General features: G+C 41.4%; 2 protein-coding genes and 1 pseudogene across 2 annotated transcripts; 1 reads left to right on the forward strand and 2 right to left on the reverse strand.

Moving 5' to 3' along the window:
- Positions 1-2,530: 2,530 nt before the first annotated feature.
- Positions 2,531-114,104, reverse strand: LOC149460171 (synaptotagmin-15-like). Its single transcript, XM_089680042.1, has 8 exons — positions 113,912-114,104; positions 76,387-76,591; positions 65,592-65,734; positions 61,211-61,506; positions 52,189-52,359; positions 49,564-49,684; positions 11,356-11,538; positions 2,531-5,070 (listed from the first exon to the last, which is right to left on the reverse strand). Exons 1-8 carry the CDS (start codon positions 113,916-113,918, stop codon positions 4,934-4,936), a joined length of 1,263 nt encoding a protein of 420 aa, XP_089536168.1. The 5' UTR covers positions 113,919-114,104; the 3' UTR covers positions 2,531-4,933.
- Positions 106,874-106,961, reverse strand: LOC149460172 (U2 spliceosomal RNA; annotated as a pseudogene).
- Positions 114,105-234,681: 120,577 nt separating the features above from the next.
- Positions 234,682-237,077, forward strand: GPRIN2 (G protein regulated inducer of neurite outgrowth 2). Its single transcript, XM_089680070.1, has one exon. The coding sequence runs from the start codon at positions 234,699-234,701 to the stop codon at positions 236,514-236,516; it is 1,818 nt and encodes a 605-aa protein (XP_089536196.1). The 5' UTR covers positions 234,682-234,698; the 3' UTR covers positions 236,517-237,077.
- Positions 237,078-285,178: the final 48,101 nt, after the last annotated feature.

Genomic DNA, 285,178 nt, shown 5'->3' on the forward strand with positions numbered 1-285,178 from the left:
AATCTCAAGGACTGTTTATTGACTCTAAGTGTACAAATGTGGAAAATGTTTCCTGGACGTGCAGAGCATAGAGGGACCCAAATCAAACTCAGCGTCCCTTATGGGGGCAGTGCTACAAATACAAAAAAAAAAGATGGCTAGAACTGTACTGACACAAGCATAGAGATCAGGACATTTGGCGAAAAGTCAGAAGCCCTTGCATACTTGTTCAGGTCAAAGCATTAAAGCGAGAAGGCCAGCATGACACTCAGGCAACTATGCATTTTCTGATAGAGAACTGAGGAATGATAGCCTCCACATATTTGATGAGGGGGTTCATTTATGTTTAATGTAAAAGCCACATTTTACTGAATATTTAATTGCGCATAGAGGATACATTTTAAAATGTGCATTGCATACGGTTGGGGTGAGGCATTGTTGAGTGGCGGTACCACTGCACGCTGTTTAATTTTTCTGCAGCATGTGTATACCCTGCAGCATGTGTGAACGGATGCATGTCCTAGTTTAGGTGGGTTGTCAGGATGGGGGGGGGGCATAAAATCACACGTGAACCACCTGCTTTCATGACAATCATTTAGTTTAGTTTGTTTAGTGTAGTTAAAAGCCCCACCCTGAGTATGTTTCTGCTTCTCATGTGCCCTTGCATTTAAGAAAAAAAACAAAAAACAGTTACTTACTACTAAATTCAGTATTTGTGTTCTAAAGAAACTAATGTGATGTAATAATTCCCACCAGCACTGTGCTGCTTATTGGTTATATTAATAGTAAGTAGATGTATACCACCACCTGAAATTGGAGGAATCAACTTTTCACACACCATATACAATGGACCTTTACAATATCTAAAGTTCAAATTGTGTTTGGTCATGTAAAAGGAGACATGAGTGAATCTGTAAATCTGCCAATATTCAATTCACCAACGATTGGTAAATCCATGTAAAAATGAATTGTGTTTCATCATCTCTTCTGCAACACAATGAGCTACTGGTCATTTCCCTTCCCTCTCACCTTTCAGTGACATTCGGTTTTCCCTTTGTCTACTTTCCCCTGTCCACTGTTGGCTCCAGCTCAACTTCCATTTCCCCCCAGCCACAACCATCTTCCCATATGCCCCCCAACCATGCTCAGCTCAACTTTCAATGATTACAATAATCCACATAGAGCATTTAGGACAGCTTATATAGGTATAAATCCCCAGCACACTAGGATGTGTGAATCATAAAACATTTATTAACACACTGTGAATCCAGTCAATAAAAGGTTTCTATGGTAAATAATCCACAAATGTATTCATACATTTGTCTACAATATCTGCCATAAACTGATGATAATACCACACAACATTGTGCCCATGTACTTGATGGTGACAGACTAGTGGTGGATTGTGATCATGGGTCACAACAATAAATTACCTCCCTCAGGCGAGCATGGCAGGCACAGGCCGCTGAAAATATGTTGACAACAGACTCATGGAAGGATGGATGGCTGAATGGCCGACCAATTGGTTGGTAGGCTAGAAATGCCAGGAGAGGCAGACTGCTGGTGTATACCAGAACCTCAAAGCCAGGGCAGAAGCCACTGAATTTATTAGTTTCAATTATTACACCAGATTCAGTCTCCTTCTTCCCCTACTCCATGATCAGTTTTTTTTTACTCTGACTCCAGATAACCAGTTCTAGTAATGTGTCACACATGACCAAAAAATAGGTGTCCAGCTGAAAAATATTGCTTGATTGCATCACTCAGAAGCCAAAAATAATATCATGTAAATTTACCCATCGATGAGCAGGCACATAATTGTACATTTGTATTTCTGAGTATGCTCCTTTCCCACTGCTGAAACATACTAAACAATGGCCATACCAACTCTGCTCCCCCTGGGCTTACATTCTTAAGATGACAACTCCAGGAGACATATACACATATACAGTTAGGTTCAGTTGCAATTGTTCCACATCCCTGCCATATACAGACTTGCTAAGATTTCTTACAATATTGTATATTCCAGACATTGCTGCCATGCTACTGAAGGAGGTAACACATGTACAGTTTGGTACCATATTGCAGAAAGCACACATATGGTCAGTGTGTTCCCCTACCACCGTATTGCAAGAAATAACACAGAAAGGTCATTTGACTTTAAAGCTGAAGTTTAGTGAAATTTGTTTTGGCTATGCGGCACCAGGGACATAACTTGTTCTATCTTCTGCTGGTTGCTTTCCCAAAATGCAAAGCACTCTATGAATGGAGGACAGACAGATAACTGACATGATCAGTCTCCTCTAATCAGAGTGCTTTCCATTCTGGGAAAGAATAATATGAGTTTTGTGAATGGAAGAGAGAAAAGAGAAAGGGGTAGGGGAGCGGTGCCATTGCTTGTATCCACCAATCATAACCCCTGCAGCACTGGAAGATCACCACTGTGAAGGGTATTGAAAAGAGCATTTTAAAGAATGCATTTAATGTGTATAAAGTTTGTATTCACTTGGAGAATTGGTACAGCACATATTATTTTTAAAGAAAACATGAGTGAGCAGGCAAAACACATTTATTTTCTTAGGGGATTCATATTCAACTATAGGTCACAATCATAAAAGCAAAACATGGCAAAAAGTAAACAAATAAAATGCCCCCTGTTCAAAAGTCTGCATACCCTTAGTTCTTAATACTGTGTATTGTTCCCTTTAGCAATGGCAATGTACAGTCTTTTGTAATAGTTGTCTATACGGTCCTGAATTCTTGTAGGAGGTATAGCTGCCCATTTGTCTTGGAAAAATGCTTCTGGGACATGCAAAGTGTTTGGTCATCTTGCATGAACCACATGATTGAGATCTTCCCAGACTTCCAGAGACTGTGATGGCCACTCCAGGACCTTGACCTTTTTCTTCTGCAACCAATGGAGGGTCAACGTTGTGCTGGAAGGTCCAAGACCGTCCAGTGCCCAGCTGTCATGCAGAAGAATGAAAATTGTCTGCCATTATTTTCCAATAACATGCTGCATTCATCTTGCCATCAATTTTCACAAGATTTTGCATGCCTTTAGAGCTCATACACCCCCAAAACATCAGTCAGCCACTGTAGGCCTTGTTGACCCCTCTCCAAACATGGCGCTTAGCTTATGGTTGTGTCTATTTTGGTCTCGTCACTCCAGATTACAATGTTCCAGAAGCTGTGAGGTGTGTCAAGGTGTTGTCAGGCATATTGTAACCAGGTTATTTTGTGGCATTTGTGCAGTAAACGTTTTGTTTCTGGCAACACAACGAGGCAGTTCATTTTTGTTCAAATATCGTCGTATTGAGGTTCTTGAAACAGCCACACAGTCTTTTTTTTCCAGAGCAGCCTGTATTTCTCCTGAAGTTACCTGTGGGCTTTTCTTTATATCCCGAACAATTCTTCTGGCAATTGTGGCTGTGATCTTTATTGGTTTGGTATCAAGAGATCCCCAGATTTTTCAATTCTTAATAAATGATTGTACTGACTGGCATATTTAAGGCTTTGGATATCTTTTTGTATCTTTATAAAGTTCCACTACCTTGTTATGCAGGTCTTTTGACAGTTTTTTTGCTCCCCATGGCTCAGTATCTAACCTGCTCAGTGCATCCATATGAGAGCTAACAAACCTATTGACTATTTATACACAGGCACTAATTGCAATTTAAAAAGCCCCAGATGTGGGAAATTATCCTTTTATTTGCCGTTTTAACCTGTGTGTGTCATCTTGTGTGTCTGTGCCAAGGCCAAACATTCCAGGGTATGGAAACTTTTGATCATTGCCATTTGGGTGATTTCTGTTATCATTATGATTTAAAAGGAGCCAAACAGCTATGTGATAATAAATGGCTTCATACGATCACTATTCTTAAATAAAAGACAGTTTTTGGCATGATCAGTCATATTTTCAATATCAATGCCAACATTTCACCATTTCTGTCAGTGAATGCAAACGTTTGAGCACAACTGTCTTTAAGAAAACTGAGCTATGCAAGTGTGAAGACTCATAATTCTATGTTTTCTATTATTAAGTTGAACTTGAAGTGGAGTGTGGAAAGGAGTTAACTGTCTCACAGTAATAGCCAAAACACAGATTGAGTTAAACACTTTTTGTTTGCTGCCCATTCGTTTTAATGTCCTGAAGTGCCTGCATTTTATGCACCTTTTTTGAAATGTAGCAGCAGGAAAATCGCATGCTGATTTTGCACCATAGGATTTTCTGCACGTTCCCGTACACGTGCTGCATTTTTTGATGCGTGGGGATGCCATTATTGTTGAATGAAAGCCCTGCGTGTCTTTAAAGAGCAGCATGTTATGATTGCGGATCCGGGAATTGTACCTGTGCTATCACCTGCCTAAGTGTGAACCTAACCTTAAAGTGAATTATCTGAACCATCCTTTTCCTTGTCACTGCACTCCTAGTAGATTTTCCATAGCAATACATGGAAGCAGCATGCTTGGTGGTCTGGCAGGCGGATGACAATTCCATTTCCATGGACAGCAGTAAAAATTATGAGAGTGCCTGCATTCTTAAAACATTTTGGGTAAGGTTCTTCTTTAAATAAATACAAAACCTACAGGCATATGAATATTTAGTTATTTGTACCATTTATTAATAAACATGACCCAAACTAACATTTTGCTACTGTACATCAAACATTGTACTACTATGTGTTCTTTGCCAACTATTTTAGCAGAGATAATACTGTGAAATAGCCAAGCTATCATAGCATGGTCTATATATAAGTATGGTCTATATATAAGTATACTCCTTGGAAATCCCAGTCTCTCTTAAATCAGACCAACAAGACTGAAAGCCAGTGACAGCTCCATGAGATGGCAACATGCATCATTCAGAGCAACGCCAAGTCTAAATTGCAATTTCCAATTATTTTACGAACTTTGATAAGTGTCTTCCTGTGTCTAGAAAGGTAGTTAAACTTCAGGTACTGATGCTCAGAGCATGCCATCTTTTCACAAGTTCTTTGGGTTTATTAAGCATTTCATTCCAGTGCTCCAGCTCTCGACCTCTGGTGTACATGTATGGTCCAACGACAACACGGCCAAGCAACGCAGTCTCTAAATAAAACAGAATGCATATCAAATGATTGTCAGTTTGTCTTCAGTAATATACTGAATACACACTCATCAGCTACTTTATTAGGTACACCTGTTCAATTGCTTGCTAACACAAATTGCTAATCAGCTAATCACAGGGCACCAACTCAATGCATTTAGACATCTAGATGTGGTGAAGACAACTTGCTAAAATTCAAACCAATCATCAGAATGGGGAAGATAGGGGATTTAAGTGACTTCGAACATGGCATGGTTGTTGGTGCCAGACAGGCTGATCTGAGTATTTCAAAAACTGCTGAAAAAAAATGTGGAATAGACTCCCTCAAGAGTCGGTTCTGGCCAGCTCAGTGGATTGCTTCAAAAAAGGCCTGGATTCTTTCCTAGATACAGAATATAACTGGATACTAACATTTATAGGTAAAGTTGATCCAGGGAATATCCGATTGCCTCTCTGGGGATCATGAAGGATTTTTCCCCCTTGCAGGAGCAAATTGAACCATGCTTTTTTTTTTTTTTTTTTTTCCTCTGGATCAACTGTGGGTATAGGAAATATAACTTTTTTTTTTACTGGTTGAACTAGGTGGACTTTTGTGGTTTCCAGCCAGACTTACTATGCTGATCTACTGGGATTTTCACACACAACCATCTCTGGGGTTTACAGAAAATGGTCCGAAAAAGCCGTGTTGATGTCAGAGGTCAGAAAAGAATGGGCATTTGATTTCAGCTGCGACACATGGATGGCAGGGTCAGGATTTGGCGTAAATAACATGAAAGCATGGATCCATCCTGCCTTGTATCAACAGTTCAGGCTGGTGGTGGTGTAATGGTGTGGGGGATATTTTCTTGGCACTAGCAAGGTGTACCTAATAAAGTGGCTGGTGAGTATAAATAATCTCTTCATACCCCTACTTATTTACTGGAGCAATACTAAGATTAGTAATGGTATGTAGTAATCCATAGCAATTAAACACATTTTAGATAAGTGTAGACAGATTTCCAGCAATTTGGAACCTGCTTATCTAAAACAATATACCTTAACACAAGACCCTGAATGTTATGCAGCATTTCCATTCTCAAGGCCTCAGTGTAAATTCTATGCCCTCTCACCCCTTCCACAGCAAACAGAATGCACTGTGCCTAGCACAAAACATGTCAGAAAAAAACTTGTTTCTGTTGGCTATTTCAACAAAGGCAGAATATTATTTTGCATCTTAGAGAGCGGCATTTCTGATACAGTTGATTGCTTCAGTGGAGACAAGTTGAGAGAGCACCTGAGATGTGATCGTGGAGTATGGAGCCTGACCGTGCCTGCTGCAGCATGGGAAATATTTGACAATGAATCTAAAGTCTCTTCCTGTACACTTGATGTCAGCTCTTCTCCCTTGGAAATGTCACATGGGGTATGGGGTCAGTGTCAACAGTAAGCTCTGCAATTACTTAATAATACAGTGATGGACCTGTGTTTTCTAACATGAACACAGATTCTTGATGTTTACATTGCATCAACAACCCTGTTCTGGTGGCCCCTTCCACCCGAAGCCCATAGCAGCAACATGATCTGCTGTAGCTATTGATGGACCCTGGCGCACCAAGAACAGGCTTCATGGAGGCGAAGCACAAGCTTGCAACAAACTGGAATACACTGCTCCCTTGCCAATAGAAACTTCATAAATGATGGCTTCAATCATCATCAGCTATTTATACTAACTGATAGAACTGCCACCTGTATTTTAAGTGCACTAGTTGCTAGGCCTTTATTTATTAGTTTTAGGATAGGGGTAGGCAACCTTTAAGAGGTGGAGATCTATCTGAACAGCATGTGGGAGATCAAAGTTCACTGGGGTGTGCCTTTTTATTTATTTATAGAAAAAGAAATGCCCCCAGTAATAAATAAGGATCTATAATTCCTGCTGTAGCTATAAACCAAAGCAACACCCCTGACTGATGCCTCTACAACCAAATGGGGAAGTGGTTGGGAGGTGGTAAACCTGTGGCTGAGCCAAAGGGTTTTACTGCCCCCCAACCACATGTGTGATCAAGCCCTTATAGACCACTTTACAAAGTACGACCAATATGACCCCCTCTGTTCAGTGCAATTCACCCCCACCCATATTCCTCATGATAGAGATCTCTCGTATCATTCATTCCAGCCTACGCCCTCAGTACAGGCTCCCTGTCCAGCACAGACAATCAGCATTCCAACACAGACACCCCTTCCAGTAGAGACTACTCAAAACAGCCCCCCCCCTCCCAGTTCAGGATGCCTCAGTATAGAACCCCCCCAGTACCAACCTCTTAGTACACAGCTTCTCCCGTTCAGTACAGATGCCTCAGTACAGAAAATCCCCTCATCCTCCTCCCTCTGTACCAGCCTCTCCAGTATAGTTCCATTCAATGGTCCATGTTCTTACGGCAGCCAAGCAAACTATTGGTAAGGTATGGAAAACATCTACTCTTTCCACTGCTGAAACCAAGTCTTTAGTTACTTTTACATAGGAAAAGTGAAATAGGATTTCTGACCAAATACTTGGCAACATGGCTCCCCTGGTCCACATATGTTCTTAGTCAGGGGCAACTGACCATTTGGGAACTCGGGCACTGCCCAAGGGCCCAGGGTCACTAGGGGACCCCATGAGATGTCCCTGGTACCTTTTTTCATAGGCTTTTTTGGGTGTGGTTTGAGTGTGGGTGAGGACACAGGGGCCCCATGATACCCTGTTGCCCGGGGGCCCCATGAGTTGTCAGTCCACCCCTGTTCTTAGTCCTACTCTTGATGTGGACCAGGCCTGAATACATTGAAGCTTTAGTGGCTTCTCTTCATTTCTCTCTTTCCTTGTCTCTCTCATTTCCTTTGATGCTTCTTTCCCAACCTAGATCACCATTTATCAACCCCTTCCACTTTTTATGACAGGATGTGATGTGATTTTGCGCAGGGGAATCAATTGACCTGTTATCGCTAATTGTTGATTAATGTTTCAAATCATTTGTTGTACTGACATCAACAGATTTCGTAGTACCTTTCTATGTAGAATTGTTTTTAAACTTGTGTACACATTGTTTCTTTGTTAGCACATAAGAGTCAATACATGAATTTGATGCATTTACTGTAAACGGTTTATTGCACAGAAAATTGATCAAAAAACTATCAAACCATAAGCAATTCTGCTTCTTATAATTCGACTAAAATTTACACTGAAGGTAGATTTTTTTTTTCAGTGATATCAGTTGCCTCCCATATAGGCACATTGATAGCATAATACTTTCCATATGTTTTGCCTAGGAAGTGTTTTGTAGAACAAAACTCCTCCCAATGTCAAGTGACTATATCACATTAGCAAGTTCGGCAGCAATCTCTTTTAGATGGCATCTTTTGAAATAGGATCCAGACAAGCAAGATCGGTGACCCAGTGACTCATTTACATTACATTTACAACATAACTTCTACTGAACTATGTTTTCTGATGTATGACTTCCAGCTTAAGAATATTAACTTTTTTTATAGCAGTGTTTTGTTTTCTATCTTCAACGCCTTTATTTTATGCATTATTTGCATACATTTTAACCAACAGTACCTTCTGATGAAATGGAACCAGGCAAGTTAGAAACAACCTATAATTTTCCTATATCCAGCTTTTTGTACTTTTTAAATAAATCAGGTTTTTAACTAAATAAATGAAGCTTTGCCTTTTTTGGTTTCACTAATCAATGGACATAAATGAATACTTATACTCATACTTAATGAGTATTTTTTAATATACTGTAGAGCTCTCTAACGGAGTAATATCTGATTATTCTTTCTTACCTGCCTCCGTCATCCAACAGCTGGCAAAGCCTACAGATGGCCGTAGCTGGCATCTAATTGAGTTTTAAAACCTTAATTCTCTGTTATATTCAATATAATTGTTTCACTTGGGAGATACTTACAGTACAAATCTTCCTGGGCATAACAAAGGCTATAATAATATTAATAATTAGACGGCTTGATAGATACACATCCTCGTGCCCTTTTCATATGAATAAAACATCTGTGCAGTAATTACCCTCCGTCATCATAACAAAGACCTGCAGTGCTCATTGACGGTAAAATGGTTAATAAGGGAACTAAAGTCTTGTTTGCTAGTGATATGGGACAGGTGAAGGTTGGATAAACAGCTGGAGAGGGCCACCTAGTTCACACATTGCTGTTTGTTGTATTTTCCATCCAAGGTTTTTGAAGCAGAATAGTTTAACTCCCTGGTGGCAGAAGCAAAGTGTTTATATTACTGGATGGTCAAACAGAAGCAAATCTAGACTATCCTCAGCCCCACGCAGTACTGAAACCATATGTTCCAATTCAATATACAACAATTGTGTTTAAACTGCTGACATTTCATTATAATCAATGCTTAATATGAATAATAATGAGTAATCTTTTCATAAGTTATTAGAAAAATGGTACAAGCTCCTAAAGCAGAACTTTACCCTTTCTAATAACTTTCCTCCTCTCCACCTGCTCCCCCTCTGCTGCACAGCTATCCATGTTTTTTTTCCCCTAGTTTTTTGAAAAAAAAAAGTTTTTTCTGTCATTTGCCTAGGCTAATGACATCTGCGCCCACTGGTGCCTCAAAGGATATGTGACGTTAGTATCCATTCACTAAAGCAGAAGGGGGCGGGCCCAGCGGCGCATCATCAGGAGGAGTTCCTGTACTTCCCAAAGGCAGTGTGGAACTCAAGTGCCGGCTACAGAGAAGGGGATCAGAGCGGTACAATGCTGGATCCACTGGGTGGGTGAGTATCCTTCCTGAGCAGAACACCACTATAGGTAGACGGGGGGGAATTAGGTGGATAGGTAAAGTTCCGCTTTAACATCAAAATAATATAATGGTTTGCTCTCCCCAACAATTACAGCTTTAGACCCAAGCTTAAAGCTGAACTCCAGGTATTACACGTTTACATTAAAGGATAAGTTCACCTTTCGTAACATGTTACACCCATGTTCTGGGTATAACATGTAATATGTTATTGTAGGAATGGCCCCCCAATCCTCCATTGTGACAGCTAGTGGGGTATCTTCAGTTAAAAAATGCAGCTCTGCGGGGCTCCGCCCACCTGGGAGCACCATTCATTCACAGATTTCTGTGAATGAGAAACTACAAGTCCCGACAGCTTGTAGTTCTCAATGAACAACCACGGCACTGTTGAGTGCTATGATAATTCATTGATTCTTCCTGTCAGTGTTAGGCTTCATGTACACGAGCAGCTCCTAAACTTGAGTTTAGGAGCTTTTGGCATTTTTTTGCCAAAGCTCCTAAACTCAGCTCTATAAAAGCCTATGTGTTCATGTACACATAGGTTTTTAGCAGAGTTTAAGAGCTGCCGCGTTTAGGTGAGGTTAAACCTCCCTCTTCTGAACGCAAAAGAATTGCATTCAGGAAATTAAAATTTTAACTGCCAAAAACATGGCAACTGCAGTATCGCATTTTTGCCGCAATTTGCATTTCCCAGCAGTCAGTGTAGGGTCTTTTACATAAAACTGCCTGCCCGTATGAGCAGACAAATTACACTAAAAGTCTGCAGAAGACCTGCATGGCACTGGTGCAATGACAGGCTCCTAAAACAAAAAAAAGTAAATGCACATTTTTTTAAATGCAAAAAAATTTGCATTTATAAAAGGTGAACTTATCCTTTAATCCAGCTTGGGCCAAAGTGTGTATACATATCTTATGCCTGATGGACCGCTTGGGAAGCTGGAAACCACTGTAGTATTTGGCGCATCTTCCAGATCCTGTTTAGGTTCTGTGCAGTTGGCTGCTTCACTGACCATAGGGTTTCTCACTCGGCACCATCACCATTCACTGACATTTTTATTCAATGAATACAAGACATCCTGTCATTGGACACGTTAGACAGCAAAGGCATTGACGCCACCTGCACACAACCTCACATGACCCGGATTATTGCGGCTATCACTCTAGTAGCATCAGCTACTGCAATGATTGTCAGTATCCCATCAGGCATGAGATATGCATAGATATGAGAAAGTCCAACAAAAATATTGTGAATCCATGGTCTCCATGTGTCCCAGCTTGACTTGTTATAGAAACCACCACGTGACCTTACATCCAGTATACCTATAAGCTCACCAGAGTATATGTGACTCTCTGTAAATGAGAAGTCAGAAAGCGCTTGTGTAAGTAAGGTCTCACTGGTATAATCCAAGATCCTCCTTCGGAACTCGGCACATAGGTGCTCCATCAAATATATTGATACTTTATATGGATATACTGTATGTGTGTGGCTACTTACTATCGCCTTCAGCATTCTGCAAGATGGAAAAACTCAAGCTTGCTGTGTCCAATTCACTTTGTTCCAGCTTAAAGCTGAACGTTTCATTATACACAGGATTCGGAGTCCCAAGTACAACAGCTGTCTTCTTACTCTTAATAAACCTGTTGTGATTCATGAGTGACACTTTAACAAATGCTGAGCCTATAGACATGAGACAAGAATATAAATATAATCAGACTGACATACTTTAAACAATCTAGAAAAAAATGAAATATATACAGTAAATGTATGTATTATTTTATTAGAAGTGTGTTTAACCCATTCCAAGCCCAGTTGGCCATTGATGAGAGATCACATGACACAATCCACCCTCAACCCAGTCTTTCATTTCTGCCCTTTATTAAAGAATAAGTTCACCTTTTGAAAAAAAAAATATAATTTTTTTGCAGGTAAAAATATGTGCATTTATTAGATCTTAGGCTAGCTGTCTGCGCATACTTCATACGGGCAGACAGTTACTCTTGAGCAGAAAGACTCAATTAACTAATTAGAGCGCTCACCAGCACTGTCATAGTTCATTGAGAACTACAGGCCATCAGCTGCAAAGGATGATGGTACTTGTAGGCTATTGATTCACAGGAAACTGCAAATGGAAGACATAGTGGTGTGGGCGGACCTCTGCATGGCCACTTTTGCTTTTAAATTGTGACAGCGGGTGCAGGGGATCCCTTGCCCGCTGTCACAGGGGAGGGAGGATCAGGGGTATGGGGTGCAGATGCTGGAACAGGTGGAACTTATGACATGTTCCAAAGGTGAACTTATTCTTTAATTAGGTATTAGAGTGTGTCATTCAATATTATACCAAATGTTATATAGCCCAAATTGCAAGGAGCCACACAATCTATCTGATATGTCACATAACTCAAGTGATAAATACATCTTCTTCTGGACCATGCCTTTGAAACTATTGTGATTTATTAGCTATACTTTATAAAAGAGCAGTGGTGGTGTGTCATGATGACATCAGAAGGAGTTGCATGCATGGGTTTACCTCAGTGTATGGCCAAAGATCTAGGGTCATTGCAGACACATGGGCATACATCCCTAATTCCAGCATTTGAGCCATAACGTCTACAAAAGAAATTTGCTGGATGGTCTTCAGCTGTTATCCTGTGACCTGAACCTGACCCAGCTTGTCCCTGACCATTGCTGACTCGACCTGTCTTGGACCAGCTTCTGCTTTTTTCTTTCCCTCACTGATCCAGCTAGTTCCTGACCATGGCTGATTTCCTGCTGCGGTCTTGACCTGCCCACTGACCACAACCTGACTATTACTGTCAGGGCAGGGCTGTGGAACGGACAGGTAGGCCTAGTGGCAGGGTAATGCACTGGCTGAGGACAACCACCACCAACAGACCGAAGTCCCTCAGGGCGCGGAGTCTAAGTCCCAGGCTGCCCTTCACCAGGGCCCCTGATGGTGGGGATGGACTTGACGCAGCCAGGAACCAGGTCGCGGCCCCCGAGACACCCCGGCTGCGGTAATGGCCGCCGCCAATGGCGTGTAGCTGGTGAGAATGACAATAGCATAGTCAGACAAGCCGGGTCAACAACAACGGGACAAAACAGTACAGAACAGTAGACAGAGAATCACAGGTCACGGGCCGGGTTCAGCAACGGAAGGTCAGATCAAAGGGAAACACAGAGAATGGTCTTAGTCACAAGCCGAGTCAGAATACCAGAAGAGTCACGAGCGTATACACAGAGCTGTAGCAAGACAAAGACACAAGACACAAGTGCAAAGAGCATGTGCAGATCCCAGGCTTATATGTACTCAGCCACACCCCTTTGGGGGATGGACCTCAGAGACCTGAAGGCATAAAAGATTCCCATCATGCTCAGCAGAAATCCAAGATGGATGCCAGCACATGGAGTAACATAACCTCTGGGAAAAGGTAGGACCTTGACAATTACCCTGTTTACATGTTGTTTTTATGTTTGCCAACGCAAAGCTTATTTCAGTTTATGCTACCAGCCTGTTCTTATCAGCTGCTGTTCCAGATTACTCTTCTGAGGTCACTCCACCTGCTGCCCTGCTCCTTGTTGACATCCTCATCCTGCTCTTTACTGATGTCCTTACTGGTCTGCATGAGCTCTTAACACTAAAGTCTTCTGCCAGAAGTGAGCAGCTGTGTACTGGACTTTCTGCATCTTTGCCAATCGGTGCCTTCTCACCCCCTGTTCTCTACTCCAAAGATATTTGGATCAGAAGTGTGAGGGAAGCCCTCACATTTACTTCGGCCTCTAACCAGGTAAATGATATGGTACAAAACAGGCTACATGAGCCAATTAGAAAAAGTTTTATGCAGTCGTCCTAAAGTTAAAAACTGATTTGTGATGTCCTGACTTACTACATTCTAGCATTGTTTGCAGTTTGTAAAGAAATAGGCCATAAAAAACTGCCAATATCACTTGAATAAAATATCCGCTTACCTCCATTGTAGGCATGTCCTACCCTGCATAAATGCATGCAGGGTAGGACAGGGCTGCAAAATATCTCCATGTACATAGGGGTACATTTCATAAATATACCCCGTGTATGTTGAGATGTGTTGCAGCCCTGGCCTGCCCACATATGCCTGTAATAACCAAAAAATGCACATCAGTATAATATTATCCTTAATATGATCCTTAATAATGTCATTTTAATTAACCAACTTCTAGGCAGACAATACATGCCTAACTGTGTATCTTTATATAACAAAATTTAAAAAAGGATCTGTTAATATTTCCTTCCTCTGGTCAGTCTTCTGTGTTTTTTTTTCTTCTGTATAATCAGATCTTACTAAAACCAGACACCACAATAAATGATCAATGAAAACAGCAGAGAGAGTGAATCTTGGAAAACATGGAAATAAAAGTGGTTCACAGAAAGGAATATTGTGTGGCCAATAACTGTACAGGGAAAAGCCACCTTTTTTCCTTTGCCCTGACGATAACTCCAGCCTTACAGGTCACATTTTACTGTATAAAATCATAATATATGAATACATTATACACCTAACTTAAATGTTTATTATTTTATATACCTAATTTATTTTATAGTCTATCTACCACCTACTAAAGCTTTCATTTTAGGTAGAGGAGGGAAGGATTGGAGCTACTGCCAGGAGGATTTGTGCCCTCAATTTTCACCCTAAGGACTTCACATGAAATGAACGTTTTGCAATGAGAACACAGGCAAGGCTACTAGAGAACCATTTATAGTTCTGTACATGAAAGAGCATCATGCAAACAGTATAAATATAACATAAAACGTCCAGTCTAGTAAGTTTTCCATAGCATTACACAAGCTGAGCTTATTCCTGCTTTACACATACCCTACTATGACATGTGAAGTTAAAACTTGTCCACCTACAACAAATAATCAGTATTTTGGACACAAAAAGTTGTGTTTTTTTAACGGAAAATGTTATGTGATCTATTTTAGATACAAATCAGTCTAAGTGGAATTGTTTTTTAAGTATTTTACCATGTCTTCATTTGCAAGGAAAGTTGTCCATCTTTTCCACAATAAAAGAAATTGTCTGCCTTTTCTGGCATTTGGTGCTACAAGATAATCATTCAGTTTAAACGCTATTACACTCCTGCGCAGCTTGTTTTTATGTCAGATATAATTTGCTGTACTTCTCCAAATCAAATTGTAAGCATTTGTTGTTTTGATTAAATAACAGTTGTTCTTATGAATTAGAAGCAGCTGTAACTCATGTGTTGCGGATCTGGATCAATCTTGTCACTGCTTAGAGACATCATGTGCTGGATTGTCATAATAGAGGCCAAGCATTAATTTTCCTAAACTGGAGATTTCCAAGCAACCTATACATCTTCTGTGTGTGTTTGTGTCCCCTTGGTGTAATGTGGTAGAGCGCCCACCCAACAGCTTCTGAATTTATGAGAGCAAAGGAAGTCGATCGGCTCCACTCCAAACAATCCACTTTATTAAACCAGGATAAAACCAATACAGACTGGAAATACAGTGGGGAACTGGCAGGTAAACGTGTTTCACACTACAGACAGCACTTATTCATTGCCCATTCATACCCATATTCATACCAATACCCATTGGGGTAATGAATAAGCGCTTACCCATATGAATTACCTATTCAAACCCATATTCATACCCATTAGGGTAATGAATAAGCTCTGTCTTTAGTGTGAAACGCGTTTACTTGCCAGTTCCCTACTGTATTTCCACTGTCTGTATTGGTTTTATCTTGTAGCAATAAATGGATTGTTTGGAGTGCAGCCAATCGGACTTTCTTAGTTCTCATCTATGCAACACACAAGCTGGGCTAGCACCTACAAGAGGAGTTGTGCTTGGAGATTGGGAGTCTCTCTACCCTGAGCAGTGGTAAACAGCTTCTGAATTTACTTGTATTGGGAATTGTAAGGTCATATTTCACCAGGATGTGGATGGTAATGTCTAAGGACATTATTAGGTTTGGGGCAGATTTTCCTGGAATGTGCAAAGGGGGCACATCATTTGGACACTCTTCTTGGGACTGCCGCCACCCAGCCTATTTTATTTTCCTTATTACAGTTAAATGGCATTTCCTGTGCATTGCTAAAATGGGGACACTGGCCATTTTAAATATGTAAAAATATAGGATCCAAAATGATCCAATTGGAATTCCTGGAATTAGGGACAGTATTTAAGGACTGCAGTTGGGAGGTTTCCCTGTAGTGGCCAGTTATGCAGCAAAAAGAGCTCCCTCTCCCTTCCCATCGTGAGTACTTTATGTGGTTTGGGTCTCTCTGGAATCCTAGGGGAGGGACGTTTTTTATTCTTTGTTAAAAAAAGTATAAGCTGCTTGAGCTCTAACATCTGAGCAAAGCCTTGATTTTGATGTTATGGAAATGTAAGTTGTGACAAATTTGACTGTTAATTGAGTTATAAATCCAATAAAATGCCAAGTATGGTTGTATGTTTTTTGTTTGTTTGTATCTGGGGAACGGTATTGGTGGGTGGGTGTGGCCTGCAGTCCCAATGATATTCAGGACCCCAATCGAAAAGGGTGCATATTGAGTCCTGCACAGATTTTGAAAACAGGTTTACACTGGGTGAATGAATGAGGCTTTATTGACCAATCCTGAACTTATGATTATCACTTCTTAACAATGCAAAATGTCCTTTGAAACATTTGCCACTGTATCATAAAATATTATACATCTCTTATTCAGGGTTTGTTAATTAAATAAGGTTCTCACCATAAAATAAATAATAAAGCCTAAACAAACCTAGAAAATAAACTGTGGAGATTAGAATTAGCAAACAAACCACACACTTTTATTTATTCAAGCAAATCAAGGACATTACAGTACAACCTTCCACCATCCTGTCCAATAAAACAAAGAGGGCTCTGGGATGGACTCAATCAAGATATTACAAATTTATGTACCCACCTGACAGATGGCTAAACTGAGAGCCAGAGAACGCCTCAACATTTGCCACCTACACATTCAGGTGATTGCTATCGCAGACAAAAGATAATCTGCCCCTTACGCCCCATTTACTGGTGCATACTGTTTCAAAAAACACCCCTGCAAAGGGCTATCTTTATCCACACAGTAGGCACAGGTGTTCCATGCAGGCAAACATCTGCATGGATCTCCAAGCACGGCATTCTGTACCCATCCTTTCATGGATCAGAATGCAGTCTGTCAGCATTATGCTTCCAGTTATACCCTCCCCCTTTTGTCTGTTCTCAATAGATACCAAGAAAGTGTTTGATCACCTATACTAGGGGTTTATATGGGCCAAACAGCAACTTGCCATCTACTGGAAAAGATTATGGCCCTTAATAACTGTCTCACAGCCCAAATTTCGCATGAGTTGCATACTCTCAATTCCTTTCCAAATCAACAGTGGGACACACCAATGGTGACCCCCTCTAATATTTCTTGAAATATGAACATTTGGCGTAGGTAATTTGCCTTTAACTCTGACATTTGCAATGTGGTAACAGGAGACTATCATCACAAGATGGGGCTTTATGCTGCTGATATGCTTTTAATACATCTTTACCCTGGATATTGTTCCCATCCCTTTTGCGGGTGTATGCGTTATTTAATAAATTCTTTGGAGCTTAAATTAAACCTTTTATTGGCAAACTTGAGTTATTAAAGGGTATCACTTAAACTTTAAAGGTTGTGCATAAATCGAAGTTAACACAGTACAACACTCTACTACTACTTCATGCATTCCTCAAGTTCAAAGTCATTTCCCACATTTCAATTGCCTTGGATGTTTCATTCCCATCAGGAATTCAGCTATACCTAGCTAATGTGTTTCCACTTCAGTGGGTCACCAAGAAGGGCTTCTCCATTTATTTATCCTGTCCACCAGGAATGTAATGCCGACATTGAAAATCTACATGCTCTCTTACACTGGAGGAGAGGTGGGTAGAGCTGGCATACCTGACATTTCAACAAATCCTCTGCATATAAGACCACCTGCACTATCTGGATTATTTTTTTGGGATCCCCACATTTTAAAGCTATCGTTTTCTGGCTTCATTTTTTCCAGCTCACACACTGGGGAGTATGCCTCTTTCCCTTGACACTCATCATCCCTTTGTCCTCCTCAGTCATTTCTGGATTGCTAATCCATTTCCATTTATGTCTACTTTCTCTTTTGCTCTTCTTTCCATTCTTTTCTAGATAAAATTCTGACAAGGAATCAATACAACGTTTGCTGATTTATGTTATGTAACATGATAAATCCAGATGTGGTGTGGTGCTTGGTTTTTCGCTGTGCTTCATGTTCCAGACCTTACGTTAGTCTGTGTAATTATTTTCTGTATATCAATTAATTTTTATTCTTTAGAAAAAATTAGTAAGACAAAATGTAGCTTTGTAGCATTTAGCATTTCTTGTGATAATTTGTGTGTATTGCTGTAAATATACCAGTTCAGAAGCAAAATGGACCTAGAAATAATTTCTTATTAACCGTGGCCTTGAATTGATGTAGGTCTATTTAAGCCTGGTACACACGGTATGTTTGCCAGGAGGTCGCTGTTTTAACAGTGTGATTTTAGTACACAGAACGGGGAGCTGAGCTATCCAAACTCCTAGAGCACTTAGTCTATAATGAGTTCCCACCTCACCGATAACAACCTCCTCGATCCCCTACAGTCTGGCTTCCGCCCCCTACAATCCACCGAAACCGCCCTACTCAAACTCACCAACGACCTGCTAACTGCCAAAACCAGTGGCCACTATACAGTACTCCTACACCTCTCTGTGGCTTTTGACACGGTTGACCACCCCCTCCTCCTCAAAAAACTACACTCTCTTGGCCTCCGAGACTCCGCTCTCTCCTGGCTCTCCTCCTATCTATCGCAGCGCTCCTTCAGTGTTACCTATAACGCTGCCACCTCCTCCTCACTCCCTCTCTCTGTTGGAGTCCCTCAAGGTTCTGTGCTCGGACCCCTTCTCTTATCCATCTACACCTCCTCCTTTGGCCAATTGATAAATTCCCACGGCTTCAATTACCATCTCTATGCTGACGACACACAAATCTATCTCTCTACCCCTCACCTCACCCCTTCAGTCTTCGCCCGTATCACAAGCCTACTAAGCAACATATCGGATTAGATGTCACTCCACTAGCTCAAACTAAATCTTTCTAAAACTGAGCTGCTAGTATTCCCCTCTGACTTCTCCATCAAGACCAACAACACTATAATCAGTCCCACCCCTCAAGCCAGAGTACTAGGTGTCATCCTAGACTCCAATCTGTCCTTTCAGCCCCAGGTCCAATCGTCTACCTCACCGCAATTTATCCCCACTTCAGTCTATCATGAATGCTGCGGCCAGACTCATCCACCTTATTAAATGTTCCGTATCTGCCACCCCCCTCTGCCAATCCCTCCACTGGCTTCCAGTTGCCCAACGGATAAAATTCAAAATGCTAACACTGAGGTATAAAGCCGTTCATAATACTGCCCCAAACTTTATCACCCAAACCGTACTCTCCGCTCCTCACAAGACCTCCTACTCTCTAGTTCCCTTGTCTCCTCCTCCCATGCTCGTCTCCAGGGCTTCCCCCATCCTCTGGAACTCCCTACCCAATCCATCGGACTATCACCTACTCTGCTCACCTTTAGGCGCACTCTGAAAACCTATCTCTTCAGGGAAGCCTACCCCACCCTCAGCTAATACTGAACTCCTCTACTCTTCCAACCACTCCATCCCCCACAGCTATTTCCTCCTGTGCCACTATCCCCTCCCTCCTAGATTGTAAGCTCCAAGGAGCAGGGCCCTCGTACCCCTCTTGTATTGAACTGTATTGTATTGTTACTGTACTGTCTCGTGTACTGTCTCCCACCATAATGTAAAGCACTGATCAAACTGTCGGCGCTATATAAATCCTGTATAATAATAATAATTGTGTTCTGACAAGGGGAACACCCCACCCAAACACAACGTTCAATGATGGCAGCCATTGGCCGAGAGCACTGATCTGATGCTGATTGGCTGCTGGTTTTCCAGCAAGCTCCTTTGATAGAAGCCGATCTCTCAACTGGCTTCTGTCAAACAAGAACCCATACACACAGAATGTTAGCTGGCATCTACTGTACTGATTTTGGGCTGATTTTAGGTCCGTGTGTACAGGGCTTAACTCTTAGCAGTAAAGCATCCCAAAGGTTGCCCTGCATCATCATAGTAAAAGATGACCATTCTGGTAACAGGTTTTTACAATAGTAATGTGGTGCTTTTCTAGTACAGTAGCATGGGATCATTAATTCATTTTAATTTCTGTCAATGACACCAGTATTACATTTTCTTGTAAATGTTCTAAAACATACTCTTCAATTAGTTATTTCACACTCTTTAATATAGTATGGTAACAGATGTAACATAAGTAGCATGCAGTTAATATAAAATATAATGCTACTGCTGTTGCAGATCTGTCTCCTCTATTCCCAAAGACCAGCAGGTGTGCTGGTACAGGTAGTTCAATGGCATTAACTTGCTTGGTTCTGCTATTACCTGTTATTCCACAAGACTTGTATTGAAGATTGGTTACCACCTGTTGTAGATTTAATTAGCTACACGCCCAGCCAGACCATCTACCTTTCTATTTAAGCTTGGCTCATTGCCGCATGCCTTGCCTAAGGCTGGCCATATGCTATACAATTTTCTGTACAAGTGTCTTTAGATTTACCGTCAATGTTGTAGTGCAAGAGCCTGCCTATTTGGATACAATTGAAAGTGTTGTTCGGTTTGACCTCATATTATATGGTTTTTGGTAAATCTGAACCAAAAATCTCAAGAAAATTGTGTAGTGTATGGCCAGCCTAAGCAACAACTAGTATTGTTAGTGCCAGTCCCTCAGTGCTTTCGAGTGTACCTTGAATTACTGGCTACCTAGGAAGATTACTAGTGTACACCCAGTGTTTCCTTGTGCCCTTGGTTTACTGAGAAGATTTCAAATGAACCCGTTTACTCCTAGTGTTCTATGTTCTGAGATTCCTGGTGTTCTATAGCTGGATTCCCCTTGTTAGTGTCTGTTTGCAAGAATCTTGCAGAGCCTTCCAGTGTGATCTCAGAACCTCCAGTGTTCAGTGTCTTCAGCCATTTCCCTGTGACTGTGTTTTCCTACTTCCAACCTGTATCATTGCACCTGTTGTGTCCCTTGCTTGTGCATTCCAGTATCCTTGTGTACCTTTGGCTGGTTTTCAACCTTATCCCCCCCCCCCCGTGTTCTCCTGTGAATTCCCCTCTGCCTTTTGATAGCAGCCCCTATGTTTGTGATCTGTTTTGTTATCCCTGAGTGTATTTCTAGTCTATCCCTTGCTCGGGGGGGCCTGTGCACTTTACCTGTTCCTAGAGATTCCTGTTTGTCTCTTTGCATTGCTACTTCTTGTTGTTCTGTGCTTCTGTAAACATGTCCCCAGTGTTCATGTGTTTTTCATGCACACTTACCAGCTTGGGCTGTAATCCCTACAGTGCAATAATCACTAAGCCTCAGTGTGGCAAGTGATTTGTATCAGCCCTTAGTTTCTAAATTGTTGCCTGCTTGGGTGAGTCTGGGAATCCTTTTCAGCACAACCCATTTCTGCCTTCAGGAGCTCTGGAGAAGACCAGCAAGTTCCTTAGACTCTATGCCTTGGCCCTTTCAAGAGCCATTGCCTTTACTGCACAAGTGGACATGCTATATCCTCCCAAGACAGTACAAATAAGTGTCCTTCCTGTCCTTAACTCCATGTGTTGTACGTTTAGTGTTCCTCATATACTGTTACATCTGTTTTTCTGTAAGTGCAGCATCCCACTGCTGCTAAGATACCCCTGTCTCCCTATGAGCCTTGCACCCCAGTTCAGTAGGCATCTCTGAAGAGTATTCTGTGTCCTGCCTGCCTTTACAGGCCAGAGCAGCACTCCAGTGTTGTACTATACTCCTACTATTCCTGTGATTTTTGTTATCCGTGCTTTACAAGATCCTTGTCTGTGATTTCCTGTACCAGGTCAGCTGTAAACTGCATGGAGGCATTCTCTGATCACACCACCATCCAACGTGCAGGCTGCACAGAGGGCCCATGATCCCAACCATACATGAGTCCCTCTTCATAACAACTGTTTCATGAATTATACTTGTTCCATGCTGTTTCTCCAAATGTAGTGCATTCTAGTGCCATTGCACAAACTAGGTCAGCAATCCAAATGATGAAGACACAAGCCATTCAAATAAGCACTTGTACTAAGGATAAACCACCATAGGGCATAACTGTAAAATTTACATATTCTGTTTAGTTTTTACCTTCCTCCCATGGGTGTGTGAAAAAACATACCCATGTCTCATACTAGCTAAAAACCCAGCTATATCTTAACTGATTTTTGCCCATAAACACCTGAACAGTAATGTCTGCAATTACATATGAAAGCTTCATTATTTAGGAATTAAAAGTCAATGGTTCAGTCTAGGGCAGACTCTCAACCTTTTTAACAAGGAGGAACCATTGGAATAATTTTCCAGTTTCAGGGAACCCATGCTAATAATTACTATATCTACAGCTCATGCGTATATTATGCTGATGGTCATTGGAAAGAATGCTCCTCGCATTTCTGGCCACCACTAAGAATCTCCTACTTACTGATAGCTCAGAAGATCATTGTTGTCAGTGGTTGCTTATCTTAGAGACAGAAATTGATCATAGCTCAAAGAACCCCTAGTAACCTCTGGAGGAACCCTAGGGTTCCACATAACCCTGGTTAAGAGAGGCTATTCTCGGGAAAACCCAGAGTTACTAACGAGACCAACTGGAGGGCTAGTTGAAAATCTTTCACCAAAGCCCTCAATTAACTTTTTGACTAACAATTGACAAATTAATCACAGTTGTCAAAAATCTTGGAAAGACCTAAAGCTGCTCTTACTATTATGAAAGTAGTTTAAAGTGGAACTGTAATCAGAAAATTAAGTTCTGCTAGACGACTTTATGTTGGCCCATTTTGTATGTATAGCTATGTAAAACATTAAAAATAAGTCCCTGTACTGTTTAAAATCCAGTATTACACTGTCTAACCATGCTTTGCATTGGTTCAGTTGCTCTCTATGTTTAGGCACTGCTGAATTTGTAGAGGCTGATCTGCTGACAGCCTAAATATTTACTGCTGCTCGGGGGCCTCTGGGCTTTAGCAAAATGACAGCCTCCAGCAAGAAGAAACAGGAACAATGATTGATGCAATTTACAGCACACACTGATTTTGATAATTATTAATGTGGAATGTATGTTCCTTACTAAAGAACATTATTTTTTAATCAAGTTGTTATGGGTATAGTTCTGCTTTAAAAAGCTCACACTTATTAAAGTGAATCATAGAACTGTAGATTTACAATATGTGCATATACAACTCTCCAAATATAGCTAGAACTGGCTGAATTACAACACATACAGTATCTTTGTTTTGATGATTTTTTTCCACAGCTCATTAATTTTCAGTGATTGCCCCAGTCAATGTTTTTAACACCTAGCTATCACTATATGTCACTTAATCTCATTTTGTCTCTGTCTACACTAAGAAAGGCCATTAAAGGTGCAAATTTCTTTCCTGCAACCTTGATTCCCCCATCAACACAGACAGTGTTGACAGGGGAATCCCTCCCAGCTAACAGCCGCTAGTGATAGACGCATGTAAAATCTGGCAGGCTGGTTGTACCCAAGTAGTTCAATCAACTTGTGTACATTCAGCCTGTTCATACATGGTTCAAATCTTGGCTGGTCTCTGCTGAACCAGCTAAGATTTGAACAGTCTACGGCCAGCTTCTTTTCCAAATTCTTTTTTGGCACCAAGGGTTTTTTTTATACCAGAACAGGAAAATACTGTATAACAAAAAGTAAATGTTCTTTTGCAAACAAACTGTGCATGAATGCTGAAGAAGTCAGGGGATATGTGATATTGTGCACATAGCAGTGGAAATTAGCATGTTGGGCATATTAACCATCCCAAGACTAACCACTTTGTAGAGCTACAAAATAGCTGGCAAGCCAGATAAAGACTACTTAAGGAGATGAAGCATTTTTGCTGATAATATATAGGACTATAAAAGAAGGCCTGAAGTTAGATTGACCCTGGTTCTACAGTAAGCTGACTGAGGGCAGCCGTCTGCCAAAGATTTGCCTGGTATCACTAGAGGGTTTCACTTGGAAGATTAGAAGGAGGCAACCATTCTGTCCTTGGGCCTTGTGAGTACAGACATTGAGGAAATTGGGAACTCTGTGTGCTTGTTACCTCCCATGGTGCTTGATAGTCAGCGTGGGTCTGGAAAGGAAAGGGAACACTGGCTACTGTTCTGAAGAACTTGTCTAATTGTTGCTACTGCAGAGGACTTTGCTCAGCTACATTACCTTTGGGCTGTCGTAACTGGCTTGTAGCTTAGGAGCTCAGCCCTGTAACTACTACTACTGCAAAAAGGGGCTGTGCTCAGTCCTAAACTACTTGCTTCTACAAATTAAAGGGAAGTTTGATATCTGCTTTTTAGCCAGGACTTCCAATAGTGCTCAACGAAGAGATCAGCTAGATGTCCTCAGTATGAATAGTTCTAACTTTGGAGTAACCTACTGAATTTCCCATCCCCATGGGGACAAAAAAAAAACATCACCTTGACTGGTCATTGAAGACAACGAGTGAAAGTGTGTGTACCTGGCTGTGGAAAATACCTTGTGCCTGGCTGAAGTATGAAGAAGGGGGAAACCTAGGCAAAAATAAAAGTGGTGCTACCTATAATTAGCTGTGACTACACTCTACAAAGGCATTTTCTGTAGATAATTTATGTCCTCTATTAAGCAAGCAAAATGTATAATGCAGTAAGTGTTCCTTATTGCTATATAAATTCTCCTTTAACATAATTGAATTATCATGGAAAAGCATGATACCCATAACTAATTCAGTATCACTAGTCTAAATGTTTGTTGTAAAAGGATGCGTTAATTGCTCTTTATTGACCTTCAATGGCAGAGTAATCGGATGACATTTTCAAGGTATCCATCGTGCAGGGCCCGTAATACTGACTCAACGTGATTCTGCTGTTAGCATCAAGGGAATGACTCACAACAACCTTGATGAGATGGCAATCTAAATCATATTTATGTTCTATGTGTGCTTTGTATCACAGAAAAGAAAGATCTTTTATCAGTTGTCCATCTGTTAGATACAACTCACTAGAAACCTTATCCTAATACTGGTGAACAGACTACTCCTATGAAACTCTATATATTATCTATATTAAAATCTATGCCACACTCTGCTTGATTAGAACTTACTACATTAGGGTATACAAAGTCCTTTTGGTTAATTTTTACAATCATTTTATGAAAGAAAAACATGTACAGGTTTTCTTCTGCATGTGCATTTGTAAAAGTCAAGGTGCACTGTAGGGGAGAAATAAAAATTGTGAAACCGCAAAAGAGATTGACTGTATATAAATTCGGGTATATCAAGGATGTATTAATAAATGGCAATAAGATTAAACAGTTGCAAACAAATTCATGGACCAGAATATAAAATATCCATAGAGGAATCATACCTTCAGAGTGTTATACAGACCGGAGAAGTAATTAATTTTCTTTCTTTCAACTAGCTGGGTTAACAAAAATTATTCAACATCCTGCATCACACTTTTAAGGTGGATGGGGAAATCGCTCCCATGAAGCAATTGTATTCTGACGGTGGGGAGGCTGGTTGTACAGAAGTCATTTGAGAGACTAGCTGAATTTCTATCTATCCCTTGGTCAGGCAGGTTCGACAGAAGTCAGTCTCTGCTGAACTACCAGAAATTTCTATGGTTGCCAGACTTTTTAAATGTGTGGTGTACCGTTGGTTCTGATTCTTTTCAATCAGTATGATCAAGTAGATCTAATCTTTAACTAGCATTAGAAAATTGGGGATTTCCATATAGTAGCAAAATATATATATAGACAAAAGTATTGGGATGCCTGCCTTTACATGCACATGAACTTTAACCAATAGACGCCCGGCCAATAGCTGTTTGGCGGCCAGAAAAATACATTAGATTTCCGGGTGGACGCCATATGGCGTGCTCCTGGGCATGCACAGTTTGCGCGCTTGCAAAGCCGCGCAGCGGCGTGATCTGTCACCGGCCGTGTACACGGCCGATGACAGATCTGAGTACAGGCCCCTGTGGTCCGTACCATGTGACCTGCTGTGACCAATCACAGCAGGTCACATGACAGTTGTATACAATGGATGGCTTCATTCATGCCATCCATTGTATAATAGTGTCTAGCTGTGAATGGTCAAAGCGATCACATGCACATGTCATGTGATTAGCTGTGGCCAAATCACAGCTAAGTACAAAAAAAAAAAAAACCCTGAATGAATTGATGTCATTCAGGTAAATGCTTGCTTATAGCAAAGTAATTCTTTGCTATAAGCAAATTGTGTAAAAAAAAAAAATACTGATTACTTTGGTTATAGTGAAATATGAAAAAAAATCTTAAAAAAGGGAAAAAAATATAATAAAAATTTAAAATTAATAAAAAAATATATATATATTTTTTTTTTCATACTGTCAGTGTCCCTGATCAACGCCATGCCAGTTATATGATGACGCTGTACTGCACTGGTGACAGTATGTAAAAAAAAATAGTGAAAATAATTTTTTGAATTTTCTGAAAAATTATGACAAAAAAATACAACTTCAAAAAACTCGCCATGTCTCTTATGAAGTATGTTGGACTGTCTACTTTGCAAAAAGTGGTCATTTGGTGGATATCTGTACTGTTCTGACATTCTTGGACCTCAAGAAATTAGATTGGCCGTCAGTACTTTAGATTGATCCATTTTCAGATCTATACCATAGTTTGTGAACTCTATAACTTTCCTACAAACTAAAAAATACATCCTAATTTGGGTTATTTTCACCAAAGACATGTAGCAAAATACATCTCGGCCTAAATTTATGAAGAACAATTATTTATTTGCAAACTTTTATAACAGAAACAAAGAAAAACGTGGGTCTTTTTTCAAAATTTTCGGTCTTTTTTTATTAATTTTGAAAAAAATTAAAATCCCAGCGGTGATTAAATACCACCAAAAGAAAGCTTTAGTTGTGTGAAGAAAATGATAACATTTTAGCTTGGGTACAATGTTGTATGACCGCGCAATTGTCATTCAAAGTGTGAGAGCGCTGAAACCTGAAAAATGGCCTGGGCAGGAAGCGGTAAAAGTGCCCGGTATTGAAATGGTTAATGGCATCCCAGTCTTAGTCTGTAGGGTTCAATATTGAGGTGGCCAACCATTTGCAGCTATAATAGCTTCAACTCTTCTGGGAATGTCCACAAGGTTTAGGAGTGTGTCTATGGGAATATTTGACCATTCTTCCAGAAACGCATTTGTGAGGTCAGGCACTGATGTTGGACAAGAAGGCCTGGTTTGCAGTCTCCGTTCTAATTCATCCCAAAGGTGTTCTATCTGGTTGAGGTCAGGACTCAAAGTTGGTAGCATGAAATTGTCCAAAATGTCTTGGTATGCTGACGCCTTAAGTGTTCCCTTCACTAAAACTAAGGGGCCAAGCCCAACCCCTGAAAAACAGCCCCACACCACAATCCCCCCCTCCACCAAACTTTACAGTTAGCACTAGAGATGAGCGAATCGAAGTATCTGAAGTGGAATTCGAGTCGAATATCTGAAAAATTTCGATTCGTGCCGAATCCGAAAAATAGCCTAATTCGGACGCGCGAATCGAAATTTTTCAGAAAATGGCGGCTGACATGTGCGGCGACGGAGCGGGGATGTCTGGGAAGGCGCGCAGACAAGGCGCGCTGACCCATAATGCATGCCTCAACTACATGTGATCGCATCAGCCTATCAGCAGCCAGCCAGCCAGCACTGTGTAATGGTCGAGCTATAAATAGCGGCCATTTTGGAATTCTTCATTTGCCTGCAGTTATTGAACAGAGGCAGACCGCTCTGTACTAGGGACAGGGACAGAGTTAGGGCCACAGAAACGATAATTGGGGACAGAGAAAAGTTACTTAGGGACAGAGAACCATTACTCAGGGACACAGACTTGTTAATGAGGGCCACAGAATCGTTATTTAGGGACAAAGAAACGCTAGTTAGGGCCACAGAATTCATAATCAGGGACAGACAGAATTGTTACTCAGTGCCAGAGAATTGTTACTTAGGGCCACAGAAACGTTATTAGGGCCACAGAATTGTTACTCAGGGACAGACAGAATTGTTACTGAGTGCCAGAGAATTGTTACTCAGGGACAGACAGAATTGTTACTGAGTGCCAGAGAATTGTTACTTAGGGCCACAGAAACTTTAATTAGGGCCACAGAATTTTTACTCAGGGACAGACAGAATTGTTACTCAGTGCCAGAGAATTGTTACTCAGGGACAGACAGAATTGTTACTGAGTGCCAGAGAATTGTTACTCAGGGCCACAGAAACTTTACTTAGGGCCACAGAATTTTTACTCAGGGACAGACAGAATTGTTACTGAGTGCCAGAGAATTGTTACTCAGGGACAGACAGAATTGTTACTGAGTGCCAGAGAATTGTTACTTAGGGCCACAGAAACTTTACTTAGGGCCACAGAATTGTTACTCGCACAGACACAGAATTGTTACTCGCACAGACACAGAATTGTTACTGAAGGCCACAGAACTGTTACTTAGGGCCACAGAATTGTTACTCGCACAGACACAGAATTGTTACTCGCACAGACACAGAACTGTTACTGAGGGCCACAGAACTGTTACTTAGGGACAAAGAAACGCTAGTTAGGGCCACAGAATTCATACTCAGGGACAGACAGAATTGTTACGGAGTGCCAGAGAATTGTTACTCAGGGACAGACAGAATTGTTACTGAGTGCCAGAGAATTGTTACTTAGGGCCACAGAAACTTTAATTAGGGCCACAGAATTTTTACTCAGGGACAGACAGAATTGTTACTCAGTGCCAGAGAATTGTTACTCAGGGACAGACAGAATTGTTACTGAGTGCCAGAGAATTGTTACTCAGGGCCACAGAAACTTTACTTAGGGCCAGAGAATTTTTACTCAGGGACAGACAGAATTGTTACTGAGTGCCAGAGAATTGTTACTCAGGGACAGACAGAATTGTTACTGAGTGCCAGAGAATTGTTACTTAGGGCCACAGAAACTTTACTTAGGGCCACAGAATTGTTACTCGCACAGACACAGAATTGTTACTCGCACAGACACAGAATTGTTACTGAAGGCCACAGAACTGTTACTTAGGGCCACAGAATTGTTACTCGCACAGACACAGAATTGTTACTCGCACAGACACAGAACTGTTACTGAGGGCCACAGAACTGTTACTTAGGGACAAAGAAACGCTAGTTAGGGCCACAGAATTCATACTCAGGGACAGACAGAATTGTTACGGAGTGCCAGAGAATTGTTACTCAGGGACAGACAGAATTGTTACGGAGTGCCAGAGAATTGTTACTCAGGGACAGACAGAATTGTTACTGAGTGCCAGAGAATTGTTACTTAGGGCCACAGAAACTTTAATTAGGGCCACAGAATTTTTACTCAGGGACAGACAGAATTGTTACTGAGTGCCAGAGAATTGTTACTCAGGGACAGACAGAATTGTTACCGAGTGCCAGAGAATTGTTACTCAGGGACAGACAGAATTGTTAATGAGTGCCAGAGAATTGTTACTTAGGGCCACAGAAACTTTAATTAGGGCCACAGAATTTTTACTCAGGGACAGACAGAATTGTTACTGAGTGCCAGAGAATTGTTACTCAGGGACAGACAGAATTGTTACCGAGTGCCAGAGAATTGTTACTCAGGGACAGACAGAATTGTTACTGAGTGCCAGAGAATTGTTACTTAGGGCCACAGAAACTTTCATTAGGGCCACAGAATTTTTACTCAGGGACAGACAGAATTGTTACTGAGTGCCAGAGAATTGTTACTCAGGGACAGAGAGAATTGTTACTGAGTGCCAGAGAATTGTTACTTAGGGCCACAGAAACTTTAATTAGGCCCACAGAATTTTTACTCAGGGACAGACAGAATTGTTACTGAGTGCCAGAGAATTGTTACTCAGGGACAGACAGAATTGTTACCGAGTGCCAGAGAATTGTTACTCAGGGACAGACAGAATTGTTACTGAGTGCCAGAGAATTGTTACTTAGGGCCACAGAAACTTTAATTAGGGCCACAGAATTTTTACTCAGGGACAGACAGAATTGTTACGGAGTGCCAGAGAATTGTTACTCAGGGACAGACAGAATTGTTACGGAGTGCCAGAGAATTGTTACTCAGGGCCACAGAAACTTTACTTAGGGCCAGAGAATTTTTACTCAGGGACAGACAGAATTGTTACTGAGTGCCAGAGAATTGTTACTCAGGGACAGACAGAATTGTTACGGAGTGCCAGAGAATTGTTACTCAGGGACAGACAGAATTGTTACTGAGTGCCAGAGAATTGTTACTTAGGGCCACAGAAACTTTAATTAGGGCCACAGAATTTTTACTCAGGGACAGACAGAATTGTTACTGAGTGCCAGAGAATTGTTACTCAGGGACAGACAGAATTGTTACTGAGTGCCAGAGAATTGTTACTCAGGGACAGACAGAATTGTTACTGAGTGCCAGAGAATTGTTACTTAGGGCCACAGAAACTTTAATTAGGGCCACAGAATTTTTACTCAGGGACAGACAGAATTGTTACTGAGTGCCAGAGAATTGTTACTCAGGGACAGACAGAATTGTTACGGAGTGCCAGATAATTGTTACTCAGGGCCCCAGAAACTTTACTTAGGGCCACAGAATTTTTACTCAGGGACAGACAGAATTGTTACTGAGTGCCAGAGAATTGTTACTCAGGGACAGACAGAATTGTTACTGAGTGCCAGAGAATTGTTACTCAGGGACAGACAGAATTGTTACTGAGTGCCAGATAATTGTTACTCAGGGCCCCAGAAACTTTACTTAGGGCCACAGAATTTTTACTCAGGGACAGACAGAATTGTTACTGAGTGCCAGAGAATTGTTACTCAGGGACAGACAGAATTGTTACTGAGTGCCAGAGAATTGTTACTTAGGGCCACAGAAACTTGAATTAGGGCCACAAAATTTTTACTCAGGGACAGACAGAATTGTTACTGAGTGCCAGAGAATTGTTACTCAGGGACAGACAGAATTGTTACGGAGTGCCAGAGAATTGTTACTCAGGGACAGACAGAATTGTTACTGAGTGCCAGAGAATTGTTACTTAGGGCCACAGAAACTTTAATTAGGGCCACAGAATTTTTACTCAGGGACAGACAGAATTGTTACTGAGTGCCAGAGAATTGTTACTCAGGGACAGACAGAATTGTTACGGAGTGCCAGAGAATTGTTACTCAGGGACAGACAGAATTGTTACTGAGTGCCAGAGAATTGTTACTTAGGGCCACAGAAACTTTAATTAGGGCCACAGAATTTTTACTCAGGGACAGACAGAATTGTTACTGAGTGCCAGAGAATTGTTACTCAGGGACAGACAGAATTGTTACGGAGTGCCAGAGAATTGTTACTCAGGGCCACAGAAACTTTACTTAGGGCCAGAGAATTTTTACTCAGGGACCGACAGAATTGTTACTGAGTGCCAGAGAATTGTTACTCAGGGACAGACAGAATTGTTACGGAGTGCCAGAGAATTGTTACTTAGGGCCACAGAAACTTTAATTAGGGCCACAGAATTTTTACTCAGGGACAGACAGAATTGTTACTGAGTGCCAGAGAATTGTTACTCAGGGACAGACAGAATTGTTACGGAGTGCCAGAGAATTGTTACTCAGGGCCACAGAAACTTTACTTAGGGCCAGAGAATTTTTACTCAGGGACAGACAGAATTGTTACTGAGTGCCAGAGAATTGTTACTCAGGGACAGACAGAATTGTTACGGAGTGCCAGATAATTGTTACTCAGGGCCCCAGAAACTTTACTTAGGGCCACAGAATTTTTACTCAGGGACAGACAGAATTGTTACTGAGTGCCAGAGAATTGTTACTCAGGGACAGACAGAATTGTTACTGAGTGCCAGAGAATTGTTACTTAGGGCCACAGAAACTTTACTTAGGGCCACAGAATTGTTTCTCGCACAGACACAGAATTGTTACTCGCACAGACACAGAATTGTTACTGAGGGCCACAGAACTGTTACTTGGGGCCACAGAAACGTTAATCAGGGACACAGAATTGTTACTGAGGGCCACAGAACTGTTACTTAGGGCCACAGAATTGTTACTCGCACAGACACAGAATTGTTACTCAGGGACACAGAATTGTTACTCAGGGACACATAATCGTTTAATTAAAGAGTATGTCAGACAACATGCAGAGGAGTGGCAGAGGAGGCAATGTTTTAGGAGCGAGCAGACGTGGCAGCAGAGGAAGGGGTCGAGGCAGCACTATTCGCAGCCAGAGGCCAGTGCTCCCGGTGTCATCCAGCGGTCGTGTCTCCACCGACAACCCTGCCGTCGTCGATTGGTTGGCTCGGTCGTCTTCCTCTTCCCAGGTCACCTCTGACACCTACAGCCAACGGTCGGTGGGTACGTCAGACACAACCGTTAGTTGGCATGGCCCGGGACCAAGCCCACTGAAATCACGTGTCCTCTACCTGCCCCTGTCCTTTGGTGTTCCCTCACCAAGCGAAGTATCGCATGCTGTGGGCTCAGCCCCACTGTACAGTGAGGAAGAGCTAACAGAGGGCGGTCAGGAACGGGGGGAGACATCCGCCTTTTCAGCAGCCAGGCGAAGAAGTAGTGGCGAGGAGAGTGGCTCGGTAACCGGTCTAGAGACAGGTCTGTCTCCTGACCCAGACGCAGCCGAGGGGGCTAGTAGTGAGGCGGAGACCCTACTTGATGATGAGGAGGTTGATCGCACTTGGCAGCCTCGTCGTCATCAGGCAATTTCTTCCGCATCATCAGGAGAAGAGGGTGGCAGCTTGGCAGCGAGCAAAACAGTCGGTGGGTTGCCCAGGAGACAGCAGCAGGGTCGCAGCAGTGTCAGTGGAGCCAAACGGCCACGGAGTAGAGCACCAGCTCCACTGCAGCCTACCACCACGGCCAGTAGTGGTGCCGGTGTGCACGGAGGAAGCAGCAGTCAGCCAGTGAGGAGTATCGGGGGCAAAGTTTCCTACTCGGCGGTGTGGCAATTTTTCGTCAAGCCGCCCGAGGAAGTAAACGTAGCCGTATGTCGACTATGTGGCCAGAAAGTCAAGCGTGGCCAGGGGGCCCATGTTGGGACTATTTGGGCCATGTTGGGACAATGGGAGACCTCCCATTGCTGCTGTCTCCATCGCCACACTCTGCCATGTGCCACTTTCAGGTCTCCTCACACACTGCTGGTGTGTTGAATTTTTTGACATAGGGTGCTGGCAGATTACGGGCCTCCCATAGCTGCTGCCAGGCCCCTAATCTGCCATAGGCCCCTATATACCGCCTCCTCATGCTGCTGCCAAGTCCAGAGTCTGTCATGGGTCCCTGTACGGCCTCCCATTGCTGCTGTCTCCATCGCCACACTCTGCCATGTGCCACTTTCAGGTCTCCTCACACACTGCTGGTGTGTTGAATTTTTTGACATAGGGTGCTGGCAGATTACGGGCCTCCCATAGCTGCTGCCAGGCCCCTAATCTGCCATAGGCCCCTATATACCGCCTCCTCATGCTGCTGCCAAGTCCAGAGTCTGTCATGGGTCCCTGTACGGCCTCCCATTGCTGCTGTCTCCATCGCCACACTCTGCCATGTGCCACTTTCAGGTCTCCTCACACACTGCTGGTGTGTTGAATTTTTTGACATAGGGTGCTGGCAGATTACGGGCCTCCCATAGCTGCTGCCAGGCCCCTAATCTGCCATGGGCCCCTATATACCGCCTCCTCATGCTGCTGCCAGGTCCACAGTGTCTCATGCCATGTGCCACTTTCAGGTCTCCTCACACTGCTGGTGTGTTGAATTTTTTGACATAGGGTGCTGGCAGATTATGGGCCTCCTATAGCTGCTGCCAGGCCCCTAATCTGCCATAGGCCCCTATATACCGCCTCCTCATGCTGCTGCCAAGTCCAGAGTCTGTCATGGGTCCCTGTACGGCCTCCCATTGCTGCTGTCTCCATCGCCACACTCTGCCATGTGCCACTTTCAGGTCTCCTCACACTGCTGGTGTGTAGAATTTTTTGACATAGGGTGCTGGCAGATTAAGGGCCTCCCATAGCTGCTGCCAGGCCCCTAATCTGCCATAGGCCCCTATATACCGCCTCCTCATGCTGCTGCCAGGTCCAGAGTCTCTCATGGGTCCCTGTACGGCCTGCCATTGCTGCTGTCTCCATCGCCACACTCTGCCATGTGCCACTTTCAGGTCTCCTCACACTGCTGGTGTGTTGAATTTTTTGACATAGGGTGCTGGCAGATTAAGGGCCTCCCATAGCTGCTGCCAGGCCCCTAATCTGCCATAGGCCCCTATATACCGCCTCCTCATGCTGCTGCCAGGTCCAGAGTCTCTCATGGGTCCCTGTACGGCCTCCCATTGCTGCTGTCTCCATCGCCACACTCTGCCATGTGCCACTTTCAGGTCTCCTCACACACTGCTGGTGTGTAGAATTTTTTGACATAGGGTGCTGGCAGATTATGGGCCTCCCATAGCTGCTGCCAGGCCCCTAATCTGCCATAGGCCCCTATATACCGCTTCCTCATGCTGCTGCCAGGTCCAGAGTCTCTCATGGGTCCCTGTACGGCCTCCCATTGCTGCTGTCTCCATCGCCACACTCTGCCATGTGCCACTTTCAGGTCTCCTCACACACTGCTGGTGTGTAGAATTTTTTGACATAGGGTGCTGGCAGATTATGGGCCTCCCATTGCTGCTGCCAGGCCCCTAATCTGCCATAGGCCCCTATATACCGCTTCCTCGTGCTGCTGCCAGGTCCAGAGTCTCTCATGCCATGTGCCACTTTCAGGTCTCCTCACACTGCTGGTGTGTAGAATTTTTTTGACATAGGGTGCTGGCAGATTAAGGGCCTCCCATAGCTGCTGCCAGGCCCCTAATCTGCCATGGGCCCCTATATACCGCCTCCTCATGCTGCTGCCAGGTCCAGAGTCTGTCATGGGTCCCTGTACGGCCTCCCATTGCTGCTGTCTCCATCGCCACACTCTGCCATGTGCCACTTTCAGGTCTCCGCACACTGCTGGTGTGTTGAATTTTTTGACATAGGGTGCTGGCAGATTATGGGCCTCCTATAGCTGCTGCCAGGCCCCTAATCTGCCATAGGCCCCTATATACCGCTTCCTCATGCTGCTGCCAGGTCCAGAGTCTCTCATGCCATGTGCCACTTTCAGGTCTCCTCACACTGCTGGTGTGTAGAATTTTTTTGACATAGGGTGCTGGCAGATTATGGGCCTCCTATAGCTGCTGCCAGGCCCCTAATCTGCCATAGGCCCCTATATACCGCCTCCTCATGCTGCTGCCAGGTCCAGAGTCTGTCATGGGTCCCTGTACGGCCTCCCATTGCTGCTGTCTCCATCGCCACACTCTGCCATGTGCCACTTTCAGGTCTCCTCACACACTGCTGGTGTGTATAATTTTTTGACATAGGGTGCTGGCAGATTACGGGCCTCCCATAGCTGCTGCCAGGCCCCTAATCTGCCATGGGCCCCTATACCGACTCCTCATGCTGTGACGTTGCAACAAGGTGGAATTCAACCCTACATATGTTAGACCGCCTTTACGAACAGCAAAAGGCCATCACAGATTTCCTGATGTTAAAAGCGGATAAAGGTATTCCCTGTGTAACTTAGATGTCAGCCATTGGCAGCTCATGCGTGACACCTGCGCTTGCTCAGGCCCTTTGAGGAGGCCACGCTATTCGTGAGTCGGCAGGACTATGGGATGAACGACGTCATTCCTCTGTTGCACGTCCTGGAACAAATGCTGTTAACAATGGCTGGTCAGGGTGCGGTAGACGTGGCGCACAGATCTCAACGCCACATGACCCCTGTGGGGGCAGGACAGGAAGAAGAGGAGGAGGTAGAGGAGGACATTGGTGCTCAGGAATTATTGAGTGAAATGGGTGGTTTTTCCACTCAGCGGACAGGAGTGGAGGAGCAGGAGCATCTGGTAGAGGAGGAGGAGACAGAGGACCCAGACGCACCGTGGCAGTATGCTGTGGAGATGGAGGCAGGGAGTCCCTCGCATTCCTTGGCACAAATGGCCCATAGCATGCTCGGTTGCTTGCGTAGCGACAGCCGAATAATAACCATCAGACAGAGGGATGACTTTTGGCTGTCGACCTTGTTGGACCCTCGCTACCGTTCAAAAATGGTGGCCTTTTTCACACCTGCTGAGAGGGAGGCCAAAATAACGTACTATAAAAACCACCTATGTAGTCAGCTGGTCTCTGCCTGTCTGCGTCAACGTCCATCCTCAGACACTGTGGGCCCTGTGCGCTCGCGTTCCGCTGCCATGGCAGCAGGGGAGGGGTGGGGTGGTAGGAGCAGTGGCAGCTCCACCAGCAGCGGCTGCCTCAGTCTGCAGTCGATGATGAGTAGCTTTCTTCACCAGCGCAGTGAGGAAACTACTAACCAGCCGCAGCAGCAGCAGCAGCAGCAGCATCAGGTGGACCTGGAGCAGGACCTCAAACAACAGGCTTAGGCCTACTTGGACAGCACCCTGCCAACCGAGGTAGACAATCCCCTTGACTACTGGGCAACGAAACTTGACCTTTGGCCCCAACTAGCTGAATTTGCCCTTGAAAGGCTGTCATGCCCGGCCAGTAGCGTGGCATCGGAGCGCGTGTTTAGTGCGGCAGGAGGTATTGCAACTCCGCGGAGGACACGACTGTCCACCCAAAGTGTGGAGAGACTGACGTTTGTGAAAATGAATCAGGCGTGGATTAGTCTGGATTTCAAACCACCAGTTCCTGACACAACTGACTAAATCCGCCATGAATCATGCCCCAAACATGTGCCACTTTCAGGTCTCCTCACACTGCTGGTGTGTTCCATTTTTTGTCATAGGGTACTGGCAGATTACGGGCCTCCCATAGCTGCTGCCAGGCCCCTAATCTGCCATGGGCCCCTATACCGCCTCCTCATGCTGCTGCCAAGTCCAGAGTCTCTCATGGGTCCCTGTACGGCCTCCCATTGCTGCTGTCTCCATCGCCACACTCTGCCATGTGCCACTTTCAGGTCTCCTCACACTGCTGGTGTATTCCATTTTTTGTCATAGGGTGCTGGCAGATTACGGGCCTCCCATAGCTGCTGCCAGGCCCCTAATCTGCCATGGGCCCCTATACCGCCTCCTCATGCTGCTGCCAGGTCCAGAGTGTGTCATGGGTCCCTGTACGGCCTCCCATTGCTGCTGTCTCCATCGCCACACTCTGCCATGTGCCACTTTCAGGTCTCCTCACACTGCTGGTGGGTTCCATTTTTTGTCATAGGGTGCTGGCAGATTACGGGCCTCCCATAGCTGCTGCCAGGCCCCTAATCTGCCATGGGCCCCCGTACCGACTCCTCATGCTGCTGCCAGGCCCGTAATCTGTCATGGGCCCCTGTTGTCGCTTGTTGGCATATTCCGCTCGTTCAGATGCTCCTTCTCCTGCTACTCCTCTTCACGGATTCCGTCAGCAGTCTTTCTTGGAATCCGTTTCCAAGAGACAACAGTTTGCGAGCACGCACCAGACGGTGCAGAAACTGAACGTCCTCCTGTCCAAGTTGCTGCTGCCAGGCTTGTAATCTGTCATGCGCCCCTGTACCGCCTCCTCATGCTGCTGCCAGGTCCAGAGTGTGTCATGGGCCCCCGTACCGACTCCAAATGCTGCTGCCAGGCCCGTAATCTGTCATGGGCCCCTGTACCACCTCCCCATGCTGCTGCCAGGTCCAGATTGTGTCATGGGTCCCTGTACGGCCTCCCATTGCTGCTGCCAGGCCTGTAATCTGCCATGGGCCCCCCTACCGACTCCTCATGCTGCTGCCAGGCCCGTAATCTGCCATGGGCCCCTGTACCGCCTCCTCATGCTGCTGCCAGGTCCAGAGTGTGTCATGGGTCCCTGTACGGCCTCCCATTGCTGCTGTCTCTATCGCCACACTCTGCCATGTGCCACTTTCAGGTCTCCTCACACTGCTGGTGGTTTCCATTTTTGTCATAGGGTGCTGCATGGCCTCCCATTGCTGCTGCCTCCACCGCCACACTGTGGCTCCACACTCTGGTTTTGGCCCCGTGACTGGCCAAATGAGTGAAGTGTGCGGTGATTCTAAGATCGACGGCACTCATCTGCATGTCATACTGCCTGACAGTATTATTTCTCTTCCCCAGCAGACTCCAAGGGCATTTAAATTAAAGGTACAGTGTTCAGCACTAATATTAAGTCTCTCTGAAGCCTAGAAACACCCTTTTTTAAGTTAAATTCACAGCGAATATATTCGACTCGAATCGAATTTTTTCTACGAATTCGCCGAATCAGTCGAATCGAATTTTTGAATACTTCGCTCATCTCTAGTTAGCACAATGCAATCAGGCAAGTACCATTCTCCTGGCAACCGCCAAACCCAGACATGTCCATCGGATTTCCAGACAGAGAAGCATGATTCATCGCTCCAGAGAACATGTCTCCAGTGCTCTAGAGACCAGGGGTGGTGTGTTTACACCACTGCATCTGACACTGTGCATTGCACATGGTGGTGTAAGGCTTGGATGCAACTGCTCGGCCATGGAAACCCATTCCATGAAGCTCTCTACGCACTGCTGTGCTAATCTGAAGGCCACACGAAGTTTGGAGGTCTTTTAGCTATTGATTCTGCAGACAGTTGGTGATCTCTGTGTTCTTCAGCATGCGCTGACCCCGCTCTGTCATTTTACATGGCCTACCATTTCACGGCTGAATTGCTGTTGTTCCCAATTGCTTACATTTTGTTATAATACCACTAACAGTTGACCATGGAATATTTAGTAGCAAGGAAATTTCACAGATGGACTTATTGCACAGGTAGCAACCTATCACGGTACCACGCTTGAATTCACTGAGCTCTGGAGAGCGATCCATTCTTTCACAAATGTTTTAAGAAGCAGTCTGCATGCCTAGGTGCTTGATTTTATACACTTGTGGCCATGGAGGTGATTGGAACACCTGAATCCAATGATTTGGAGGGGTGTCCCAATAATTTGGGCAATATAGTGTATTTGGCAAACATAAATGAATTACAATGGTTTTTGACACCATGATTTATTACACGAAAATTACAGTTTACAGGGTCCAGGAAGATGGAAAACTGGGCATTGCCCCTGAGTGCCAGGAGAGATAACATGGGACTTAAGACAGAGATGTTAAATTGCACTCTTTTGATCTCAAGCTAAGATGGATTGGGAGTCCAGACATACAGGGCTCAATTCATAAGAGGTATTTTCCTTATTAAAATCTGAGATAAAATGGCTCATTAGTTGGTCTTGATGTTCAAGTTGAACATAAGTTCAACTCCAACATCGGGTGTTTGTGTGTTCGGTGAACACATAAACAATAAAGGCATTCGGTGGGCTGTTAGCCCACTGCGCCCCACAATGCACTGTGTTCTCACAATGTACTGTGATTGGCCAAAGCAATGCACCTGACCGCAGGTCAGATGCAATGCTTCACCCAATCACAGCTCAATGCACTGTGAGAGCCTTGATTGGCCAAGTCTCTGTGACTTTGGCCAATCATGGCTCACAGGCTAAGCCCATGCCCCACACTATATAAGGCTGCTTACACAGCAGCCTTCTGTGGTGTGTTGGTGGAGTTAAGTGAAGGTAGTTAGTGATGTGTTAGGAGGCAGTATAGTGTAGTCAGTATTGTGCGGTGTTGTCAATGAAGTGTTAGTGTTTTTTACAGCACCGCTGTTCTCATTTTCTTTTTTTTTTTTGCACCATCAGATTCTGTTGTTGCAACTTTAGTATCCCCCCTCCTGTGTCAGCAGTGGTTTCCCTTTTTTTTTTTTGATTTTTAATATTTTTAGCAGCACTAAAAATATTTAGGGCATAATTGCTGGTCCCCCTCCTACATTGTAGGTGTCCCTCTTTCTGCGTCACCAGTGGTTCCATTTTTTTAGCTTTCTGAATTTGTAATTTAATTTTCTTTCTTTTTGCTGCAGCAGCAGCAAAAATATGTTGGCCATAATTGCTGTTCCCCCTTCTATATCGCGGGTGTTCCTTTATCTGCATCACAAGTTTTTTTTTTTCTTTTTTTGGCTTTCATTTTTTTAAATTTATTTCATATTAATTTCCTTTTGTAGCAGCAGCAGTAAAAAAAATTGTCTGTACCCCCTTTATTAAAAAAAAACCACAATAATAAAATGGGTTATAGGGCACCAAGTGCAAAGTATTGCACCCAAGCACCAAATTCCCATCCCACACTCTAAAATAAAAACTTATAAAAATCCCTGAAAAAATCCCTATCATGCCCAAAAGACCAACAAGGAGAGGCAGATGTCTACTCAGGGGCAGCTAAAAGAGGACAAGCAGGCTCTGTGTCCATAGTGAAAAGTGGTGGTCGTACACATAGTGTATCCTCTGCAGCCAGGGCACACTTGTCCTTTTTTTCCCAGGTGCTGGCTCTGTTATTGAGCTACAACATGCAGAAGAGGTGGTGAAGTGGATAACTAAGCCATCATCCTCATCCCGTCACCCAGGTTCATACTAGTTCACCTTCCACCGCAGATGTCAAATCCACAGACTCCTTGTCCACAGCGACAGAGGACTCACCTGAATTATTTGAACATAGTGTCAGTTCCGTGCTGCTGGAGGATGTGCAGCAATTTGAATGCTCTGATGTTGGTTGAGAAAGGGAGTGACGTGACCCTAGAGGGAGGGGGTGCCAATGGTGGACAAGATGCCATGTTCTTCCAGTCACAGCATACTGACAAGTTGGCTCCAGTGACAAGGAGGGAGGGGATAATGAGGTCACTGACTGTGCTTGGGTACCTGAGAGAACAGAGGAGGCAGGGTGCCCTCCAGGGGCAGCCGCAAGGGCAGCTACCCTATTGCATCACATGACAGAGCTCCACAGGTGCAGGAATCCCTGCTGATTTACAAAAGTTCATTGGTGTGGGCATTTTTCAACACGTGCAGGAGACTGCAGCGTTGCTGTTTGTAGCCTCTGTCAGAAGCAGATCAATTGTCACCAAAACAACAGCCACTTGAGCACCACATGCTTGACAAGACTTATGATGACCTGCCATGCAGCCCGTGGGTAATTGCACCTGAAAGACCCACATCATAAAAAAGTGCAGACTTCTCCTTGCTTCTCATCTGGGACCTCTACCCCTACTATACCTCAAGTCTTCTCAACAGCCCCCACTGAGAGGGATGATAGTATAGCAATGAGTGCCACAAATTCTTGCACCCAATCTGCTAGCAGTACACCACCTGTGTAACATATGGCAGTCTTCAACGGATGGTTTTCAGTCCCCAGAAACTCAGCCAGGAGTAGTACGTGACTGGGAGGCCGTAGTTCCTGACAGTGTCATCTTCAGTGACCCAGAGGACTCTCATGCCTCATCAAACTTATGCTGCATGGGCTCCCTGATTCTGCAAAGTCTGCAAAAGGACTCGAGAATTCATGGCATCAAGGAGAGGGATCATTACTGGCTGGCAACCCGTTTTGATCCTCGTTACAAGAGTAAAGTTGCAGAGCTCATCCTGTCTTTGCAGAGGGAGCAGAGAATAAGGTTTCCTCTTAAGGACGCCTTGAAGAAAAATGTGTGTAACACTGTTCCATAAATTGGAAGGTTACCATTTCCTGGACAACGTGTTTCTGAGGCTTTGTTTGGTCAAAGGAAGAGCAGTGGATTAGGAGGCCAGCTGACCGATGCCGTTAACAATTTTTTTGTCCTCAGTGCCCAGGGCTTTCAGGTTTAAGCACCCATCTGCATCATATGATGCAGGATTATCTAGAGGCAGGAGCAGACTTGGAGAGTTTTCCAATTGAGGAGCCACTGGGTTACTGGGTCTTAAGGATGGATCACTGGCCAGAACTTGCTCAATAGGCAATTGAGCTACTGGTTTGTCCTGCATCAAGCATGCTTTCTGAATGGACATTGAGTGCTGTTGGAGGTTTTGTGATGGATAAAAGAGTGCGTCTGTCCACAGACTCCATTGACTGTCTGACATTCATCAAAATGAATCAGTCCTAGATCAACAGCAACTATCAAGCCCCTAATGCTGATGTAACTAGTTAGATTTATTAGGGATCTGAGATCCCTTGAAGACTACCTATGCTGTCTATCCTATTCCTTAATCCTGATTATGCTAGCTTACAACAATGTTTATGGTTTAGGGCACCACCAACACTCAAGGCCCAATTTTTCTGCACCTGTCTGACAGGTGCATGTAATTTCAATTTTATTTTACAATTTTTAACAGCAGGGCCCATTCCTGTGCCCAGCAAGAGTAACTGTGAGGGGTTACAGTGTTCAGGCACCACCAACACCCAAGGCTCAATTTTTCCACACCTGTGTGACAATTTCAGTTTTTTAGAGCAGTACCAATTCCTGCACACATCAAGAGTAACTGTAAGGGCTTACAGTGCAGAGGCACAGGTAACACTCAAGGCCCATTTTTTCAACACACTGTGTGACAGGTGCAAATATTTTGAATTTTAAGAGCAGGGTCCAGTCCTGCTCTCATCAAGAATAACTCTGAAGGGTTACGGTGTGAAGGCACCACCAACTGTTCGCCAGCCATACACCCCAAAATGCACTGCGCTCTCACAGTGCACAGTCCCCACCCCACAATATATAAGACAGAGGGGAGAATACTCTCCCTGAAAAAATACCTAAATAAATAATAATTTAAAAAAATATTCAAAAACAAAGAAATACATTAAAAAAACATTCCCTGTCCCCCCCCCCCCCCCATACATACCAGGCCATTTAGGTGTGGTAAGAAAGTTACGAGGGACCCCATAGTAATTTTTTTTTTCTTAAAGTGCGTGGGGTTCCCCCTAAAAGCCACACCAGGCCCTTTAGGAATGGTAGGACTTTTAAGAGGAATCCCACCTCCCAAAAATGTGGAGAAAAGTGCGTGGAGTTCCCCCTAAAAGTCATACCAGACCCTTTAGGCCTGGTAGGACTTTTAAGGGGAACCCTTCCCTGAAAGAATGGGGGTGGACTCCCCCCTAAATTCCTACCAGACCTTTGATCCGAGCACAGGAAAGGGAGGGGAGGGAAGTTTTTTTTTACTGTGGGGTCCATCCTAACCTTCCTACCAGACCTAAAGGATCTGGACTGGGGGTGTTCTTCTTTTTTTTTTATAAAAATGTAATTGATAAAAAAAAAATGTAAGTCCTGCTGCAGCAGGTTCTATACATTGTACAGATGTGCAACTTTGCAGGTAGTTTAAGGGGATCCCCCAGGCATAATATTCAAAGGAATTTTTTTTTTGTTTTACTTTAAGCAATGAAAAATGACTGCCCCTTTAAAAACGGTACTTTTTGAAGAAAATTTTTTGCCCACGGATTCATGTCCCTCAGGGCAGTACCCAAGTCCCCATACCCCTTTTATGGCTAATAACTTGCTTATAAACCTTTAAAATGGGCACTTTTGAATTTACAAGTTCGAATCCCATAGACTTGTATTGAGTTCAAAGTTTGCAGTCAAACTTTCGTTAGGTTTGAATGTTTGACCGTGAACTGGGGGTGTTCGACCCATCACTATAGCTCAAAGCGTTTATCATAAATTTTTTTGCAATTCACAAAAAGGAATAAAATAAAGCATGAGCTATTTCATCAAAATGTGAGGACCCAATGATTCTGTGTTTTTCCATATTTAGGTTTCTATGCATTACTGTTGAAAAACTGATCCAAAAAGGTAGAAACTACTCCAGACTGGCTATTTATATTTTTACATTCCTTAAATACCTCATGGCTGGACCACCACATATTTACCTCATGCATTTCTTTATTTCCTTTAGTGAATTGACTTTAACACCGTTTTATGAGGTATTTACCAAATGTGTTTTGCTTTTTGAGGTAAATACAGTTGTGACCAAAATTATTCAACCCCCAATGCTGTAAAGGGGTTTAGGGACTATAGTGTACATTTGGAATTGTATTCAGAATCAAATCCTACAAGGACGTTGTAACTACCCAAATGCAACTAAAATGACATCAATTGTTTATGTAATACAGTAGTAAATGGTTCTTATGTGGTTTCTTCATTGCCACAATTATTCAACCCCTTAAAGACTACCACTCTGAAGAACAGAGGTTCATACAGGTGCTTTCCATCAGGTATTGAAAACACCTGTGGATGTCACCGAGCAGCAATCAAGCATAATAAGCACCAATTAGGCAGCTTTAAAATGACTGTGATACTCAGCTCCTTCTAGACATTTACTGGTGTGGTTACAAACATGGTGAAGGCAAGAGAATGGTCCAGGAAGACAAGAGAAGAGGTGATTTCTCTTCACAGGAAGGGCAATGGCTATAAGAAGATTGCAAAGATGTTAAACATACCAAGAGACACCTTAGGAAGCATCATTCGCAAATTCAAGGCAAAGGGCACTGTTGAAACGCTACCTGGTCGTGGCAGAAAGAAGATGCTGACTTCGACTGCTGTGCGCTACCTGAAGCGTAGAGTGGAGAGAAGTCCCCGTGTGACTGCTGAGGAACTGAGAAAAGATTTGTCAGATGTGGGTACAGAAGTTTCAGCCCAGACAATAAGACGCACACTGCGTAATGAAGGCCTCCGTGCCAGAACTCCCAGGCGTACCCCCTTGCTGTCTCCAAAGAATAAGAAGAGTCGACTGCAGTATGCCAAAAGCCATGTGGACAAACCACAAAAGTTGTGGGATAGTGTTCTGTGGACTGATGAAACAAAATTAGAACTGTTTGGGCCCATGGATCAACGCTATGTTTGGAGGAGGAAGAACAAGGCCTATGATGAAAAGAACACCTTGCCTACTGTGAAGCATGGTGGAGGGTCAATCATGCTTTGGGGCTGTTTTGCTTCTGCAGGTACAGGGAAGCTTCAGCGTGTGCAAGGTACCATGAATTCTCTTCAGTACCAGGAGATATTGGATGGAAACGTGATGCAGTCCGTCACACACCTGAGGCTTGGGAGACGTTGGACCTTTCAACAGGACAATGATCCCAAGCATACCTCCAAGTCCACTAGAGCATGGTTGCAGAGGAAAGGCTGGAACATTTTGGAGTGGCCATCGCAGTCACCAGACTTAAATCCGATTGAGAACCTCTGGTGGGACTTAAAGAAAGCAGTTGCAGTGCGCAAGCCTAAGAATGTGACTGAACTGGAGGCCTTTGCCCATGAAGAATGGGCGAAGATACCCGTAGATCGCTGCAAGACACTTGTGTCAAGCTATGCTTCACGTTTAAAAGCTGTTATAACTGTAAAAGGATGCTGTACTAAGTACTAAGATTGAATGTCACTTGGGGGTTGAATAAAACTGATAATGCTGTGAGCACAGAAAAGACATTTGTGGTTATTTCATTATAACTGTTATGTTATATTTGTCTGACCTACAAGTGCCTCTTTAATGTAAATGTAAGCAAGATGACTGAATGATCAAAAGCAATGTCAAACTGGCCAAAACACTCAATTTCAGTGGGGGTTGAATAATTTTGGTCACAACTGTACCTCATAAGTGATAATGAATTGACATTTTCATTATCTCATCAGATAAGTGGAAAAAATGTGTCTCATGATTCAATTATTTCATGAGATATTCTTTAGTGAATTGAGCACACTATGTCCACGCCAACCCTACGGCTGCCATTTGATCCATGGAAAACCAAAAGGGGATAGAGGGAATGTAATGGTATGGTTAAACCAATATAATTTAGTCATAAAGAGCTTGGTCAAATGTCAGATTTCACTAGGGAACTGTGGTAGTTTATAACTCACCAAAAGGACACATTTGATTTTGTGACTTTTATTAAGGCACTAAGCTGCTGTGCAGAGAGGATGGAGGAGAAGTAGAAATCTTGTTTCTCTGAGGCCTCCATAGGTGTCATCAGTACTAAGACTGTGTTCTGAATCCTGTAGTAAGGTACTGCTGTACTGGGACTGGTTATCTTATATTCAGGTCCTGTTGTCACCTTGTTGGAACTTTGAGAATACATTGTGCTGCACTCATTGGCCCTGATGTGCATTTATTGTACTCTGGGTAGCAAACATCTGGTCCCTTTTACAATATGCACAATGTAAGTGCAAAATGAAACAATTAATTAACCTCCCTAGCGGTATTCCCGAGTGTAGCTCGGGGTAAAATGTCAGTGCCAAAAGCGGTAACCCCGAGCTACACTCGGGCTTACCATGCGGCGCTGCATAGGGAGTCCCTGCAGAGCTTACCTTGTCCTTCACTCCCGCGATGCGTCCCCTGCAGCGTCCCCGGCCATCTCCTCCGGCCGATGCCGGCATCCATGTTCCGGTCCCTGTGACGTCGGGACGTACGGGCGGCGGCGGCGGCGGGAAATTTGAAAATTTTAAAAAATTTAATTTTTTTCCAAACAAATTTTACATAGCAAAACATTGCTGTTTCAACCCATTTCACATACATGTTGTCCTTAGTGCTTTGTCCTGTGCCCTGCCTGCATTTTGTCTGTTCTTTCTGCCTGGAAACTGAGAAAGTCCATGGCGTCCAAAAAGTGTCCCTTTAGGTCAAAAGCGGTTTTAGACCAGCTAGAGAACAGCGATGAGTTATTCCTAAAAATTACAGCCTACAATAAAAAACTACATATTTCCATGCAAAATAATGGTACCACTTTCAGCACCAAAAATCTGAAATAATCAGACCGCTAGGGAGGTTAAAGTGTTCACCAATGCCAGAAGTCTGCAAAGCAAAACAAGAGAGTTTGAAGCTTTGGTGCCTGAAGAGAACTATGACTTCACTGGTATTGCTGAATCTTGGCTTCATTCTTCACATGACTGGGCCATTAATATTCCTGGCTATGCTCTCTTTCGGAGAGACAGGGCAAAACGAAAAGGTGGTGGTGTCTGTTTCTATGTGAGAAGGGATTTCAGAGCGAATGTGAAAGAGGATCTTGTTGATTGAGAGTGTGATGAGGCTGAAGTATTATGGGTGGAGCTGTATATGCGTATGGCTGGCCATAGATAATACAATTTTCTTGAGATTTTTGGTTTAGATTTACCAAAAACCATATAATATGAGGTCAAAACTAACAACACTTTCAATTGTATCCAATTTAGGCATGCTCTTGCACTACATAGTTGAAGGTAAATCTAAAGGAAATTGGACAGAAAATTGTATAATGTATGGCCAGCCTATGTGTACTTCAAAGGTAATCATTGGAGTTTGTTATAGGCCTCGCAGTGTTAATGAGGAGGTGGAGACTCAGCTCCTTGCACAGATCGAAAGGGCTGCAAGGGCTGGGACAGTGATAATAATGGGGGATTTTAACTACCCGGAAATTGACTGGAGTAATGGCACTGCAGGAACAGTAACAGGGAAGAAATGTAGAAATCTATTACAAGGCAATTTAATAGTACAGTTTATAGAAGCTACAACTAGAAACTGGTGCTCTGCTGGACCTATTAATCTCAAACATCGTAGAAAGTATTACCAATGTTCATATTAAGGAACAGTTGGGTAGCAGTGACCATAAAATGGTTACATTTAATATTCGCTGTAAACAAGCTCATACTGGAAAGCTAAAAACACTTAATTTTAAACACATTTTCCAAGACTGAGGGTTGTTCTCCAAGATTTAGACTGGGAGAGAAGGTTTTCATTAAAGAACACAGAACAGTAATGGGAATAATTCAGATTGACTATATAAACACACTGCAAAATATATTCACAAAAGTTTAAAAGGCTAAAATTAAAACCTATGTGACATCCAATGAACTGGTCCAATTTTGATCCATGTATGGCCAGCTTAAAGGATAAGTTCATTTTTGGGAACATGTAACATGTTCCACCCATTTTATAAGGTTAACATATAAAATGTTCTCACTCCTGCAGGCTCTCCCTGATTTCTCTCCCCTCCCCCCTCTCTGTGCCAGTGGCCTGGGGAGCACTGAAGTGGCTCCTTCAGTTAGCTCTTGGACTTCTTATCAGGTAGCCCAAAAGCCAACTAAAGTAGCACTCACAGCAGGCTGACAACACTTCTGTTAATTGTGAGGCAATGGTTTAATGTTGTCAGCCTGCACCAGAAAGTGCTGTTACTGGCAGGTTCTCCAGGTAATAAGATGTACAAAATGTTTTTTTTTTTTAATTTGCTTATGAAAACTGTATATGGTGAGGCATTGTCCAAAACATACTGTAAAAGAATTATGGTTTACATACACTTTAATTAGTTTCAAAATCTCAAGAACATACGTAAAGGAGAAGTAAGGTCAAAGCGCTTCTGTAAAGCAAGCAGACCACTTCAGGTGAGGACTGGATCACATAGCCCCTCCACACACACAACGGTGCTCGATCCAGGAACAGTGCCGAAAAACAAAGGTTGGCCACACTGAAAATCTTTCATTGGAATCTTCACAAACAGTATAATAAGAATATGACAGCTCCAAGACTGGAAGAGAAACAGTAAACACATTTCACATGAACATGTGCTTAGTCTTCTGGCCCTACTTCTGGAGACAGCAAGAATGCACTTCATTCTGAACATATTGAACCTACAGCGGACTAAAGCCCACTGTCAGCTGACATCACAGACCTGGTCCAAACTCTGGATAGATCCCAACTTTAATTTCAGGATCCCCTAACATCGAGCCACTGAGAGCCTAAGCCAGTCAATCCTACCCCCTCCGCAGCCCAGAGCACCAGTGGGTGCTGCAGCTGCAGAGTACCGGTGATTGACAGTAGCTGGCTCTCTGTTCAGTGAAGACCCGAGAACTGAGTGATCAGTGGCAGTTGATCACTCAGTTCTCGATGTAGAGGTGGTGGTGGACAGATGCAACATCAGATCCATTCTGCATTCACCTATATGAGTGTGTGTGTGTTTTTTTTTAAAAAAACCCTGCAACTGAGAATTTAATTTTACCTAAACACTTTTTATTGGTCATCTGATAACTTCTAGTCTTTTCAACTGTCACTAATGATGCTTGTATTATTGCCCATTATGGCCAGCTTAGACGAAAAGCTCATGCAATTCCTTCGATAAATCCTGGTTATTGGAGTTGAAATAACAGCATTTAAACAAAAGAGCGCATGCCTTCTTCTATAATAAAACCCATGACGAAACTTATGCTGATATATAAAACCACTATTTAAAGCACAGTCGTATGTAATGAAAAATGCAATTGCTTGAACGCTTTATTAACTATGCTTTCAATGCACGCAGGGCGTCTTTCCATCTGGTAATCCTTTAATTGGCAATTACTGAAGCACCTTGCTGTTAGTGGTTGCTAGTAGTGTATTTTGATCTGTCTGCAAATACAGCCTTTATTTTCAATAAATAAGTGACCCAAGCTGCAAAGATGTGTAGAAAAAAATTTAACAAACAAAACAAAGTATAAAACACAAGTTCAAATAGTTTGCGTAAATAGCAAATGTGTACCTATTCCTTGACTTGGTAATTTGAACAAAGCAGAATTGATATAGGGACATCTTCAGCTGCTTTTCAATATTTGTTCAGGTATTTCGTACACAAATCATACTGATATTTTGTGTCACAACTTTCTAATATTGATGAAACTCACATATTCCAAAAGGTAGACAGCTCTACTTACTGACAACACCACGATCTTCTTGGAATTGTATTCCCTTTGCTCGAAGTACCACTACCGTCAAACGTCCAAGGTAGTCATTGTAGCTTAGAGAGAACTGTATGTCTCCATATTCTGATGGTGGCTGTTAAGGTAAAAGGGTTATAACTGATTTACAACCAACACAGGAACGCAGTATACCTACTAAATGTAAGTTGTTTCCCTGGAGCATAGTCACGTAGGCTCCTTCAGATGCTAACTATAAATAAAATAGCCTGAAACAACTCTGATATGTGATTACTACCTATTATCTATCAGATACTGGTCATGGTAGCCAGAAAATGTAAATAAATGATAGTGAACTAAATTTTGAGTCAATTAGTCCATCCCATCAGATCTAGGACTTTTTCTTGAGTGTACCGAACTTGCCTATTTCTGGTGTGAACACCATGCAGCATCCAACTCAAGCTACATTTCTTTTTAGTTTTTATTAGAGTGGGGAACAGCAACATTTCTATCAGGTTTTCCTTTCTGTCTATAATCCCCATTGGGGAGATTTCCTTTTACTTCCTCTCCCTATTACTCTTGTGCAAGCAGAGACCTGCAAAGAGACTGAACCCCACAAAGGAGGAATTCCTTGACTACAGGACTGGGAGAGTCACGATAGTTGCACAAGTCTGGGGAGATGAGAAATCCGAGGAAAATAACGAGTCCAGGGGACTGAAGGGAGTCTGTAATTCTCAAGGTAGTGAGAGAGTTCAGGGTGTCAGGGGAACCCCTACAGAGAGGCCAGGATTGGGCATGTACATCTAGGGCTGTAACACTAGGCTGAGTGAGCCCGGAAAACCCAGTGAGCCAGGTCTGAGGGACTGGTGCCAGTAGCGGCAGTGCTGCTGACAAGGAAGACAGGTGGCTTCGCCTTTTTTCTTGTTGTTTTTGCTGTTTGAAATTGAAACTCTTGTGTAGGAAAGTTTTGTGAACTATGGGTTGTGATGTTCCTAAGCTTGTGCAGGTCAGCTAGGAGGATGAGTAAATTAAGTGGAAGGTACAGCCTTTTCACTCTAAGATTCTCTTAGGCTCAGTTCACACTATTGCGGGCTGTGCGGCCCATGTTTCCTAGGGCACAGCAGCCCATTCATTTGAATGGACTGCTGTACTCGTGCTTCTGCACAAAAAAGGTGCATGCACGTTTTGAAAATGCGGCCCAAGGGAAAGACCATCCTGCTTCCCTTCAGTTCCTGCACCCGCAATTGAGCTGCAGGCTGAGATGCGTTGGGGTACAACTCAGAATGAATGGCAACCCCGCGTTTCTTGTAAGAGCAGCGTTACATGGCTGCGGGTGGTTGTAAGTGCAGGAACAGATACGATTCCCGCACCCACAACCAGCCTGCATAGTGTGAACTGAGGGTTAAATCAGCACACATACTCAAACAGACTTCAGTTAAATGTTTAAATCTTAACTCTAGATTTCTGTCCAGGGGCGGACTGACAACTCATGGGGCCCCCGGGCAATAGGGGATCATGGGGCCCCTGTGTCCTTGCCCAAACTCAAAAAAGCCTATGAAAAAGGTACCAGGGGCATCTCATGGGGCCCCCTACTGACCCTGGGCCCTCAGGCAGTGCCCGAGTTTCCAAATGGTCAGTCCACCCCTCTTCTGTACAATCCTATCAAAAGCCCCCCAGTTGGCTTCTTTCAGAAACATGTTATATAACCTGTTCAACGATGTTAAACAAATGATATGCAGGTATTTACCTGATATACAAAGAGATTCAGAATTAAAGAAGATATTGTCTCCAGGAGATCGCTTTGTGGTTACAACAGCACCCATGATTGGCAATATACTAATTCCCAGTCTGTTTCAATCCAACAAAAAAAAATCACACATGGCTGGATACAGGGATCATGTTTGGTTGTGAGACTCATATTGCGCTCCCCATATTATCCAATCATTTGTGAATGATGGTCGCTCATTTAACAACAATTGGTGGAATGTGTGACCATTTCAGAGACTTTGTATAGACTACAGATGTGCCTGTATGTATCTTCCCAATATCAGGACCAATGAAATACCAGTGTAGCATGTCATTTTGTGGATGTCCCTAAGTTTAACACTGGATCTGATAAATTACAAAAAAAAAAAAAAATGACAACCCCATTAGGGGAGGAGATCTGTCCTCCTTACTGAGTAGAAGAACAGTATATTGGATATTTAATTGGGATCTAGAACTCTGAAAGGAATACAATTTGAATGGGACATAACCCAATATGACAAATGAAGTGTTTTAAATGAAATGTGCATATATGCCATTTTCTCTTCAGCTTTTTTCTCTTTTTTTGTTTCATCTTTCCTTTTTCTTACATTTTCCCCTCTTTTTCCCTTTTTTCTTTTTCTTCAGCTCTTTCCTTCCTTCGTCCTGCATTTCTTTCCTCCTTCCCTAGTTTTTCCTCCTCCTTCCCTCGCCTCCCCCCACCCGTTCTCATTGTCCTCTATCCCTTTCTGTTTTCCAGAATCCTAGGCTCCACAGATTGGGGACTACCATGGGCAGTGATACACTTCTGTACTCAAATGATGTATTATTTTTCTAGTTACAGTTATACAGCACAGTTTGTCAAGGAATTTGAAGTTCTAATTCTCTGTACCCTCTTACCTCTGAACTCTCTTGTTCGAGATCCCGCCAAATGACCAGCTTGCCATCATCTGTTAAATTCTCATTTTTCAGGGGGAAGAGAACCTGTCCTAAGAGATGGTGCTTCTTTATTTTATCCACATGGTAGACAGAAAATCTTAGTATCCTCTGATGTAATGTTTTACCGGAAACCTGCAGAAAATCAGATACATGGTCTATACAAGATCACAAGTGTGGAGTATTTCCAAAAGTATATCCGTATATCCAAAAGTTGAGAGTTAAGTTACAGGCCCCAAACTCTCTACCCTCTTCCAAATGCAATGGCTGTGAAAATAATGCAACCCCTCTTAAAACAAATTCTAAAATATTGTTGTAGAAATATTTCTAAATTTTGGATAGAGGGGAGAGGGATTAGAACGCCTGTCAGGTTTTTTTTTTTTTTGCTGTCTGTGTGTTAAGGAGATTCACCCTCTCTGCTTGTCCTGTTTACCATTATCGTTGAAACTGTAAGTAAAAAAAGAGAGAGGAAACCTTCCAATTGGGACACTAGTTCTGGTGACCTGGGGGATCCCAAGGAATTCCCCTAATTTGCAGGGATTTCCTCTCACTTCCTGTTTGGCTATGGGACAGGGGTGAATGAAAATCTCCACAATGGGACACAGATGATGAAAAATAATCTGACGGGTTTTATAATTTATGCCTTTTATAGTTTTTTAGGGTGTTATAGCTTATGCCTTCCTTGCTCTATCCAAAATGAAAACATAAAGTTTTGCCTATGGCTCTACTTTAATAAATAACCTTCTTTAACATTTGAAAATTGTTGGGGCACACTTTTTATTAATGCTTTATACAGATTTAACTTGGAAACAAAACCAGACTATTACATTCATTTGTACAAGGAACATTTATTGGAGTATTGCCACAATCAAGTAAAGTTACAACCTGAATGTCTGACAGCACAAATAAATATCTTGACAAACCTGTTGAACATGGCGATTTCCTCATTTTTAAGATATTTTTGGGGTTTTGAGTTTGTTGTCATTCTTTGAGATTAGGGAAAGTTTAAAGTAAAAATCTGTCATGAGGAAAATACAGACTATATCAGGCTTGTGACCTCCTTCTAAATATGTTTGTTGCCTGTCTGTTAGACTAATCCCCTGCCTCCAACACTTTCTGAATCCCTCACATGAAACATGAATGCAGATCAGGAAGATTGGAGTAAACTCAGAAGTTCCTTATCTCCATACTTGTTCCAGTGATTCAAATTTTTGTTGTTTTCTTTTTTTTTAATAACAGGTGAATTTTTATAGGTTTACAAAGTACAAAAGGTGTGGATTCAAGAACAGGAAGAGTACACACAAAGAGATACAGCACTTGGCTTTATGAATACAGAACAGAGTATGGAGTTAGCAGAGGATGTCCAATACAGTAGGCATGATAATTATATTCCAATAGTTGTATCATACACTACTAAAAAATAAAGTGATGCATTGTTCCACTTCTGCAAGAAGTGAGCTCACGTGCTAACAGGTGGCATGGGATCCTCCAGGGTGAGGTCTAGGGCCTGGTTCACAAATTTTAAATTCCTTGATATGTTTTATACCTAGGAGCATTTTTTGTTGCCTTCCCTGGACACATTCTATCTTTTTGTAAGTGGGGTCTCCAGAACTGGAAACAACGTTCTAAAAGGGGTCATTATATAGTGGAAATGGGACCTTCTTCCTCCTGCACTACCACATCATTCTGTACTGTGCCCGTCATAGCCCGATATCCCTCCAAAAAGTTCCTCCCAGCTGCCAGACACACTCTAGGCCTAGGAAAGAGCCCGGAGGCTAGAAAGGAGCAGACAAAAGTTGCAATTGGAGAGCTGCCAAAACTAAAAGAGTGTTCCTGTTGGTAAGTATCTATACAATGTGAATTTGTGATTCAAGTCAGCAAATTACCTTATCACTCCACGTTTTAACCTTGGTTCACACCTGTGAGGCTTTGAAGGCATGCTACTTTAGCCGACTTTTAGTACGATTTCATGTGCATGTAGAAAGAGAGGTAAAGGAGGCACCACTGAGTGCAGACTGTAATACACTTTACAGCACTGCTGTGGATACACTCACATTTGGGAAGATATATAAAAGCATCTCTGTAGTCTATAAGAATCATCCGGGACTGATGTGGATCAGCTGGGAGTGAAAGATGTCCAAATCCTGGGTCCAGAGATGGCTATGAGGTGGAACAGGACCGGATCACCGCTGTGAAGTACGGTGGAATGCAGTCGTATAGACTACAGATGTGCCTGTATGTATCTTCCCAAATGTGATTGTATCCACAGCAATGTTTTAATAAAGCATATTACAGTGTACACTCAGTGGCGCCTTCTCTACCTCTCTTTCTACATGTCACATTGGAGACCTGCTTCTGCTCTACCCTGAAAGCTAGCCTTGAAGTGTCTACTGTTCTGCAGCCCGCGAGGATTTTCTTCCGGACTCAGCAGTGGTGTTCTCCTTTGTTTTCCCCCTCCTTTTTCTCCCCCAACAGTGGGACTATGGACCTAACAAGGGACATTCATTTGCGGCAACTCATCTCCATGTACAATTTCATGTGCAGCTTGCTGACATTTGTGCCATTTCATTTAACAGATGTCAATGCAAGTTTCAATGAAGTTAGACAGAAATAGTGCAGGAACCATTTTCAAAGTCATCACAACTTAAGTTGCATTGATTTGAATGGTTCCATTACCGCAAATGGGATATGACTTTGAAATGTCAAGTTGCATGACAAGTCACACTCGTGTGAGCTGCTTACATTACACTATTTTTTTTTATAGTTACCCTCCCTGAAAGGGAAAGTCATGCTAATACTGAGATGTATTATCTGTCATGCTTGATACAATCCTAGACCGCTAATGACACATCATGGTAATCAATGAGCTGAATCATAACTTCAAAACTAGTCATAAACATGTTTCCGATCTCATTATCTTATCACTTAAAGTGGAACTTCAGTGCATCCAAGCACCACAAACCAAAATGCTATATAATTAAGTTTTAAGATTCAAACAAACTCCTCCATCTATCCATGTCTCCATGCTTTTTTGCTCAGAAATCATTTTGAAAAACACCTCCTGGCATTTCTGGCAGTGGCCATCTTGAGTATGTAGCAGTTACTTCCTGGAATCCATCTGTCCTTAGCTCAGGCATTGGCTGAGCTGAGAACCCTCCCTCCCCACCTCAAGACTCCTGGGATGTATGACATCATTTGCCTAGGCAAGGAAACCAGGAAGTAAATGAAGAAATGCAAAAAAAGGTTAAAACATGTAAATACAGTATAATATGCTATCCTATCTATTTACTAATGCTAGCAGCATAAGCATAAGAAATAGTCCATGATGATTGAGAGAGTGAAGTTCTACTTTAACAGATGTAGAAGTAATTTATGAGGCTACAAATCCACTCTCTGCCCTGATAATATTGAAAGCTCCATCCTGCTCCTGGGCCCATTCTCTTTTGTGTAGCTTTTCTTCTGAAGCTTTCTACATAGAGGAACTTTGCTTTTCAAAGCCCCAATGCAAAATCTGACCACCTGATTGACTGCATGCATGGTGGGACTAATCAAACACTTCAGTTTTGAACACTGAGAAATATGACTGGGATCAACATGGGGAGCAGAAGAGATGCAGGTGTGGGAACCTTTCATTCCTTTTTCCATAACTCCCTAAGTTGCTGGATCCCCAGGAAAATAGTTATTCAGCTTGCTTCATTAGCAACTGAGGGAGCTTGGCTGGAACCTAATAGTATGCAGTTTCTCCAAAAAACCCAACTACTGCAGGGAGTCCCTCCCAAGTTGATACCAGAGTACTTCACTTCCAGTGTGGTGGCACTTCGTTCTAAGGCTTGGATCCCTCCAGCAGTTCACCTGTGTTTTTAAAGCCACCCTGGACATTACTCTGAAGGATGCTGTCTATGGGATAACTGCCAGTAGCTGTGTTCTGTACTGTTATACTGAGGGTAGTGATTCTCAGCTCAACCCTTGGTTGCTATAGAATCCTATAGAAACTATGATATGCATCCACATTACCCTTGTTACCCCGTTTGAGCCACTGAAAGAATGCCACGAGGAGTCCATGCTTGAGCACCTTTAATAATCTTTTTTGAATTATTCTGCAGTGTATGTACAGTATGTTCTTTGGACAAACTAAAGATAAAAGTGCAAACAGCTTCAGGATGGCAATCTAGTTAGGAAAAAAATATAAGTGCCACATCCCATAAATTAAATTAATGGAAAAGGAGAATGCAAAAATCTGGAATTTATTAGGCACCAAAAGCAACTTGAAACAAAAATGATATACCATTTTTATATCAAGTTGCTATTTGCTCTTGTTTAGTAAACTGCACATAATTTATTTTTTATTTATTGCAGGTACTTATATAGGGCCATCAATTTGCACAGTGCTTTACATATATATTGTACATTCATATCAGTCCCTAACCCTCAAGGGGCGTACACTCTAAGGTCCCTAACTCACACTCATACATACACATACTAGGGCCAATTTAGACAGGAGCCAATTAACCTACCAGCATGTCTTTGGAGTTTGATTAACAGTCTGATTAAAATACCATGCTATGCAGGCCATAGACAGGTCGAACACCGGCCGATTTTTCAAACGATAAATGAAAAATCGATTGTTCGTTCGGCCGACGTTACCACCAACCAATAAAAAAATCGGCTGACTAAATCATAAAGTTAATCCCATAACTTCTGTCCCTTGCAGGTCACGGCTCATGCGCAGATTTTTTTATCATTAAAATGATTGGCCGAATTGGCCATCATTGCCAAAATCGGCCGCAAATTTTCCAACATGACCGATAATCTCAAAGTGCAAAAAACCCGAAAAACGACCAACCAATTAACCCCCTAACAGTGCAAAAATTGGCCGATTTTTTTTTCGTCAGAAAAATCTGCTGATTTTCGAACGGTCTATGGCCGGCATAAGTGTGTTTTTTAGATAACACAAGGCAAACATTTGCATTTTACTTTATGAGAACTTTATCTCCATTTTAGCACTACATTGTGATGCACATAGGATAAAAACTTGGTTCGCGTTGGTTGACATAAATTGTTAGAGCAACATTAAGGAAAGAACAAGTTGCACTGACAAATGCACAAATTAGCACAACATTTTCACAGGTCTGTGGCTGTTAAAATTCATATAAAATTGTGTTCACTGAAAGTGTTACTAAACCCAGGATCCTGCATTCACTATATTTGGTCTCCCACAGTACACAGAACATGGAAATGCAATTATTTTAGTAAATATAAACTGCTAAATACCTTTTCTCATCAGCAGTATATAGCAGTCTTGCGACTTCTATCAGTGTCCAGCTCAGCACTGGTTAAAGCTTGTAGGAGGAGTTTTCATTCTGCTCTGACTGTCCTATGAGGCTGCATAATCCCTCCCCTCTGTCTGGACAGGGCTGTTTCACCCTGTGCTGATCGCATGCACCCTCCTAAGAAAAGAAAAACTCTCTAGCAATACACACCAAACAGCATGTGGAGAGTGACTCCTAGATGGACTGGGGGCAGTAGAAGAAGGGAAGGATCAGACAAGACAGGATCAAACAGCCGGTTTACACAATGCAGGGGATTACACCCTTAGGTTCCACAGGGAGTATAGCAAGCATGCTTTACTGCATATACAGACTGATTTTACTGTTGTGGATTTAGTAACACTTTAAAAAGAAACTCCAGTCATTTGCAAAAAAAAAAAAATATTGAAGCTGTTGACTTTTAAGAAATAGACACTCATCTGCCCAGTGCTGTTTTCACACGGGCTGGTCCTTCACCAGTTTTTGTATTCCTGGAGCTGCCATCTTGGCTTTGGGAGCAACCTGTGACTTCTTGCTGTTTCACAGCTGGCTCCCCACTGTGCATGCACAAGATCACACTGTGCTGTCAGGTTGGTCCTGCAGCCTCTTGGGACATGTGATGGGTCACAGGAGATTGCTAAAGGGGAGGGAGTCAAGCCAACTATCCATAATTCTCGCCTGGGTGAGAATTTCGGAAGTGAGAGCAATTTCCTGTCAGAAAATGGTGCTGGCTCCACCTCCCCCCAAAAAAACTTTTTCAAATAGATGAGGGTAAGCAAATTAGAAGTACTCTCACTTTTAAGTGAAGTTCCCCTTTAAGTGAGCATTTGTTTTGAAGCTTGCGCTGTAAAAGCAAATTTCGGCCAGATTATTAGGCATTATTATTGAAACCTGGGGATTAATCTGAGAACTTTTTTTCAGTAATTTTTATTAAAAAAATATATACATGAACTTGAACTTTAAAGGCATCCCAGTCTTAGTCCATAGGGTTCAATATTGAGTTGGCCCACCCTTTGCAGCTATAGCAGCTTCAACTCTTCTGGGAAGGCTGTCCTCAAGGTTTAAGAGTGTGTCTATGGGAATGTTTGACCATTCTTCCAGAAGCGCATTTGTGAGGTCAGGCACTGATGTTGGATGAGAAGGCCTGGCTCGCAGTCTCTGCTCTAATTCATCCCAAAGGTGTTCTATCGGGTTGAGGTCAGGACTCTGTGCAGGCCAGTCAGGTTGGAACAGGAAGGGGCCATCCCCAAACTGTTCCCACAAACAGCGTCAAATTGTTCAAAATTTCTTGGTATGCTAACACCTTAAGGCTTCCCTTCACTGGAACTAAGGGGCCAAGCGCAACCCCTGAAAAACAACCGCAAACTTTAATTCCTTCTCCACTAAAACTTTACACTTGACACAATGCAGTCCGACAAGTACCGTTCTCCTGGCACCAGCCAAACCCAGACACGTCCATCGGACTGCCAGACAGAGAAGCGAAAGAGAATTCGTCACTCCAGAAAACACATCTCCACTGCTCTAGAGTCCAGTGGTGGCGTGCTTTACACTACGGCATCCAACACCTTGCATTGCACTTGGTGATGTAAGGCTTGGATGCAGCTGCTTGGAAACCCATTCCATGAAGCTCTCTACGCACTATTGTTGTGCTAATCTGAAGGCCACATGTAATTTGGAGTTCTTTAGCTATTGACTTTGGAGACAGTGGCAACTTCTGCGCACTGTGTGCTTCAGCATGTACTGACCCCGCTCTCTCGTTTTACGTGGCCTACCACTTCATGGTTGAGTTGCTGTTCCCAGTTGCTTCCACTTTGTTATAATACCACTAACAGTTGACTGTGGAATATTTAGTACAAAGGAAATTTCATGGGTTGACTTTCACGGTACCACGCTTGAATTCACTGAGCTCCTGAGAGCGAGCCATACTTTGACAAATGTTTGTAGAAGCAGTCTGCAAGCCTAGGTGCTTGATTTTATATACCTGTGGCCATGGAGGTGATTGGAACACCTGAATCCAATGATGTGGAGGGGGGTCCCAATACCTTTGGCAATATAGTGAACCCTGACTTCAATATGGGTAATTTGCTGCAGGGGGAGAGATGTAAGGGCTGCTTCATCTCTGTATGAAACTCTGTACAAGGAGGAAGCGCTGTGACATCACTCATTGTAAACAAAATGCGGAAGCCAGAAACCAAAAGAACAGTACTGGGACAAATAGCTGCTGTCCCTGGGAGGTTTTAAAATGGCACCTGGGGCTTAAGTGAAACCTGCAATGATAAAACTATACGAGTCACCATTTCTTACCCCTGCTTCTGAAAATGCTAGTTGCCTGGCTGATATGTTAAACCTTATAGCGTTAATGCTTACTGAGTCACTACAGTATGAGCATTTAGTTGAACTATAAGCTGGGTTCCAGAAATATACAAAACAATTTGAGTCCTAAAATGGGTTTCACAAAGAAAAGTTCAAGTTTGTCAGCTTTTTTGGTGAGGCTGCCATCGAAGTGCTAACTACAGTAGCCCATTTTAAACAAATCCTCATGTAATAATCTGACTACAGTGTACTCAATGCTGATTATGCAATGGGCACATTGTGGCCAGCCATTCAGGGCATGGAGCTTCACTTCTGCTATGTTAAAATTGTGAGTATACAGAATCTCTTTGTCTTAGTCATAGTTTATTACAGTTTTCATTCTGCAATTATACATGCTTTTTTATTTTACCTCTGCAAATTATTTCTGTTGAAAATAATAGTAACTGAATACCATATTAAAGCTAAACTGTAGGTTAAATGTTTTGTTTGATTCTTTTTACGTTTCAAGTACATAGAGGAAGAGTTAGAATTTCTGTCAGGCTTTCAATACTGTCTGTATTTCTACCGAAAAGATGCCCTTTTATGTTTACTCCCTGTAACAATAGAACAGGAAATGATGGAAACAGGCATCCCATGGACAAGACAGTGCAGACAACAATTCAGATCTCCCGGGGGTTCTACCCTTTTCCCTCTCTACCACAAAAAAAGTGTAGAATTTGGAGTGTTTAAAGCTGAATTTCAAGAATTCAGCAACTTTGCAAAAAGTGCAGGCACACTATGAGTTAAGTTCGATTAGGTACTTGTCACCTTTGGGACTTATCTCTATTACTTTTGTATTACCAGTACTCCTGGAGGATACAGGGGACACTTGAGGCTGTGAGAGAGGAGCATGCAGAGCAGTTAGGACCACCCCTCCCCTCCCCTCTGTTGCCTATTCACAGAAGCCTTTTTATTTTGTGAATGAGTTCAAATAATACAAAGACTTCTGTGAATGGGCAGAAGGAGAGGAAGGTTGTGCAAAGCAGGTCCAGCAACTCTGCCTTTAAAGGAACTAAGACACACAGTGAGCAAGGTTGAGAGCTCCAGAAGTTATCTTCCTGGAGCACAACAAACCTGTCAGATATAAATAATAAAGATAAATCCACAGGGGGCAGGCACCTTGTTAAACTTAACTCATGATATTCCTGCAGTTTTTTTTTTTTTTTTTTTACAAAGTAGCTGAATTCCTGGAATTCAGCTTTAAACATAACAATCTCTCTTATGTCTCCTTCACGACCTCTGTGAATTTTTTAGACCTGGTAAAATGGGAACCTTCCTCCTGATAATTGTACCAAACATGTCAGCACAAGTGCATTATGTGAACATACCTGAAAGACAAAGTTTTCATCAAACTGGGGATTCAAAGTTTTACGTTTTGTTTTTGACTGAAGAGAGCGCCTTTCATCAGGCAGGAGATGCATCTTCACAAAAGGGTTGCAGGAGTCTGGATTGAAGTGAAGGTTTCTTACTTTAATAAGAGAAACCACCAGTCTTTCTGTCTCATGTTCATACTCTACAGCAAACCAAATGCGCCCAATATTTCCTTCTGGGAAGTCCGTTTCTTCATTATCATCTGGATATTTGTACAAAGCTGGGTTGATGGAGCCCAAAACATATGCTCCCCCTAATAATTGTGAGAGTAGATTAGATTATTATATTTTCTAGCAGCCATAATATAAAAAAAAAAAGATTAGCTTAATTATCAAATAGCAGTGATAGACACAGAATATACCACTTTCACTAAAGGTTATTCTTTTATTATTTAAATTTGATTATAAAAACCCTCCATATGCTTCTTATTATTATTCTGTATAATAATACAAAGGGGTCCCAATTTAACAATTTACTGTTTTTAGTAACAGCTAGAACATTGCTGTAGTGGTGCTTACATTGAACATTTGACCATTTAGAGACAAAATGATCATGGAATGCCAATATATCTGCCAGGGTTCTTCAAATCCTGTTTAAAATCCCAAATTTAGCTTTAAATGGAACTCCAGTGAAGTCTGTGTGGGAGTGAATCTTGATGCTACATTCTGGCTAATTTCTCAGCTAATAGGCAAGCAATTGTCAAAAAAGCATGGCAAGCTGGGCATTGTTATGCCCTCATTTAACAAAGCAAAAATGTAGAAGATTATTCTTTTACCACAACTTGAAGGGAAACATGGAAAATCCTTTCAATTACATGCTTGAGAGTTACCTTTAATTTCTATGTGGTGCAATTTGTGGTGCAAAAAAGTGCAATTTTCACAAACAGCATTAGCAACACCATATTTTGACATCACATATTTGGATTTGTAATTGACAATTTAACCTTTACATTTAGCTTGGCCTATATACCATAGTAATATCCTAGTCCAATTCATTTCAACTTAATACAAAAATAAAAAAGTGGTATTAGGTAAATTGACCTATAGCTATAAGATGTGCTACTGTACAGTGACATACAATCTTTTACGGTGTGCTGTGATAAAATGCAACATGTCTGCATTTTATCACAGTTTGCTGCAGCACAGCTCTTGGCTGCTTAGCAGTGTGAATGAGATGTGAGATGGGGAAACAGCTCTCATTGTGAATTAAATGTTTTGAAATGTTTTACTGACATTCTGCGATTTAGCCACAAGATGTCACTGTTTTTCTAACACAGCCTCAGACTGCATAGATATTTCTATATTCAGGAAGGGGTGGGGTTTTACACATGGGAGCTCAGTGAACAGGAAGAGAGACTGCAGCCATGTTTTGATGATGGTGAAGGAAAAGAGCCATGTGAGCAGAGAATCCGTTGGCATCCAGGTGTGAGAACTGCAGCTAGTGAAGCTGATGGTGTTCAAGACGCTGATCCTGTTCAGAGAAAGGAAGATCGCTGCCAGGAAGGCTGATGAGATAGCATGCTTGTGGGAGAGACATCTGTTCTGAGTCACCAGCGGATGCAAGGCAGACCCAGGTCAGTAAGATCGTGCACACACCTTATTTCAGTGGTGGCGCCTCCAGAGACTGAGACAGGCTTATAGTTAGTTAGGGTCTCTGTTTGTGTCAGGCCACAAGTGTTGTTACTGATCATTGGAAGGACTCCACAACTTAAAGTGACATTTCACATTGGAGAGCTGATAAAATCCCACAAACTCAAGCCAGACTGGCGTTTTGCTCAGAAGGAATACTCAGGCACGTGCTACAGGACCAGTTATGGGATGGGGAATACTGTAGATTTGTGTAAGATTGTAAGCTGTTGTGCTGCACCGCAGGCTAGCCCATACCATACACCCATACACTGATTCTTGCTCTTTTAGGGTAATAACAGGTAAGGTGTGGCAGCTTAGTTGTGCCCGCCAGTAGGTAAATTACTACACTTTCTGCCTTCATCCATCAGAAGGCGCCGTGCTGTGCAGCACAAGGGTCTCAGCCTTTGGCTGGGTGTATGTAAATTTATTGTATGTTCCCAGCATTTGTGGTTGTGTTTATTTGCCACATTTAAGTAAAATTCTGTTGTGGAAAAACCTGGTGTTGGGGTTGCCTTCCTCGTTCGTGACTTCACTGTGTCCTGGGGAGCCCACCTCGGTACACGGCTTACAGAGACAAACTGAAAACAGTTGCTTTCTGTGTGTCCTTATTGTGACCGGTGTTTTACAATGCAGGAAAACACTGGTCTCTGCACATACTGTAAATTCATCCTTAATGCTAGCCCCTGCGAGAATGCACTCCATCTCATTGCAGGAACATATTATCTACGTATTTCAAGCACCTTGCTATCCCAAAATGGAGTAGTGAGACACAATGAAGTCACCTGTGCCTCTCGCAAGCATCAGTAGTCACGCCAAGGTGTTTTTTTCCTTCTTTTTTCTTCTTAGCAGTTCAACACTTATATTTGTAGGTGATTTGACTTTGTGGGTTGAGGGGCTTTTAACCATTATCCCCCTTCCTGACCAGTCCATTTTTTGCGATACAGTGCTACGTTACATTAACTGACAATTTGGTCATGTAACAGTGTGCATAAATTAAATCTGTTCTTTTTTTCCAACAAACAGAGCTTTCTATCGGTGGTATTTGTTCACCTGTGCATTTTTATATTTTGTGCTATAAACAAAAAAAGACTGACAATTTTGAAAAAAAAAACTATTTTTTACATTTTGCTATAAAGCCTAGCCAATAAAAAAATGTAAAATTATCAAATGTCTTCATATATTTAGGCCAAAATGTATTCTGCTACATGTCTGCTAAAAAAAATCCCAATACATGTAAATTAATTGCACAAAATACATAGAAAACTTGCGCCAAAGGAATAGACAATAATTTAAATAAATTCTGCTGTTCAGAAATTAACTAAACATCAAAATATACTCAAAAGTGTTACAGCGCAAATAATACAAATAATAAAAATGTGAAAAAAATATATATTAAAGTCCAACAAAAATGTATGAAGTTTGAGTTAAAGTTCTATTATTTAATTTTTTCACCAATTTTTGGGACATTGGACTTTAATTTGAGACTTTTGTTGAACTTTAATATATATATATTTTTCACATTTTTATTATTTGTATCACTTTATATGTAAATTAATTGGTTTATGTGAAAGTTATAGCATCTACAAATGGTGGTATACTGTATATAATGGATTTTTTTTAATACTAGTAATGGTGGCGATCAGCGACTTATAGCGGGACTGCGGCGGGCATTCTGACACTGGGTGGGAACTAACTGCCACTGACATCCCAATGACACTAATACAATGATCAGTGCTAATAAAAAGCACTGACACTGTACTAATGACACTGGGCAGGAAGGGGTTAACATCTAGGGCTATCAAAGGGTTAACTGTGAGCTGTTTTACATGATGTGCTGTGTGTGTTTTACTAGGGAGACATGTTGCGCCCCCCCTACCCGGTAATGCAAATCAAGTATATATACATGATTTTGCGCAGCCCTACCACCCTGTAGCAGAAGTTCTACAATAGGGCGGCGGGAAAGCGGTTAATAGAGCAGGCCTTCCTTTCATGGAGGGTCCACTTTAAAAAAAATAAGCCTGTGAAAAAAATAAATGCAAACCGCAACAATTAGGGCATATGCCTTGTAAAAAACACATGTAGCCTGTTATCACTGTGGTGTATGTGGACAGAGTCAGGTCATCAGAAACATTAAGATATAATGAAGGATGAAAAAAATAAAAGGTGCACAGTATTTTGCTACCTACATGACATTCTGTATGGGTTTATTTCTACTTTAACAAACCTGCCAGTGCCTGCCAGCCCTATACTATTACTTCCTTCCTAGGAGCTTTATCAGTGACACACATTTTGTTTTATCTTTCACAGCTATGACTGTTTAATAGTGAGGGGGCTGGCTTATTCGGAAGCCACTTCTTAACCAGCTGAGCTAAGTTAAATTACAGTTACTAGGGAAAATTCCAACATTATTTCAGTGGGTCTGTGAACCTCGAACACACACACATGGTTTGCAACAAACCCAAGGTAGTGGTGAACCTGAACCCCCATCAAGATGCAATATGAGACTGTATTGTATACCAGAAAAAGAAATCTAAAACACTGATAAAACTGTGTATTTGCAGAGATGGGAGAGAATTACACTTTCAGTCATTTATAGAATCAGGTGATTTCTATTCAAACTAGAAATGCTCCTTAATTGCTACACCTAATCACACATCAAAATGTTAGTACAAATACTGCCTTAACAGAGTTTTAATAGGAAATATTGTACCCATAGAGCAGAAGGATGATCGTGGAAGGAAATCTGGAGCAGTATATGGCTCGCTGTCTTCTTGGATACGTTCTCCATTCTGTATGCCAACCCAGTCCCGTCCATGAAACTTTGGTGGAACAATAAAGGGTACACTTTTTGTTCTAAAGTCAACAGAAAAAGATATCAAAATATGTCAACAACAAAAAAATGCTACACCATTTGCCAGTCAGATTCGTAAATAGGATTTATATTTGCTAATGTCAAAGACTGTATTTTGTTATGGTTTGGATATAAAACTTAGGCTATAAACTGTAGAATTACATTAACAATTCTTTCTTCAAAACACAGAAATAGCTTAAACACGTAAGTTCTTTTGAATATATCTACTTTGTTAAGGAACCATTGTTTGGCTATAGATCACAAAGTAATCTACAATTAATTAAAAGTGACCAAGCATGAGCCAGGTCAGCTTTCTGAACTGGGCTTCAGCATAGGTGTAATAAACAGCAAAAAAATCTGTGCCCTTTGCAAAATGAAAGCTGTGTTAGTACATACAGTGCCTATAAACAGTACTCCCCCTTTTGACATTTTTATAATCACAGTGGATTAATTTTTGTTACACTAATAAACCAAAACTACAATTTAATATCAAAGAGGAGTGCCATTCTATGCTTTACTGAGGGCCACCCACCACCAACTCTGGAGAGAACCCAACTCATTATGTAGCTGGCTGGAATAAACTTGGATTTATGGTGTGTACTGTATGTTTCAAAATACTAGAGTATCTGCTTTCCAGATTCATAATTAATGTGTTATTGTAGGCAACCTAAAAGTGTCCCAGTATTTGTTTCTGGACTGTGGGGTTATAGGGACACTAGGTTAGGGATATTCCTTGCTGTTGGCCAAACCCCCTATTTGCTATAAGCAGTTGAACTCCATTTTTTTATCTAGTGTCTAGTAGTAAGGAACTGCTAGGAATCTTAGTTTTCTTTTACCATTGATAGTCTTTATTTTCTTTGAGGCATTCAATAAACATTCAAGCTGGGTGATAAGCTGTATAATATACTGTAGATCCCTGGTGCCCAGCATGGGGCCCACCAGCCCTCTGCATGCAGCTTACTAGCTATTGGTGCCAGTTAGGCAGCGGAGTGCCAGATGCAGGAATGCTCTCTAAAAGAAAGACTGTACAGTGAGACAAGAGTTATCTCTGTCCACAGTACAGGTAAAGTTATGACGGGGGGGAGCACTATAGCGTGTGATCAGGTAAGTGATCACTGCCATGATGACCAAGCAGTGGGGCACAGAGGGGTTAACTTTCACTGCCACTGACCACCAAGTTATAACCAATGCACGTGGGAGCTTGATATGTGAATTTTTAGATTTTAGTTACATGTGTTTTCAGAAGCTAGGCTTCCCCCATTGATATGCAAACAGACCTGTTGGGCAGCTTTGTGAAGATCAGTACAGGAAATGAGGTGGCAGGAAGTGATGGGAGGAGAAAGTACTTTGAACAAGCCATGTGAGCAGGGACAAAGGTGCAACAGTTGTTCTAGAGGTTTCAGAGAAGAAAGAGTTGTGTTAGAGGACTCTAAGAAGCAAGGAGCCATGAGAAGACCCCATTACCAGAAAGAACTAAGTTAACTGTTGAAATTGCTTCCTTGGCTTATACCTCAAAGTATCCTTACAGTGACTTTCACACTGATCTGTAGCAAAAACGGTGCAAAAGCGCATGGTCATTTTTACGATGTTTGCAGTACGTTTTTTTACAGGATATGTGACTCAAAAACGATACTAAAAATGCAACACGAGTGTGTTTTTGGTGCATTTTTGCTGTATTATCCATTCATTTCAATGGGGAGGTCCATTTTTAGTGCATTTTTGTTTTGCACCAAACCCTCACCAAAAATGCAGCAAGCAAGATTTTTTAAAAATGCAGCGGACCATAGGATTACATGATCACATGTTTTTCTTCCGCTTTTTAAAAATGCAATAGGTCAGAGTGAAAGCAGCCTAAAAGACTAAAGCAAAACAGAGGGTTAACTTTCATCTCCAGTGAGCAATGCCGGGAAGCGGGGTGGGTAGTTTAAATTTACAACCAAATAGTTGTAAAATAGTTACAACCAAAGTGGGGGGGTTAATAGTACTGACACCCATGCTAGGGGCTTTTATTGTGGCCACTGACACCACTGCTAGGGTTTATTATTGTGTTCACTGACACCAATGTGGGAGGTTATTATTACATCTACTGGCACCAATGCTGGAGTTATTATTGAACTCACCGATACCAGTACTGAGGATTATTTTAATCCGACTTCCTCAGCGTGCATTGCGATATGCTACAAAAAATGTAGCAGGGCCATGTTAAGGGGAGGTTAAAGCCCATATATTTTGAATGCAACACAAGAAAATACGCTGGTATTGTGCAGGCCCCTGGGAATGTCAGGACCTGCACTTGTGTCCCTCTATAATTTTAAAGTTGACCACAACTGATATAGATCCTAGGAGTCCCCCCAACTTGGCCATTGAGCACATACAGTACAACCTTGGCTATGTGCATTGTCATCTATGATTTACCTCACAGGAGACACATATGACTGAACAACCGCTGGTTATTTTGCCACAAAATCCTCCAAGGCCAACAGTTCCCCACCCTGGTGGGAGGTGTCTGCCCTGAGAAAAGGTACCTACTCCATGTCAGAGGATGAGTGTAAAAGTCCCCTTCTCTTCTAAGTGAGTGAGTGGTATCCTAACTGTCTCCCTAGCTCCAGGTGCTGTGTTGTTATGGAGGGGATTGTTAGACCTACCTTGGGATGCCTCCTCCCTTTTCCTTTGTCCTACCACTTTAATATATAATGTGTCTCTGGCCAGGGCACTGGCTATGACCATTTCATCCATTCTGCTGCTGCAGATCCTGCAGTCATCTTTGTTTTGGGAATCGCACAGGCCAATAACATTACTCATTGGTGCTCTGCAGGACCACTGGGAAGGGGCTCCACTTGGCTTCCCTGACTAGCTCATGCTGTGCATTTGCTGCAGAGGTTGGAGACAGTGCCTTGTGTTCTGGCTTGCTCAGGGAAGGGAACCTTTCTTGCCCTGTGTGATTGCCTGAATCTTTTAGTGGTGCAATGAGTCCTGCCGAGAGTCAGTCCTTCAATCTGTGGCAGCTGTTTTGTACCTGTAGAGTCATGACTTTGTAGCTCAAATGTGGGGAGTAGGGGGGGCTGGGTGACTTTTCCTGCCAAGTTTCTGTGGACCATTCCACTGAATGTGGCACTGGCCCATCTGAGAAAGTGCTACAGCAATCTGGTACTTTTTTGTCCTGCCAATAAATTCATAGCAAGGAATATCCTTCCTTTAAAGACTAGGCCAATAGAAAGGTGGAAACCATGGCATGTTTTATGTATTCATCCTGTCTTCTCTGGAGGACAAATTGGAGATTACTATTTGCACTCTGGAGGAATTTGGCTAAGATTGCTAAATTGTGAACTTTGATGGCTTCAACTCTGCGCCTGAAGTACCTGGGCCTGATTCTGGAGATGGATCAGGCCAGGGTGTTTCTTCTGGTAGAAATACTGTGGAGATTCAGAGTTCATGTTTATCTACTGTTGTCTTTCTGGTGGGCGTACTCTGCAGGCTTGTATGTAAGTTCCAGGTAATATTGTCTCTACAGGTTCGTAGGCAATTCCATATGTGTAACACCATACCCTCATTCTGCAGTGGGAAATTCTGACGAAATTGCACAAATCATCTTCATCTCTGGACAAACAGGTTAGTGTCAGTTGTCAAGTCAAGTCCTCTCTGTTGTGGTGGCTTCCTTCTCCATTGTTGCTGACCAGCAAGTTCTTTCCGCCTCTTTATTGGATGGAGAGGGGTAATGGGTCAGCTGGCAGGACCTGTAGGAGGGATCTCAGTTGCCGATCAATGTCCTGGAACTATGGGCAATAATCTGTCTTTCACATTTGACTGATCTCCTTTGGGGTAATCCAGTGAGGGTCCAGTTGAACAACGCCACAGCAGTAGCATATGTCAATCGCCAGGGCAGAACAAAGGGTCCTGCTGGGTGGAGCTTCATGTTTCAACCCTCTCCATGGTTTACAATCCAGATGTGGAAAATAAATGGCAGAATACCTAAGTCAAAATTTGGACCAAGGTAAGCCAGGTTTTGGCCGTGATGTTCTACTTTCAATGACCTTTGGTTGTACACTCTTGGTTATTACCTTCATTTAAGGTGTTATGCATGTTACTCTGCCTTTCAAATTACCAGTGTCATTGTGGGGTCTAATCTTGGTGCTCTTCTGCAGAAACCCCCCTTTGAAAACACTCAGAAAATTCCCTTCCTGACTCTTTTCCAGAAAGTGGCCTTTTTGGCCAACATCATCTTTACGTGTAGGGTTTTGGAGTTGACATCCTTGTTTTGTAAGCTTCTTGGTCCTATGGTCAAGGATCAGGTACTGGGCTGTGTCCTTCAATAACACAGAGAAAGGGATTTTACAGTGAATACAACAATCCCAGTTTCCTCCTCAATATTTGTCCAGATTCGGTGCAAAATGGTAGTCAATGCAGTCTTATCAGTTGGTGCAAAGATCTCCAGCTTCTATGTAATGTTCTAATATAATGTTTCCACTATATATTTTGTTCTATTATATCTGCTTTACTTATACTATTATTTATTATCACTGTCCATTTGATTGGTTAAATAAGAGCAAACATTTTAGAGGAAATAGGGCACAGTACAATGTGAAACAAAAAATAAATAAAAATACCACCTATTGAAAGCCTTATAACCTGTAATTGCATGACCACTGCAATTCTAAACTATTCTAATAGCCTTGACAATATGTTCTTCTTCTACAGTCTAAATGAACCAAACAGAGGGCCTAATCAAATTAAAAAAAACAGACTAGTTGGCATAGAGTGTAGGCCATGTGGACCTAATCTGATTTTATTGTAATTTTGTGCTACCTTTAATTGAAGTAACAAGCATTTAATTTTTTTTCATTTTCTTTATTTTTAATTGTAAGGTTTTTATTTAGTTTTCAAATTATACATAGATAAACCATTACATATTTCACATTCCGACAATCATCACATTATCAACAGTTAAAAGTAGGTCAACAGTGAAATATTGGATAAATAAGTATTTATCTTTACAGTGCGGGAAACAGAGAATAAAGAATAAAACAAGGGGATGGAAAAAAGCAGTGGATAACTCATCTACTTTGGGTTGGGGGAGCTGAAAAGTGGTAAGGAATAGATTTGGGTGGGTGTCAAAGGTGTGAGAAGGACAAAGTTTTTGTTGTCTTTTAGCAGTCCATGGAGGTGTTGTATAGTGTGAAAGGACTGGGGGAGAAAAGAGACTCTGAGGGTTAGTGGAAGGGTGGGATGGGTGGGTGGGAGGAATTGGGTCCTGCACATGTGGTGCGCCATGACTGTCCCTGGTGTCAAGTCCTGAGTGTTCTTTCAGTTCACTAATGGCCCACAGATGCAGGGTTATTTAGCCTATTTTGCTGTAGCTTCTGAGCACCTCGGCAACAGTCGGATTTTACTTTATACAATCAAACGCCCTAAAGTACAGTCATGTGCAAGATTCCTTAGAGTCAATCGGCATTGCATTTCTATTTGTTTCCCTATTGCGGATTTTCCCTCACTTCCGTTTGATGAAACGGTTGTCAAGACAAAGTAAAAGTAAACACAAACATCAGAAAAAATTCAACAGAAGTTCTAATTCTTCCCCACTACAGGGCTATATAAAGGCTCGACGTACACTTTAAGGTAAACTCCATCATTATGACTAAGTACAGGGAGTTATTTAGAATAATAGACACGGACCTAAGTTCCTGAACAGTGTGTGACCCATAGTTACTCTTGTCGAGCACTGGAGGAAAGGCTTTCCATCACAAAACAAATTACATCTGTTTTTGCTCACCGTCTATCAGACCTGTATAGCATGAAGCCAGGGGAGTGCTCTGAAAGTCCTCCTCAGATTTGTGTTTCACCGGTCTGGCAAACAGCTGTTCGGGACAGAAGGCGTCAACTGCATAATTAAACTCCTCCTCGGCTCCATGCTACATAGGTCTCACAAGAAGCAGGAGTATACTGCAAGAGATTTTGTTTGCCAGGGACAGACCCCTCAAAACAGGGACTGTCCCTGGCAAATGGGGACAAATGGCAGCCTTAGTCTAAAGGTGTGGAGTGCTGCAGAGATCTTCCCTTCTGAAGATATTGACTGCGATGGTGTGCTACAAGGGCCTAGAGAGAGAAATGCTATTGCTGTCCTGCCTTGAACCTCAAGTTTGATTTACCACATGAATCTCGAATATCAAGGAGCCATTCTAAAGATTCAGATGGAATTCAAAAGGGTTGATATAGACACGCACCCTTTAAAATCCATTTTGCCACTACACCAAAATTGTTGGTGATTGTGACCAACTCACGTGCCTGTTGGTGCTGGGCATTGAGGTTGGAGTATCCATAATGAACAATCTTTCCTCAGTAACACATCCTCATGGCCTAGGAGTTTTGTAGTATTGGTGGCGAGAGATAAGTTCTCCATCAGGTCCGCGGACTATTAATTGTCAGTGGGCATATTGATATCTGCTGTTCACTCCAATAGCAGTTTTCAAATTTGCCCACTGTTTTTTGCTGTCAATCAAACATAAGCTGACCTCATATGGAACTAGTCTCTCCATTCCCCATCAGGCTCTGTGTGCTCAGTGATACAAATCATATCCCAGACACGAGTATTACCATATTTGAGTAATAACATCATCACTATCTCTGGCCTCCTTGTTTACATTTAACTCTTTGCAGTTCACAGGTTGGCAGGTGTGAAACTAATTTGGGATAACTGCACTTCCTTGGGAATTTTAATCTGCTAAGAAGATATTTTTATTGCTATGTACAACTGCATGCTACAAAAGTATAGGGAAAACAGTATGGGCTTTACTGGCCAGTCTTTCCCAAGATATAAAGTAATTTTATTAAAATGGAGCATTTATTTGATGGAGCAATAAAATGCTGAAACCTAAAACACTGAGTTCAGAGGCTTTAATATAGAAGAGCATAAACTTGGATTTGGAGTTTGGATTGTATGATTATTGAGCTTAAAGCAACATTTCAGTATGTTTAATAGTTTTGGGGTTTTTTATGATGTTTTAATATCTAATAACATTTTTTGACAGTGCCTGTAGGGCCTTGGGGCGGTGGGGCCCACATTGTAAGCATGCAGTTCGCTAGTCTGCCACTAGCCAACTCTGTCTCAAAATAGTGTGGTAATATGGAGTTAAGTAAGTGGGTGTTGTGCCCTCTTTATGGCAAAGCCTTCCTGTAGTGACATAATGGGTGGAGTAAGTGTCCATATACAGTGAGGAACAGAAGTATTTGAACACCCTGCGATTTTGCAAGTTCTCCCACTTAGAAATCATGGATTGTAGGTGCATTCCCACTCTGAGAGACAGAATTAAAAAAAAATTCAGGAAATCACATTGTATGATTTTTAAAGAATTTATTTGTCTTGCACTGCTGAACATAAGTATTTGAACACCTGAGAAAATCAGTGTTAACATTTGGTGCAGAAGCCTTTGTTTGCAATTACAGAGGTCAAACGTTTCCTGTAGTTCTTGACCAGGTTTGCACACACTGCAACAGGGAGTTTGGCCCACTACTCCGCACAGATCTCCTCTAGATCTGTCAGGTTTTGGGGCTGTTGCTGAGCAACACGGAGTTTCAGCTCCCTCCAAAGATGTTATATTGGATTTAGGTCTGGAGACTGGCTAGGCCACTCCAGAACTTTGATATGCTTCTTACGGAGCCACTCCTTGGTTATCCTGGCTGTGTGCTTCGGGTCGTTGTCACGTTGGAAGACCCAGCCACGACCCATCTTCAATGCTCTGACTGAGGGAAGGAGGTTGTTGCTCAAAATCTCACAATAAATGGCCCCATTCATCCTCTCCCTAATACAGTCCAGTCGTCCTGTCTCCTTCGCAGAAAAGCACCCCCAAAGCATGATGTTACCACCCCCATGCTTCACAGTAGGGATGGTGTTCTTGGAATGCAACTCATCCTTATTTTTCCTCCAAACATGACGAGTGAAGTTTATACCAAAAAGTTCTACTTTGGTCTCATCTGACCACATGGCTTTCTCCCATGCCTCCTCTGGACCATCCAGATGGTCATTGGCAAACTTCAGACGGGCCTGGACATGTGATGACTTGAGCAGGGGAACCTTCCGTGCAATGCATGATTTGAAACCATGACGGCGTAGTGTTCTACCGACAGTGACCTTTGAAACTGTGGTCCAAGCTCTCTTTATGTCATTGACCAGCTCCTCCCTTGTAGTTCTGGGCTGATTCCTCACCTTTCTTATCATCAGTGATACCCCACAAGGTGAGCTCTTGCATGGAGACCCAGTCCGAGGGAGACTGACAGTCGTCTTTAGCCTCTTCCATTTTCGAACAATTGCTCCAACAGTTGATCTATTTTCACCAAGCTGCTTGGCAATTGCCCCGTAGCCCTTTCCAATTGTGGAGGTCCACAATTTTGTCTCTGGTGTCTTTTGACAGCTCTTTGGTCTTCCCCATGATAGGAGTTGGTTTCTGACTGACTGTGGGGTTGACAGGTGTCTTTAAAGAGCTCAGACAGGTGCTACTAAGTTAGATTAATGAGTGGAGTAGAGGCGGACTTTTTAAAGGCACAGTAACAGGTCTTTGAGAGACAGAATTCTTGCTGTTTCTTAGGTGTTCAAATACTTATGTTCAGCAGTACAAGCCAAATAAATTCTTTAAAAATCATACAATATGATTTCCTGAATTTTTAAAAAAAATGATGTCTCTCAGAGTGGGAATGCACCTACAATGTGAATTTCAGACCCCTCCAGGATCTCTAAGTGGGAGAACTTGCAAAATCGCAGGGTGTTCAAATACTTCTGTTCCTCACTGTAAATGCTATGATGGGAGGAGCCTAGAGAGATAGGGCATAGATACAAAACAACCGCAGTCACGTGGATGTTGTCAGCTACGCTTAAACTCTTGGAGAGGTAGTCTAACACCTAGAAGAATCAGCTGTAGTTGCCCTGACTCTTATTATGATCTGAAGTGGACTGTGAGCAGGATGCAAGAGGCCTTTTAGGCCAAGCTAAACGTTCTCTGATGTGAGTACTAGTACATCTGGGAGTGAAAGTAACATCTAGAAGCGTGTCTGGCTTGGTAAAGCTATGGAGTGGGACATTGAGAGACTGATATACTACAGAAAAGCACCTTGTTAATCTTGGTTTGACAAAAGGGACAGGCTTTGGTTCTAGTATATAGGACGGTGGGTCCCAACACTGTGGTGCTTCCAAGGAGAAGTAAGGGGAAGATGGCTTAATAATTATGTCCTGGCATTCTGCTCCTGAGTGACTGCTACACAGTGTGCCGAAGAGCTCTGTCAGTATGTCCAAGTGATGTTACATGTCACTGTCATCTTTGAAGAGTATCAGTAAAGTGTGGAAAATATACTTTTTGTGTCAACGTTCTTTTTTTTCATGAATACAAAGGCCAATGGCCATCTCAATCTCAGTCCCATGAAAACGGAGACTGAGCTCTGCAGTCACTTTTGCAGCAGTTGTTTTCCTATTCCGGGTCACGATTCTGTGCAATTTCCTTTTGTCTCTTTCGATCAGTTGACCATGTCGACCGTGCTTATCAGTCAACATTTTCACAGAAACTGTGTATGTATATGCCGTCATAATCTTTGATACTGTACCTTGCAACACAGCAAATAAATTGCCAATTTCAGTCACAGAGGCACCACCTAAGCAGGCACTAACAATTTTCTCTCTGAGTGTCACGAACTCTCTAACGGTATCTCTATGGGTCCACAGTCTGGGATTCCCCAGGGCGCGGGGTCTAAGCCCCAGTCTGCTTGTTCACCAGAGCCCCTGATGGTGGGGATGGACTTGGAGCAGGCTGAGACCAGGTCACGCCCCCGGGTACCCCCAACCGCGGTAGAGAGGACCGCTAGTGGAACGTAGCTTGGTAAGAGCCTGATGTGAAGAGGCAGGGAAGACCTGAGTGGTAAACAGATAGATCCATGCAGGATGGATAGATGCGGACACACCGTGAAGCAAGTAGCGGAGTCAGACAGGCTGGGTTAGTAACTATAGAGGCAGAGCGGATCAGAGCAGCAGGCAAAGGATAGTCGGGTGACAAGCCAAGTTCAGCAACAGGGGGTCCAGAGGCAAGCCAGGGGTCAGGGCAGGAGACGGTCAGCAGTAATCAGGAGCAGGCTGGGTTTGGCAACGAAAGCACACACAGGATCAGAAACACAAGCAGAGGATTAAGACCATTCGGCAACTTGGACATTGTAATGGCCAGTTTAAATAGCCCGCTCTGCGGCGTCATTGGTGCCAGGCGCACACCCATGTGCGCGAGTGCGCATGCACGGCCGCCAGTGTTGCCGTGGGCGCCTATGTCCTAGCGCCCGCAAGCTTGTTGTAGCGGGATTCCACACATGCGCAGATTCGTGCGCCGCGACAATGCTCTCGTTCCCTGACACTGAGGCTCAGTAAGCTTTGACACAACTCCGTATTACTGGCAGCACACTTAGTGAATGACAAAGTGAGACTTCCCACCTGCTGGCTAGGTGTCTTCTCATACAGCAGAAGAAAAAGAATGTCCCATCACTTTCAACATGTTGTCACTTTCACACTTGCAAAGATAGATGGATAGATAGATAGATAGATAGATAGATAGATAGATACTGCAAACGATCCCTTTGTAATCAAATATCATGGCAATCCTTGCAAACTCAGTAGAATCACAGTGTTAAAACTTACCCTGGATCCTTGGCATAACCCAGTGAAGGTGACAGCCTCTGTTCCACACCAGTGATTTCTGTTTGTGTTGGACTTGATGCATTTAACAGTTCTTCATAGGAAGGGCCAATGCACTTCTTCTTTAATAGGACATAGACTCCAAGTCCAATCAGAAACAACAGAAGAACTCCTCCTATTACACCTCCAGCAACTGCTGCCACCTGTTCTAATTGGAAACAAAATAAGCAAGATAGTTTTCTTACACAGTTGCATGTAAATATGTGGTTGAATTAAATATACGAGACCTGTTTTATTTTTGGAATTATTTATATATCTGTGCAGCCAATTTTGTGATTCACAGCCAAATACCTGACCTCCAGAGCAGCAGAAGCACAGCTTGATTGGGTCAAACCTTACCATAGCCTTTTAATTTTACAAGGAAGGAGCTGCAGCCAACTGATGAAGTCATTCTGCACACTCTGCTCTCTCCTACTGTGAGCATGGTCCTTGTCAGCAAAGCCTGACCGGATCCTAGTTCTGACTCTCCCTCTCCCAGGCTGAGCGCTGCTGTTCAGAGGATTACAGGAGCCCAGTATTAGGACAGATTTCTCTACACTGTATTGTAAAATATATTTCTTAATTTTTTGATAAACATATTACTGCATTAATAAGTGTTTTATGTCCCTAAATTTCACATACATAACTAATATACAAAATAGGACACCCAGTGCACCATCATCCAGCACTCTGCTTCTTGTCTGATGATTATTTTGATGTGGACTACATCTAATTTGTGACATATGTTCAGTTACTGTACTTTATATACTATTTGTGTAGCCACCTCCTACATTTAGGTACAGGTACATTTAGTTCTGGCTCACTGTATCCAGTGGAGCTGCATTCTTGTTGATAGGTACATTTAGTTTTGTGTGGCTGTTTGGGATTGTTTAGGTTTGTTCTGTGTTTCTCAAGCTGCAGGTTTGATTACTCCTCCTGCAATCTTGAACTTATTAGATGGTTCTGGAACTGTCTCAGCCAATCCATGCGGACTGGAACAGAATTACCTTGTCCCTGCAGAGAAGATCACAACCTGGGGAGGGGGGGGGGCTGAGTGTCCCCTAGGCTCACCTGTCATAAGTATTCTGATCATCACCGTCCTAGCTAGACGAGCTGGGAAGGGGGGCAGGTTTTGCTGGAAGTTGCTGGAGCTGACAGAGGGGGCCTGTTGTCTGTAGATCTAGTCTGATATCACAGGGAGAAAGGGGCCAGTAGACCTATAGACTGTGTGCTGTTACTACCGCCCTGGTGTTAGAGAGTCAGCTGTGTGTAATGGGGACATAGTGTCCTGAAGAGCTTAGTCTATTTAAGTCCTAGTTAGAGGACTTTGCTTGGACTGTCTAGAGAGAAAGATTAATGTTCTCAAGTTTCTGCTACAACACTTAGTACTTGTCCAAAGTATTGTCTCATAGTTCTGCAGAAGAGAAAGTGTCCTCCTGTTGTACCTAGTTTTGGAGTATCCCACTCAATTTTATATCCCCATCCAAGTTGCCAAAAAACCCATCAAACAGAGAATACCCCTGGTCAGTTCATTGAGCCATAGAGTGACTGTGACCGTGTGCCTGGCTGTGGGGCAACAACTGGGAAAAGAACTCTCGGCATCCTTTCTGCGACATGGAAGGTGTCCTGATTGCTATTCATTTCCTACTTAATTTCTTTGTTATCTTGTTATTCCATTTCCTATATCATGTCCTGAATTTATGAATTTAATCATAAACCTCTTCTGACAGACGTTTTGGAAAATTAGCTTATGTATTACCTTCTAGTTTTAGATAGGATTTTTGTCTGTTAGGCTACTTTCACACTGAGGAGTTTTTGAAGCGTTTTTGCATTAAAAAAAGCTCCTGAAAAGCTCAAGAAAAATGCTTCCCTATGTATGTGAATGTATATCTATGTATGTTTTCACACTGAGGCATTGTGCTTGCGGTGCAGTGTAACTCCTGCTTGCAGAATCTTTTGGGCATATTTGGTGAGTTAAAAAAAAAAAAAATCCCAATAAATGCCTGAAATCAATGGAAAATGCCTCAAAAACGCCTCTGGGAAGCGTTTTTGTTGCAGTGTTTAAGTCACATGTCCTTTAAGAACACTCAGAAAGCTCGGCAAAAGTGTAGTAAAAATGCCTATGCTTTTGGCTGTGTTTTTGCGGCAGGTCAGTGTGAAAATAGCCAGTCAGAGGTTTACTAGAAGCCTGGGATGAGTCAGCCTGGAAGTGAGGCAGTGAGGTTATCTCAGGTCAGCCTGAGAAGCTCTACAGGTCAGGGCTTCTGGAGCCCGCTAACCCTTCTAGAAAGCTCCAGCACTTTGTAGAAGAGGGGCGGAGGAGGGGAGGAGGCCTGGAATTGCATGTTTGAGGGAACCTGGCCAATCCCTAGGCAGGAGACCTGGCATGGACACTCAGGCAGCCTTAAAAGTGGGAGAGCCTGCACAGAAGGGAAGTTTGGAGGAAGATGGAGTGAAGGAAGTTGCTGGTGTTCAGAGCCTGGGAGGGGCGTCAACGCAGGGGGACCTACCTCCATGCTGAAGTTGGACAGAAGGATCTCCACGGTCACACAGTCTACTATGAAAGACATGCAATATCGAACAACTGACACCTGCTTGAGTGGAAATTACCTTACTAGCTGGAATCCTTCAAGGTTATTAGAAATGCTCAAGCTATATTCATTACTCATTAAAATCAAGCCATGTGTGAGACCCCTAGTCTACTACATAAGGATTAGATCGTAGCTTTAGTCCAATAGCTTGACCTTACCAATGACATGTTGAACGTGACCTTAAAAATGTTAGACATGACCTGGTTTTTGTGGTAAATCCAGTAATGACAGGCTGTGCTACCTTCAATGTGCAGGTGATAACATGAATGCAGAACTGCCAAAATCTTTAAAAAAAGTACACGTTTTACATTTTTTGTAACTGATAAAGATCTGTTAATTTTACGCTTTCACTCTCACCCTGTTCTACTTCGCTTGATCAAAAATGAAATGAAACAAGTTATACCAGGTATGCAAGAAGTATATAGTCTGCCATTATTGATTTTTCCTGAAAATGATAGTTATCTTTAGTTGCAGTACTTTTTGAAACACTGACCTGAATCATATATGCAGCAAGTGAAGTCAGGACTCCTAATCCTGCTATTACTGGAACTGTATCAGTGGTAATATCCCATGATGGACATTCAAAACTTGAATAAATCCACAGCACTGACAATTTTAAAAGATGACTTTAAAGGACCTTGGGCATGAAGTTATATATCACAAATATACAGAATGTTGAAAAAATATTTTAATATATAGTATTTCATAAAATGGCATAAATGTATATTGTAATCTCTACTCCCATTGTACATCAATCTATTGGTGTTTGTGTATCTCTAAATAGATGATCTCACATAATCCACATATTTGACCCAACTAGGTGCCTTTTAAACATCTTTCTTATATCGTCACAAACAAGCATCTAACCTCCGTCAACAGGATGCTGATACGTTTCACCTCTAAATACCACTTCTTCAGAGAAAAAGGATAGACGATTCACTGTCACCAAGGCAACTGTAACTATAAGTGAATCAAAACTGACTGTATGTATATAAATAATTATTTATACATAGAAATTATTGTGGATTATATGATATCATTAATTAGAATGTACACAGACACCAATGGATTGATGTGCAGTGGGTGTAAAGATTGCAATTTGCTTTTTGTCTTTCATGTGCTGTGTTCTTTTAACTTCATCATAACTAAAATGTGCTTTTATTTGTCCAAATGTAAAATGCTCCATGCATGGGAATGTTAACTTTTCAGCAGAAAGGAATGTGCAACTGTGTGCATTCCTAGTCCACAGACCTGATGTCAATCAGAAATAGCAAACATGGGGCATATTTATCCACTTCAAAACTGGGAGCTTTTACTCCCTTCCTGCCCAGGCCAATTTTCCAATTTCATTTCAGCATTGTCACACTTTGAATGCCAATTAGTCATTCAACACTGTACCCAAATACATTTTACAATGTTTTGATACAGATAGAGCTTTCCTTTGGTGGTATTTATTCACCACTGGATGTTTAATTTTTTTTGTTATATAAATGAAAAAATACCAAATAATTAGAAAAAAAAAATTTCTTTGTGTTTCTGTTATAAAATTATACAATTAAACTCAAAATCAGTGTATATTAGTTAGTCTATGTAAAAGTTTTAGAGTCTAAAAACTATGTACAGGCGTACTTCGGTTTATGAATTTAATTCATTCTGCGGGACTTTTTCTATTGCGAAAAATTCGTAGACCGAAACGTGGTTTCCCATAGGAATGCAATGAAAACCAATTAATCCGTTCTTCTGTCAGTTATGGCTGCAATCTTTCTTGGTCTACCTGACCTTGGCTTGGTATCAAGAGATCCCTGAACTTTCCACTTCTTAATAGGTGATTTAACCGTACTGATTGGCATATTCAAGGCTTTGGACATCTTTTTATGACCTTTTCCATCTTTATAAAGTTCCATTACCTTGCTACGCAGGACTTTTGACAGTTCTTTTCTGATCCTCATGGCTCAGTATCTAGCCTAGTCAGTGTTTCCATGTAAGAGCTAACAAACTCATTGGCTATTTATACACTGACACTAATTGCAATTTAAAAAGCCACAGATGTGGGACATTAACCTCTAACTGACATTTTAACCCGTGTGTGTCACCTTGTGTGTCTGTACCAAGGCCAAACATTACAGCATATGTAAACTTTTGATCATGGCCATTTGGGTGATTTCTGTTATCATTATGATTTAAAAAGGAGCCAAACAACTATTTGATAAGAAATGGCTTCATATGATCATCATCCTTCAATAAAAGAGCATTTTTTTGGCATGATGAGTCATATTTCCAATATCAATGCCAAAATTCCACAATTTCTGCCAGGGTATGCAAACTTTTGAGCACAACTGTATGTGTGTGTGTATGTGTGTGTGTATGTATGTATGTGTGTGTATATATATATATTTATATATATATATATATATATATATATATGAAAATTGATCCGTTCAGACTTCCTATCTCACTTCTTGAGGCTCTAAAACATCAGGACTGTACACATAACCCCCATATGACCCCTTTTTGGAAAGTAGACAGTCCAAGGTATTTAGCAAGAGGCATGGCAAGCTTTTTTTTTAAATTGTAATTTTTTTTGTCTACATTTGGGAAAATTAAAAAATTGGATAAAATTTGTTTTTTCAAATAAATCAAATAACTGTGGTGTGCTAGCTGTGTACAATAAATATATGCTTAAAATCTAAATTAAAATAAAACCTAAATCAAATTCATATGATAAACATAAACTTGAAACTTAGAAAAGTCCTCCAAAGATTCCTTTTAAAGTATAACTAAAGGAAAAAGTTTTGTTTAGTTTTGGACAGAGTAGAGAGGAATGAAAACCCCTTTCAGTTTTTATTGCCGTCTGTGCACTAGTTAGGGAGATTTACCCTCTCCATTAGCCCTGTTTACCATTTTCATTAAAAGTAAAGAAAATCCCCAGAAAATTAATATAGGCAACACTAGTTTTGGTGACCTGGGGGTCCTTTAATTTGCAGAGATTTCTTCTCACTGCCAATTTTGGCTATGGTACAGGTAGTGAAGGGAAATCTCCTCAATGGGACACAGATGGTGAAAATAAAATCTGACAGGGGTTATAACCCTCCTTTGCTTTATCCAAAATAAAAAAGTTTTGCCTATAGTTCTACTTTATGTATAGTATGTTTTAGAACTGTCACACCATCAGTGCTCCTCAATATCTTTGCAAATGTGGCCACCAACAGATATACGTTCAGCTCAACTATTTGACCTCACATTACATGCTCAGTCTAACTGCGCTTTTTGTCCCTTTTGAATGGATCGTAGTAGATTCCTTGGTACACCTGCTGTTATCCTCCATGGCCTGATATTCGCTTCCTCCTTTCACTCCACTCAGCATCATGCAAAGCACTGATATAGTGCTTATCCTTTTAAAACATTTATTTCCTTCCCAAATACAACAATAACACACTCACATTGCTTTGGTGCTGAATCACACCAGATCTAACCAATTTCATATTTAACCAATTCAATACCGGGCAATTTTACACCTTCCTGCCCAGGCCAGTTTTCAGGTTTCAGCGCTCTCACACTTTGAATGACACTTGCGCGGTCATACAACATTGTACCCAAACTAAAATATTATCATTTTCTTCACACAACTAGAGCTTTCTTTCGGTGGTATTTAATCACCGCTGGGGTTTTTATTTTTTGCTAAATTATCAAAAAAAGACCAAACATTTTGAAAAAAACACGTTTTTCTTTTTCTGTTATAAAAGTTTGCAAATAAATAATTGTTCTTCATAAATTTAGGCCAAGATGTATTCTGCTACATGTCTTTGGTGAAAATAACCCATATTAGGATGTATTTTTTAGTTTGTAGGAAAGTTATAGAGTTTCCAAACTATGGTATAGATCTGAATATTGATCAGTCTTGAAGTACTGACGGCCAATCTAATTTCTTGAGGTCCAAGAATGTCAGAACAGTACAGATATCCCACAAATGACCCCTTTTTGCAAAGTAGACAGTCCAACGTATTTCATAAGAGGCATGGTGAGGTTTTTGAAGTTGTATTTTTTTTGTCATAATTTTTCAGAAAATGAAAAAATTTAAAAAATTAGTTTCACTATTTTTTTTTTACATATTGTCACCAGTGCAGTACAGCGTCATCATATCACTGGCATGGCGGTGATCAGGGACACTGACCGGTGACAGTATGAAAAAAAAATATATATATATATTTTTTAAATTAAATTGTTTTTCTTTTTTTTAAGATTTTTTTTTCATATTTCACTATGACCAAAGTAGTACAATGTTACCATAGTAGCATTGTACTACTTTGGGGAAGTGATCAGTATTTTTTTTTTTTTTTTTTTACACAATTTTGCTTATAGCAAAGAATTACTTTGCTATAAGCAAGCATTTACCTGAATGACACCGATTCATTCAGGGGTTTTTTTTTTGTGCTTAGCTGTGATTTGGCCACAGCTAATCACATGACATGTGCATGTGATTAGCTGTGACCGTTCACAGTTAGATAGACACTAGTATACAATGGATGGCATGAATGAAGCCTTCCATTGTATACAACTGTCATGTGACCTGCTGTGATTGGTCACAGCAGGTCACATGGTACCGGCAACGGGGGCCGATACTCAGATCTGTCATCGGCCGTGTCCGAGGTACACGGCCGGTGACAGATGGCACCGCTGCGTGGCTCTGCAGGAGCGCAATCTGCGCATGTGCGGGAGGACGCCATATGGCGTCCACCCGGAACACTGATGACATTTGCTGGCCACCATTCGGCCATAGGGCGGGTGGCAAATGGTTAAATATGGCAAACCTGTGCATTACAACCTGTGTTCTAAGAATTACTGCACTTAGAGATCAAGCACCATGACGTCATCCAAGTCCCACCCCATCCAAGGGCTGTAATTCGACTATAGGCCGGGTGGGAGGTGGTTAACAAGCAATGGATCTGCCATACACCATATACTCACTGCAGGTGCATCTTCCAGGTACATGTGTTTTAAATGACAGTGATTGATTCACCACCAGAACTGAGTGCTTCCCAGTTCATATTACCCTGAGGAAAATAAACAGTATCTGCTCATGTCTTGTCACTCCACATCCTAGCACCTGCCAGGGAGGTCCTGACCCCACGGCAAGGAGAAGGGTCAGATTGTGGGGCCCAGCATCTTCACATAGATGTAGAAGTGATTGGGCAGCTTTAACACCACCTGAAACACTTCTACCGGAAAACTGTCAGAAACAAAGTAAACAAACTTCTGACTGCTATAGCTGCCTGGAGTTTGGTTATCTGCCAGTGCTACCACCAACATGATATTTATATCGGCAGAAGTGAAAACATGAATTTCCTTTTTTTTTAAATTGTCCCTTCAGTAATTCATTAAGCAATGAAGCCAGCTGATCAACATGAAAGCCAGGTAATAAATAATTTAGAAGGTTGGCAATGGCACATTATTTTCTCAGTATATGTTTCCTTGAACCACTTGAGCTCCGAACGTTTTTACCCCTTCCTGACTAGGGCGTTTTTCCTATTCGACACTGCGCTATTTCAACTGGTAATTGCTTGGTCATGCAGCGCTGTTTCCAAACAAAATTTAGATCCTTTTTTGGTGGTATTTGATCACCACAGTTTTTTTTATTTCTTGCATCATAAACGTAAAATGACCAACAATTTTGAACAAAATTGATATTTTCTACTTTTTGTTATAAAAAATATCCACTAAACTCAAATTTAGTAAAAATTTAGTCTTCTACATGTGTTTTTAGTTAAAAAAAAATATATATTTTTTAAAGTTTTATTGTTGCCAGACAATAAGTGAACACATACTATAAAAATACTGTTACAATGCCAAAGCCATAAAAGCCAGATTACAAAAAATAAGGCAGAGACACATTTCTTGACAATAATTGCAGCATCAGACAACGTTAAGCGCACAAAAAGGAGCATTTCAGTCTAGCAAAATATTTTTTTAAATTTTAGCCCTCTAAACCAAAAGTTTATAGTAACAGAAGAAAAACAAGAAAGTTGTATATAAACTATACAAAGGTCATCTGAGTGTGTTTTCCCATCTAACTGATGTTCTACAAAAGAAACCTTTCACTTCCACCTTCCCTCACATAAAAGGGGGGGCCCACTATATAGCATATGTAAAAAACTTTTCATGCTGCTACTAGAAAAGATGGGACTATTGGGACAGCAGCACACACCTGGCTATACCACTAGCAAAAAACAACAAACAGAAAATTGATGTTGCGCTAATCACAATAATGCCAGAGACATTCCAAGACAAATAATGAGATGAGAAGACAATAGATAATACACCATAACATAATCAGTAAATGGAAGGAATATGGGTGTGAAGGAAAAGGTGAAATAATAAAGGTCCAAAATGAGGACCAAAAGGTGTAACAGACAATAAACCGTGACCGTGGGCAAAACGCACGGAAATGATCAGCGAAAAATAAAATATTAACTAAATCACAGTAATAGTGGGACATATGAGTCCATCATAGCATAAATGAAATAACATGAACACAACTAATGAGAAAGTGGAGCAAAATGTGAAAAATACAAAATTAAGTGCTTAGATATTAAAATTGGACAAACCACTTATCACAGAAGAATGACAGTAACAACGCACAGTGAGGCCAAAAAATGTGACCATGCGACTAAAGAGTCATAACACAATGTGCATCAAAAGGCCATGTGACATAAAACGACTAATGACCATATAAATACCATAAATAAATGTGGCAAACATAATATAGAGTGCAACTAGTATAAAACAGAAAATGGTGATACAAACACACAATGAAACCAAATGAATATATTACTGTGCAAAGTAAAATACAATAACACAATGAAGAAATAAATAACATGTGACTAAAAAAAATAGCATAAATGCGACATAAAGTCCATGTGCAAAAACGTCCAACAAAAACTCATAAAAAAAAAACCAAAACAACGTGCATAGGTAGATAATTAGTGAATCCCACACCGGCTAAAATGCCTCCTCACCTCCGTGCCCAGACCCCAAGGGTCGGAGAGCGGAATATGGTGAAGTAATTTCCGACACGGACGGCCACAGCCATATTGGTACACCCAGTACATCCATATCAGCACATGTGATTGATGCCTTGTTTGATCTGTTCCCATGTAAGTACGCATTTGTCCTTACAATAAATTTGATTTACATTATTTACAATATTACACTATGGAAGCACTTTTTCTTATCTCCCTGGGAGCGCTGTGAGCTGGCTGTTTTGTTTGGTCCAACGAACCCCTGGCAGGAGTTCCGTGTGCTGGCTGATTTCCATGTCCAAAGGTGAAAGATATATTACCACCTCTGAACATTATGGTCCACCAGTGAGAGGGATATCATCTCTACATCACCGTTTGGGATTCCACTTAAAAGGCCCCTGCAGTGAGTGTCCTGAAAGCCTGGGCATGGAGGTGAGGAGGCATATTAGCCGGAGTGGGATTCACTAATCATCTGCTTATCCATGTTGTTGTTTTTTCTTTTTTTTTGGATGCGTTTTTGTTGGATGTTTTTGCACATGGACTTTATGTCGCATTTATGCTATTTTCTTTAGTCACATGTTATTTATTTCTACATTATGTTATTATATTTTACATTGCACAGTAATACATTCATTTGGTTTCATTGTGCGTTTGTATCACCATTTTCTGTTTTATACTAGTTGCACTCTATATATGTTTGCCACATTTATTTATGGTATTTATATGGTCACTTATTAGTCGTTTTTATGTCACATAGTCTTTTGATGCACATTGTGTTATGATCTTTTAGTCGCATGGTCACATTTTTTGGCCTCACTGTGCGTTGTTATTGTCATTCTTCTGTGATAAGTGGTTTGTCCACTTTTAATAATTAAGCACTTCATTTTTTATTTTTCACATTTTGCTCCACTTTCACGTCATTTCATTTATGTTATGACGGACTCATATGCCCCACTATTACTGTGATTTAGTTAATATTTTAGTTTTCCCTGATCATTTCCATGCGATTTGCCCACGGTCACGGTTTATTGTCTGTTACACCTTTTGGTCCTCATTTTGGACCTTTATTATTTCACCTTTCCCTTCACTCCCATATTCCTCCCATTTACTGATTATGTTATGGTGTATTATCTGTTGTCTTCTCATCCCACAATATAGCATACACACTCCGAGGACAAGTACAAAAAAAAAAAAAAAGTCAAACTAAACCCCAAGACCCACCCTGCACCCAGCCCCAACATGCCAAGTACTTCATTCCCATAACTAGAAGACTGCATGTGGAAGGGGCAGTGTGAGCTCAGAAAAGACCCCACAATCCCCAATAGTCCAAATAACACTAAGGTCTTATAATGTCCAACTGGTATCTTGCAAATTCTTGGTGGTTGTGGGACGTTACTAGTGCTAGCCACCGCATTAGCTTGTATTGCACTTATGGGACTCGCCACGTCACCAAGTGATACTGCAGTGCTGGTACTGGTATCTTGCTAACACTGAAGTTTTGTGTGCAATGTATCAAGAGACAGTGATCTACTGACACTGTGCTTGCTGGGGAAAAGGGGGTTGGTTAAGCATAGGGACTAAATGCAGGTGCTGGCAGGTACCGTGGCTGATCCTGCTAACGCTGCATTTTTGGAGACACTATACTAATGTGGTATAGTGCTGACCTGATCAAAGATATTGATCTGTTCAGAAACTATACTAGCTATGGAGGTTTATTGTGTAAAAAGCCAGAATGTATTAGGCCACTGGTTCTTGCCACTTCAAAAAAAGGTAGTTCGGCACTAGTACTTGGACCCTGCTGCATATGAGACAAGTCATGCGTTCATAGTACTTCAGCTACATGAGGCTGGGCATGCTTGATCTTAACAGGGACCTCTTCTCCATCATCCAATCTGCCTGTTGGGGTGCCGCTGCTCTCTATAGGTTTGTATTCTGAGGGGGATTCTGTTAGAGAGGTTTCCCTTAGCTCTCATCTGACATGAATCCTGTAGGTCTCTTCACTAGTGTACCTCTTTTGGGATATTTTCACCACTAAATTTAGAGGTACCTAGTTTGACTCACAGGAAAAAGTGCTCCTAGCTGTTAGGGACTGTTGAACCGCTACCAATAAAATTCACCTGCTACTGCTAGCAGAAATCAGTCCTGATTCTGCTAACGCTGTGGTTTTGTGTGCAATCTATCAAAGGTGATCAGAAATTACACTGACACGGCATCTCTTTTTGGTGGGGAGGTTGGAGGGGCTAAATGCTAGTGTTGGCAGCTGATAAGCAGAGTCCCAGGCAAAAATCATTGGCCCGGGTCTGCTAATGAACTTCTCCTGAAGTGAATGGTGAGGGGTTGGGGGGTGCATGCATGGGCACTCTGAACCAGAAAGTATTGGGCGATTGTACGGGTGTGTCGCTTTGCCCAGAGCTGCAGCTCACCTGCAGTACAGTGAGGGTGGATGGTAAGTGGATAAAGCATAACTCCAGTCAAAACTTGTTTAGTTTTTTTAATTCAGTATAGAGTGGGGGAAGGTTGGAATGTCTGCCAGATATATGTTGATGTATGTGACTCAATTGGAGGGATTTTCCATCACTGTCTAACCTTGCAAAACTAGGACAATAAGTAAGGAGAAGAAGGCCAACCATGGCAGGAGGGCACAGGCACCAGTAAAATTTCACATTGGCTCTAACCCTTTCCCTCCAACTGGGAGATTTCTCATCACCTCCTATCCTCATATCCCACCACCAGAACTGGAGGGGTTAATTTCCCCACTGAGGACAGAGATAACAATAAAGACCTTACAAAGGATTGAACTCCCTCCCTTAAAAAAAAAAAAAAAAAAAGATTTACCAGGAGTTGGTCTTTTAGCAGTGTAGCATTGGCCAGATCACTCTTCCGTTATTATACATTAATGATCTATTGGTATGTAGCACTAACCCCGTAGGAGTTGCTGAAGATTTGTATCCCCCTATAGTCCTGCACAGCCAGGCAAAACACATTTTCCATAGATTTGCATTCAGAGACAGTAAACAATTCTTGAGCTTGTTTTTTTATGTTTTATTAGGGGTGGTAAACTTGGATGGGGTAAGGGGTATATGGGATGCCCAGTGGAACTGCAAACCGAGAACAAACTCCTTAGCAACTATGTACAAGTCTTTAAACAGCAGGAACTCTTCTTGGACAGCTCTCAAGCCTCTCCTGGTGTACCACCCCAGATTATCCGCCTCTTATCCAGCTGTCTGAGGGAATCCCTGGGCAAGGAAATCTAGTGCCTGCCACTTTAAATGAAACAGTCCCAGGCAAGGAGGCCAGGTTTCCCACCAGAGTATTCTTTTTCCCCTAACTGGCCCAGGTGGTGTAGGACCACTTACTCAGTCTCAGTCCTACAGCAGATTTAGGTAGCTGGTTGCCTTCAGTCCTTCCGCTGGGCTGGCTCTACAGGTGGTCCTCACTCTGGGGGCCGGTGAGGCTGAGCGATCCTCTTTTCCAGCGCCCCGCCTGTAGGTAGGCCCCTTCCCACTCGGCCCCCTACCAGGCTCCTGCATTTCAGCTTACTCACATCTTCCACCTGAACTCTCCTGCTACTGAGCAGGCTCAGCCACTCCTAAGGGCTGTCATGGCCCCATGCTAAGCCTCCTGCTTTGGCATTGGCCAGAATTCCCTGGGAGTGCAGACCAGCCCCTCCTCACCCCTGCCCCTTCTTCTAGAAGATTCTAAAGCAGAGGGAAGTATCAAGGAACTGATCTGCAGAGCCTCTCAGCCCTGACCCAAATTTGACCCAGATGACTATTGCCCAGGCTGCTACTCAGCACTTAACTAAAAAATAATAAGCTAGCTCCCCCAAGCTAACTAGGAGGGTGCTACATGTATATGACCAGCAATCAAGGTGACTTCTACTTTCCTTTTTTTAACTTTTTTATTTATAAGAAAGAACAAGGATATAACTACAACATTCAAACTGGCATAGAGAATACTATATGTGGCTTGCCATGGAGGCACTTGGAGGGGGAAGGATCCAAGATCTTCGGCAGGGGACCCGAGAAGAGGAGGATTCGGGCTGCTCTGTACAAAACCATTGCACAAAGCAGGTACGTATGGCAGGTTTGTTATTTAAAAACAATAACAAACACTTTTAGGCTTACAATAACTTTTAAAAAAAAGGTACAGTACGTCAAAGCAAATAAAAAAGGGAAAAACTGGGGTGTAAAGGTATCAACTAAGGGGGAGCCATCTAGACTTCCACTTTTCATTATATTTGTACAAACCAGCCTGAAGACTGAAAAAACAACATTATTATAATTAATATTACTTTATAGAATTCTTATAGGGTTTGCCATTGTAATTAAAAGGTTAAACTATGAATTGCCACTGTGAAAGGAAACAGAACATTTATGACAATTGATACAGCGAGCTCCAGAGCTATGGATCTCATTGCTACAAAGAACTCAGTGAACCTCATTACATAACCACTGGAACACTGTTATTTTAATAATTTCATGTGCAGGGTTATAGAATAATGATATCTGGTGCCTTTTGGTGCTTCACGGTACACTGAACAAAGAACATAGTCACCTTATCAAGGTATCTCTGTTACTGAAGAGTATACATAGTCAAATCTTGAAATAATATAGGAAAGAGAGTCCTCCAACACACAATCACAGTGTGTACTGTGAGTTTTTGCATAAGCCCTCTGTATTTTAAATGATACCTGTTGACCTGTCCAGAAAACCTGCCTGCATGGCAATCCTTGTTGTCACCCAGCATCCTCTATTTAGCTGAGCCTTACTGCTCTATGTGCTGACACAGGGGTTGATTTACTGAAGGCAAATAGACTGTGCACTTTACAAACAATAAATTCAGCTTTTAAATTTCTTTGCAAGGAAAGCCCAATCATATGCAAGGAAAAAAAACCCCTAATTTTTACTTTCACATGATTGGATGATGGAAGTCTGCAGAGCTGACCCTCATTTACTAAGCTCTGGAGCAAATGCCTCTGTAGAGTGCAACTGCACTTGCAAAGTCCCCAGTCTGTTTGTCTTTAGTAAATCAGTCCCTTAACCACTTGCCTACCAGGCACTTTTACCCCCTCCTGCCCAGGCCAATTTTCAGTTTTCAGTTGCTGTTGCACTTTGAATGACAACTGCGCGGTCATACAACATTGTACCCATATGACATTTTTATAATTGTTTTCACACAAATAGAGTTTTCTTTATCTGGTATTTAATCGCCACTGGGATTTTATTTTTTGTACTATAAACAAAAAAAAGAGCAAAAATTTTGAATAAATAAAAGTTTTTCTTTGTTTCTATTATAAAATTTGGCAAACAGATAATTTTTCTCCTTCACTGATGTGCATTGATGAGACAGCACTGATAGGTGGCACTGATGAGATGGCACTGATGAGCATTGATGAGGAGGCACTGATGATACTGCACTGATATGCAGCAATGATGGGCAAGGATATGCAGCAATGATGGACACTGATGGTCGCTGACAGGCGGCACTTATGGCACTGACTGGCAGCACTGCCGAGCACTGATGGGCGCAACTGCTGGGCGGCACTGCTGGGTGACATTGCTGGCCACTGATGATCAGGGCACTGGTAATAAGTGCCCTGATGATCAGTGCGGGTGTCCTGTGTGATATTTGCTGGTTATCGGCAGTACTTTCCTCACACTGTGACAGAGCGAGGAAAGTGCTGTCGATAACCGGCAACTGTATTTACTTTGTGATCTGCTGTGTCATTGGACACAACTGATCACGTGGTAAAAGGCTGCTGTGATTGGACACAGAGAACACTGAGAGTGCCAGGTGCGCACCACTGGGGCCGCGTTCCGCGTTCATACAATGCCTTCCCAGAAATGGACAAACGCGATGTAGCAGTCTTTCGGCTATAGTGCACTTGCAAAGTGGTTAATATGCTGGCATGGTAATCCCCTTGAAATGTTTAGCAACACCTGTCTCCATCCACAAAAGTTGGTGCCTCTCTCTTGTTCACCTACTGCCAGTGTCCTCTATAAGTGGCCACATATACACTCACTGGCCACTTTATAAGGTACACCATACTAGTACTGGGTTGGACCCCCTTTTGCCTTCAGAACTGTCTTAATTCTTCCTGGCATAGATTCAACAAGGTGTTGGAAACATTCCTCAGAGATTTTGGCCCATATTGACATGATAGCATCATGTAGTTGCTGCAGATTTGTTGGCTGCTCATCCATGATGCAAATCTCCTATTCCACCACATCCCAAAGGTGCTCTATTGCATTGAGATCTGGTGACTGTGGAGGCCATTGGTGTACATTGAACTCATTGTCATGTTCAAAAAACCAGCTTGAGATTATTTGAGCTTTTTGACATGATGCATTATCCTGCTGGATGTAGCCATCAGAAGATGGGCACACTGGCACCCGGTGTGATCTTCTGCTGCTGTAGCCCATCTGCTTCAAGGTTCGATGTGTTGTACATTCAGAGATGGTATTCTGCATATCTTGGTTGTAATGAGTGGTTATTTGAGTTACTGTTGCCTTTCTATCATCTCGAACCAGTCTGCCCATTTTCCTCTGACATCAACCAGACATTTTTTCGTCCACATACCTACCACTTACTGGATATTTTCTCTTTTTTGGACCATTCTCTGTAAACCCTAGAGATGGTTGTGTGTGAAAATGCCATGATATCATCAGTCTTTGAAATACTCAGACCAGCCCGTCTGGCACCAACAACCATGCCACATTCAAAGTCACTTAAATCCTCTTTCTTCCCCATTCTGAAGCTCAGTTTGAACTTCAGCAAGTCATCGTCACCACGTCTAGATGCCTAAATGCATTCAGTTGCAGCCATGTAATTAGCTGTTTAGCAATTTATGTTACCAAGTGTAATGAAACCGACCCAGTCTGCGCTTGGGTACTTCCATTATAATACCGCTTCCCCGTCCGAACACCAACCACAGACACCACAGCCGACCAAACAAGACTAGACAACACCAATCTGTCTGAGCATGGAACTCTTTATTTGAAACTCAAAATGGCTTTTTATACACTCAGGGGGCAATCCCCCTCCCTGCATAAAGACACAGGGTGGGGCAATCTACACTTAGCAACAAGAGACACACAGGTATTCAAACTTCACACCAGCAGACAGTCCCATCAGGAGGGAGGGCTGCTGGAGACACCCCCCACTAAGCTAATACACATAAACACATACATCGCAAAATAGTTTGCTCCCAAGCAAGACACATAATAGAATAATGGAATGCAACCACATGGCATTAAACAATCAACAACCCCCCATCCCAATATTAGGACAGCGCACCCTGTACCCCTAACAGGCACAGGGTGACTTACACATAATAGGGATATGGGGGGCTGAGACAAGGGTCTCCCCACCTCTCTAAAGTGAGCTGGGTTCCACGGGCCCCCCACCCAAAGTGACTCCCGTCGCACCAAGCAATTAAACAGGTGTACCTAATAAAGTGGACGGTGAGTGTATATGAATATGATCATTCAAATGATAATTTGATGCAACAAAAATTATTAAATTGAATAAGAATAGTAAATCACATACACTCCATTCAAACAATTTAAAAAGCTTTTGATCAATTTTGATGCTGGCAAGTTGATTGACCGATTGTACGAAAATCTGTGTGTGTCAGACAACCAATCGTAATACCGAACAATTAAATGTTTGTTTTCAATAGATCGTTTGAGAACGCACTTTAACTAGTTTCTGCACAGGCTATAGATAAATAATTGTCTGGCAGGGCATTCTCCATTCTGGGTTGATATCCTCATGGAATGCTCCTTGCGTGCACCCAACAGGCCACACTGCAGCACCAATCTGTCATCCGCTGAACACAGTAGATTACATGGCAATTGTACACAATAGATGGCTTTCATTCATGCCATCCATCGTGTACTATTGTGTTGATCTCTGTGATTGGTCACAGTGATCACATGGTACAGACAGGGACAATCAAAGCCCATCTGCATTATGTGATTAGCTGTGGTCAATCATACCTAACCATAATAGTAAACCCTGAATGAATCAGTTTAATTTAGTAAAAATGGTTGCTTATAACAGTGATATTCACTGGTATAAGCAATCAGAATTCTGACTTTGAATCTCATAATTCTGTTTCTGAGTCTCAGAATTCTGACTTTGAAATGTTGAACTCTGACTTTGAAAATCAGAATTCTGACGTAAAAAAACTGAATTCTGAGATTCATAGTCAGAATTCTGAGATTCATAGTCAGAATTCTGAGTTTTTTAAATGCAGTAGTCTCTATTCAGAGGGTGTGAATATGTAAGAATATAGGACCAATGAGCAAAATTTAGTACCACTCACTGACCGTCATTCTGCATACAGACTTCTGTTCTGTATATATAGATAATGTGTGTACACAGATTTCCAGTGCAATTACAGTGCCTTGAAAAAGTATTAAATACCCCTTGAAGTTTGCCACATTTTGTCATGTTACAACCAAAAACGTAAATGTATTTTATTGGAATTTTATGTGATAGACCAACACAAAGTGGCCCATAATTGTGAAGTTGAAGGAAAATGTGAAAATGGTTTTAAAATTTTTTTACAAATAAATATGTGAAGTGTGGCGTGCATTTGTATTCATCCCTCTTTACTCTGATACCCCTAACTAAAATCTAGTGGAACCAATTGGTTTCAGGAGTCACCTAATTAGTAAATAGAGTCCACCTGTGTGTAATTTAATCTACGTATAAATACAGCTGTTCTATAAACCCCTCAGAGGATTGTTAGAGAACATTAGTGAACAAACAGCATCACGAAGGAACACACCAGACAGGTCAGGGATAAAGTTCTGGAGAAGTTTAAACAGGGTTAGGTTATAAAAAAATATCCCAAGCTTTAAACATCTCACAGAGCACTGTTCAAGCCATCATCCAAAAATGAAAAGAATATGGCACAACTGCAAACCTACCAAGACATGGCCGTCCATCTAAACTTACCGGCCAGGCAAGGAGAGCATTAATCAGAGAAGCAGCCAAGAGACCCATGGTAACTCTGGAGGAGCTGCAGAGATCCACAGCTCAAGTGGGAACATCTGTCCACAGGACAACTATTAGTCATGCACTCCACGAATCTGGCCTTTATGGTAGAGTAGCAAGAAAGCCATTGCTAAACGAAAGCCATAGGAAGTCCATTTTGCAGTTTGCGAGAAGCCATGTGGGGGACACAGCAAATATGTGGAAGAAGGTGCTCTGGTCAGATGAGACTAAAATGGACCTTTTTGGCCTAAAAAATTCTATGTGTGGTGGAAAACTAACACTGCACATCACCCTGAAAACACCATCCCCACTGTGAAACATGGTGGTGGCAACATCATGCTGTGGGGATGCTTTTCTTCAGCAGGGACAGGGAAGCAGGTCAGAGTTGATGGGAAGATGGATGGAGCCAAATACAGGGCAATCTTAGAAGAAAACCTGTTAGAGTCTGCAGAAGACTTGTGACTGGGACAAAGGTTCACCTTACAGCAGGACAACGATCCTAAACATACAACCAGAGCTACAATGAAATGGTTTAGGTCAAAGCATATTCATGCGTTAGAATGGCCCAGTCCCAGTCCAGACCTAAATCCCATGGAGAATCTGTGGCAAGACTTGGAAATTGCTGTTCACAGACCTTCGCCATCCAATCTGACAGAGCTTGAACTATTTTGTAAAGACTGGGCAAAAATGTCACTCTCTAGTGCTGGCAGAGATATCCCCAAAAAAAGACTTGCAGCTGTAATTGCAGAGAAAGTATTGACTCAGGGGGGCTGAATACAAATGCACACCACAGTTTTCAGATATTTATTTGTCAAGAATGTTGAAAACCATTTATCATTTTCCTTCTACTTCACAATTATGTACCACTTTGTGCTGGTCTATCGTGTAAAATCCCAAAAAATACATTTACATTTTTGGTTGTAACATGACAAAATGTGGAAAATTTCAAGGGGTATGAATACTTTTTCAAGGCACTGTATGTAGTGCAAACTGCTTGCAGCTTCAATGCTGCACTCAGATGTGAACAGAATGTGCTTGGGAGGAGAGTTTTTATTCAGCAAGGATGGCCTGGGAGGAAAGGAGAGGGTTAAAACAAACTAATTTTATCAAAGTCTCATAAGAATTACTTCTCATCTAATGCTGATGTGACTTCTGTGAGTAAAGTCACATTGAAGTTCTAACAAAGAAGCAAGCAAATCACACTACACAGTCGCACAGGAAATCACATGAAGATGCGTTAGCTATTGACTGGAAACATGTTTGTTTTAATGAAACAAAACTTAAATTCGGACTTTCGGCATGTTGTGCTATTCTTTTTTCTCAGGTTTTTATTACAATCTTGGCAACCAGGCTAAATTTGAGGGAAAATAAAACATTTTGAGCTGTCACCAGAACTGGAATAGAAGGGAAATCTTCTAATAGGGACACTTTGACAAATGTTTAAAAGGATTTACTACACTTTAGAGAGGTTTCTATTTACTTCTTGTGCCTATAGGACAGTAGTAAGGGGGGACACTTCCCATTGGAAAATAGGAAAAATATTTTTTTATCCTTTTATTGGTTTTATGTATTTTTATTTTATCCTTTTCTTTATTTGTTTACAATGCATACTATAGATTTTTTTTTGATTTGCCTAAGTAAATTATATCCTCCAAATTCCCAAAATTATATTGTGATTTTCTGTTCTTCCCAACTTTATCCAAAACAACAAGTCCAAAATTTGGACTTTAGATATGCAGTGTTTTAATAAAGCAAATTTTACCCTACTTGGAAATAAATTACTTTAGTTGCCAAAGAAATCAGTTAATGAGATGTACATTTTTTTAATGAAATTGAAACTGTAACTAAATTGTTTGTTTCTGAAAATAAGTTTTATTAACTTACATGCATTCAATTAAAAAATACTGCAAAATAAACAAAATCAGATGTTTATGTTGTGTATTTTCCCACACTCCTCCAGTATATCTAAACCCAAGAACAAAAATTGATAGCATTGCAGCTTACCAGTCCTTAGATGCGGTGATTTACTTTTTTCCTTTATTTTAAGCCTAGCAGTCCTGCCAATAACACAGTACATGACCTAGGGTGACAACTGTGCAGAGCCACGTTGTCACTCTAGAACAGAGAGTGTGTTAGGACTATACAACACTTTGTTAGAGCTACATAGCAATTCTCTCTCTTCTCCATAACAGGGGAAGGTGTTTTGTAGTCCACAGAAATAGCAGGGAACAATGCTAACTGATAGTAGTCCAGAAAGTACAGCAGTTATCAGTTTTCAAGATTTCTGGGGGATGAACAGATATAATAAAACACGTTCAATGGTATTTAAAATGCCAAACAGAAGCATATCAAATAATTTTATTGTTAGAGTTTACATAGACTTTATACATTTATATTTCTTCATTTGATGATTGTTATGTTACCTCTTGACCAGTGATTAGCAGCCATGGGTTACTGTGCAGTACTGCTCCTTTGCTATATTAATAACTTCTTTTGTTTCTGTTGTAGAGATTGCAAATACATATTCTGACAGATGTCAGTTAGCAATGACTCATCCAGGCAATTAATCTGATTGCCTTTGACTGGCTGAAGAAGGATTTTTTTCTTCAATATGAGGAAAGCTTTGGAGTAACGGGCGTGGCTTTTTTCTCTGGACAATAATTATATTTGGTCTATCCAGGGCTTTTTGTCTCAGAGAATAGGTGCAGGAACTCCCTCCTTCCAAGTCACCCCTTGTCTCCCCGCCCTACCCACCTCCGAGCACCATCCCTTGGTTTCCCCCACCCACCTCCCAGCACCGTCCCTTGGTTCCACCCCTTCCCACCTCCCAGGACTGCCCTTTTTAGAGAATACAGAACCAAATGTCATGTTGTGGTGCTAAGTAATTTGTATGGATTTTTTTAATGAAAGACTGTAAAATAGATCCCCTACAGTTGGTAACAATAGAACCCCCGGGAAACATAGACCCCTTGCAACAATAGATCCCCCAGCAAACAGTAAATCATCCCCTTCAACAGTAGACACCCCACAACAAAATTCCCCCTAGCAAATATAGATTCACCCCAACAATAGATCCTCAAGCAGCAATGGATAGACCCTCCAGCAACAAAATACCCCTTCTTTAACAGTAGATCTCTCCCAGCAACAATTGACCGCCCAGCAGGGGCAGACTAACAACTCATGGGGCCCCCAGGCAAAAGGGGATCAGGGGGCCCCTGTGTCCTTGCCCAAACTCAAAAAAGCCTATGAAAAAGGTACCAGGGGCATCTCATGAGGTCCCCTACTGACCCCCGGCCCGTGCCTGAATTTCCAAATGGTCAGTCCGCCCCTGTCACCCCTCCAGCAGCCAGCAACTATAGACCCCTCCCACGACAGTAGATCTCTCCCAGCAACAATTGACCCCCCCCAGTAATAAATGACCCCCCAGCAACAACAGCTCTTCCAGCAGCTAACATCAATAAACCCTCCAGCAGCCAGTATCAATAGACCCCTCCTTCAACAACAGATCTCTCCCAGCAACAATAGGCCTTCCTAATGACAATAGACCCCCAGAAACAATAGATCCCTCAGTGACAATAGATCCCCCAGAAGCCAGTATCAATAGACCCTCCAGCACACCCCAACACCACTTGCCAAGCACTGACACAAACAAATGACTATTCTGCCTGTTGATGTATGGACTTGTAGTTACACACAGAGGATATATTCCTAACACAGCGAATGTGACTTTCTGCAGACATTTACTGGTAGTGAATCGATTTCTGTCATTTAAAGCACAAGTTTGCAGTGAATGTTTGGGGCATATTTCTAAAGCAATGAATCCGGCATTCTCCAATGTATTATTCATCCTAGAGATGTCTGGTGATGCTTTGACAGCTGTTGAAGGCAGGAGATGTTTGTGAGTTAATAGCACTTTCTTACCAACTTTTGATGCCACACCATTATTTCTACTATCAAAATGAGCTCTACATCTTCGAGAATTTTATCTTCAATCATATCTAAAATCTACTAAAGAAAATTACGACGGTGTTCAGCAATAGTAGTAATATGTACACACAGGGCCACATAAGGCTGGATAAGGGGGTACCACCAGTCCTCCTGTATGGAGCCCAGGCAGCTGGGAGAAGCGGATGTGGGTAGGGAGGGTGATCAGCACAGCAGGGGGAAATTACTGGAACCAATCCCTTGTATGGCTCTCTGCAGCAGCTGAAAGCCAGCTTATTCTAGCCCCCCTCCTGCTGGTCTTCAGCTGCTGCAGAGAGAACCATACAGGGGATCGGTTCCAGTAATTTCCTCTTCTGAGCCCATCACCCTCCCTGTGCACCATATGTTTCCCTCTGCTGTCCAGGCCCCCCTGTGTGCCCCGTCCCCACACTGCAGCCGGATTCCCACTTCTTTCCACCGACAGCTGCAAGCACACAATAGGATTCTTTAGGATGGATAGTAGGGGAAGGGTCCGGTAAAAATGTCACATTTACCAGCCCCTTGCTTTCCTGAATGAACACAATGAGTGATCAGTATCGATCACTCACTGTGTTTATTCATAACTGAAGCACAGTAAACTTCAGTTTTTTTGGGGGGGAGGGCTTTCAGGTTGGATGTATGGGGCCCCATGGTTTCTAACAGCAGCCCTGCATACACATGCACTCTAGCTGGAGGTTCAGTGGGTAAAACCAATGCTAGTCAGTTAGTTCAACCAAATGAAGCTGAATTCCAGAGAAACCGCTAAATACAAAGATGACCATTAACCACTTGCCAGCAAGCAGTAGCACATTTACTGCTGGTCGGTGGCATCTCCAGGCTCTGTGACGCACCAGTACATTACGGTGCTCATGCCCATTGCATGTGCCCACTGGAATGCATAGCGGCACACACTGAAAACCTTGTGTCCATCAGACACAGTGGATTGTGGTGCTTAGTATTAGGTCGCTGAGAGTGGCCCAGATACGACGTGATCACTGTGCGATCACGTCACCTAGCAAACAAAAGTCATGAAAGCAATCCATTCATGACATCACTTTTTTACTACTGTTTTATGATCTGTTATTGTTAACCTTTGATCACATGGTAGCTGGGTCAGTCATCACCATGACTCATGGTATATTAGTGTGATGCTGTGATTGGCCCACAGCTATCATATGGCACAATATGATAGCTGTGTAGCCAATCACAGCATCACACTAATAAACCATGAGTCATGAATGAAAGCCATTCATGACAGTTGAAACGATTTCTGGTACAGTCATTATTGTAACAAGCAATCACAGTGTAAAAAAAAAAAATCCCTAACCACCACCACCACCGCCACCACCGCCGCCACCATAGTACAGTGTCACTATGGTGTAAATTGTAAGAAGAAAAAAAAAAAAAAAGGGTAAAAATTTAAAGAAAAATCTGAATACATTTTTTAACATACTGTCACCTGTCAGAATCCTTGATTTTTTGAAGTTGAAATTTTTTGTCACAATTTTTTTTTTACATATCACCAGTCAATATCCTTGATTACTGCCAAACCAGTCATATGAAACTGTATATTGCACTGGTGACAATACGTAAAAAAAATTGTGACAAAAAAATTACAACTTAAAAAAACTCGCCATGTCTCTTACTACTTTGAGGTGTCTACTTTCCTAAAAGTTGTCATTTTAGGGATATTTGTACTGTCCTGGCATTCTAGGGCCTCAAGAAATGAGATGAGAGGCAACAGGTACATCATAATTAGTTTTCAGATATATATACAGTATATATATACACATACTGTAGTTTGTAGACTCTGTAAACTTTCACACAGACTAAATATTATACACTGATTTGGGTTATTTTTTTTATCAAAAAAATGTAGTAATATACATTTTGGCCTAAATTTCAATTGAAAGATTATTTGTTTGCAAAATGTTATAACACAAACTAAGAATAACATGTTTGTTTTTCAAAGTTTTTTGTATTTTTATGATTATATAGCAAAGGATAAAAACCCAGTGGTGATTAAATACTACCAAAAGAAAGCTCTATTTGTGTAAAAAATATGATATAAATTTTGTTTGGGTATATTGTTGCATGACTGAGCTATTGCCAGTTAAAGTAGCGAAGTGCTGAGTAGCAAACATTGCCCTGCACATGAGGGGGGTAAAACCTTCCAAAGGTCAAGTGGTTAAACATAGGAGCTATTTTTACCTGCCACGAATTTGCAGTTCTGTTTATCCACTCCTGAGGTTTACACAGTTCTGCCACACAGAAGTGTTTTTTTCTCTCACTGCTTCAATTAGGTAATACTTACAGGGAACTGGACAGTGAAAGGAGAAGCAGCAGACTGAAGAGCTTATCTCTCTGTCACTCTGTTCTCTGTCCTGTTCTTTTCCTGCTGCTGAACATCTAGCATTATGTCGGCCTTCTTCTACATTCTACATTGAGAAGTTATTTCAATGATTACAAGACCCGTTCCACAATCTATGAATCTATGGAGTCTGATTAGTCACAGGATTCATTCTCCCATTCACAGATTGTGTTACAGGCAGTGTAATCATAGAAATAACTTTTTCATATATCAGTCCTCACCCATGTAACACCAGGACAAGTATGGAAGGAAACAGGGTCACCGCGGGGCAGAAAGGCACAAGCAAAAATTAAACACTTTAGAGTTTTCAACCTTTTCCAAATCTCTGTACACATGAGACAAAATTCCCAAAACTTTCTGTTCCTCTGACAGCTACTTAGTGGGACAGGACGTCAGGGGAAATCTCCCTCAGTGGGGACATATAGAGTGATAAAGAACTGTTAGCGATTCTAACACTTTTATCAAAAATGTTTTGGCAGAAATTGGGCTCCAGGCAGATATAGAAGACACACAGCAATGTGACTCTATGTTCATTATTATAATATTAAATATATAGTTTTAAATATTTAACCAGAATTGCTGTTACTGGACTAAGCAAATTCTATAATGTATTAACCACTTATTTAACTGAGCACTGTAGTTTTACTGCTACAGTGCGGGCTGGCTGTGCAGAATCACTTTATACAGGTGAATCTGCATTTTCGAGTATGTGGCGCACATGCGCGCCCACTGACTCAGCTGTGCCGTCACTGACTCAGCTGTGCCGTCACTGACTCAGCTGTGCCGTCACTGACTCCAACACATGCCAATCACCAGAGCAAGTGACAGGAGAGGACAGGAGAGAGATCTGCATTGGTAAACACAGAGCTCTCTACTGTGGCGATGTGCCGTTTTTTGTTTCCCTTCAAAGCAGGGAATAAAAGATGGTACATCCCTTAGTAAAAGCACAACACAATCAACACATTAACTTGCTAGGCACACAGTCAATCCCTTCCCAGCCAGTGTCATTAATATGACAGTGCATATTTTTGGCACTGATTACTGTATTCGTTAATGGTGATGTCAATGTCAGTTAGTCAGTGTCCACAGAGCATCAGTTAGTGTCAGACTGCCCACTGCACTATTACAATCCCACTAAAAGTCGCTGATCTAGTATAAAAAAAATAAAAATTCCAGGTTATAGCCGATAATTTGTAGACACTATAACAAACCAATCAATATACACATTGGAATTTGTTTTTACCAAATACATGTAGCAGAATACATTTTGGTCTACATTTGTGAAGAAATTAGTTTTTTTTATTAAATATGTTTTATAGCAGAAAGTAAAAAATATATATATTTTTAAATGTACCTCTTTTTCATTTATATAATTAAGAAGTAAAAACCCAATGGTGATCAAATACCAACAAAGAAAAGCTCTATGTCGCATGACCGCTCACTTGTCAGTTAAAATAGCACAGTGCAGTATTGCAAAAAAAATGGCCTGGTCATGAAAGGGATAGAACCTTTCCGGAGCTTAAGTGGTTGATATTCCTGAATGCGGTTTCTTTTTTTTTTTCAAAGAAGGAGCTTCTATGGACTTTGAGCTGAGATGAGAACTTGAGACTATGAGTGGTGCAATTACTTTTGTAGGCAAGGAGACTACATGATCCATTGTGCCTGGAGGAAGGAGGAGCCATTTAAATAGAAAAGCCCAGGAAAGAGCTGGGGTATGTTGGGAGATTGCCACCAGTGTGTGTGGAAGGGAAGGACCTGTCAGAGAGTGAAAGGACTTTGGAGGCCGAACCAAAGGGAGTGTGCAAGCTGGCCGCTGTGGTCTAGTCCGACACTGAGGCCTGTCATTCGTGCCATCGGGGATCCGGAGCATAGAACTCAGACTAGCTGCTGCTATTGCTGTTTCGCCACATGATTCATCTTTCATCCGATCACTACACAAAGCCACCTGGGATTAGCACCATCTTAAAGGTGGCCCCTCCATCGGAAGAAGCCTGCTACAACTTGAGCTGGTGAGTGAGTCATTGATCCATTAGTGACCTCTTTGCTGACTTTGTGCATACCCATTGGGAGGATTTATTACTCTCTGCAAGTACTGTTACTTTTCAACTGTCCATTTACACTCACCGGCTACCTTATTAGGTACACCTTGCTAGTGCCAAGAAAATATCCTCCACACCATTACACCACCAGCCAGAACTGTTGATACAAGGCAGGATGGATGCATGCTTTCATGTTGTTTATGCCAAATTATGACCCTACCATCTGAATGTCGCAGCAACCAGTCTGCCCATTCTCTTCTGACATCAACAAGGCATTTTCATCCACACAACTACCACTCACTGGATATTTTCTCTTTATTTACCATACTCTGTAGATGCTAGAGATGGTTGTGTGTGAAAATCCCAGGAAATCTTCAGTAGTTTTTGTAATACTTAGACCAGCCTGTCTGGCACCAACAACCATGCCACATTCAAAGTCACCTTAATCCCCTTTCTTCTCCACTCTGATGCTCAGTTTGAAATTCAGCAAGTCATATTTACCACATTTACATGCCTAAATGCATTGAGTTGCTGCCGTGCGATTGCCTGATTAGCAATTTGTGTTACCAAGCAATTGAACAAGTGTACAAAGTGGCCAGTGAGTGTATGTAGACCACAGAACCACAACTTTTTCCTAGCTTCTCCCACATCGGTGTGCTAAAGAGCTTATTGTTTCTTAGGACTTTTTCACTAAATAACAATAATTGGTCAAGTATCTTCAAGGGCCCCAACGCAGCCGGCACAGTTAACAGACTGTACATAGTTCACCTGCTGTTAAGCAGTTCTCAGTACATCGCCAACCTTCTTTTATAGATGCCTAGCTCTCACATTTCCAGAGCGTATTGGCAACTTAACCCCCTAGCCAGGGGCGGACTGACAACTCATGGGGCCCCCGGGCAATAGGGGGTCATGGGGCCCCTGTGTCCTTGCCCAAACTCAAAAAAGCCTATGAAAAAGGTACCAGGGGCATCTCATGGGGCCCCCTACTGACCCCGGGCCCTCGGGCAGTGCCCGAGTTTCCAAATGGTCAGTCCGCCCCTGCCCCTAGCTGTGTTGGTACTTGTTTTGGTTGCCTTTCTTTTGGCTCACACAGTAAGGAGAGCAGCAGTTTTTATGCTGGCTTAGTTTGAGATTTGCTGTAGTGTTTAAAGGTGAATACTCAGTGTATTGTTTGTTCTGCTAAATTTTCAACTACTATACATTGTTTACCTGATAATTACTTGACTAGGGTATTAACAAAAATGACTAATTTATCTTTACTAATGTTATACCGGAGGTGACAGTGATGCTGAGGCAAGGTCATGGTAAGAAAAGAGGGCCTGACATAACCAGCAGCTCTTGGCAGGGTTGCACTACAAATGAAAACACTGTAAGTACCCGAATCTGACTTTGCATCAGACTCTTGAAATCCTTATACAGCAGAGATCAGACTATTAGAGAGGGAGAAGCAGCACATGGAGCCAGTCAGGTGTACTGCAGTGCTAACAATAAGTACAGTATAGAGCAGAGAGCACAGTGACAGAGAAAAGCTTATTAGTCTCTTTCTTCTTTCACTGTCCGATCACACTGGAGAAAGCTACCTGCAAGTATTATGTAAAGTGGTATTGAACCAAAAAAATAAAAATGTAATATATCGCAATTTACTAATCTAGATGTGGTGGCTTTATTAGTTTTGTTTTTCGCTTTTTTACTCTATTTTTATCTGGGGATCCAACCACTAACATACTTCTGTCTTGCTGTGGCTTTACTTGGGAAACAGATACACCTTTGGAGATCACTGCTCTAGACTGACAATGCTGCTCTCTAAACTGCGGCCCAGGGGCAGGATTTGTCCCTTTGCTTTCCTTTATTCAGTCCTGGGGGAACTTTTTCTCCCACTGATACAAGATAGTATTCCTTTCCTCCCACCAACAATGGGACATAATTACTGCTACTGACATCAACAATGAGGCAATTATATAGATGTAAAGAGATACCCAATACAGAGTGACAGCTGTGGGGGTATATAGTGGGCTCCTATGTGCCACATCCTGTCATGACTAGCATAATCAACTAATAAATAAATGGTTGATTATACTAACAATGAGGCAATATTTATCCCATTGACACCAATGATGGTGCACTATTCCTCCCACTGACACCAATGGTGGTGCACTATTCTTCCCAATGACACCAACGATGGGGCACCATTTTCCCCCACTGATACCAACAATAGAACACTATTCCTCCCACTAACACCAATGATGGGGCACTATTCCCGCCACCAACACCAACGATGGGGCACTATTTCCCCCCAATGACACCAACAATAAGATGCTATTCCTCAAACTGACACTAACGATGGGGCACTCTTCCTCCCACTGACACCAATGATGGGACACTATTCCTTACATTGACACCATTGATGGGGCACAATTTCTCCCCACTGACACCAACAATAGAACACTATTCATCCCAATGACACCAACAATGGGGCACTATTTCCCCCTAACAACACCAGCAATAGGACACTATTCATCACACTGACACAACTGGGCACTATTCCTCCAGCTGACGCCAACAATTGGGCACTCTTCTCCCACTTACACCAATGAAGGGGTGCTATTCTTCCGCTTAGTACCAAAGATATGTTGTTTACTCCTTCTGATGCCGGGACAATTTCTACTCCCAATGGCCACAGTCCAGCCCCTCGAAAGTCTGATGGACAGTAAACTGGCCCTATGTTTAGAAAGTTTGGAGACCCCTGGTCTAGAGGGAGGGTGGTAGTGGACCCGCAGATTTAATTGGACTTGACTAACAAATTAAAGTTGAGCTCCAGCTGATGCTTTTTCAGCAGTTAGAGCATTTTTTCTTCCTTTTGGGAAAAAGGTTTTACATAAATAAAAGCTGATAATTTTAAGACCCCCTGTGAGTGTTAAATGGTTTGTCTTATAGTAGAAGTCTTGGCTAAAACTAAGCTTACATTGGCTCTCATCCTCCTTCTAACACCTTTACTAACTACTCTGTAGAAGGAAGATGCTTATACTTACCTAGTCTCAGGGTGCTCCGGTCTGGTCATGTGATCAGCTCCCAGCAGCCTTCTTCAAGGGAAAGGGGGGACAGCCAACAATGGATGCTTCATAGTAAGTCTATGGGCCCTTTCACATTGGCCAGTTTTTAACCACTTGCCCTTCAGAAGATTTACCCCCCCTTCACAATCAGGGTATTTTTTGCTATGCAGTGCTGCACTATTTTTACTGACAATTGCGCGGTCATACAACACTGTACACAAATTAAATTTATATAATTCTTAGCCCGACCAGTGCAGCTCTATCCCTACCAGAAAGACATCTGAACTTAGCTTAGGGAGAGCCTTGCCTACAACCGGGGACAAGCCTGGTGCACCAGGCCAGAATCAACCCAGGACGAAAAGACTCTCACCATTCCCACCTAATTACACCAGGGATTACAAACTGACTCCCCAATTGGTGAAGGGAGCTAAGGTTCTTTCCCAGAGAACTGATAAAAACAGATACTACACTTGATCTTAGCCAAAAGGCCGAGAAGTGTATATTAATTGGTTTCCATGAAAATTACAAACAATGGTATAGATACAGGAATTTTTTTTTATACTAGTAATGGAGGTGATCAGCGACTTATAGTGGGTCTGTAATAGTACGGTGGGTAATCTGACACTAACTGACACTGGGTGGGAACTAACTACCACTGACATCTCCAGTGACACTAATACAGTGATCAGCATTAATAAAAGGCACTGTCACTGTACTAATGACACTGGGCAGGAAGGGGTTAACATCTGGGGCGATCAAAGAGATAACTGTGTGCCAGGGAGTGTTTTTACTGTGTGGTGTTTTACTAGGGGATGTGCTGGTTTTTGCAAATCAGGGAGATAAAAAACAGCACTTTCCCACTGACAGAAGAGAGATCTGTGTTGTTTACATTCACAGATCTCTCTCCTGTCAGTTGCTTCACTGATCGCCGAGTCCTGGCCATGAATTGCTGGCTGGGATCCGATGATTGACATGTACAGGAGCAAATGACAGTGCAGGTAGGCGGGCATGCATGCACACGTGCATCCCCTACCTGGAAAAGCATTAAATAAATATATATATGATTCCTGTGAGTCCTGTTGCAGTAAAGCTGCTACAGAATGGACTGCAACTGGTTAATACATTTTTCACTTTAAAAAAGCGAAAGAAAAATGCATCCCCTTAAATCCTATGGAATTCGTCACACTGATCTGTTGCATTTCAGTTCTGTTTTTAAAAGTCATGTTTGGTGTGGTAAAAAAAACACACCTCTCCATTGAAATGGATGGAAACTGTGGCAAAAACGCAATGCTGCTGTGGGAAGTGGTTTGCCCAGCCACATGTAGAGGGAAGACAGACAGCCAGCAAGATGGTCCTCCTGTTGCTGTCTCCAGCAAGCTGCTACAACCCTGTGTCCTGGAGCCTTCGACATATAAGGGGATTGCTGGGACTTGCAGTCCTCCCAGAAGATATCATCAATGAACTATTTCCTAAGCCGGTATGATGGGGGCAGACACATGCCTGTAGTTAGATTAGGGATGTTAGTGTAGCACTACCCCTTTCGAAGTTGCAGTAGTCCTGGGTCCCCCTATAGTCCTGCACAGCCAGGCAACACGCATTTCCACACCAACTTGCTTTCAGGAGTCAGTAACCAGTCTTTGAGCTTGTTTTGATGTTTTATGAAGGGGGATAGTGTAAGGGGTGTACAGGATGCCCAGTGGACTTGAGAAATTGAGAACAACTTACTGAACTATGTTCAGTGCTTACAGCAATCAGTCTCTTCTGGAGAGCTAGACAGCCTCTCCTGTAGTATCACCCTAGATAAATTCTTTTCTTTACCCAGCTATCTGGAGAAATCCCTGGGCAGGGGATCCGGTGTTGGCCACATGTATAGTGAAACAGTCCTGTGTAGCAGGCTAATCCAGCTTCCCACTAGTGCCTCCTTCTCCTATCTGACCCAGAGGGTGCAGGCCTACTCACTTAGTACTTCTCCTGTGTTGCTGTTGGGTTGATGGCTGTTACCAGGGCTTCTAGCTGGTGGTCCTCTCTCAGGGGGCCGGTGAAGTCCTAAGCTTTCAGCCTTCCCAGGTCCTTCTACCTGTAGGTGTGTCCCTCTCACATATGTGCCCCTTCCCAGGCTCCTGCTCCTCAGCCTTACATGCTTTCTATTTTCTACCCTAATTCTCCTGTTGCTGAGCAGGCTCTGTCACTTTTAAGGGTTGTCCTGGCCCCTTGCCAAGCCTCCTGTTGTGGATTGGCCAGTATCCCTCAAAATTGCAGATCTGCCCACTGCTTCTAGACCTTTCTCCAAAGTTCTAAAGCAGGGTGAAATTCCAGAGGGCTGGTCTGCAGAGCCTCTCAGCTCTGACCATAATTTGACCCCTGCCAGCTATCAGACCCAGGCTGCTACTTAGCCCCCTTGCTAACAATTGGAGTATAGCTCCCCCTGGCTGACTAGGAGGGTGCTACATTAGGAAAAGACTGCACTTATTGTTGAACTGTTATCTTGTGTTTCTCAATCATTGAAACTTTGTCCATGCCGGGTCTGAGCTTACTTAAAGGTCTCATGTATAGTGAGGGGAGTGGTTCACTTCCTACCTGTCAAGTAGTGCCACATTGGAGACCCTAGAGACCTAGCCTTATGATATGAAAGATTTAATTATGTGTGTGCATGGGGTCCATGCTGGCTCCCAGCAGGACCCACTCTGTAACTGGGAGATGGGTGGCAGCAGGGGCGGACTGACCATTTGGAAACTCGGGCACTGCCCGAGGGCCCGGGGTCAGTAGGGGTCCCCATGAGATGCCCCTGGTACCTTTTTCATAGGCTTTTTTGAGTTTGGGCAAGGACACAGGGGCCCCATGATCCCCTATTGCCCGGGGGCCCTATGAGTTGTCAGTCCGCCCCTGGGTGGCAGAGTCTAGCTGGACTGGTGGAACGGGACACTGAGCAGGTGTATGTATCGCGAGACCGGGAGGCACCTGTACACAGCAAAGAGAGCAAAAGGCCCATGTGCATCAGGTACGTTGGCCCCGCCCACAGGTAAGTATGAGCATCTTTCTTTTACAGGGCAGTTACTATAGGACTGAGAAGGAGGGTGGGAGCCGATGGAAGCATAGTTAGGTTTAGCCCACACTTCTGCTTTAAGACAAACCATTTAATGCTCACAGGGGGTCTTCCAAGGATCAGTTTTTATTCATTTATGTAAAACCTTTATCCCAAAAAGAAAAATAGTTGCTGTAACAACTTAAAAAGTGATAGCTGGAGTTTAATTTGTGAATTTAAAGATAAATAGCTCTACCCCCGACTATTATCTTTAATACCCTATCTGCCGTTGTACTCGACTGCTTTTATTGTTAAAGGAAGTTAAAAAAAAACAGACTTACTGGCAGGATCAACTGGTAAAAATAAAGGGAAAAAAGAACATTAATACAGCCACTACATGTAAATATTGGGAAACTTCAATATAATATTTTGTTGGGGAGGAGGTGGGTGGATTAATATTGCTTCAACTGCATCAGAGAAAAAAAACAGGCCTGCTACCCTGCTAGACAAGGCTGTTCTATGTAGCAGAGATGTATAAATTTCAAGACAGGATGTGCAAAAATATCAATCTTTGTGCAGGTAAAACAGTTCCTTATATGTATGTCTTCAGTGAATGTAGCTGTTTGCCTGCAGTTTAGCTTTACACCCTTCTTTATTTAGCATTGTAGGATGTAGCCAACATTAGTAGAATGGTTGCAGTTAGAGTCCATTCACGCTTGTGCGACTTGTCATGCAACTTTGTGGTCCAGAGGCACATAACAAGTCGCACCCCATGTTTCCCAATGAGTAACATTCATATCTGCGCGATTTAGGCCCCATGTACACAGGACACTTCTGAACGATGGAAACTGCTGGAAAACGTAGGTTAAAAAGTCTGTTTAGCCGTGTTTGCATAACGCGTTTATGCGCGTTTATGAGCGTTTGCGTTTAGAAGCAGAACCCTAGACAGGGCTGTGTTATATAGCAGAGCTGTATATATCTCAAGACAGGATGTACAGAAATATAAAGCGTTTGGCAGGTATAACACTTTGCTTATATGTATGTCATCTATGGATTTAGCTGCTTGCCCGCTGTATTTATGATTATTAATATTATAATACAGGATTTATATAGCGCCAACAGTTTGCACAGCACTTTACAATGTGATGGCAAACAGTACAGTTGCAATATAATTGAATACAGGAGGAATCAGAGGGCACTGCTTGTTAGAGCTTACAATCTAAAAATGTACAACCTTCAAAATTTAGTAAAACAGAAAATGAGTAGAACAGCTGCAGTTAAGCTAGTACAGTGGTCTCCAAACTGTGGCCCGGGGGCTGGATGTGGCCCTTTGCTTGCCTTTATCTGGCCCCGGAGGCACTTTTCCTCCCACTGATACAAGACACTATTCCTTTCTCCTACCAACAATGGGGCATAATTACTGCTACTGACATCAATAATGAGGCATTGTTAATCAAACTGACACCAGTGATGGTGCACTATTCCTCCCACTGACACCAAAGATGGCGCACTGTTTTTCCCACTGACACCAATGATGGGGCACCATTTTTCTTCCACTGACACCAACAATAGGACACTATTCATCCCACTGACACCAATGATGGGGCACTATTCCTGCCACCGACACCATCGATAGGGCGCTATTTTGCCCAATGACACAAACAATAGGACACCTATTACTCACACTGGCACCAATGATGGGACACTATTCCTCCCACTGACACAAACAGGACACTATTCCTCACACTGGCACCAATGATGGGGCAGTATTCCTGCCACCGACACTAACGATAGGACACTATTCCTCCCACTTACACCAATGATGGGGCACTATTCCTCCCTTTGACACCAACAATTGGGCACTATTCCTCCCCCTAATACCAAAGATGCATTGTTTACTCCCACTGATGCCGGGACAATTTCTACTCCCAATGGCCACAGTCCAGCCCCCCGAAAGTCTGATGGACAGTAAACTGGCCCTATGTTTAGAGACCCCTGATGTAACAGAACAACTGGATGGTTCATTTGCATGTTTCCTACACTGCTATTTTCACAGGTTATATTATGAAAGGCAGGGTGTTACTTCCTTTCTAATTGAAGTTTTGTGACAAAAGAATGCATTCCAATGTGTATTACCTAAATACTATGTCTGCAGTAAACCCTCCCGAATCCTCCATGTGTGTAGTGCTGTGCGGTTGTGGTTATTTGATCGGCAATGTCTGTCGGAAACCTGTTATGCAAGCCATCTCTGACAAATGCTGCTGACATGCAAACAATTGCAGAAGGAAACTCCTAAGTTCCAGCACTGGCATTTTATTGTTCTCTCTAGTAAGAAGGCATGTACAAAAAGGAACTTTTCACAGAAACTCAATATATTTCCTTGTCTGTCATAAGAAAACACATACCACTTACATGCACTGCAAGGGTTAAATGAGTGTTGAAGCCTAGGGGACAGAAAAAGCAGTTTTACTTACCTGGTCCTCCACTCCATCAGCAGCTGGTGCTACCCTACACTCCAACAATGGACTGTTCCCCATTTTTTTCACATCCAATTCGGTGCTATGGGTTCTGTTTTAGACATGAGGCTGTCAGGGGACCTATGACCACTAGGGTATAGGGGAGAAGAGTCCACATGGACCTGTCTAAAGGGCTTGTTTACACTTGCCGTTGAGGGGCAGTAAAAACACAGCTGAGCCCGTTTTATGCCCTCCCCTTAAAGCAGTTCTTCAGTCAGGTTTAAAAAAAATTAAAAGTCAGCATCTACAAATACTGTAGCAGCTGTTTAATAAAAGGACACTTACCTGTCCAAGGATACAGTGGTGTCCTCACCCAGGCCAGTTCTTCACCTGTCTTTGGGTCCCCAGCACCAGCATGTTTGGTGTGGAAAGAGGGCTGTGACCCCTTGCCGGGCATGTAGGAGTCACGCTGCGATGTGTGAATGGTCCTGCAGCCTCCTAAGACATGTGATTTGTCCCAGAATGTTGCAGGTGCGGAGAACTTCTAATGGAATTAGGAGTGGGTACCTGAGAAAACTAGGTACATGCTCTACACCCCCCCCCCCCAAAAAAAGAGAGTAGGACATAAAGTGGATACCCCCACTTTAGCGTGAAGCTCTGTTTTAGGCTGCAAAAGCAGCTAACGGGGGTGTACACATGCTGTGATGCTTTGCAGCCGCAGCAGGAACTATACCCCCTTTTGCTTAAGTGGCCACTATTGCAGACCAAATGTGACCCATTCAAGTCAATGGGGCTGTGCTGTAATAGTGTGGCATTTAGAGGGTTAAAAAAGCCTGTCAAATGCTTCTGAAAAGTGATATAAGTGTGGATTGCTTTTCAGAAGAGCTAATGCCCATACTGCAAGTGTGAACAGGTACCTAAATTACCCGATCTCCACTCCTGTAGCAGCCAGGTGCTCCCCTTTGCTCCAATTCTGTACGGTTCTCTGCAACCTCACGTCCAGGGCTATGGGCTATGCATTGGACTTGAGGCTGTCTGGGGACCTGTTCTCACCAGGGTGTAGGGGAGATGAGACTTTAGGGACTAGCCTTACACAGATGAGCCTTCGGGAGAGGAGGATCGGGTGAGTAAAACTGCTTTTCCTGTTACCTTGGACCTAACCGAGCATTTAATCCTTCCAATGCAAGGGCAGCCCCAATGAAAGGGAGGCTTTTTACTTTCCCTTAATATTTGTGCCTCATTCCTCTAAACCAGTGTTTCTCAACTCCAATCCTCATGGACCCCCAACAGGTCATGTTTTCAGGATTTCCATTATTTTGCACAGATGATTTGATCAGTTTCACTGCCTTCGTAATTACCACAGCTGTTTCATCTGAGGGAAATCCTGAAAACATGACCTGTTGGGGGTCCATGAGGACTGGAGTTGAGAAACACTGCATGAGCCAGCTGCCAATTAGGCATTGTATTAAAAATACTGTTGTGAAAGGGCAATCATCTCTGATTAGTGGTATGGCACAAATGATCCCAGTATAGGATCAGCATCTGTCTCCGAAGATTTCTGACAGGTTGGAACATTTCAAAGCATGAAAGCCTATAAGATTGCATTCTAACACCGGACTGGAGTGCCAGCCAGAAATAATTCTGTCCAACCTTTGTACGCCTAGTTAGCACAACACAATCTGTTATCTGAACATCAACTTCAAGAAATGAAAGTACTTCCAACTTCTTTTCCCAGAAATACAGATTTACAAAATAAGAAAACTAGAGCAGTCGTCCTTGTGACCAATTAGCTTTGAACTCTCAAATTATACAAGAGGTTAGACTGGTAACATGCTCTGCTCTGCTCCACATTTTGTAAATCAGACTTGTTGTCATTACAAATATGTTCTTGTATGCGCAGACAGATACGTCCTTTGTAGAAGTGCAAGCCAAGATCTCCCTCTGTGACAACATGAAACCTGTCCCAGCTTACCAGACATTGTTGCCTGTCCTCCTGGACAGGAGAGAGAAGCTGGCTGGGGTCTGTATAGTGGGCTGTCCTCCTCCTTGTCTCCCTCTATTCTCAGTCCATGTGGATCTGATTCTGGCAGAGACCTCTAATCCTCAGTGAAGAGTCAGCTCTGCAGGCACAGTGCTGTCATTGTCAGCACCCAGGTCTGTCACACAAGCACACTCCTGAGTCCTCCCCTTTCACTGTACAGGCATTGAACGCCCGGCTTCTCCTCTAGATGAGTAGAGGGGAGGAGAGAAAACACCTATTAGAAGACGTTATATGGAGTTGTGTTCTTCCATCATGTGCAGATTTACATCTGTTTGTTTGGGGTGTCAGAACACTGCATAAAACAACTTTAAAGGGTCAGTCCATCCAAAAGTATTTCTGATTTTGGTGAATGCTGGTGGAGAGTGACACCATCTTATTTTCCTGAGCTTATACTCATGCTGTGACCATCATGGGGTCCTACTCTCACACCAGCGACATCAGTTCCATCATGAAAACTGATAGATAAAAACGCATGAAAACTGAATCCTTCTACATCAGTTGACATCACTTTATAATCCGTCTTCAGTTAAAGTAGTATTAAACCCCAAAACAAAAAATATTATAGTTATTATGTTTTCTTTTTTAGGCTTTTTTCCTTTATTTTTATCAAGTGATCGGGACACTGAGTCTGTTTAGACAAGGTAGCAGTTAGTATGTAAATCCTTTATCCCAAAAGAAAAACACTGCTGGTATCTGCTTAAAAGAGAAGTATGGACTTGAAAAAAAAATGATGCTTACCTAGGTGGATGCTGCATCGATCCAGTGCTGCGTCTGTCCCCCACCAGCTCTGCAGTGAGAACTGAGTGATCAAACACTGCTGATCATTCAGTTTTCCTCTCTGCTCTAAGCAGAGATCTGGTGACTGTCATTCTCTGGCTCTCTGTTCTGTCCCCCCAGTGCTCACTGGAGCTCTGGGCAGTGAAGGGGGCAGGGAACGGCTGGCTCAGGCTTTCAGCACATCACTGAGAGTCTGAGCCAGGTGGCGGTCCAGGCTTCTGGGTGTATCCCGATCATATGGTCAGGATCGTTTCAGTGCCTGGATGGCTGAGTGACATCAGTCGACAGCAGGCTCTAGCCCTCTGTTAGCTTAAAAAGAGTCAAAGGAATACAGAATGAACTGAACTCCTGTCACCTACAGGAGAAGTAGAGCCAAATTAGCTTCTCTTTAATAAGTGTTAGCTGGAGTTCAGCTTTAATTTGTTAGGCAAGTCCAAGGAGTCGACTCAAGAGCTATGGGGAGGGAAGAGCCAGGAGCGCTGGTGGGGGACCTGATAAGAGGAGGATCGGGGCTGCCCTATGCACAACCATTGCACAGAGCAGGTAAGGGTGAACCTGTTTATTATTAAAAAAAAAAAATCAGCAGCTACAAAATCAAATCAGGCCTTCCTGCAGCCATCTTGAATATGGGAGCTGGCTGTGGCTTCCTGAGGAATCACATCTGGCTCTCCAATGCACATGAACAAGCTTGCACAGTGCTCTAGATAGTCATCCAGCCTCCGGGGACTGGTCTCGGGAGGGAATCGGGCAAGTGGCTTCATCCTTGCCTAGGCAAGGATGGCAGAATTGGGTGTGGGTATCGATCAAAATCCAGCCCTAGTCTAACAATTGTGCAGGAAAAATGTCTTTTCACACTTTTCCCCTAATTTATAGAGATTCCCACCTATTTCCTGTCACATCTCTTAAATCTCCCCAACAGGACGCAAACAGTAAAAAAAATAAAGGGATAGGAGTTATAACCCTCATTTACTCTATCCAAACAAAAAAAGGCATAGGAAAGGTCTAGTCACCAGTATTGCATGTGGTCTCCCTGCAGCTATTGTTTCCCCATTACTTACAACTTGACCTCAATGCACTATATAATTGGGCAACTATGTGGCAAATGAGGTTTAATATTGATAAATGTAAGGTGATGTACTTGGGGGCTAAGAATATGCATTTATCATACATACTGGGGGTGTACAACTAGGGGAATCAATGGTGGAGAAGGATCTTGGTGTTCTGGTGGATCATTGATTTAATAATAGCATGCAATGCCAAGCTGCAGTTTCTAAAGTAAGCAAAATACTTTTTAGTATTAACCACTTGCTGTCCAGCGTACATATATAAACACTCTGAACACCAAACAGATATACCAGGATCATGACTGCAGCTGCACCCAGCGATGGACTTTCATGTAAAAGTGATGCAAGTGGCTCTACAGCAGTCTGACCACCTTTACAGGGATTGGAAGGCCCTCCCTTCTTACAAAATATTAGGCCAGCTGCCATTCGTTCCTCCGCCTCTTCTGTGATGAATGAAGTTGTAAGCGAATAGGATTTTGTCACTTCCGGTTTCAGTTCCATAACCTACTGTGAAGCAGCCGATAAAACTGATCTTGGTTTGATCAGCTGCTTTGGAGAGCAGAGGAGGGATCAGGGGTCTAATAGAGGTAAAGCCCACTGCCGGCCGACGTCACTCATCCAGTCCAGACTCAGGAAAGATCCCACCTTTACAATTGGATCCACCTAGATGCCTGGCAAATGGCTCAGCCTGTCAGCGAGCAGATGAGAAACTGAACCAGCTGCTAACACCCCTCCACAGCTCCAATGACCTACTGTCACCAGCTCTCTGCTCACTGAAGGCTGAGAACTGAGCGATCCAAGGTTTATCGCTCAGTTCTCAGTCTTTGAATTGGCGGGGGACAGATGCAGCATCAGACTGATGCTGCATCTACCTAGGGGAGTATAATTGTTTTTATAAGGTTACCCCATACATCTCTTTTAACTCTAAAGTGGTAACCTGTAAAGGCTCTCAAAGCTTTGCCTATGGAGATTTTTCGGTACCTTAGTTTGTCGACATTTCACAGATGTGCAAAATGTTTGGTATCTGCTTACTCGCCGTAATATCATCTTTTATATTCTACAAAATTTGGGTATAATATTGTGTTTGTGAGCGCTAAAATGCATTTAAGTGTAATTTTTCCTGAAAATATGTATTTGATAAATTGCTGTGCAAATATCGTGCAACATAAAAAAATTACAACAACAGAAAATGTATAACGTTTCGGGTTTTAAGTAATTTTCCCCAGTCATCTTCCAGGCCAGCTCTTGGCAGATGGAGCTCCTCCCACCAATCAGGAAACACATTGCCGCTTTTGTCTTTTAAGATGGTCCCTCAGGCCCATGCCCACTTATTGTGTTTCCTCCATCCGGAGCGGACATGTTGCCTGAAACAAGCATCCAAGAACATCCTAGCTAGGTGGATTAACCCTTTCTTTGCCAGAGCCGGTTTTGCATTTTTTTGCACATATGTTTGAAAAATCATTTTAGGCCCAAAGATTACACAAAACCCCCAAAACATTTTATTAACATTAACAATAATATTAACGTTTTATTTTCTGAAAGCAGACACCCTATAGAAAAAAATAGTGATAGTTCCATTTTTTTTATCGACTAGGAATTTAAAAATGTCAGTAAAAAACACTCTAAAGTGACTTTTAGGGCAAAAAAATGCAATAAATTACCCAAATTTTTTGTAAAATTTAAAAGATGAGGCTGCGCCAAGTAAATAGATACCCAACATGCGAAACCCTGCCAAATGAAATGGCAACAAATTTCAGTACCCTATATTTTCTATAGGCGACACTTTAAAATCCCCTATAGGGAATCAGTTTAGTGTTATGGAGGAGGTCTTGTGGTAGAATTATTGCTCTCACTCCAGTGCGTGGGGATAGGTAATGTGTATCACAATCAATGTTTTCATGTGAAGGCGCCCTGATGTGTTTTTTGTGTTCATACTGTATGTACATATCTATTTTTTTGTAATAAAGAAAAATATTTTTTTACTTAATTTTTTTTCATCACATAGGGGACACAAAGTCCCCCATGTGATGATTTTTAGGCAACAGGTTCTCTTTATTGAGACAGGTAGGGTCTAAAAGGCTCTGCATATCTCCTCTGGCCTCCATTCAATGCATTGCAATACATTGCTTCTTGGCTGTGCTAGCCGAGAAAGTAACAGCGGTGACCCAGAAGTGAACACATGTCGCCTTCCGGGTCATAGAAGGAAGAGGAGGAGAGTGGACATCCGCCCTCCTCTCTCCCCTCCATCCGCAGGCACCAGCCATGGTGCTCCCTGGGTCCGTAGATGCGCAAGTGGACCGGGTACATGGCATATGCATGCGGGGGGGGGGGGGGCAGCGGTACCGAGGGCTGTGGAAGTGATCGGGCAGCATTGCAGTTTAAATTGTGGAATGCTATGAAGTCATGCAACTTCCTCCACCACAAGTTCTAAAATCACATTCTATTAGGGCTTTGGCGGCTATGTGAGCAGAGAAAGCAGGCACGATCCCGGAGCACATTTGCAAGGCAGCAACCTGGTCTAGGTTGTCTACTTCATCCTGCATTACTGTCTGGACCCAATCTCCGGCCAGGACCAAGAATTTGGGAGGAAGGTCCTCCAAGCAGTGGTCCCCCCCCCCTAATCTGGTGAATACTTGTTTATCTTGTATATCCTCTTAAAGGCTGACCTGGAATACGACCTGGGAGTAAGTCGTAATGGTTTCAAGTGGTCCTCCAGGACAGCACGCTCCCACCCTAGGATTTAAGTTGTTGGGTGTTTTGTTGTTTGATTTTCTTTCAGATACGTTCTTCTAGCAAAAAAATGCAGATTTTTAACATGTATGTGAAAAATGTTGAAATTGGCCCAGACACAAAGTGGTTAAAAGAGGTATAGAATCCAGACAGAGACATAATTTTGCCCCTGTACTAATTGTTCATAATACCTCATCTGAAACATGCAGTTCAGTTTTGGGCACCAGTTCACAGAAAGGTTTTCAGAGAATTGGAGAAAAGACTTAAATAAAAAGATATTATGTATTCTGACTCCAACTGTTGTACTAGTGACTTATCCTTTGCTGAGAACTATATGCCTGTCCCGCATAAGCAGATATAATCACTGGGGACAGTCTTTATCAGATAGCTGAACTCACCAAACACCTATTATTCTCATTGATGGATCTTTTTATTGCAATGCAGAAGGTACAGCAGACAACAAGATGTAACAGATGAATGAAAAGATGGTATTTGCAGATCAAAACTTGGTAATGTGTTCCCAGATGCAAGCAGATTACATGTGGCCTAGAGTCAAGAAGCCATATTCGTCGCAAAGAAGACAGTGTGCACGATGGAAAAAGGAAGTGCATCACAGGTGGGAAGGATCAGGATGAAAACAGAAAAAGGAATGTGCAATAACCAAAATATGCACAAGATGGCAGTATATTACCATTAACCATGCATTACACTATATTGTTACACAATAAATGTTACAATACATTATGCATATTGCACAAAGTAGCCGCTTACCGCCTCTTCTGGGGTACCCAGTCCGTGCTCTGCCTCTTCTCCATGTGCCACAATAAGAAGCCACTTCCTAAGGGAGCAGATGTGCTGGCGCACTCCTGAGCCAGGCTGTGCGCATCCATAGACATACACAGTATGTCTCCCGACCCCTGCCCCTCCTCACAGGATTTGACTGACAGTGGCAGAAGGCAATGGCTCCTGCTGCTTTCAGCCAAGTCTGTAACAGAGACAAGAGAGGAGAGGAGACCTGCAGCCGAGCGCAGCACTGGACTGATGTAGCACCCAGGTAAATATTTGAGAAGGTGGAGGGGTTGAAGAAACAGTTACTCAAAGGTTTTTTTACCTTAACAGAAAATGCATTAAGGTAAAAGACTTTTTGATTCATAGCCACTTTAAGGGGGTATGATCATATAGTGGACTAGGTGTAGAGATATTCACTTTTAGGTTTTTACAGAGGACAAGGGGCATTTTTTATGTCTGGAGATTCAACCTCCTAATACAGAAAGGCTTCTTTACAGTAACAGCTGTATAAATGTGCCACAGGCTCCCTTAAAAACTGGTTCTGGCCAGCTCAGTAGATTGTTTAAAAAAAGAGCTGGATAAATTCCTAAATGCACAAAATATAACTGGAAGGATACTAACATGTATAGGAAATAACACAAGAGATTGTTGAATTAAGGAATATCTAATTTCCCCATGGGAGATCAGGAAATTTATTTTTTCCCACAAAGTGGATCATGCTTTATTGGAGGGTTGCCTTCCTATGAGCCGACTGTGGGTATAGGACTGTGTATATGGATGTTTTTATTCTATTTTTTTTCTGTTGCTTGAATTGGATGGATTTGTATCTTTTTTTCAACCAGTATAACTATGTGTATAGCATGCCTTGTTTTGCACTGTGTGGAGGTGGTCATCTTGGCAAAATGTTACAATATCCTAAAAAACTATCCTACCAGGTCCTATTACACATAGATAGGAGAGGGAGTACTCAGCGTAATACATAAATACCAAAGAAAATATATAAAAAGGGTTTTGCTCACACCTCTTCCCTATTGAAAAATTGTGTAACTTAATTACATAATCTATAGGAAGTCAAGGCTGGAATCACCAGTTAGTGGGTGAAAACCCTAGATAATTCTGGACAGACATCGTTATAAATCTCTTTTATTAGTTCTCATAAAATAAATCACAGACATCATTAAAATTCTAACCGTCATGTCCCCAAGCTGAAAATATATATGCATTGGTTTCTGTAAACCGTAAATATTCACATACAGCTGTATAAATACCCAAAATACCAGTTTGCATATTAGTAAGGACTTCAAGGGAGAAGCAACAGTGACTGTAAAGCATACGAGACAACATTTTGGACATAAGTGTCCCATTTAGTCCCAATTCATTTTGTAAACAGGCGAAGGAGTTGTATATATTCCATGTCAATGTCACCATATGACTGGGGAATGTAGATATAAATTAGTCACCAGTTCATACAAACATGGCCGGATTGATTAGTATGTATGGGATGGTTCCTGATACTGTAGGCTAGGATTAAGAACTTATTGCAGACAAATTGAAGATCAATATAGATCTTCCGCAGCTGTAAACGGACAATTCATTCATAATGCCAACTGCACTTCCTAGCAATCCTGGTGTGTAATTCATTGAAGAGTAGATATCAGATTACGTGGCCTAGAGGACACAAGGTTTGCATTATATGAAGGATATAGGATGATATCAGATATTCACTTCATGTCCTCATTAATCTCCCTCACACTGCTAGCCATCAGTAAACAGGATCCATCTATATACACTATATTGCAAAAAGTATTGGGACATCCCTCCATATCATTGGATTCAGATGTTCCAATCACTTCCATGGCCACAGGTGTATAAAATCAAGCACCAAGGCATGCAGACTGCTTCTACAAACATTTGTGAAAGAATGGGTTGCACTCAGGAGCTCAGTGACTCCAAGCGTGGTACAGTGATAGGTTGTCACTTGTGCAATAAGTCCATCCATGAAATTTCCTTGCTACTAAATATTCCACGGTCAACTGTTAGTGGCATTATAACAAAAGGTGGAAACAACTGGGAACAACAGCAACTCAGCCATGAAGCGGGTTCAGCGCATGCTGAAGCGCACAGTGAGCTTCATGGAATGGGTTTCCATTGCCGAGCAGCTGCAACCAAGCCTTACATCACCAAGTGCAATGCAAAGCGTTGAATGCAGTGGTGTAAAGTGCACCGCCACTGGACTCTAGAGCAGTGGAGACGTGTTCTCTGGAGTGATGAATCGCGCATCTCTGTCTGGCAATCCGATGGACGTGTCTGGGTTTGATGGTTGCCAGGAGAACGGTACTTGCCTGACTGCATTGTGCCAAGTGTAAAGTTTGGTGGGGTGGGGTGGGGGGGGTTATAGTGTGTGGTTGTTTTTTCAGGGGTTGGCCTTGGCCCCTTAGTTCCAGTGAAGGTAACTCTTAGGGCATCAGCATACCAAGCCATTTTGGACAATTTCATGCTCCCAACTTTGTGGGAACAGTTTGAGGATGGCCCCTTCCTGTTTCAACAGGACTGCGCACCAGTGCACAAAGCAAGGTCCATAAAGACATGGATGAGCGAGTTTGGGGTGGAGGAACTTGACTGGCCTGCACAGAGTCCTGACCTCAACTCGATAGAATCTTTGGGATGAATTAGAGCGCTGTGAGCCATGCCTTCTTGTCCTACATCAGTGCCTGACCTCACAAATGCGCTTGTGGAAGAACGGTCAAAAATTCCCATAGACACACTCCTAAACCTTGTGGACAGCCTTCCCAGAAGAGCTGAAGCTGTTAAAGCTGCTAAGGGTGGGCCAACTACGGACTAAGGCAGGGATACCATTAAAGTTCATGTGCGTGTAAAGGCAGACATCCCAATACTTTTGGAAATATAGTGTAGATTTGTATGTATTTGTATGTATTTGTGTTTCAGACACTATTTACATGCCGTGAACACAAAACTGGTCATTTAAATAAATATAATTAGTTGTGTGAATGTGTATAATATGTGTATTTCCTATGATTGTCATTTCCATCTACTGGCCATATTGAGGCATTTTCCTGAAATACCTTAATCAGCAAAATACCACATTATGGCCAACAGATGGAGCTGAGTATCATAGGAAATAAATAAATTTGGGAACATACGGAATTATTTGTGACTGCTAAGGGAATGTTTGAAATATTTACACAGCAAATTTTTATAAATACACCCCTAAGTGTAGACTTAGTGTTAGGTCCCTTTCACACTGCTATGGCATGGTTTCCCCACAGCGCAGGTGCAGGGCAGCATATCCGCATTTTTTTTTTGTGCAGGTTAACCGTACTTTCCCATAGAGTTAGATTAGGTGTTTTCTGAAAGAGAGCACCAAAGATACAGCATGCAAGACTTTAGGTCGGAGCAGTGTGAAAGGGACCTTAAACTCTGAGCCCCAATTTGATTTTAGGATTAAATAACCCATTACTCAACATGTAGGCAAGCTGTTGGCAGCTGCCTACATGGAACATGTATTATGTTAGTGAACTAGCTAGTTTGTCCAGGTTAGGGAAGGGTTAATACTAGTCATGTACCTGGCCGAGGCTGAGCTGACAAGAGGGCTGCCCTTGCACCTCTTGTCCTGTTTCCCCTGGGGATAATGCAGTGCACAGAGTGGCAAGGGTGCCTGTAGGGAATTCAGTTTGGATATATCTTGAAAGCAGATGCAGACCTGGAGCAGGCCAACTAGCAGTAAAAAAGATACTGGATCTCGAATGCGTGGTCAGATGGGCAGAGGTCAGCAACAACCGAGCAGCAGGAGTGCAAAGTCAGGAACCAAGAGCATAGTCAGGGCCAGACCAGAGTCAGCATGGAGTAAGCAGAAGATGTACCGGAACAGCAGGCAGGATGCAAGGTCAGGTCACAAGCCAGTGTCAGCAACATAGGTTCAGGAAAAAACAGGATGAACAAGCCAGGTCTGGGCACAGGATCAGGTCACAAGAAGGAGGAGCTGACCACCACTCAGCAATGAACCTGAGACCTGTAAGGCTTTAAATAGGTCACTAGGCACCAAACTCTATTAAACAAGTATGCTCACGCATATGAGCATGTGCACAATGCTAATGCTAACATGCATGCGCATATGCCCGCACAGATGTGCGCAGGGTCCTGTTCTGCGTGCATGAGCATTCCTTTGTGCACTGGCATTCCTTTGAGCAAGGGCTTGAGCATGACTTTCCCAACAGCAGGGCTCTGCCCTCCTTCCTGTGTCACATAAAAAGTGGGAAGGCTCTGCTTCAGGTAAGCTCCAGCTGTACCGGAAGAGACGCAAGAGGCTTACAGAGGAAGATGTAACCCTTTAAAACCAGCATCATCCTCCTGGAGGGAGAGAGAAACCTGCATAGGAAGCTTCTGTGGGACTGCTGAGTGTTGTAGTCCCACAAGAGACTGGATCACTACCTTTCATGGACTTTATAGGTATGCCTGGGCAGCCACAATCAGATTAGTTAGTGAGGGATTCATCAGACTGTGCTTTGCACTTGTGTTGTAATGCTGCAGAAGACATTCAGTAACGTTTAACTATTTCAAGCCTGGTTTGAAGTTATTAAAGGGGTGCATGTTGATTCTAGTGTATCCAAAGGAACCAGGGTCTGTAAAGCACTGCAGGGGTATGAAGTAACACTAATCAAACAGGGTTTACGCAGTAAGTCAAGGAAGAGAAATGCCATTGCTAAGAGTCATCAAGTATAAGTTCTAGACACAAAGCAACCAGTCATTGGGCGTGGTACCTGGTAAGGTGGCAGGTCCTCCAATAGCAAGAGGGTCGCTGCTTTGGCTCTATCTCCAGCAGACCATCTGCCATAGTAACTGGGAGCAGGCCAGCATTACGGAGATTCATCACCTGGTCACAAGGCACGGGAGCAAGAAGTTAAACGTGCATGCATGGGGTCTGTGCTGGTGTGCAGCACTGTTCTGCTACTGGATGTGAGGTAACAGAGGTATGCAGGCTGGTGGAGGTGGCGTGGCTCAGCCCGCTACTTGTAATGCAACAAGTAATAAGGCACAGTGTGTAGAGACATGGGACACCAGCCTCTCCCTGGTCCTGGGCATTGGTCCGCGTGCCCTCAGGCAAAGGTACCCCTCATGCACAGGCGCAATAGGCCCCCCCAACAAACATCCCATCCTTATTTTTCATTTTTCTTTCAGGCCTTTATATAGCATCAACAATTTACTTTTCTAAATACATTTTACAACTGGCAAAAGTTCCTAAACAGAATTATAAATTGCAATGATCAACACACAGGATGGGAGTTTGATAAGATACCTGCAGGTATTATGTGTACACAGGTGTTGCCTTCACATGTCACAGCCAGTTGGGCCATAGGCGATTTCCTGATGATGATGATGGACGCCAAACACTTGTGTAAGAATGTTCTGTTTAAAGCAACCATTATTCAACTCATGTGCTCCATAGTAAACATTAGATCTGTTTACTTACACTGTCCTCCATTTTCCAGAACAAAAAAAATTAGAGATCCTTCACACTGTTTTCATGACTCATTTTACACACTCTAGTACTCTGCAATGCCATTCATTTTGAATGGTACTCCAGCACACTAAAGACTCGTGCACACAGGTCAAATATTAGGCAGTATTGGCTGGTTCAAAAGAAACCAGCCAACATTCGGCTCGTGTGTACAGCAGGTGGTCTGATAGAAGCCTGCTGAATGTCCAGCTTCTGTCGAAGAGGCATGACCGAAGAAGGTCTGCACCCGATCAGTGCTCTCAGCCAATGCCCGAGAACGCTGACCATTGTGTTCTGGCTGGGGGGATTGTCCCCTTGTCAGAACTCAATAGCTAAGTGGGGAGATTGCTGTACTAACATTGGATTGTTAGAACAAGATCTCCACCTGAGCTCTTCAGTTTTTTTCTTTCAGCCCGCTGGGTTGAACAAAAAAACTGATCGTGTGTACTAAGGTCAAGGCAATGCACTTGCGTCAGAAAAAAGGTGTAGTTGTGTTTGTCCAGTGTGATGCATTGACAACTCATTTAAAAATTTAGGCTACCCTATTACAAAGCACATTAGGCAAAGCACCAGCATGAACAGGTGTGAAGAGTGCCTAAGGGTAAAATATGTAGACTTATGGTCCATAAGGGGAATTTACTAAGATTAGAGCAGACAGAATCTGGAGCAACTGCACAACCAATCAGCTTCTGGCTCCATGTGACTTATACAACTCTTTTACCTTCCTTATCCTGCACATCTGACCATTAACCCCATTCAACTCTATCCTACCACTGTATGCTAGCAGTACAGGGCTCGACAAATCCCAGGCTCCAGGTCAACATGGCGATTAGAAAATGCATCCTGGCACCTGGGTTTACACACTGCATCCCATCAACGTCAATGCAAAATCACATCCCATTGATTTAAATGCTAAATCGCATCCCATTGACTTCAATTAAAAATCCCATCCCATTGACTTCATCGTAAAATTGCCTGCCATTGACTTCAATGCAAAAATAGCCTCCCATTGATTTCAAGGCCAAATGGCCTCCCATTGACCTCCAAGGCAAAAACTTCAGTCAATAGCAATTCTATGTAAACCCTTATCTCTGCATGCCACTCTACTCCATTGCGTGCAAGTCTAGAACGCATCACTACAAACTCGCACAGGACCCTTTTCATAATGGCACTCAAAACACAATGCCTGTGGATCGCATCTGTGTGAACAACCGCAACAGGAACACATAATATATAGCCTGTAATGCAAATCTGTGAGTTTGAAACTGCATTCAGAATTGCATATGTGTAAACCAGGGCACCAATTTATGGTGCCTTCTCTAACATTACAGATCTGTCTGCACAGTTATGAAAATCTTTTACAAACTAAATTAATATTAGTTAAAGGAACAACTATTAATGTTTGCATTATTTACACAGGAGTGAACTTTTTCTTAATAAGGAAAAACAGTGCAGTCTGCCATCAACCAAAACTTTGCAGCCCCGGGCTGTGGCCTAGATGGCCTTTCCTCCACATTATTATGCACATTCACCTCTATGAATGACAAAAACTCCCTCCTCTTTGGGAAGTTAGGTTACTGTTTACTGAATCACAGAACAAACCTCCTGAAGAAACATTTGACTTTCTCATATCTTGTTTTTAAAAAGGTCTGGCAAATGAATTTAGAAGGCCAAATGTTCAAGCACAAGTGGAGGATATTCCAGTTGTGTTGCTGGCTGTCTACCGTAACTCTTTTATTGTGTTGTTTTGCACACATTTAAAAAATTGCTGAAGGCCAGAAGATTAGTTAAAACTCCACCAACAATATATTTTTTTCAAAGCTGGAGAATAAAATTTTAGTAGTTTTACATTTTTATGTCAAACAATATTTTTGCAATAGTTTATAAAGCAAATATTTCCAGTTAAAAATACACAAAAGTTACTTTTAGGGCAAACAGACATGTTGGTGGTTATTTACTAAAACCAGAGTGTGCAAAATCTGGTGCAGCTCTGCAAAGAAGCCAATCAGATTCCAGGTTTGACATCCCCATCACGTAACTTCCAGTTAAGTTGCACGATTTCAAAGTTGGATGGTTTTCCGACTTGAGGAGCGACTTTCAAGACACAGATTTCTATGCAAGTCGCACCTAAAGTAGTGCATGCACTAATTTTGAAATCGGTGCAGCTCTGACCAAGTTGAAATCACACCGTTATGGCCACTGTAATTGCAGACAATAAACTATTTGCAAGTCGCATGGCAAATCTGTGCCTTATTGTCAAAGCTTAATTGAACAAACTGAAGTTAGAAGCTGATTGGCTACCATGCACAGCTGCACCAGAGTGCACCAGTTTTAGTAAATCTCCCCCTTCATAGTAACCAATGTTTTAGTAAAACATAAAAGATGAGGTTGAACCAAGTAAATATATACCCATTATGTCAAGCCTTACAATTGTGCTAGTTTGGTACCCAAAATGTTCTATATTCAGTGCTTCAAAAGACCCAACAGGCTATCTGTTTAGAGCTAACCATGAGTAATGGGGTGAAGGGGGAGTTGGGGGGTGGACTCACAATCTGTAGTAGGTTTTATTAAATGCTTGGGCGTAACTTTAATTTTTTTTACACCTTATTGTCACTTAACTTTATTTTCATCACATAGGGGAACCAAAAGTTCCCAATGTAATAGCATTTTGCTATGACATGTTCTCTTCAATGAGACATCAGGGGCTTATTCGACCTCTGATTTCTCATCTACCTGCTACCATAGCTAATGTAATGCTACATTAGCTTCTTCCCCGGCCACAGCAACAGCCAAACCCAAGAAGTAACGTAATTGCACCTTGCTCCTTTGTACATTCTAGTTAGGTTAGATCCTTAACCCAGTGACACCTTCTCTGGGGGTCCCAGATGTGTAGGCGGGACAGCTGACACTAGGGGTCATACTACCTGGGGTCTGTAGAAGTGATAAATGTGTGTGGGGGCTAGTTTACACCACAAAAATGCACTACAGATCCATTCCAGATGTGTTTCTGCAAGCATGTTTTTAAAGCATTTTTGATGCATTCTAGATGTGTTCTGGATGTGTACCAGATGCTTTTTTCTAGTGTTTTTTTCACTGTACTGGGGTCTGATGCAGTTTTGATGCATTTTTTCCAGGTTCCAGTATAGTCCAATGCAGTAAAAATTACTAATTTTATTTTCTGGTGCTGGAACGCACTGGAACTGACCACACTGGTGTGGACTATGCCATTGGAAACCATATAACCTACTTTCCATGTGTATTTGATGCAGAGAAAAACACACTGGACTGCATGTGGTGTGTATTGGCCCCAAGACCCTCAGTTGCTGCCAATGTATGGTCTAAAGTGTATGTAAAACTGTCTTTTTAGTTTTCAACACTGTGGATAAGGCTATACACTCTGCCAATTATTTTTTGTTGCCTGCGTCGCTGCTCAGAAGAGTCACCCTTCTGTTTGTTCTATGACCACAGTGACCCAGTCAGAAAGGGAAATTTCAGATTGAAACAGAAACAAAACCTCCTGTGCGCTAGGACTCAAAATAAGGGTGGAAAGGTGGAAGGAATCCTTGAAACAGTTCTACAAATGCATGGAAGGTTGTGCAGCTCTAAAATAAGGCTGAGGAAGCCCGACCAAAACTGTGAAGTGAAGCAAAAAGAGAGAGTGCACCAACCATGCGCATTACCTCAGTAAACTATGATTTTATTGAATAAAAAATATATATACTCACAAACAAGGAAGTATAACAAGCATCTCCTAGATTGTAAGCTCGAAAGAGCAGGGCCCTTGACCCCCTCGTGTTTTGTTTTGTTACTGTATTGTCTCATGTTCTGTCTCCCACTATAATGTACAGCGCTGAGCAAACCTTTTAGCGCTATATAAATACTGTATAATAATAATAAACAGATCCTCAAAGGAAATTGAAGTGTAGAGCCAGTGTGAGTCACATCATAAGGGTAGGCTCTCAAAGTGATGCTGACGCATTTCGAAGGGGGGCCCTTAGCTCTGATGAAGAAGGGTCCCCCTTCGAAACGCATCAGCCTCACTTTGAGAGCCTACCCTTATGATGTGACTCACGATGGCTCTACACTTCAATTTCCTTTGAGGATCTGTTTATGCTTGTTATACTTCCTTGTTTGTGAGTATATATATTTTTTATTCAATAAAATCATAGTTTACTGAGGTAATGTGCAAGGTTGGTGGGCTCTCTCTTTTTGCTTCACTTCACAGGGGAATTTCAAATTTTAGAGTTGTCACCAGAGCAAGAAAATCATACAATCATAACCGAAAAAACTATGTAAGATTGGATTCCGTTCACACTGTGGAGATTTTATCTGACTGTTGCATAAACAGGGCAGAAAGTTAAGGAATTTCCTACCAGATAGCATAGTAATCTAAAGGGTTTTTACTCTTTTCCCACTCAAAACTGAAAACTATTTTGGGGGGCTATACCGGTTCCTCTTTTTCATGGATAAAAATACAATGCATAAAGAAAATATTTATACATGCTTCATGCATTCTACTTTTAGCCCTGATAAGGGGAGACTGGTGAAGCCAATCCTGCCTCTTTCCTCACATTGACTACTTACCTGATACTATTTTAACTAATAAATGTAACTGGTATTGTAAAGGATAAGTTATATTTAGGGTGTAATGTGTAACCGTGCAGCACCTTCCCCTTCCCCCAGCAATCTGTGAATGAAGATACTACAGGTCCCATCTGCCACCGCGGTAGTTTCAGTGGACTGTGAGGGAGCTAATGAGCATGTTTATAATGCATTCAGTCATCCTGCAGTTCTGAATCTGACAGCCCATACAGTGGTATGGACACAGAGCTGTAGGTAGACTGGACAGGAGCTTTATATTGCACCCACAATCCTCATTTTAACAAAAGCTTGCAAACTGGCTTTAATAATTGCCAGAAAATAAGATTTGGCTCCAGTAGACTTCTCTGGGGTTACGTTTGCTGGGATTTCTTATCACTCCTTGCAAGACAAAACTGAATGGACCCTAACATAGAAAATCTGATTTTGTTTCTATCCAGTGGTTGTCACTCCCAACTTTTCACACAGCCATTATTCATTAATGGAACTCAACAATTATGATCAAATCAGTGGTTCTGGGATCCTGTAACTAAATATTCAGTACTATGGAAGTGAAATTATAAAGTGTATTTTAAATCCTTTTAAAACCTGAAATGCAGTATTAGATCGGATAATTTGTCACAAAGTTGTAGCCATTTCATCTGTTTCTTTAGACAATCAGCTTCATTTGACAATCATCCCATTCCAACATTTAATGGCTTTCCATTTGCTTATATTTGAATTAATTTCAAAGAAAACATCTTGTTGTTTTTCTAGAATGAGCTTGCATCCTGCAAGCATGGAGAGCTTGTTGTTTTCATCTGGTCCTAGTAATAATGTCTTGCACATAAATAATTTATCATCATAATATTGCTCACTGTTTTAAAAAATGCTGTCATCAATTAATAGCAACATTAGGTCTCATGACACTAACACCAGATGAGGGGGGAGTAGCATGTGGGAGGAAGGATGTGCACCCCCCTTTTAAGACACTTTGTCAAAGTTTAACTCATTGATTGCTTGACATTTAAAATGCTGAAATCTCATATCCTGCTTATGTTTAGGTATTTTTATATTCATTACTGAGGAGAGATTGCTGTTGAAGCATTATTTCTGAGCGACATAATATCTAGAGCACAGCATGATACTACAATCCAATCATTCCATTCTAAGGAAATTGGTTATAAATTATGTTCTTTGTATTTGATATATATCTCAGTAAAAGAGTAACAAGATAACAAATGACAGTAACAAGAGTAAGAAATAAATGCAACTTAGTATGCAAACATGGATTTTATTCATTCCAAGACTTCCATTAACCAACATTTCCAAGGCACTGGGGGTGTAATTAAACCATATTTCAGGGCAAAAAAAATATTTAGTACATCTCTACAAATATGCACATTTCCTCCTGCTTTATTCTTTTATAACTGCATCAAGTACATACAAACACCTACTGATGTGTCAGAACATTGGTGAGCTCCTAATGTCCTGTTTAGGCTGACAACACACACTGCCTCTGCTAAAATTCTCAGCCCTGCCTGCTAGACTAAACAATGCAGCTACCTTGACTTCCAAGAGCCTGCCCAACCACTGTGTGTAGGAAATGGGCTCTTGGGTTATGACATTTACACGGGCGTGTCTACTATAGCAGAAACATTACTTCCAAGAAGTTGTCCCTGCAAGAAATGTATAAGCCTTAATGATGACCCATGGAGTAATTAAAGAGAGGAGAGCAAGGTTTTCCAGTAAATCTGGCCTTGACATACATTAACCACTTGTGGACCAGCCACTGTAGAAATACGGTGGCAGGTCGGCATGGCTGCGCAAAACCACGTTTTAAACTGTGCTTTTGCAAAACAGGTAGGGGGTGCGCGTGAGGCGTGCCACCGCCCTACCTGCGCCACCGATTGCGGCCGCGGGAGTCAGTCGCCGGGTCACTGCTGGTCATTGCCGGCCGTGTCCCGCCGATTAGTGGCAATCACAGACAGAGAGCAGAGCTGCAGTAGCTCTGCTTTCTGTCAGTTCCCTGTCAGCTCCTGACATGCTGATCCGGAGAGAAGAGTTTATCTCTCCGAATCAGCATGTTCCCGTGCAGTACACACCCCCGCCCCCTAGTAAAACAATTCCCTCACACAGTTAACTCTTTCAGTGAATAAAAAAGTTACCCCTTCCTCCCCAGTGCCATTAGTACAGTGTCAGTGTTTTTTTTTTTTTTTGCACTGATCACTGTATTGGTGTCACTGGGGATGTCAGTGAGACCCCTGGCAGATCCCTGGTCACTTTTAGAGACTTTTTTAACTGATATTAACAGTACCATGTCTTTAGTTTCTAAAATAGTTACAATGTAACAATGTTATTTTGCTACATTGTAAATTCTCCACTTTGTCAATATCAGACCAAAGAATTGACATTGAAACCACATATGATGCAGTTAAAGCAAGCTTGAAAGTTGGAAAAAAATAGACCATGTTTTTTTTCTAACCTCCTGTTAACTCTCTTAACTCTGCTTAACTACTTACTATGTTGCTAGCCATTATTTTGCTGCTGTTTGTTTCCCAGTTTTATGACCAATTAAGTGTATCTATAGCCTTTTATTTTATTTTTTATTATAATTTTTTTTAACGGAGTGGGCAAGGATTAGAACTCCTGTCAGGTGTGACTTGAATGTAGGGTCTATTAGCCCCTTAATGTCAACAATGGACCTCAAAATCTTTCCTTGCCTCAGCAGCTGGGAAATGAAAGCAATGAACCCCAAAGTGATGCAACACGTCACTTCTGTGTTCAAAGGATGCAACTCCATCCCCTATTGGTTTACACCCACCATGCTGGCCGCAGGTGTGCAGGATGGACAGCAGAGCCCGGGATTTTTGGCAGGGGTAGTCAGAGGCATAGGTTGTACCCTCAGGGGTGTGTGGAAATGATAACTTCCACCAGAAATCCAATAGTTGACATAAAAATAGTGAATACAGTTCCCACTACTATAGCTGGTAGACAGGTGGTTAAGCACCTTTTTATTTCATTTGTAACCATCTTTGCTGTGCTTGTAACAGAAATCTAATATTAGTGTCATTGAAAATGGGACACATTTTCAAACTGTATTATAAATCTAGAGGGTCTGCTTAAAATGCTGAGTCATTCACACAGCCATCACAAATAATCCCTCTAATGTGTCTAATGTAGTGTTTCTCAACCTTTTTTCAGTCAAGGCACCCTTCAAAAATTATGGACAATCTCAAGGCACCCCATTCTAAAATGTAAAAAATTATTCTAATAGTTTTACATAAAGCACACATGCATACAGACTAGTATTCCTTTGTTTCTCATCTCCCTCAGTTTCTCTCTCTCACTCAGTTAATGTGACCCCAGTACTGATGGAGAGGGACAAACAAGGATGATGTGCAGGCGCCCGACATCCTCCTTATCAACTAATGATGTCATTGGTTGTCAGGACACCGGCAGCTGGCAGGTTTTAAAAGTGCACAATGAAAACCTGTGGCTTTGTGTAACTAAAAGGCAGGCTTCATCCACCTGCTCTATGGGCAGTTTTTAAGCATTTTGCTAAAGCACCCCTGAAAAAGCCTGAAGGCACTCCAGTATGCCTGGGTACCCTGGTGAGAAAGGTTGGTCTAATATGTGTTTTTCCTAGGGTTGTCCATCTAGTGGGAATAATGTGGTATCTTCCAGATTGTGGTATTTCAGGAAAATACTGCATTATGGCCACTAGATAATACTGATCTTCATAGGAAATATATATATTAGACACATTACAGGGATTATCTGTGATGGCTGTGCAAATGTTGAGGCATCCACACAGTGAAAGTTTTATAAATAGACACCAGGTCTATAGATGACATAGAAAATAAAATACATTTTGCTAGACAATATTGCCAGAAAGAAAGCTTTGTTTGTGCAAAAAATGGATATATGTAATACCTTATAATGACCCATAAAGGAATCAGAGGTGTGAAAGCTGAAGTAGTTAAAACCACTTTCATGGGAAAAACATGGCAAATAATAATGAAAAAAAATCTATAGCATATACAATTGCTACATGAGTTGTATTGTAATTGAATACTATAAAAAAAATTGCCTTTTCTTTTTAATCTGCAGCAGTGTAATTTTCTGTTAAATTCAGTGCAATACGGTATTCAATATGCAATATGCAACATGTCATTTTCTGTTTGTATAATTTTTTCAATGATCTTCCCAGAAGGCTGCACTAATATCAAGTCAGATTGTAGACATCATTCTTTTTGGTGAGATATTCCCAAAGGGTAATTACCTCCAAAGGGATGCAGTCATGCATTTTCCTTAGAATACTGCAAGTGCATCAGCTGATAATAATGAAAAAGTAACTCCTATTTATATTCACTCTGCAGACAACAATCAGCTATTTCTTCAGCGCAGAAACAAGTAGGATTCTGCAATAAAGGCTGTCAAAATCCTTGCAAAGTACACGGATCACTCAAAGGGATTGGTTTTTCTCAAGAAAAGTGGAGTTGCTCTTTAAGCTCATCTAAATAGCATAAACATGTTTCTCTCTCTCATATATATATATATATATTTACATATATATATATATATATATATATATATATATATATTTACATAGTTAGTCTGGCTGAAAAAAAAGTCCATCCAGTTCAACCATGGAAAAAGAAAAGTTATAATCCTATACCCACAGTTGATCCAGAGGAAGGAAAGCAAACCCATCAAAGCATGATCCAGTTTGCTCCTGCTGGGAAAAGAAATTCCTTCCTGATCCCCCGAGAGGCAATCAGATATTCCCTGGATCAACTGTGTATCTAAGAAACAATCCAGGCCTTTTTTGAAGCAATCCACTGAGCTGGCCAGAACCAACTCTTGAGGGAGTCTATTCCAGATTTTCACAGCTCACTGTGAAGAAACCTTTCCGTGTTTGGAAATTAAATTTCTTTTCTGCCAGACGTAAACAGTGCTCCCTTGTCCTCTGTGATGACCTCAGGGAGAATAACTCTACACCGAGTTCACTATATGAACCACTGCTGTATTTATACATGTTGATAATATCCCCCCTTAATCTCCTCTTCTCAAGAGAGAATAAATTCAGTTCCTCTAATCTTTCCTCATAGCTGATCTCTTCCATGCCTCTTATCAGTTTGGTTGCCCTTCTGTGTACTTTCTCCAGTTCCCCCAAAGTTCTTTTTGTGAATTGGTGCCCAAAACTGAACTGCATATTCCAGATGAGGTGTTACTAATGATTTGTACAGGGGTAGAATGATATATCTCTCTCTGGAGTCTATACCTCTTTTAACACAAGAGAAGATTTTGCTCACTTTAGAAACCACAGCTTGGCATTGCATGCCATTATTAAGCTTGTGATCTACCAGAACTCCCAGATCCTTCTCCACCATTGATTCCCCCAGTTGCACTCCCCCTAGTATGTATGATGCATGCATATTCTTATCCCCAAGTGCATAACCTTACATTTATCAACATTAAACCTCATTTGCCACATAGTTGCCCAATTAAACAGTGCATTGAGGTTGGCTTGTAAGTTGAAGACATCCTGTAAGGACGTTATTCCACTGCACAGCTTGGTGTCATCTGCAAAGACTGAAATGTTTTTTTTCATCCCAGACCCTATATTGTTTATAAATATATTAAAAAGTAAGGGTCCCAACACTGAACCTTGGGATACACCACTGACAACCCTAGACCATTCAGAGTATGAATCATTAACCACTACTCTTTGAATATGATCTCTTAGCCAGTTTTCTCTCCATGGATTTTTCCAAGCCAGTAGACTTTACCTTACACATTAGCCATGTGTGGGGAACTGTGTCAAACGCTTTTGCAACATCCAGGTATACTATGTCCACCGCAACCCCTCTGTCCAAGGTTTTGCTCACCCCCTCATAAAAAGAAATCAGATTTGTTTGACAACTTCTGTCTTTCATGAATCCATGCTGTCTGTTGCTTAAAATATTTTTTTCCCAGCAAGAACTCATCTATGTGATCTTTTATTAAACTCTCCAGTATCTTCCCAACTATAGAAGTTAAACTAACAGGTCTATAATTACTTGGTAAAGATTTTGACCAGTTTTAAATATTGGCACCACATTGGCCTACAACCAATCCAGTGGTACTATGCCAGTTATTAAAGAATCCCTAAAAATTAGAAACAATGGCTTTGAAATGACACAGCTCAATTCTTTAAGGACCCATGGGTGTATGCCGTCTGGTCCAGGTGCTTTATTCACCTTTATTCTGTCTAAAGATTTTTGGATCATATTAATTGTGACCCAATGTGGATCATCTGGGGCTGTGTCAATACCATGCCCATTTTGAACAAGAGCTCCCCCATGCTCCTTTGTATACACAGAGCTGAAGAAGGTATTAAATAAATTTGCCATCTTTGTTCCCAGTCCCCCACTCTAGATTATTTTGTAAAGGGCCTACATGCTTGGACCGGACCTTTTTACTATTAATATATTTGAAGAATTTTGGGGGATTTGTCCTGCTATCTTTTGCAATCTGTTGTTCATTTTCAATTTTTGCGGCCTTTATTTCCTTTTTGCATATTCTGTTATATTCTTTGTAATGTTTAAACAATGATAGCGTTCCTTCATTTTTATATTTAATAAAAGCTCTTTTCTTATTATCTATAGCCTTTATAACTTTGGCCGTAAGCCACATAGGTTTGATTTTTAGCCTTTTAAACTTGTTGCCCATGGGAATATATTTTGCAGTGTGTTCACATACAGTCTTTTTGAAGAACTCCCATTTCTGTGTTGTGTTCATCAATGCCAATATTCCTTCCCAGTCTAAGTCTTGGAGAGCAGCTCTCAGCCTATATAGATATGTATAGAGAGAGAGAGATAGATATATCGGGCACTATTATGTTATCCAATTGTTTTTAGAAACATGCAGCAGCATGCATAGGCGGCTAAGGTATAACCAAAAATCTTAGAATATGAACAGAACATGATCATGCTATCATTGGATTACTGAGGGGGTAAGAGACAACCCTCTCTGAATCCCAGCTATACAACCATAGATCCAGTGGCAGAGTAATGGTTGCTGCAGCTACTATTCCTGCTGTTCTGCTTCTGTCAAGGACTGAAAATGGGACAGTCCATGGAAATCACAAACAATAAGTAACTGTGAATGTGGTTTCTGAAGCCCGTGCTGTGTAAACCTCCTCCCTTTCTATTTCCTCTATCATCAGTCATATTCATACCTCCAAGACTGGGTTGAATGCAGTTGCTGACTGTGAAAAATTTCCTTTTTTTTTTTGTAGTTGTCTACAAAGTTGTTTTTGTACTTGACTATGATGGTGGTCCATAAAATCTACAAATTGTTGGTATGCTGCCATCATCAGCAGCTGCACTGGGTTGGATTTTGAAGCTTGTAATTCTATAGATATTCTATAGATATCCCTCTCTGCTCTATGGAAAGCATACATTTTATACAGCATTTCTGAGCTTCAAAAGGCAGACGTTTGAGGTCTGACATTACACACTGCACACCATAGAGCAGGAAGTGGAATGTAATCTGGGACCTGAGTGGTAGGAAAGAACACACCACCTGCTACACAGTCTCATAGGGAAACATGCACATCTGAGGCTTTCAGTCACCTGCTGTATGCAGGAGGAGGATCAGGGCCAGTTCCTGGGGTTGTCTGGTGTCAGCATAGACTGTCAGAAGAGACTCTTGCAGATGGCAGAGTAATGACAGAGGAGACAGAAATCACAGTGGGTACTTTGGAGAGAGGCAAGTAAACACTATAAAAGGATATGCTTTGATTTGCTTTCATTTTTCGCTACGTAGGTTTACAACCCCTTCAATAAAGAGAAAGAGGAGTTGGTGATTTTAGAGTAACAAGGGACTTTTCCCTTCAACAAATTCCTGTGGTCTGATTTCTCAGTTGCAACTATTACTAAAGCTGGCCATACACAGCTGGACTTTCAGCCCATTCCTGTTGCATCAGTCAAAATTCGAGCTATGGATGGGTCTGTTGGTACCACCCAGCTTGACAAACTTCAACTGAAAAATCATAAGGCCTGGGTGGAAAATTGACAGCCAAATAGTGATTGCATCCTATGAGAATACAATAGCTATCAGGGCTCAATAAGAGAAAATTATGCATGCATGGCCAACATAGGACAGAGGAACCTTACAAAGCTCTATAGTCCTAGACATTGCCCTTGGGGAGAGACAAGAGATTGGGTAGCCACTCCATCCCCATCTGGTTTGTTAAGGTTTTTCTCAACATGCTTAGGCAATGCACTTTTAATATGGAAGGGAGGAGGCCTGCAAGCCCAGTGCAGTGGCCAGGGGAAATGGGGGGGGGGGGAGGGGCGGTAACAGTAGATGTGGTGGCATAAGGGGGGCTGCAAAAGGGTCAGGTCAGGTGGACAGAAAGGGGTAATGAGCCCTGTTGAAATTTTGTTATGCAGGATTAGGTATATAGGGAGATCTTTTTCAAATCTAACTCAGACACTATATAATCCTAATGACTTTAATTTGTTTAAACTAGGCTCTGCTTATTTTCTATACATTACAGATGTAGCTTACTCCAAGAACAAATTCTAGTTCATCGTCATCAACCTGATAACTGCTGGCCTTACAGGAAACAATGCATTTTAGTCTCTTCTGGTTGCACTGCTAGATCCAATTATATTCTTCATAGGGTTGCTTGCTGCAAATAATTCCAAACACCGCTTCCCATATTTTAATTACCAATATTGTTCAGAAAAAGTTACCATTCACTTATGTCTAATGCAACTAAAATAACATGAACTACTTCCAGCTAGGGTGTTTCAGACTGTGAAAAGGTATAAATATAGCTTTTTGGATCACAGATCACAAAAGTGAAAAATTATGACTATAGTCTTTCTCCATTTCCTCCATTCAATCACAGCTGAGTATATAAATTTAAAGAAGTCATGACTATGATGTTTTTTGTTAGGAATATTAAGGATGCATCGATACCCTTTTTTTTGATCAGCGAGTACGAGTACCGGTACTTTGCCGTGCAATTTGCGTCAATACAAAATGCATGATCATTAATTGCAGCTCAAAGAATAGCATGCGATTTGAACAGGAATGTGGTGCAATTCCTGCCCAAATTGCTATGGTTTCCCCACTGCTCCTGTATGAACCCTGGTTTGTCATAGGCTGAGTTCACACTGGAGTGGTGCTGGAAACCTCCCTGCACCGATCCCATGCTTTCACAGAACAAAAAACTAGGGATTTGAAAACTTGTGAAAATCCTTGGTATCTGCATTGGTGCATCCCTAATGAATATCAATACATTTTCCAAGGTATGTTTTTATTTAAATGACAATAGAACATAGTAGCAACATTATAAAATGACTACCTAGTTAGTAATAAATATGCCATCTAATACAGTAGTCATGGCAGACATTTGGTCCATGTGTTTAATAGCTGAGTTTCTAATATGAATAACTTTGAAAACAAGAACACAAAAACTATTATCAGAGTCTGACATGACAGTTTCCATGGCTGTAAAGGATGGGATTAATTCCACTAAGTGTCAGCCTTTACATGGTTCAGCTCTAGAAATTTCATAGCAGCAGCTGCCCTGGGCAGCCTCAGCAAACCAATTTCTATCCGCTGGTCAAACGACTTTTCTTTTTTTTAACTGTTATGATTCAAATGATAATGGATTGGAGTGATGGCTCTGTCTATAAACCAAGCTAATTGTATAAGAAATAAATAACAATTCCAAAATAAAATATGTTCTGTCAAATTACATTGTTGCTGAGGCTGTCTCTGAAAATGGTCCTGTTTCATAACACTACATAAAGCTTTAAGATATGCTCCAAAACTATATTAACAAAGACAGTACAGCGCTACCTAAAATGAAAGCCCATAAATAAATGTTCGTATAATCAAATCAAATAAATATAAATGTGCATAATCCCAGCAAATCAACAGTATACTGTGCAAAATTCAAACACCAGAAATATTAGTGTCCATAAACTGAAACATGCACGATGACACCACATCCGATAGCCCTGCCCTACATGTTCTTTGTAGGATACGTCATTGGGGGACAGATTGTCATATTTGATGAAACTGGTTAGGAGGCTGCCACGCATGTGACGTCATCATGATCCACATGTGATCTTCATGTTGATGTGATTATAGAGTACATCACTCTATCTGCCTTTTTTCTGTGTAAGTTCAGTTTCTAGTTCCTAAGTAAATTGTGGTATCTGTCTTGCACTATGTAGAGCATAGGTCTCTTTTCTATGCTTTTTTTGAGTGGCAAGTTCAAGGAAGTTTGGCAGCACAGGAAGCCCTGTCAACCGTTCCTGGGAGTCCTCTTTATCCTTAATGTGGGAACAATCTGACATCTTTTGGGTGGATTTTGCATCCGATCTACTATCAAGTTGTGCGTTGTACAGTGTGCCAGGGAGCTCCTATCAATGTGAGTTGTGAGTTATGACCTATCTATTAATTTAGGAGGTCATGGAACTCTGGTAAGCCTCCATACATTCATTTTTGGTGACAGTTTATCACACTGCTGTAGGATGCACTGATTTATTTTATTTTTCAGTGAAGAATGGGATCATCACATGGACTTTAAAGTGGTTCTAAACGCTGAAGGTTTTTACCTTCATGCATTCTATGCATGAAGGTAAAAAACCTGTGTGCAGCAGTGCCCCCAGCCCCCTCAATACTTACCTGAGCCTCATCATGATCCAGCGATGTGAATGACATCCTCGAGTGCTTCGGGTCTCTGTCTCCTCTTTGGCTGAGACAGCAAGCGGGAGCCATTGGCTCCCACGGCTGTCAATCACAGCCAGTCAGCCAATAAGGAGAGGGGGCAGGGCCAAGCCGCGGCTCCATGTGTGAATGGACACACGGAGCATCGGGTGCCCCCACAAGAAGCTGCTTGCTGTGGGGGCACCCGACAGAAAGGAGGAGCCAGAAGAGCCACAGGGGACCCCTGAGAAGAGGAGGATCCAGTCTGCTCTGTGCAAAGCCACTGCACACAGTAGGTAAATATAGGCATGTTTGTTATTTAAAAAAAAACAATTAACCTTTAGAATCGTTTTAGGTCACAAGTGGACATTTTTCACTTTTATGTTTTTTTAATTTGAAGTAGTTCATTTGGTATTTCACTTATCTTTGCACTATAATTACTTTAACACAGCACAATATTTATGACTTGTTAATTGATAGCAATTGTTGAGTGATATAAGTTGATATCACTTAGTGTGCCTGCAGCTGGTTTTCGCAACTATATTCGCTTGGTTTATTTGACCACTTGTGCAGGTCTACAATCCCAATTTTTTTTGTTTGCTTTATCTGTATTTATACCCTGCAGAACAGTGATGGGGGTTGCTTGGAAATGAATATAGAGGAATTTGTTTCCCAGAAACACATACAGTGGTTGTAAAGGCTCAAGATTTTATGCCTTCATGCATTCCTTATTGCTATCAAGAGATTTGCACGAGAGCCTCTGCTCTCTGGGGACTCTCCCTCCTCACTGGGTGAGACAGCAGTGGGAGCCATTGACTTACGCTGCTTTCAATCACAGCAGTGAACCAATGAGGAGCGAGTGGTGGCTGGGTGAAGCCACAGCCCTGTGTGTGTATGGACATGCAGAGCAGTGGCTCAGTCAAAAGTTAGTGACTGACAACTTCTTCACAGTGCAGAAGTAAGAGCAAAAGAGTAACCCCTTCACGCCTATGGGTAAATCAAATCTTAATACCTAAGCACAATTTTGCAACGTTGACATGTGTTAGTAAAACCATACATATCATCACAACTACTTTGTACATCCAGGTGAATTATACCTTGTTTTTTTCAGGACAAATTGGGCTTTCATTTGGTGGTAAATTGTAATGGATATCTCCTGATTTTTTTATTATCAAAGGTTAACTGGCCGAAAATAGTAAAAAAAAATTTTTTTTTTTTAATTTAGCTGTGTGTTTCTTCTTACTACCATAACCTACCACCAAAGAACAACCCAAAATAAATTTTTGCAGCTCTTGACAATCGCAGCGCTACCATATATGTGTATGTTATTTGTTGTTTGTGCCCGTAGTACAGCCCATAAACAATAGTGCGCATTTTGCTTTTTGTTTTCCGTTTAATTAAAACACACTGACACTGACATTACACTAACTGACACTGATACCAAATTTTTTTTACAAATCATGACCTTTGGCTCTGACCTTTTGACCTTGACCCAAACACCTACTCTGGCACTGAACTAGATCAAACCTTGATCTAGGTATTTTTTTTTTATTTTTTAATATTTCTTTATCTTTTTTTAAAATTATTATTATTATTATTTTTAACAAACATTTTTTCCCTCTATGCCAGGAGTTAGAGAGATACAGTGTATCTCTTTCCTCCATTCATAGAGAGAGAAAAAAAACAAGGGGGCCAGGCTGTACAGTGACTGATCATTGTGATATCCAATCAGAGGCTATCACAGTGATCATGTGACCCGGAATTAAGAGTCCCAGGTCCCGATCGTTAAAACGGGACCCGGGGCTCTCAGTGACACCCCGGTCTTTGTGCTGGGAGTGCGCAGGCAGCCACGCAAATATGCAGTCCCACGAAAAAAGACCAGTTCTGTGAGGCTGCATATTTGTGTTACCTCGGCGTCAAGGGGTTAAACATGATCTAGTCAAGGAACCCGAGGAATTGTCTGGTTAAAACCTTTTCAAATACTAGAAGCTTAGAGACTGGAGACAGGCTATAGCAGGGGCAGTAGAGAAAATGCTAGATCTTAGGACAATAGTGAGGTCCAAGAGTGCATTGTTCAGCCCTATTGTTGTTCCCAAACCTGATAATTTGATCTGCAATAACTTTAAGAAGCCAAACAAAGTGTCCAAAGTCGATGCCTATTCTATGCCCCAGTTAGATGAATTATTAGATTAGTAAGCAAAGACTGGCCTTGTATCCACCTTGTACTCCTAGATTGTAAGCTCCAAGGAGCATGGCCCTCGAACCCCTCGTGTATCGCATTGTATTGTTATTGTACTGTCGCATGTACTGTCTCCCATTGTAATGTACAGCGCTGAGCAAACTGTTGGCACTTTATAAATACTGTATGATAATAATTATAATTTACCTAATTTGTACTGGCAAATCTTCCTGAACTCTTGCTAACAGCACCAAAGAAAACACTGCTTTTGCCATCTGGGGATTTTGAGACTAACAAATCTTTGAACGGCTGGTCAATGATGATGTATCTGATCTGTGGACCAACAAAAATGCGTTCCTTAACCTTGGAATTATTTATTCTTGGAAACATCTGTCTCAGCTAATGAAAAACCCCTTACTTTTTCATCACTTTCACAAAATGTTTCATCAGTCTGAGTTTTATATGAAGCAGAGGCAAACATATCTTTGTCGGATCAACAAGTGGTTCATGTGCCACGTTTTTCTGTCCTGGAACCAAATTCTGTGGGGTGCCCATTTCTTTTGAATGTAATGCAACTCACTTGCACAGCTGTCCCATTTGCTTATGCAAAAACAGTACTTGGTATAGCCAATCTGTATTCCAAACCGCAGAGCCACTACTTTTAGATCTCCACAGATTTTCCGGTTGTATTTGATATACTGGACGTGCTTCAACAACAGTTTCATGTTTTTGTTTGTTTATTTAATGTGTGCAGAATAGCCAACAGGTATTGAATAGTGTACATTCCTATTGTGTAACAAGACAGCCTTGAGGATTTAAACTAAAGAAACACCATTCTAGTGGGTCATGCTCACAACCCATAGCCGTGAATGAACTTTCAGTTTAGATTTCAGTACAGAAAACCAGGCTGTCAAACTGTACAAAGAAATTTGTTAAATCATCTTGGTGTCTTTGAAAGACAGAAATGTTTGTACCTAGTAACATGGCCAGATCCAAGAGGGTGCTGAGGTGGATTCCAGTTGTGCCCCCCTCCCCCCAAAACTTCCCACTCACGAGTCACAACCCCTTTCCACACCTGATGCTGTGCCCGGCCGTCCCTCATCCCTGCGATGTACATACACAGTCTTAGCACAAGCAGCAAGATCACCTCCTCGGCTCTTCCCCACACAGCACAGAGCAGAAATACAATTTTCTTTAACCCAACTACTATCTGCAGAGTGTGTAACTGGGTACTATTTTGCACTTCTGACCTGTGACATTTCCTGGTCAGAATGGCAGTACGGCTGTAGTGACCAGTTACACACTTTGCAGATCATAGCTGAGTGAAAGAGAATTCGATTTCAGCTCTGTGTTGTGTGGGGAAGAGCCGAGGAGGAGATCTTGCTACCTCTGTTCAGATTGTGCATGTACAAGTGAGCTATGCTGAGTGCCCTGCCAGCAGTCACCCCTGCCCTCTCTCCTGCCAGCAGTCACCCCTGCCCTCTCTCCTGCCAGCAGTCACCCCTGCTCTCTCTCCTGCCAGCAGTCACCCCTGCCCTCTCTCCTGCCAGCAGTCACCCCTGCCCTCTCTCCTGCCAGCAGTCACCCCTGCCCTCTCTCCTGCCAGCAGTCACCCCTGCCCTCTCTCCTGCCAGGAGTCACCCCTGCCCTCTCTCCTGCCAACAGTCACCCCTGCCCTCTCTCCTGCCAACAGTCACCACTGCCCTCTCTCCTGCCAGCAGTCACCCCTGCCCTCTCTCCTGCCAGCAGTCACCCCTGCTCTCTCTCCTGCCAGCAGTCACCCGCCCTCTCTCCTGCCAGCAGTCACCCCTGCCCTCTCTCCTGCCAGCAGTCACCCCTGCCCTTTCTCCTTCCAACAATCACCCCTGCCCTTTCTCCTGCCAACAGTCACCCCTGTCCTCTATCCTTCCAGCAGTGACCCCTGCTTTGCCAGTGGTGACCCCTGTCTCCTCTCCTGCCAGCAGTGACCATTGTCCTTTATCCTGCCAGCAGTCACCCCTGCCCTCTCTCCTGCCAGCAGTCACCCCTGCCCTCTCTCCTGCCAGCAGTCACCCCTGCTCTCTCTCCTGCCAGCAGTCACCCCTGCCCTCTCTCCTGCCAGCAGTCACCCCTGCCCTCTCTCCTGCCAACAGTCACCCCTGCCCTCTCTCCTGCCAGCAGTCACCCCTGCCCTCTCTCCTGCCAGCAGTCACCCCTGCCCTCTCTCCTGCCAGCAGTCACCCCTGCTCTCTCTCCTGCCAGCAGTCACCCCTGCCCTCTCTCCTGCCAGCAGTCACCCCTGCCCTCTCTCCTGCCAGCAGTCACCCGCCCTCTCTCCTGCCAACTGTCACCCCTGCCCTTTCTCCTTCCAACAATCACCCCTGCCCTTTCTCCTGCCAACAGTCACCCCTGTCCTCTATCCTTCCAGCAATGACCCCTGCTTTGCCAGTGGTGACCCCTGTCTCCTCTCCTGCCAGCAGTGACCATTGTCCTTTATCCTGCCAGGGGTGACCCCTGTCCTCTGCACTGCCAGCGGTGACCAATTTCCTCCACCCTGCCAGCATTTAGTCCTGTTCTCTGCCCTGCCACAGTGACCCCTGTTCTCTGCCCTGCCACAGTGACCCCTGTTCTCTGCCCTCCTCATTCCCAGTACACTGCCTTACCAATTCCTGTGCACTCCCCTGCTGACCCACTGTACACTGTCCAGCTGACTCCTGTATGCTGTCCTAAAAACGAATAGTCCTGGTACACTGGCCTACAAACTGCTGATCCTTCCCCTGCTCTGCTAACCCCCTGTACATTGCCCTGCTGACCTCACATCCTCTGCCCCCCTGAAATTTTTTACTGCACCGCCATTAGACAGGCTAAATCTGGCCCTGCCTGGTGATAGCATATACCAACCTATGCAGACTCTATGAGGTTTACCAGGTATACACAGTTCAAAATCCTGATCGTTGTCACTGTCTGTGCCTGGCTGGTGATATGCAGCATCTTCATCTGTTTCATCTAAGCTCCATTTCTCTGGTGGCTTTGGTACTGGCAGATTGTCCTCATGTGGCACTGGCCTCTTGACTTTAGGTAGATTCAATTGATTTCTTGTTGGTGGAAAAACAGTGACATTAGTCAGACAGAAGTAACAGTCTGTTACGGGAGCATTCTGTTCTCACCATATCATTGGGACAGCAAACGGCATTGACTGAGTTTTTCTGAGCTAAGCTCTAAGATAAACAGCACATCTTGCACAACACATATGAGTAGCCCATGCCTTTTCTTGGTCACCAGTCTTACAACCAAAGTACAGTTCTAAAAAAAAATTATAATAAAAATCTTGCCAGCTGTCATGGTAAAATTGGATCAAAACCAATTGTCAATTGCCCACACCTTTCACACTCTCATATATATGCTCAATGTATGTTATACTATTGGTGCCATGCTACACAATGTTGTTATATGTAGTCATACATTGTGATAATACAACTCAATACTGTGGTAAGCTTTAAAACACTTGAAAACTATTTAATACACAAAACCTTAAACACGTGAAATAATTTTACATTAATATGATAATTCACAGAAGATGGATAAAGATATTCCCACAAATCATGTATTATGTGATCACAAAACTCAGTCCTCAGTGCAATCAGTTCTTTTGCACCCTTCTTGTGTTGATCCACCTTGCAGTGCCAATGTCACTCCAAATAATGCGTGCACCCTTCACCAGATGTGCTCTGACCAGGATTATATGACCTTACAGTTAAGTGTGGTCTTTATGCCCTTGCGTCCCACCAATGTGCACTAATAGAACAACTTCCGAGGCGTCCTGATTAAAATGATGCTCCTCTCAAGACTTCTGCTACATGAAGAGAGAAGAACCACCTTACATAGTGCTTTGTCCTTTTTGAAAAACAATTTATTCCTTCCAAAACTCCAGACATACACTCACTTTTAAAAGGTGCTCACAGCGCATCAACTATGACAGCATGTATACGTTATCCAGCTTCAACAGTAGACAGATCTCCCAAGAGCAGAGTTACCATGGTGTCTTGTGCACAGAGCATCACAATGGCATCAAGCCCCTCTCCTGTGTGATCTATTTAGTCTTTTTTTAAACTTTTAAGTACCTTCACAACTATAGAAGTTAAACTACCCAGTCTGTAGTTACTTAGTAAAGGCTTTGATCTTCTTTTAAATATAGGCACCGCATTGGTCATATGCCAATCTTGTGGTACTATGCCAGTGGTTAACCACTTGCCCTCCAGAGGATTTACCCCCCTTAATGACCAGGTCTCTTTTTGTTATTCAGCGCTGCACTATTTCAACTGATAATTGCGCAGTCATGCAATGCTGTACCCAAACTAAATTTATGTCCTTTTTTCACACAAATAGAGCTTTCTTGTGGTGGTATTTGATTGATCACCTGTGTGCTTTTTATATTTCATGCTATAAACAAAAAAGACCAAAACTTTTGAAGAAAAACAATATTTTTTAATTTTGGCTATAAAAAATATATATCATAAACTCAGTTAGTCATAAATTTAGGCCAAAATGTATTCTGCTACATGTTTTTGGTAAAAAAAAAAATCCCAATAAGTGTATGTTGATTGCTTTGTGTGAACCTTATAGCGTCTACAAACTATGGTATAGATATTGCAATTTACGCCCATTTTATTGCTATACAGTGCTGCGCTAGTTTAACGGACAATTGCACGGTCTTGCAATAGAGTACATAAATTAAATTTACATCCTTTTTTTCACACAAATGGAAATTTCTTTTGGTGCTGTTTGATCACCTGTGTGCTTTTTATTTTCGGCACTATAAACAACAACAAAAAAAACAATATTTTCTCATTTCGGTCATAAAAAATATTCAAAAAAACTAAAATTTCGCCATAAATTTAGGCCAAAATGTATTCTGCTACATGTTTTTGGTTAACAAAACTCCCAATAAGTGTATATTGATTGCTTTGTGTGAAAGTTAGAGTGTCTGCAAACTATGGTATAGATAATGGAATTTACACAGCTTTTACTTTCTGACTGCCCATCACATTTCTTGAGGTGCTAAAATACCAGGACACCCCCAAATGACCCCTTTTTGGAAAGTAGACACCCTAAGCTATCTGCTGAGAGGCATATTGAGTCTATGGAAGATTTATTTTTTTTCCACAAGTTTCTGGAATATGACTTTATTTTACACAATGTTGTCATTTAAATTATTTATTTCTCGCACAAGCCATGGGTATATGTGCAATTACACCCCAAAATACATTCTTCTACTTCTAACAAGTATGGGGATACCACATGTGTGAGACTTTTTGGGAGCCTAGCCACATACAGGAGCCTGAAATCCAATGACCACTTTAAAAGCCTGAAGGTGCGTAACTTCCTCGTTTCACTTCCTCACCACCTATCACAGTTTCGTAGGCCCTGAAATGCCAGGATAGCACCAACCCCCCCAAATGACCCCTTTTTGGAAAGTAAACACCCCAAGGAATTTAAAAAGGCATGGTGAGTATTTTTCAGATCTAATTTTTTCTCACAAGTTTTTAAATATAAAAAAAGAAAAGAAAAAATGTTTTTGTTTTCTTTCTTCATTTTCCAAAAACTTGTGGTAACAAACGAGATCTGCAAAATACTCACCATGCTTCTTAACAAAATCCTTGGGGTGTCTGCTTTCCAAAAATGGATCATTTGGGAGAGGGGGGTGTGCTATCCTGGCATTTCAGGGCCTCCGAAACTGTAATAGTCAGGAAGTGTAATGAGGAAATAAAGCTCTTTATAAGCCTGAAGGTGCTTATTGGATTTTGGGGTCCTGTACTTGGCTAGACTTCCAAAAAGTCTCTCACATGCGGTATCCCCATACTTGGGAAAAGTAGCAGAATGTATTTTGGGGTGTAATTCCACATATACCAATGGCATGTGTGAGCAATAAATCATTTAATTGACAATTTTGTGTAAAAAATGTTAAAAATGTTTTTTTGTCATCTTCCAAAAACTTGTGGTAAAAAAATAAATTCTTCTATTGACTCAACATGCCCCAATTGTTTGGGGTGTCTGCTTTTTAAAAAGAGGTCATTTTGCAGGGTAGGTCATTTTATGCCCAGCATTAGAAGTTTATGCCACACATCACTCACTCTTCTAACCACCTGAAAACCAAGCCTTTTCTGACACTTTTTGTTAACATGAAAAAAAAAATCAGTATTTTTTGCTAGGAAATTACTTTGAACCCCGCAAACATTATATATTTTTTTAAAACAGACACCCTAGTGGCTCAAATGGTGGGTGCTGCAATTTTTTATGTCACATTTTTTTTGTCAAATAATACACTTTTTTACTTTTAATGCACAAAAACACAATATATTGGCCAATTATTTGGTAACATATAAAAGATGATGATATGCCGAGTAAATAGATGCCAAACATGACATGCTTTAAAACTGCTCTTTCCCCGTGCAATGGCAATAAACTGCACACATTTTTAATATTTTTAATATCCATAGGCAACGCTTTAAAAGCCTTTACAAGCTACCATTTTAGATTTACAGAGGAGGTCTAGGGCTAGAATTATTGCTCTTGATCTGACATTCATGGCGATACCTCACATGCATGGTGTGACCACTGTTTACATACACATGGTCAATGCTCACGCACTCGCTTGGGGGGCAGGGTGCTTTTTTATTTTAAAGTTATTTTGATTTTATAAATTATTTTTACACTGTCCCTTTAATTTTCTTTTAATGCTATCACAGGGAATGCAAATATCCCCTATAACTTCAATGGGCATTGTCATATATTCTTTTTTGAGAAATTTGGGGTCTATCAGACTCTAGATATCTCCTCTGCCCTTACATTATCTAATCTCACCAAGATCGGTGTGATCAGATGCTTTCCCAATTTACAAATGGCGTTGTTTATATCATGTGAAACTGAAGTGATGAAATGCTCGTAGCTTCCGATTTCTTAGACTATAGAGATGATTGGAACCATTCTGGTCTCCAATCAGCTCTATGGTCAGCTGGCAGAAACACCGGCTGCATTCTCAGGTTCCCCCAATGGCACAAGACTGCCCGAGAAGGCCGTAGAAGGCAGCAGGGGAGGGGGGCATCATCTTCAGCTGCTCGTAAAAGCAATCCTGCAGCTAATTTGCCACTAGGATTGCTTTTGCATGAAAGCCGATCGCCGGCTGAAATAAAACGATACCAGGATGATGCCTGCAGCTGTAGGCATCATCCTGGTATAACCATTCAAAGTCCAGTGATGTACCAGTACGTCGCTGGTCCTTGTTGGGTGTATATGCTATGTTTTTTCTTTTTTTTTATGCAGTCTGTGGACTGAATGAAAAAAAGAGAAGAAATCTCTGCCAGAAAAAGTGTGTGGTATGCCCACCATTAGAATATACCGCCCTGCATCCACCCACTTCTAATGGTGGGCACACATTAGGTCGCATGGTGTCAGTTCCAAGATTGTGCAAATGTCTAAATAGTGGCACGCTTGAATAAAATTTGTTCACGTATATAAGTGGTACCTCATATGGAAAAAGGATGACACCAAGTCCCAAACTATCTTGCCACTACTCCCCATTTGGTCTGGGCATCCAGGGGGCTCCACGTGACTATCTTTTCCCTCGTAAATCTGAAGCTTATATGTATAGCCTGTTGCCCTGCTTTGATCCACAACCGATGCATACAGATCTTCCGTGAAAAATATCTCCAAAAAATCAAGGGGAGTAGTTAAATTTGCTGTTTCCACCTGAATTCTGAGTTGGGCAGTGAATGGGCGAAGTACAGGTGCTGCAGAATTTGTGGGCTGCCAATCAGGATTTACAAGAACATCCGGAAGGATACTAGGGGCTCTATGGGCCTGTGTGCAAATTCTTGGTGGTTGCAGGACAATACTTGTGCTCGCCACCGCACCAGCTTGTACTGCACTTATGGGACTTGCCACATTACCAAGTGAACTGCAGTGCTGGTATGTGAAAGACCAGGATGTACTAGGCTGCTGGTGCTCGCCAGTGCACCAAAAGGTAGAGCGGCACTAGTACTGGCACTCTGCTGCATATGAGAGTCATCAAAATTTACTGGCGAGTGCCAGCAGAGATCAGGCCTGATTCTGCGAACACTGCGGTTTTGTGTGCAATGTACTGTATCAAATCACAGTGACCTACTGACACTACTGGGAGAAGGTGTGGGGTGGGGGGTAAGCATAGGGGCTAAACGCAGGTGCCAGGGCTGATCCCGCTAATGCTGTGTTTTTGGGGACACTATACTAATATGAACGCTGGTATAGTGCTGGTCTGATCAAAGATATTGATCTGTTCAAACACTATACTAGCAATGGAGGTTTATTGTGTATGTGAGAGTGTTCCTGGCAATCAAGGGGTTAATTGTGATTACTGGTGTACTTACAGGCAATCTGATGCTATCTGGGAGGGGCGTGAAAGCCACGGGAGCGCGAATCACATATATATACATGATTTTACGCACCCATGCCACCCTGTAGCAATATTTCTGCTATAGGGTGGTCAAGAAACAGTTAAAGAAGCGGTTTACGTTACGGCGCTGCGTTACTTTAACAATTGCACGGTCATGCAACGCTGCACCAAAATTAAATTCTTAAAATCTTAAAATCTTTTAAAATCTTTTTTTCCCACAAATTGAGCTTTCTTTTGGTGGTATTTGATCACCTGTGTGTTTTTGATCTTTTGCGCTATGAAAAAAAAAAGACCGACAATTTTAAGAAAAAAACAATATTTTGTACTTTTTGCTATTAAACATGTCCAGTAAAAAAAAAATAAAAATAAAATTTTGTCATAAATTTAGGCCAAAATATATTCTGCAACATGTCTTTGCAAAAAAAAAATCCCAATACATGTAAATTAATTGGTTTACGTGAAAGTTATAGCGTTTACAAATGGCGATATAGATACTGGAATTTTCTTTTTATACTAATAATGGCGGCGATCAATGACTTATGGCGGCACTGCAGTGGACATTCTGACACTGGGGGGAACTGACTTGGTATCACTGACATCCCCAGTGACACCTATACAGTGATCAGTGCTACAAAAAAAAAAAAAAGCACTAACACTGTGCTAATGGCACTGGGCAGGAATGGGTTAACATGAGGGGCAATCAAAGGGTTAACTGTGTGATGGGAGTGTTTTACTAGGGGGGATGTGTTCTTCACTGTAAGCACACTGCTCTGGATGGCTCTGCTCAGCCATCCAGAGCAGTGTGCCCAAACAGACAGGGAGGAGGACTGTTAGTAAACAAAGCAGTCCTCCTCCCTGTCGGTGATTGTCGGTAATCACCAGACAAGACCTAGTGATTGACACTCGTGGCCGAGCCAATTAAAGGGTTAACTGTGTGATGGGAGTGTTTTACTAGTGGGCAGGGGGGTGTTCTTCACTGTAAGCACACTGCTCTGGATGTCTCTGCTCAGCCATCCAGAGCAGTGTGCCCAAACCGACAGGGAGGAGGACTGTTTGTAAACAAAGCAGCCCTCCTCCCTGTCAGTGATCACCAGGTGGGACCTGGTGATTGACACCCGTGGCCACGAATGGCGGCGTGGCTCCTGTGGCACGAGCATGTCACCTACCCAGAAATGCTAAATTATGTTTATATATGTGATTTTGTGCATAAGGGCCGCCCTGTAGCAGTATATCTGCTATAGTGCGGTCCTTAAGCAGTTAAAGAGTCTCTAAAAATTAAAAACAATGGCTTTGAAATGACAGAGCTCAGCTTTATGTGGACATGTGGGTGGATGCCATCTGGTCCAGGTACTTCATTTACCTTTATTTTGTCTAAATGTTTCTGGATTATGTAAATTTCGAGCCCTTGTGGGTTATTTGGGGCTGTGTCTATACTATGCCCATTATTTGGGGCTGTGTCAATACTATCCCCATTATGGACTTAAGCTCAACAATTTTCCTTTGTATACACAAAGCTGAGGAAGGCAGTTAATACATTTGCCTTCATTTTTTACATAGTCACCAACTCTGAGTTGTCTTGTTAAAGGCCTAACCTTTTTACTTCTTTTATTTGAATAATTTTTTAGGGTTTGTAATTGTCTCTTTTGCAACCTGTTATTTATTTATAATTTTTGAGGCCCTTTTTTCACATATTCTGTTATATTCTTGGCGATTTATAAATGAATAACCAATTAAACTTGGTACTTTGTGACTTTTGACATGCTACATGCAAAGAAACCTTCTAGAGACTGGATTGTATCCTGCCACAAAACTGCTGTGTGAGCAACTCCTCTGTAACCAGGGGCGGACAGACAACTCATGGGGCCCCCGGGCCCCATGGGCAATAGGGGATCATGGGGCCCCTGTGTCCTTGCCCAAACTCAAAAAAACCTATGAAAAAGGTACCAGGGGCATCTAATGGGGCCCCCTACTGACCCCCGGGCCCTCGGGCAGTGCCCGAGTTTCCAAATGGTCAGTCCGCCCCTGTCTGTAACAGAAACTTCCCGCAGCAGTAACCTGTGTGTTGGCCCTTGACTGGTGGGACATTCTGTCACACAGAAATGAGGAAATGCATGACAACTATGTATCTGTATCTTATTTTTTCTAGGTGGAATAGAATTCTAAAGAATTGTCATGAGCTCAAGCAGTCACATACAGTAAATCAGCACTTAAAGTGCAAAATATCTCGTTTCATGGTGTTGTTAGCATGAACTAGATGTCTGGCCATAGGCCTAAAGAGCTCTTAGCCTACGATATACAGATACCAGAGCTCCATCTGCTGTTCAAAACCTTAAAAAGAAAAAGTAATCATTTATCGCAGCGGACTACAGTAGTGTTATCAACACCCCCAACATATGCATTATTATGACAATTATTCAATCTGTTTGCTTAGATACAAATACAGATAGGCAGGAATGACCAATTAAAACAGAGGTTTTTTTACCTCTTTGTAAAACTGTGTATATTATCTAAGCCTCACATCTGATAATCCCACAGTATTAAAAAATCAGAAAGTGTAATGGTACACGTCTGCACATAATAGTTTTAAGTTTTACAAAGTCAATAGTATAGGTGAAATGATTACAATGGAGGGTACAAAAACAGCTCCTTTGAGAGAGTTGAGGTTGGTAAGGTGGTGTATTCAACGCAATGATGCAAGCTTTTATGAAATGCAGTTTCCTTTAAAACATTTGTTGTATAGCACTTTGTTACGTGCTACTGTATACAACAAATGTTTTAAAGGAAATTGCATTTCATAAAACTTGCATCATTGCACTGAATACGCCACCTTACCAACCTCAACTCTCTCAAAGGAGCTGTTTTTTAACCCCCTTGGAAAAAGCCCTCCTGCTCCAATAATTCTCTCATCATATGCATGACCCTGGTTAAAGGATAAGTCCACCTTCGGGAATATGTTATATCTTCCGCTTGTTTTTAAGGTGGAACATAAAGCATGTTCCCCCTCCTGCAGCCACTGCCCGATCCCCTCTCTCTCTGTGACAGCAGTATAAACACGAATTCCCCATACCAGCTGTCACTTTTTCTCACTGTCATTCATTTAGAGTTCTGTGAGTGTGAAAACTACAAGCACCAGATCCTTTGAGGCTTTCAGCTTATAGTTTTCAATGAACAACCACGGCGCTGTTGAGCACTCTTCATTGATCCTTCCTTCCAGTGATAAACTGCTTGCATGTATGATGTATGGGTAGATAGCTTACATTGACAATCTGCAGGAGCCCTGCATGGCACCAGCTGGTTGCAGGTGCAATGCTTTCTAGGCTTCTAAAAAAAATAGTAAATACACATTTTTTTACCTGCAATCAAAATGTGCATTTATGACATTTTTTGTAAAGGGTGAACTTGTCCTTTAAGGTGCAGGAATGGCAGTATTTACTGTCTGGAAATTAACCACATATAAATATTGGCCAGTCCTAGGTTGAATGAATATACTGGAGGACCTGAAGGTGTACACTCTATTAGCATATTGTTTCAGGCTTTTTTTCTTTCTTTGTTCTGTATAATGGTTGGTCCTACCTGCCAGGAACTGGATAATTGCTTGTGACACTGTGGTTCTCAGATCTGAAGGATGTAGTCTTGGTGTCCACTGGTGGGTGTCTCCCAGTAGCTGGCAGATCCCAGCAATTAGTCCAGTCCCCATCTGATGCTGACTACTGGGAGGGTATTTAGATGCTCTCTTAGCAACCCACATGTATTTTGCCTGTGTGACCATGTGCTATAATCCTGTATATCTGTAAACCTGTTACCTTGATCCTGCTTGCTTGTATCTGGCTCCTGTTTACCTTCTCCCCATTTTGGCCTATTCTCTACTTGTTATTCCTTGCTCCTTAGTCTGATCCCACTCTGCCCTATTTATCCTGCTGTTTATACATAGCTTAATTAGTTAGTTTAGGTAGGTTTGCTTTAGTTGGTTTTCATTTCCACTGGTTTGGTTCACTTTTATAGAAATTTACTGGGTTTTTGTATATTGGTGTTTTTGCATGTTTGCATTGATTGCTGTGCTTATAATACTTGTCACCTGCCCTTTTTTCCCTAATAAATCACCTTTATTTTCACTTAGTTTTGAGTCTGGTGCAGGGGTGGACTGACCATTTGGAAATGCGGGCACTGCCCAAGGGCCCGGGGTCAGTAGGGGGCCCCATGAGATGCCCCTGGTACCTTTTTCATAGGCTTTTTTGACTTTGGGCAAGGACACAGGGGCCCCATGATCCCCTATTGCCCGGGGGCCCCATGAGTTGTCTGTCCGCCCCTGGTCTGGTGTTTCCTGTGCAGATCCACACATCTGGTCACATCCACCCTACAGGTTACCAGCCGTTGGTATTCTAACAGCACCATTCAGCATAAATTGGATAACACATTCTCCTGGAATAAAATCAGTTTATAAAGTAAATTCCAATTCCACAAAAATCTCAATGAAAAGAAAAAAAAAACAGAACACACCAAATGGTGCAGATAATCACTTTTATTGAACAGCAAAAAAACAAATTGCACTTAACAAAAGTTAAATGTGCTCAACAGCCTCCATGTTTTTTTTCATCACAGATTTCCCTTTAAAGGATGCAATGCACTTTATTTTCTGCAAACCTTGTATTATATGATGTAAGACAACTGTTGAACATTAACAAAGTGTTACTAAACCCAGAAAATCAGTCTGTATATGCAGTAAAGCATGCTTGTTATACTCACTGTGGAATCTAAGGGGTTAATACTCTGCACTGTGTAAAAACGCTGTTTGATCCTGACGTCTCTGATCCTCCTCTTCTTCCAGTGTCCTCCTCTTATCTCCTGATAAGACATAAAGTGTGGAGACACTCTGCACATGCTTAGTTTGGTGTGTATTGCTAGAGAGGTTTTTTTTTTTCTTGGGAGAATGCATGTAATCAGCACAGGTCTAGACAGAAAACCAGGGGTCCTGCATCCTCCTACAACAGAATGAAAACTCCTACAAGCTTTAACATGTGCTCTTCTAAACAAGTCACAAGACCGCTCTAACTGCTGATGAGAAAAGGTATTTAGCAGTTTATATTTACTAAAATAATTGCATTTCCATGTTATGTGTACTGTGGGAGACCAGATATAGTGAATTCAGGGTCCTGGGTTTAGTACTTTAAGTTCAAGTTGTGATCCACTTTTTATTATGCAATAGGGAAATAAAAGTTATACCAGGATAGCCAAGTTTTTATTAACTATTTAAAGCAGAGCTCCTCGAATATCATGAAACAGAGATGCCTGTTCACTGTCCTTGAAACTGCTGGGGAGCAAGACTGTGACCAGTGGCCAATGGAAGTAAAACGTGCCCTGGCTTCAGTAGCATTAAAAAAAATCCTTGAATGTCAGTAGTGCCATAACCGCAGTCCAAGATTTCACAGCTGCCATCAGAATATGACATTTACACTCTGTTTCACTCTGCACAAATGTTTTCCAGCTCATGGGACAACAATCCCTTTACACAGACAAACAGTAACTGCCATCACTTTCCTCTGCTGTAACAGTTGTGACCTTAAGAAATTTAGGTTACATTCACTACTATGCCAGACAAGAAGGTAACATGGTTTAAAACATGGTTGCAATCTTCAAAAGGCAAGAATTCTTTAATTACTTACAGTAGAACATTTAAAGAACCAGCTTAAGGATTTTTAAATATTATTTTAATGCAAGAAAATATTTCCAGAAAAAGGTATTACCAAAATAAACAGCAACAGCAAAATAAAAGATTAAAAGTAAAAAATACTTCTCCTGGATATTGGTTCCCATCCAATTCACTTTAAGGTAGTCCGATCTGGTGTATCAGAGTCACTGGCTCTCACGAATGACTCTCAGGTCAGCATTTGTATATAATTTTGATAGAAAACTAAGCCAACCCTCATTTAACCATAAGAGCTGAGGGGTGTGATGTAGAAGTGCTAAAACATGTGTGATATTTCAGCAGAAACTCCCTTAATGCTAGTTTTTCTAGCTGTAGCAATATTTCCAGACGACCATGTTTCACAATCCAAAACCCAATGAATAACTGAATGGAATTAAAGCTCAATTTGATAGCTATAAAACATGTTATGTACATAAACCAAATCAAATGCCTATGGGACTTAACATATGGCATAATATTGAGTAGATTATATATAAAAAAAGATCAATTTATTGAGTATTACATGAAGATCTCACAGTTTAAAACAACAAGCTGGATAGTTATATCCGACATATAGCAGCCTAGGGTACACATTGAATTGATAGAATTCATTTATACATACATTGCCACATAGTCAAACTATGAAAAAGGAAGTCATCATAATAATTCAACGTGCTTCACGAAGCTTCACTTTTTCAGTAGATGCCACCCGTATAAAATCTGTAAAAAATCATTGTTGTTGCATCTCCAAATGGTGACCATCACACAATGTCTGGCCTGGGAATTGTGGAAGGGGTACGGTACACCCCACCAAATTAACCAAGGAGCACCACAGTGAGGTATAAAGATGGGTTATGAAAACACAAAGTCCCACCTGTTGCCAATCATATATGAAATCTATCCGGCCGCATGGTTGCACAACCATCCAAAATTGAGTGAGCAGTGTCAAAACATATTTCTAATTTTATTTCTATTCTTATTAGGATATGTAATGTGTCCCATCACCTTTCCTTTTTTCACCTGCTAATATAGGTTTAATATCTAACTGATTGATTGCCATTTTCCTATACATTCAGGTAGACATCTGTTATAATTGTAATTTAATTATAACAAGATTACGAATTATGTGCAGAGAAAGAGAGCTTGAAGGTGGATGAAAATGGCAGTTTCAGGTTAAGCAGAGCTGGATCCAAATGTGCCAATTATGAGTCTTTGGCTTAAAGGAGGTTTATGACCCCCAGTTTTGATTAGCATACATTAAAGCCTGTTGAATGTTCTCCTAGAGGTCATAAGACATGGCAATTTTATGATGGAGCTTACTTGGCAGTCTTTTGGGACTTTTCAGACTCTACGTACAGTTGACTTAACTTGATCTGCTTAAGCTGGTTTGTTGTGCGGAGGTTAAATGCAATGTGTCAGTTCTAGCCCTACATATATATTGTTTAAATCTCATAGTTATGTCTCAGACTTGCAAATTTTCAAGAAATAAATATAGCACAAATTGCAACATAACACCCCTCTTTTCCTCACTTAGTTTGAGGTCATCAGACTATTATCACAAGTAGAAGTAAAAAATATCTTGGTTGGGTAGTCAGTGAGAGGAGAAATGCCCCAGCTTCTGCAGAAGGAGGAATAGTGCCCCATCATTTTTTTCAGTGGGAGGAATAGTGCCCACCATTGGTAGCAGTGAGAGAAATATGGCCACACTGTTCTTGGCAGTGGGAAGATTAGTGGCCCATCATTCGTGTCAGTAGATGTTGTATTGTCCTATTTTTGAAGTTGGTGGGATTAAAAAAAACTCACTTATCTTTGTGTATGCTCCATGTTACATGCTGCTCCTCTACTGTTCATATGATGCCATGGTTTGAACAATGCTGGCACCTATAGAGATTGGTCTGAGGTGTTGGCTAAAGAATATTGCCAGGTGCTAGAACACTCTGCATTGCAACTCCCAGCACTAGCTGCCTGTTTAAAAACAAGGTATGTGGCGCCTTCAATATTCGGGCTGGTGAAGGGCGAGCAGTATGCTGTCTGTAGGCTGTAGTTTAAGGATGCCTGATTTAGAGGTATAAGAAGTTATACTGTATGAATGCACTCACCAGCCTTTTTATTAGGTACACCTGTTCAACTGCTTGGTAACAAAAATTGCTAATCAGCCAATCACATAGCAGCAACTCATTTAATTTAGGCATCTAGATGTGGTGAAGATGACTTCAGAATAGAGAAGAAAGGGAACTTAAGTGACTTTGAACATGACATGGTTGTTGTTACCAGACAAGCTGGTCGGAGTATTTCAAAGACTGCTGATCTACTGGGATTTGCACACACAACCATCTCTAAGGTTTACAGAGAATGGTCCGAAAAAGAGAAAATATCCAGTGAGTGGCAGTTGTGTAGACAAAAATGCCTTGTTAATGTCGGAAGAGAATGGGCAGACTGGTTTGAGATGATAGAAAGGCAACAGTAACTTACATAGCCACTTTTTACAACTAAGGTATGCAGAATACCACAACACATCCAACCTTGAAGCAGATGGGCTACAGCAGCAGAAGTCCACACCGGGTGCCTCCCCTGTCAGTTAAGAACAGGAAACGAAGCAGGGTGGATAGAGGAATCCACCTCACTGTTACTCCTCCAACTTTCCTGTTCGACAGAAGTCTAATGATCAATTTAATTCGAACGGGGATGGCCATACATGGATCAAAATTCAGCTGGCCCCTGCTGAACCAGCTGAATTTAAATCCATCTATAACCAGCTTTACTAATGGCAGTGGCCATGCGCTGTGCAGGAACAGGAGGAGCCCTTCTGTAGGACTCCTGTTCCCTGCCAGGCTGCAGGTAGTAGTGAAAGCCGGCTGGGGTGCACTGCAGAGGTGGTCAGCAAGTTGAGGGGGGCAGAGCTCAAAAACCATCCCTTCCCCCTTCCCCAGTCCTTCTTTGTATGCTCCTCATTTTACTAATGTCATAAACACAATCAAATGTGCCGTAGTGGCTTCCAGGATTCGAAGAGCTGCAGTATTCTCAAAGATCAAAATGGCCACCATAATCAACCTTTTCCAAATCAGATGTACTAACTGATATTTATTATTATGGTCTGTACACTTGTAAGCATTGCAGTTGTTGAGCATTTGGATGACCAGAATAAAGTCTTTCAAATTATTGCAGCTTTCTGAAAAGGCCACTAGGTGTCTCTGCTTGCTTTCAATATAAGTGCCAAGGATTTTCCTTCCTGAAGAATGACTGCATACATGCTAGGAGAGTCAGAGTGGTCTGCAGTTACTGAAGAATTATTCTTTATACTACTAACATAATATAACCACTTCAATACCAGGCACTTCCACCCTCTTCCTGTCCAGGCCAACTTTCAGCTTTCAGCACTGTCGCACTTTGAATGACAATTGCGCTGTCATGCAACACTGTACCCATATGACTTTTTTATTTACATTTTTTGAAATGGAGCTTTCTTTTCATGCTATTTATTCACCACTAAAAAAACACAAAAAAATTCACATTAAAAAACACACCTTTTTCTTCAATTCTGTTACAAAATTTTACAAAGTCATTTTTCTTCTTCACTGATGGGCACTCATGAGGCTGCACTGATGGGCACTGATGAGGTGGCACTGACAGACTGTACTGATGGGGCAGTGATAAGCTGCACTGATCATCAGGGCACTGATTCAGTGTAAACAAAGCGCTGACAGCCTTGCCAGGTATCAGCTGTCTCTTCCTCACACAGACACAAAGTGTGAGGAAAGACTGTCGATAACCAGCGAGTCTGTTTACATTTGATCAGCTGTGATTGGACACAGGTGGTCACATGATAAATGGCCACTGTGATTGGCCTTTTACTGTGATCTGTAATCAGCTGTGTCCAAAGGAGGGGGTGAGCAAGAGCGCGTTTTGGGAGGACTCCTATAGACACCCTCCCAGAACAAGAGAACCACGCTGTAGCCATCTTTTGTCTATAGCACAGTGTTAAAGTAGTACTAACCCCCTTTTGTATACTTATAATAAAGCTTAACTGTAGGTAAAATAAATATTTCCTAAATGTACTGTCTAGAAGATATTCACTCCTTTTACATCCGTTTTTCATCTGTTCTGGTTCTTTTTTACAGAAGAAAAATAGGGTTTTCCTCCATAAAAAAAACCAGATGTTAACAGATACGGATCTTAACGGATGTAAACGGATGATCATCCGCTTACATCCGTTAGTCCATAGAAATACATGGGTGTCCGTTTTCATCTGTAAAAGGGACAGATAAAAAACAGACTTACAGAACAACCGTGTGAAAGAGGCCTTACAATTTCGTTTTTTTTGTTTTATTTTCAGTTATTCATTCAGTGCTATGATAGCATAGGACCCAAGCTTTAAAACTGATTGCTCAGTCCTGCAATTTACAAATAGAGAATGCTGCTCTCCCTGTATAATTATAAGAGCCCCTTCCTAGCCAGGTTCTGTTTTCTGTTTATCAGGAGCACACAGTGTCACAGCTTCCTGCTCTGTATCTGGAGCTCTGTTGATGGGCTTGTAAAGTCACTTGTAATATTGTTCTACATCCTTTAGTAAGTAGTGCTTTACTCACCAAAAATCAGTAATGCAGAGCTCAGTTGGAGCAGTTCTAGGTTAGTAAAAGGAAACTTTAATTTCTGGCCTTTTGAAATATGGGGTTGTAGCAAACCAAATCAATCTATCGGAATCAATCTAGAACTAGTTTTACTTTAGAAAACTTAATTCTGGTTGCTTAGGTCCCTACACTTAAGAAAAGGAACTCTTTATTGAACAAGGCCTTAAGTGTTCATCATAAACCACACTACTTACTAGCTAGAGGTTATTGTGGTTGAAGAATTTTCAATTAGTTAAAAAATCCAAACAAACTCCAAGTGTAGACATTTTTCCTTACATACAGATTAAGATAAACCTGCTACAAACCTGGATTAATCAAACGGAGCATTTGAAAAACCATGCAAAGGTCATTCTCGGAGAAAACCAGGACAAGTCATATTTGTGGACCCAGGGATATTTACTAGCAGTTGAATTTATAAGCAATATGTCCTATAAAACTCAGGCTTGGCCTGTTAATGCTTCCTTACATTGCTTCCTTACTACTTGTCATTTATTTTGTGATAGGTAGTGTCACAGACCAAACAAGAGGCTGGACAGGTGGGAGGGATAGTAGCAAGCTCAACATTAACTGAAGAACTACAAATTTGCATGTTTGTTCAGATGCAATAATTTCTAAATGTAAACAATGTTTGATATGCATTTTCCTGTAAGTCAGCCTCTGAATCTATCAGGAAGAGGGAGGAAGCGAGGGGCACAGCTGCAGGCATAAAGGGCAAGCTCCTCAAGGTGCCTGCACATATCTACAGCTTTCCAAGCTTTCCTGTCATATTTCTGGGCTGTTTTTATAGACAAAGGTCTTTCGGGTCGTTGCTGAGATGGTGCTAAACCTTATTGCTCCCATAGAAATATATAGGCAATAAAGAGAGGTGGACAAGCTTTGTTACTGTCAAAGAGTGCTGAAAATATGCCTCTCAGAATAGCCTGGGATTTGGCCCTGACAGGAGGGTTTTGGGAGGCAGGTATGTATAGGTTCCTCTATACCTGGACTTTATACCTGTAACCTTTTTGATTTTTACCTCTGAAAGTTTAGGCATTTTATGCAGTCAAAGGTTTGTCTCTTTCCTGTCACAGAAAATTGTAAAGGGGAATATGTTTTTATCAGTTTGGGTCCAGAGAAGCGTAACGGCTTAGATAAAACACATTCATCACCAAAATAAAGTGTAGAGGATGTCGGTATATTTCTGTTGCTACATACACTGTATGTTAATTCTTTCTCTAACCTCCAAGCTGAATCACCAGTTGGGTAGCTGCTTTGTGGACTAGAATATATCAAATAATGATATTAATGAGATTTCGGATCAGAACTAATTAATAGAGTGCAGTGTGTAATCCCTGACTCTATTGTCATGCATACAGAGCTTTACTTAGGAAGTCTAAGCAGCATTGGCAGTGATATGACTGGTGTTTGTTTACTGTAGTTTAGAAATAGTAACTATTACATACTGTATGTAAAGGCAATACGATAATCTCCCTGATAATATCTTAAGGAAAGTAAATGCATGCACAGATCCAAAAAATTATACATTTAAAAAAGATCAATATGTAATATATTATTTTGGTTATTATTTTTAAATGTCTGGTCCACCAGTTTCTGGACAGCTTAGCCACCTTTCCTCTTACTAAAATTTGAAGAACCATATTTTTACATTCCTTTTGGGATCCCCCAGGGAACCAAAGGAGCTGTGTAGTAAAAGGACATTTTTTGTTGTTCAGTCAGTTTATTGAATGATGATGTAAAACAAAAAGGGATACAGAATGTAGAAAAGAAGAGGGGGACATTACAAGTGCAACCTATTTCAGCATTGAGAACATAGACATGGAGTTCCAGGCAGGGGCTGACTGGAAATGTTTGGCCCAGGAGGCAAGTACAACCCAGAGACCCATGATGCAGCAACTCAGCCCCCCTTCCCTCTCTCCCTCTTTCCTTCCTCCTCCCAACCCCCATCCTAGGCTGAAGCTCCGCTGCAGATACTCTCTGCGCACCGGGCATGTTGGGATGGACAGTGCCTGTTGCACCAACTTCTCTTCACCAGGAAGCCTTTAAGCATAGGTCTGCACAGCCTGTTGCATTAGGTTGTGCACCCCAAATCTCAAGCACACATGTATGTGTGTGCATATGTATGTATACACACACTTCAGTCAATGAGTATTCAGACCCCCTTCACTCTTCGATTTTGTTATGTTGCAGCCTGATACTAGTTGTCTAAATTAATTTTTTTCCATTAATTCATTTCCACACAGGATCTCAGTCAGAGTGGCCATCAGGTTTTTGTTCACCTCCCTTCCATTCTGCCCCGATTGCTCAGTTTGGCCAGGCAACCAGCCCTTGGAAGAGTCCTGTTTGTGTCAAACTTCTTCCATTTGAGAATTATAGAGGCCACTGTTTTCTTGGGAACCTTCAGTGCAGCAATTTTTTTGTAGCCTTCCCGAGATCTGTTCCTTGCAATAATCCTGTCTCTGAGCTCTTCCGGCAGTTCCTTTGACCTCATGGCTTTTGCTCTGATACAGTATGCATTGTTAGCTGTGAGGCCTTTTATATAGAGGTGTGTGCCTTTCTAAATCATGTCCAATCAATTTAATTTACCACAGATGGACGCCAATCAGGGTGTAGAAACATCTCAGTAATGAACAAGAGAAATAGGAGGCAGCTAAACTAAGTGTTGAAGTGTTGTTGCAAAGGGTCTGAATACTTATGCCAATGTGATATTTCAATTTTTGTTATTGTTAATAAATTCACAGACATTTTTAAAATTCTGTTTGTCATTATGGGGTACTGAGTGTAGATTAATGAGAAAAAAAAAAGTATTTGAACAACTGTAGTATCAGGCTGCAACAAAACAACAATTTTCTTTTTTTCTCCACAGGTAGAAGGAAAGAAAATCACTTGATGCTCCCATCATCACAGTTAGTGTTGATCGGAAGTTTCCCCACTGTCAAAATACAAAGATCAATGCTGGCAGCTATAGTTGCAGACAGTGATCACACTGAAAAACTCGACAGGCTGATTGTATTTCAGTGCAAACAGCCTGCCCTTAGATGGATTGAAATTTGGCTAGTTCCTGCTGCACCGCCCGAATTTTGATCTGTCTGTGGCCGGCCTTATAAGAAAAAAGGAAGCTAGCTTTCCTCTTCTGGCCACTGGGCTTCTGGCTGGGGGGCAGCCACAGGAGGGGAGAGCAGGAGGAGGAGGAGCAGAACTAGCTCTCTCCTGTCTGTGTGTGTGGAACTGTCAGTGTTGCCTCTGGGCTGTGAGAGATTGACTCTCTCAGCTCACAGCCCTACAACCACTGAGGAGCCACAGCCCGGCAGTGGCATCCAAGCAGTTGCAGGGCTGTGAGCTGAGAGAGTCCATCTCTTACAACCCAGAGCCAGCACTGTCAGTCCCCACCCCCTGCACAGACAGGAGAGGAGAGAGAGCTAGTTCTGCTCCTCCTTCTGCCCTCTTCTCCTGTAGATTCCCCCTGGGCCAGTCCAACCTTGGTAGGGAGCATGCAGTTGACCACCATGGCTGGATCTAAAGGGGTGCTGGGGTCTGCTATGCCCCTCCAGATTTTAATTGTGCCCCCCCCCCAAAGCCAGCCCTAACCTTCCACTATACTACCCTAACTGGCCACTATGCTGCCCTAAATAACACCCCTATTTGATACTTTACCAGCCTAATTTGACATTACACTGCCTTAGCCCGACACAATACTGTACATGATTGATAATATACTGATCTCAGTTATGCATTGTGTGGGGAGGAGGAGTTCTGCTACCTATTCCCAGGCTGTGTGCAGTGCAGGGATGGGAGGAGGAGCTGTGCCCCTGTCCATTGCCCAGCCAGCTGTGCCCCATGTCCTCTGTCCTGCCAGCAGTGACCTCCCATCCTCTGCCCTCCTGACATTTTTTACTGCACCCACACATCAGACAGGCTATATCCAACCCTGTTGTCCACACTAGCTCAGCAATCGTAGCACAATTCAGAACAGGGCCGAGTGATCCATTTCTCTTCTTTGTTTAACACACGGTCATGCACTACAGTATTTGTCATTAGTAAATCAGTTCCTTAACCACTTGCCTACCGGGCACTTTTACCCCCTTCCTGCCAAGGCCAATTTTCAGTTTTCTGTGCTGTTGCACTTTGAATGACAATTGCGCGGTCATGCAACATTGTACCCATATGAAATTTTTATAATTTTTTTCACACAAATAGAGCTTTCTTTTTCTAATATTTAATCGCCACTGGGATTTTATTTTTGGACAATAAACAAAAAAATAGCAAAAAATTTGAAAACAATACGTTTTTCTTTGTTTCTATTATTAGCTATATACCTGTCTTGAGCTGTCATCATCCAAGATGGTTATATAGCACCCCTAGAAGTCAGTTTACTAGGATTAAAAGAAATTGTAGTGAAGATAAAGATTTTATTAATCAGACAGATTTATTAATCAATAGGTTTATGGAAAAAGGTTATAGTAAATCTTTTTTAGAGAAAGAGTATATATTCATGGTAAGGATAGAGAAGATCTTTTGGAGAGTACTACTAAAAAGAATAAATTATTTGATGACGTAACATTTGAAACTGATTATAATGCTCAGTATAGGGATATAGAAAAGATTTTTAATAAATACTGGTTCATTTTGTTAAAAGATGAATTGTGAAAAAATACCATCTCGATTAAACCCACATTTGTATATAGGAAGAATAAACCTTTAAGAACTAAAATTATACATAATGTTATAGATCCACCTAAAACTGTTAGTTTATTTCCCGAATTGGGAAGTTTTTATTACTGTAATAGGTGTAAAGTATTTAAAACTGCCCAAAAGTATAATAATAGAAAAAGGAGGAACTTTAGATCAGCATCAACTAAGAAAGAATACAGTATTAAATCTTTGATTTCTTGTGACTGTTCACATGTAGGTTATGTGTTAGAGTGTCTGTGCCACTTCCAATATGTTGGAAGAACCGTGAGACGATTAAAAACTAAAGTAGGAGAACATATTAATAATATTAAAAAGGCTTTGACAAACATGTTTCAATTTAAAGTGCCTCGAAACACTAATAGTGACCCTAGTTTACTGACCTTTTATGGAATTGAGAAAATTAATTATCATTGGAAGGGTACTGATATGTTGAATGAGGTGTCAAAGAGAGAAACCCATTGGATATATGAATTAGATACTTTGTGACCCATAGGGTTAAACATCAATATTGATTTGAACTGCTTTCTCACGGATGTCTAGTAAAAATCTTATTATTTGGAAGAGTTATTCTATATTGTATCATTGTTTAGGTGGGCTGTGTTTGTTGCCTCCGTCAAAACTTTTGTAGAATGCAGAGTTGTTCTTAATGAACTGCCGGCACTCACTAGACAATTTATCTATACCATTGTGATTTGTTATTTAGTAGGCATATGCTATTTCTACTTATTGTATTTGTATCTTCATATTTTTATATATCTTGTTTTATAATAATTTTGGAGTCAAATTATTTATGTATACAGTGGGGATCGAAAGTTTGGGCACCCCAGCTAAAAATTTGTATTAATGTGCATAAAGAAGCCAAGGAAAGATGGAAAAATCTCCAAAAGGCATCAAATTACAGATTAGACATTCTTATAATATGTCAACAAAAGTTAGATTTTATTTCCATCATTTACACTTTCAAAATAACAGAAAACAAAAAAATGGCATCTGCAAAAGTTTGGGCACCCTGCAGAGTTAATATCTTGTACTGCCCCCTTTGGTAAGTATCACAGCTTGTAAACGCTTTTTGTAGCCAGCCAAGAGTCTTTCAATTCTTGTTTGAGGTATCTTTGCCCATTCTTCCTTACAAAAGTCTTCCAGTTCTTTGAGTTTTCTGGGCTGTCTGTCACGCACTGCTCTTTTAAGGTCAGTTTTGACGGAGGCAACAAACACAGCCCACCTAAACAATGATACAAGCTGGGGTGCCCAAACTTTCGATCCCCACTGTAATTGGTAGCGTGTGGAGGTTGGGGTCCTTTTTTAACATGCGCTGTTGGTTTACATAGCGTATGATGTGAGGTTGGAGTCCCTCTTTAACATGCACTGCTAATTCTACTTATTGTATTTGTATCTTCATATTTTTATATATATATTGTTTTATAATAATATTTGGAGTCTGATCATTTAGGATACTGTATAATTAGTAGAATGTGGAGGTTGGAGTCCTTCTTTAACATGCGCTGTTGGTTGACATAGCGCATATTGTGAGGTTGGAGTCCCTCTTTAACATGCACTGACCCTGTAAAATACTCGATTATGCATTATAGTTGTTCATTTTTTCATTTCATTCATTTTTAGGTCAGTTTGATATGTTTAGCGATTACAACTGAAGTTGTTGGTTTGCAGAGATTACAATAGCTTAATTCGGGGATAATTTGTCTCCACGTGGTATATTATGTGGGGTATAAATTGCCGATGTTTGGTGACCCACGTCTTTCCGCTTCGTGAGGACGGCAAGTGACTAAACGCAAGTGACGTCACCATGCCCAACGAGCTGTCGGCGTTGGCTGACACCGAAGCAGGCTTTTTTGAAATTGTGCTGTAGACGGTGTTCAAGCTAGCGTCGGCTTTGACACTACAGAATGTCAGTGTATCTGATGGAATGTTTTTATGAATAAAATTGCCATACGATGTTACACTATTAGTTCCCTCTCTCTTCCTTCATGAGTTTGTTTGATATCAGAAGAAATTAATGTTCATTGAATCGTCGCCCAATTGCTGGCCATCAATCTGAAGATCGTTGCTCCCAGAGCGAAAGCTTGTGTGCTGGTTTGAAAACGTGTATGTCACACGAAACGCGTCAGGGAGGTGCCCCCCAACTGTCTGGACATATTATATAGCTGCCCTATGGTTCCTGCTTTTTGAAATTCTGTAAGTGTGTTTTTATTCATTTTGAAATTACTGCACAAATAAGTACCTACTACACTATCAAAGCTTCTGGCCTGTGGCTCTCTTATTATGGAGGGAGCCCGGGCTTTTTGAAGGTGCTCGATTCTTCCTGGCTTTCTGTGGGTTGCTGACTGATGTGCTGGATAAATCCCTCCATTGGCTGATGTATACCTCTGGGATCTCTGTCCTGCTATCCTGGGAACATGACATCTAGTGGCGAGAGATAAGATGACATCAACCTTTCCAGTGGCTTCCTTTTCAGAGTACCAGGAGTAGGTCTTAATTACTCCATGCTCCATGTGCTGAGACATCTGGTTAGTGCAAGCTATTCTCAGTTCTTTACCACAAGAGTCACAAACTTTTTTCTGGTTTCTCAACCTTGGATGCACCACAGAAGTCACAAGTTTAATATTTTAATGCTTTATTTTAACTATGAATCTTTGTTTGATTTATGCGATCATGATATTATCTGGCATATGAGCGCTGCATATTTTTTATGGTCAATTGTGTGCTGGTTTATAATTTGACCAGCATGTTGCTCTGGTGAGTTTATTTAATTCATCTGGTGGTGAATTTTTTTCAGTGTTTTGAGTTCATTTCAGGAGTTAACAGTTTGGAGCACTGAAGTTTAAGAAAACACATATTTTTCTTTATCAAGTTGCACATTTTTATTTGGTTGATGTCAAAAGTTTTTTTATTAACGTATCTTTTCTGCACTTAAGGACACTATTAGTGGACACATTTTATATGTTTGGTATTGATTTTTTAGAATATTTATTTTTTTATGATGAAATCGAACACTTTACTTGTTTGTTAAAAGAAGTGTTATTATAATTTGTTTGCACATAAGATTATATATCTTTTGGATTTTGATATATTTTTTCACTTTTCCTTTTTTTGCTATTTATATATTTTATTCATGTTTTGATGATTGATTTTTGTCATTATTGATTATTTGGTTAGAGCGCTAAATTTTTTGTGTTTTTTTTCACTTTTTACCTTGTTTGAGGGTGAGGTTTTAGCTGCTCTTTTATTCACAGATTATTTGTTTAATAGGTGTTTCTAGTGGTGTTATCCATACCCTAAAATCAATCACATTTAAATTTTTGTCAGTTCATGTGAGATTTTGAACAGATTTTCAGATTGCATCATTTCCTGTCGATGATATCTCAGCATTCACCTCCTGTAGGCCACTTCCCAGAAGTCTTCACTTCCTTGTTGCATCACAGAAGCTGGTGTGATAGGGTGTGTTCACCACTCTGGGCCACACCTCCCTCATTACAATACTAGATTCTTCCCATCAGCTATGTAGTACATGGACCTGTCTGATTTGATACAAATTTAATAGATTGTTCAGGTGTGTCCTCCTATTCCATAGTTCTGGTAAACCTAAAGGAAATAGTACACAGATTGTACAATCAGATTGCATAGAGTATGGCCATCTTTATACAAGTACATAGGAGGGAGTGGATGGAGACACTCAATTGTCAGGGCCTGTTCACATCTCCACGTAGTGAAGACTCAAATTCCTGAATGCGATTGTTTTGGAGTGTTTTCACTCGTCACTTGAACGTGCTGCCGAACATGCAACAATTGCCCCAGAAAAGCTCCTGAATTTTTTTTTGGAGCGGGACACAATGCATTAATGTAATTTTTGGCACATTTTCCACACTTGGGGTGCCTTTAACATGTATTGACAAAACAAACACAATGTACATTTGCAGATTGCATTTTCTGTGCAGTTTGCCATGCATTCGGAAACTCACAGATGTGAATGGAGCCTCATTGTTCTGTGTAAATGCACCAGTTTCACTTTCAAGCCCCATTCACACCAAGAGGAAAGGGAGTGCATGGTATTTGGCTTGTTTTTCCAGTGAGTTCTCAGTCCGCCCCTGGTGTGTACTAATGAGGTCAGTGCAGGATGTGTGTGCTAATGAGATTAGCTGGTAATCTGCTTCGGGGTCCTACTGACTTCTCTGTCTACATTCCAGGAATTGAAAAAGCGTTCTAAGAAATTTACCAAAGGCTAAGGTAAGGCCTTGTTCTCCAGATCAAAGAGAGATTGTATAAGAGAGGTACATTAAAGCGGAGTTCTGGCTCCGGCCATCTTCCCCCCAAAAAGAATTAAAAGTCAGCAGCTACAAATACTGTGACTGCTGATTTTGATAGTAGGGCACTTACCTGTCCGGGCATCCAGCGGTGTCCTCACCCCAAGCCCATTCTTCAATCGTCTGTCGGGTGCTGGCTCCACAATCTTGACTAAAAGAAACCGGAACTGCACTTGGAAGTGTCCCAGAGGGCTGTGGGGGGTGCCAAACTTCCAGCTCAGTTTGCCTCAGTGAACTCAGCTGGAAGGGGAAGCGGGTACCTGTCAAAACCAGGTACCTGCTCCCCCCAAAAAAATGTCAAATGTGGCAACGGAGGGGAGGAAGGAGGCAGATAAGCTGATCTTCCAATTTTTGGTGGAACTCTGCTTTAATGGTATATTGGTGCATAGGAGAGCTGGATTTTAGAAAAAAAAGTGAACCTAGCCCTTAAACTTGTATTAACAGACTGTACTGTACAGAAAACGCTGGCCAATCTAATCAGTCACACCTGTATGTCCAAACACTATTTTGCTGGTAATTGGTTTAAATTATTGACTATTCATTAAGCACTAGCAAGGCTGATTATACAAAAGAGGAGCTTACAGTATATCAATTAGTATAGCTTCTTCCCGCCTGGCCTATTGTACCATGGTGGCTGAGCGGGAACCCTATATGACCTCCTTCCAGGATCGTGCCTCACGCTAGCCTGCTCCAGCGCGATCTGTCACTGGCTGTGGCCATGGGACACAGCCAATGACAGATCACTACACTGGCCAACTGCCAGTGTCACGTGATCTCTGTGGCCAATCACAGCAGATCACATGACAGTTGTAAATTATGAATGGCTTCCACTGCTTACAACTGTGCTGTGAGCTGTGATTGGTCATGTACAGACTGGGCCAATCACAGACCATCTGCAACATGTGATCAGCTATGGCCAATCACAGCTGATCACAACAAAAACTACTGCATGAATCAGTTTCATTCAGTAAAAATGCTTTCTTATACCAATGTATTTTGTGGGTATAAGCAATCATAATGTATTAAAAAAAACTCCTGATTACTTGCCCAGAGAAGTACAATGTTACTATGATAATGTTGTATTGCTCTGGTCACAGGAGTAAAAAAAAACAAAGTAAAAAAATAATAAAAAATGTAAACTTTTTTTTTAAATGTTTTTTTTCTTACATACTGTTGCCAGTCAGTGTCCCTGATCACCACCACACCAGTTATATGGTGATGCTGTTCTGCATTGGTGACAGTATGTAAAAAATTGTGAAAAATGTTTAATTTCTTCATTTTTCACAAAATTATGTCAAAAAATTTCAACTGCAAAAAACTCACCATGCCTCTTACTACATAACTCAGACTTTCTACTTTTGGAAAAGTGCTCATTTTGGAGGTACTTGTACTGTCCTGGCATTTTTGGGCCTCAAGAAATGAGATCAGCTGTCAGTACATCATGGATTTATCAATTTTTAGATATACAGGTTAAAATTTGAAAAATTAGAATATCGTGCAAAAGTTCATTTATTTCAGTAAAGCAACTTAAAAGGTGAAACTAATATATGAGATAGACTCATTACATGCAACGCAAGATAGTTCAAGCTGTGATTTGTCATAATTGTGATGATTATGGCTTACAGCTCATGAAAACCCCAAATCCACAATCTCAGAAAATTAGAATATTGTGAAAAGGTGCAATATTCTAGGCTCAAAGTGTCCCACTCTAATCAGCTAATTAAGCCATAACACCTGCAAAGGGTTCCTGAGCCTTTAAATGGTCTCTCAGTCTGGTTCAGTAGGAATCACAATCATGGGAAAGACTGCTGACCTGACAGTTGTGCAGAAAACCATAATTGACACCCTCCATAAGGAGGGAAAGGTAATTGCAAAAGAAGTTGGATGTTCCCAAAGTGCTGTATGCACATTAATAGAAAGTTTTATGTGGAATTGAAAAGTGTGGAAGAAAAAGGTGCACAAGCAGCAGGGATGACCGCAGCCTGGAGAGGATTGTCAGGAAAAGGCCATTCAAAAGTGTTGGGGACTTTCACAAGGATTGGACTGAGGCTGGAGTCAGTGCATCAAGAGCCACCACACACAGATGGATCCTGGACATGGGCTTCAAATGTCGTATTCCTCTTGTCAAGCTGCTCCTGAACAACAAACAACGTCAGAAGCGTCTTACTTAGGCTAAAGAAAAACAGACCTGGTCTAATGCTCAGTGGTCTAAAGTCCTCTTTTCTAATGAGAGCAACTTTTGCATCTCATTTGGAAACCAAGGACCCAGAGTATGGAGGAAGAATGGAGAGGCACACCCTGCAAAATGCTTGAAGTCCAGTGTGAAGTTTCCACAGTCTGTGTTGATTTGGGAAGCCATGTCATCTGCTGGTGTTGGTCCACTGTGCTTCATTAAGTCCAGGGTCAACGCAGCCGTCTACCAGGAGATTTTGGAGCACTTCATGCTTCCTTCCACAGACGAGCTTTATGGGGATGCTGACTTCATTTTCCAGCAGGACTTGGCACCTGCCCACACTGCCAAAAGTACCAAAACCTGGTTCAATGACCGTGGAATTACTGTGCTTGACCTGAACTCCATAGAGAATCTATGGGGCATTGCCAAGAGAAAGATGAGACATAAGACCGAACAATGCAGAAGAGCTGAAGGCCGGTCTTCCATAACACCTCAGCAGTGCAACAGGCTGCTAGCTTCCATGCCACACCACATTGAGGCAGTAATTGCTGCAAAAGGGGCCCAAACCAAGTACTGAGTACATATGCACGCTTATACTTTTCAGAGGTCTGATATTGTTCTATGTACAATCCTTGTTTTATTGATTGCATGTAATATTCAAATTTTCTGAGATTGTGGATTTGGGGTTTTCGTGAGCTATAAGCCATAATCATCACAATTATGACAAATCACGGCTTGAACTATCTTGCTTTGCATGTATTCAGTCTATCTCATATATTAGTTTCACCTTTTAAGTTTCATTACTGAAATAAATGAACTTTTGCACGATATTCTAATTTTTTGAGTTTCACCTGTATACCATAGTTTGTGGACTCTTAACTTTCCTACCACCTAAATAATAATAAAGACTGATTTGGGTTATTTTCACCAAAACATGTAGCAGAATACATTCTGGCCTAAAGTTGTGTAGAAAGATTTTTAATTTGCAAAATGTTATAACAGAAACTAAGAAAAACGCACTTAAAAAAAATTCAGCCTGTTTTCATTTATAGTACACAAAATAAAAATATCCACTGGTGATTAAATACCACCAAAAAAATCTCTATTTGTTTGAAAAAATGATAAAAATGTCATATGGGTACAGTGTTGCAAGACCGTGCAATTATCATTTAAAGTGCAACGGCGCTGAAAGGTGAAAATTGACCTGGGCAGGAAGGGGGTAAAAGTGCCTGGTAGACAAGTGGTTAAACTGCCCTAGTAAAGACAACTAAATGGGAGTTGAGATCTGATTGGCTGCTTAGGCTGTTTAAAGCCCCATTTTATTTTTTGCATGCTAGTCTCATAACGAAAGTGAAGAGGTTACTAAAGTTATGAAAATTCTTGTATGACAAAATAAAAATTTGAAAGTGATGTTACATAGTTAGTCTGGCTGAAAAAAATCCATCCAGTTCAACCAGAAAAAAAAATGATTGTATTTGTATTGTACTGATTAAACAAAAATTGTATGATCTGTTATCATATGAGAAAAATATTGTACGGTCATTTCGAAAGCTGTGTTTTTTGTTCGATTTTCTGATTGTGTGTACTAGGCATTAGGATACTTTTCAGTCACATATTCATAAAACATTACCACCACAAGTATACTTGTTTTTCAAAAATTGCATTCGATCAATGTTTTCATGCGTCAAAAGATCAAATTAAAAACATGATTATGACTAGAGATGAGCGAATCGAACTTGGCGAAGTGGAATTCGTTTAGAATATTAGGAAAAATTCGATTCGCACCGAATCCGAAAATTAGCAAACTTCGGATGCACGAATCGAATTTTTCCCGATCGGCCGATTTTCTTCCCTTCTACAGCCGGCAAAAAGTGTCCCTGCAGAGAGCTCCGCTATTTCTGACAGTTCTCTGATAGTTCCTTCACATTTACAGCGGTTGAAACATTGTATCTATTTGTTTCCATTTAGGATACAGATGTTTTTATTCGGAAACAAATAGATACAATGTTTCAACCGCTGTAAATGTGAAGGAACTGTCAGAAATAGCGGAGCTCTCTGCAGATACACTTTTTGCTGTACTGGAATTCTTCTTCTTTTCATTCTTCTTCTTCTTTTCATTCTTCTTCTTCTTTTCATTCTTCTTCTTCTTTTCATTCTTCTTTTCATTCTTCTTTTCATTCTTCTTCTTCTTCTTTTCATTCTTCTTCTTCTTTTCATTCTTCTTCTTCTTCTTTTCATTCTTCTTTTCATTCTTCTTCTTCTTCTTCTTTTCATTCTTCTTCTTCTTCTTTTCATTCTTTTTTTCATTCTTCTTTTCATTCTTCTTTTCATTCTTCTTCTTTTCATTCTTCTTCTTCTTCTTCTTTTCATTCTTCTTCTTCTTCTTTTCATTCTTCTTTTCATTCTTCTTCTTCTTCTTTTCATTCTTCTTCTTTTCATTCTTCTTCTTCTTCTTTTCATTCTTCTTCTTCTTCTTCTTCTTCATCTTCTTCATCTTCTTCGTCGTGCCCCGTGACTGCCCAAATGAGTGAAGTGTGCGGTGATTCTAAGATCGACGGCACTCATCTGCATGTCATACTGACTGACAGTATTATTTCTCTTCCCCAGCAGACTCCAAGGGCATTTAAATTAAAGGTACAGTGTTCTGCACTAATATAAAGGCTCTCTGAAGCCTAGAAACCCTTTTAATAAGTTAAATTCGCATCGAATCGAATTTATTCCGCAAATTCGGCGAATCAGCCGAATCGAATTTTTGAATAATTCGCTCATCTCTAATTATGACATAAAGGGGGAGATTTACTAAAACTGGTGCACCCAGAATCTGGTACGGCTGTGCATGGTAACCAATCAGTTTCCAAGTTTTATTGTCAAATCTGAATTGAACAAACTTAAGTTAGAAGCTAATTGGGGGCTATGCACAGCTGTACCAGATTCTGTGTGCTCCAGTTTTCCCCTAGCTTCACACCTAAGCATTTTGTAGAAACACACTACAGTCCATTTAACATGATTTCCTATGGTAAACGTTCACATCTACGCATTTTCACCCGGTGCGTTTTTTGGAAGGGGCCAGAGACTTTTTTGAATGCAAAAAGTAGCATTTTTGGTTCTATAGGCTTCAATGGAAACGCTGCAGAAAAGCATGTAGTGCATTTTTGCTGCGTTTTGCATTTTAAATCTGCCCAGCAGCAAGAGAAAAAAGTGGGCAGAATAAAAATGCTAAATCAAAGCATGACAAAAACGCCCCCTACCATGCATTTCAGCAGATTCTCCACTGAACTATATTGTAGCAAAAACACAGCTTTTTGCTTTTAAAAAAGTCCCTGACCCTTTCCAAAAACACAGCAGCTCAAAAAAAAGCATAGATGTGAACGTGTCCCATAGGAAACCATGTTAAATGGACTGTAGTGTGTTTCTGCAAAAAGCACTAAAAAAGCATTGGTGTGAATGCAGCCTAAATCTCCCCCATACAGTGCTCAGCAATATTGAAAACAATCAAAAAAGTTCTAACTACTCTGATAGCTTCATTTTTGATTCAGCCTCAACAATTGATTAAAGTGATTGAAAAATGCTTTTTTTTCCCCAAAGTTTTGTATTGTAATGTGTCAGACCTTAAATGATCTGTTCTTCTGTATGTATTTGCAGTCCTTCACTTTTTAAGATTTGCCAAATTAGTGTCTCCCTGACCTAGACTCTATGCCCGTCCGCTCTTGTCTTCATTCCACGCTCCTCCCTGTAATCAGCTGAGACTGCAGCTTATCTCCCCCCTCCTTCTATAACACCATCTTGTCCCTTGCAACACAAAGGGTGGGAGAGAGGAGGGACAGGGGACACCTGTGGAAGTACTCTGCCTGATGCTCACTCCTTGTCTCCTCCTGCTTCACCAGGACTAAATCAGTCACATCAGCATCACTCAACCTGTCACAGACAACATCCTCATCTCCAAACACATCCAGCATCTCTGATTTAGGAGGCTCTGCTGTTCATCAATAAAACTCAAGGTAAGTACTATCATTTTTAGAAATTAGAGGTTAAGTAGTCAATCACAATTTCATAATATTTGATTTTGAAACTTCAATCTTTCAAAAATGGCTGTAATGATTTGCATTTACGTTGCATTTTATTTTACACACTTCAAAAGCTCATGAGATACATTTTATGACAAATGTTTTCCTAGTGTTCTGTCGCAGCTTATGATGATCAAACCCTGGCAACAGCAATATAAAATTGTATCTTGACAGGTTTAATACAACACAGGCACTTTTTACAGTAATTGGCTTTTTCCTTTTAAAGTATTACTAGACATTTTTTATTAGGTTTAACAATGCAAGCTGTTATGTTATAATTCATATATAATTGCATCCTAGATATATTCATACATACAGTGTGGAGACACCAGAGTCAAGGCATGTCATTACTGATACTACTTTCAATCACTTTCATTTGAGATTTACCTTTTCAAAAATATTGATCACACAGAGGGATTATATTTGCATTTTCAGTCAAGTGAATGTAAGTGATAAAAGCTGGTCATGGCAGGTACTGAATATACTTTATATTGTGTTTGTAAGTTGGAATATATATATATATATATATATATATATATATATTTTTTTTTTTTTTTTTAAATATATACATATTTAAATAAATGTATATATATATATATATATATATATATACACAAACACACAGTGGCTAAGTGGTTAACACTTCTGCCTTGCAGTACTAGTGTCGGTGGTTTGAATCCCAACCATAGCACCACCTGCCTGGAGTTTGCATGTTCTCCCTGTGCCTGCGTAGGTTTCCTCCGGGTACTCCGGTTTCTTCCCACACTCCAAAAACATGTTGGTAGGTTAACTGGCTTCTGTTTAAATTGACCCTAGTATGTGTATGTATGTGAGTTAGGGACCTTAGATTGTACACCCTTTGAGGGTTAGGGATTGAGGTGAATGTACAATATATATATAAAGCGCTGCAGAAATTGACGGTGCTATATAAGTACCTGAAATAAATTAAAGTATATGTATGTATTTAACATTAAAAAAATCAATTTACTACTTAACATAGCTTTCATATTTACCATAAGCGGACAGAACTTGGTATTGCTCTGCATTTAGGTGCAACTCTGTTTCAAAATCACTGATTACTTGATATGGCAATAGTGGAAGGAAATAAGAGGAAAGGGCAATAAACAAAATAAACGGCCCCCTGATATTGCTCAAAGGGTGTTTTTTGTTTCTTTCTTACCATGACCACAAGAAAATCAGTATTAGGTAGTATGTTAGTTTGTTCAGATGTGCATCATAGAACTCTGAGACCAGTATAAGCTTGGAGTCGCTTAAGGCTTAACCACTTGCCCTCCTGAGGATTTACCCCCCTTCCTGAACAGGCCATTTTTTGCATTACGGCAGTTGTTACTTTAACTGACAATTGTGCTGTCATGCAACGCTGCACCCAAATAAACTTTACATCCTTTTTTTCAGCAAAAAGAGCTTTCTTTTGGTGGTATTTGATCGCCTCTGCGTTTTTTTATTTTATGCACTATAAATGAAAAAAACTATTTTGAGAAAAAAAACAATATTTTTGACTTTTTGCTATTAAACATGTCCAGTAAAAAAATTTTAAAAAATCTAATTTCGTCATAAATTTAGGCCAAAATGTATTCTGTTACATGTCTTTGCTAAAAAATAATCCGAATATGTGTAAATTGGTTTACATGAAAGGTATAACGTTTACAAATGGAGGTATATATACTGATTTTTTTTTTCTACTAGTACTGGCGGCAATCAGTGACTTATAGCAGGACTGTGGCGAGCATTCTGACACTGGGGGAACTGACTTGGTGTCATTGACATCCCCAGTGACACCGATGCAGTGATCAGTACTAATAAAAAGCACTGACACTGTACTAATGGCACTGGGCAGGAAGGGCAATCAAAGGGTTAATTGTGTGCCATGTGCTGTTTTGCTGTGTGTGCTTTCCACTGTAAGCACACTGCTTTGTATGGCTCTGCTATGCAGGAGGGGAGATCTGTGCTGTTTATACACAGGTCTCTCCCCTGTTGGAGATACTAGTGATCACCGGGTGCTGCGAGAAATCACTGGCCGGGACCCGGTGATTGACAGCTGAGGCCGTGAATGGCGGCTCGGGTAGGGCATGCGTGCCCCCTACCCGGAACTGCAAGATCACACATATATACATGATTTTGCGCACCCATGCAGCCCTGTAGCAGTATTTCTGCTATACTGCAGAGTGAAAGCAGTTAAAATAAATCAGCCTGACAGTTCTAACTAACCCACTGGCTGATCACTGATGGAAAATCAGAACATACATACAGATTAGGAAGAAAAAGTGTCCATACCATACAGTGTGCAAGAGGCCTTAAAGTAGTTGAAGCAGCAGAGTCAGCAACAGGCAAACAGCAATGTGTGTTTTCCAAATGAGTTCAATAATGGCACTTTTCCTGATGGGTTTTTCTGTGAAGGTTTGGTTAACATAAAGGAATGTAATGCAAACATATAGCTTTTTACTGAGTCATTTGGCTTACTGCCAGGTATCATAAGGACACACTCAGGAAGATTTAAAAATGAGAATTAAATCAGTAATAAACCCAAAACTAAAAATGTAATATATTGTAGCTTACCAATCCTTTGATGCGATGGCTGCCTTAGTTTTGTGTTTTTAGGCTTTTTTGCCCTCTGTTTTACCTTGGTGATCTGACCAATAACATACTCCCTGCCTTAGGCTGCCTACTCTCTGGATGAAGGAGCAACAGAAACACCTTAGGACAGCAGCATTGTCAGTCTGGAGGGGAGGTGAGTGTTAGATGGACTAGTAGATTTAAATACACTAACAAATACACTAACAAATTGAAGCCAAGCTCCAGCTAACACTCATAAGCAGTTACAGCAACAGTTTTATGTTCCTTTTGAGATAAATATTTCACTTAAATAAATAAATATTGATAATTCTAAGCACCCCTGTCAGTAGTAAATGGTTTGTGTCAACTCTCTAACTGCTACATCTGCAGGACAGCTTGTTTAGTTGAACAATAACAGACTTACTGGCAAGATTACCAGATGACAATAAAGGAGAGAGATCCTAAAAAAAGAAAACTAATGCAGCCAACACATCTAATTGGTAAGCTGCAACATAATCAATGTTTGCTTTTGGGTTTAATAACACTTTAATCCAGCCATATGCCAGTAGAATTTCATTCAAACATTCATAAGAAAATTCTAGAAAAAATCTGTGGTGCATGCATTTTGACCCCCTATACCCACGCCCATTTTTTTTCTCTCTCTCCCTTCTCCTTCTCCCCTTCTCTCCTTCTCTCCTTTTCTCCTTCTCTCCTTCTCTCCTTTTCTCCTTCTCTCCTTCTTTTCTCTCCTTCTCTTCTCTCCTTTTCTCCTTCTCTCCTTTTCTCTTTCTCTCCTTTTCTCCTTTTCTCTTTCTCTCCTTTTCTCCTTCTCTCCTTTTCTCCTTCTCTCCTTCTCTCCTTCTCTCCTTTTCTCCTTCTCTCCTTTCCTCCTTCTCTCCTTTTCTCCTTCTCTCCTTCTCTTCTCTCCTTTTCTCCTTCTCTCCTTTTCTCCTTCTCTCCTTCTCTTCTCTCCTTTTCTCCTCTCCTTCTCTCCTTCTCTCCTTTTCTCCTTCTCTCCTTCTTTTCTCTCCTTCTCTTCTCTCCTTTTCTCCTTCTCTCCTTTTCTCTTTCTCTCCTTTTCTCTTTCTCTCCTTTTCTCCTTCTCTCCTTTTCTCCTTCTCTCCTTTTCTCCTTCTCTCCTTCTCTCCTTTTCTCCTTCTCTCCTTCTCTCCTTTCCTCCTTCTCTCCTTTTCTCCTTCTCTCCTTCTCTTCTCTTCTTTTCTTCTTCTCTCCTTTTCTCCTTCTCTCCTTCTCTTCTCTCCTTTTCTCCTCTCCTTCTCTCCTTTTCTCCTTCTCTCCTTCTCTTCTTCTCTCCTTCTCTCCTTCTCTCCTTTTCTCCTTCTCTCCTTCTCTTCTCTCCTTTTTCTTCTTCTCTCCTTCTCTTTTTCTCTCCTTCTCTTCTCTCCTTTTCTCCTTCTCTCCTTGTCTTCTCTCCTTTGCTCCTTCTCTCCTTGTCTTCTCTCCTTTGCTCCTTCTCTCCTTGTCTTCTCTCTTTCTCTTCTTTTCTCTCTTTCTCCTTCTCTCCTTTTCTCCTTTTCTCCTTCTTTCCTTTTCTCCTTCTCTCCTTTTCTCCTCTCCTTCTTTCCTTTTCTCCTTCTCTCCTTTTCTCCTTCTCTCTTTCTCTTCTCTCCTTCTCTCCTTTTCTCCTTCTCTCCTTCTCTTCTCCCCTTTTCTCCTTCTCTCCTTTTCTCTTTCTCTCCTTCTCTTCTCTCCTGTTCTCCTTTTCTCCTTCTCTCCTTCTCTTCTCTCCTTTTCTCCTTCTCTCCCTCTCTTCTCTTCTCTACTTCTCTTCTCTTTCTCCTTCTTTCCTTTTCTCCTTCTCTCCTTTTCTCCTTCTCTCCTTCTCTCCTTCTCTCCTTTTCTCCTTCTCTCCTTTTCTCCTTCTCTCCTTTTCTCCTTCTCTCCTTTTCTCCTTCTCTTCTCTCCTGTTCTCCTTTTCTCCTTCTCTCCTTCTCTCCTTCTCTCCCTCTCTTCTCTTCTCTACTTCTCTTCTCTTTCTCCTTCTTTCCTTTTCTCCTTCTCTCCTTTTCTCCTTCTCTCCTTCTCTTCTCCCCTTTTCTCCTTTTCTTCTCTCCTTTTCTCCTTCTCTCCCTCTCTTCTCTCCCTCTCTTCTCTCCTTCTCTTCTCTCCTTTTCTCCTTCTCTCCTTCTCTTCTCTCCTTCTCTTCTCTCCTTCTCTCCTTCTCTCCTTTTCTCTTTCTCTCCTTTTCTCTTTCTCTCCTTCTCTCCTTTTCTCCTTCTCTCCTTCTCTTCTCTCCTGTTCTCCTTTTCTCCTTCTCTCCTTCTCTCCCTCTCTTCTCTTCTCTACTTCTCTTCTCTACTTCTCTTCTCTTTCTCCTTTTTTCCTTTTCTCCTTCTCTCCTTTTCTCCTTCTCTCCTTCTCTTCTCCCCTTTTCTCCTTTTCTTCTCTCCTTTTCTCCTTCTCTCCCTCTCTTCTCTCCCTCTCTTCTCTCCTTCTCTTCTCTCCTTTTCTCCTTCTCTCCTTCTCTTCTCTCCTTTTCTCCTTCTCTCCTTTTCTCTTTCTCTCCTTTTCTCTTTCTCTCCTTCTCTCCTTTTCTCCTTCTCTCCTTCTCTTCTCTCCTGTTCTCCTTTTCTCCTTCTCTCCTTCTCTCCCTCTCTTCTCTTCTCTACTTCTCTTCTCTTTCTCCTTCTTTCCTTTTCTCCTTCTCTCCTTTTCTCCTTCTCTCCTTCTCTCCTTTTCTCCTTTTCTCCTTCTCTCCTATTCTCCTTTTCTCCTTCTCTCCTTTTCTCCTTCTCTCCTTCTTCTTTTCTCCTTCTCTTTTTCTCTCCTTCTCTTCTTTTCTCTCTTTCTCCTTCTCTCCTTTTCTCTCTTTCTCCTTCTCTCCTTTTCTCCTTCTCTCCTTTTCTCCTTCTCTCCTTCTTTCCTTTTTCTCCTTCTCTCCTTTTCTCCTTCTCTCTTTCTCTTCTCTTCTCTACTTCTCTTCTTTCTCCTTCTTTCTTTTTCTCCTTCTCTCCTTTTCTCCTTCCCTCCTATTCTCCTTCTCCCCTTTTCTCCTTTTCTCATTCTCTTCTCTCCTTTTCTCCTTCTCTCCCTCTCTTCTCTCCCTCTCTTCTCTCCTTCTCTTCTCTCCTTTTCGCCTTCTCTCCTTCTCTTCTCTCCTTTTCTCCTTCTCTCCTTTTTTCCTTCTCTCCTTTTCTCATTTTCTCCTTCTTTCCTTCTCTCCTTTTCTCCTTCTCTCCTTTTCTCCTTCTCTCCTTTTCTCTTTCTCTCCTTTTCTTCTCTCCTGTTCTCCTTTTCTCCTTCTCTCCTTCTGTTCTCTCCTTCTCTCCTTCTGTTCTCTCCTTTTCTCCTTCTCTCCCTCTCTTCTCTTCTTCTCTTCTCTTTCTCCTTCTTTCCTTTTCTCCTTCTCTCCTTTTCTCCTTCTCTCCTATTCTCCTTTTCTCCTTCTCTCCTTTTCTCTTTCTCTCCTTCTCTTCTCTCCTTCTCTCCTTTTCTCCTTCTCTCCTTCTCTTCTCCCCTTTTCTCCTTTTCTCCTTCTCTTCTCTCCTTTTCTCCTTCTCTCCTTTTTTCCTTCTCTCCTTTTCTCATTTTCTCCTTCTTTCCTTCTCTCCTTTTCTCCTTCTCTCCTTTTCTCCTTCTCTCCTTTTCTCCTTCTCTCCTTTTCTTTTTCTCTCCTTCTCTTCTCTCCTGTTCTTTTCTCCTTCTCTCCTTCTGTTCTCTCCTTCTCTCCTTATGTTCTCTCCTTTTCTCCTTCTCTCCCTCTCTTCTCTTCTTCTCTTCTCTTTCTCCTTCTTTCCTTTTCTCCTTCTCTCCTTTTCTCCTTCTCTCCTATTCTCCTTTTCTCCTTCTCTCCTTTTCTCTTTCTCTCCTTCTCTTCTCTCCTTCTCTCCTTTTCTCCTTCTCTCCTTCTCTTCTCCCCTTTTCTCCTTTTCTCCTTCTCTTCTCTCCTTTTCTCCTTCTTTCCCTCTCTTCTCTCCTTCTCTTCTCTCCTTTTCTCCTTCTCTCCTTTTCTCCTTCTCTCCTTTTCTCCTTCTCTTCTCCTATTCTCTCCTCTCCTTTTCTCCTTCTCTCCTTCTCTTCTTTTCTCTATTTCTCCTCTCCTTTTCTCCTTCTCTCCTTCTCTCCTTTTCTCCTTCTCTCCTTCTTTCCTTTTCTCCTTCTCTCCTTTTCTCCTCTCCTCTCCTTTTCTCCTTCTCTCTTTCTCTTCTCTTCTCTACTTCTCTTTCTCCTTCTCTCCTTTTCTCCTTCTCTCTTTTTCTCTTCTCTCTTTCTCCTTCTCTTCTCTCTTTCTCCTTCTCTTCTCTCTTCCTTCTCTTTCCATTTTTCACCCTTTAAGTCATCTAGAAAGAGTGCAGGCCTCCCCCCCAACTGTGGTGTATGACGGAACCCCTATGGGGCTCCTGTCACCCCACCACCCACCCGTCAGCATATGCACAGGGCCACATTAATAGGAGTTAGGTTGCACGGCCCATGCCATGTCCTCTAACCTTGACTGGTATGTAACCCTTCCTACACTTCAGCATAGTATGTTAACTATAAGAAACTTTTTGACATTGCTGTATTTTTCTGTCATTCATGTACCCCTGTGTGGGTGAATCACTTCAATGTATTACATTTTGAATAATATCTTTACTATTGCTTACATATTGTATGTCCTAAAGCCTTTTCAATAAAAGCTTTTCGGTGCCATAAAATTCTAAAAAATTGTCATCTGAGGTTTTGATCTTGCCATCACTGAGTCAGTTCATTTTGTTCAAAAGCCTTTAAAATTTTGTCGAGACCTGCTACTTGAAAGGAATTCTAGACTGCACCTTTTGTGCTTAGAACATGTACAATTTTTGCGAACCAAAACTGAAATTCACAGTTAGAATTATCTTTGTTTGGGAAAACATTTTCTATTCTGCTCTTTCAAATTTCTCATCACAACAATCAGAACCATTTGTTGATTTAACCCCAAACTCTATTGGGAACATTCTGAAAATGAAATTTTTTTATGAAATTCTGCTACTGGATGGCCATCATTAGTTAAAATGTGTGTTGAGCATTCCCAATCCCCTCCTGTACTTCAGTATTGGTTACTATGTTCATCCAACTAGATTAAAAGGTATGTGCTCTTTAGGTGCACTTATTGTATATTTACTGTATTGTAACAGGATATACTTTCCTTACTTTAAAACTTAAAGCCGAACTTCACCAAAAAGGGGAAGTTCTGTTTTTCCCACTCCATTCCTCCCCCCATACATACATTTTTTAACTTTTTTTTTTTTAAGTGGTACTTTTTATCCTAAGTAGATACCTAGTTTTTGTAGGTACCCACTTCCATTTGGATCGCCTAGGCGACCCGAGTGGGAGTTCGGAACCCTTTCTTTACCCGCAGCCTTCTGGAACACGTCACAGGCCCCTGGAGGCTGTGGGACCATTCACAAAGTGCAGCATGGCTTGCATGTGTGCAGTGGGAAGTCACAAGGAGTCACAGCTGAGTTCCCTTAGTAAACATGCTGGCACCAGAATCCCGAAGATCAGTGAAGAACCAGCTTGGGTGAGGACAGGGCTTTATCCCTGGACAGGTAACCCATAAGAAAGAAAAATATATTTTTAAATATATTTTAAAAATATTCTTCCCAATTATATTGACAAATATTTGAAATGCTACAATTTTGGCCATATTCAATATATTTCAATATATATTTCAATATATAATATATACTGTATGTTGAAATGCGTTTTTATTACAAAGTATAAAAATGTTTTTAAACATACATATGCTGCATGTCTTTAAAAATACAAATCTACATTTTTGGAATGCATTTACAAATATATGTAAAATATATGTTAAAATTACTTTTTTATATGTTAAAAAAAAATATGAATATATTTAAAAAATATATATTTGTCCCTATATGTCCAATACAGTATTTGTTTCTGCTGACTTTTAATTTTTTTTTGGGGGGGCGGGCAGAAGTTCCTCTTTGACTATTAATATTTTACATATCTATGTTATATTCCAAAGATGCCAAGGGAGAGGATGTTATATTCCGAAGATGCCGGGGGAGAGGATGTTGCCCTACTATACAGATCTGTGCACTAAAAGTACACTTATCCTTTAGGCTCGGTTCACACTGCTCACTGCTCCGACTTGGGATCCAACTTGTGAGACCCATGTTAGTCAATGAGAGCCGTCTTAATTAGCACTACTGAAGTCACTCCGACTTTAGAAAAGGTTCCTGTACCACTGTAAGGCGACTTCCATCCGACTTGTGCCCATAAACTTTAATGGAAGTTGCCTCCAAGTCGGATACTCATCTATACTGATGTGATTTGGTTCCGACATTACATCCCTGGACAGATAAGTGTCCTTTTATTAAAAGTCATCAGATACAGTATTTGCATCTGCTGGCTTTAAAAAAATTTTTTGGGGGGGGGCTGGAGATCCTCTTTGACTATTAAAATATCTATATTATATTCTGAAGATGCCGGGGGAAAGCATGTTGCCCTACTATAAAGACCTGTGCTAAAAGTACACTTATCCTTTAGGCTCAGTTCACACTGCCCTGACTTGGGATCCAACTTGTGAGACCCCAAGTCTCATGACATTCGAAATCCCATGTTAGTCAATGAGCGCCATCTTAATTAGCACTACTGAAGTCACTCTGACTTTAGAAAAGGTTCCTTTACTATTTCAAGGCGACTGCCATCCGACTTGTGCCCATAGACTTTAATGGAAGTTGGCTCCAAGTCGGATCCTCATCTAAATTGATGTGATTTGGATCCAACATTACATCCCTGGACAGATAAGTGTCATTTTTTTAAAAGTCATCAGATACAGTATTTGTATCTGCTGACTTTAATTTTTTTTTTTTGGGGGGGGGGGGGCTGAAGATCCTCTTTGACTATTAACATTTAACATATCTATATTATATTTCGAAGATGCTGGGGGAAAGCATGTTGCCCTACTATAAAGACTTGTGCACTAAAAGTGCACTTATCCTTTAGGCTCGGTTCACACTGCCTCGACTTGGGATCCGACTTGTGAGATTGCAAGTCGCATGACGTGTGCAATACCATGTTAGTCAATGAGAGCCATCTTAATTAGCACTGCTGAAGTCGCTCCAACTTTAGAAAAGGTTCCTGTACTATTTCAAGGTGACTTCCATCCGACTTGTGACCATAGACTTAATGGAAGTTGCCTCCAAGTCGGATCCTCCTCTAGATAGATGTGATTTGGATCCAACATTACTGGAAGATTACCAAAGTAATCAGAGTAACGCAAAGTCGCATCAATGTCGTACTCAAGTCGCCAGCAAATCGCCAGGAAGTCGCCTGGCAAAGTCACATGGTAAGTCACACGACTTTCAGGGCACAGTAGTGTGAACCGAGCCTCAAACAGCAATAGTGAGGTGCAGGAGGCTGAAGGCCAACCCTCGACTATTGGGTTTTGGGGCTATCAGAGTAATCAGGAAGAGACTGGGAGGTTGGTGCCTTCTTTCTATCCATGGTGCCACTTTGCACTGTTTTTATTTCAAAGTGGTATTCAATTATAAGAAGCATACTTATAAATGTTGTTATAGAAAATAACAAAAATGACATATTATTGTAAATGTAGCTTACGGGAAGCTGAAAACATGTACTATCACTTTAATATAACTGGGCAGGGAGGTTTGGTTTACATTCATATGAGCAGCTGAGCAAATCAGATATCCTTCGGGCTTAAAGAGAGTTTCTGGCTCCCCTGAGCTAGTGCTTTCCCTCAGCTGTATCTGACCTTCTTACAACTGGCTAAGCTGACAATCACCTGATAGCTTTGTACAGAATTCCCTACGGCTCAGCCTTCACTGCCAGTTTATACAGTTCTTCTGGCTCAGTGTAATACCATCTCCTCTGTGTAAGGAATTGGGTTATTCTGTGAACTGAGGCTTGCACTGTAAATTCATAGGAGTCTATAAAACAAAACAAAAAAAATTCTGCCTGTTTGAATGTATGCAAGCATCAGTAAAGAAGATGGCAACATAGAGATTTCACCCTGTTTTTTTTTAAGGAAAATTCTGCTGACCAATATTTTTATCTAAATAACCACATAAAAAACAAAGACAAAAAACGATATGAACTAAATTAAAATTTTTAAATAAATGAAATGACACAATAATACAAAACAAAATATTAAAATAATAAATACTATTTCAGTATGTTATACTGTAGCAAGTCTGAACCGAAAACAAAAATCATTATCCCGTGAACCAAGATGTTATTTTCTTTCTATGTTTCCTGCATTAAAATGATCCCTATTTTCTCACAAAGACCATAAATTGGGATGAGCAAAGAAAATGTATCATTCTGGGTATTTTGTTTAGGAAATCAACTAACTTTTAGTTTATTTAGTTTTTTTTTGTGTTTTGGTATTTCAGTGTGTGTGTTAGGGCTCATTCAAATGAGTGATTAGCTCTGTGCAGCGTGAAGAGCCGTTTACTTCTTCTACTAGCGCTGAGCTGCATGCAGGCAGCCCATGAAGAGTGAATGGATATGCATGGGCTGTATAGACTCAACCAAACAGCTGAGTTTAACACAGACCATGTGAGCCCTTATTGTTGTTTGGTTACTGTTGATTTTATTTATTTTTTCTCACTGTAAGTTTTCTTCTGTCTGTGAAAAAAAAATTAGAAAAAAAATAATAATAATGAGAATAAATAATAATGAGATTATTAACATAATAATAATCATAAGAATAAATATTAATAATGAGAATATTGAGAAAAATGAGAGGCCTGATTTTGGCACAAGAACAAGTCCCAGATAGCTGAAACAAGTTTCTGTCACTCACAAGAGATATTAGAGACCTAAATCCCCCTAAACCCCACTTCCATTCCGCCTTCCCCATTGCATTGACTCCTCCTTGCTTGGACACGGGTCTGGTATGGATTATGGGGGGGGGGGGGAACCCCCACGCCTTTTTTTTTTTTAGATTTTGCTGTGGGGTTCCCCTCAAAATTCATACCAGACCTTGGGGTTTGATACGGATTTTGGGGTGGGACCCCATGCTGTTTTTTTGGGTTTTTTTTAATTTTGGCATGGGATTCCCCTTAACTGCTTCCCGTCCGCCCTATAGCAGAAATACTGCTACAGGGTGGCACAGGTGCTCTAAATCATGTGTGTATATATGTGTGATTTTGTAGTTCTGGGTAGGGGGTGCGTGTGCCCTACCCATGCCACCATTTGCGGCCTGAGCTGTCAATCACCGGGTCCCAACCGGTGATTACTCGCCAGCAACCGGTGATCACGGTATTACTGATGGGGGAGAAAACTGTATGTAAACAATACAGTTCTCTTCCCTGTCAACTCCTGCACACTGCTTTGTATGGCTCTGCTATGCAGTGTGCTTACAGTTGAAAGCACACACAGCACATAATTTGAAACAGCACACAGTTAACCCATTGATCATCCCTCATGTTAACCCCTTCCTGCACAATGCCATTAGTGTCAGAATGCCCACCACTTGTAAATGCTATAACTTTCACGTAAACCAATTAATTTACACATATTGGGATTTTTTTTTTGCAAAGACATGTAGCAGAATACATTTTGGTGTAAATTTATGACTACATTTGATTTTTGAATTTTTTTTATTGGACATGTTTAATAGCAAAAAGTAAAAAAAAATGTTTTTTTTTCTCAAAATTGTCGGGCTTTTTTTGTTTATAGCACCAAAAATTAAAAATGCACAAGTGATCAAATACCACCGAAAGAAAGCTCTATTTGTGGGGAAAAAAGGACAGAAATTGCATTTGGGTGCAGCATTACATGACCGCGCAATTGTCAGTTAAAGTAATGCAGCGCTGTAACGCAAAAAATGGTCTTGTCAGGAAGGGGGGTAAATCCTCAGGAGGGCAAGTGGTTAAAATCCATACCAGACCTGAAGGGCCTCGTAACGACTAGGGGGAGCCCCACGCAGGTTTTTTTTTTTTTCTTGTTTTACTTTATAATGCTAGCATTCTTTTGTTTGCAATCAGCTGTCAGTGGGGAACCCCCCTGACAGCTAAAGAGTTATCAGTTGTTAAGTACGTGCCTCCCGCTCCTTAACAAACTGTTATTCACTGGAGAGAAGGGGAGAAGCAGAAGGAGGATTCGCAGCTGGATTTGCATCGATGTGAACGCATGATTGAAATTTCAATATGGTCCCATTGAAGTCTATGGAGTTAAATTTGCACTGCACTGCACTATACTCGCACAGGACCCTTTTTTTAACCAGATCAGAATCACACCACATTTATATGAACGACCTTCATACAAAACAATTTTTTCTCAGATGACATGTGAATCTATGCCTATTAGTATCAGTGTGAATTAGTTTTATTGTATTGACTATCCATGAGATTTTTCCACTTGCTTGATAGACAGTGTGATTTACAGGTGTATACCATACATTCGCCTTATAATACAATTGCATGGGGGGCCCATAGGAATTTAGCTATGTGTTGCATGTATAGTATATTTTATCTGAGGTGTTAGGCAACTAAATGTTCCATTCTTGAAATACTCCCATGCACGCTATAAGTGTTTACATGTGCCATTTATGTCTATAGGCGTCTGTGCCTGGCCGGGGGAAACATGCTGGAATCTACACAGCACAGGTTCATGACGCCTGTGTGCAAGATAAGGCTGAACTCCAGGCAAGCAGCTAAATACACAGATGAAGTACTCTACATATATAGTAGCTGTTGTACCTGTAAAATATTTTTTATTTTTGTCCAGGCCTGAGATTTCCACAGCTCTGACACATAACACAGTCCTGTCTATATTGTGATATTACTCAGCTGCAGTTAAGTAACTCTTGCCCAGCCCCAGCCTCTGTTTGGGGAGTGAAAGGAGAAGCGCAGACTGAAGACCTCTGTCATTACACTGATTCGCTTCCTGCGCTGATTCTAAAGTTAGGTGTTAGTTGGGTTCTAACAGCTTAACTGCTTCCCTGCCACCCTATAGCAGAAGTACTGCTACAGGGCAGCAGGGCTGCGCAAAATCACATATATACGTGCGTTGCATTTCTGGGTATGGAGTGTGAGCGCATGCCACCCTATCCGCGCCGCCATCAATCACCAGGTCCTGGCCAGAGATTCCCTGCTGGCACTCAGCAATCATCAGGGAAAGCTGACAGGGGAGAGACCTGTGTGTAAACAACACAGGTCTCTCTCCTGCCAGCAAGGACATGCTGCTTTGTATTTTTCTGCACAGCAACAGCATGTCATCCTAGTAAAGCATACACAGCACACAGTAAAACGTACACAGTTAACCCTTTGATGGCCTCATATGTTAACCCCTTCCTGCCCATTGTCATTAGTACAGTGTCAGTGCTTTTTATTAGCACTGATCACTGTATTAGTGTCACTGGGGATGTTAGTGGCAGTTAGTCAGTTCCCCCAGTGTCAGAATGCTCGCCGCAGTCTCGCTATAAGAACACCACCCTTGCTAGTATAAAAAAAAAAATTCCAGTATATATACCGCCATTTGTAGACGCTGTAACTTTCACATAAACCAATTCATTTACACGTATTGGGATTTTTTTTTCTTTAGCAAAGACATGTCGCAGAATACATTTTGGCCTAAATTTATGAAGAAATTAGATTTTTTTAATTTTTTTTACTGGACATGTTTAATAGCAAAAAAATATTTTTTTTTATTTTTCAAAATTGTTGCTCTTTTTTTGTTTATAGCGCAAAAAATAAAAATGCAGAGGTGATTAAATACCACCAAAAGAATGCTCTATTATTGGGAACAAAATAGCATACATTTCATTTGGGTGCAGCGCTGTATGACTGCGCAATTGTCAGTTAAAGTAACGCAGCGCCGTACCGCAAAAAATGTCCTGATCAAGAAGGGGGGTAAATCCTTTGGAGGGAAAGTGGTTAAATAACAGTTCCTTCCCCACCGACTTCTGTTTGTAAACAAAGTGGCTGAAGGATCACAGGGGATGTCATATACGGTCATAGTGCCCTTCCTTAGATGAGGCCCTTATCCTCATTAACATGCCCCCCCCCCAATCCCCAGGCAAGATACCTTCCCAATGTCAATATGGCCTGATATGGCTCATGAGTTAGAGGGGTGCATTCTCACTTCCACTTCCCTTTCCTTGCCATCCAGGATGCATGTCTGATTAAGGCTCCATGCACACGGGGCGTTTTAAGAAAGCTGGTAACATTAGCTGTGTGAAGTCACGTTAAAAATGTGAGTTTTTCAGAATTTGTTTGCGTTTTTGTATTAGCGTTTAGCAGTGTTTTTCAAGTTTTTTCACGTTTGTGTTTTTTAGAATTTTTTAGGGTTTTTTGACCACAAAAAACGTTTTACCGCATTTTACAGCTAAAAAAACTCCTTTAGAAACCCACTAGTTCTGGGTTTTTTTCCAGCCAAAAACGCCCCTGCCAAACAACGTTGATTACAGTCTGTGTGTGCATGGACACATAGGATAACATGCTGGGGGGTTTACTGGCTGTAGAAAAAAAACATGAAAAGCCAAAAATAGCAGCTGTCCAGTGTACATGAGGACTAAGGGTGTAGTATAGTCCTCTTTTAAATCCATACTAGTCTCCTATAAGTACCTTTAAAAAAAAATAGCCTGGAAAGGGTCTGGTGTGGATTTTTAGGGGGACTCATGCAAAAAAATGGCATAGGGTGCTCCTAAAAATCCATACCAGACTTTTATCCAGGAATTTGATTATTTTTTTTAACAGGTATGTATACAGTACATACAATTTTACACCTCAGGGAGCTTACAATCTAAAATCCCTATCACACATGCATATACATACGAACGCCAATGTGGAAAGGAGCCAATTAAGGAGAAAATGCAATAGTGTACTGACTAGGAGTTTAACCAGAAAACTGAGCAGAAAAAGGAGGGCAGTGAGTGTGTGTCCCATCCCCTCCCATCGCAAATGACAACTCCTCAACAGATGACTATGAGCAAACAGGCAAGGAAACCTAGGTGGCATCATTGAAAAAATATTGTCATGATCATATTTGGTTTATGATATCATCCAGGATGCCTGCCAGCTTGTTTACGTCGTAAAACTATTAAAACAAGCTGGTAGGTGGACAGCCGGAAGCTGTCATTTGGTGGCAGTAGTAATACCACCACTGAGCGGAGGATCCTCAGCTGCAGCAGCTGGCAGGTGGGGCAAAAAGGGCAAATCTTTAAACAAGTCATTTATCTCTGTAGCTGTAGGCATTGTGGAAAACTCTTTAAAGTGATTTTATGTCCTTGTTCAGACTTTACGGTTGACACGAACCTAAAGCTCATTCCTAGTGGCAGGCCACCAAAATTCTGTTGCAATGCAAGTAATAGGAAAGAACTAAGTGCCTGTGTTGTGAACCTTAAATATGGATTTCTTCACAATGCCTACAGCTACAGAGGTGAATTTCTTGTTTAAAATTATTTTACTCCTTGTTCTGATCATGAAAATACTTTAGTGTGCAAAGAGTGGGTACAGGTTCACGTTAAGTGATTCCCTTGTTACCTCTGAAGATTAATTGCTCCACAGTACTTGCAACTCCACTGGAGGTCAGTAAAGGCTTTCTTTAAAGCTCCCTTAATGCTTGTTAAGAATACATAAATATTGAATCTCCATAGTCTGGCCGCAGGTTCACTTCAAAGAAACAATGTCACTTTGCCTATTCAGAGCAAACTACCTGTCTCTTTAAAATGTATTTAAATCCCATTTTGTTTTTGCTTGTTTTTTTGGATTGAGTGGTGAAGCCTTAGAGACCCTGCAAGGTTTTTGCTGCTGTTGTCTTACACAGGGTTAATGCCATGTAACCCATCTTATATAAAATTGTTAGTGCCTGATAATTTGCTGCTAGGTCTGAGCACTGCATCATTCTATGACTTTTTCAATCATGGCTGTAAAAAAGCTGTGGATTAGAATGTCAGAATTATGATTATAGCCTGACAACTAGAATTTTTTGAAAGATGGGCCAGCAATGGTACTCTATGTTCTGTCAGTACAATTTTTTTGTAAATGAAGTTATCAGAGCTGGTGTTACATTACATTACTGTTACAACACATTACTGAACATTTTACATACAGCCCAGTCATTTTGATGGGCTTGAGATGGGAAGGACCAAAAAGACAGAAATCTGTTCAGTGAAAACCAAAACTATTATTCTTTTTGGTTGTTCCTGTTCTAACCCTGGGCTGGTGCATGCATAGCCTTTAAAAGGGCCCTGTGTTGGGTTTTATTCACAAAATAAATGCAAATGTATAATTCCATGTTACAGTCAGGTCCATAAATATTGGGACATCAACACAATTCTAATATTTTTGGCTCTATACACCACCACAATGGATTTGAAATGAAACAAGATGTGCTTTAACTGCAAACTGTCAGCTTTAATTTGAGGGTATTTACCTCCAAATCAGGTGAACGGTGTAGGAATTACAACAGTTTGCATATGTGCCTTCCACTTGTTAAGGGACCAAAAGTAATGGGACAATTGGCTTCTCAGCTGTTCCATGGCCAGGTGTGTGTTATTCCCTCATTATCCCAATTACAATGAGCAGATATAAGGTCCAGAGTTCATTTCAAGTGTGCTATTTGCATTTGGAATCTGTTGCTGTCAACTCTCAAGATGAGATCCAAAGAGCTGTCACTATCAGTGAAGCAAGCCATCATTAGGCTGAAAAAACAAAACAAACCCATCAGAGAGATATCAAAAACATTAGGCGTGGCCAAAACAACTGTTTGGAACATTCTTAAAAAGAAGGAATGCACCGGTGAGCTCAGCAACACCAAAAGACCCGGAAGACCACGGAAAACAACTGTGGTGGATGACCGAAGAATTATTTCCCTGGTGAAGAAAACACCCTTCACAACAGTTGGCCAGATCAAGAACACTCTCCAGGAGGTAGGTGTATGTGTGTCAAAGTCAACAATCAAGAGAAGACTTCACCTGAGTGAATACAGAGGGTTCACCACAAGATGTAAACCATTGGTGAGCCTCAAAAACAGGAAGGCCAGATTAGAGTTTGCCAAATGACATCTAAAAAAGCCTTCACAGTTCTGGAACAACATCCTATGGACAGATGAGACCAAGATCAACTTGTACCAGAGTGATGGGAAGAGAAGAGTATGGAAAAGGAAAGGTACTGCTCATGATCCTAAGCATACCACCTCATCAGTAAAGCATGGTGGTGGTAGTGTCATGGCGTGGGCATGTATGGCTGCCAATGGAACTGGTTCTCTTGCATTTATTGATAATGTGACTGCTGACAAAAGCAGCAGGATGAATTCTGAAGTGTTTTGGGAAATATTATCTGCTCATATTCAGCCAAATGCTTCAGAACTCATTGGATGCCGCTTCACAGTGCAGATGGACAATGACCCAAAGCATACTGCAAAAGCAACCAAAGAGTTTTTTAAGGGAAAGAAGTGGAAGGTTATGCAATGGCCAAGTCCATCACCTGACCTGAATCCGATTGAGCATGCATTTCACTTGCTGAAGACAAAACTGAAGGGAAAATGCCCCAAGAACAAGCAGGAACTGAAGACAGTTGCAGTAGAGGCCTTGCAGAGCATCACCAGGGATGAAACCCAGCGTCTGGTGATGTCTATGCGTTCCAGACTTCAGGCTGTAATTGACTGCAAAGGATTTGCAACCAAGTATTAAAAAGTGAAAGTTTGATTTATGATTATTATTCTGTCCCATTACTTTTGGGAGTGGGAGGCACATATGCAAACTGTTGTAATTCCTACACCGTTCACCTGATTTGGATGTAAATACCCTCAAATTAAAGCAGACAGTCTGCAGTTAAAGCACATCTTATTTGATTCATTTCAAATCCATTGTGCTGGTGTATAGAGCCAAAAATGTTAGAATTGTGTCGATGTCCCAATATTTATGGACCTGACTGTATGTATGGGGATGGTGTGAAAAGCCATGTTAAAAACTAAATTGTATTATATTGCAGCTTACCAATAGTCAGATGTGATGCTTTATTTTTCAACTTTCTTTAACAGACCAAGCTGTTCAGCAAAAATGCCAGTTAAGCTGGCCATACACTGTTCGTTTTCTTTCTGAGAATAAAGAAGCTAACAGATTCCCCCATCCACACAAACAAGGTGAATGGAGGATTCCCCCCCCCCCCCCTTCCACACTGGGACATTGTATTCTGACAGTGGCTCCCACTGCTGTCAGAACACACTGCTCAGGCTACAGCAAAAATTTCCAATGTGTCCCTTTAACAGAAGCCGATCAAGCATTTTACTTCTGTCTAGCAGGGAGGGCCACACACTGATCAAAATTTTGATCAGTGGCAGTATATGGCCAACTTTAGAGGGCAGAGACAAAACAATTAAAACACTAACATTACTTACATTTTATTCATTAATGTGCGTAAGGTGATTGTAGCCGTATTAGTTCATTGCAACAGAAACAATTGCGTACTGTCTGTGATACCTTTTTTATTTGCACTAACATACAATTTTTAAGACACAAATATAATATTTTAAATCTTCATTTATAGTTCAAAACGTTCATAAAAAAACGTGATTCACAAAATTCTCTTGTACAAAAAAAAAAGTCTTTTGCTATATCTCCTAACATTGTATGCTTATCCTGCCTCCCTATCATCCCCATTTACTCAATAACTTCATACAATCATATCTATCCTTATTGTTGTCCATGCTTTGAATAGCATTGTAGAGAAGCACAATGTATAAAGATGACTATAGCATTTTCCCTTGCACTAACTCCAAAGTTACAAAGAGTGACACTGCAAAGGATTCAACACAATGTTACTTTTCTAAGCCCCAGTTAGTGTCACATCCCTTGTGGCTCTTCTTACTAAGGTTGTGACCCTCTAATCTACATTTAAAGAGAGTAGAACCACTGGAATGTAATAGCAAATGTATCCTAATATTGAGAAAAGTTAAATGGTCATAAGCATATCTTATCTAAATCTGATACCAGTCATTCAGTCCCCCCCAAAAATGGCAGGAGATTGCAGGGCCATATCCAGAGTCCATTCCGCAGCAGAATATTCCCTGTCATTTGAAGAGTACAATCTAGAATCATTATACTTGCTGATCAAATTCTTGTCAATCTTTCTTGATTGAGATCAGAATAACGTTCACATAAATTGTTCCGGCGTGCTGTGTCATAAAATCATGTCCGCGTCAGAAAAGGGGATAAAATGGTCCTGGGGAAAAGGTCACTCTCAGGCAGTAGCAGACTGACAACTCATGGGGCCCCCGGGCAATAGGGGATCATGGGGCCCCTGTGTCCCTGCCCAAACTCAAAAAAGCCTATGAAAAAGGTACCAGGGGCATCTCATGGGGCCCCCTACTGACCCCGGGCCCTCGGGCAGTGCCCGAGTTTCCAAATGGTCAGTCCGCCCCTGCTTCCAGGTGAATCATACCGTCGGCTGCCCATAAAATACTGCTCTGACTAGGGGTAGTGCACAGATGGCTGGCATTACCACTAGGCAGGCACGCAGAGCATGGTTTGGATCCTGCGGCAACCAGCTCTATACACAGCCAGCTGCTATACTGAAACCCAGGGCACACACAGCTCCCCCAGAGCCCACCGGCCCCTAGTCCTGGGACACTCACTAGGAGCATCACCAGTCCATCCAGCCTCTTCACTGGAGGAGGAGAGGAGGATGGAGGGCGCTGATGTTGCAGGTACCCAGCAGGCAGATTCCATCTCTCATCCAAAGATAAGTTGGGCTTCATCCTTACGTGTATCACCCTGTGTGTCTGTACTGAGTCTGCATCCAGGAAACTGGAGAGAGGTAAGGTTAGAAGAACTTGTCACAGGGAGGAGGAGAGAGAGGAGAGAAGAACTCAAAATAGAGGTGAGAGGGATACTCATAATACACCTAGAGGAGAGGAGAGAAGGATACTTATAATATGCCTACCGGAGAGGGGGAGGGTGAAAGTAGCTAGTCTTGCCTAGGGGGCAAAATAGTTAGCACCGGCCCTGAGTGCACAATGTATGAAGCAATCCACTTCCTCATCATGGAAGAATACACGCCTGCCACCTAAGCCAATGAACAGGAGGCATGCCGTGGACATGCCTTCCTTACCCAACCGAGAGACTGCACGAACCAGTGCCATCCTACATTAAAATAATATTTCATTCAAACTAAAAACTTGAAAAATTCTTCTTTGCAGTACACTGCACCCATATTGAAAGAGTTAAATAATAGTTTAGGTCTGGGAGGCATTGAAATGAAGATTTACTTACCCGATCCCGATCTTCTGCTCCTCCACAATTCTAGACCAGTGCCTGCAGCATCTTCTCCTTTATGCTCCACCCATCCTGACATCATTAAGATCAATGCAGAGTACATAGCCATACGTTAGATGTGATGATGTAGAAGGTCATTCCTCTGCTGAAGCATGGAGGAGCATCATTTGCCAGGGGAGGATTGGGTAAGTAAAATGCTTTCATTCTCTTCTAGACCTAACCAAGCAGTTAATTATTGCAGTGTGGAAGCAGCTTCACTGCAAGGAAGATTTTTCTGATTTCCCAGAGTTGGGCTTTAATTATGCAACACTGCACTGTCTAACAATATCACAGTTCATCTCAAACAGCTGTCAAAGCAAACTTGGGTTTCAAATTCATCACTCATTTATAGATATACTGTATATGCAAAATTATACCACTTTGTTATCATTTTGGCTGACTGATATAGGCCCAAATGCCATATAACCATCAAGTATCATGGTGGCCACATACTCAAGGTCAGTTCTCTTTATAAAATTTGAAAACTGGCAGATTTATTTAACCCATGCAAAATCTTTGCCTTTATTTGATATATCCACCTTGTTTTACGTTGTAATATTCATTGATCTCAATTCTCCTCCTATGGATTGGGATGTATTCTGTTCAGAGCATGAAGTCTAACACACGATGGCACATAATTACAACATAGGGCAACAAAGTCAACTTAATGGTAGAGGTTAGATTACCATGATTATAAATCCTGCATTCATACTCATGCTTCGCTTTCCTATAAAGAAAAAAAACCCAATAACAGGTAAGCATATACTGCTGGTTCTGCAGTTCACAAAATGTTTAACCTTGTGTGCTTCTCCATGTGGTAGCACATGCTGATTCTCCATATCTATTTATTTACAATGTGAACATGCACCACATTTAAAAGTGTCATTTACCCATGAAAATACACTTGTAGTCATGTAGTTTATTGCCTTTGAAATGGCTGCGGACTAACTTGTCCTCAATGGGTGTCTGTCTCTTAATTTCCAAAACTTTTTGGATGGATTTATTTACTTTCAGATCACTCTGTAGTGGATACCAATATTTATTAATAATTTGTCTAATATCATTATGTTGCATACTGCATAATCAATTTACAAGTCTCTGCCTCCTCTTTTTCCTTATTATTAAATAATAATGTCTGCTGAGGTTGTGATCTTGCTCTATTATAAGCTTTCTTCAAAAGTTATCGACTGTACCCTCTCGTTCTCGAAGTGTCTATAGGGAATCTGTGAACAGAGAAAGGGCAGGGGTGAGAGGCGCTAGACAGCTTAAGGCCCTTTCATGCAGGTGGACTGTCACACAGGTCCACCTGTTTGTATTTCAGACTGACCCGATCAGACCAGTCATTGCCATCTTTGGAGCTGCAGATGTAAATTGACATGTGTCCGTTTGCACCCACCTGCATCCAATACGATCAGATCTCCTGAAAACAGACAGATGGGGATCCGTTCACCATCCATTTTAGTGGATTGGATGACAGTCAGATGCAAATGGACAGGCGGTCCATTTGACAGATTCACCTCAATGTAGGATCATGGAACACATTTCAGAAGACCAATTGCTTCCTTCATCAGGCTAATCCAAATCTAAGTCAATCTCATCCTCATTGTCACGTACCTGATGGGAGATTGAAATGACGAGGTCGGCCTCACTTGTGTCACTAGCCCTGACTCCACTGGAGTTGGAACAGAGGGAGTCTAGGACCCAGGGAAACAAGAGCACCAGTAGTTGTTGTTTGCAGCTGCTGCAGATGATGACCTTGGAAGACTGATGATCCTCTGGTTCAGGCTCAGTGGTAACATGCAGAGCTGGTTTTGTAGATTGCCAGGCATGCACCAGAGCAAGGCAGGTAGTGAGAGGGAGAGACAGGAGCAGGGTCATCAACAGTCGGGCAGCACGGTACAGAATCAGAAGCAAAGCCGAAGTCAGGAGCAGAGCCGAAGTCAGGAACCAGTATCAAGCAGGAGGGGAATCAGAGTCAGGTGAGGAACAAGCCGGGTCAGCAACAAGGGAATCACACAGGAACAAGCAGGACACTGGGGAGCTGAAGACCAGTCAGCACTCAACATGGGCAGGGACACCCTTTAAATAGTCCATCTGGCGGCAATCTTCGCCGTGCGACTGCGTGTGCACGATCGCATATTTCTGCGTGCATGTGCACAACCGGTCATCCTTCTCCGAACGTTTCTATGTGCATGTGCATTTCTATTCACAATTCGTTTCACCAGAAATCCCTTACACTCGTATTCACTTTCCATTAGTAGTTCCACTACTTCTTTGAGGGCCTTAAAAATGCTTCTACAATGTTGGACCCACCATTGGTCTTCCCCTAATATACCTACAGTGGGTATAGGAAAGAATGACTCCCCTTTAAAATCAATTTGTGTTGCTTTGCAGCCTGAAATGAAGACACACAGTTTTTGTTTTATCCAGCTGTATTTACATGAGTTGGAAAAAGAATCACCCCCTCCTAAAAATGATCAGCTGTGGTCATTTTGATTAGCTTAGCATGAAAACAGCTTTCCTGGAGCATTTCAGTCCCTGAAACTGAAGCAAACAATGAACTATGGGTGGCAAGGCGCTGTCAAAAGATCTCCAGGATAAAGTTGTACAAGTCAACCACAAGTCAAGAGACAGATACAGAAAAAAATTCAAAGGCTTTATCAATGCCTAAAAGCACAGAGAAGTCAATTATTAAAAAGTGGAAGATATTTGGTACAACACAGACCCTACCTGGATCAGGACGTTGCTCAAAACTGGATTAAAGATCCAGGAGGAAACTGGTCAGAGAGGCTACCAAGAGGCCTACAGCAACTCTGAAGCAGTTATAGGAATTTATGACAAAGAGTGATCATTGTGTGCATGTGACAACAATATCACAAATTCTCCACATACGTGGCTTGTATGGGAGGGTTGCAAGAAAAAAGCTGTTCCTCAAGAAAGGCCACATGCAGTCATGACTAAACTTTGCCAAAACGCATCATGAAGATTCTGAGGTTACATAAAAAGAGGTGTTATGGTCAAATGAGACTAAAATTTAATTATTTGACCTTAACACTAAACAATATGTCTAATGGAAATCCAATACAGATCACCATCCAAATAACACCATTCCTACATTAAAGTATGGAGTGGTAATATCCTGTTATGGGGGGTTTCTCTGCAGCAGAGACTGGAGCACTTGTTGGGATAAAAGGAAAATTGGATGGGGCAAAATACCATCAAATTCATGAGGAAAAGCTGCTGCCCTCTGCCAGAAAGTTGGAAGAAGGTTTACCTTCTGACATGACAATGACCCAAAGCACACAGCAAAAATTACCATACAGTAGTTGAAGGAGGAAAAGGTGAGTATCATTGCATGGCTTAGTCAGAGCCCAGACTTAAACCCCATTGAAAATCTGTGGAAAGACTATGAAGAGGGGGCAAATATTGCAAAGTCTAGATGTGCAAAGTTAGTGGAGACATATCCCAACAGACTAAAGGCTGGAATTAATGCAAAAGGTGGTTTAACAAAATACTGACACAAGGGGGTAATCAACTTTGCAACTCAGTCATTCTGCTTTTGAATTTTTTTAATTTTGTTCTAAAATATTGGTGTTATATCTTTCACTTGGATGCTATAAGAGTGAATACAGCTGAATAAAAAAAAAACAACTCCGTTTTCAGGCTGCAAAGCAATAAAATTAGATTTTTCTATACCCGCTGTATATCTACGAATATTTTCCAGTTCCAGTTTACAGTTATAGTACCTTATATAGACCAGGTGTCTCCAAACATTTTAAACTAAGGCCCTGTTTTGTATTCTTCAGAATTTAGAAGGGCCAGACTGTCCTGGTGTCAGTATCAAAGCCCCATCATTGTGTCAGTGGAACGACTAGTGCCCCATAATTTGTATCATTGGGAGGAATAGTGCTCCATCATTGGAATCAATGGGATTAATAGTCCCCCGTCACTAGTGTCAGTGGGAGAAATAGTGCCCCAAGGGCCGGACAAAGGCAAGCAAATTGGAGACCACTGATATAGACAATCGACCTTGAGTATGTGAATATTTTGATATTTGATTTTTTTATACTGCATTTTTATTATATAGTAAAAAACGTATGAAAATAGCAGAATAATTTTCTGAAAATAGCGGAAAAATTATGAAAATAGCAGAATAGCAGTGACTAACCACTTAGTCACTGTGGGTAGCACAGTGGCTAAGTGGTTAGCACTTCCATCTGGCAACACCATTGTGGCCGGTTCAAATCCCAACCATGGCACTACCTGCACAGGGTTTACATGTTTTTCCTGTGCCTGAGTGGGTTTCCTTCCACACTCCACAGACATGCTGGTAGGTTAATTGGCTCCTGTCTGAATTGGCCATAATATGTGTATGTATGAATGTGAGTTAGGGACCTTGTATTGATAGCAACTGTGTAAATGTGTCAATTTACGCAGTGCTTTACAAATAAGTACCTATAAAAAATAATATTACATACATGTGCTTGAATCCAGTATGGATGATGAATTTGCGTTGACTACAGTAAGGATAGATATGACTGTATGAAGGTATTGCATAAATGGGAATGATAGGGAGGCAGGATAAGCATACAATGTTAGGGAACATAGCAAAAGCACTTTGTACAAGAGGATTTTATGAATGGCATAGAAGTGCATTTTTTTAATTACTTGACATTAAATGAAGATTTTTTTAAATTATATTTGTGTCCATGAAGTACCTATGAAAATTATGTTGTCTTTTTTTTTGTTTAAAACTGGTATTATACTTATATGGGGAAGAAGGTACAGAACAATAGTTGCTAAGAATCGAACCATACAAATCTACTTTGTTGATGTAAATACTTAAAAGGTGTTAGCAAGATTCAAGTCCATCTAAATTTGCTAGTGTATCCAACACTACTCTCTTCCCTGATTGAGAATGCTGCTGTCCAAAGGTAGACACCTTTGGACAGCTCCTCCCTCCAAAGTGGAGACACCCTAAAACAGAAAGTGTGTTTAGTCAGATCACCAGGTGAAAAAGAGCCTTAAACATCTAATGCAGCCATCAGATTTAGGGATTGATAAACTGCAGTATCTTACATTTTTGTTATTTGGTTTAATACTGCTGCAAAACACATATGACAAAAAGCAAAAGTAGCATAACCGTCTACTTGCCAGGAATGGTAAAGGATTTCTAATGAAGTCCTGCCACAAATGGCTCTGCAGTAAACTGTCTGAGAACAGCTTATGGAATACACATCTGTCATAAAAGAGAAAGATGCATCTGAGTTGGTATTTGAAAACATAGCTGTACCCAGGATAGCTGGAGCAAGGGTATGTCAAATGAGCATACTAAAATGCTCTCCAGTATACCTGCCATCCACACCTCAGAGATTTTGTTTGGGTGATATTTGATCTGCAACCCCTTTCCAGAGACAAAAAGCTGACAAACTGCAGCTCTCGTTTTACATACAAACCACTAAGAGTAACTTTTGTGAAGGCCAGGGTCAGGACCCAAATCTGAACCTACAACCTCTGCTGTGTCTGGCAGTGTCTCTTCTTCCTTAGCCACCTGAGATGCTGGACAGCTCCTTGTCTGATTCTTTAGACAACCTTGCCTTGTGTCTCATTTCTCTTGAATCTTGAACTCTTTGCTCCTCCCTTGAACTTCCTATTTCAGCCATACCTTTGCACTTCCTGTTTGCTAGACTATTGTGCTCCCTCCAGCCACTATCTTGATCTTGTCACTCCTGCTGCCATCTGTATCTTTGCTACCACTCGCTCTTGACTTTTGGCTTGTTCCATAACTACACTTTGGCTTGATCCCAATCTGCAGCCGCTTAATTCCGATCTTTGGCTTGTTTACTGACTATGCTTCTGCTTGATCCCTACCTGCTATATCTGCTACTGAACCCTGGCTTGCTCACCTCCTTGTGGGCCACAGCCTGGTATTAACACACAGCAAAAACCACTGTCACCATCAGGAGCTCTCGTGAGTACCGGTCAGTGCTGAGACCCTATACCTCGGGTGAGCCAGCATCATCCACAACAGTGACCTGCTTGTATACCTATCCTGTTGGTCGGTGGAAGCTTCTCTACTGATATAGCTTCTGGTCTTTAATCCTGACCCCTGAGTATGACAGCCAGTGACATCAAATAGGATTTACTCTGCAAGTGATCCAAACTCTGCACTGAACCAAAGACCAAGTAAACTTCACTTAAGTATTTTTAATTTTTGGAACCCTTTTATTTTACTGTTGCTTATGTTCTCTTTTGTAATATCTATTCCTGAAATATATAATAGAGGTTTTGTTTTGGGATCCCCTATTTATTATACAATTATGTACTATTTGTCGGTTCCTATAATTAATTAGTAACTATATAAGCTTTGACAATATGGAAGGACGTAATATAATGCAATATTAGCGATAATAATAGACACAATGCTCAAAGAAGCAAAGTCTTATTTATTTATTTACAAAGTAAGTAAAACTAACATAGACATCTAAGCCAATACTACAGAGTACAGTGGGGCAAAAAAGTATTTAGTCAGCCACCAATTGTGCAAGTTCTCCCACTTAAAAAGATGAGAGAGGCCTGTAATTGGCATCATAGGTAGACCTCAACTATGAGAGACAAAATGAGAAAAAAAATCCAGACAATCACATTGGCTTATTTGGAAAGAATTTATTTGCAAATTATGGTGGAAAATAAGTATTTGGTCAATATCTAAAGTTCATCTCAATACTTTGTTATATATCCTTTGTTGGCAATGACAGAGGTCAAACGTTTCCTGTAAGTCTTCACAAGGTTGGCACACACTGTTGCTGGTATGTTGGCCCATTCCTCCATGCAGATCTCCTCTAGAGCAGTGATGTTTTGGGGCTGTCGCTGGGCAACACGGACTTTCAACTCCCTCCAAACGTTTTCTATGGGGTTGAGATCTGGAGACTGGCTAGGCCACTCCAGGACCTTGAAATGCTTCTTACGAAGCCACTCCGTCGTTTGCTGTGGCACCATGCAGTTTTGTGCACAGGAAAATGTGTTGCATTTTCCAATGTGTGGGTACCATTAGGAACTAAGAACAGCACGTTTTGCCTGCAGGTGTTAGGGAATAGAGAAGGTAGAAACCTAGCGAGCACATACAATAGCAGCCAATTGCACCGAAAAGGAACCACAAACCTTTCCAACAAGTAATAAAGATAAAACAGTGCAGCGCTAAAAAATGAGTATATCAATGAGAATTAAAATATATCTATAAACTCATAAGAAGTCCGGTAATACCTAGATAATATGTAATGAACAATAGATAAGAATGCCGCAAATATATTAATTAAAGTGATAAAGTAACTCAAAAAATTCCCCAAACGTTAGTATGCAGGGTAACGGTAAAAGTTCCAGCTGAAATATAGATATGACCGCTTTCCTATTCCAGTTTGAGATAATATATCATCCAGTTAGAAATAGTAAGATTGCACGCTAACCGGAAGCGCAATCTTAATGCGCATAGATCGAATGTATCAACCGGAGGTCTCCAATAGGGTGCAGCCTGGTACAAGATCCCCTCCTCTGTGGTTGTGGGTATTAGAGATATCAATCAGAGGGCCCCTTAAATGGGTTGTCTGCAACAGGGTCTGGTCTTAGGCTTCCCTCCTCTGGTCTGGGTAGATCACCAGGTGATCTGCCAGCTGCTCCTACACTTCTGCCAGTGTGCCATCCACCAGATGCTCCTACACTTCTGCCAGCTGCTCCTACACTTATGCCAGTGTGCCATCCACCAGCTGCTCCTGCATTCCTGGCACACGTCAATTTCCATCTGCAGAAGTCCTGTCAGGCACCATGCACCTCTGTGCTCCGGTGCTCCCTGTTACTCTACCAGGGCCCCTGAGTCAGAGCTGTAAGGGAGGCCTTCCTCTGCACTTCAGGTTCTACCACCAGGTATGTTACAGCAGGTTGGGAAGGTGTGCTGTTAAGGAAGCATTCCCCACATGCATGAGTGTGAACCTAGCCTGATGAGGGGACCGCTGATGTGGGAGCTCTGATGAGGACTAGGCTGTGAAGAGGAGTTTGATGAGGACTGCAGTGTAAAGGGTGCTCCAATGGGGACTGTAATATACAGAGGAATCTCATGGGGACTATGATACAAAGGGAGACTCTGACAGGGACTGTGATGTAAAGAGGGTCTCTAATGGGGACTAAAATGTACAGAGGACTCTGACAAGAACTATATTGTAAAGGGATGCTCTGCAATAACACTAGGAATAAACTGTGCAAACTGCCCTCTTCTTTTTCCACAAATGGGAAGAGGAAACAATGGCACAGGATGTCAGTCTGTGCATAAAAAACACACACAGGAAAATAACTGATGTCAACCTGTATAAAAATTTGCTAAAACACACATGAAAACTCATGTACACTCATGTCTCTGCAAGTGAAATTTGTGCTTTTTTTCATCAGTTTTTCTGCATGTAAGATGTGATTGAGGCTTCAAACGTTTAGTAAATGTTTTCTAAACAGAACAAATTTTGACCCCAATGTTAAAGAGGACTAACCAGTCTCCCCGAGACTTTCAAAGCTGTAAACTAATTGTTAAATCCAAGACAAATTTGTCAAAAATGCTCTAAAAACACATTATAAATCACACATCCATGCCCTTGTCTCTGAATTCTTTCAACAAATGCAACACAATCACCGCTATAACATTGATATAATTTTCTGTTTTCATTTCTAAGATTATAAAGTAAATCATTTCTAATCCAGTGTTTACCGAAATCCTTTTTGCTCTGTAATTTTAACTTTCTGTTATATAAGTAGATTGAGGATTAAAGAGAATTATTAAATAGTGAATTTGGGATTAGTTTTTAATATGTGTATAAAGAAAAGTATCCTTATAAGATGTGATTTTAGTTTGAAGTTGTTATTTCCAGCCCTCCATATATATAAAGCCTGCAGATTGCATTAACCAACCCAGTTCTGCCAGCGCTCTCCCACTTGGAGATTGCTCTCCTTGCCCCCTCTCCTCCCTGTCCCACTGCTGTTATCCTTCAAAAAGTATGGGACACTGTAAAGACTACTCTAGACATCAGTGAGTTCTTAGACATTTCTCCCATTTGGGGTAATCCTGGGTATCCAGAATTAGCAAAACTGGAGGGTTTTCATTAGTGGAGGCAGAGAGGGATATATCTTCTTGACCAGTTGTTCCGGGACTCTACCATCAAGTCATCTGAGCAATTAAAGTCAGATTTCCCACTATCAAACAAACATTTTTATCAGTACTTACAACTCAGGTATGCAATACAAACCCAGCAACATACTGCTACGATGTGCAAATTTGCTTCTCCGTTCATTAAAGAAGATCCAGATCCAAAGTGAGGAGGGAGTTTGATCTTGATAATATATCAGACTTTGCTGTCCACCATTCACGATCCCGCCAACTTTAAAAGTAGGGCACAATGGTCAGCTGACATGGGGGAGATCGATGGGGAGCAGTGGGAGCTAGCACTCGAGTCAGTACCCTTGACATCCCTGTTGACATCACACAAACTCTCCCAACTGTTCATACTCCACAGGGCCTATAGAACCCTCAATAGGTTGTTCAGATGAGGAAAAAGGCATACACCTTTATGCCTGCGTTGCTGCTCCCACACAGGAGACTTTATGCACATGATTTGGTGTTGCCCCAACCTACTAGACACGGGTTGGAGGTGCAAACTATATCACTAGTTGCCCAATGTACTACTTCACTGAATCCCCTGATATGTCTCCTAGGTGCACTTGACGCAGCTTTGTATCAGCCCGGAACATATATTATGTATACTCGCTTGTTATACTTAGCCAGGAACTTACTACAAGACATTGGATGTCGCCTACGTCCATAACTCAAAAACAATGGATAGAGTACGTCAACTCGCTATTGTTAAGGGAACAACTTGCTTATAGACACCGCAAAGCGTTGCGCAAGTTCAAACTAGTGTGGTGCAGCTGGTTGGATGTTCCAGGCCTAGCTCCTCCTCAACTACAGTAGTCATGGACAGGATTCTACAACTGTAAGGGGTGTAAGTTAGGGATATTTGTCTTCTCATCCTAATAGAATATTTCTCTTGACGATTGTTATATTTTCTTGTAACAGTAAGACTCAGCATTACATTTCCCCACCTTTTGTTTTGTTAAGTTGATGATTTCTGAATTAATAGCAATGACAGAATCTGTCATTATGACAATAAAAGGGATCATTTCTCATTCTGTAGTGTATTGATCCTGCTTCTTTATAATATGGAGAATGTAATAGTCCATTACCACAGTGATGTTGTAGAATATTTATTTCTTCTACTTCTACCTTTTTGTTAAAATGCTCTGTCAATTGTGCTTTATAAATTTAATAAAAAGAGTTTGGATTTAAAAAAAAAAAAAAAGCTTGCAGACAACTAGGCTCTGTGTGGTCTCATGAAGCATTCTAAAATACAGGAAAACTATCCCCATTTTATAACATATTAGCCAAGATGTCACCCCCCTCACTTACTAAAAAATTAATAACTGGCAAAAAGTTTGAAAGAAACCTTGTCATCATTTCCTCCAAAATCAAAATTCCCATAAGCTTATATAACATACACACTTAATACGCTTGTAAGTTACCTGTATAGACTTAGACAAAAAGGGGGTTTGTGAAAAGAAATTCACAGAAAAGCGGCTACATTATGAACAGAATGCGATACTCAGAAAAATTTCCAAAAAATGATGCTTTATTTCGTATTAATGATTGACAAAAATCAGGAGAATTTTGAAAAATATAATGAACAACTTAAAAAAGAAGTTGAAAAGGTTCAAAAAAATCTTAGAACCACTAAACAAACTAAATTTAGACGTGACCTTAAAGATTGGGAAACAGGAGAGATTTTTGACCTTACTATAAAAAGAGGTAGAAGTCGATCTAAACGAAGAGTTTTTCGTTCACATTCTAGATCAATGGGGGAAACCGTGTCTAGTGAAAGTGAGTCTGAAAATCTTGGTAAATCTGTATCTTTTTTAGACCAACAAGATGGAGAACTTCCCCGAATCAATCAACTACAGATGGGAAGAGGAACCAAAAAGAAAATAGAGGAATCCTTAAAAAACAAACATCAGGAGGACAAGGGCAGAACAAGAAGTCAGAAAAGGTAGTTGATGAAATTACCCATGATAAGAAGGTAATCAATTTGGCTAATTTTCCACTCAGAAGGGAACATATTACTTTATTGAATAAAGGTATGTCCTTTTCACCAGTGACCCCCATGGATGAATTCGAAGTATTTAAAGATGTTAAAAACTTAATGCCCAATCTTTCAGTTATTCGTCACACTGTTCATCTGCTGCCACCAAAGTCTTCTGTTTTCATGAAGGTTGCACAATAAAGGATGACTGATGCTGCAGTACCATCTAGAAGCAAAATAAATGCTTTGCTGAGTAGAGCTGAAAGAAATCATGAAATAATTAATACATGGACTTGATTATAAATTGAATAAATGATGCAGTTAGTCATTAACATTGAGGTCTCATTCACACAGGGTGTATCAATGTATACACCAATGCCGTCTTTGCCCACACGGGATGCACAAGCGTTCCATGCAGCTGATTGCAAGCAGTTCCATTTATGTCAATTGGGATGCAACAGCTTCACAAGACACAGCTGCTGTTCCCAATTCAAAATCTGTGCAGGTGCCCCTGAACACACAAGTAAATTTTGACCTGACATATTTATGCTGAAAATAATCTACAAGGTAACAATAATGCTTTAAGATAACACATGCATACAATTGTGTTATTTCACAATTATACAGGCAAATAGTCTGTTCAATTGGTAAGGGTAGTTGAACTTTGCAAGGGAATTTGCCCCAGAGATTAATGAATGAGGTGAAGTCCTGCTGAATTCTATCATCCAATCACGAGCAAGAAAAAACCTTGTTTTTTTTTTATTTCCTTTCTCCTGATTGAAATGAAACTATACCACAATCACCAACTTCTGGGGCAATTAGATACTCATTTGGGAGTATCCAATGACACTGTGCTGACAAAGTTCCTCTGCTCCTCCATCTACCTCCCTACATGTAGCTGCCAGGGGAGAAACAAAGAAAAATACTATAGAGTGATAGTTATGAGTATGCTGGAGCTGCTCATGTCACATCCAAGATGGAGCACCCAACAGTAGTCGTAGGGCTTTGAGATGTCTATAGAAGGGAAGTCTATACAGGTAGGTAAAGGTAGATTTTAGAGGTTCCAAAATAAGTTACTGTATCACCCAATATATGGCTTCCATCCAGTAGCCAAAAAACACGCAGACAAAAAGGGGGTTTGTGAAAAGAAATTCACAGAAAAGCGGCTACATTATGAACAGAATGCGATACTCAGAAAAAATTCCAAAAAATGATGCTTTATTTCGTATTCATGATTGACAAAAATCAGGAGAATTTTGAAAAATATAATGAACAACTTAAAAAAGAAGTTGAAAAGGTTCAAAAAAATCTTAGAACCACTAAACAAACTAAATTTAGACGTGACCTTAAAGATTGGGAAACAGGAGAGATCTTTGACCTTACTATAAAAAGAGGTAGAAGTCGATCTAAACGAAGAGTTTTTCGTTCACATTCTAGATCAATGGGGGAAACCGTGTCTAGTGAAAGTGAGTCTGAAAATCTTGGTAAATCTGTATCTTTTTTAGACCAACAAGATGGAGAACTTCCCCGAATCAATCAACTACAGATGGGAAGAGGAACCAAAAAGAAAATAGAGGAATCCTTAAAAAACAAACATCAGGAGGACAAGGGCAGAACAAGAAGTCAGAAAAGGTAGTTGATGAAATTACCCATGATAAGAAGGTAATCAATTTGGCTAATTTTCCACTCAGAAGGGAACATATTACTTTATTGAATAAAGGTATGTCCTTTTCACCAGTGACCCCCATGGATGAATTCGAAGTATTTAAAGATGTTAATTTATTTTTAAGAAAAGTTTTTCTAAGATTGATACATGGTAATCCCACTATGTTGGAGGATATGGGTTCGGATTCTTCCATGGAGGATCGGAAAATGCTCGATATGTTGATATCTCTCATGGAGGAAAGTGATGATGGTGATGAGAATGAAGTAGAACTGGATAATCACAATGATGTGATTAGAAAAGTCGATCTAAATATTAGGTCGACCAAAATGCCAAAAATACGTTCCAACATGAGGATATCGGCATTTCAAGATTTAGTTGCTGATGATCTTAAAAACCTTGAGTGGAGAATGCCAATTGGTGACAATCTTACAAAGAAAGAAAGAAAAGCCCTTAAAGAATTAAAAGAGACCAAAAATATTGTAATTAAGAGAAGTGATAAGGGGGGTAATGTAGTTATTTTAAATGAACAAAACTATGTCAAAGAGGTGAAGCGCCTACTGGGGGATTCATCTACATATAGGAAATTAGCCACTAATCCTTTTCATGTGGTGGTGAAAAAATTAAACTCTATCCTAATATTGGGAAAAGAGGTGGGTCTTCTAACCAAAAAGGAGTATGAATATCTGAGAATTGAAGAATTTAATCAGCCTACCTTTTATATCATCCCTAAAATACATAAAAATCAAGAAAACCCTCCAGGTAGACCTATTGTCTCTGCCATTAATGGTCCCTTAGATAAAACAGGGAAATATATTGATTTGTTCCTCAAAGACATGGTTCCTAATCTTTCCTCTTATGTAAGGGATACTAAAGATGTTCTGGCTAAAATTGAGAATTTAATTATTAATGAAAACTCCATTCTAGTGGGAATAGATGTGGAATCACTTTACACATCGATCCCACATGAATGTGGTTTGAGATCGGCTTTTTACTTTCTTGATAAAACATACCCTACTCTAGGGGGACAGAATGAATTTATTAGCGAGTTGCTGGATTTTGCATTACGACATAATTTTTTCCAATTCAACAATACCTTTTATCAACAGATCAGAGGTACTAGTATGGGGGCACCATGGGCTCCGGCCTATGCATGTCTGCATTTAGGTTTTTGGTGAAGCTGCACCCCTATGAGTACGAGCCATTGCTCGAAACGCGTCAGGGAAAGCTACAGCAGGTCGGACGCCAAACCGCCGGCGCCACGAGGGGCCCCGGCGGCCATCTTTGATTTTCATTTGGTCAGTATATTTTTGCTTGTCAGTTTTCCTGCTATCCTGTACCTCTAATAAAGACACCTGAGGATATTACACTATGTGGCCCTTTCTATTTATTTGAGCATTGGTGAAAGCCGGCCAAATCTACGGAAAAGCTACATCTATGTGGATACCAGGCCTTGAGGGATATGCTGACCAGATCTGACCAGACCAGGATGAGGATACAGGAGGTCCAGTGATATTTTACACAAATGCGCATAAAGATTGCGTATCTGGTGAGTGCGCAGTCTTCATATTTTATCACCTGTTGGTCCTTTATATAGGACGTTTGAAGATCGTCCCGGATCTCAAGAGCACCCCTTCATTGGACTGTTTCACTCTCCTCACTCTATGGCCACCATCTAGTGGCGTTATTAATTTCAGTCACTGTTTATCACTATTGTGCATCACTAGTGGTTTATTTATTATTGTGTCTAGTTATATAGCGCTGCACCTCTTTTTTCACATTTATGCTATTGAAGGTCTGATACGGTGCCTTTGTCTGGTGTACAGCTGCTGCTCATTATATATTCACACAAGCGCTCACTTATCTTTTGCTTCTTTAAATGTCCAGATTTGGTTGAGATATATTGATGATGTTTTCCTTGTATGGAGAGGAACATTAGAGGAATTAAAACTTTTTATGGAGGAGTTAAATCAAAACTCTTTCAATATTGGACTTACATATGTGTTTGATGAAAGGTGCATTTCCTTCCTTGACCTGGAAATTAGACTTGAGGACGGGAGACTCCTTACAAAAATGTTTGAAAAACCTACTGCAGCTAATACCTTATTAGAGGCCAGAAGTTATCATCCACGTTCACTGATTTCGGGAATCCCAGTGGGACAGTTCCTGAGATGTCGGAGAAACTGTTCGAATATCAATGATTTTAGGATGGAAGCACAGGACCTCTATAAAAGGTTTAGAGAACGGGGATATTCTCACTCTCAAATTAGAAAAGCTCGGAGACGGGCATATCAAACTGACCGTAAGGATTTATTATCTCCTAAAAAGGATGAGGAGGTTAAATTAAGTGAGCAACCTGTTAGAATGATAACCCAATTTGGAGCTCAATGGCAAGCTGTGAAACAAATATTAGAAAAACATTGGAAGATTTTAACCCAATGCCCCAAATTGAGTAAAATTGTAGGTGAGCGCCCCCAAATGGTAGCAAGAAGAGCACCAAATCTTGGTGACCTCCTTATTGATTCTGACTATCAACCGCTAAAACAAACAACATGGTTAAAATCACGCACTAAAGGGATGTATAAATGTGGAAAATGTCAAATCTGTAAATATGTGGATCGTACAGATTCTTTCTATGACTCAAGAAATAGCACTCACTATAAAATTCAAAGTCTTATAAATTGCTCTACAGTAAGAGTATTATACATATTGACTTGTCCCTGTAAAAAGATGTATATTGGTAAAACTAAAAGACAACTTAAAGTACGAATAGGTGAACACTTTAGAGATATCAGATCCAATGATCCTGAAAGTAATCTTGCCCAACATTATGCTAAGCATCATGGAGGTAAATTGGATGGTACAAAAGTGAAAGGTTTCTATGCATTGCATTTTCCCCAAAGGAGAGGTGATTTTGATAGGGAATTACTAAGAAATGAAAAATATTGGATATATAAACTTGATACATTGTACCCAAAGGGGTTAAATGTTGAATGTGATCTCCAGGTATTTCTGGATAAATAGATTTATATGGATTTTTTGCTTCATATTGCCATTTCATGGCTAATCTGTGGTAATTCTTTATCTCCATTAATGGTTAAATAACATGTTAAAGTATTAAGATAAGCCTTTCTCTTTGGGGAGGTGCTCAATGGCCTGTTGGTCTATATTTGAATACAAGTCTTGAAGTGGAAAAGGACTAACTATTGAGCTAATTAGCCTCCTCTCTATTGAAAATAGCTGTATGCTAATAAATGGTTATTTTGAGTTTTAGGTATCTTTGGCAAAATAACCCTGTATTGGGATTATTTAATCAATATCGCCATCCTGTGATGGTTTTGTGGTAATTATTATTGCGATTTTAGATACCTTTGACTTAATGACCAGGTCTGGAGATTCTTTCATTAATATTGCCATCTTCTGGTGAATGTGCGGTAATTGTTTATTTATTATTTTTTATCTCCTTTTGCATTGATAGAATTGCCAAGCCTTTCCTCTCTTTGATATATCCAGTTGCCTGTTCTTTTAATTTAAATAATGACCAGCTGTTGTGCTAAGTATTTAGCCCCTTTCTCCCATTGAGAATAGCTGCAAGTTAATTATTTGCATAAGTGGGTGGGTTTAAACCCACTATAAATAGGAAGCTGAAATGCAGGAATCTCATTGGTCCTGACTAAGCTGAGTGAGATACGCCCATCGGCGAAACGCGTTGACGTCATACGTCAGATACGTCACTTCCGGTCATGCGCACTGGTGATACGCACGCCGACCTACAAGGAGGTAGCCATTTTCACATGCCATGAGTCATGCAAAGGCTGTACAGGCGCCATGGAGAGGTCGGAACCCGCGAAATGTCGGCTGATGTAAGCGGTGGTTCCCTGGATCAACACGGCAGTACCTATGAAGGATTTCTCTTCTTTTTTCTACTACCCATTGCACAGGTGGTGAGTGGACTGTTACAGGACATTTGAAAAAGGTTCCTTGCGATCTATATGATAATATATATCTACTATAGAGTGAAAGCTCTTACAGTGACTATCCTTATATCGTTTGTCTTATTACAGGATGGGGACATTATGGTGTTTTACATAGAAACAAGGCATACTACATATATTGCAACAGGCGGAAGATCTACTGGGCCTTATCTTGTTTCCAACACTAAAGTGGTTTGCAGTCCACATGCTGTGGTGAAGAAACCATCTAAAGCAGATTTTTGCTATTTGCATCTATTTTTCCATTAAGACAACAGCAGGGACTCTTTTAATTATAAGAATCCTTACAACTATTCACGTTTATTACAGATTAATGGGCCCCAACCACGTGTGCCGGTATAGGGTTGTACTGCATATATATTATGTTTTACCCATATATTGCCTGTAATAGGCTCAGGGTTATGCCTCTCTTTTGACGATTACTGTGTCCGTCGTTTTGCATGCATGTGATATGATATACCCTTGGTATAATTTTTGGAAAATCCCCTTCATGGGGTGTAACCTATATGGTAATGATATATGCTCATATATATATAGCATGTGATATTGCATACCTATGGTATAATTTTTGAATATACCTCCTTTAGGAAGTGTTACCTATGTGCCAGTGCTGCAAGTGCTTTAGACTATTGTGGTCATAGCCCTTGTAGCATATATACCTAGACCGGTCTTGGTGTGATTTTAATGGTTTTAGATCTGTGTGTATTGTCTCATACTGAGGTGATGGTAAACCAGGGCGATTGCCCATATGTCAATTATTAATGTGAAATAAAGTAATACTTCGAATTCATCCATGGGGGTCACTGGTGAAAAGGACATACCTTTATTCAATAAAGTAATATGTTCCCTTCTGAGTGGAAAATTAGCCAAATTGATTACCTTCTTATCATGGGTAATTTCATCAACTACCTTTTCTGACTTCTTGTTCTGCCCTTGTCCTCCTGATGTTTGTTTTTTAAGGATTCCTCTATTTTCTTTTTGGTTCCTCTTCCCATCTGTAGTTGATTGATTCGGGGAAGTTCTCCATCTTGTTGGTCTAAAAAAGATACAGATTTACCAAGATTTTCAGACTCACTTTCACTAGACACGGTTTCCCCCATTGATCTAGAATGTGAACGAAAAACTCTTCGTTTAGATCGACTTCTACCTCTTTTTATAGTAAGGTCAAAGATCTCTCCTGTTTCCCAATCTTTAAGGTCACGTCTAAATTTAGTTTGTTTAGTGGTTCTAAGATTTTTTTGAACCTTTTCAACTTCTTTTTTAAGTTGTTCATTATATTTTTCAAAATTCTCCTGATTTTTGTCAATCATGAATACGAAATAAAGCATCATTTTTTGGAAATTTTTCTGAGTATCGCATTCTGTTCATAATGTAGCCGCTTTTCTGTGAATTTCTTTTCACAAACCCCCTTTTTGTCTGCGTGTTTTTTGGCTACTGGATGGAAGCCATATATTGGGTGATACAGTAACTTATTTTGGAACCTCTAAAATCTACCTTTACCTACCTGTATAGACTTCCCTTCTATAGACATCTCAAAGCCCTACGACTACTGTTGGGTGCTCCATCTTGGATGTGACATGAGCAGCTCCAGCATACTCATAACTATCACTCTATAGTATTTTTCTTTGTTTCTCCCCTGGCAGCTACATGTAGGGAGGTAGATGGAGGAGCAGAGGAACTTTGTCAGCACAGTGTCATTGGATACTCCCAAATGAGTATCTAATTGCCCCAGAAGTTGGTGATTGTGGTATAGTTTCATTTCAATCAGGAGAAAGGAAATAAAAAAAAAAACAAGGTTTTTTCTTGCTCGTGATTGGATGATAGAATTCAGCAGGACTTCACCTCATTCATTAATCTCTGGGGCAAATTCCCTTGCAAAGTTCAACTACCCTTACCAATTGAACAGACTATTTGCCTGTATAATTGTGAAATAACACAATTGTATGCATGTGTTATCTTAAAGCATTATTGTTACCTTGTAGATTATTTTCAGCATAAATATGTCAGGTCAAAATTTACTTGTGTGTTCAGGGGCACCTGCACAGATTTTGAATTGGGAACAGCAGCTGTGTCTTGTGAAGCTGTTGCATCCCAATTGACATAAATGGAACTGCTTGCAATCAGCTGCATGGAACGCTTGTGCATCCCGTGTGGGCAAAGACGGCATTGGTGTATACATTGATACACCCTGTGTGAATGAGACCTCAATGTTAATGACTAACTGCATCATTTATTCAATTTATAATCAAGTCCATGTATTAATTATTTCATGATTTCTTTCAGCTCTACTCAGCAAAGCATTTATTTTGCTTCTAGATGGTACTGCAGCATCAGTCATCCTTTATTGTGCAACCTTCATGAAAACAGAAGACTTTGGTGGCAGCAGATGAACAGTGTGACGAATAACTGAAAGATTGGGCATATTGAATTTGATGCTAATGGGGTGTGCATAATAAGTTGTTTTTATATGGCGGAGTTGGAACCTGGCAGTATGGTAATTTGTTTTGTTTTTTTACCTAGAATAATCATAAACCATTTATTACCCATTTTGTGCAATTCCTTTCTAAACAATCTTGTTTTTTTCAAGTAATTGTCATATTTAACCATTGTATTGTTATGTGTATGGCCAGCATCTGTGTAATAGGAAAAACAGGAGCCTCTGCATTTCTGCAACAATATAATATATATCCAAAGGTTTGTAGATCTCTGACAATCACATCTAAAAGAGCTTGTTATACATCTCATTCCAAGATCCCCTTTTTGAAGTTATATTGACCTTCAAAATTATGGGAAGGCTGCATCTGTAGGAATATTCAGCCAAAAGAGCATTTGTGAGGTCATTGGCATGCCAGTGTATCACAAGTATTCAGTAGGGTTGAGGTCCGGCATGGGCATGACACTTATGTTCTTTCACACCAAACTCCTCAGACCATGTCATTATGAACCTTGCTTTGCATACAGAGGTGCAGCCATGCTGGAACAGAAAAGGACCTTCCTCAACCGCAAAGTTTGAAGCACACAACTGTTTAAGATGTCTTTGTATGCTGTAGTGTTAACAGTACCTTTTAATGGAAGAACCTGAACTCAAGCATTTGGGAGACAACCATATAGTGTATCACTCCAAACAGACCTTTTGCAGGTGATGCCTGTAATTCCACTTAGCTCTGTGAAGCTGAACTGCTCTGTTTCAAGTGCTGCTTTACGCATTGACATACCTCCTTAGATCCAGTCTGTCTGGGCAGTATGGTCACTGCTGATTTGGCACCATCCACAGACAGCTTAACTCTTTAATAGGACACACAAGTTGAATCCCACTTATTTTTACCTTAGCTAACTGCAGTAGAAAGGATGCTTTTCCAGTTTTTTCGCTAGATGCGCAGTCTATGAACTGATGAATATCATTATTAATGTGCAGTATCTCAGCATTAGTAGATTCCTTAACATCTATTAAAGGAGAAGTACAGCCAAAGCTCTTTTGGCTGTACTTCTCCTGTGGATCACAGGAGTTCAGTTCGTTTTCCACTCCTGTGACCTGTTTTCAGCTGACAGCGGGCTGAAGACTGCTGTCAGCTGACTTCTCTCAGAAGGTCCAGGCTGGGGAAAAATCCCAACTTTAACCTCCCTAGCGGTCTGATTATGTCCATATTTCTGTGCTCACAGCAGTACATTTTTTTGCATGGAAATATGTATTTTTTTTATTGTAGGCCTGTAATTTTTAGGAGTTACTCACTGAAATCTGTCTGAACAAGAGTCTAGTAAACATCCAGGGTATGTTAAAATTTGAAACACGAAATCATAAATTATAATTTAATAAATAATCATAAAAAATAATAATATACAGTAATAATAATACAATAAATTCAATAATATAATCAAACCAAAAACACTGAAATTTGAAATATAGCGCCAAGTTCGCACATCACTGAGCAAAGTCGCAAAATCGTTTTCAGTGTCTGATGACGAATTTCCCCACGAATCATTATCACTCAATTCTGCAAGTGATTCTAATTTGCTATTGCTGTTCTCTAGCTGGTCTAAAACCGATTTTGACCTAAAGGGATGCTTTTTGGATGCCATGGACGTTTCTCAGTTTCCAGGCAGAAAGAACAGTAAAAATGTAGGCCGGGCACAGGACAAAGCACTAGGGACAACATGTATGTGAAATGGTTTGATACAGTAATGTTTTACTATGCAATTTTAGTGAACTTAAATGTCACTTGAATGTCACTTTTTGTCATTTTCAAATTTCCCGCTGTACGTCCCGACATCGCAGGGGACGGAACCCAGAAGACAGATGACGGCATCCGCTGGAGGACATTACAGGGGACACTGCAGTAGGGACATCACGGGAGCGCAGGACAAGGTAAGAGAAGAACAGATCCTGGAGCAGTGCCGCATGGTAAGCCTGAGTGTAGCTCGGGGTTACCGCTTGTGGTACTGAAACTCTACCCCGAGCTACACTCGGGAATACCGCCAGGGAGGCTACAGTTGGGATCCACCCCAGAGTCTGGAGCAGCATCTGGCTCAGCTTCCCGGGGGAGGGGGGCAGAGCAGACAGTGGTGACTGACAGTCACCGCTCTCTGCTCAGAGCAGCTGTGAGAACTCAACAGTCATGTGATCTTTGAGTTCTCTTACTTAGAGCTGGGGGGGGGGGCAGATGCTGCATCTACCTAGGTAAGTATAATTGGGGGGAAAGCAATCCCACACTACTCTTTTAAAGACTCCATCACCTGACTGCCCATTGCTGTCCCCACCATGACATGACACAAGTGTAAGATGTGAAAGTAAAGTCTTGTTTAAAGAATCCTTGATGTACGGCTGATACGTTCCTGTCTCTGTCACAATCTGAAAACGTAACTATAGTCTTAATAGCAAAATATGTGAGCGCACTATAATAAAGGGAAAAGAAATAGCAGCTGTGTATATTTATATGCACATTTACATTGCGCATCCGGTGAGTGCGCAATTCTTCTACAACTATTGCACAAGCACCGATTCATCAAGAATTAACTGGCACTTTAGGAGCACTGAAGGTCACCTTTTGAACTATCTACGATTTATGCTTATTTACATTGGTTTATATTAATTTATGGACTTTTATTCATATTATTAATGATTTTAGTGCTGCACCTTATTTTTACTGTAACTATAGTCTTGCAGTGCTTTGTGGATGCACAACATCTGAAGCAAATGTCATGATTACTTTGAAACCTCCTTGCATTCTTCAGATTGCTTTCCCTTGAATGCCTTGAACACTTTCTAAGAGAATGTGATTTGTCTTGACTGAGACAGCAGAAGTGTGGGTCTTTTTGCCTTTCTTCAATGTCACTGCTGGTAGTGGTTGTAACGTCTGCCTTTCTTAGGGAAACATCACTTCTGGGTCTATGTATTTAGTGTTAAGGTTTTCTCTTGTGATTGAAAGTTTAGGAATGGTCAAGTTGATAACTGAGAAGTTTGGATTAGCTGTTTAAAGTCTTTGAAGAATTTTGGAATGAATGAAAAGGGTGGGAAGAATACTTGATGCTACTGCCTGTACTTGGAAGCAGCTGTTGGCCATTTTTTTCCAGAATAATGTATAGTACTTTTGCTATAACCAGGTTAAAACCATGTGCATTGTTTAAGACCTAGTGGATGTGTATCTTCCTTGTTGATTTCAAGCTCAAGAAGAAGATCACTTAGTTCCTGGATTTTCTGGGTGTCTTAGAAAATTTTGGGAAGTTCTGCAGTCACTTGATCTAGGCAAACTTGATGACTTCAGCTCTAATAAATTTGCTCTGATCTCCCCCATGAGAGATTAAGGCCTTTGTGTGGTTCATGAATATGAACAGTTTTAAGTATTTTAACACAGTCTGATGACTGAGGACCTATCTTATTAACAAATAGAGTTATTGCATAGGTTTGATGCTGGGGTCTTAAATTAGTGCCTTAAAGGAGGAGCTCCAGCTTCTATACTTCTCTTTGTGGTTGTAAAACTTCATATGGTCCAAAATATAAGTTTTTTGAGGCCTTGTCATTCCAGCTGTTCCTTTGCCATTACTAGACATAGTTGTATACAATATCTAGTGTTTGAGTGTTGGAAGAGAGAATAGAGTAGCAGACGGGCTCAGTGGAGGTGAAGATTTTACATCTGGAGGTCTTGTGGTGTGGGCCTCAGGAACAGTGTGACCAGTCACAGGAGGTTTTGAGGTGATTTGGTGAGCTGAAGCCAGGGTAGCCTGCGGTGGTACATAAGTGCTGCATAGGATGATAGTAACTCTGGAGGTGGAGAAGTGTCTATTATGCCAGGGTGACCTGAATGACTAATTGCTGCAGCTTCTCCTGCTGCCAAGTGTACAATGGATTTGTGTACAGTGCACTTGTACGCTCATTGTTCTGGCTTAGGATAAATTGCAAGGCCTGTCATGCAGGGTCATCAGAGGTTGTGAAAAGAAGGTGATCAAAGCCTTTTGACAGACATCTAGCTGGGCTTCCACATGAGCCACTTCTGCTTGCATTTGTGCTGGAACAGCTTGTTTTCCTGCCTGGGCATCTTCTATTTCTGTCTGTGCACAAACCTGGACAGCCTGTGCTTCTGCCTGGGCAGCTTGTGCTTCTGCCTGTGCACACGCTTGGGCAGCTTGTGTTTGTATAGCTGCTTCCCTCTTAATTCAGAAAGTTTCAGCTTTAGCTTATTCTGCGTCATCTTGGCCTGCTCAATGAGAACCACTGATAGCAGGATCTTATTAATGATCATGTAAGTGAGACCTTGAAGAGAAAGAAGTTTCAAGGAGTTGTGATATTCTTCTTGTCCGTCAGTGACTCAGCATCCAAAAACACAAAGTGCCTTTCTTTGTTAAAGTTGGTAAAGCTATTTAAAAAGGTTCTTCAGCTAGGTTTAACAAAAAAAATAAAGTGTCTGAAATTGCTGACTTTTACTTGTCCAGGGTTCCAGAACTGTCCCCACCTGGGCCAGTTCTTCACCGGTCTTCAGGTCCCTGGGGCTAGCATGTTTAGTGTGGGAAGCTAACTGTCACTCCATGCAGCATTAGAGCCAGCTTCCCACTGTGCATATGTAAGCCGTACTGTGCTTTTTGAATGGTCCCACAGCCTTCTGGGATCTGTGACTTGTTCCAGAAGGTTGTGGGAAGGGAAGGGGGGAGAAATTCTGGTGGAATTGCCTAAGCGATTCCAGTGTAAGTAGCGAGCAGGTACCTGTCAAAACTGGGTACCTGTCTCCCCCCCACCCAAAAAAAAAAACTTCAAAAGAAAAGAGGAGAGGGGAGGAGTGGAACTTCCCCTTTAGTTCAGTTTCTTTGCATCATTACATGTTTCATCATCAGCAGTTATTCATTGCATAGTCCTATTCCACGGATAGATTAGCAGATATTTCTGCCTTGTTGCTTCAGAATTCTATTTAAGCTTCAAGAAAGACTTAAAGTAGAATTGTATCCTGAAAATAACTTCATTTTAAAAATGCCCCCCCCCGCACTCTTAACACCTATGTTGACTTACCTGTGTAAATAAGATGTATGGCTGTAATTTCACTTTAACTGAGTGTACTGTCTAGCAGGTATATCCACCTGTTGTCCATCAGTCTCATCTTGGGAAAGAGAAGTCTGCTCACTGTCTGACTGTAATGAAAGCACAGATTATTGTTCAGACATGTTGTCTTTGTGAGCAGTGTAGTTATACTGTATATTTGTGTAGTACCTCTCCTTCCAACCGCATGTCAAATCACTCACAAACACATGCAGGGTCCATCTTCGCAACATTGCCAAGATACGTACCTTCCTCACCCTTGACACCACCAAACGTCTAGTACACTCCCTCATCATCTCACGCCTTGACTACTGTAATTCTCTTCTCACCGGCCTACCCAAGTGCAGGCTCTCCCCGCTCCAGACCATCCTGAACTCAGCGGCTAGACTCATCCACCTCACCACCCACTCCACCTCTGCCACCCCCCTCTGCCTCTCCCTCCACTGGCTCCCGATTGCCCAACGCATCAAATTTAAACTCCTAACCCTGACCTACAAAGCCGTTCACAACACTGCCCCTGACTACCTCACCAACCTGATCCCCAAGTACCGCCCTACCCGTACCCTTCGCTCCTCACAGGACCTCCTTCTATCCTGCTCCCTGGTCTCCTCCTCCCATGCACGACTGCAGGACTTCTCCAGGTCCTCCCCCATCCTCTGGAACTCACTGCCCCAATCCATCAGACTGTCGCCTTCCGTCTTCACATTCAGGCGCTCCCTCAAAACCCATCTCTTCAGGGAAGCCTACCCCACCCTCACCTAACGGCCATTCTCCCTCTTTCCTCCCACCCCTCATTCCCCTCAGCCACTTCCTACTGTACCTTTACCCCCTCCCTCCTAGATTGTAAGCTCGAAAGAGTAGGGCCCTCTTACCCCTCGTACGTTGTTTGTTGTTGTTGTACTGTGCCATGTATTGTCCCCCCTCTATTGTACAGCGCTGAGCAAACCCTTTGGCGCTATACAAAACTCGTAGTAATAATAATAATAATAATAATAGTCACAGGTTATGCAGAAATCAAACACAATCTATTATAGCGCAGCAATTTTAACAGCAGAGATACTCTATATTGCCAAAGTATTGGTATGCCTGCCTTTATACGCACATGAACTTTAATGGCATCCCAGTCTTAGTCTGTAGGGTTCAATATTGAGTTGGCCAACCATTTGCAGCTATAACAGCTTCAACTCTTCTGGGAAGGCTCTCCACAAGGTTTAGGAGTGTGTCTATGGGAATGTTTGACCTTTCTTCCAGAAGCGCATTTGTGAGGTCAGGCACTGATGTCAGATGAGAAGGCCTGGCTTGCAGTCTCTGCTCTAATTCATCCCAAAGGTGTTCTTTTGGGTTGAGGTCAGGACTCTGTGCAGGCCAGTGAAGTTCCTCCACCCCAAACTCACTCATCCATGTCTTTATGGTTCCTGCTTTGTGCACTGGTGTGCAATTTTGTTGGATCAGGAAGGGGCCATCCCCAAACTGTTCCCACAAACTTGGGAGCATGAAATTGTCAAAAATGTCTTGGTATACTGACGACTTAAAAGTTCCCTTCACTGGAACTAAGGGACCAAACCCAACCCCTGAAAAACAACCCCACACCATAATCCCCCCTCCACCAAACTTTACACTTGGCACAATGCAGTCAGGCAAATACCATTCTCCTGGCAACTAGGGTTGCCACCTCATCCCTTTAAAACCAAGCACATATTAATTACACAGGTTCTGTGGCTTATTAAAGTGGTAATTAAATTCACTTAGTGCTTTATCTGCAAACAAATGGCCTCAGAACCGGTGTAATTAATAGGTGTTTGGTTTTAAAAGCATGAGGTGGCAACCGCCAAACCCAGACATGTCTATCAGATTGCCAGACCACACCAGACCACACTTTCACCTCTCAACCTTACCATGCACAAACATTTGGAACCAGAGTGTAGGTGCCAGCAGACTGAAAGTGATCAACACTGATCAACAGGGCAACCATCAGGGGGACAGCTAATACACAAGTAGAGGGCCTGGGTGTCCTGAACCCTAAGCCCCAACCACTTCCATATTTAAAGCAAAGCAGCTGCAAAGGAGGGTGCACTGATGGGTGTATCCCAGGTGTGTGCAGGAAGAGGTTGGGGCAGCTATCAGGCGGGCTCTGGTCAGGGCTGTGCACTGTGCTATGCAGGGTGGGTGAGGCCATGGGGTGCCAGTGGAAGAACCCTGTGGAGGAGGAGGAAATAAGAGAATGAGGTCAGGGTGGAGGAGCCCCCCCCCCCCCTCGCTCTTTGTTGCATTGCTACCAGAGAGCCTATCGGGAATGGGACACAGGCTCAGTTACCCCTCCCGGCACCAGATCCTCTCCACTGACACCATCTGCAGGAGGCGCTGCTGGACATGTGAGAGTTAGGAGGACTGTTGCTTCTCAAGGTGTGTGTAAGCACACAGTGAGTGGCACTATCCCTTCTTTCACGCTGCGCCCTTCCTGTCCTGCTGCCCCCATTCCACTGCCTCCCATTACGCTGCTCCCCTCCTGTCAAGCTGTCTTCCTACTGTCCTGCTGTTCTTCTCCTGTGAAACTCCCCCCTCCTGTCCCGCTGCCACCACCGGTTCCACTGCCCGCTTTTTTCCCGCTGCCCCCCTCCTGTCACACTGTCCTGTTTCTGTCATGCTTCCCCCCCCCTCCTGTCCCATTGCCCTCCTCATGCCCCGCTGCCTTCCACCTGTCCCACTGCTCCTCTCCTTTGACACTCCCCTCTCCTGTCTCGCTGCCCCCACCTGTCCCACTGCCCACCTCCTATCACACTGCCTCCCATCTGTCCCCCTGCCCTCTCTGTCCCCCTGCCCCCCTCCTATCCCGCTGCCCCCCTCCTGTCACACTGTCCCCCCTCCTGTAGGAGGAGATGAGACTGGAGGAGGACATGGGATGGAATGAGATGGTACTAGAGGAGGGCATGAGATGGAGGAGATTTAACTGGAGGAGGACATGGGATGCAGGAGATTTGACTGGGGGAGGAGGAGATGGGATGGAGGAGATGGTACTGGAGGAGGACATGGCATGGAGGAGATTTGACTGGAGGAGGAGGACATGGGATGCAGGAGATTTGACTGGAGGAGGAGGACATGGGATGGAGGAGATGGGACTTCTTTGAGCTATGGCTTAGTGCATTAGAGATAATGATAACAATTTAAAAATAAATGTAAAAAGGTAAAAATATTTACAGAATATGGTATTGCAAAAGAGACAATAATGCAACAGGAAACAACAAGGAATCAAAAATGACTGTACGTAATACAAGTCCTGAGTTTTGTGAGTTCCAGCAAAGTTTAGCCAACAGGCAAATGAGAGATCAATGTTGGCTCTCAAAAAAATAAATCTTGGTTGATGTTCAAAGGAGAGCTCCAGATGTTAATGCAGTCTCTTTTTGTGGACTCTGATGAGGGTGTGAACAAAAACTATCTGACCAATGAAGAGATATCATTAATGGCCAATGGGAGGTCCCAGTGTTTAAGATCATCAGGTGCCACTGCCTCTGGCTCTGTTTATCTTCAAATAACTACAGGGCAACATTCTGGTAACTAGTATAATCTGATCCAGAATGGGGTTACCTTTTGAATACAAATGATGGGTATAAGATGCCTGTTTCACCTAGGAGATGGAATGTGCCTCACCCATCTCCAGTAACATCTAATATAGTTGTGTTTGGTCTTAAAATGCTGATAATCAATTAATACCTGTGAATACGCTCTTATTCTTGCTGTAATGTTATCAGCTCAGAAGTTATGAAAAACATTTGAGGTTTGAGTCTATGGATAACCAGCCGGGAATGTGTAATCTGTTTTTTACAAGCTACACTACTTTACAATAGGGCACTGGTGTCAAACTGGCGGCCCTCCAGCTGTTGCGAAACTACAAGTCCCATCATGTCTCTGCCTTTGGGAGTCATGCTTGTAACTTTCAGCCTTGCAATGCCTCATGTAGTTTGGCAACAGCTGGAGGGTCACCAGTTTGACACACGTGCAATAGGGTAATAAAGCCATCCTGATGCTATTAGCAAAGACAGATACCTGCTTAAGGGTTCTAATGACTTAATCTTGCGATACGGGAATGTTTAATGAAAGCAATTAAAACACCAGACTTCGGATGCTTATTCCCTTAATGGCTTAGGTCCATTTAAAGAGGTTTGTGATAGGCATCTTTAGCAAATGTATGTTAATTAGTCATCTGCTAAGTAATGTTACAACAAACTGGGTAACAGCCATTCCTGAGTTGAACTAGCAGTTCTTGTGAAGTTTCCAGACACTTAAAGAAATGTTTACTCAATTTATATGCCTAGAAAAGCCCTTCCTGGGGTTATAGACATGTTCTGGGAGGGGGCTACTACTGGCTCTGTGTCTCCTAGTCTAAATAATGTCATGTCTAAAGAACAAGGCTGCCTTGTCTCTTTTCCCACAGTTTTTGTGGTTTCCAGTTCTCACTATCATCTGAATACCACCTTAGACTCAGTCTGTCAGGACAGTATGGTCACTGCTGACCTGGCACCATCTACAGGCAGCTCAACTCTTCAATAAGACACAGAAGTTGAAATCATGAAATCAACACAATTTTACTTCATGTAAGAGCAGTGAAGAGGATGTTTTTACAATCTTTAGAAGTGTAAGAAGGACCTTCTTAAGCCTAGTCTCTGTGTATAACTACCAATGACTGAGGGAACATGGGAGGAGCTAGCTAGGACTAAACTAACTAGCACTAAACAGGTTGGGAGGATAGTAGAAAATACCAAAATCAGATTGTAAACGAGTTTTAGGGGCCCAAAAACATTACTAGATGTTAGCATACTACAAAGCAATAATAACCTTATGCAGGATACGAGACATAAAAAAATACATGAAAGTGGAGCAGAACACTACTCATACTTACATGTGGCGGTTGCATTCTTTTTTGCCTTTTATTTTCACCTAATAATCCTGCTACCCACACACTTCCTGTCTCTAGGGAATTCAGTTCACTCCTCCACTGTATCTATGGAAGGAGTTCTGGATGTCACCCTGGCTGGACCGAACATATCTTTCTTTATCTATATTACATGGGGGTGGGGGGATTATTAATTCACAGAAAGAAGATAAAATTGCTTAGGAGCCATAAAGGAAGCCAGGAAGACCATAAAGGAAACCAGGAAGACCAGGAAACCAGGAAGATACCTGGTCTTATCTGGGCAGGGCACTATACAGAAATTGACTCTCCAGGACCAGGAGATGCCAGCACTATCATGCAGCAATCTGTTCCCTGATGGACAGACTCAGGCTCACTTTATCCCAACTGTTAAAAATGAGTACTCATTAAATTGTGTTCATTTTCTGAAAAGTAAACTTTTGCTTCTGTTCATCCATGCAACACTAAGAGGGTAATATAATGCATTGCATGTGTTTCCCATTCATAATAGATAATCTGCTACATTTCAGGCAAGATACAGATGAGCAGCTTTACAGAAAATAGCTCTGTGCTACATCCAGGTCTTCTTAGCATTATGTTATAATGCATTTTTCTGCATAACCATTTTGTATGCTGATTTTTGCCTTAATTCCATAATCCTATAGAGCAGATGCAGAGTATCTGTTTAATGTGATACTTATTTTCCTGAACACCCAAAATATAAAAAAAAATGCTGATTATTTTTCTAGGAATAATAAACAATGTACCTTGTGTCTATAGTATTTCATAAATGCCCAGCTGTATAAAAGTAATGCACACACTGCTTCCATTGCTTGGCGTTTTTATTCTAGCTACTAGTGTGTTCAAATGAAGCAATCAGCAATCATATTTTAAATAAAATTGACTCAATTTTTTTAGCCTTAATTCACGAAGCTAGCTCGTAACAATGATGGGTATTTTGGCCCTTACTGGTGAAATTAATGATTGCATAGGCAAAAAAACATTTGTTACAGTTTTTTGAGTATAGTATGGGAAGAAATTATCAAACTTGGCCTTTACATTATAACGTTAATTCTCAAATAGAACCATTTGAACTGCAAACAAATTCTGGATCAGTAAAGATGAGCCTATTCAGATCCATTTCAAGAACTTCGCTACTCCAAAGTGTGCAACCCCAAAACCCAAGAATAGCAGGTTTTTTGCTTTTCTGGCATATTCTGCTTAGGAACCAGATGTGTTTTATACCCCAAGACCATAGGAGCTTTGAGTCAGTTTGCGAACTCCTCTGTTTACATGCCTACTTTTATATTTCTGCTGATAGCTAAATGATCATTTCAGATTTCTATAGTTGTCTTTCAAAACCACTTCTCAGTAGGTGCAAAAATTAACCAAATAATAATGGGAATCATTTCCCCAGAACAAAAATACTTAGCAAAAAATATCCTAATTTGAATTCAGCTACCCTTACAGAGGATATATTATTAAAGTGGACCTTCAGCCTCATTGTGCACATTCTTTCTCCCAATCCTTTATTATTATTATACGGGATTATACAGTGCGAACAATTTGCACAGTGCTTTCCAATATAAAGGGAGACAGTACAGTTACTATACCATCAAAACAAAAGGATTACAACCAGGGGTGGACTGACAACTCATGATCCCCCGGGCAATAGGGGATTATGGGGCCCCTGTGTCCTTGCCCAAACTCAAAAAAGCCTATGAAAAAGGTACCAGGGGCATCTTATGGGGCCCCCTACTGACTCCGGGCCCTCGGGCAGTGACCGAGTTTCCAAATGGTCAGTCCGCCCCTAATTACAACAACCCTACTTACAAGAGCTTACAATCTAACATAATTGCGTTTTTCTTTTTTTAATACCTTTTCTGTTGTTCTTCTCCCCACATTCTGTTTTTCTTGCCTAGGCAAGAATATTGTAGTCTTTAGTCTCTGCAGAATCCTGGGATATCACTATCATGTGTCCCAGGAGCCTTCAGGCAATTCCGAGAGTGCTGGATATGCAGGCGGTGTCAATCTGCACATGTATGTCCAGCATGCTACCCATGGAATCGCATTATTTGCACCATGCTTATATCATGTGTAAACAATATGATTACCCAGCTAGATTGCTGGGTATACAGGCATGGGATCTCCTGGTGTGTTAACCTCAGGGCAGCAAAACATACTAGATGTATAGGTACAGATGTTTATTTGTCCCTTTACTTCCTAGTAAAGGTACCATTAAAATGTTGTAAAATGCAAATGTAGAAATAGATGTTTGCTGTTACATTAGGCTATCGTTTCAATGGATACTCTTGAGTTTTGCACCCTTTCTGCAAATAGCCATCTTTTTGGATTTTCTGCCCTTATTGAAAATGGCCGCCAGGATATACCCAGGAAATATGAAAACTCAAAAGTATCCATGAAATTGATAGCCAGCATTTAACAGTAAATATGTGTTTTTACATTTTACAACATTTTTATCGGTTCCTATATTTTACAATTCAGATATAGATTCTATTGAAGTGTTTGATACTTCATCGGAGACATACCTACCTAATCCAATCTAAGTATTTTGACATACCTACCTAATCTAACGTAAAGTCAACTGTAGTTGGCTTCTTCATGTCTCCCTATCCTCACCATTGCACAGTAACCTCATAATCACAGGAACAGAAGTGCACATTTGATGCTCACACCTATCTAAGGGTACCACTCACACTAGGACCATTTTAAATTAACTGCTCCCAAGATCAATTGTCCCACCTTCCCACTCCCCGTTGGTCTGCACTCACATCGGACTATAAGGAAGTGTCTCTGGATACACAAGTAAACAGTGCCCAGGACCACCTCTTCCAAGATGTCTCAGGCACAGCACGCTTACCAATTAAAAGTGCCAGTGTGAGTGTACCCGAGGGGCGGACTGACAACTCATGGGGCCCCCGGGAAATAGGGGATCATGTGGCCCCTGTGTCCTTGCCCAAACTCAAAAAAGCCTATGAAAAAGGTACCGGGGGCATCTCCTGGGGCCCCCTACTGACCCCAGGGGATCATGGGGCTCCTGTGTCCTTGCCCAAACTCAAAAAAGCCTCTGAAAAAGGTACCAGGGGCATCTCATGGGGCCCCCTACTGACCCCAGGCCCTCGGGCAGTGCCCGAGTTTCCAAATGGTCAGTCCGCCCCTGGTGTACCCTAAGGAATGCTGAGGAATACCTAGAGTTTCCTAGAGCCTTTGGTAAGAAAATTGATATCAATATCACATTGACTCCAATCTCTCATGATAATGCCTCTAGATTTTTATGGCAAAGTTAGAACCTGTTTTAAAAGTTTTGTAAACAGCAAGGATATGTGAAAATAATTTAAAATTTATTTTCTGAGCTGTTGCATCCAATTTGTATTTGAATGTATTATCTAGGCAAGCTTGCAGGAAGAGTTATTGTACATTTCATGGCTCTGAAAGTAACCCATATTCCATGTCACATGCCCAGGCCCGGACTGACCATAGGGCACACCTGGCATTTGCCTGGTGGGCCGGAGCCGCATGTACAGGAATATGATGTTGGGGTGCAATGCAACACAGATGTGGCAGCTCAGCTACTCTCATCTGGAGCCTGCGCCGCTCCTAGGTCTCTCTGTGGCACGGCTGCTCAGTCCCTCCAATATGGCTGACGGAGCAGAGGGAAAGAGCTAGCAGTCAGCTGACCTGTGGGCCACCCATAACTGTGAAGGGGGAGGAGCTGGAGGAGACCCCATCGCCTGATGCCACAGACACTACAGAGAGCCGGCCTGGAATTAAGAAAAAGTATGTGCCAGGCTGCCACTGTCAGTGAGTGAACATTTACTGTTAGAAAAAACTATAAGACACGTTGTATAGAACCAGACTGAAAGTCTCATCAGAGTTAAACTGAGTCTATACAAACTGTCTTTTTCCGACCGTAAATGTTCATCAGGAGAGAATGTTTGGGTGTCTAGCTCTGTGGCTGTCATTTTACCTTCTGACATGACATGTTCTCTGTCTGTTCAGTATCACTCACTTTGTGAGAGGAAGAAAGTTCTTGCCAAGAGCGGTCTCTCTATCGCTCTCACAATGTCAGTGAACTTCTTGGACCCAACATGTTGTCCTGCATTAAGGCCCAGTTCACACTGCCATGATTTGGCACATCACATGTGATTCGCAGAGGAATCACACCGCATTGCTGTGCAAATCATATGCAATTTTTACAGCAATGCGATTTGAACCTATTTATTTTGTATGACTCAAACTGCACCACATCCACACTGAAATGGTGCAGGAAACTTTTTTTGCCACACTGGAATTGGATTGCATGGGTGTTCACACCCATGTGATCCAATTCCGAATATCACATTGTGTTTTGAGAACCTATTTTGGGTTGTCGTTAACATACACACCTGCAGCAGTTCACATGAATGGAGTGCGATTTTGATGTGGTGCTGGAAATACACAGAAATCAGCAAATTCTGCACCGCATCGGGGTGAACCAGGCCGCTGTAGTAAGGTGGATTGGGCTGTCTCTTTGCTTGACTGGGCTGTCTTTTTGCTGGATTGGTCTTGTCTCTTGCTGGATTGGGCATGTCTCTTTGCTAGACTGGGCATGTCTCTTTGCTAGATGGGGTTGGCTCTTTTCTATATGGGGATGTCTCTTTGCTGGCTTGTGATGTCTCTTTGCTGGATGGGGATGTCTCTTTTCTGGATTTGGCCAATATATAGGAGGCACTGGGATTAGAGAGAAAGGGGGGGGGGCATGACTGCAAGTGGCACTGTGATAGGGGGCTGTGATTGCTAGGGGCACTGTAATGTAAAGGGGCACTGTACTATAAAGGGAACTGCAGTGTAAAGGGGCACTGTGATCATTACAGTGCCCCTTTACAGTGCAGTCCCCTTTATAACACAGTGGCCCTTTACATTACAGTGTAGAGGACTGACTCTGTAAATTTCCCATCACAAACCACCCCCGCGAATGCCCAACCCCTATTTCCCCATCCCCCCAGTCCCTGGAGAAATTGGCTGCTCAGTATAAAATGACCGGGCCTATTTTTTGCCCCAGTCTGGGCCTGCACATGCCCCTTTATTTTACTGTAGCCTTTTGTGCTATACCTTTAGTAAATAATCGTCTTGCATCTGTTCAGTATATAGGGAACAAGTGCACCCAATGCACAACAGTGGTTGAAAACTCTTTGTATTATTTAATAAGATTAGAGAGCTTAAGTCATTTAACTTTCTGTGTTTATTTTGTAGCAAATTAAATAGGTCACATCTAAAATTACAAGACACACAGGGGGAGGAGGAGGAACAAATTTGTTGCTTTCATAGAACGAATTAATGAGAGCAACAGACTTAGGATCAGTCTTACAAGCCAACGTAAGCTTAGCCAAAAATAGTATGCATTAATTCTATATCTCCTCATGTAATCCTTCTTCCCTTCTCCAAACACATCTTTGCAAATCGTGAGTTGTGTCTTTTTTTCCCGATGCTTTGTGAAAAGCTTTTTGAAGTTTTAACTGTTATACTAATGACTATATGCTGTATACATATACAGTGTAATAAATAAGTGCTACAGTGAGTAGTATATAACAGCCTAAAACTTTTTTCATTATATATATATATATGAAATTTATACTACATATTATTATAGTTTAATATATATATATATATATATATACACATTGTTATTGGGGTCCACTATAGGATCAAGGCTATGCAACCCAAATATATTTAAACCATAAATGCACAATTGTCTTGAGTTTATTTGCTCCATCATCTTACATTATATGTACTGTAAAGCCAAAATGTATTTTTTATTTTTAGGTAGAATGGTAGAAATTTTGATTTTTTTAATGCCATCTGTGTCCCTGCTGTAGGGAGGTTTATCTTCTGTATTTGTCCGAGTGCCCATTGTTTTCAATACAGAAAGTGATGAGAAATCCAACATTTTTCAGTGACACATGAATAGGTTGTGAGAGGTAATCTTCTAATAATGAAATCTGTTTTGGTAAAAACTGTATAAAAGGGTATTTCCCTCACTTTGAAGAGATCTTTCTTTTTTATGTGTTGTGTTTCTTAGACAGGATGTGAAGAGAAATCTACCCAGTGTGGTACAGACCAAGCCTCAACCAACCAACTAAAGTTTTGGATTTGCATACGCTTAAACAATATTGTTTTTTTTTGTATCAAACATAAAGCTTATGGCCAGTAACACTATGGGGTGTGTTTAAAAAAAAAAATCTACATTGCAATTCACCTTGTAAAGTTCATTCTCTGAAAATAGGGCACAAAATGAATGTTATTAAACTATTTCCTGTAGTGGTAGAATATTTTTCAAGAATTTAAACCACAAAACACTGCATTTTATCTGCTAGATGTGCAAAGTATGCTAGGAAATTCTTATGATACTTAGGGGTTTATTTACTAAAGCTGGAGAGTCCAAAATCAGACTCCCTTCTGCATAGAAACCAATCAGCTTCCAGGTTTCATTGCCAAAGCTTCATTGAACAAGCTGAGGTTAGAAGCTGATTGGTTTCTATGCAGAAGGAAGTCTGATTTTGGACTCTCCAGCTTTAGTAAATAAACCCCTTAGAGTCATCTAGTGGCCAAATGTGGCATTTCCATTTTAAATAAACTAAAACCATTCTCAGAAAATAGATTAATACCATTTGTCTTTTGCCCCATATTCACAGAATGCACTTTTACTGAGTGAATTACTAACCATTTTTTTAATGTAGCACTACCTCCGCAGGGGCTGCTTGATAATGCTTGTCTCCAGTGGGTGCCCTGACCTTGCAAGCCTTCTGGCACTTCCGACACTCTGGGTTCAGACATAATTCAGCAGTATGAAAAAATAATGCAAGAGACACAATTCTTTAGTAACACCTCTATATTAGCCTCTTTCAAAAGAGTAGACCACAGAATGAAGGTTTAGGAGGTAAAACCCAGGTAACGCATAAAAGCAAAACACTGATGAAATGGAAAAAAACAAATAGCAATGATTAACATTATACAAATTATACATTGTAACTATGTAACACCAGCAGCAGGAAGGGAAAGAAAAGGCTTGTTGATTTATCAGCTCCCTCCGGGCCACCGACGTCACAATATGGATTGCAAATCATTTATAAATCCAAAACTGATTTAGAGGCACTCACGGGTCTTGCAGAGAGTAGCTCTAAACCAGTTTTGGATTCATATGGATCTCTTCGTGGGTGAGCACCTGGACATTTATCTCAAACATAAAGCGCTGTGGCTACCTTTGGAACTATATATATATAACTGTATATATATATATATATATATATATACTGTGTATATATATATATATATATATATATATATAAACACCCTGGCATAAATGGTTATAGGCACCCTAATTTTAATAACAATGGCTTAGATGCAAAGAGGTCCCTTTAACTAGAAATAGCAACTTGAGTCCTGAATTGTTTGAAGTTCCTGATGTGATAGCAGTCGTCTTCTGCTAGCATTGGTGGGGCCCATATACAGTGGTGAGTAATGGTAATTTAATAAAGAACACAGGCTGTGGCAAATGCTCTCTAGAGTGTTGTTAGAAAAAAGTTGGGTATCTGCCCGCTCACCAATCCCATGGATATTTTGGCCTCCTCTGAACAGGTTTTTTGCACAGGCTCTTGGCTGTTCACAGAGAAGTGCAGAGTTACCACCTGTCGGTGAAGCAAACAGAGATGACTGGCTGAAGACTGGATAGTGACATTCTCACTGCAGAGAAGCTGATGTGATACCGGTGTGGGGATTGGTAATCTGTCTGAAGGAGAACAGCAGTCCCCCTGTGTTCAGTTCTAAATCATGCACCAAGAGAGTGAGCCAGTTCCTTGTCATGGAATATATCTGCTCTCCCAGCAACCTTCTGCTTCCCCAGCTGTCAGGTAGTTGTAGTCCAATCAGCACTCAGAAATACAGTATGTATTGGCTATATGACCACAGGTCCCAGGATCCTCTGCTGTTAGAAGAACTTGATCCACTCTGCTAACAGGAAGTGATGTAGCAGTCCCAGTGTTGGGCACTAGGGGGAAAAAGGTTTAACCATAGTCTTATCTGTAAATGGCATAATGATAAAGCCAACACCTAGCTACATACAACACCCAAGCAATCCTTTGAAAGGTGCAGAGGTTCAGTCTGCACAAAGCTGATATTTTTATCACGGTAGATGCTGTTAAGTTAAATCCCTCATCGTCTTGTCTAATTCGAGCAAAACAATTATCACTTTATTGTCTTATCTGAAATATGTGTATAAATTTAACAGTTAAGGCCCCAGTTAATAACAAATGTGTCTGTTTTCTTATACAGGTCCAAATTAACTCTATTTATCATGACAAATAACATTCAGAACCTTTCCACTCATTCCTGCCAGGAAGAATTGAACTTAATGTACATTGAGAAGACTATTCCTGGCTGTTATTCATTGTCAAATAGTTCTTCAGCTCTGCCCTGTATTAGTCTTGAAGGCTCAGAGACAAAGCCAGAGATGCATAAAAGCCTTAACAGCATTCATTGTGTGTCCAAGTGTAATGAGAACAGCATTCAGCATTCACAAAGTTCCAACTTGTCGCCTACCCAAGATATAGCAGCTGATCAGTCTTTTACGAAAACCAGCTGTAATCATCTTTCTGTAGACACAGCAGAGGAGAAGATACATCAGAAGAATCACTATCTGTCTGCAGACTCCTCTCTAGCTGCCACAGAGCCTGAAATCACACGTAGTTTTGTCAGATACAACGTTTCTGAAAATATTTCCCTGCTAGGTCGCTCAAAAATGTCAATGTATGAAGCTGAAAGCCTTGAGAAACTGGACACCCCAAACACGATTGTCCATAAAAGCTATTCGGATTACTGCTGTGGCCATAGAAAATCAGTGCCTCATTCTGTCAAAGTGTACAATACAATAAGTGCCACATGTTCAAATCTATCCTCATCTGGCACTATCTCTGGCTCTGGCAGCGACAGGACTTGTAATCTCAGTAGTGTAACGCAAGACTCTGGAATAGTTCATTCTTTATCAAATATTCAGAACAACCTAATACATGCCACTTCTCCTGATAGAGATCCCAGCATTCCACTGTGTCATTTGGATAATAGTTCCATTCAGCACAATATAACAGTGTATACAGTGCCAGGGACATACCAACATGGCATTTTAGGACCAAGGAACTCTGGGAATGGTTTTCCAAATAATGGACACATATACAGTCAGTCACACTACAATATACCTGGGCTAATGTCTTGTGATAATATTTCTGAAACTAAACTCCATCACAAAGCTATGAATATTCACAACAGTTGTTCAGTGCATTGCTGCAGGAGCCATGAACCTATGATAAAAGCAGATGACACTATTGCTGCATATTGCCACTCGATGCCCATACCATCAGCTCAACTCTCGACTGGACTGGGACATTCAGTTGGTGATCCAAGCTCACTGAATACTCAGCCCCAATTGTGTTCCCAATTGACACTTTCTGATAAGTCTGCCTTTCCAAAACTAGTGTCATCTGTCAGTGAATCCGGCCTGGATGCTAGGAAGCTATTAAAATGTGGACAGCTTACATTTCCACAAGCTCTTGTCTCAATTGAAGAGCTGCATTTAAATAGTTCAGTGAAGGGGAACAATGACTTTCTCCTTAAAACCACAGACAATTCACAAGATGGTTTGGAGTTTAATTCAAGTGCAAAGATGAAAGATAACTGGACAATGACATCTATGAATTATTTATTACCAGAGCAGAGACTCCCACTTACCTGCAAAGATGCTGAAGTACAAACTATTATTATTATGGAAAATAAATCAGCGTCAACCATTCCTTGCCTTCAAACCACTGGGCATTCCCACTTACATCCTGAGCTTGGACTAGGGTTTAACCTACAATGCCCCCAGACCCCTGTACGGGAGGTACGGTGGGATGATGAAGGAATGACATGGGAAGTCTATGGAGCAGCAGTAGATCCTGAAGTCCTGGGCTTAGCCATTCAGAAGCATTTGGAGATCCAAATAGAACAACATATGCAGCCTTCTGAACTGTCAGGTGAAATGGAACAGCCCACTAAGAAGAAGAGGAGGTCATTCAGAACTGTAATTCGTTCTCTGAGACAATCTAACTGTTGTGTGAGGACAAACTCTACATCTGAGTGATAACTAAGAGCCTACATCACCATTGTTAACAGTCTGATGTCATCAATACAAAATAAAACACAAATATACATTTATTACACAATATTTAATCTTTACAGGGTACAATCACTTATGCAGAGTCATAAATGTCAGAAATATAATTTGTTTTATCTAGTAGTAAAGGCTTTTAAAAAAGACGATCAAATTCATTTTTTTTTTTAATCGTAAGACGATTCTGTTGACCCACCCTTTTTTTCTCAGACAGCATTTTAGATCTTGTCTTTTATTCCAGTCTTTCAGTATTACTTGTAATATGGATTTTGTTTGGAAATTGAACGCCTGTCTTATCTGAAGGAATGGATTCATAGAAAGGAAATTTTACCTAGGGAAAGTTACAGGAGGCTACAGACTACTCCTTTCATTGAGTTGACTTTTATTTCTATACTAGCAAATATACTGTTTATATTTAACGTAAGCATACGCATTATTATTACTCATGCAATTTTGAATGACATCTGTGCTTTATTAAAATTCTACAATTTTGCCAATTCTGTAGTGTACAAAATAAAAAAAATACTAAAATATGTTTGTTCATAAGTGGCATAAACATATATACAACAGAAGAGGTGTATGTAAAATGAAAAAAAAATGTACCATGGATAGAAACTAACCAGCAACCCAAGACAATCTCAACTATACGTTCCCAAAGATGTATCAGTCAGAGATCTTTGCAATGTGGCTTGTAAAGAGAAACATTGATCTAGAATCCACAAACTGGGATTATCAGCACAAGAATCTCATACAGCTGCTTTTGTAGGTATAAGGCAGAATATATATATGTATTTGTATAAGAAAATCGTAGAGGTCCATAATTTCTCTTTGGTGATATAAAAAAGATATTCTTGATATTTTAGAGTGCAAACCTAGCCATTTTTTTAGTTTGGACAGAGCAGGAAAGGATAGAACTCCTATCAAGTTTCTACTGTTGCTAGTATCTAAGCTGAGTAGATTCACCCACTCTATTTTTCCTATGTCCATTGTCAATATGAAAGGGATGGAAAGTCCAACAATTTAGAAATGTCATCAGAACAAGTAGTCATAGCAAATCGTTCAATAGCGACATCTGTTCCAAGGAGAAAGTGGCTAAGAGATAATTTCCCTTTATATCCTGTTCCTGGGATAGAAAGTAAAGGGGAATCTACCCAATTGGCCAGAGACTGTAAAATATAAACTGACAGGGGTTATATACCTTCACTACTCTATTCAAAACCTAAACAAAGTTTTGGCTATACCTATACTAAAAATATATTTAAAAGAAGTGATCAAGAAAGGTTTTGCCCATGAAACATGAACAAGGTTTGGGGTATTTGAAAAAATGTTTCATTGTAGCCTACTATAGTCCACTGGATAAATCCTGGCTCCTGCATACAGTCATGGCCAAGAATATTGGCCCCACTGCATTTCTGTCAGATAATGCACCACTTCACACAAAAAATTGTTGCCATTACAAATGTTTAGGCATTCTCATGTTTATTTCTTTTGTTTGAATTGGTATGACACAAAAAAGTGGAGAAACAAAAAGCCGTATCTGGCACATTCCACACAAAACCCTAAAAATGGACTGGACAAAATTATTGGCACCCTCAATTTAATATTTGGTTGCACACCTCTTGGAAAAAATAACTGAAATCAATAGCTTCCTGTAACCATCAATGAGTTTCTTACACCTCTCTACTGGAATTTTGGACCACTTTTCTTTTGCCAACTGTTTCAGACCTCTCAGATAGGAAGGGTTCCATTTCCCAACTGCTGTTTTGAGATCTCTCCAAAGGTACTCTATGTGACTGAGATCTGGACTCATTGCTGGCCAGTTCAGTCTGAAACCATTTCTGGGTGCTTTTTGATGTTTGCTTTGGGTCATTGTCCTGCTGTAATACCCATGACCTCTGATGGAGACCCAACTTTCTGACACTGGGCCCTACATTGCACCCCAGAATTCTTCAGTAGTCTTCAGATTTCATAATGCCATGCACAAGATATCTAGTGCCTGAAACAGCAGAGCAACCCCAAAACATCAGTAAACCTTCATCATGTTTGACTGTAGGGACTGTATTATTTTCTTTAAAGAACTCTCTTTTCTTAAATAACACTTTTTCTGAAAACAGTAGAATGATGGGCTTTACCAAAAAGCTGTAATTTTGTTTTTTCTGTCTACAGCAAATCTCTCAAAAGGGTTTTGGCAAACTCCAATCTGGCATTTTTATGCTTCTGTGTCAGCAGTGGGGTCCTCCTGAGCCTCCTACCATAGAGTCCCTTTTCAGATTGGTGACGTATAGTGCAAGCTGACACAGTTGTACCCTGTGCCTGAAGGTCATCTTGAATTTACCTTGAAGTTGATCGAGGTTCTTTTTTCCACCATTCAAACAATCCTCCTTTGCAATCTTCGATCAAGTTTTTCCTCTTTTGTCCATGTCCTGGGAGATTACCTACAGTGTCATGGGCTGTAAACTTCTTGACAGTGTTGTGCACAGTGGACACAGGAACATTAAGATCTGTTAACTGATACAGGTTAATTTAATTACAAATTACAGGAGCATCAGAATCTTGGAATGCAATTATTTCTTACAATTTTAAGAAGGTGACAATAATTTTGTCCAGTCTATTTTTGGAGTTTTGCATGGAATGTGTCAGATTTGGCTTTTTGTTTCTCCATTTTTTTATAATTAACAGTTTTTATTGAGTTTCACATGTATATACATACATCACATTTGAAAGAGAAACAAGAGAAACAGGCACATTGATGGTAGAAATCTGCAAGGGTACAGAACATATAATGCACAAAATAACAATGGAGAAGCAGTTAAATACGTACATTTTGGGCAGGTTGAGAAGAAATAAAGACATCCCACGGGTTCCATATTGCCTCAAACACAGCAATCGAACAAGCATGTAGAGCGGTCAAATATTCTATCTGGCTTACATCAGCAATAATTTTAAAGAAAGTCAGCATCGAAGGAGGTATGGAGGATAGCCAACACATAGGAATGCTTCTTCTGGCCGCAGTCAGAACATGCATGGAGAGTTTCCTGGACAGTTTGGAGAGGCCCGGAAATAGCAGGCTCAATAAAAAGTATAGAGGCTCGAAAGGGAGAGAGGTATGCAATAGCAATTGTAATAAGGACAAAACCTCTTCCCAAAAAGGAATAATGGACCCAGACCCACATGCCCACAAAATATGGTAGAGAGAGTCCAAGTCTTTCCTACAGCGCCAGCAAACAGAAGGAGCATTCGAGTTACAGGCATGGAGTACTTCAGGCGTTTTGTACCACAACATCATAATTTTGTATGTATTTTCCTTATAAACTATGCAAACAGAGGATCTAGGTGCATTTTCCCACATGTTTTTCCACTGTGTCAAATCAATGTCACATTGTAAAAACTGGGACCACTTGCGCATGTAATGATGAGTGTCATTAGATAAGGGGAAAGTGTCCATAAGGAGTTTATATGTATTAGAGATGAGTTTCTCCAATTTTTGTGTCATACCAATACAAACAAAATAAATGAACATGAGAATGCCTAAACCAGCCTTTCTCAACCTTTTCAATGCAGAGGAACCCTTGACATAACATTCCCATCTCAGAGAACCCCTGCTAAAATTACTTTATCCACAATTCATGATAAATTAGTGTGATAATCAGTGGTAAGAATGCTCCTTACACTTGTGGTGATTGGGAAGAATAACCTTTCTAGAATTACAGATTCCTAAAAAGATCAATGATGTCAGTGGGAACTTACCAGAGAGCAAAAATTGCTCATTGCTCAAGGAGCCCCTGGCAACCTCTGGAGGTACCCTAGTTGAGAAACCCTGGCCCAAACATTTGTTATTGCAACAATTTTCTGGGCAAAGTGGTGCATTATCTGACAGAAATGCAAGGGTGCCAATATTTTTGACTGTAGCTGCTCCTATTGAATAACATATACTGTATTGTACCAAAGTGACAATGGTAGGTTTAAACAGCATAACATATACTGTATCATACAATTATGGTTCTGTCTACAAAGTCTGAAAAGCACAATTTTTTATTTACAGTCCACATAATACCAGATAAAATATATTAGACTACAGAATGCAAATACCTTTATAACAGTTTAACCTCATCTTTTCTTAAAGCCTATTTCTAGGCAAATCTTTTTCTTAAGTTTAGGATAGAGTAGAAATTGCTTTCTGAGTCCCAATTTGAGGGGATTCACCCTTATTTTCTACAAAATTTTTGAGTTGTCCCCAGCATAAGAGATGTGGGGAAATCTTCCAATAGGGACACTTATTTTGGGACAACAGACTAAGAGGGGGATTTCCATTGCTTTCATTCGTGTTTCTGGACAAGAAATGAAGAAAAATCTCCACATTGGTACACAGAGAGCAAAATAAATCCTGGCAGGGGTTTTCACCCTTCTCTGTTTTATCTAAAACTAAAAAAAAATAATTATTTACACTTTTACTCACTTTTTCTTCTCGCATTAATTACATTTATCATAATTTTTTACGGAAATGGTTTTCTGTAAATAGCTGAAATTAGGAAAAATGCTTTAAATCAAATTTTCAATTTTGTTTTATTAATATGTACTTTTTACCTTATTAAATGTAACACATTTTGGTTGACATGCTGGTGCATAATTAAACATAGTAAATTGCATACATAATTTGGTAAATTTTTACTCTTATTAAATTAGCAATATAAAAGGTATACCTTTTTTTCTAAATATACTAAGATTTAACTATGGTCTGCCTAGGTTCCTGTGTGTAACAAGTCCCCGCATTAGCGATGATGTAAGCAGCCTCTATTTTAGTTGATTTTAGCAACAAAGTTTAGCAGACCATGGCAAAATCTAAGCTTATGTGAAAAAATACAGATCATTTATATTGCTGATTTAATAAGTATGCTGAGCTTATTACTTGATTTTTAAAACAAAGGTGCAGTTGCACTAAGCTCCAAGGAGCAGAACCCTCCTAACCCTCTTGTATTGAACTGTATTGTTGCTGTAGTGTCTCCCTTTATATTGTAAAGTGCTGAGCAAACCGTTGGTGCTATATAAAACCTGAATAATAATAATTTAAAGAAGACCAGTATCAGTACAAGTTCACATAAATTCCTGACATTCATTCTCCTCTCACTGCCCTATGAGACTGCATAATCACTGACCCTCTGTTTGGACAGTGCTGATTGGCCCAGTGCTGATCACATGCACCCTTCCAAGAAAAACCCTCTAGAGAGTACACACCAAACTGAGCCTGTACAGAGTGTCTCCAAATGATATGTCTCATCAGGAGATAAGAGGGAGACACTGGAAGAGGATCAGGGAAGTCAGGATCAAACAGCCTTTTTACACAATGAAGAGGGTGGGTTGAAGGAGAGGATCAGAAAGCTGCAGCACAGTCTGAGGAACTGGTGAGTGTTGGGTGGGACCAAGGAACTGGGAGACTTGATCTGACCAACAGCAGGAGGACTCTGAACTACACGGGACTGACTGACCAGCCATAGACTCTTGAGGGGTGCTGGGTCCAGGGACTGCACGCAAGGCATGCTGGGATTTCTGATTTCTCTACAGTTGGAGGCTGATGACAAAGCATGGTGGGATCTCTGGTTTTGTGACAGAGGCTGGGATCTCTGGTTCTGTGACAGTTGGAAGCTAAGATCTCTGGTTCTGTGACAGTTGGAGGCTGGGATCTCTGGTTCAATGAAAGAGGCTGCCTGCAACCTGCAGCCTTTTATTATTGGTTAAATCTGAGATAGCTCTTTGACTACCATTGTCAAAGAACTATCTCAGACTCAACCAATAATAAAAGGCTGCAGGGCTGCGGGCAGCCAATCAGAGGCTGAGGCTGTGAATAACAAGGAGCCTTTAATATTCTGTCACAGCAGAGCAGCCAGCATGCCTACATAAATTACATATGGGTTAATGACTGGCTGCTCTGATGCAACAGATTATTGAGGGCTCTCCATTTACAGCCCCCATAAAAAAATATAAAGGAAGGAAGGAAGGAACACCCCTCTTTCCATCCCTGGGTCTTTTCTTTAATTCCCCATACCTTACATTTAGGGTTATTATTGGCTGCCTACTCTGCTGTATACAGTATAAGGGCTCCTTGTTATTTACAGCCTCTGAATTGCTGCCCACAGCCTTTTATTATTATTTGAATCTGAGAAGATATCTCTTTGACTACTGTAGTTATAGAGGTATCTCAGATTGGAGTGGAGGAACCCTTTGCATTTCCAAGACCACAGTTTAATACTGTACTAGTGGAAGGGACTCAGGGAGTGTTAAAAGTCCATGGGTTAGGAAACATTACTTGCCTTGTCCCAGGCAATGACAACCCAAGCCACACCACTGGCTGAATGTACAGTTCAATATCATGATGAGTAATGTTCTTGTACTTGGGTGAAAAATCCTTCAGCATTCTGTCAAGTCCTCCATTTCCAATGGACACATGGGCATCATGAAGTACATTAAATAACTTTGAGTCCATGGCATAAAACTGGATAGCACTGATGCTTTTCCTGACAGCATAAATCAACTTACTTTTTGTTTTCTACTAGCATCACATTATAGCAATTCAGCAGTCAATAGTTCTGTGGTTCCTTCTTAGTAGTCATCTTAACCTTTTTCACAGCACTAACAAACCTTTGGTAAGTGGTTTCCATGAGAAAAACACAGTTTTTAGCTGCTTTGGTTTTAATTGTAGAAAGCTCTTGGTAGAACCGTTGTTGCATTTCTATATTCCTTGATTCCTGTCCAGATGCTGTACGTTGTTCTACCACTGTCATACATTACAGTATGGAAGAGGGTCTGTTGTGCAAATTCGTCATGACTAGACACACACCGGAGTGCAAATGGTGGAAGAGAATTATTAAAAAATGTCTTTACCGTGACCATTTTATATTTTTCTGGTTTGCCTTTTGGTACTGTTCAGAATGCTTAGAAAATGTGTGAAGTGTTTCTTAATTCGACGTCCCTTTTTTAGACATTCTCACATACCCTCACAATTTTGTGTAAAACGAGGTCGTCCCAAAAAAGGACAAAGAAAGATGTTCTAGACTTTTAGATAAATTATATTTAACAGGAGAAACTGCATAAAAATTAAAAAGAAAGGAAGAAACAGAACATCTATACAAAAGGAAAAAAAGGATAAAGAAACATTTCCATCATGGAGCCATACTATATTATTTTAATTTAGTAACCCAAGTTCAGAATGCTGGAGAGAAACTAAAAGAAAGCCATGGGGTCCATGTATTTAAAAACTGTTCTGTTTTATCATTTTACTGTGACAGCAAACATTCAAGATCTCAAAAGGCTTCTAATTTCACCACCCATTCTGCCATTGATGGTATCACACTATACTTCCAATGTCGAGGAATTACAGCTCTTGCTGCCAAAAGGAAATGTCTAAAGATATCTATTTTAACCAATCCAGAATGATAGAGAGTACTACTACTTTGGGCATGTTATCAACTTTGGTCACCATTAACCTGTAGTGCAAATTAACAATCCTAGCTCACAAATTTCTAATAGGAGGACATTCCCATCAAAATATGTGTCATAGTCCCCTCGACTCTATGGCAATGCCAACCGGTGTCAGGGACAGTGGGACAGATACGATTCAGAGTTTCTGGACATTTATACCAACTGGTAATCAATTTAATAATCTTCTGTTGTGCTTTGTTGGCTAAGGACTGTCTGTGAGTTAAGCTCTTTTTCCCAGGTAACCTTATATGATGGAAAAGAAGCGTACGACTCAGATTGTAAGATTGAATAAATTACAGATATTACATGAGTAGGTAGAGTATCTTGAAGAAAAAGGGCCTCTAATGGGGTAGGTTTTGTCTTGATCTGTTGAACATTTGGAATAGATTGCAGAAATGAGCAGAGTTGATACCTCAGAAGCCAATGGCCCTCGGCTCTGGGTTCCAATTAACCTGCTCTCACAGAAAGAAGGCTAGGCTCATTTTATATCACTGTACCTATTCTACAGTGAGCACTCTCGAGACATGGACCAAAGTCGAGAGTTCATTCAGCAGTGGGAAATGCCAAATTATTAAACAAAGGTGTAATAAAACCTATATATTAAGAAACCTGAATTTTATGAATAATCTGGTCCCAAATAGCATAAGTTTGTTTTGATAACTTTGGGAATGTTTTAATATCCTTCCCAAGGTTGAGAAAAAACCAAGGTTGAGCCCGTAGATCCCATAATGTCATTGCTCTTTCCAGCTGAACCCATAATTTCTATGTAAATGATGAAACCAGTCTATGATTTTTGCGATTATTGACCAGAAATAATATAATGACACATCAGTGGCACTCACCCCTGTCACGGACGCACGATCGCCGCTACCAACATGCGACAATCGCACGACCGCGACCAACAATACGTCACGCCCACAGCGTCAGACCCCAGACCTTCTCACCAAACTCGTGACCAAAGGACCGGCCGATCTAAAACCGCTGGGTGACGTGCGTAACAATGCCACACTCAGCTGCGCCCTGCACAACGATTGTCCAGGTAATGGAACGCAGTCGACGCACCGGCAGCCTGAATGCGCTTGTTACTGGGTCGGGTTAATTACGCAACTAACCCTTCACTGCCACCACCCCTTTTTGTACAGAGAAAGGGGAAACTCTCTTTATCCAATATACACTGTAATGGTTGAAAAGTCGCCTGTCCAATACGGTCACCTCAGGCCGATTGGGCAGAGGATTAAACAAACACAGTAGCGTCTCTTCAAAAGGCAGGAATTCATGAATTGCAAGTAAATGCTTAGAAACAGTTTAACACTTTCAGAAAGAAAGATTTATTACTAAAAGAGTCAAACAGGTGCAATAAAATATTTACAAAGAAAATGTAACTAAGATATATAAATATATATACACATAGAAAACAGCACAGCACAGCAACGAGATAACAGGGAGAAGTTAGAAGGTTGTTACTTGCCATGTTCAGCCTTAAGGTAAGCAGATCCAAGTTGCAGAGCGAAAAGGGTCTTTGATCTCCTGCTGTTACGATGTTAAAATTAGGAGATCTCTTTAGCTTTTTTAGGCCTACAGCCTGTGTTTTTTAAAGTCCCCCAGCAAGGGGGGTGGCTCTGAGTAACTGGCCAATCTCTGTTTAAGGAGGGATGTCGGGCGGACTCTGAATTAGAACCAACATCTGTCATAATCCATGATATGAAACATAGGGGACAGCTGACCTGAGGAATGTTCATTTAACTTCTGTCACCTGGCTGGTAGGGTTTATGAGGTTCCAACTTCTTTCAAGTCCAGGGGAAAAACTATCTTATCTTGGTTAGGAGTTGTGATTTTACACAGGCCTTGCGGCAGACAGTCTGCTGTCTCTATGGGGGGGCTTTGTAGCGCTGGGCCCCCTGCTGCTCTAGCCTGCCAGCACTTTTGACACTTACATATCTGTCCCTGTGCCTCTCAGGAAGGGAGGGGGTAGGGAATGAAGGATTGAGGGAGAAATTATGCTCTTATCAAATTGGATGTGCCATGACAAAATGGTGGCACTGCGTCCATATCTGAGCGCAAGATTGCTACAGCCCCCTCTTAGTCTTAGGCAGTGATAGTGTTTTAAAGTGTATTCTGGGACGATGATTAATCCAAATAAAAGTGGTAAGCAGTTTTTTGTAGTGTTTTTTGAGGTACATCATTGGGATAGCAATTGGTAGTATCCGGAAAATATAGGAAAACCTTGTGGGGCAAAATTTTTTTACTGAGTAAGCCTTAAAGTGATACTAAAGTCTTGTTCTTTTCCTTTTAAAATAACAAACATGTCATACTGACCTGCCCTGTGCAGTGGTTTTGCACAGAACAGCCGGAATCCTCCTTTTATCGGGTCCCCCACTGGCACTCCTGGTCCCTCCTTCCTGTTGGGTTCCCCACAGCAAGCAACTTGCTATGGAGGTACCTGAGCAGTCACGTCCCCTCCCTCTCCTGATTGGCTCACTGGTCCAATGGCTCCCACTGCTGCCTCAGCCAATCAAGAGTGAGAGTACCCAAAGAATCAAGGCTCTCCTAGACATTGGGAAGCAGGGGGGGTGAGGCCAAGCCGTGGTCCTGTGTGTGAATGGACATAGGGAGCACCAACTCGGCAACATGCTTGCTCTGCTTGTTGTTTTCAATGAACTACCATGGTGCTGTTGAGCTCTGTGTTAGTTCATTGATTCTTCCTGTCAATGTGTATCTGCCCGCCTGTATGAGGTACAGATACTCTGACATGTTGACAGGAGACCTGCATGGCACCAGCTATTTGCAACTGACTGCTGTTGCAATGCTTTCCAGGCTCCCAGAACAAAAAATAGTAAATGTAAATTTTTTAACCTTCAAAAAAGTGCATTTATTATTTTTTGGTAAAAGTTGAACCTATAATGTTTACCCCAATCAAAAAATAGGCCAAATATTAGAACATAACAAATGTTCCCTGCCAGGTTTAGGAATCAATGAGATATGAGCCGCTAATGATTAAGGCCGGAATTGTGCTCCTTTAGATAATGAGTTGAAAACATTCTTTAGATATGGTACAAGGAGAGTTTGATAGGTCTGATCAATTTTAGGGGTATACCCTGGCCCAGGCTTTTGCCCGATGGAGTAAATTATTACTACTACTTTTATTTATTTATACAAAGAGGAGCTTGTCTCTAGGTCTAGGGAAGGGAATAAGGTAACTTTAATTTAATCTGCTATGATTTTTTTCTTGTGATTTAGTATCCATTGAGTAGATTTTCTCAGGAATGTTATACAGCTCTCTGTTGGTCACTAAATACTTGTAGAATTGCCGAGGATGAGGAAATTGTTTCCGAATAAGGGCCCTTAAGATGGGAAATAAATATACATGAGTTTCTTGGATGGAGAACAATGGCCAATAATTTACCACATTTATTTCTAAATTTATATTTATGTAAGGCCAAATTAGGCCTCATAGATTTCTCTTTCCAAAAGAACTGTTGGGGAAAGAAATTTTTTATGTTTAATTTCCAACTCATGGAGCAACTTTAAAGTATTGATAATTGTGGCTACTCTTTCCTTTTATATCTTAGTCCCTTGTTGAATATATATCCCTCTCAGCACTGCTTTAAAGGCTTCCCACTGGTTTGGTAGTGAAGTTGGTCATCGGTCTAAGAAAACATTTTTAATTGTTTCAGTTATCTTCCGATGGCAAGCATGATCTGTAAAAAGGATTTTGTTGCAATACTTTCTCAGAGACTCCAGCAGCTCTGCACTCCAACACCCATGACTCCCCGCTGCACATCGAGATACTACCCATTCTCTGGGTGGCTGAAGACCTTCAGGCACTCATTCAGGCCCTCCCGACTAAAACAGAGATTGAACCTTTCATCCTCTGGCTAAAGGATGCACATCGCCAGTAGCTCCACTCAGAACAGAAGTGAAATCCCTCTCAGAGCATCTAACCACTATAGAATCTTCCCTTACAGTGTTGAAGCAGTAGTTGACAGATGTGAAAAGAGCCCAGGACTGCTGTGGCGATACAAATGTATTTGGAGGCACACATTGCCTGCAACAACTCCAAAATACTGGACTCTATCTCCCCTGCCAATCTAGAGCTTGATAGAGTACATAGAGCTCTGGAACCAAAATATACCAATTCCAATAGGCCGCCTCCATAGTTACACTCATAAAGAGGCCATCCTTCGTAAAGGCTTGGGAATCTGGCCCTGTGGACTTTGACCGTAACAAAATCTTCCCAGATCTCTCGAGGGACACTCCGCAACGTCAGGTCCTGCTTCGCCTTGTCCTGGATAAAGCGCGCCAGCTTGGTCTTACCTACGTTATCTGTCACAATGCACAAGAGCTTGGCCCTTTTTATTCTCCGCACCCCAGTGAACTTGCCTGCTTTATTTGTCTTTATGGAGACAAACCCATGATCGGTTCCTAACTGGCTACAAATCCTTCCACGTCCAGTTGGCCATTCGGGTACCTCTACAAACCGTCGGAACCTTCCTCCTCACCTGCAGAGAACAATGAGAAGATCCCAGGCTCCTTACTGACCTTACTGGGCTTTGCCCACCTAGACCTACAGTACATTGTATCCTTTCTTTGTGGAGACCATACCTACTCTGCTTTACTACAGGGATTTTCTGACCTACAAAAATTATGATCCAATAATTAAGCTCCTATTGGGACGTCTGTCTTGATTATGATCAAGAACACCTGCCACCTCTGCAATCATACAGAAACACTATGCAGGTTGGTTCACTTTGCAGCAGAAGGGCTTTGCTCCTTCATTTTTACAGGCGGACAGAAGAAATACCTCTCCAATCCATACATGATGTTCCCTTTCCTTTTTACAGTGTACTTTTCCACATTTATACTTGAACTATCCACTTATCTAGGAGGACATAGTGCCTTAATGTTTTTATTCTATATGCTCTAGTTGAGTAAATCTCCACTGGAGATATTGCTCCCATCCTGGGGGTTTGAATCTCTTCCCTCAATTTACTGTTCAGATATACTGCATAATGTTATGTGATATGAATATTTTGCTGGAGGACCCATGGTACACCATCTTAGAGCTCTTCCTGTCAGACAGGGGAAGATCCTCCCTCTTTTATTCTCCTTGTAGAGGGAGACAGGGGACATCCCACCCTGTGGGAGGCTTCTTATGTGTCAGTTTGCCCCGGCACTCTGTTACCACTTTGTTACTATACTCACTTTGACGGACCACCTGGCACCCCGCTTGCTTCTGTCAGAGAACTGCTTCCTTGCCACTGGGACACATAACCAAAAGGACTAGACAACACTAGCTTAGGCGCAACTGGAACTCTCTTTACTGTCACCTCACATAGAATTTATACCACACAGAATCAGGTTAGAGATTGATCACATTATCCTAAAGAAAGCAACCTGTAAACAGTAATATCATCAGTACATCTAATGAACAGTTAACAGCAATCTAATTATTATTATTATTATTATACAGTATTTATAAAGCGCCAACAGTTTACTCAGCGCTGTACATTACAAAGGGAGACAGTACAGTAACAATACAATGCAAAACACGAGGGGTTCGAGGGCCCTGCTCTTTCGAGCTTACAATCTAGGATCAAACAGTAATCTAACAGCTAACAGTGATCTAATTAACAGTAAGCTAATCAACAGCCAGGCACCCAGACCAGCCAGGAGCCCACCCCGGCCACAAGCCCACAACCCTGAATAGACAAAGTAAATTACACATGCCATCTTTCAGGTGTTTGCCTTTCACTTGTATAACCTGTCCACTAGGAATGTCATCATAAGACAAAACTCATACAATATTCCAACAGTCTGAAAGAATGGAATTAATGCATCTTCATAGGTTTCTTAAGGGAGATTATTGATAAATATTTCTGTCCCAAGTAGAGGAGCTTCTCCAACACAAACTGCATGAGGGCCACCATATTTCTTCTGATCATTAACCTGTACCCGATTAATATTACACCTTTCCATCCACTCCAGAACTAAAGCTTTATTGTCTTTATCCAGAGGATTAATCCAAGCCTCGTTCTCAGCATTTATCTCATTATTATTCATCATCTAAGACTGATCTGCTCTCTCCAGGAGATCAGAGGCTGAACAGAGCTCTTTTGCATGCTGTGACCAGGAGAAGCAGACAAAATCCCGGTCTCCTCCATGGGCCATAATCAGTTGGCAGAAGGATAGCCCTTAGTCCCCTCCTAAACCCCCTGTCCTGGCTGGGTCTGTCACACTCACACTGCATCATTATTATGTAAAAAAGATCACCCTTTTCACAGAAAGGATCTTGGGGCACTTCTATCACCTTGGAGGCTTATCTATCTCCAGCCCTGCTTTTATCATCCTGCTAGACTGACACATCCTTCCAGGTGTGAACCATATCAAAAGATAGACCTGACAGTTGTCTTGAGCAGCTCTTCTATGTCCTGGACCTGAATATGCCACTTTTCTCTCCTGGAAACAGGTGATCTGTAATAAGATGTCTTGGGGAACAGCTATTCACGCCTTGTATGGATCTGATGTGGTGGATATGACCTCCCCTGTGACTACCTGACTTACCTGATTCACCTTATTTACATACGTATGTTTGACATAAGCGCTATGTTTGACACTTTTGAAGTTTCAATATCTGTTTGTTATTAATTGTCTCTCTTCTAGTCCTTGCAAAAGTACACTATCGTTCATTACACTGTTCAACAGGTAAAAAGTTTTGGGCATAAAATTAGCTAATCTTACATAATTTTGGGGTGCTGAAAACGAAAATGACCCTAAAAAATGTTGATTGGCTCTAGTTTCTATGATATATTCACCCATCTAATGACGTAAGCCATTCAAAATTATGATGCAACTTCAGCTGCATATTGCGCAATTGATACTGGTGACCAATAGAAAATTGCATGTATACTGAGATGATGCAATATTAGCCTTTAATTGCATCACTTCACTGCATGAAAGCTGCAGTATCTGTAGCTGATTGTAGTTCGACAGCGTCTTTACATTTCGTTTTATGCTTATATAGGCTACTCAGTAATGCCTCGAACTTGTGTGAATAAAGCAGATAATTTCTGCTATATCTGCGGTGAAATAACTTTTATCTCACAAAAAAGGAGGATAACAGGAATGATTAAGAAAGCCTACAACTTGTATTTTGGCTGCAAGATAGGAGACCAGGACAAGAGCTGGGCACCACATATATGCTGCAATTCTTGTGGGACGGCACTGGAGCAATGGTAGAATGGAAAAAAGGCATCTATGCCTTTCGCTGTGCCAATGATTTGGAGAGAGCCAACAGATCATGTTAGTAATTGTTACTTTTGTATGGTGCCTCCAACAAAAGGGCTAAATAAGAAGAAAAAGTTATCTGTGCACTATCCAAATATTCCATCGGCAATACGTCCAGTTCCTCATGGAGAGGGGCTACCAATTCCTAAAGCACCAGAATCCTTCGTGGTTGAGTCAAGTGAGGAAGAACCTGAAGCGTGTAGTCATCAACCGTCAACCTCACATGACCCAGACTTTCTTCCATCCACACCCACTGAACCACACCTCATTACACAAGTGGAATTGAGCGATCTTATCAGAGACCTGCATCTTCAGAAGAACAAGGCAGAGCTTTTGGGGTCAAGACTACAACAGTGGAATCTCTTAGCAAGTGATGTTCGTACGTCTTTCTACCGTCATCATCAGAAAGATCTGATCCCATTCTTCGTCCAGGAAGGTGATATTGCTGTATGTAACAATGTTCATGGTTTAATCTCAGCCATCGGCGTATGCTATGATCCCGATGAGTGGAGGCTGTTCATTGATGCTTCAAAGGCGAGTCTTAAAGCTGTTTTGCTCCATAATGGCAATCAGCTGCCGTCAGTTCCAGTTGCTTACGCAGTTTCAATGAAAGAAATGTATGAAAACTTGAAAGGGCTTTTAAGGTGCATCAACTATGATGAACATCAATGGTCGATTTGTGGTGACCTGAAGGTGATTGCTATCCTACTTGGACTTCAAGGTGGATATACTAAGTACTGCTGCTTCCTCTGTGAGTGGGACAGTTGTGCAAGAGAAATGCACTATGCCAAAAGAGACTGGCCACTACGCCAGTCATTGCAGCCTGGAGAAAAAAATGTTAACTATCCAGCACTTGTAGACAGCAATAAGATCTTATTACCTCCATTACACATCAAGTTGGGATTAATGAAAAACTTTGTTAAGGCAATGGACAAGAATAAAGCAGGTTTCAAGTACCTGATTAGCAAATTTCCAGCACTTAGTGCTGCAAAAATAAATGAAGGAGTCTTTGTTGGGCCACAGATTCATAAACTTATTCATGTTGATGAGTTTCTTTCTCTGTTGCGTGGAAAGGAAAAGGCTGCCTGGACAGCATTTGTATCAGTGACATCAAATTTTCTTGGAAACAATAAAACACCAGACTACAAGAAAGTGGTAGAAAAACTCATCCAGACTTACAGAAATCTGGGTTGCAACATGTCTCTAAAAATTCATTTTCTACATTCGCATCTGGATTTTTTCCCACCAAACTGTGGAGCAGTGAGTGATGAACACGGAGAGCGCTTCCATCAAGACATTGCAGCTATGGAAAGAAGATATCAAGGTAAATGGAGCCCATCAATGCTTGCTGACTATTGCTGGACAGTTGTAAGAGATAGCCCTTTCCTCGAATACAAGAGAAAAGCCAAGAGAAGCAAAACCGACACAAACTGAAGACAAAACTAGTGAGAATCCTAAGCATTAAAATGATTCAACTTAGCTTATGGCTATAATTTTTCTTGGTAATCCTATGCAATATATTATGCCATTTAGGCTTTGTTATGTAGTCAATATCACTTGCTTTATATTTGTGGAAAGACATCTATCTATATAATTATTGTGCATTATGTAGTCATTACGCCTATAGTAGAAAACTTTCCGTTTACAGAAAAACTAGAGCCAATTGACAAATTTCATTGTTATATTTGAACTCAGAATGTGAAATTCATTAAGAAATGGATCCTTTTGTTTCCAAAACTGGCAAAAAATAAAAATTTGTTGAACAGTGTTATATAAAACTGATATGTTCTTCTTGCTGCCCTAAAGTTTTCCTTTTTGTATAGCCAGGCTAGTTGGTGTCTACCTCTGGGCTTACACTAACCACTCCCCCACTTAGGACTGCGCTCACATGTCAGTGAGTGTATTAGAAATATCTTGATAGTATAGTTTCAAGAGGTCCCTTTTTCCTTTTGGCTTAACTTCCCCTTGATTCAACATCCTTCGCCCCCCTTTTTTTTTTTAGCTTTTCTCTTTCCCCCGTGTTGGATTGTCCAGTGGAGATGGATGCTATATGCATTGCATCTGTCAACGTCAAGGAGCTTTTTGTTCCTGAAAAGAATATGCTACTCCACATTTTGAAACGTCTCCACTCAGATATATTTATTCAGGAGATCCATTTCAGAGATGAGGCCTTGTTTAAAAACAGGTTTTATTCTATGCCATACCACTCTACTAATAAAGCTGCTAAATCAAATGGAGTTTCTATTGTACTCTCTGGCAGATTAACATGGACATGTCCGAATTCCCTCGTTGATGCTGACGAACACTTTCTGTTTATTATGATTGGTGGCGTTAAGATGACTTTAGCCACCTTGTATGCACCTAACAATCACCAGGACCTTTTTCTCAGTAGCAGCCTTATAAAGCTCCTCGGGTTTGCGAAGGGCCAATTGATACTCAGAAGTGACTTTAATGTCCCCCTGATCCTTTCCATTGATACCTCCTCAGGTTCTTCCTCCATCTCTCCTGGATCTCGCAAACAAATCTCACAATCCATTCACAGTACACAGTTGGTGGATGTTTGGCGCTTGCTTCATCCAAGAGAAAGAGATTACACATTTTATTCCTCTCCCCATAGATTGCACACACATATAGATTATTTTTCAGTCTCCCATTGTCAACTGCATGCCATTCTAGATTCTTCCATTGGCACAATGCGGTTGGAGCATGCACCTGTCATCTTGACCCATGCTTTCCTAGACATACCTTTTTCTAAAATTTGTTCATGGAAATTACATGAGAGCCTTCTCCAAGACTCAGAGATACTTGTGGAGGTGGTCAAAAATTGAGCTTCTACTTCTAAATGAATGATTCACCAGAATGTAACCCTGGGATGATTCGGGAAGCCCATAAGGTGGTCCGGGGTCTACTAATTAAACATGGCTCACAGATCAAAAGGAAGCATGAGGAGAAACTGACATCTTTTTTGACAGACATTCATAAATAAGAATCCACGTCACTGGCCTGATGCAATATAAAGCCAAAGAAGCACTGCAAACTTGTCAGACATTATCCTGAGAGTCAGGTGACAACTGTGGTCGCTTATAGGCCAAATCCATTCAGGAACAATGGCTAGTGACATATATTCCTCAGATCTCCTCTCCGAATAGCCAGAACGTTACCCTCCCCAAACGGATTGCACAAGTGTTCAGGCATTCTATTCTTCTCTTTACAACTTAGCAGCATCTCCCTCCCAGACACAAATGGATTAATACCTTGCCTCCTCCCATTTACCTAAATTACCTCTTACGATACAGGAAGAATTGGAAGCTCCCATCACTCTGGAAGAACTCCAATGGGTGGTGAGCGCAACCAAAACAGGCAAATTCCCAGGACCCAATGGCTTTATGTTACAGTATTATAAACTCCTCCTTCCTTCCCTTGTCCCCTGTATAAAAAATCCACTGTCTTGTGGCAGATATAAACCAATATCTTTGTTAAACATCGATCTTAAGCTGTTTACCAAAATATTGTCCTTTTGACTCCAACAACACTTACCACAACTGATCCACTTGGACCAAGTCGGGTTCATCCCGACCCGTGAAGCTTGGGATAACATTGTTAAAGTTCTAAACTTGCTCTACATGACCAACCAGACCTATACTCTGTGTGTGTTCCTTTGTACAGATTCAGAGAAAGTGTTCGACCAGGTGAACTGGCAATTTATGTGTTCTTTTCTACGGCACATCGGACTTGTGAATACCATGCTTACCGTGCTTAGCTGGATATCCAAGCCAATGGCGCAGGTTAAGGTTAACAGAGTTCTCTCCGAATATTACTCCATTAATAATGGGACAAGGCAGGGATGCCCCCTATCTCTCCTACTCTAAGCCCTTTCACTCAAACAGTTCCTATGCAAGAGTCACACAGACCTCGACCTAGGACGAGTTTACAAAAGCTATTGGCATGCGCCGACCATATGCTTTTTTTCTTGACTAATCTGTCAGTTTCTCTTCCTTTTCCCTTACTGAAATTCTTGTATCTTTTCCAAGCTCTACCTATAGTAATTCCTTCCCATTATTTTAAGTAAGTTCACTCTTTATTCGCCAACTTTATTTGGGCTCACAAACATCCCAAACGTTCATCGATGCCAATTAACGTTTCCTAAGCAATATGGAGGGATGTAGACATGATTTGTACATGTAGACTTTTTTCATTTTTGGGTCTGGTGGAGTAATCTGCATTGCCGCAGTTTCTTAATAATAAACAAAACTCCTGGCCACTTTTGTATCAATCTGCCAGATTGCCCCAGCAGTTGGATGTAGAAAAGGCCAGGACATTAGTTTAGTTCACAGGAGCCTCTACACTGCAGATTAGTCTGCTGGCCCTGAAAATGAAAAAATAGTCCCCAGTCTTCCGCGGCCCCCATTTCCGCATAGCAAAAGGCAAAAGGAAAGTCTATATTTTTTTTAACTGCTCTAGGCTCATGCAGAATTACGAAGCACTATCTGCTACTGTCTCCCCCCCCAAATCATGAGACCCAGGACAAATTGGACCAGAGGATCGATCACTCCAGACTCTTCAGCAGGGAACAGAATGGATTGGTGAACTGCAGTGCTCAGTTTTTTTTTTGCAAACTGACCAGTTAATTCAACCCAACCTTGTTTAGTAAGTATTAAGTCTAAAGAGGCTTTGATCTTTGAGTCTATGAGAAGATTTTGTGGGCCTGCTACTATTAGCACATTTGAAGCTTTATTCTTTCCTAGCCTTGGCCATCCTAGTCAAGAAGCTTCTGACAGCAGTCCTATGGAAAGAGATAATGTCTGCTCGCCTCCATCTGCGCCTGCAAGTGTAATCCCATCCTATCACTGCTTTCTTCTCCACCAATCGTTGGCATTGTGACCTTTGAATGCTCTGAGTTTGGTATGCTCTGTTGCTCTAGGGATCGATCCTTACCACCAGACATGCTACTCAAGCCACTTAGCTTCTGCAGATATAGTTGATCTGCTACTGCATCTGTATTCTCTACTAAACCTAAACCCATGGTTGGACTGTTGAGCAGCATATCAGGTTACTATTTTGTGCACTATTTGCTTAAATAATGAGAATGCTGTGGAAGGTAAAATTTGATTGAAAATTAATCTGGAAATACAGGCCAAAAAAATGAAAAAGGTCTGTTTTTTGGGAGATACCGTACAAGTTCCTATTCCTGTTGTTGACAAAGGTCAGCCCAATCAGTTGGCCGTTGTTATGAGTGCAACGGAAGACATATTTTACTGACTTGGAACTGCTCAAGGAACTTTGAACTAATTCTATGTCTGATCATAATTCACTTTCTGTGTCAAATGCTTATTCAGAGTTGAGGACATTCGTGACCAGGAAATACCTCTGCGATTTCTCAGTCCACTGGAAATGGACAAGGTGCTTGTGCAAGAACAAGTGCCAATCTACCAAGTGCTCTTGTGTGAAAAAAACTATTAAGTGCAATTCTAAATGCCATTCTAGTCTTACTTGTATGTACTAGTATGTTTCAGTTAGAGAGTTCTGTTCTTTATTTTTGATGTCTTCTGTTGTTTTTATATACCTCTTAAATACCTTTTGTGATCCGTTGCAATTGCTCTTGTCCACTGGAAGTGGGCAAGGTTTCATCAGATGTACTTTATTTTGGATACCATCTTTTGTTTTCATCTTGTGAATAAAACGCAGCAAATTTACAAGTAATGTGGTGAGCAGCTTAAAGAAGTACCGGCTGACTGAAGATGCATGGCTAGCCTTGCCAGTATAAGTAAGTATAAGGATTTTTTCTTTACAGGGTTAGATAGAATCGGTTTGGAATGTGGGTGGGAGTAGGGTTTAGCCTTAGTTAGTGGGATACTGGAATGCCACTTTAAGTGCAAGTCTAAATGCTGTTCTAGTCTTACTCGTTGCAACAAATAGGTTAAGGCTAGTCTTTTGTCTCATATTTTTTGTAAGTGGACAAGTTTTCATCAGGTGCTTGTGCAAGAACAAGTGTCAATCTGCCAAGTGATCTTGTGTGAAAAAAAACTATTAAGTGCAATTCTAAATGCCATTCTAGTCTTACTTGCTACAACAAATAGGTCTCTTGTACTGTATTTTTCCATTAGTGAGTTCTGTACTTTTATTTTGGATGTCTTTTTTGTTTTCATATACATCTTGTGAATAAAAGGCCTTCCCATGGCTGTCTTTGCATACTTTGCCTAAGCAGTATTTGTTGTTGTGCTTAATGCCTAGATATTCTATTCAATGCCTAGGTACAGTATATAGCAAAAAAAGGAAAATATTTCATGTTTTCAGGACTCTCTTTTCATATTTTGCCTAAGCAGTATTTGTTGTTCTGCAGAATGCTTAGGTATTCTATATAATGCCTAGGTAAAGTATATAACAAAGTGAAAATTAGATGGACATTTCATACTTTGCCAGAAAGTTTTATATTTTATATATTGTTTATTATGTACAGTATTCTATTCAACGCCGGATTTCATATTTTGCCTGTAACATATACAGTACATTATATGTTTGCTACATCAAAATATAGATAAACCTCTACAGATTTTTTTCATTCATTTCATTCATTTTTTTCATCATTTGACTTATACCCATCACAGTCTTACAGTATTCATCGATAACATAGATATCCCCAGAGTTTTCCATTAATATTCACATATACACACATTTTTCTTTCTATCCATTTCATGAACAAGGTTCACTTCTTTAGGACATTATACTGTATGTGAAGAAACTCTAAAATTATGCATGTAACAGTTTTATTAATACACAAAGCATATTGCAATCCACGAACTATAATTCCAAGAACCAGGTATAGGTAAATGCCTTGCACAAAGGTAAGAATTTACTTTTATACAAGGTTTGATAATAAAGCTGCTTTATAATTAAAAAAAAGACATCTTGGCAGGATTGAGGTATTACACCATGTGTCTCTTATTTAGCTGCCCCATATGGGTGATGTCTCCAACAGCAATCAGCATCCAACAATTGCTTTGCACTGGCTAATTTCTTTGTATGTTTGTTTAAGTAGTAATCATTAGTTATACATGGTTCTTGAATTGTAATATGCTTTATTATGTATTAATAATCTACATTTTAGATATTTCTTCACATATATTATCCTGGATACTGTGGATTTATCATGGGTATAAATCAAATATGATAAAAAATCTATAGAGATTGATGTTATATTTTAATGTAGCAAACATAAAATGTACACATTACCAGGCTTAACTCTATACTATATGGAGTTTTTTTTATGTATGTTTCTAAAATTATGGTTTTATAAAATGTATGTTTCTGGAACTGTTTGCAAATGAATAATTCTTTCTTTTACAAAGAATTTTATTGCAGAATAGATAACATCAGAGAATCAGTCAAAAACAGATGCACTGACCAACAGAAATAAAACATACAAGTTTTCTGATGAATAATACAGAGTATGTACTGATGGAAAGACTAAAAAATAAACTTCGTACACAAGTGCCGTATATAAAAAAGGAAAACAAAACAATAAGTTGCAAAAATGGTAGACATTTAGATACCAATGACATAATAAATTAAAAGAAAAAGTTGTCACTATATCTGCATACAGAAGGCGGGAAAGATGGAAAATGAAGCCTCACTGAATGCATATTGATACTCTTTATTCTGGGCTCCCTATGGAGTCCGGCATATAGATATAGTATTGCTGGTACAATGCTCAAGGCAGCACAAATATCGTAAAGACAGACATGTCAGGGCTGATGCCTTGTCGCAACAATACTCTGAGCTGTCCAGGGAGGACTCTAAGCCGACCTCGGTCATACCTCCGGATTAGATCCTGGCTGCAATTCGTACCAGCCTGACTTCTCCCCTTGGGGAGCAGATTTTGGCGGCTCAAACTGATGCTCCCTCTGAGAGACCGACTGCTAGATGTTTCGTACCTGAGGGACTGCGCATCCGCTTGCTGCATACCATCATAATTCCAAGACCGCCGGTCATCCAGGGAGGAACCAGTTGTCCTGGGTCGTTTCTCGTTTATTTTGGTGGCCATCTCTCCGTTCCGACATCGCCTCATATGTAGCGGCATGTTCTGTCTGTGCCCAGAATAAATCTCCTCAGCATCTTCCATTGGGCCTTCTGCAACCCATTCCCAATGGGGAGCGTCCCTGGTCACACCTGGGCATGGATTTTATTGTAGACCTCCCTGCGTCTCGAGGCCATGCGGTCATTCTTATGGTCATTGATCGTTTCTCCAAGATGTGCCATTGTGTTCCGTTCAAGAAATTGCCGACTGCGCAAGAACTGGCTACGGTTTTCGCCAGGGAGATCTTTCGCTTGCATGGGTTGCCTAAGGTGATTGTCTCGGACCGTGGGAGCCAGTTTGTGTCCAGGTTCTGGCGCGCCTCCTGCTCCCAGTATGGTATCAAGCTCTCCTTCTCTTCGGCCTACCACTCGCAGTCCAATGGGGCTGCGGAGCATTCCAACCAGGCCCTGGAACAATTCCTTCACTGCTATATCTCTGACCATCAAGACAATTGGGTCGATCTCCTGCCATGGGCAGAGTTTGCAAGGAACTCGGCTGTCAACTCCTCCTCTGGGATGTCTCCCTTCATGGCCAACTATGGGTTCCAACCCACTGTATTGCCTGAGTTGTTCTCGCCACAGGACATTCCGGCTGTGGATAACCATCTTGCTGCCCTGCGTTCCTCGTGGGGGCAGATTCAGAGGTCCTTGAAGGACTCAGCTCAGCGCCAGAAGCTCCAGGCTGATCGTAGACGGTTGCCCGCTCCTTCATACCAGGTCGGAGATCGGGTGTGGTTGTCCACTCGTAACCTCAATCTTCGGGTGCCCGCACCGAAACTGGCTCCCTGTTTTGTTGGTCCTTTCTGCATCCTCAGCAGGGTGAACCCGGTTGCCTATGCCCTTGCTCTTCCTCCTGGGATGCGTATCTCCAATGTCTTCCACGTATCCCCGTTGAAGCCTCTGGTCTGTAATCGCTTTACTGCCTCTCCGCCTCGGCCTCGTCCTATCTGGGTCGACGGTCATGAGGAGTATGAGGTGAGCCGTATCCTGGACTCTCGGTTGGTCCATTGGCGTGGTTATGGTCACGAGGAGCGTTCCTGGGTTCCTTCTGTGGATGTTCATGCTCCTGCCCACCTCCGCGCTTTTCGCGTCCGTTTCCACAAAAGCCTTATGTCGAGCCATGGAGGGGGAGGGGCCCTTGAGGAGGAGGTACTGTCAAGGTCCTACCTTTCCTCAGACCTTGTGCTGCTCCATGTGCTGGCATCCATCTTAGGTGTCTGCAAAGCATTGTGAGATCCTTTATGCTTTCAGCCCTCTGCGGCTCCTCCCCCAGGAGGTGGCGGCTTATCACATATAAGTCTGCTGTTTGTGGCTGTCTATTGCATTCGTGTCCTGTCTGTTGCACAACAGCAAGCTCCTGTTTAGCTACTCATTGCTTTCCTGGATATCGACTCGGCTTTGGCTAAGACTCCTCCTGGCTTCTGACCCCGGCTCTGGCGACCATTCTTACTGGCTCCTGATCCCAGCTCTGGCGACGATTCTTCCTGGCTCCTGATCCCGGCTCTGGCGACGATTCTTCCTGGCTCCTGATCCCGGCTCTGGCGACGATTCTTCCTGGCTCTTGACCCCGGCTTTGGCTACGATTTCCGCTGTTGGACTTGCATAGACTCTTGTCTTATTTTTATATTAATAAACCTACCTTTAATTGCACCTCCTTGTGTGTCTGGCTCCTCGCTCCTTGACAGCTTTCCTCCACAGAATGCAACTACCAGATTGGAGACAGGGAGTTGTTGGCCATCATAATAATATTATGAGAGGTAAAGGTAACCAAAGTAAAAGTTAAATTGCATTGATTTGTATTCAGAGACTAAATATAGTCCTGAAGTAGATCAGCAAATCATCTATATATCCAAGCCAAATAAGGATGTGCTCAGAAAAAGATGATTCGTCAAACAAAAGAAGACGTTCTCATTCCCCAAGGTACAGAATGGCGTAGGATGGAGCACAAGTCCCCATTGCTACGCCCTGTACCTAGAGGAAGTGGGAACTGTTAAAAACAAACGCATTATTGTGTAGAATGAAATCCAAAAGTTTCAAAACAAAATGAAAAAAATCCTCAGAATATTGTGTAATCATGGAAAAAAAGTTTTTGACCACCTCTAATCCTTTCCTGTGGGGAATGGAGCAATACAATGCCTTTACATCAATGGTCACAAGGAGAGCACCAGTAGGGACCGAGAGATTCTCAATGGACTGGAGAAAATGTATGATATCTTTGATATATGATGGTAAACTAATTATGAAGGGCCTGTAAAAAGTTTCAAACCATTTACTAAAATACTTTGATTGCCTTATATAATTGGTCCACCTGTTGGATCAGATATATATTTGTGGATCTTTGGAAGGGCATAAAATGCCAGAATTTGGGGGTATTTGTTGTTAATATATTCCCAGGTTTGTTTGGAAATTAAGCCCCACCTAGAGGTCTTCATTAATCCAAGCGTAGAATTGTAGGTTAGAATGATCTATCCAAGCCTGTGAGATAGATCGATACCAGGCCATATTATTCAAAAAAATTTAACACATTTTTCTATAATCATCAGTATTCATTACTACCATATTACCGCTTTTGTCAGCAGGTTTGAATTTGTTCCTGGCCAAATTATCAAATGCTCTGGATGTTAAGGCAGAAAAATGTAACACCTTCCCACCCGGCCTATAGCAGATTGACGGCTGGACGGGACACTCGCCATTGTGACTGGGTGTCATATGACATCCTGTCAAAATGAGCCGCTCACGTGGCTGTGGACACAGCCGATGACATATCACTACCAGTGTCATGTGACCGCTGTGAACAATCACAGCAGATCACATGTCAATTGTACACAATGGATGGCTTCCTGTCATGCCATCCATTGTATACAATTATGTTGTAAGCTGTGACTGGTCAAGGCAGTCACATGATAGACAGGGCCAATCACAGCCCATCTGTATCATGTGATCAGCTTTGCCCAATCACAGCTAATCACAACAAAAGACTGAATTAATCAGTTTCATTCAGTAACAATGACTGCAAATATCACTGAAATACATTGGTATTAGCAATCATAATGTGTTAAAAAAAAAATAAAAAATCCTGATCTTTTGCCCAGAGTAGTTCAATGTTACTATGGTAACATTGTATTGATTTGGTCACAGTGTGCTGAAAATAAAATGGTAAACAAATTTAAAACTTTAATAAAAAAGAAAAAAATAATAGAAACATTTGAAAAAAAATACAAATTCAATTATTATTATTATTTTCACCAAAGAAATGTAGCAGAATACATTTTGATCTAAATTTACGAAGAAATGTTATTTATTTGCTAAATTTTATACTAAAAATGAAGAAAAGTGCGTTTTTTTGCTTTTTTTTTCAAAAGTTTCAGCTGTTTTTTGTTTTATTTAGCAAAAAATTAAAAATTCAGTGATGATTAAATACCACCAAAAGAAAGCTCTATTTGTGTGAAAAAAATTATAAACATTTTATATGGGTACAGTGTTACATGACAGTGCAATTGTCATTCACAGTGCTACAGTACTGAAAGCTGAAAATTGGCCTGGGCAGGAAGGGGATATAAGTGCCCGGTATTGAAGTGGTTAAGATGCATGTCAGGGGAGACATGGATGGATTCTATAGCTCGACTGACACATTTGAGAAACTGTTTGAATACACTGATGTAAAAAACTGTGATTTTTTTTCTTCAATGCCATATGGGTTTTAGATTCCTCAAGATTCCTATTTTCTGAAAGTTGCTTTCAAGGTCAATCTGATAAATAAGATCTTCAGTGGTTCCTTCTTCATGAAGCAATGAAAGATCACGGAACACTCTACTCTCTCTGAGTTAGGCGCTCAGGATTCTCAAAATTAGAGGGCTTGATGAATGACAATTGTAAAATGATCTTGCAAGCGAACAAGATCTTTAATGATTGAAAATTTATCTAAATCAAAAGGACGACAGAAACCTTGGCCCAAAGACAGAACCTCTACTTCAACATCTGAAAGTTGCTATGAAGATTAATTGACCACCTTTAATTTTTTTTGTTGTGATAAGGACAGTTCATATATGACTCTATTTTCTTGGACATTTTCAAAGACCGATTGTGTTTGGATAAAAATCGGAGAAGTAGAAGGTGCAAGTAAGTGGAAGAGGGGTTGTCCAAATTTCTAATCTTGGGTTTGGCCTCAAGAGTAGAAGGAGTTGAACCCACCACCTCATTACTGGGAACATGTACTGATGCTCCCATAGACCCATCACCAGTCACCAACCATGCTGAAAGCTGTGAGAAATCAGATTCAAGCGTGTGTCTCTTTAGATCATTATCTGTAGAGTGTCCTGAGGTATGGAGACGTCTTTTATATGTCCCATCTATAGGTTTTCTCACTGGCAAAGGCTCCCCTATCTTGTTCAATTTTTTTGGCCTTTTTGATATGGTTTTTGAACCCATTTGCGTATTTTGACTCTATTGCGAAAGCAAGGGGTCCACCAAATCTGCACCAGTAATTATAATTTGTTGTTGTTTTGGTTTTGCAGAGCCACAAGTGCAGTTCACGTTTTGGTTTATTTATGGATGATTTTGGGTACCATATTGCGTACAATTTTGTGTATCGTGTGTTTGTGCATTTTAAGGATTGACATACAGTATACTTGATCCAACCCCATCTTTTATATTTTATCAAAAAAATGGGTTATTTATTGTGTTTGTGTGCACAAAAATGAGACGATTATCCCAAATTTCAGTAGTGTGTGGGAGCCATGGAAATTGTTCCCTCCCATCAGCCAGATGCACTTCCAAATATAATATACAAATATAGTCTATTATTAAAAAACAATCTATTCCGAACTGCATACAGCTGTTTCGGGCTTTTTGGCCTTCATAAGTATAGTGTATGGAAACTATGGCCTCTATGGAGTAAGGCTTTAATCCATTTTCACCATAACGAGTATGGTTCCAAAGTCATCAAAAAGACCTGCAACCAAAATGTTTTACTATGCTATGTACTGATTTGGCTAGAAGTATTTTTGATTCTCTAATCATGGCCATTGGTTGTGTGTGGGAACAGCAGATTTCTAGCCAATCAGGAGTGTCATAGTATGAAATATAACCTGCAAACTCTGCAGTTTCTGGCTGTGGTTCTGCTACCAGGGATGCTGGATGGATCGTTACTTGATTCCTTGGACAACCTTACTTTGTGTTGTGTTTCTCTTGAACCTTGAACTTACTGATTTAGGTTGTCTCTGCATTTCCTGCTTGCCAGATTATTGTGCTCTCTGTATCTTGCTCCTTGCATACCTACTGCTGCCCTTATCTTGCTACCACTCATTACCAAGTTGGCTTATTCATCTACTACATTTCTGTCTGATCTCATCCAGCTACTGCTTGTTTACTGAATATGCTTCTGCTTGATCCCTACTTGCAATATCTGCTACTGGACCCTGGCTTGCTTACCTCCTGGTGGGGTGAGCCTGAGGACCGCAAACCCCATCTCCACCATCAGGAGTTCATGTGAATACCAGTTAGTTGTTAGACCTCACACTTCAGGTAAGCCTGTATCATCCACTAGGAGAATCTGCTTGTACATTTCCAGCTGACTACTTGTGAACCTCTCTACTGCTGCAGCCATTGGTCTCCAAGCCTGACCCTAGATATCTGTCACCAACTCCCTTGTAGGTTCTCTTTCCAAGAAACATTTATCATGTACCTGGTGCTAGAGGCCAATGATAATAGGGCTTCCCTTGCGGCTAAGTTCCAGACTCGCCTGAAGGTGGAACAGGAGGAGTCAGTCTCAAAGAAGCACGGGTCATCTGCGGGAAATACTTGCAGTGATGTTCTGACTGGAGTGTTGTCCAGGAGATGTCCAGATATACAGCTGAGAAACTGGGATGGTGTCAACAGAAATGTGGTGCCCCTGGGAAATAGAAGGTCTCAAGCAGAGCAGAAGTAAGGAGAAGAGCTGGTTCAAAGCCAAGGTCAGGTACCAGGTGAGGATAAGACCAACTGTAGTCAGGGTCATACACAGGAGAGCAGAGACAATCAATCCATCAAACAAGCCAGGATCAGATCAGGAGGCAAGCAAATTTGGTAACAGGTTGTCACAGATGCAAGGGTTTCACAGGAACAAATGCACTGGAGAGCCAAAGATCAACCAGCAATCACAGAGGGTGACTGGCATCCTCATAAAGGCCGTTTGGTGCCAATCTGTTCTTGAAGCGTGTACAGCCATGCGCCAGTGGCTATGGGGGAATCTGTGTGCATCATTGTGTGTGCATTCCTGCAGCCATGTAAAGTAGTGGCTGCGGACAGTACCCTGACAACGTTCTTTCATTCCACAGGACTGGACACTGAAGACCTGAAAGACAAATACTGCCATAGACTTGTACGCAAATGTGCCATAATGTGAAGTGTTTAGTATGCTGGTGGAAAGTGCAAAGCACCCCCTTGATGAAGGCCACAAGTTAAAAATAAGTTGTCCTTTTATGACTGATAATACATAACTGCATTACTTGAAGGGCATTTATTTACAAAAAAAAAGAAAAACATTTTCAGAGCTATTTGCTCTGCAAAACCGCATGTACATTTGCTCTGTGTGAGTGCTGGCAGAACCGAATGTTATTTGGCTATTTTCCCTCCAGGTCATAACAATAGCGTAAATCAAGCAAATACCACATTTTATCCACAAGATGGAGCTGCCAATCCTAGTAAATAAGCCTTTTGTTTCCTAGGATCATCTGCTCCATCTAGTGGCCATAATGCAGTGTTTTCCTGATTGACACTGTTCTTATAAATAAAGAACATCTGACCTGGAGAGAAAATAGTCTAGTCCTGTTTGATTTGGTGGGCATTCACACAGAACAAACGTACAGGCAGTGTTTCACAACAAATTAATCTGCATTATTATTGCATAATTATTTCTGCCTGGAATTCAGTCTTAATTTTATGTTTCCTTTTTCTTGAATGGTGGAATGTGCTTCTTCCATGTGCTTGTTCCATGTATGATTCATTTTTCAAGATTGTCTCCTCCTGGTTATTAAAGGTCGTTTGGCTGCTGATGGACTGTCAGTTAACATTAGAAGAATACTTCATGACAGAAATGCTATAGACATGGCCGGGCTCTTTGTCTAAATTCAGTAGGTTTGTTTTCCAGAACTATGTGTGTTCTCTCCTGGTTGGGACACACACATCACCTCATATTACTCACACACCACTTCCAGCCAGGCAAATGTTTGCTGTCAGAAAAAAAAAAGAATATTTTTAGACACAAAGCGTCCTTTTGTGTTTTCAAAGAAAAGAAACATGATGATAACAAGCAAATCCTGCTTGCGTTTGCAGTTTTAGAAAGCAAGCAAGATCTTGTTATGTGGCTCTCATGACCACAAATTGAAGGTGTATAAATAATAATAATTATGTGAAAAAATGCAATTTGTAGCCTACTTCACATGTGCATGCCACCATACAATGAAAATGGTGTTAAAGTGTATCTATGGTCAAAATCTAAAATATATTAATTTCCACATTTCAGTCATTTCCAGTCTACTCCCATTCCTCTGAATGATCTTGATGTTTGTAAACTTACTTTATGAAGACCCCCACACATTTAGTTCTTTGAATTCAGTGACACGTAGTCACTATGTCCTGTGAGTTGCACTGCTGTGTCACACATTTCACAGAGCCTGTCTTCTGAACTAAATAGGTGCTGGAAGGAGGAGTTTCAGAAGACGGAGTCAGTACATCAATCATTGTTTGCAGGCAGCAAGGTACCATGGGATATGTAGTCCTTAAAAATCAAACATAAAAAGCAAAGGAAAAGCAAAGGAAACATGCTAGGAACTTGTGGACAGAGATGGCCAGCAGACAGTCAAAACTCACAGCGAGAAAGGAGATTTGTAAAGTAAGGTTATATTGGATTGTCAAATATAACTATGGTTTGTAGTGTTATTACAATGCTAATGGTATAAAATGAAAGTATGCTGTGACCATAGAATTCCTTTAACCACTTGCCGCCCCACCATAATACACTTACTGTGGCAGGGCAGCATGTGCAGGTTATATATATATATTCATGATTGTACCTGCTCTGGTTGACACAGCAGATCACTGTTACCAGTAACCGGGTATCATGTGATCACTATGATTGATCATAGTGATCACATGATAACAATGTAAACAACCTGTCATGAATGGCTTTCCATTCATGAACAGCTTGCTTACTGTTGTGATCTGTGATTGGCCCACAGAAATCTCATGGTACCTAGCTACCTGTACCATGTGATTAGCTGTAGCCAATCACTGATTACAACCAAAAGCAAGCTGTTCATGAAGGGGAAATCCATTCATGACATCTAAAACTATTGCTTATGCAGTGATCATCACTGCATAAGCAATAACAGTGTAAAAAAAATAAATAAATAAACCTGACTACCCCCCTTCCCCAGAGTAGTAGAGTGTCACTATGGTGACACTGAGCTACTCTGATGACAGGATGTAAAAACAAAGAAAAAAAAAACATTAAAGAAAGAAAAAAATGTTTTTAACAATTTTCTTTATTCCCTTGGCGCTGGCGCGGGGCGGGGTTTTTGGGTCATGTGACCACCGTGATTCGCTGTCACGGCGGACACATGATCAGGAAAGGTCCCGATCGAAAGAGGAGATCGGGACCTTTCCATGAGTAACGGACATGTGTGCTGGGAGTGCCAGGGCGCGCACTCTCAGCACATATGTTTTTCTTATTGCACGCAAATGTCCGACCACTCAGCATCAAGGCCCAGATGCCGGGAGGCCACATATTTGCGTGCGGCCGGCGCCAAGAGGTTACTTTTGTTTAATTTATTAATTTTCCAAAAATTTGTGACAAAAATTACAACTTCAAAAAACTCTCTCTTACTAAATACCTTGGACTGGCTAGTTTCCAAAAAAGGATCATTTTGGCGGTATTTGTACTGTCCTGGCATTTTAGGGGCCTCAGTACACCAGGACTGATCAATTTTCCAATATACATTATATTGCCAAAAGTATTGGGCCAGCCCTCCAAATCACTGGATTCAGGCGTTCCAATCACCTCCATGGCCACAGGTGTACAAAATCAAGCACACAGGCATGCAGACTGCTTCTAAAATCATTTGTGAAAGAAGCGGTCGCTCTCAGTAGCTCAGTGAATTTAAGTGTGGTACCATGATAGGTTGCCACCTGTGCAATAAGTCCATCCGTGAAATTTCCTTGCTACTAAATATTCCACAGTCAACTGTTGTTGGTAGTATAACAAAGTGGAAGCAACTGGGAACAACAGGAACTCAGCCACAAAGTGGTAGGCTACATAAAATGACAAAGCAGGGTCAGCACATGCTGAAGCACACATGCACAGAAGTCACCAACTGTCTGCGGAGTCAATAGCTAAAGACCTCCAAACTTTGCGTGGTCTTAAGATTAGCACAACAACAGTGCATAGAGAGCTTCATGGAATGGGTTTCCATGGCCGAGCAGCTGCACCCAAGCCTTACATCACCAAGTGCAATGCAAAGCGTCGGATGCAGTGGTGTAAAGCATGCCACCACTGGACTCTAGAGCAGTAGAGACGTGTTCTCTGGAGTGACAAATCACACTTCTCTGTCTGCCAATCCATTGTACGTGTCTGGGTTTGGCGGTTGCCAGGAGAACAGTACTTTCCTGACTGCATTGTGCCAAGTGTAAAGTTTGGTGGAGGGGGGATTATGGTGTGGGATTGTTTTTCAGGGGTTGGGCTTGGCCCCTTTGTTCCAGTGAAGGGAAATCTTAGGGCGTCAGCATACCAAGACATTTTGGACAATTTCATGCTCCCAACTTTGCGGGAACAGTTTGGGGATGGCCTTTTCCTTTCCAAACATGACTGCACACCATGCACAAAGCAAGGTCCATAAAGACACAGATAAGCGAGTTTGAGGTGGAGGACTGACCTCAACCTGATAGAACACCTTTGAGATGAATTAGAGCGGAGACTGCGAGCCAGACCTTCTCATGTGACATCAGTGCCTGACCTCACAAATGCGCTTCTGGAAGAATGGTCAAACATTCCCATAGACACACTCCTAATCCTTGTGGACAGCCTTCCCAGAAGAGTTGAAGCTGTTATAGCTGCTAAGAGTGGGCCAACTCCATATTGAACCTACAGACTAAGACAGTGATGCCATTAAAGTTCATGTGCGTGTAAAGGCAGGTGTACAAATACTTTTGGCAATATAGTGTATTTACCATAGTTTGTCGATGCTATAGCTTTCATACAAACCAATTAAAGTAGAACTGTGGGCAAAGCTTAAAACAGAGATTCTTTATTTTGTCCCCAAGAAATTAAAAGATGCAGCTACAAATACTGGTAAAAAGGACACGTATCTGTCCAGGGATCCAGCACTGTCCTCACCTGGGCCAGTTCTTTGCTATTCTTAGGGTCCCAGGGACTGCCATGCTAATTGTGGGAATCCGTCTGTGACTCATTGCGGCTCTACAGCCAGCTCCCCAATGCACATGTGCTCCGCCTTGTGTACAGTCCTGCAGCCTCTTGGGACTTGTCATGTGTTACAAGTGGCACGGGGTCAACTTCTGAGGCAGTTGGAGTCGGTACCTCCCGCCTCCCTACCACCAAAAAAATGACAGCAACGTTTTCTCTTTTTGTTCCCTTACAAAAATGGGAAAATGTATTATAATATGTACCTTTTTGTGCTACATTTAATGATTTTTTGCCTAGACCAAGTCCCACTGCCTTCTGGGATTGCTTTGTCACAGCTATATTACCTGACATAGATCAGGGGTTTATCTGAACACACACAAGATTTTGGAAGATGGTGGCCCAGAAAAGGATGGGTGGAGGAGATTGATGTGTCAGTGAAGTTCTGCTTTTAAAAAGGTATGTATTTCAGCATTAGCAGTCAGAAGGTACATATCATAGCTCTACTACATGTCTAATACATGTGTTTAGGTTTCAATCATTTTGCCAAATTTTCCTTTAGTTGTGCAAGGCCTTTGTCCACTTCCTTTATTGGGGGGGGGGGCAACATTGCACCACCCTCGGCCAATCTAGAGCAACGTTGTCACCCTTGGTTCTGATGTGCTCGTGCAGTGCTGTCATGGGAAGCAGGGATCCTACATACAATTTCTGCAATCTTTGAAGCTGCAGAAGGGCCCTATTGAATTTAGGAGACCATTTATATTACATGTGTGTAGTGCTACCCTCTTGAGGGCCGCTGTGATTCTGGATCAAAATAAGCTCCACACAGCCAGGCAACACACATTTTCCACACTTGCATCCATAGTTAGTGAACAGTCTATGAGCTTGGTTTTCGTTATTTTATTAGGGGATTAACTTGGATAGGGTAATAGGGATTATGGGATGCTCTACTTAACTGAATCAATGCACAGGGCCAACTTCCTTCCTATTTACAGAAACAGATCCCTGACTGTTCTTTTCCTTGAAAGCGGTCAATCATTACGGATCATTAGCAACTGTCCCTTATGAGCGAGGGACTTACAGCCCCCCTGAAAGTTAGCTTAGCTTGCTGCAAGACTACATACAGAGATGTCTCCTCTTCCCTGTAGAACTGCTTCCAGCATCACAGCCTGCAGACACTACCAGCTCTCCTGACACGCTGAAGACCTTCCAGGACACGGATAAAGGCTTAAGTACAGCTCTGTCCTTTGAAAGCTTGCTACGCATGACAGTCTCTTCTCTAGTAAATCCCTGGGTGTGCTGATTTACTCACACTGTCCTCTTTGCTCCCACTGCTCCCAGGCCTTGATCCTGTTCATGCCGTAATACTGAACAGATCCGCATGAGCCCAGCCTGGAGCCCCCCTCCCCTCCAGATGTAGGGAAGCCCTCCCAGGCCACCGATAGTCTACTCAGCACTCCATCTTCCACCAGACTCTCCTGCCTGCCTGACTATCCCATATTTATGGGTTGGTCTCACCACTCTACCAGGGCCTCCAAACCTGGGATTGATTAGACTCTGATAAACATGCAGATTAGGTCTGCACCTCTTTCGCCAACTGGCTTCTGGAAGGTTCCATGGTCCTCCAGAACCAGGTGGAGGCGATAGAGTCCCAACCTGTGAAGCCATCCAGCTTGACCTGCAATAACCCTACCTTAATCACATACTCACACAGTTACCATAAGTCATACACAACAGATTTACCTACCGTACACTAGTAGCACACTACAGGGTGCTACATGTAGCTTAGGGGGGTGCCAAGGCCCGCTCCCACTGTCAAAAAGACTGCTCACTTTATTCTAGCTGTCAATTAATATACAGGGAATAAATGTTTTTCTTGGTCAGTAGTTGCACTGGAGGGCCCAAATGTTGGTCTTGCACAGGACCCCTTACTCACTCTTTTTGCCACTGATGAGAGGTGTGTCTTTCAGAGTATTATACAGTGTTATAAAAGTCTATATAGATCACGCTGCCAAAAAAGTCAATCAAAATCACTAAACAATTTGCCACATGTGAAAATTCAAAAAATAAATAAAAGAAATGAACAACACCACAAAATACAAATAATATCCAATGTATCAGTAAGTCCCATTCAAATGATAGTTTTGTCTTCTGCACCCAGTAGCTGCTTCTTCTTAATGCAACTGTATCCTAGCCATGGGTGGTTGTCACTTTCACATGGAGCCAATCAGCTCCATTCAGCAGGGAATCCCTGATTTGACCCCCTGCTGAATTGGAGCTGAACAGGACAGATGTTAGGTTTTTTACATCCCTACCTATTCAATTTGTGTCCACATTTCTTGACAGTGGACAGGAACAGACCCATGATGGCTCCATGGGTAGCCAGATGTAAATGGACTTGTGTCCGATCTGTAATGTTGAAGTCTGGAAAAAAAAATAGGTGCGGTCCTTTTCCCATTCTTTTTTTCTGGATCTGGATGTATTCATAGGCGGGTGTAAAAGTGATCCCTTTATATCAGCTTGCCCATAGGCCCACATGGAGCTTCTGATCAGGTTTCAGATTGGCCTGAATATCATAAAGGAGGACCTGATCGGTATGCTAATGCGAAAGGGCCCTTAGTAATGGACTACACTTTCTATGCTGCTTTGTGCCTAAACCCACACCTTGTAAAACAACCCATTCAGTTTAAAATAATAATGAAAGGCAATTTATGTATACGATCACAAAACCTCTGTTTCAGCTGCATAAGAAGCTGTGGGAGGAGAAACAATGGTACACTGATCTTCCCAATGAATGATTGTGCAGGGGAGCATGTGATCAAAAGTCAATAGGAGTAGAGCAGGCTGAGTTCTCAGCGCTAAGACAGGCGAAACAGAGCTACTACCTCCTTAATGATCCACAGCTTGCAGGCACAGGCTTCCAACTATGAAGGTCTATGTTATCCTCCAACCTTCAAGCAATGCATAAGGAAAGCTGGCAGTCCAGTGCAACGGCTATAATGCTCCTTTTTAAAGTTTTTGTGTTGCAGTCATGTAAGAAGCCAACACAATTTGGCCATCAGGCCTTAATCATGGTGCTTTCATGCCTAGTGTGGTCAGTTTTAATAGGAAAGCAGAGGGACTGACTGGAACACCAGGGAAGGAATACAAAGAGAACAGGATACTTTTTCATACAAGTACATGGTACAGTAGGCACACTTCAGGAATATGAAATGTTGGGTTTACATATTCTTTAAACTATCACACTTTAGTCAAATACATTTTTATGCAGGTAGGTCAGGGAAAAAATTACAGGTGTACAATAAATACTGCCAGCAGACATAATGCAGTAAAGAAGCAATACTGTACCCAAATGGTTCCACTGAATAACCGTTTAACGAAATATTAGAAGGCCACTTAAGAACCTGGAAGGCGATAATATTAGGAAAGGGACAAGAGAACACAACAATATAAATAACATGAGAGGGAAATATATAGGAGATCCAGACATGGTCCACTCAAGAATTTCAAAAATTACAGGAGTTACAAGGATTCCAGGAGCACTGGAGGACCAAAGGAGAGCAAGTCAGCTGAACAGATTATTGTGCAATAGGGGCTCTGGAGGCCACCATATCACTGAAGGCTCATCAACAGGTCCACGCAGTATGAATCATTTCAGGTTCTACACTACCTTCCACCATCAGCATCTCCATCACCATGATGTCGTTGAGAATCTTGGCCCACTCCAGGAGAGAGGATGCAGAAGGGCTCTTCCAGTAACCAGAGATGGCTACCCTGGCTGCCAACAGGTAGTGGCTCAGGTTGCCTTTTTTAATTTCAGAGATGGACCCAAGAATCATAGACCGGAGGGTGATTATATAGACATGCACAAGCCGTAAATTTTCGTTTTGTTTTAGGTGCATTCATTCATCAAAGAATTTCCTTTCGTCATATTTGTTATGTTGAACTGATTCATTTGCAGAATTTGTTTCGTATATTCGTTGATCCATGAGGATTTGAAAAATTTAGCAGTTTTTCCAGAACATTGCTATATATTCGATATACGAGGTGGTATCAAAAAGTTTCAAGACTAGTTTTGCAACACACCAACAGATGGAAGCACAAGGCTGAATGCACAATCACAGGGAGCACCGACCTTCAGAAGTCAGTGTGTCAAAAGTCATCATCCTGTGTACATCAAGAGCTTTGACAGTGGTGCTATTCTGACCATGTGCGTGACCACGTTTACTATTTCAATATGGACAGCAAATTAGAACAAAGGGTAAAAGTGAAATTCTGTGTGAAACTGGGCAAGTTTATGGACATGCTGCAATGAGTCATTCAAAGTGTTTTGAATGGCACACGCACTTCAAGATTGGAAGAACTTCACTGGAAGATGAAGAGGAACCAACAGGAAGACCTTCAGCAAGCTCAACCCCCGAAAATGCTCTCTTCCCAAAGATGAAGATCTAACTCAAAGGTCACCATTTTTACAACATTGCAGAGATCCTGCAATTTGCCCAGTTTCACGCAGACTTTTACATGTGTTCTTTGTTCTGATTTGCTGTCCATGATGAAACAGCAGACATGGTAATGCACGTGCTCAGAATAGCACCAGTTGCACAGCTCCTGATGTACACAGGACAGCCTTGTGCTGTCATCTGTTGGTGTGCTACAAAACTAGTCTCAAAACTTTTTGATACCACTTCGTATTATAGAATCAGACAGATTCGAATACGGAAGAATGCGGTATTTTCGGGCGCTAGTCTAACCCACCAAGAGAAATGGCATGAGCTGATTGGACAATGTCAATTGGCATCATGTGCATCCAAATTAGTGGAATGAACTTGTGATCCATTTGTGATTCTGAATCTGAATTCTTAATCTGAATTATTATTGAATTATTTCCCCATGGGCTCGAACTACTATGGCATCATGTGACATCATCCAATTGAAACAGATGCATTCGTTACTTTCAGTATAATTGATTTTTTTAAGTTTCATTACATTCATTAATGTCCATTTGGAGGGTCGTATACATCTGAATCTCCAAAAATTAAATATTTGTCCAAAAAACTAATTGAAACAAAACGCACATGTGTACCGATTTATGCTATCATAATTTAAAGTTTAACTTGTGGGCTTACTTTACTAGACTGGAATCTTTTGGCATGGAATTAAATGCAGCAGCTGCATCCCCGTCTCCTTCAGCAGCTCTCACTGACTGGCATGTTATTGTATTCAGGTACTGCTACTTAATAGGTGCACTTTCAATGTCATCTCTAGGAAGAATGGAGCTTTTCTGTTCTATATCAATGTTAAAAAAATGGATGAGTACTGGGGAAGGGGTGCCTGTTTAATGTTTTTTTTTTTTTACCATGTTAGTGAAGGGCATTCAAAACTGTTATCTCCGTACTTTCCAAATTACAGTATAATAATTCAATTATAGTTGGAACGCTTTGTGCAACCCACAAAGATATGGAATGTTATTTATTTATAGATTGTAGGTGTTGATAGATTTAGTATGCAACAGCTGCATGGACTGTAATATACGTCACAGGTCACACTGCTGTGATTTAAAAGCACGCAATTTGTGTGCAATTTCAGGTGTGATCTCTGAAGACTTTATTGCCACTTGTGAAGAGTTGCAATTTTCATTATTATTTATTTATTTCAGGTACTTATATAGCGCTGTCAATTTACACAGCACTTTACATATATATTGTACATTCACATCAGTTCCTAACCCTCAAGGGGCGTACAATCTAATGTCCCTAACTCACATTCATACATACACATACTAGGGACAATTTAGACAGGATCCAATTAACCTACCAGCATGTCTTTGGAGTGTGAGAGGAAACTGGAGTATCCAGGGGAAACCCACGCAGGAACAGGGAGAACATGCAAACTCCAGGCAGGCGGTGTCGTGGCTGGGATTTCAACCAACGACCCTGGTACTGCCAGGCTGAAGTGCTAACCATTTAGCCACTGGGCTGCCCACCATTATATTCTATGTATGTGAAATCGCAACAAAACTTCAGAAAAAGTAATGCAAGAACTACTTTAGAAATCGCGCTGCTGTAGCAAATTGTCAAGACACTGATATTCACATTCATTAGGTGCAATTTCAATTCGCAAATTCCACCTGAAATCGCACCAGCGTGACCAGGCACTAAGGGATTTTACACATCCTGGAAAAATAAATGACTCAACAATTCTAGGGAACGTCTGGTTGGCTGTGTAACAGTAATAATATTATTAATAATAATAATAATAATATAATAACTCATGTGTATGAGAGTGACATCTTGTGGAATACTTTGAGAACTACAGTAATTCTAAAGCACATTTTCTTGATGGCTAACTCCGCAAAATATAACTATGATGTAGACTTTTTCTAGAAATATTAATAATCTTCAAATATTATGCCTTCTTTTTCAAAGTCTGCAACCTAGATACATGTAAAAATGACTCGATATGAGGATAAACATGTGCTGCGGACTTGAAGAGGGTGCTATGCTGCTTTTGCAGGCTGGTGGAAACTTGTAAGGGACTAAAATTGTCCCCTCTCTTGGGCTCGAAACAGCCATCTTAGGGATACCAGCATCTTCCATTAGATGCAAGAGTTGGGTGGCAATCTTGACAAAGAAGTGCTTAAATCACATTTTTTGCATTATTCAGCATGCTTGCAGTGTAGGAGTAGGTAAAGGGCAGAGCTTTGTTTGATAGGGAGCAGGAGTAATGTTAGGGCAAGGTGCCTGGTGTGTAGGGGGAGCACAGGTTTCTCCTACAGGGCTCTCCAGTCTGCCAGCCTATTCAGTGTCTCTTTCAGGTAGCCAGACTGTCCACCACCACTCCTGGGCACAGTTCCCTACAACAGTGATACCATCTCAAAGAAAGAGCTGCTTATGCATTCAGCAGCCTTGGTGACACCACTACCTCTCGGAACAAGTGAAGTAAGCTGAAATTCCACCAGTGCCATCATGTAACCTCATACCTTCCAACAATCTGCAATGGGAAAGAGTGGCACCCTTTAGGGACAGGAAGATGTTCTCTTTACTTGGAGTACCTAAAGGGCACTCCACCTCACCCCCACTTACATGAACCATGAAAATTTGTAATGCGTTTCGAAGCTTCTGCTTCTTCAGACCTGATTGGCCAACACAAGTCACACACAGATGGCCACTCTGGGACATTCCTGCTCCTGTGCTCCACCATGCTGAGACTGGGACCAGATGGGTGACGCCTGTAGAATTTACTTACTGTATAATCTTGTGAACTCCAATCTCTTTTGAATTGCCAGTTGTTGTCTAGTAGATTTGTTGCCTTTTACTGCTGCACTTAGCCTGGCACCCCTTGTATTCTCTTTCATACCTACAGAGTTTTCAGCCTCACTCCCAAGATTGCAGCCACGGATGTTACAGTTCTGTGATATTCTATTGGACTTTTATATGGACTGGATTTGTGTGAAAGTAGTAAAATTGTTAAAATATTGCATTTATTATAGGTCTACACATCTGTCCAAAATAAGAGGGACAACTGAGGAGTGAGAAGGAACAGTCCCTCCAGTTGGAAGGTGTGTAACATGCTGTATTTTAGCCTCAACGATTAGGAGCTGAAATGCATCGAGGGACCTCTCCTGCGGATGGAAAGCAGAGCTGAAGCATCTTACAATGCCTTGTTTAATGTTGGTCTCAGTAATTTAGCATCCTTTGTGCAATTGGTTGCCGGTTTTCTGTAGCATATTGTAGCCTGACAAGCTGTTTTATATGATCTGCACCAGTTCTGATATCTGTGATAGCAGCATTAGAGCGGTACTTTTTTGTGTGTTTGTATTGCCGTATTTCAGTTGTAATTTACCTTTTATATCATAAAGCTACATTTAAAGCGACCACATGATGTTTACTCCTACTTTTGAGGTACACTTGGTAAGCCTTGCCCACAAACAGCAATTACAAAAGAAAATGTACCCTCCAATACCTTAGATCTTCATCACCACCCATCCTGAGAGCTCAGTATTGTAATGGTAATTCATAAAATGGGTGATAAAAGTTTTTATTTTCTACGTAGCGTTTATCAAATTATCTATTTATTTTTTACAGGATCATATATAGCACTGTCAATTTGCATAGCTCTGTACACAGGGCTGCTGTTAGAAACCAGCCAACCTGATAGGGCCCCCTCAAAAAACCAAACAAACACAGTTTACTATGCTTCCGTTATGAATTAACACAATACCAATCACGCATTGTGTTCATTCTGGAAAGGAAGGGGCTGGTAAATGTGACAGACCCTTCCCTCAGTCTCCATCCTGAAAAATTCTATTGCTTGACTGCAGTTGCCGGGTGGAATGAAAAGGAGGAAAGCCAGCAGCACTGCAGGGGTGGGGGCACACAGGGGGACCAGGGCAGCAGAGGGAAACATATGGTGCACAGGGAGGGTGATGGGTGCGGTGAGGAGGGAAATTACTGAAACCGATCCCATGTATGGCTCTCTCTGCAGCAGATGAAAACCAGCGGGAGGGAGAGGAGAAGAAGCCAGCTTTCAGCTGCTGCAGAGAGCCTTACAGGGGATTGGTTCACCCTCCCTGCCCCCAAATCTGATTCGCCTGGGCATCCCTGCTGGCCTGGCCTAAAGGAGGACTGGTGGTACCCTGTATCCATGTCCCTGTCTGTACATATACATATATTGTACATTCACATCATTCCCTTTCCCCAAGGAGCTTACAATCTAATGTCCCTAACTCACATTCATACATATACTTGGGCCAATTTAGACGGGAGACAATTAACCTACCAGCATGCCTTTTGGAGTGTGGGAGCAAACCAGAGTACCTGGAGGAAAACCCACGCAGGCACAGAAAGCACATACAAAATCCATGCAGTAAGTGGCTTATCCACTCTTGACTGTAGGAGGAATGCAATCATACTTTCAGCCTCAACAATAAAACAGCTAAAATAATATATATTAATAACAAAATAGTCATCAGCTTATACCATTCTCTAAAATGTGCCTTGTCAGTTTGAAAACTTTTTTTTGAGAACTATGTGTGACGAATTCAGCCACATTCTCAATGGGTGGCTTGACATCTATGACTTTATATTGTAATGTGTGTTGTTTTAACAGTACTTCCATTCATTTCCAATGAACAAAATAAACATGGCACCTGACCCTTTTGTGCACCACCATGGATACATGTGAATACACTAGTGCTGTGTTGCGGTGCATTGAGCTGTGTTTTTAGAGTGTGGATGCTCATTCAATGGGAAATGAATAAGCAGATGCAATGCATGCAACCATATCAATACATGCAACACAGTGTGAATGAGCATCCATCCCTGGTGCTCAGATCTGCTCTGAATTTGCTGCTAGAAATGATAGCTTGGTCACTACTATGACGTGGTCTCCTAGTTCTTGTGCTCAGATCTGCTATGAAATTGCTGCCAGCAGCAGAATTGAATGTAAGTAAATATAATAAAAGTAAATCCAGCAGAAGTGAAATCAATATTTGAATTACTGAACTGACCAAACAAATGGCGGAGCCAGTACGGAAAGCATTGTTAGCAAGCAGCAAGGTCCCATAACACAGAAAAATAGAAAAGTGAAGGAAGAAAAAGACCAAGTGGTCCATCAACTCTACCCTTTTTTGTTTTTTGGGGTTTTTTTTTTTACTTTTTTTGTCTGAGAATTGATCTATGCTTATCCCAAGCATGTTTGAAACTATTTACTGTTGACGAGCTCACTACCTCTGCTGGATGTTTATTCCAAGCATCAACTACTCTTTCAGTAAAATAATACTTTCTGAGATTAGTTTTGAACTTTCCTCCAGTTAGTTTTTGGTCATGTCAACATGTTCTTGATTTTGGTTTCATATTGAAAATACTGCCCTCCTGAACCTCATTCACCCCCTCGATGTATTTAAAGGTTTTAATCATGTCTCCCCTTTCCCTTCTTTTCTCCAGACTGTACATATTAAGTTCCTGAAGTCGCTCTTGATATGTTTTATGCCCCAGACCTTTCACCATTTATGTTACCTCTGGACTCATTCTATCTTATCAATATCTTTTTGCAAGTGAGGTCTCCAGAACTGAACACAGTATTCTAAATGAGGTATCACTAAAATCTATATAAGGGAATCAGGACCCCCTTCCTCCTGCTGGTGGCCCCTCTAGTGATGCATCCTAGATATCTACTCACTTTCCCCACTTCCTGGTCACACTGTTTGTTCATTTTATTTATTTATATAGTACAGGTACTTGCATAGCGCCCTCAATTTATGCAGCGCTTTACATATATATTGTGCATTCATATCAGTCCCTAACCTTTAAGGAGCGTACAGTTTAAGGTCCATAACTCACATTCATACATACACATACTAGGGTCAATTTAGACAGGAGCCAATTAACCTGCCAGCATGTCTTTGGAGTGTGGGAGGAAACTGGAGTACCCAGAGGAAACCCACACAGGCACAGAGAGAACATGCAAACTCCAGGCAGGTTGAACCAGCGACCCTAGTGCTGCCAGGCCAAAGTGCTAACCATTTAGCCACTGTGCTGCCCCAGCCATTTTGCAATCATCTGAAATAAGTATCCCCAAGATATGTAGCCTTTGGAAATTAAAAGTAAATAGCAGAAGAGAAGCTGTAAAGCATGCAGAGAATCCCAGAAGTTGTGTAAAGTGATGACCAGCAGACAGGAAAAACTCACAGCATAAAAGGAGATTTTTCAAGTAAGGTTATATTGGACTGCCAATAAACTACTGCTTGTATTGCTATTACAGATGTAGCACCTTCCTAGTTAGGTGCTAGTCAAATTCAGTTCTTTTTATGCTCTTCTGTAATCAGTAGAGCAGTGTCTGATAGTTTTGGACTGATCAGGGTCTTACAGCTACAGGCTTGATTGCTTTAGCCTGCCTTCTGGAATTTTCCAGAAAATAGGAATGGTACAGGTCAAATGAGCAGCCTGAATATTTATAGGGTCTCAACCAATCCTGGGGAGGGGGGGGTGCCCAGCAGGTGGATGCAGAGCACATAAGTAGTCTGAGTCCTGGAGCAGTCTGTTCTTGTCCAGGATAAGAAGCTCCCACCTGGAGGGCTCCTGCCCTCTCGAGCAGCCCAGCTGACATTTACCAGGAGCTCATCGAGGTCTCAGCTATGCTAAAGCTGGGGGACCTACTTGCTAAGAAACTCTGAAGCTAAAGAAGGGGGATTTCACCTAGGATCTGGTCTGGAGAGTCCACTAAGGAAATGACTGCCTGACATGGGATGGAGGCATCCAAATCCACAGACTTGTGAATACAGACCTGAGTACAGGACATGGGTGACTGTTGCTGCTGTTAACCCCCTAGTGCACTAATACTAAGGCTTGCCTAGCCTTGGTCAATTGCTTATGGTGTCCCAGTGCTGTCCATTCCCTGAGCTATTGTTGAAAGGACTGTTGAAATAGCTGTAGAGCTATACGTTGGACGTGATGATGTCAGCACACTCTGCTCAGCCCTGCGTGTTTTGTCATAAATGATATCATCAGAGGCAATTGTGTATGACAGTCAATCAGTTTCTATCTATTTTATTTTTAGATTAATTGAACAAACTGAACATGATTGGTGGCCATGCACAGCTGCTCCAGATTTTGTATGCTTCAGTTTTGATAAATTCCCCTCTGTGCGTTCTTTCAGCAGTGAAGACTGAAGTGGTAGAGGAATGTAAAGAACGTGAGAATAAGCAATAGCTGGGACCACCAATAAAGTAAAATTGTTGTTTTGCCCTGCATGAGCAAAGCTGACATTCACATTAGGTTTGCTAAATGTTAAAACTTTAATTCTTTGTTTAAACAATAGATTCTGTTTTCTGCCCCATCAGCAGTGATCGTTCTGTCTTCTGAGTAATTACCCTTTTTGAAATCTAATCCCATAATGCTCCCCTTGGACACTCCAAAATTTCTTGGCAGTTTCTCATACAATCCAATTATCTTCTCCACAAAGTACTTCTTTGTGTGCCCTCTGTTCTGTTTGTAACATAAAAAGTTATGCTGACTATCAACTAAAGAAAAAAACTTACAGCAAAGTCAAAAAGTTCTACTCAACATTGAGATGTGGAAAATATTTTAAACACATTACAATCTGATGATTGGCACAAAAATGATTCATGTTAATACACCACTCAAATCAAAATTAAGTGAAGCTCTGTTTTGAAGTTATTGTTTAATTTTGTGTTGAGTCACCTAATTAGCCAGGTTGAAAAAACAGTTCCATTAAGTTTAGTCATCTGTTTATTTGAAACAGAATTCTATGTAGTAAAGGGATGACCAGTAGTGTGGAATTGCAAATATCCAGCCAAGTGCTTAAACTAAATGATCAGCATTAGAGCATTGATTTTGAAGCAAAATGATCATTTTTGCCATCTGCAAAAAATTGCATTTTTTATTTATTTTTCATTTTTGCGTACTTGATTGTTGTATACTTTCACTATACGCTTATGATTTTCACTTTTTGTTGCCTGTTATTTTCTTCCTGTAAGAAAAAACAAATCTTAAAATAACAGGGCTAAGAAGGATCCATTTTTGGCAGGTACAACTTGAAAGGAGTTACTGTAACCCTCAGGAACCTTTAAAAGCATCTTGCACATCTACTGTAAAACCTAAAAACCACAAAAAAACTACATTAATTTTACCATTTGCAGTGATGCCAATGTATTTTGCCAAATTGGCAAAATTTTGCCAAAATCTCCAAAAGTTTGAGGAAAGGAAATTTCTCTTTAACTCGCCCCCAAACCAGCACATCAAAAAAGCTGCAGTATTGAAATAAAACATTTTGTTATCATTACTATAAAATAATTTTGGATGGGACACTTGATGTCTCAGGATATGGTTTCCAGGTCAGGCTTTGCTAGCCTGTTTCAAATGTGGCTCTTCATGGTCAGTCTCTTAATCATAAAGGATGTGTGCTAGTAACGACTATAAAATGTATGGTATTAGTATTTTAAATGAATGTTCTTTTTATTTTGCTTTGATTATATATTTTTGTTTTTTCATTATTCAATATATATATATCTATTGAATATATCAAAGAAAGAACAACAGATAAAAAATGTGTTTGTTTGTTTTTTTATATAAATGAATACAGAGTTACTTTAATTGGACCTGACTAAGTTTTGGTTCAACTAAAAATGTTTTCGTAATCATAAAGATTTTTTGTGAAAAATTTTTTGTAATTATATATGTTTAGTAATTTTAGTGTCTTTCAGCAGAATCTATCTCCTCTTTTTATCTGAGGTGTTGATGATAATGGTTTACGGTACCTCTTGTGGTTGCATACATTGATTCAGAGTTATTCTTAGTCTTTTTCCCTTTAAATTGATGGCTTCTGATGTTGCACAAGTGATCTCCAGTCCCAAAGGACGTTATTTTTTGGGAAAAGAGTCGGGCGGAGTTCTTGTGTGACATCATCATGCACCAGCGTGTGTACTGAAACCACGGCCGGATGTATACATTGAGTTATCTGCTTATCTTACTCACCTGTTTGTAAGTGCAATACTTTTTAATAAATCAGTTGGTTTTATATACTGCACCATAAGGTTTTTCTTGTTCAGTCTTTCCATGTTATAATGATGAGCAGTATTTGATATCATATTGAGATTTTCGGTGAGACCCCATATCAGTGTGGTGGATGTTTTCCAGAGATGGTTTAACTGTGAGAGCGCCAGCCTGGGGCCATAACAAACATGCTCATTAGATCTCTATAGTTTGAGATCATGTCTATTTAGTAAGAGGCTTGCTTGTTTCCTTTGGAGAACACCTGAGCACTGAAGCACCTTATGATGTTTTGCAGCACAGAGCACTTTCTTCATTATATAATTTGGACTTTTTATTTTATATATTCATTTATTATTTGTGTACATGTATCATGTATGTATGTATATATATATATATATATATATATATATATATATATATATATATATATACAGTATCTCACAGAAGCTGAGCACGTGCACTCAACTTCTTTGGTCGACCATGGCGAGGCCTGTTCTGAGTGGAACCTGCCCTGTTAAACCACTGTATGGTCTTGGCCACCATGCTGCAGCTCAGTTTCAGGGTCCTGGTAATCTTCTTATAGCCTAGGCCATCTTAATGTAGAGCAACAACTCTTTTTTAAAGATCCTCAGAGAGTTCTTTGCCATGAGGTGCCATGTTGAATTTCCACTGACCAGTATGAGAGTGTCAAGGTCCTACCTTTCCTCAGGGCTGTACTGCTCCATGTGCTGGCATCCATCTTAGGTGTCTGCAAAGCATTGCGGGATCCTTTATGCTTTCAGTTCTCTGCGGCTCCTCCCCCAGGAGGTGGCGGATTATCACATATAAGTCTGCTGTTTGTAGCTGTCCATTGCATCGTGTCCTGTCTCTTGCACAGCAAAAAGCTCCTGTTTAGCTACTCTTTGCTTTCCTGGATACCGACTCGGCTTTGGCTAAGACTCCTCCTGGCTTCTGATCCCGGCTCTGGCGACCATTTTTCCTGGCTCCTGATCCCGGCTCTGGTGACGATTCTTCCTGGCTCCTAATCCTGGCTCTGGTGACGATTCTTCCTGGCTCTTGATCCCGGCTTTGGCTACGATTTCCACTTTTGGACTTGCATAGACTCTTGTCTTATTTTTTTATTAATAAACCTACCTTTAATTGCACCTCCTTGTGTGTCTGGCTCCTCGCTCCCTGACAGAGAGAACGAGAGCGATAACACCAAATTTAATACACCTGCTCCCCATTCACACCTGAGACCTTGTAACGCTAAATAGTCACATGACACCGGGGAGAGAAAATGGCTAATTGGACATTTTCACTTAGGGGTGTACTCACTTTTGTTGCCAGCGGTTTAGACATTAATGGCTGTGTTGAGTTATTTTGAGGGGACAGCAAATTTACACTGTTATACAAGCTGTATACTCACTGCTTTACATTGTAGCAAAGTGTCATTTCTTCAGTGTTGTCACATGAAAAGATAGAATAAAATATTTACAAAAATGTGAGGTGTGTACTCAATTCTGGGAGCTACTGTATATATATATGAATTTGTATGTATGTATTGATCATTTATTGCAGATTTTACTGATAATTTATTGAATCACTTGGCACTTGTTTATTTGCATTTAAGAGAACAGTACACTATATTTATTTAGATTTATATTAATTGAGTACTCAGATTAATTAGTTGCAGCAGTTCACTTTTCACATTAGTTTGGTTGGGCAAAAGGCAACATTTTTGTTTGTTTTTTGTTTATGATTTCTCTTTTCAAAACAGGGGATTAAAGTGGAAACTTTAGTCAGAAAAGTCCTGTTTGATCAGTTCGGTCTGGCCTCTTTTGCAGGTACAGCTATGTAAAACATTAAAAATAAGTGCCTTCTACTGTTTAAAATCCAGAAGTACACTGTCTCATCCT

Source organism: Staurois parvus, unplaced genomic scaffold (genome assembly GCF_062004578.1).
Source record: "Staurois parvus isolate SC_StPar_1 unplaced genomic scaffold, SC_StPar_1.0 ptg000234l, whole genome shotgun sequence".
Lineage (NCBI taxonomy): Eukaryota > Metazoa > Chordata > Amphibia > Anura > Ranidae > Staurois > Staurois parvus.

Excerpts from the sequence above, each read along its gene's own strand:
- LOC149460171 (XM_089680042.1), bottom strand. Across the intron at positions 49,685-52,188 it reads TCGAACAAGAGAGTTCAGAG|CCACCATCAGAATATGGAGA; the intron begins GTAAGAGGGTAC and ends TTACCTTAACAG. Across the intron at positions 11,539-49,563 it reads AGAAGATCGTGGTGTTGTCA|GCTCAGCATTTGTTAAAGTG; the intron begins GTAAGTAGAGCT and ends TCATGTCTATAG.
- GPRIN2 (XM_089680070.1), top strand. The coding sequence starts at position 234,699 with ATGACAAATAACATTCAGAACCTTTCCACTCATTCCTGCCAGGAAGAA.